Source organism: Barbatula barbatula (assembly GCF_947034865.1).
Source record: "Barbatula barbatula genome assembly, chromosome: 22".
Lineage (NCBI taxonomy): Eukaryota > Metazoa > Chordata > Actinopteri > Cypriniformes > Nemacheilidae > Barbatula > Barbatula barbatula.
In genome coordinates, this window is record NC_136785.1 from 5,794,507 (window position 1) to 6,082,864 (window position 288,358).

Below are 288,358 nucleotides of genomic sequence, written 5' to 3' on the forward strand. Positions count from 1 at the left end.
CTAAATTGCATCGGATTCTCGTTCACAGTCATATCTGTAGAGAAGCTGGTTGATCATTTACTCAACCTTAAACCATCCAAGATGTATGTGACTTGGGTCGAACAATAAAGATTTTTACCTGGAGTTATTTTCATGTTCCACAGGTTCATGTCTTTATAAATTCAAAATACAGATAGAGTCAACATAAAAGTTATCCCTGCAGCTTCTTTTCGATGTATTAATATCGTCTTATTTAAGCGAATCGATCTGCGCAAGAAGTTTAACGTTATTTACAACATTAAAACTGGTAATGCACAGTTTGCGAAACTGTTACGCATATGTTCCCTACTCACTTATAAGCTTGATGTGGAGACTTTGGAGAGAGATGGACAATTTTACCACATGATACAGCCATTTGGACGACATTTGGCGAACGGCGTGATACAGGAACTCAAAATTTCTCTATATCTCGGACGAGCCTTCGTATTGTATTTGCAGGCAAAACCGCCGTTTGGTGTCTATCTGTTTTCTATGTGCGATTTGAAATATTGATGAAAATATTGATACTATAACAAACACGAAGACTGAAATCCATAAAAGTGAACAAGCAAAAGCAATGGAATGACTGTACTTCATAATCAGCTGCTGGTGCTAGACGGCACTGATCCTTAATACGTAACCATTGGTCGTAATAAGGTGCTTTGCGTGCGTGTGTGTGTTGACACATTGCTCACATATAAAAAATTGTCTACTTATACTTAAAGTAAATCTAAAAATAGGAGAATTAGGGAATGGAAAACATAATCAGCTCATTATAAAGGCAATAGATGAAAATGGAAAGTCACCATTATACATACAATGTGTGTGCCTAACTATAGGCTTATATAGAAAACTTGTGCACTACAGGGAGTTCTTACAAGGTGTTTTAACAAACAGTTTTATTTGCCGGTGGGATTTGATAAAGGGTAAGCCAAAAAAGATTATTTGTTTTTGTTCTTTATTGTTTTCCCCCTTTGTTTATGCGCACCTGATGTACTGTAGGTGTAGTGCAGGAGTGTGAAATAAAGGCAGGAAAAACAATATTGTTGTAAATAATTACATTTCCTCTCTCGCTCCGTTGCGAAAGCTGTGAAATATGATGAAGAGCTCAAATAAAAGTTTACAGTCTTAGTGGAACTACTGTAGTAGTTCACCTTGCCATGAACATCAAAATAGAGCTCTTTCTCTAAAACTTCCCCCTTCCACCCCAATTCAGCCCCAGACCTGACAGCACTCCAGATATGTCCTTTAAGGCCACTTTAAGCAAAAACACAATGACCTGTGGCATTTCGAGAAGATCAAACGCAGCCCGCTTCAGAGCACCCCGCACCAAAAAGCGACCTTACAACAATCCCTTCTGCATCTCAGCGCTGGTCTGCCTGACCATCATTGCACTTCATCCAAGCCTTTCTGTAGTGTGAGGTTAGAGGTGAGAGTCAGGTGTATGATGAAGACCGGCGGTGAGAGAGAGAAGCCGAAAAAGATGCATTGTATTTTGAGAACATGCAGAATTGGAATACAGATGGCAAAAACACAATATATCGCATAGTAAGAAATTGAAATATGTGCAGCGGAAACGTTTGCGAGTTAATATGTTATGAGAGACGCATAAAAGCATCGCAACTGATTCTTTGAGCACACGCCACTCATTCATGACAGAGCGAGCACGCTGTGTAGATGGCGAGAATACTTGTTAATTGGCCCGTGAATCAGATTGGTTTATCCTTGGAGCGAGATAGGGGATCCATAATTTATCTGAGACAAAAAAATGAAAGAAATGTAATTATTTTACTGTTCAGTAGAGCATGTAGAGACGAGGTCTGATGATTATTGAATTTTCACAATCTTCTATCACACAGTGCCGCCCAGGCTGGATCCGCAGTCGGAGCCGTGGGGAGCTGGTGAGGGTTCTGTAGCCCCCCTGTCATGTTCATCCGCTCGGTAACGCGGAGAGAAGCATCGCGCTGCGGTTTTATTGGCGTCGGGCGTGTTTGTCTTCATTCAGGAACAGCTGAGGCGGATGCAAGACCGGTTGTGTGAAAAGAGCAGCTGGGGAGAACTATGATGTGTGCTTGAATCCCTACTGGGACGTAGTGAAAGCACAGACGACACGTTCGTGCCACACACACAAGCGGATGTAAGAGTGCAATCTAGAGACAGATGCGGGGGGAGAAACGGTTCCATTCAAATTAGTGATTGTTTAAGGATAGTTATTTCTGGTGCGGGGTGCAAAAACAGGGGTGAAGGTGGTCTGACACGCCCAGTTAATACTTGTAGCCCACCGCTGTAAAAAGGCTGCACAGCATTAAGATGTCGACCGCTTTTCGCTTCTTTGCCGAAGGATTTTACATATTTATGCAACTTTTAAATTATTTTATCATTTCACATTTCTCAGCTTTGTGACTTTCCTTCTTCTGCAGGACACATCTTTTTTTAAAGAAGGTTGGTAACCAAACAAAATTTGGACCCTATTGACTTCCATTTTATGGAACCACCGCGACATTTAAAAAAATATCTTATTTTGTGTTTCACAGAAGAAACAGGTTTTGAATGACAAGAGGGTGAATAAATAATGACAGGATTTATATTTTGGGGTGAACAATCCCTTTAAACCCCGTCATAGACACGAATGCCCGCCTTCCTTTCCCATTCTGGAAAAGCAGGGTTAAAAAAGGAATCGTTTTTGTCCAATATTTGAAAAAGCGTTTTTTGCTTCCATATACTTGCCATCCACCCAATTGGGAACCCACAAAAAATATCTGCATCTTGTGACAGGGGCCCAAAGCCTGCCACCCCACTGTACAATAGCACACCATGTATACTATTCCAGTAGAGTGGACTTCAGACCAAATCAAAAGGGACAAATAAATATAAATTTGCCTATTCATGAATAGGTCTGCATAGTAATGTACAAGACAGAGGACAAGCGACAGAAAACGAAGCATTAAAAAGAAATCTGCAGCTCTCACCTTCATCTCTGCCTAATCTTTGAGTCAATTGCAGCTCTAATAACAAGTTGCAGGGGATTACACTCTTTCACTCTTAAAAAACTCCATCTCACCCCTCGCTCAAGCCATGATTACGTTTCCAAGGCAACAGCTCCACCATGTCTGTCTCCAGGAGTTTGTCTACACTGTGGTCAAAGGGAAAGAACATTCTCTTCCTTTGAAAAAGCAAGTCACCCTAAACAATGAACCCAGTGGTACCAGAGGTGGTTGAGCAGCACAGCAAAGAAAGAGAGAAAGAGAGAGGGATAATCCGGAAGGCAGGTAGGGAAAAGGACACCTTGCACTACTATAATTGAATCACTACTCATCAGTGACGCTGTTGTGGTTTTCTTGGCCGGGATTGTTCCCAGGGTCACGCTGAAAGATACTCCTGCATACACACAATCACTTGCCCTAAATTTCTCCTTAAACACACAAACATGTATTCTTTCAATACCATACATAGATTTAGGTGTCCAAAATAGTATGCCATTTGAACAGTTAGCTGGGTGTATATATAGAAGTTCAACTCTGAGTTGTAATGGCATAAATGCAACCACTTCAGGGGACTCTAGTTCATCATTCTTTATGGTGTTCCCTAAACACACTAGTGGATATCCAAAAATATTTTGCAAAAATGTTTTCAGCTTGTATTTTAAAGAGCAATAAAAATGCATAAGAAAATGATTGTATGAAAGGGCTAAACAATATTTTTTTATTTTGGGTTACAGTATACTGTAGAAGAACCATTACTTGGCTTAACTTAAATGCAACAAAGTTACACAACCCATTCAACTAATTGTTTATTTAACAAAAATAATATACAATACAATTCAACAAATTATTTATTTAATACAATCATTATACAATAAAATATGATTATATATTAAATATAAATAGTTATGTTATTAGTGACTCGCCAGACCGATCAACAAACACAGATCGGAAGTTAATTTTGGGCCACATGCCTGCGTATGATGAAACACTCCTTTCCTCGTAAAGGTCAAAGGACTTGCACCAACTGAATATAACATTTTTGACAAGCCAAATACGCAGCTTGTTTATAGTAACCCATGACATTTGTAAAATACGTTCAATGAAAAATACGTTCAATGAACCCGAAAAATGTCCAGCTTATTTTAGATTTACATTAAAATAGTTTATAATAAAATTATAATTAATTATAATAATAAAATTAAACATTACCCTTTATGCACATTGTCACCACTGTGATAGACAAGCTTGTGTCTGGCACCTTTACACTGCTGAACGCTTTATTGTTCAGCTAAAACACTTCGATGAATACACAGATTACACTGACGGAATTTATTACATCTTTCTTACAATTTATGAATTTTAAATGCTAGTTTCCAAATAATTAATGCCTGAGATAAAATGCTAAAATAAACTTTGCCAGGTGCACTGGAACAAATCTGGTTTATATCAATTTAGCCAATAAAACAGAATGCCAAGAATATATTAGATATACACATACATACACAAATTATATATATATCATGAATTCATAATTCGCCCTGCTCCAGCTAAACTGGAACACATTTGCCCGCCAGTAGCAGAAACAGCCCGAGTCTGGTTCAAGTTTACCCACACTAGTGATCCAAACAGAGACTAATAGGGACTGTTACCCCCTCAAACAGTGACCCAAACTCCAACATACACAATATGCAAAATATAACTCTCTTGAATACACGTTGAGTCAGCATATTTTACTCTTTCAGCATCAAGACTTGCAGTTTTCTCTTGTTTTACTGTAAAACGAGAGATCGATATTTCCAATGCAGCAGCGAGAGGAAGAAATTGAATAAGAAGGATGTAAGGTTTGCAAAGTCTGGCGTCTGTAAAAGTGACCTGGAAATAACAGAGTCTTGGAGATACAATAACCCAGCCGTCTCTTTTTGATGACACAACAGAAGCTTCACCACAGACGTATGCAAGATATTGTGCGGCTCCAGACACCGGTCTCCACAAACGGGCAGACTGATATTCTCCTGCATACAGAGCAGTCTGGCTATAGATTTATCCAGTCCGTTTCCAAGAAGAAAAGGTTTAAAGGGAACCAAGGGATATAGACATAAAGAGGCACAGTGAGAGTGCAAGTTGTCATCGGTCAGAGGACACCAAAAGCACATGCAATTTAAAAAAAGAACTAGTAACACAAGAATGTATACATGAAGGAGCCGTGCCAGGTCCTCACTGTTTTGTTGGATGTGAGCATCACCCAACTGTAAATCACACACAGGCACTTAAAGCCATTATGCTGCATAATTGCTTTGCGCTCTCTCTAATCTTCGGTCGCTAATCAATGGCGTCATTCTTCCACATGGCCCATGCTGTTCTCATGGCAACACTACAGCGGCTTCTTTACCCACACACGACACTGACATAAAACCAGCACAAATTATTTAAACCGACTGTCAATACAGCACATGGCCATCGACTACAGAGTTACACAAACACACACAAAAACGCACATACGTGTTACCAAACATCTCTGATACTCCACTCCTTCAACTTGCTAACAGAGGATTTTTAACAAATTTTCTTTATGAAGCTGCTTTGGAACAACTTGAGTTACAAAAAGCAAACATTTAAATAGAATGCTATGTTGCATGGACACATTTTACTAGACTGTGATGACACGCTTACAGATCATCACCATCGTTAAAAAAAACTTTATTTATATATTCATTAAAACAAATTACGTTTATAACATTATACTTTGTATTATAATACCTTTGCAACAAATTATTATAAAATAGTTCACGCTAATGCAAGGTTGTTTTTCATACAACGTCTATGGAAGGGACGTTTTGTTTAAAGTAGTGACCACTATCTTATTGCTATTTTAGCATATTAGAATGCAAAAAATATATTTGTGGTATAGTTTCCTATTCACCGGTATAGAAGTTTGCCCAAATATGATGACTTCCGCTGTTAAGGAGTCCGGAAACGACATTCAAAAAGATTTCCATTATCCATTGGTTAAGTTTTACTTTTATTTGTCAAATGCACAAAATCCCAGGGACAGTTTGTACATTGAAAGCCTAGAATTGAGTCTGGGCAGTACAAAAACTACTGTAAAAGTACGGTTAAAACAGCAAATAAGTTAAAAACAGCACTTTAGTATTTACAATATACCTATTGTACAAGTATATTGTTTGTGTGCAAAGTATTCAAGTACAAAAGTTGTGAACGAATAGTGCAAAATGTTGATGTTGTGGGAGGGAAGGAGACAGAGAAGTAAAACGATGAGCTCAAACTCAAATTCTAAACCAGAAGTAGGAGCCAAATTCAAAATCACAACCAAATTAATTAAACTTTGAACTAGATATAAAATGTCTTAAAATCTGAACCAAAACACAAATGCCCTGACTGAGCTTTGAAAGAATAACATTCAGAATTATTTTGGCCAGATGCACATGCAGCACACCTGCACCACTGTGATAGACAAGCTTGTGTCTTGCACCTTTCCACTGCTGAATGCTGTATTGTTCAGCTAAAACGCTTAGATGAATACACAGATTACACTGAAGGAACTTATTATGTCTTTCTTACAATTTATGAATTTTAATGCTAGTTGCCAAATAATGAATGCCTGAGATAAAATGCTAAAAATAAACTTTGCCAGGTGCACAAATCTGGTATATTTCATTTAAGCCAATAAAACAGAATGCCACTAATCCAGAAAGCCTCCCGCTGTTACACTAATTGAGTTCAATGTGCAGTAAAAGTCTCTCTCTCTCTCTCTGTATGGAACTGCACAGTTGCCCTGTATGGAACTGCACAGTTTTTCAGTCTTGCTATATCATGTTCACATGTGTTAGCTGTGAGGCCATCTATAAGCTACCTCACAGTCGACTAAATCAAAAGTTCTCCATTTGGGGTACAAACAGTTTGCAATAAACTCTGCTAACTCCCTTAATTCCCCAAAGTCAACCTTAAACCATATAAATCGAGAAAACCCAATGTTGTTTTATTGATAACCGAGAAATATGCTTGGTTGTCTTGATAACGTGGTACAAACACGATTCAAGGTTAAATTTATTATGAAACCGATCTGACGCGTATATGAATTGAAAATTTGAATTGAAATTGTCTGGACTGTAAAGGGGGTGATTCATATCATAATGGAACCATGCAGGTTCACAAAAGCAGTTCCTATATTATCATGCCCTCGAAGTCCTACAAGCCCTACTAACATAAAAAAAGTATTTTTACCAATAAATCATTCATAACAAGACCAGGGACATCATTAAAAAAGTACATATAGGAAGTCCATGTTAATTTCACATCGAGCTTTAAACATCCATACACATTCTGCACAACCTTTACTAATAGATCACCCAGAGGTCCAGGTTGCCACGCAACCCTGCGTTCTTCAGTCCAAGTTCTACCAATCTTTGCTAATCAAGACCTGAGGAGATACAGAGTGAGAGAGAGAGAGAGAGAGAGAGAGAGAGAGAGAGAGAGAGAGAGAGAGAGAGAAAGAGCAGGTGTGAATTAGCGCCCAACCTGACGCCTGCCCACAACTCCTAATTAAATGCTTGATGGTCATTATGTATTCAGGTGATGAGAACCTTCACACTTGAATCCAGCTTTCATATTCCCTAATATCCTCTGCTTTGCCCGTATGCATATTAATCGCCAGATTTAAATCATGAAACCTGATTTGTCACTAATGAACTGTACAATGTATCTGTCATTATTTATGATATTTCCTTCCTCCCCCATCCCCTTAGCCTCCTGCGTTCCTTTTGGCAGGTAGTGCGCTGACACAGGAGTGTGTAATTAACTCAGGGAGGCTGTAGAAAGCAGCGTGATCTGTCACCAGCCGGGCCCCGTCAGCGTAACACAGCTTTACACCACCTGACTGCCTCTCATTAGAACATGTGTGTGAGAGAGTGTTAATGATTTGGCAACCTAATACATGCACACTCTTAAAGGAACAGTTCGCCAAGGAATGAAAGTCGTGTCGTCATTTATATTCCTCAAGTCATTTTTTTAAACCCAAATGGATGTATCTTTTAACGTGGAACAAAATCAGAGAATAGAAGGAACGCTGAAGACTTTATTTGCCACTCGTTTCCATGCCATTACAATAAATGGGGACTGAAATGTTGTAGTCATTCGATAGCTTTTTGTTGTATTTTACTGGTAACCTTCTCCTCGGGTAAATTATAGTTTTGTGAATGAATCATTTAGACTTATTTTGTGATCTGGATCTACCAATTCATACAATGACTTAAAAATTATGTTATCATTTATTTATACTCATGTCGTTCAAAAACTGCATATGACAAAAAAACTATATATTTTGAGAATATTTGTGTCCAAACAGTGGAAGTCAATGGGGCTCAATGTTGTTTGGTTCCCAACGTTCCTCAAAATATCTTTCATACAGGTTTAGATTGACATGAGTTTGAGTACATTTCATTTCCAAAAATTTAAGAATTTTCATTTTTGGGTGAGCTGTGCCTTTAAAGCTGAGTCTGTTTTTCATAAAGCTATATTTTGTATGTTTTAAAATGACACACATGCTCCCATGATACTTTCATGCTTTTATGTCCTTTTTGAAGCTTCAAAGCTTCAGTCGCCACTCTTTGTAATTGCATGGACAAGAGCAACCGACACAGAAATCTGCTTTTGTTTTCCACTGCGGATCGAAAGTTTGAAACAACATGAAGGCGAGTAAATTATGCATTTTTATTTTTGGATGAACATTTCCTTTATATTACCAGCAGCAACTCATTATCATCCACAGTCTGAGGTACGAGTGGTCTGATGTCACCCATTAGCTAACACGAGAGACATCAGAGCACATAATTCATGCATTACGTGTGACCGGCTTAAGGCTACTTAAGCCGGACTATTACGCAAAAGAAAAGATATTTGGGTTTCTCATTTCATCCCCTGGATTGGAGTATATTGCCTCCCGATATTCTAGCACAGCGGAGAAGCACAGGAAATGAAGGAGAGAGAGAAAGACTACTGCTGAGACCACATTTAGTGATGCTGAAAGTCTAATTATATTGGGCAGCTGCTCTTAATAGGGTTTACACAGTAGCAGGCAGAGAACAGGTAGAAAGCTTGGACTATTCAAGACTCCAGAGGTTGCTGCAGGGGAGCCGGACGCAGGGTGGGACGTAGATCATTGGGTAGAACAACAGTTTCTCTCATACTTACAAACAGATGTATGGGTGGGGTGAGAGGGGGGAGAAGAGGTTTGATATCCTGATGGGGTATCATTGTGCCCTTGATTTAGTACTCTAATGGTTCTGCAATAAGTAACATCATCTTATCCATCATTTATATATCCTTTTTTCAAACAGACACATACAATCACATGGTGACTCTTTCACAAGAGCTAAATTATATGTCAGTAACAGTACATCAAAAAACTATACTATAATATATACTGTCGTGGAATTTTCTTATTCCTTAAACTAGATGAGACAGCCCAGACAAACGCAACGTACAGAGAGGCATGAGGTTTCTTTGCAAATAATTTAATTATCGTTCAATCTGCATCATAAGCAATGAGATGGTGCAGACAGAAGGCCCTCTTCTCTTCTGCCCACACAGTTTATATAGGATTCAAACGTGACCAACCCAGCCCAAATGCTTTTTGACTGTATGATTTCATAAAGAACCTTTAATTCCTTTCTGTTGTACAAAAGGTTGGACAAAGTGGACAAAGGTCCTTTTAACCTGATCCAGAACTCTACAAGACCTCAAAGCTAACATGTTCAGACAACAACAGCTGTTACAATTCCACACTTGTAAGAGTCTCTCATTGCTGGCAGATCACATTACAGCTCAAAGGAAAAACGCGAGCTATGTGTGGGGAGAGCGTCCCCATCCAGCGTGTGCTCGGATTAATACGTGTAAAAATTTAAACACACACACTCAATAAACATAAGTACCAGACTAAGCCTGAATCAGCCCAATCCACTAGAAATCATGCATGTCACGGAGGGAGAAAGTACCTCTGCAGGAGTGGTATGTAAAGACTGGCAAAAAATGAAGAGTTGGCAATATTTTAACCATTGCCACTCCAGTGGTCTTTTCAAATACTTCCTTAAAGGTGTGCAAATGTATTACAGCATGAATCAAGGAAAATTGGGGGGATCTGGGAACAAATTAGGTTGGTTTGAAGTGGAAATGCTGGCGTGGCTTTGAACATCATATAGCTATGTTTTAAGATAAATTCCCCATATTCCTCTCGGGCTATCAGGATATTCAGGTATTCCTTTTAAGTTAGACACTAAAGGCAGATTTGACCTCTGACAGAAAGATGGAAATATTATCTCTCTATTCCACATTTCTGTAAAGATAGACCATCCATCAACGTTCCATCTAGAGCTCATGTAGTTCAGGTAAAGTATTGTGATAACAAAGGTGAATTTTGGATTTGATTCCATGGGAACACACAAACAGATAAAATAATACCTTTACTGCATTGTAAGTTGCTTTGGATAAAATGCAGAAAAATAAAAAAATCTACTCCTATCATCTAGAATGATACCCTTGGCAGTTGTTTTCATTCAAAACAACATTCAAACTATATATTTTATCAATGAATGCATTTATTTTGTATCAAACCCATAACTATAGGCACTATAAATGGAGCTTCGGAAATACTTTTTAATTCGTGTTTTTGTAACATATCTGCTTCCTTTATTCTCCTTGTCTTCCCTGACCACATGCAATATGCTAATCCATACATGCAATTCTCAACTCTACACACTGAACAATTTGGGTTTATTTCAGCCCATCGTTAAGGAAGAAATGGACAAACCCAACTGTTGGGTTAAATTAACCCAGAGCATTTTTATATATGACCCAACAATTGGTTAAAAGAACCCAGCTTTCGGGTTGAAACAACCCAGCGTAGGGTAATTTATAACCCAACAGTTCGGTTTGTCCTTTTTAGACCCAATGCTGGGTGGAAACAACCCAATTTGTGACATGCATTGTGGTAGCAATATTTGCATATCCAGTCAATCCTGTCCTCTCTTCTCCTTTCCTCCTGTGTATGAGTGTGCGTGGTGTGTGTCAGTGCTGTATACAAATACTGATTGTGTCCTCAGGTTTTTAAGGTCAGCTATGTGATGCTCCCGTTCTGAAAACCAAACCCCTGTGTGTGTGTGTGTGTGTGTGTGTTTGTTTGTTTTACAGCAGGTATTTAAGTCAAGCATCTGCCCCTGAGTTCAACCATACCAAACACCATGTGATGGACATGCTGTACCCAGGACTTGAGCAAATCTCATTTCAATTAAGAGCCACGCAAACCTAAAAGTCCCTTTAGCCTTCAAAATTCTCATTACACTGAAGTGTTTTAAATGCATGTCAGTCATATTAGCATTATTAGTAATACTAGCAGTAATAGTAGTATTAGCATGAATCACTTGAAAGTTGCAGAAAAAAACATATTCTAATAGTAACAAATACCATCAAAACCATTACAAAACTTTTTAGTAGTGAGTTTTTGGCTTTGTTTCAGTAGGATGTGTTGCTTTCAACAAGTAATCTAGCAGTTCCTAAAGGTGTTGTATTGGTTCATTGCCAATAGAACCCAATAGAACCCAACGCATTACCAACTGAGACCATTAGTTTCCCTTATTACCAAAACAATTCTCATTATGATCATTATAGCTATTCGGATTTATGTGATCGTTTCTGCGTTTTTATCAAGAAGAGAAACATCTGTGAAATGAAAGAAACATGTGTGAAAGGAAAGAACTGTCTGGCACTGTACATGACTTCAACAAAATAAGTTCGTATCACCATGAAAATGACATGCTGATTACTCTCCTGAGCTGTAATGTTAACTTCAAATTGGAAGACTAATGCAGTCATGGCATTAGCAAGCAGATATTCACTCTCCAGTAACAAGCCAAGAGATAAATCCTACACAAACACACTCAAAAAACAAACAAGTCTTTTCCAGCCCATCATCCCTTCTCTGCATTTCAAAACACACATCATCTCAATCCATTCCAATGCAGTTTCTCTTCATTAGCTTTTTCCACAGCGGTGGATTAGGCACCGTGGTGACCGTGAAGCGCTGCTTGAGGCTCTGTCTGCTAAATGGGATCTTTTTATTTACGGATACTATCTGAACAGAGCCCTGTGGAGGACACAACCTCTTCCACCACCATGTTTCCAGCTGCTTGGTCACGACGCTCTCTCCACCGAGATCAAGCACCTCCCCTGCATCTGGACTAACAAGGGTTTTAGATTTTTTTGGTGGTCTGACGCAAGCGAGAGGAGACATGCTAACTGACATTGAGGCAAACATTACATGACACCGTAGATACATCAGCTGACAGTGTTGTAACCGAAAGATGGGCTGGGGTGAATTGTAATATATTTATAAGATATAGAAAGATTTACTTCATTTTTTACTTTAGCAATTTTTGCCTGTTGTATTTGGTTCTTTTTTTAGATTTAAGGATAAAATAAATGTAATTTACCAGCCTTGCTACTTAAAGGAATGGTTTACCCGAAAATATAAATGCTTTCACAAATTGACTTTCCCTCGTGCCTCACTCAGATGTACATGACGTCCTTTCTTCAGATGAACACAACATTTTTTAATATACATTACTTTCTATCCACACTGTAAAAAAATATTTTACAGAATTCTTCTGTTATGTTCTAAATTATCCTCGTAAAATTTCAATAAATAAAATTTTTTAAATAGTGAAAAAACTAAATCATCTTATCTTCTTATTTCTGTTGCCCCGTTGCCAGAAAATGTGCATTTTTTCAACCCATGTGCATGACTTAAAACTAGGCTGAAAATGGATGAAAAATGTCCATGTCCAAACACAGTCAAAAAAATATTATATATCCATGTTTTTTCACACTTTCAATGATTTATTTTTCATTAGAATAAGTACTTCTCATACTGACCAAATATCCATTCAATTTTAAAATTTTGACCCTTCAAATACCAGTTTGTTTACATGTTGACGCTTTTGTTTGTCATAAATGAATAATTCGAAATATTTTCCATGTACTAAATGTGAATCAGATTTTTTTATTACTGTCTTAGATATGTTAATATTTAATAACAACATGATTTTTATTGCATTATTATTTTTGAGCAGTAAATAAAATAAAATAAAAAACACAATTCAATATGGATAAAAATGTCCACTTTAAAGCATGTGCCCTTGCCAACAAAAATATGACTCATTTTCACCTACCATGTGCAGTTCATGTCCAGCATCTTTTAGTGCTGGGACTGCTCCATATATCAGTTTCAAACGATCTACAAATCCAGTGTTATATCCAGTTTAAATAACATCCATCACTGAAATGCAGTGAACAAACAAACACACCTCAACTTCTCTCACTATCGCAAGAGTTACAAGCTGGAGCTGGAGGCCCACAGTGCAGCCAATCTTGATAGTAAGCGGGTCTTTCACTCGTCAATTGTAGCGTGGGCAGCCATTTATTTCGCCTTGCCGTGGGCGTGCTTTTCCGGGAGAGTTGCCCAATAAGGGTCTAAGAAAAGTTTCAGAACATTCTGAAACTTTCTGAAACACAGAAATACAAGTTAACCATGTCAAGCTTGAGAAGACAGCACCTTTAACATTGTAAAGTCAGAATGCATGAAACACCGTTGCACATACCCCAAGTTAAATCCAAGTTTTACACCCGACCTTGAATTATTCAACTGACTAAAATGTATAAATAATTTAAATGTTTAAGATCAAGAGTTAGATTTTATTACAGGATAAGGAACTCATATACAATATATCTATAAGATATGCATGAGAACATAGAATAGTTGTCATTTACATAAATCGACACATTGAATCTTACATTTTGTCTTTCAATCAAGTACAATTGTCATGTTTTCAACATGACACTTGTACCAAGCACAGACTACGTTCTGCTGTATTTGCCACAAAGCCTTTTAAGTGTTGATCTAAATTGTGAGAAAACACGAATATTCTAGCGACTTCGCTAATAAAGAAAACAAATGCGCCCCCACACGCCACCAAGGACAAGCAAGCTCTGGAACTCGCCTTTCAAGCACGTTTTGTTCAAAAGTTAATCACGGCGAAAGCAACTCCGGGGGTTTCGTTTAACAGATCGTTCCTTCATCTCCGCTTGAGTCGGAATCATTAAACACATCCAGTGGACAGTGAGAACACACATGGCTTGTTTGTCAATTTCAGAGGGAACAGAGACGAATCGGAGCTTAATCAAGAGAGGCTCGCAGTGAGCCTTTGAAGTCGCTAAACCAGCGAGGCACTCGGCAAATACTCTATTGTATAAGCAGGGCGAAACAGACTTAAGCGGAGCATCTTCTCAATGATGAGAATTCTCATGAGAAAGTGATGGTAATACTCTAGGAGAATTCGCTTGAGGATCGAGAGAGAGTAGGGGGTGAATAAGGATGGGAAGAAAAATTCTCTTGAAGCCTAAAGAGAAGATAGGAAAACTGAAACACAAAATAGTTGTGCGAGAGATCAAAATTAGAATTTTATTTTTATAATACATTTTTGCGGACTTGGCTACATGCTATGGAGAAACAACTGTGATGGGCACAAAAAATTAAACCCTTTTTCTCATCCAATCAGATTTGAGGACTTGCTGTTGTGTAATATACATTAAAACAGATCAGTAAAACAATGTTTTTTAATGAAAGGAGAAAGTCTATAAAAGGTGAATATTCTTTTTTTCATTAAATACAGCAGATTGATAGAAAATTATTGATTCCAGTTAGCTATTTGATTCTTTGTTCACTGTGGAATCTTTTGACCCGTCTTAACTTCTCTGTGATCTTCTCCGCTTTCGTTCTGCATTAACACACTTGTCAGACAGCCCAAAGGTGCTGTCACCTCCTCAGCCAGACAAGAGAGAACCACTTACAGTCAACAAATGAAAAGAGATGTAGCAGGCAAAGAGAAATCTATATGTGGCTTTAGGCTATGCTTTTAAACATTTATGTATTCTGCCTCTTTCTGTCTTCCTCTCCTTCTCTCTGTATTCTTCACAGACGCTTATTAAAATTATGATGGAGGAAGAATGCCAAGTCACATTGGATGAAGGGTTGTTTGGGACTCTTGGTGCCAGGGGACGGCCGTGTGTGAAGGTTAAAAATGCAGAGAGTTTTTAGACAAGGTCAGGTTTGTATGGGGAGCGCTTTGGGGCAACGGTGTATAAGAGAGAGAGAGAGAAAGAGAGAGAGAGAGAGAAGTGGAGTGATGTGATGTTTATGTGTTTCACAGGAATGAAACAGGATGAGGGATTTCATGGCTGTATGAGAGGATAGATTTGGTTATTTTCTAGGGCTTTGTTGAGCAGCTCATTTCTGGAAACAGGGTTATTTGTGAAGCGTGTTGGCGGTCATTTACATCATAATACAAGTTCACAATGAATCTGTAATGGGGAGAGTAAAGAGCAAAGGATTATGGGAAAGATCCAGTCAGCTAGGTGGGACGCAACAGGGTGGGAATAACAGGCAGCCACCGAGAGAAGGTTTCAAAGATGCAGATACATTTTTCCTCTTGTGACTTGTCATCCCCTCGCTTTATTTAAAACTGGATATAGCTCAACAAAAATACTAATGGTTAAGAAGATGTATATTGTGAAGGTCAGTAAATTTGCATTTGAGAGCTGTCTGATCTAATAAAATGGCACACCGGAATGTCCCATATAAGCCAGACTGGACTAAGTATTCAGAAGTAACTTTAACCCTTTGGCTTTAAGCGTTATGGTACTGACGGAAGGACCCAGATGCAGACATCAGGTTTAACAAACAAAACTTTATTAAACCAAAAAACGGTCACTAACAGGACTAAAACAAACCACTTTACACTAGGGGGCAAAACAAAAGAAGTCCAAACGACAAAAAAAAACAAAGTCCACTTAAAAACAGCATGACAGGAAGTGGGGAACAAGACGAAGGCATAAATCCACATGAACTGTAACAACACAGCATGGGACAGAGGGTACTAGGGCCTATAGGAAGGGAACACTAACGAGGGATAATAACTAAGGGCAGGTGAGGGGAATGAAACACTAATGGGAATCTAACAGGAAGAATACACAGGGAAGGTGAGGGAAACATTTTAGGGATGAATGAGGAAACAAGGGAGTGTTGGAAAGCTCTCGTTAACTTTCTTAAATCTACAGGGTTATACCACAATATATAGGATTGTTTTTTGTTTGTTTCTCTCACTGAAGTACTAAAGACTTCATATTACACACTCCGGTACAGAAGGTGGCGGCATGCACCTGAATAAGTTGGTTGCGATCCGCCATAAAACTTGAAGAAGAATAGGGTGAGGGGAATGAAACACTAACGGGACGATAGCATGGAAACAAGGGGGTGGGGCCAAGGCAAGCAACAGGAGGACATGTGGCGCAAAGTCAAAATAAAGGCCACGTGTCTCCACACATAACACAACAAGCACAAAAGACATGGTACTGTCACAACTCTGTCCACAGAACTAGAAAACTCATTACAACACGGACATAATCATGACATTAAGCACTGCGAAACGCCCCAACACTGTTTTTAAAACTAGACTAAACTAAATGTTCAGAAATAACTGAACAAAACCCTGAAGCACGTTTTGTACGTAACATCACTGTGCATCCATCCATTCTGCCCCCACCTATCCAGGGCTAATATACTAGTATGCAGTTTAGATACTAGACAAGTGCCTTAAACGGGGTTGAATCCATCACAAGAATGTCATCTCCAGGGGGTCATGCTGACGTATCACATTTGTTTCATTTTCTTCCTTAAGCAGAATTCTGTTATTTAAGCAGCCAGCTGTGCAACGCTGTGTCTTTCACTGCAGTAAAATGCAGTTCTCATGCAACTATGAAACGCTAGAGGCTCTGATGCTATTAATTAGCTTCCGTTTATTGATATATGGTTTCCTCTTGGGGGAAAACAATGCATTCATCTCTCCACCCTCCTATCTCTTTCAATTTCTCTCTTTGTCTCACATTCTCATGTAACATGCGTGGTGTATAAAAATTAGAAACAGGTCTGTGAAAATGCTTTTCTTCCCAAAGCAAGTGAAATGAGCATTCCTTCTAAACCACCATGCATTTGTGCTGTTTTTTAAATGAATCTAGGACATTAAGTGCGTTTATTTCTTTCAAAAATCAGCTTATGAAAGAAACCTGTTTTCACATGTTTACATGCATATTAATAAACCTGCTACGCAGAAAACGACCTCAGCCGAGCAGGTTTTGCTTAGGCCGTTTATGAGCTTGTCCCGATAGAAAACCACGTTACGCGTTTACATGACCTTACTTGTTATCAGCTTATTAAGCATAATCGGAATAGGACTGTGCATGTAAATGTACTCATTTTGATGATGGGTCTTATAGTACCTACAGTACACATGAGTGTTAAAGTTAAGCTGATATCAAAATGATTGTTTACAGCTATTAGAGCTATTGACAGCTATTAAAAACAGCAGGTAAGCTTTTCACATTCCAATGTACGTTGGATAAAATTAAGTGTGATTAATCCTGCTATAAAGGAATTTGTTCCCATTGTTTATCCAACAAATTACCAAAGTAAAACAGGTTTGGAATATTATTCAACTGGTATTATGGTTGTAAATACAAAATCATTCTGGATGCAACTATAGATCTAAACACAATATTAAGCCTTCATCTGAATCTATCAGGTCAGCATAATCCATATCAATATCAAATAGCATTATCGAACTAAATCTAAGCTCACATGCAGATGTGAGATTTGTGTACAGGACAGAATGTGTATGCATAAACGACTGAAAGCTAAGAAAAAAGCAAAAGGACAAACAAAAGGAGCATGTGTCAATCCACACCGATTACTGTTAGGCAACACTTAGAAACAAAACATTACTTTGGCCAGGCGTCATTTAAAAATCAATGCGGAGAGTGCATCAGACTCTCATGAGAAGTCTTTTATTACATCGCTCTCCCCCTCTCACAGGAGACACTGCTCTCCATCACAATCCCTACAAACATTCATCTTCTGTCCCATCGGCATCATGATGTCATTACATCCTGCAGAGGTCAAGCAAAGGCCGGTCCGAATGACTGCACTCATTGACCGGGCCGCTCTTCACGAAAACATCACAGAGATGTTGACCTCTGACACATCCTCCTCCGAACATAAGCCAATCTGCCTCTATCTGTTTACACACACTCCCACTTGGAAAAAGAGTATTTTACTGTTGTGTGGACAAGTGCCAGTTCTTTTATCATTCTTTGTAATGAACTATTGTGTGAGGAGTGGTTTATAATTCATTTACTTCATCATATCCAGAGTTGCGAAAAACGTATTGTTCATACAAGCACACTCCAGGCCACACGGCATTCAAAAACATGAAGGTTTGCTAAGAAAAATGTCAGGAATGTTTTTATAGGTGACAAGTGAGAGAGATGCAGATAGAAAGAGAGCGAGAGATGAGATGAGATGAAGAGGATGGAGTGGGAGGGGAAGTCCATGCAAATTGTCTGTAATGCGCTTGCTTATCACTGGTCCATGTCCAATTTTCCGACTCAAAGCTGATTTCCTGTTTGTTTTACAGCTTTATACTGTTAAAATATTCATAGCCCATCCACAAAAAATAAAAAGCGAATTCATAAGCATGGTGCATTTGTGTCATTTAAACAGCAGTGTTACCGTTGCTATGTTCAGATGAACTATTCCTTTAAAGAGAAAATTCTGTCATCATTTGCCCTCTTATCATTTCAAACTTATATGAGTTACTTTCTTCAGCAGAACACAAAAGAAAATATTTTAAAGAACGTTGGTAACTGAACAACAGCATTGACTTGGATTGGTTTTGTGTCCATACAATAGAAGTGAATGGGTACCACCATTGTTCAGTTACCAATACTCTTCAAAATATTGTCTGTTCTGCAGAAGAAAGAAAGTCATACAGGAATGAAATTAAAAGCGGTTGAGTAAATGATGACAGCATTTTTGGGTGAACTATACCTTTAAGGCATGATCCAAAAGATCTCTATGATGGCGAAAACGCCACAATGACAATACAGGCATTAAAGCACCCACTGCATGGCATCTAAGGCTCCTTATATCCATTCAGACCTCATCTTTAGCAATGCATCCACCATGATAGAATGGTTTGTTTGAAACAGCAAACAAACAAGCACAATCTCCCGTCTCTGCCAACAAGAAAAATAAATAGAATTTGGCAGTTTAATCCATGACCAGTATTCTCTGTATTGAAAGAGAGGATAAATATTAGTTTGGCAAGGGGAAATTGGCTGTGTGACACTTTTAATAACATAGCTCTGGTTTTAAAGCCTGGTGAATTTGTTCCATAAATAACGTGCGCAAATACACACAGAAAAAAAACACACAGACCGCCAGGTTTTTACACATTCAAGGAAACACCAACACTTTCACACACACACACACACACACACAAAGAAGTTAATTTATGTAAGTATATGTGCACAGTTTATTATTTTTTACATATCCACAAAGATTTTGTTATAGTATTTTCGCTTTTTTAATACACTTTCGTAGAAATGAAATGTTTCTTTGGACATGAAACACGCTTTGAGGTACTTTGTGATGCTATGTACTCTCTTGGAGTGCTTTTTGGTCTGTTTGTGCAGAGAACATCTCTTTTCTAGGTTTTTGACATTGTTCTGTAATTTCGTTTCATTTTATTTTGGTTCTCACAAACAACTTCCACAACAAAACAACTTTCCACATCAAAACAATACATATGAACCAAAAGAGGCATACGCAGAAGCCTTTGCTTATTTAGGCTACCCTGATATCACAGCCTCTCACAACTCATCTTTCAAACAGAAGGTATTTACTTTTACATCCTTCAGTCTGAAGACCATTTGTGTGAACACATCTGCGTCGAGACCTGACAAACTCATCTCCACAAAGACATATCAATTCATTACTGTTCTCAACCTCACAGACTCCTCTGTGCTTTGATGGGCCTGATAATTACGTCAAAGCTTCTATACTTTTCTCTCTGATTCTCTCGAACCACTTCAGCAGTGACTGATGAGACTAATAGTCATTCTAAGAACCTACAAAGTCTTGCAAAGTCTACTCCATGTCTGCCTCCTTCAGCACAGAGCTAGTCGGGCCTCCCACTGCTTCCCCGCTGCCGGCCAGATGTCCTGTGTGCGGATCTAGGAGGAAGAGACCGAGGAGGGGGGGTCGCAGCCTCCAGTCCAGCCAGCGTCCATTCCGGTTCCGCATCACCCAGCCGCCAGTTCGGCACCCTGTCCGGTCCTGGGGGCTCTCCAGCCAGCAGCCAAGCCCGCAGCGGTCAAGACCCCAAGGACTCCGCGCTCCCGAGCGCCTCCCCGGACAATGATTCCCCACCTAACCTGAACCCCTTTGAACTTCCCCCTATGAATTCTGTCGTTCCCCACCACCCCTCCCTTGTTTATTAGGTTTATTGTCCCAACCCACTTATTGTGATTTCCTGTTTGCCCTTGTTATTATTTACTATGTGTTGTTTGATGTTTTCATTAAGGGGGGTCTGTCATGGTTCTGCCTCCTTTCCTTTTTCTCCTTTCTTGATTTTCTAGTTAAGTGGCAGGATCATGACAGAGCCACGTGTTTTGTGTGGAGATAAACATATTGTTGTCTGTCGCGACATAAAATGTGTTCTCTCGGTCTAGTCTTTGGCCCCGCCCCTCTCGTTTCCTCATTATAGATTGTTAATGATTTTATGCCCCGCACCGGTTCCCATCTTTATTTGGTTCCCTATTTAATGCCCTTGCGTTTGCTGTCCTGTGCTCGTTCTTTTGACCTGTTTTACTAGTTGTTCATGACCGTGTTTTTGGATTACCTTGTCGTGGTTCATGCTGTGTTATTTGTTCTCTTGTTCCTGTCATTTTAGTGTTCGTGTTCCACATCTCTGCCTGCGCTTGGGTTCCTTCACCCCATCCCTGACAACACATGCCTTGGCTTATGTATAAATCATGTTGCAAGTGACCCCAGGTAATCTGAGTTGGAGACCTCTTGGTATACATTATACTCTATAGACCTGTCAACGTAATGGAAATCTGTCCAAAACTAGTAAATTCACCCACATCAAGACTGCTTTCAACGGCAAATTCCATCTCATAAGCAAGAGATTTATACAAAACAATCTCTTTCTCTCGCTCTTTTTTATTCTTTCTACAGTGGCATTTTCATCAGACTGCAAAGTAATTGCGCAGATTCAGTGAAGTCATCCTTCAGTAAAGCCATTTATGAAGTTGTTTACGCATTTCTGAGAAAAATAAAAAGCTTCCAGTTGTTCCTGAGAGGTGCACTTTTCTTTTTAAAAGCTGATGCCTCTGTCTCAACGCTATGAGAAAGGAATTTGTCCTTCACTTACAACAAGAGCTGCAGTGATTCTGCAGAAATAAACAACACATTCCAGCCAAAATCCATAAATACCGCTTTTTAAACTCTTACCCTGTTGTAATTTATGTGCTTTTACACATCCGTACACCTCCCGCACGATCAGGCTGTGTGTGTGCGGATTTTTGTTGTGAACGCGTTTCTTTCTCTGTGGCTAATGGTACAATGTGAAATGGGAGCCATTACGTGAAGCCGTGGACTATGGCAACACCTATTCAACGGCTCCCCGATGAGACGGCCTCGTCTATCACTGCTCAGCCAGGGCCACTCGTACAAGGTCAGCTTCTGCTAATGACGCGTGACTGCTGCCTGCCAGGGAGGTCTGAAATAGAGAGAAACAGAAAGAAAGACAGAAACAGAAAAGGACAGACAGATAGGAGGATACCGACAGACAGAAAGAGTGGGATGGAAAGAAAGAAAGTAATGTACTCCATCGGGTGTACATTAATGTCACGCACACAGTCTTGTAATACAATTGCAAAGCATTTGTAAATACTGTAAATGAGAAAATACTGTACATATGCATACTGAAAACCTCAGTACTCTCTTTTATGATATTGCGTTCCTTCTGACTTTATTCCTAATCAGAGTCTTTACTCCCTAAACACTCCCTCCCGCCTCGTCCTCACGTATGTCCCGCTCTCTACACCTCCGAAAGAGTGGAAAAGAGCCACACTTCCGTCGCATGATTATTTTCCCGAGGAGCGGAACAGTGCCGCGTGATCGACAGACGTGACACCTCGCCCCTCTCAGAATTGATTGGCAATTATAATAAACTGCCTTAATTACGCGGCTTAGCCCTCCGGAGGATATTTGTAGGGAGGTTTGGGTCGACAAAGCGACAGCTTTTCACTCGTTATTCAGGAGAAAGCTGCGTCACCTTGGGTCCCTTACTGCTGGAAGCACAGCTGGCGAGGGGCGACAGGGGAGATGTTTGAAGAAAAATTTGAGTCAGCCATACGTATGAGCAGGCTAATTGTGTGATTATAGGGTCTCTAAAAGGTTTCTACCAACCGCCTTACAGGAGATTCTATACAATATATGGTAATCAATAAACATACCTCTAGCATAAAAAATGGTCTTTACTCCAGCTTGTGTCGGAACATAAGCATGCTTTTTACACGTAGTCATTTAGTGTAATTAGCTAAACGCAGCATGCATAGGTTGCTGTTGGGGATGATTGCACCCATACTGTCGAAATGAATAAGGTTCTCAAAGAAAACCCAGGAGGGTGATATAGCAGGTGTGTGTCGTTACGTAAATAATGTCAATCTAATAAGAATGAAATAAGTAATTTGTTCTTAAAGGACTACATGTGATTTTCCTGTAGCTCAGTGGTAAGAGCATTGCGTTAACAACGCAAGGTTGTGGGTTCGATCCAAGGGGATTGCAGATACCTATGTAACATGTATAGAATAATGCTATGTAAGTCGCTTTGTATAAAAGCGTCTGCTAAATGTAAATGTATAATGTAAATGTAATGGATAGTACTGTATAGTCACGTGACAGTAGTTTAATTTATTCAATTTTTAATGCATTGTACTGTAAATGAATATAGTGTACTGTAAATCACTTCATTACTTCTCACATTCATAGCTGTAAAGTAGGAATATTGTAGAAGCATGGGTCCGTAGAATCCAAGCGTTTGTGAATTCAGGACCACGGACAGCACGCTGTACCAGCATCAACTACACCAATGTATGTTTGACATATGGACATTTTGTCATAGATAAATGAATACAGACCAGATTATAGGTCTTCTATAGGTGAAGGTTATACATGTTTTGGTAAAATGCCAAGTAGGATTTTGAGACACGTTTATCCATTTGGCTTGGAGAGTTTATCCATTTATGGTGGCTTGGAGAATTTTGCAAAAACCTGGATGAGATAGTCTTTACTAACAGGATTAGTACTGTCTTATCTGAATTTTAGTTTCCTTCAGTTAAAACACGGTTTGATAAAGAAATGCATAAACACATTTCTGATGCTGAACCATAATGCCATGTTAAAATAATGTATGATTATAGAAAGGAACAGTTCCCCCAAAAATGAAAATGATGTCCTCATTTACTCTCTCTCAATTTGTTCCAAATCTGTATAAATGTATTTCTTCTGATGAAAACAGAGAAAGATATTTAGAAGAATTCTTTGAACCAAACAGTTATTGCCCGCCATTGACTACCATAGGAGGGAAAATTTCTTTATGAATATCTTTGTTTTTTCGAACACAAAATAATATATTTTGAATATAGAATATAGGAAAGCAAAAAGTCCTGTGGTTCTTTTGACTACCATTGTAATTTATCCTATTAGGGTAGTCAATGGTTGCAAAAACTGTTTGGTTACAAGCATTCTTCCTAATATATTTCTGTGTTCATCAGAATTTAGAAATGTAAACAGATTTGGAACAAATCGAGGGTGAGTAAATTATAGAAGAAATTGTAGTTTTGGGTGAACTGTCTCTTAAAATGTATTTGATGTTTACAGTACCTAATACAATTTTGCATTGTTATGCATGACTCTACTATTGTAAAGAATATAGATACCATAACAATGCATTATTTTTACATATATTTACTTGCTCATGAATGCCGTTTTTCTGTGAATTATATACTGTAACATTCAAAGTGCCACATATAGAGAAATAAGACTTTACATTCAAGTAACTGCAGACAAACACAACCAGAGATAGCGACATACAGGCCCGCACATGCAGATGTCACAGATCACCGGCAACCAAGCACCGACGGAATAATTGTGTGCATGTAAACACATGCAAAGTGGGGGAAAGGATAAACGGCTCGTGGTTTGATAAAGGTGGGGAGATAACCTTTCGCTTCCCTGCTTCACATGGATGAACACGGAAAATACGAAAATCTCAATTAAAGCCAACAGAAAGGACGACAAACAGAAAAGCAAGAGAAGAACAGAGAGATAAAAGAAAAGAGCGATAAACAAAAAACAGAGGCATCCTACAGGCAGTTTAAAAAGTATGCAAATTGAAATTCAGGTTCAAATTATTTTGTGAAGTCAAGAAAATTCTTTCGCAAGCAACTCATCTGCAATGCAAAAAAAGGGCACGAAGTGGAGACTCATCTGAATACATCACGCTCGCCCTCACAAGTGCGATGTCAACATTACAGACCAAGGCCATATTAGAAATCATTTAAATATTTCATATGAAGTCGGAAACAACATAACTATATGCCGTCGCTGTCAATGCATGCAGACAGGGGGTAATGGATTTGCATAAAATGAAATTACAATTGTTTCCGTGCCATTTTACAAAACAAAATTTCAACATGATAAGAAGCGAAGTGCGTAACTTTTTCTATTTTCCAACCAGTGCTAGAATGTATATTCCACAGCCTTTAACAATTACATTTATCCATTTGCCAGACCTTGCAACATATTTTTCAGCAGTATATGTGTTCCCTGGTGATCGGACCCACAACCTTTTAATATACATATAATAATAATCTACCAATTGACCTACAGAAACTCTTTAAAGGTAAAGATTATATTCCATTAGTGCTGGTTGTGGGAAAAATGAACAGACTTTACATAAAGGTATATGGACAACCACAAAGTCTGTGTTGCCCTGAAACTTTTAAAAATGTCTGTGACATCTCTGGTTTAGTATTAGTCAGCAGTAACAAAAACCTTCATAATACCCACAATGCCTTTTGCCAGGAAATCACGAAGCAGCAACTGAGGAGCACAGTACGGATGGCGTCATTTCTCAAAGAGATGGGGTGCATCTCATTACTGCCCTAGAACGTTCATACCCATTCACTCACCCATCTGCTGCTCTTCCCTTGTCCTGGAGGGGACAACAGGAGGAAGAAATGGAGAACATGATAATATAGGGGATATGCCAATAAACAGGGAAAGTTGAGTTCAGCATCATGAACAGCAGCATCGAGTGGGGGCCAAAATGTCCGCAAGGCAAGAAAAACACGATTTATGCATTTGGCAGAAGCTTAGATCCAAAGCGACTAAAAATGCATACTGTAGCTTGGACACACAGTATACATTCATGCATTCCCTGGGAATCTAACCCATGGTGTCTGATGTCACTAGCACAATGTTTTACTCATCTTTTACTCACCCTGATGTCATTCAAAACTTCAAATCATGAACCAAACATGAACATTTCTTCATTTTGAGAAATGTCTCAGTGGATTTGTGTCCATACAATAGAAGTCAATGGAGGCCAGTGTTGTTTGGTTGCCAACATTCTTCAAAATATTGTCTTTTGTGTTCTGCAGAAGAAAGTCATTCACATTTCTGAATTATATGATGGTGAGTAAATGATAAACACGTATTCATTTTTAGGTGAACTATCCCTTTAATGGACAACAGAGAGAGACTCCTTGGTCCTCTATGATTAAGACTAAATAAACTGATATATTTGTAGCAGTTTTGTGACTGAAAGTAAAATAGCAACGGGTAGCACACACATTATTTTCCAGGTTAAAAAGCGATGGGGTGATAATGCAGCAACTTCTGTTTAAGGTGTGAAAGGAAAAAGCACTTTGTTTTAACTGTCAATAAAAGTGTTCCCCAGAGCCAGAGTTGTTGTTATGTCACTTTAGAGTATATAAATCTTTTTCAGAGTTGTTGCTTGTTTAATTAGCATTTTAGGAGGCGGCCGACAAGCTTAATCCCATATATTTCTTCAATTGCCAAGAGTACAGCACATTACAACACATTGAATTTGCATTTCCTGACAGCCGCATTGTATCACACAAACCTCAATCAAGACTTGGGCTTTCACAAACAAATGAACTCATTCACAAACTCACATTTCACATTTTCCTACTCTCTTCCGACACCTGCTCATTTTTTACAGAGCGATCGAGTATCAATCTCTCTCTGCTCGATCTGTTGTCCTGACCGCGAACGCTCTAGCACAAAGCAATCATTTGTCATTTCGTGTTCCTTTTCTTTTTTTTGCTTCCCGGTTCCTTCGTTCTTTCTTTTCCACGCTGCTCGGGGGCAACCTTATGCACCCAATACTACACTTCTAGGAACTAATACAAAAACTATTTTTGTCCAGCGTGACAAGGAGAAGTTGAAAGGTGGAAAGGTGTTTGGAGCCAAGGAAATATAACCCAGAGCTGCGAGGGGTGAGATTGGAAAGTGTGACCCTGGAGGGATACAACAGGGTGACTCTGGAATCTCGCCCATATAGGCATATATGAGCATAAAACAAAGATTGACAGGAGTGTTAGACAAAAAGAACCGCAAACCATTGAGGAATATGAACTTGGTCACACTGCACGAGACACGACGACACACACTCCATAGAGTCAGCAGATATCAAGACACGTAAACCGAATATTTCAGATTATAAACTGCAAGTTGAAGGCTGTTCTGTTACTCCAACAAATACAGTAAAATATCTAGGCGTTATATTAGACAGCAGCCTGTCATTTCGAAAAACAGCCTTTTTCCACCTGAGAAATGTTCCCAAATTACTAAATATTCTATGTGCTTATTCATGCATTTGTGACCTCAAGACTTGAATACTGTAATGCGCTATTTAGTGGTTGTCCTGCATCATCAATAAACAAACTACAGTTAGTTCAAAATGCAGCTGCCAGAGTTCCCAATTTTATCAACCCTTAACTGGCTACACATTAAGCATCGTATTGTCTTTAAAGTTCCTTTAATCACTTATAAAGCCTTAAAGGGTTTAGCCCCTACCTACCTAACAGAGCTTCTATCACACTTCAACCCATCACGCTCTCTAAGATCTCAAAACTCAGGACTTTTGATAACACCTAGAATAACTAAATCCACCAAAGGGGGACGAGCTTTCTCATATGTTGCACCTGAACCTGGAATAGCCTTCCCAATATTATTCGAGGATCAGACACACTCGCCCAATTTAAATCTAGATTAAAAACGCATCTTTTCAGCCAAGCATTCACTTGTTAAGCATGCTCAATATGCAAAATAAACCACCGGGACACTGCATTTATTAGATATTGTTTACTAGAATAATTTAACTTGTTGTATAAACACCATGTACTATGCTGTGTTTTACCTTTTTTGTGTTTTTCATATCATCTTATTTTCTCCTGTAAAGTTGCTTTAGAACAATGCACATTGTGAATAAATGTAATTGAATTGCATTAAATAGAGAGGTCTGAGTTGTTTTCATTATGATGCACATTCAAATTATTGTTTAAATGCAGCAAAAAATTACATTTTATGTAAATATTGCATTTCAATATTACTTATCCTGAATATGTCCATCTAACATTAGATGCTTTTTTTCAGTTTATATGCTGATTTATGCAAAACATCTAAGTTTTAGGATAGGAATTATAACTTGGCTGCACCACTAATGTTGCCCCTTTCCGTAGATAGATTTGTTAAATTATACTAATGTGATCATCTGAAATCACCAAATAAGGCTTTTCTCTTTTCAAGTTGACTGTGCTAAACGTAGGCTTTGATTCTCATTCACATGAATGTGTTTAATATGTGCTTTAAAGAAAAGTAGCACATAAAACAGTTTGCAATGTCACAATTCATTGCAAAATAAACACTTTTTAATCACTTTAAGGGCACATTTTACTAATATTCATGCTGTTCAAGCATAATTGCCAGTATATGGAACATCCTGCAAAGGCTATCTGACAGAGCAAGAGTTACCAAGTAGGGTTTCGCAAAAGGTCAACTGCAGCTCTATATGACTCTGTTAATAGGAAAAAATGTTATGAAATCTTGTACTTTGTAAAGAAAAAAATATTTATCCTCATGGAAAACACAATCAATGTTTACTTTGTTTCATGAACTTGTTTTTGAACAACATATTGGGTAAAATTAACCATAGATGCTATCAGAAAATGCATTAACAGTTTAATCTTTCATAACACTTGTTTCAAATTACTTTGTTGTAAAGTTTGTTTCTCGCTGTCTTTCACACTTCGGATGTTGCCTTGTGGTCTTGGTGGAGCTCTTGATAATTAGTTAATCTGCCTAGTTGTTTTTGGTTGTCCAGGCATGGCACAAGCCACCATATACGCATTTGCGCGGGTGGCAGCGATGGCAGATTATATAAATATTGTGCATTGAAAAAGTAGCTTTTTCCGTCCATGCTGGGATCACAACGGCGCAAGATTAATTAAACACGCCTGCCATCCCATCAGGTTAATTAGGGTTAAGGCATAATTAGGACACAATTAAAAAACTGGCACACAGCAAGATCCTCCTTAATCTGGCAATATCTACGTGCGCGTGTGCGTGCGCACGAGTGCGTGCGCACATTTGCATGTGTTTGAGCAAGTTTGTATGGGGTTAGGCACTGTGATGTGCAAAGATCTGATTGAATGCAAATGACCTAACCTTTCCATTAGTTGAGAACTGTCGATGGTACCACTTTTGAGAGACTGCCACCATTCCAGGAAACAAACTTGGGTGAGGCCAGCACTTCCCTTGAGTTATCAAGGCAGGAACTTCATACAAACTATACAAAATAAAATCTTAAATGCAAATGAATTACTAAAAACCCCAAAAAGGATTTCCACCTACTCTTGTCAGCATGCCAAAATGACCACGGAATGATCCCTCTTGGCCAAAATATCCATGCTTCAGTTACTTTTTTAGCCTTTGTGAGAGACTAAAGTTAGGTTGGTCTAACTTCTGCCTCAGCAGAGTAATTTTTCAACAGATTTTTCCAAGAAACCTCTAAAAAGCTTGTGGAGGCAAGACAGAGAAAATCTTACTCCGGGCCATTAGAGTTCTCTAAAGATTATGAGACTTACACAGGTAGTGCTGACCTGACACAGGCCTCCCTCCAAACAAATTGCCCCCAATTTTGTGCCACCAAATACGACCCTCGGATGTTCCAGTGACAAATTGGAATTGATTTGTGCCTTGGCTGGGACTCCAGGGTTCACGACCCGCGGCTGCTAAAAAGCATTCTTGTCATTAACATTCTGGACGCACCTTGCACTCAAGCACCACAGCGACGAGAATTTCAAGGCATGAATAAAATCAATCACTATTTTTCTTTCTTCAACACCCTCCAGATAACACACACAGACATGCACACACTTTTTATTTTGTCTCTCCATTTCAATACACTACGCAGGCATTTTAATGGAAAAACATTATTCCATATGTGAAATTGACAGAGAAATGTAAAATGCACACGCTGATAAACAGATGGCCAGCTCCGAGCTAACATCTAAGGAATAGGGTGCTGCATTTTCATAGATGTTTATTTCGAACGTCTTCAGAACAGCCTCTATGTTGGCTTATTTAACTCTTATATGAACTTACTCCGTAATTGAATGTTGTTATATGTTGTAAACTGAGGAAAGACAAAACTTTCTTCAATGTGATCTGTGTGGGTACTTTAAGGAACAGTTCACCCAAAAATGAAAATTCTGTGCTTATTTACTCACCCAAGTTGTTACAAAGTTGGTTTACATGTATTTGATTTGAATAGATAAAAACAAAGACATTTGGAAGAATGCTTATAACCAAACAGTTCTTGGGCACCATTGACTATAGTAGGAAAAGTTGCTTTATACATTTCTTTGTTCTGTGGGACACAATGGAAGATATTTTAAAGAATGTAGGAAAGCAAACAGTTCTGCGGTACTATTGACTACCATTGTAATTTTCCCTGCTATGGTGATCAATGGTGGCCAAGAAGTGTTTGGTTATAAGCATTATTCCAACTCTTGCATTTAGTCATTTAGCAGACGCTTGTATCCAAAGCAACTTACAAATAAGGCTAACAATAGATGCAACACAAAGACAACAATTCATAAGTGAAATTCTCTTTGTTCATCAGACAAATGTTTTTTGGGGGTGTGAATTGTACATTTAATTCTAGTTGTCGTTTACAGTGTGTAATAAAATTTTGCAATGCAATGCATGATGGTCTTTTAAAGAATATAGATACTATAACTCCATATATTATATATTACATAGGTTATTATAATTTTATTATTTAGATAAATTAATTCAAGAAAATTAACAGTTCAGTATGGAAAAGACTGTCAGGGTTGTACACAGGGATGGACCCAGACACAGACAGCAGGTAAAGGGTTAACACAGACTAAATGTGTCAGACAAAAACCCACAAGGGGCTAAAACAACAGAACAGAGGTGAAAACATAACAGGGAACGAGCAACACAAGCTAACTACAAGGACTAGACTACAGATAGCACTTGACAAACAAAGACACGACAGACCAGACCAGACCAGATTAGACTAGACATCACAAAACCACACGAATGACAATGAATCAGCACAAGACAGAAGGGCATTATAAAGGGGAGGCAGGGTACATTAACACAAGGCAGGTGCAGGGATTCAGGGAATGAACACTAATGGGGAGCTGACGGAGAAACAAGGGGGCGGGGCTAAAGGACGGGACTCAGGAGAGAGAGCATGGCATGACCAAACCAAAACAAGGCCATGCCCTTTCTCCACATAAAACACATAGGTCTGTGAAGGAAGACATGAAAGACATGACATGATGAGGCAGAATCATGACAGAGTGAGCTAGCTTACTTTAAGGCTTCAACATACAGTCAATTTGACATATTTTGTATCCATTTCACGTTAAAGTTGTTGCACCATTATTTGTAATTCCATTACACTGGATGTTTTAGAGTGGAACAAACCAACTAACACCAAAACATCCCAAAGTTCATCAAAGCACAGCAAAAAATTACAAAGGATTGTTCTGTTCTGTTACCATATAATGATGTCACTACTGTGAGGATGATATTATAAAAAAACTAGCCTTTGAAAAATCTATATTTCCAAATAAAAATGTAGTTTTAAACATTTGGATTAACGAAATGGGAGGAAATGTAACACATGTAATTTTTATGAACAAATTGACAGTTTTACTTTTAAAAGCTCTACAACCCTCTGGGATGTGACTAAAATGGCAACATTTCAAACCCTGGGATTATTAAAAATCAACCCCATGTTCATTTAAATGTGATAGAGTGATAACAGAAAACTAATTTCAAAAAGTTCTCTCAAACTGTGAGTGGAATATTTTACTAAGACGTATGACGGGAACATGAAAATGTATCGCATAACAGAAATGGCTGCGAGTGCTTCATTAGAACAGGTCTAAATATGAAATGAGCTGTCCTGACAGGGATTTTCTGCAGAATGAATCACACCATCAGGTTAGGCTTCAGTGGACATCAATACCGGTCGGAGACTGAAAGCGACCGTGTGTTCTGTGATATTTACAGTGAGCGAGATCATATCTTTGACACGAGGCATTGATAGCAGAAATAGAACGAAGGAGATGCAGTGATCTCTGGGTAATCAGTGATTTTACGGCCTATTAACTCCGTCCTGCTGAGACCGTGACTGGACATCTGTGAAATGACATGAGCGTTTCTGGACTCCACTTTTGGACTGACACTGCTATGCGAGCATCTGTGTAATTTTAGATAAGTCTACTTTGAATATATGAATACGGTTTATTTGAACATTAGGATGGAATCATAAATGAGTGTAGGAAATGTTAAATATAAAGACTTTCAAAAGCAAGATGACACACTTAAGGGCTTATAAACGTCAACCAACCAATTTGACTCCTACTTGTATGTACTGTATGTAATTCTCTAAAACTGTAAGTTTACATTTCAGTAATGCTGCATTACAACATTCACACGGACTGTTGATGTAACGTCTCACATTTTGTACAATAAGATTTTCACTATTTCAGAATGCATTATGAACGCATATGTGTTATGACCTATACAGCTGCACTAAATATTATTATTTAAATAAGGTTGTAAGAGATATGCCAGCAATTCTTTGGTTAGTTTCATTTCGACATCAAGACAGCTGGAACATGACTAAATGTTTTGAAGAAAAAACACATCTCTGAAAATAGAGCAGCCATAACCCTACAAGAGAAGACAAGAATGGCACAATAGTCATTGTGATGGGGCATTCAAGGAGACACCTGGTTGTTATGGTGACAGGCTCAGAAAGTTTCAGCACCCCTCAACTTCTCCGATGTTCTATGTGGGAGCATATGTCTGCTAACACATTTGTGAAAGTGTCAGCTGCCATGGGTAGAATAAATGTTATCTTTCCCACCATCAATCTTCTTTCTTTTTTTTCGTTTTGCGCAATGATGTTGGGTCTAACTCTTTATTTAATGTAGCAAATCTAAAGGGTCATAACAATGACATATAACAAAAGTTTTACAGTGGCACAGATGTTGGACGTGGTGCTGAGAGTCTAGTCTAGCACTCTCATTTATAATTGTCATTTTAGTTTTCTATTCTGTGTTTTTTTATCTTCTAGGATTTATGTCATTTCTTCACAAATGTTGATATCTGAGAGCTTAAAATCAAACACTATTATTAAAGTTTAGATTATTGTTTAGAAAAGTTGTAATGTTTTTATAAACCTTTTGATGTAAAGGCATGTGGAAAATATTTAAAATATTTAAAAAGAACAAATAGACCAGTTGCATTTATATAATTCTATTAAAAAACTCAAATATGACCTTAAACTTTTGTATGGTAGTCTAAATAACATTTGTATAAATAATATTAATAATCATTTACATTTAGTCATTTAGCAGACGCTTTTATCCATATCGACATACAGATGAGGTAAACTACGGAAGCAATTGGAACAGCACAAGGACAACAAAATTCAAAAAGTGCAGTCATAAACCTAGTCTCATTATATGGCTACAGAATCTGCTGATCTTGTAGCAGCGGGCAGATCATTCCACATAAGTGGAACGATCCAGGGAAGGTACGCGAGAGTGATTTTTTACCTATTATCAAATAGATTAAATCACTCCATTTCAGCCCTAACAAAACCATAAAATATGCACCCTGACCTTATGCAGAAACACATTTACGTCTATACGATATACGATACTTCGTAATCAAACCCGGGAAATGAATCCCTCTCTATCCACATTGTGGACAGCTCAATGGTGTTCTCAAATCTCCTGGATTCAACCACCCATCCACCGAGAATTACAATAATGGTGCGTTGAGAACATTTACCTTACCCTGTACCCTGTTCCTGAGGGACATTCCTGAACGAACAAGACCAGAGACAAAAATGAGGAGCCAAATGTGGGCCGCTGCTGGCTCTGATAACTCTGCTCTAATGCACCGTGCTAAGCGTAACTTCGCATTATGTTCTGTGATTCTGCATGCATGTCGGGCGGCCCGCAGGGCTCCCTAGCGTGTGTAACTGTGGGAGGGGGTGGGACGGGCGCAGGGCTGCGGGAAGCCTGATAAGGGGCCTCGATAAACGTAATGAGGTTGTGGGTGTGTGAATTTTTTCTTACTCTAAACAGGGAAAGGCGACTCTGAGCGTAGCCCAACAGCACCTTGGTTATTTGCTACAGCAGTTGAGGACAAGAATAACAATCAGGAGGTTTGTCTTGAAGTCATATAGCATACAGAGGGTGTGTGTGTGCTTGTGTGTCATTTTAAAATGTCGGATGGAAAGTCATGAGGTCTAGATTACTTTGCCTTATCTTTGGTTCAAGCCAAACCTTTATGAGCATTATGGATTGTTGGAGATATGTGTTGGTGTGCGTGTGTGTTTATGCGTTAATGCAGCAATAAGTCATACAGTCACCACAGCCAAAAACAGTAACAGGGGGCATGAAATCAGACATTTCCCCATAAGACCAATGTAGGAAACATGGAAGCACACACATGAACAACAACCGTGCACCCAAACACACTTTATATGCAATTTAGCAGACACTCTTATCCACAGCTGTTAAAATGCTTTAAGTTTTATCTGTGAAAGAATCCTAACAAGTTTGAACAGTTGTTATACTAAACCAGTGATTCTCAAAAAGATGTAACAAGTACCCGTGGAGGTATTTAAGATAGTTCCTGGGATACTGAGAAAAATTTAGCTTTAAAGGACTTCTGTCAAACATAAATAATCTTGTAACAGCTTAAAGGTCCTGCTGTGTAATTTTTGTGGAGGGTTTATTGGCAGAATTGCGATATAATATACATGACTATGTCTTCAGAAGTGTATAAAGACCTTGCATGATGAAGAGTTGTGTTTTTATTTCCTTAGAATGAGCTATTTCTATATGCATAACATTTTTGGAATTTGCTATGTTATTTCGAGAGTAGCCCTAAACGGAGAAACTGCTATATATACACAAGGAAGGAAGCGAAGAAGGTGATGACATCTTATTCCTGTTTCAGGTACGTAGGCCATTGAAATGGAGGGGTGGAGTGAGCCGTTGTTTGCAATTCACAACCTTACCACTAGATGCCCCTAAATTTCAAACACAGCACATTTAACACACTTAGTTACTTAAAGAAATAAATAAATATTTTAGTGCGTATGAGTACAAAATATATATAATCTGTAACTTGTAGTACATTCTTTTTTACTTTTGAATTCTTCATGACAACTATTCAAACTTGGAGTTTATAGGCTTGCTGTGGTCCACAGATGGCATGAATGAAGTTATCAACCAGGAATATATGCACTACTATTACTCAAACTACATGTTAATGCAAATAGTCAACACTCTCAAACACATTTACTTACTCTGCTCTTCATCCAGCTACATCTCCAGATGTTCCAGAGACAACGGCCACAATCAAAAGTCACAACTATTTATTCAGATCTGACGGGATCTAACAGAACAAGAAAAGGGACAGCTAACTTCACAAGTTTAATGAAGGCATGGTTCACATCAGACAATGCAAACAGAGACTGAGTGGTTTTGTGCCAATACACTGAATAAGGGGGCCAGTGTTGTTTGGTTGAGTAAAAACAACTCAACTCGACTTATTTTTGCGTTTGTAAAATTATTAATGGTTTAATAAATGTTTATGGATTCAAATATATTTTATGAGCACCTAACCCCAGTCCCACCCCTTACCCAAATCCTAACCACTTGTCAACCATTAAACACAACATTCCATTATTCCATAAAATGAACAAAACTGTATAAACGTATTACAAACAAGTCGCGTTGCTAACCTTCTGAACTGAAGCCATAAAATAACTTTATACAAGGAACTCTAGGAACGGATATCAACACATCTTATCATTTTAACAAACCGGATCATTAGAATGAAGCAATCGGTAACGGGAGCAAATAGCATTTCACACTCAACGCTGATGCAATGACGCTGTCTGTCACGAGACAGACGAAAGCCAATGATATTTAACTTCTAAAGCTAATGTAACTTGTGCCAGATTTTAAAATCTGGAAATACAGCAGAAACCGGAAAACAGCAAATGGGTATCGCTTTTGCGTCTGTTCCTCGTGTAAATCGATCATTTGACCTCGGTACACTTGGAATATTACTTCTTTATTTACATTTTAACATTTTGGATCTGTATCATGTGTTTTTTGTTATTTAAAAAACAAATGTGTCATTTTACCTGCCAAAATGCCTGAACTGTGTTTGTGTGTGTGTGTGTGTGTGCGTGCGTGCGTGCGTGCGTGAGTGCAAGCATGCGTGCAAGCATGCGTGCATGTGTGTGTGTGTAATCTAAATACAGTTATCCCAACCACGAATCAAACCACAACACATGCTATTTTTGCTAAATAATAACTACCCCAAAAAGTGCATTTTATAACGGCTAAGGGGTATTGTATATCGGCTAAGAACTCGGCTCAGCCAGAGTACTTCTTGGGTCTTATTGCTTTATTTTATAATATAGTACTAAAGTGGTGCGTTCAGCTGGGAAAGGCGCTAATTTAGTAAACGCTCATGTTTGTCGTATTAGATGAAGGGATAAACGAGATGCGTATCGTATGGGTAGGAGGGTAAGTTGAAAAAATATATAATTTTTCTGCAGAAGAAAGAAAGTCATAAAGGTTTGAAATTAAGTAAATGTTGAAAGAATTTTAAGGCTATAGGGTTTGCTTACCACATGCTTTGCTGAAAGCAAATTCAACCATGTTGTACAAACATGCAGCTCATACATCTCTTAGCTAAAACTCTCTGACTGAAAGGTTTAAGGAGAGATGCAGACTTGTGGATTAGGTTGCCCAGGAAACCTTCTGGAGGGCAAACTCACTCTAACGACCTTAAATCCAAAGAAAGCTTAATTTACCACAGAGTGAGTGCAGTATCCTTGTTGTAGGAAGTAAAGCGAACACTAAATGCTGCACTCGCAATAGAACAATGTAGTGCGACTTTTTGAAGAAGCCCTAGAAAGTAAAGAAGCAAGTTCAATGTCCTACAAAAATATAGACTGCATAACAATTATAAAAAGTCATGTTCGCTTTTAAATAAGACATTTTTCTATATTGTGCCAATTAAATTGCACATTTCAATAGCATTTGTTTTTATTATGGTTGAATTTGCTTGAATTATACATAAATGGTGTGTACAGCTTTAAGGACCAACAACTTCCTTTCTATTAGAAATAAAATCCAATGCGTTCATTTATTACACAGCAAAAAAGGTCTGTATTACAGCCTTTAACATTTCGATTTTTCATTGAGAAGTGTTTAGCATGTAATGGTAGTAAACTGCGGTACATTTACCTTCTGTTTAAAGTGTCTGATACCTCATTGTAATTCCTGATATGAGTACAGCAGCACGATTATGCTTGTATCGAGGATAAGATGTGAAGATTAAGCAGAAACAATGGACGGCTATTCACGACTGTTCCTGTGAGCATTATGTAAATGTTTATAGAGGGCAAGTTAAGTCTCAGACAGGCAGCATTGCTCTTGTGCAAGAAATAACAAATCCTTATATAAAAAATACATGATGACTCACTAACAGTTTTCCAAAACTGAACTGGATGTTATACAGTGATGAAAGAGTTCGTTCCTGAACAGAAAAACACCATGAATTGATTTGTTTTCACAGGAGATGTGTTGGTAAACAATTCACAGCATTGTGATGTCACACTCAATGCACCTGTGTGAAAACACAATGGCTTAATTCAATGTCTACCAACAATGTTATCATTTAGTACTAACATCTTTATATTTAAAGAGACATTACACCCAAATCAAGTTATTTGAAGTAAGTCATGACCTGCTCCTCTTTCTCTGTTTCAGAAATGTGTATTTATTCTATTTATACCTCTTAAAGTCCTCTTAAAAATGGAGGTCTGGGGTGCGGTTCATGTTGTTGCTAATATGAACGCAATCGTACCAAATCGCAGAAGTGAAAATGCTATTAATGATGAATTTTTTAATAAAAATGTGTCCTTGTGGATGTGTTTCACTAACTTTTCTGATGAGTATGACTGACGCGCTCCAAGCAGAGAGCTGTATATCTTATTTATGTTCGCCCACAGCTTTCTTAAGAGCGTTTTCTGTACATTCATAAGACAGACAGAAGTGCCTTTATGTACCGAAGCTTTGGAAAAAAAACTAACGGTTCAAAAACAATGTATAAAAGTGAAGCCAGCAATGTATGCGAACAACTCATGATTCGGTCCCAAATAAAATAATATGAACACAGTCCAGCTCGGGCAGGGGGAGCAATCGAACTAGGTTTTGGACCAGGCAATCGAACTACATGAGAAACCACACTTAAAAACTAAGAAAGCCATTATGGGTTTAAATAACACAAGGATATGTGCCAATGTAAATTGTATTTTTGGCTGAACTATACCTTTATTGTCATTTGAAACAACAACAAAACAAAAACAACATTGTCATTTTCATCTCTTAGAAAGAAGCTCGATAAAATCAAAGCAGAATAAAATAAAAAAATAAGTACCCAGGAGCTTTTCAGTACTCACCAAATAAGAATGACGGGTTTTGTTCATCTACTGTAGACTTTAAAACTAAATATAGTACAAGAGCAGGAATGAATTAGAAAGGATCAGGTCGTCAAGAAAATGTTGCAAGTCAGATATAAACTTGCATGTTTTAACACTGCTATTCAATGGTTCAGACCACATACGCTATCTGCAAGGACATCGCTCTAACAGCCACAGTTCTATGGCAAAGAAAGTTTGTCCAAGTGTGTGTGTTAAATCAGACCCCTGTGGACACAACAACCATTGCGAGAGCGTTAATCCGTCACGAAATACCTGGAGCACAAAGAAAGGATGAGCGAGAGAGAATGTGAGAACGAGAAGAGAGTGCATGAGGCAGAACTAGAGAGAGGAACAGATCGAGCCGTAAGAAAATATAATTACGTGAGGAATGCTGTAGCCTTTGTCGAGAAAAACACAAAGAGTGATCAGATGCACAAGCAGAAGAAGAAACGAAATTAATCAATAAATAATAAAATAATGCTAAACCACAGTCTTGAAACTAAAACCATAACCTGCTCCATCATTACATCGGTTTTCTCTCTTCTGTTTTCCTTTACCTTCTTTCTAACTCACTCTTACTCAATACATACACATTTGATGCTGTTTCATGGAGGAACTTTTATAGACCTAATGGTTGCTATAAGAAAATATTTACTATAACCACTAATAAATCTAACAATCATATGTTAACACAAAAATTCAATTAAATCAGAAGAAACATTTTCTATGTTTTTAAATAGTGAATGACACGTTAGATATCCTTCAAATTAACTAGTTTTTTACTATTTTTGCATAAACATTTAAGTTCCAGTGTGTAATTCTTTGGAAGATCTAGTGAGAGAAATGCGATATAATATACAGTACATAACAATGTCTTCAGATGTGTATAAAGACCTTACATAATGAACCGTTATGTTTTTATTACCAGAATGAGCTATTCTATCTACATACACCGCAGGTTCCCTTGAATGGAATTCACCATGTTGTTTCTAGAGTAGCCCTAAACGGACAAACTGCTCAACAGGGTGTGTTTTGCAAATACGTTTTCTTTTTCGGCAAAGATTTAGCTTTGCATGTATGAGAGAGAGAGTTGGATAATGACCCTTCGATACATGCTGAACTTTGGACCCTTATCAGCAAAATAAACCACCCTGGTCTTCAGATTATCCAATAACAACACAGCCCAATCGATCTCCAATGACATTTTGTTCTGTGAAAACTAGACCTGTGTAAGCGTATATGGTGTGTGTGGGTGAGACTGTAGATGTAAATAAATCATACATTTAGAGGACAGGTGTGAGCACACCCTAAGTGATCCTTGTGTGTTCTGAACCATAAGGGGTGCATACCCCTAGTACACTGTCAACCCAACTGCTGCAACCACATACGCACAAACACAGCAAATCCGGATGCAGATGCAAAAATCACGTAGAAAAGATAATGCACACACTGAAAACACTGTTTTAAAAGAGCGTATTTCATGCAAGCTGCTATAAATTTACACTAGTAGTTATGAAGTTCAGGGATTTTTTAATTAATTAATAATTAAAGATATAGTTCACACAAAAAATAATTTCATCATTTATTCGTCCATCCTTATTTATGTTGTTCATACTTGTGTACATGATGTTGGTCATAATTGTGTACATTACTTTTGTATCGGTGAAACACAGAATAAGATATTTTGAGAAATGTCTCAGTGGTTTTGCGTCCTTCGTTTGGAAGTCAATGGGGACCGATGTTTTTTGATTGCCAACATTCTTCAAATTATCTTAATTTGTGTTTTGGAGAATAAAAAAAGTTTGGAATGACCTGAGGATGAATAAAGGATAAAATCATTTACATTTTTTTATGTGAAATACCCTGCAGAGAATGGCCCCGCAGTGTTATAATGTCAAACAAATATGGGCATTTTGAAGCATTAAATCTTCCTGTAAACGTAAATGGCTGCAAACAGCAGGTCCCTGCTAATATTTTAGAAAAAGTTTTAGCTTCAAGCTAAATCCTATGCCACCTTTTGACAAAACTGTAGTATGCTACTTTAAAGTAAAAATGTCCGTAAATAGCACGCTATGTTAAATTACAGAAAGGATCAAAATGGAAAACAACTTTGCATTTTAAAGGTCTGGGAATGTATGAAATTTCAGTTTGTGTTTGATCAGCTGACATGTATTGATGGTTTGATTAGTGGTTTGATAAACGGGGGTGGTAATAGGAGCCTTGGCTTTTCGGCGAAACGTGTTTGAAAGGTCATAAATGAGGTCCAGCAAGGTAAGTGGCATTTCCCGGCCTGCCCAGGTGGGCAAAGCCTGACACAGAGGAGGGAGCTGGTGGTGGAAGAGGCAGAGAAGTTAAAATGAGGATGTTAGAGCTGTTATTGAGGGGGAAAATGTCAGAATGTTTCATCATCCGCCCCAAAATCCGGCAGTACACACTAGGACAGAAGCGTGTAGGAGCCACTAGCTGTCAAATAAGCACTCATAAAAAATTGGTTGGGCATGCAGGGTTGTGCTGATCGGCCAAAGAACAACATTGAGAAAAAGGAATTATCAGTCAGAAAGGGAAGGTTAAAAAATATTCCACTAATACAAGTGAAGGTACAAAAGGAAGAGCCCTGCTGTGAGTTTCATGCTGGGTATCAGCCTACAGCACACAATTCTGGATTAAAATAGACCTGAGCTAATAATATAAATTACTGTATGGATTTGTTGCACTTGGGACTTCTGAAATCTGAAATTAATGTTCTCTGGGTTTCCTGAAGTGTAGTAAGAATTGTATTGTAAAACGGACTAAAATGGAATTTTAGGACAGGATTTTTTTTCGTTGATGCAAGGCAATATTTTGTATATTATATCAAACAGCTATATTTTGTTCAATATCCTAGCCGGTCTATCCACATGAAAGTCAATGGTGACCTCAACTCTGATGAGATCAGATAGTTTAGAGAGCTGAGTGAAAAATCTTATTTAAAAATGGCTTACATTTTGGTACATTTCTCCATTGCCATTGCATGATACTTTTATGGTGCTTTTCTTGTCATTTTGAAGCTTGAAAAGCCCAGTCCCTATTCACTTTCACTGTAGAGCGACCATGATAATTCACCTTTTGTGTTTCACCTAGAAAAGAAAATGCATGAATACACAGTATGTAGCAGCTACACTGGCAGCTTTCCATTCACAATGCAAATACAACTTTCCCTCCCTCAATGCACCTATTACTTTAAACCAAAGCACTCGACTGGCATAGCTCAGGCTAACAACAATGGCACAAAAAGGCAAAAATCTCCCATTATTAAAGCTCCCGCTCAGTCGAGAGGGTCAAGCGCTTGCGAAGCCATCCAGAGCTGATTGTTTATGATTTGACTCATTCTCTGCACCATTCAGACTATTGTGCACTCTGACACATAGATAGAATTAGACAAAGAACATTCATGAGAGCGAAAAAAATAATCATTTTGTGACAAATTGCAATCGTATTCACATTAGCGTCAGGCAGAATAGAAATGGCACAAAAAAGAAAAACACAACCAGCTCTTGCTTCTGGGTTTCCTTTTTCCACCCTAATTATCTTTAATTTTCGGCAATTCATTCTTGCGTTTCTTTTGCTTCTAAACCCTTCATATCTCCTGCTCTCCATCGGGTCAGGACCGCTTCATTGAAAAATGGTTCCTCATCTCTGGTTGGAATTTGTGCCACGTGTGAGGGAGAAAGGGCTGGGTGTGGAGCGGTGGACGTTTTATGGTATTCATCTCTGCATGGTATTGTAAAGTAGAAAACAAGTCAAGTGCTCGATGATTGCACACTTTGTATCACCATAACGCGTGTCTAAAGTACATAACAGGCTCAAGAATAGACTTGTGCGAAATAGCTAATGCATGTATGTTGCATATTCAAGTATGTTTTAGATCTGAAGGATGCCAATAGAAAGTTACAGATTAGCCCAATTTAACTATTTTCTAACAAAAAAATTACATAGAATGTGACTCTAGGCTGATGTACCTCTGTAGTCTGTACCACCACAAATGTAATTGTGATGAGGAAGGCGGGAGGAGAGCCGTGAGGTGGGACCGGTGCTTGCACAGCTGATTCCAACTATCACTCATGCCACTGGCCCAGCCTCACAGCTCTCGTCCCGCCTTCCTCGCCACAGTAATAATAATAATAATTCAATACATGTATATAGCACCTGGCTGATGCGACGGTAGCCATATTGCGCCAGAACGCCCACCCCACACCAGTTTATGGGTGGAGAAGAGACAGAGTTACCAAGCCAATTGGTACATATGGGGATGATTAGGAGGCCGTGATGTATAGAGACGAATGGTGAATTTGGCCAGGATGCCGGGGTTACACCCATACTCTTATTCGAAGGACATCCTGGGATATTTGATGACCAAAGAGAGTCAGGACCTCGGTTATGTCTCATCCGAAGTTATTTTTGTATCACAAATTTTGCATTCAGATGCAAATCCCATAAATAATGTATGGCAACTCAAACAGTATCCGCTAAGATTGACAATCAACATTAAATTTTAGGGACCTCTTCTCACTGACATTTGCTGATAATTTAGCTGAAAATTACAAAGTTTCATAATCTGTTTTGGGCATTATTTGTGAAAAGTGGCACATGCTTTGGCTTTACTACAAGAGTTTTCATTCTTCCTTGGTACTTGTGCTTGTGTGTTTGATGGCATATGGGACCAGCAAGCCTGGCTATCCCCAGCGGTCATCAACAATATGATTCACCAAACAAGCCAATACACATCATCATATGAGGTATCCATGCGGTGTGCATCTACGAGATGTTGAGAGGCTTAGCAGAAAGCGCTTTTGATTTTCTTCTCATTTCAAGTGTAGATAAAACACCTGGTAATGTTTGTGCCAAACTTTAAATTGAAACACTTTACACCTGATGCTTTACACGGATGTGTGTGTGTGGGAGCACGCTAGACTGAAAGGTCAAGCCATGTCTGAACGGATGCCAGCTGTCCCTCTCCAACTTTGATTTACTCATAACCTACAAAATTCTAAATCAAACCATGGAAACAGAAACACACATGCTGATAAATACAAATGACGTCAATAAAAGCCATAAAAGCTTTGTGCAATCTGACTCTGGTTTTCAGATCTATTCTTTCATATTTTATTTTGTAAGCACTGAAATCCGATATTTTGGTGTAATGGTGCAGTATTTGGTGTAGGGATAGTTCACCCAAAAATGAAAACTCTGTAATTTTCTCACCCTTAAGGTGTTGCAAATCAGTGTAAATTTATTTTTTCTGATTAACACAGAAAAATATATTAAGAAGAAACTTGTAACCTAACAGTGCTTGGCACCATTGACTACCATAGGAAAAATAACAATTGCCCCAGAATTGTTTGCTTTCACACAATCTTCAGAATATCTTCTTTTGTCTTCAACCGAACAAAGAAATGTATGAAGTTATTTTTTCTACTGTTCAAGTCAATGGTGGCCAAGAACTGTTTGTTTACAAGCATTTTTCCAAATATATTTTTCTGTGTTCATCAGAACAAAGAAATGTATACAGATTTGACACAACTTGAGGGTGAGTAAATGATGACAGAATTTTCATTTTTGGGTAAACTATTCCTTTAACTAAAGTTGCAAGATATTAACATTATTAATATAATCTCTAATCTGCATATCGCAATATGCATATCACAATGGTTTGCCATAACTGGATGATTGTAATACTTCAAAAATCAAATTTTCAGGTTGATGCAGAGAAACAGAGAGAGTTATGCATCTTGATTTTGAGTTTTTAAATATATTTGAATACAATTTAAATACATTTTATCACCTTAAAGCATATCACACATTGCATTTTCAGCAAGTCAAGACTAATAACATTCTTCAATATCATGCATATCAACAACTGACAAATAAAAGCTGTTATTGTAGAAAGTGAGAACAAAAACGGTTCATTCTCATCTAGCTGAATTAAATGTGTTAAAGATTCAATTTATACTCTTTAAAAAGTTATTTTGGCTTCTCAAGTACATTAATCATGTTTAGATACCCTTACTAAAAAACAAGACATACATTATTTTTGCAATGCACAGAGACTGACAAAACACATATGGTTGAGTTGGCAATGTTTCTAGCTCTCCCATCATCACCACCACCACCTGTCAAATACGCTGCCTTTCTGATGGTAGGCTCTAAAGGTTTAGCTTGAATTTGGTGGATTATTTTGAGACATGTTTATGGACGGGTTTTGAAGTTAACCTGCTGCTTGGTTTCCTGAGTGTGTATCATTGGGAGGACATATGATGAAAGACAGGTGTCTTACCTACTCATCGCACAATTATGCATTTGCCAGACGCTTTTATCCAAAGCGACTCACATTGTTTTATACTATAAACCTTTTTAATGTGCAATCCCTGGGATCAAACCCATGACCTTGGTGTTGCTAGCGCCATGCTTCTAACCACTGAGCTACAGGAATGCGCACACACACATACACATACACATAAACACGCACACAATCCTTCAAAGCGTCACGCTGCAGACAGGAGAGGCGAACTGATGGCTGATGACAGATGATTGCACGCGCTCTGTGTAACAGTGATGTATAAGTGTGTTGTGATTGACCTCTTCCTCTGCTTTTGGAGGATGTTCTGAATACTTATATCTGAATGAGAATACAGGGGAGTATTTTCCTCCTTGATGTGGTGCACTGATTTATAACCTATACAATAGTTTCTTTGCACAACTTTTATTTGAAGGGATGATATAGAATGGCGATGTGTGGATGAGAGAAATAGGACCAAAGGAAGCAGTGCAAACAAAAAATGTGTACAATGAACTACTGTACAAGTACAAGTACTGAACAACACACCATCATGCATCTTTGTAGCTGTTAAAAAACTCAAGGTTGAACAATGAAATATGTCAAATATGTATAAAATAAGTTCAGCATTTTTATGACGAAAACAGATAAGACATCAAATGCTTACAATACACACATACTGATGCATTTAAAAAATCAACTGGTCGTATAGACTGTCCAAATAATGAGATGAGAATGAGCTGACGTCATGCCCTGTGTTGCATGTTGCAGTGGCACCGCCATCTTGGGAGGATCATACGCCACTGCTATAATTGTTTTGGTATGTACCATTACTCGTTTTGTTTGATATATGGAGAAATTGAAACTGAAAGAACCAAATACCGCATTGAACGCACTAGCAGCGGTCCTCCCAAGCGAAACATTCAACAGGTAGCGTTACATTCTCTATTGGCGTGCAATCCAGAACAATCCAAGTCGTTTCACAGCTTTTGTAGAAAAATATTCAGTAGGCTACATTGATGGTGCAAATAGGTTTAAAATTATAGTATGCAGTAATGCAACACTATACTTTTACTTTGATGATTTTTCTCAGTGCCTTGGCAAAGAAGGATCATGACAACAAAGTAAAAGTTGCCTACATACAGTGCATCAAATTTAAATTTAATGAGTTATACGCTTAAATACAAAAGCATGCTCCATTAGTGTGCCCTCTGTTTGTTAAAAAAAGATAAAAGGTACGAAATTGTCATGTGGGTGACGTATCTCGACCAAAATTTCCAAAATTTTTTGGGTGACGTATCTCGACTTATGCCACTGTCAGACTTGACTTTGAGCATGTGAAATTCGTTCGGTAGTTGGTACAAGAATGGGCAGTAGCCCTTTTACTACAAAAAAACATAGCTAATCCGTATTTACTGCAGCAAAACAATAGTGTAAAACTGTTTTGTTTAGGCCAGATGTAATTTTTATTTTTTAAATGCGTTACATAGATTCAATATTAATTAACATTTAATTGTGGCTCCACACAAATTGTCCACCTCAAATGTCCTGCAACAGTTGCACACCAATTTGAAAAGTCGGGGATATTTAAAGGGTGTGAATTTGCAGTTTGATGCTGAGAGCAATGAAGACAATAATAATAATAATACATACCTGATTCCATTAAAACCGTATTTATTATTGTGTCGTTGCATTCATTCCAATCAGCTGGAAAACAATGAAGCAGATGCTGTTTGTGTTGGAGACACAAACCCAATGATTAAGCTCCCAGAACATACACCCAAAGCATTTCTCATCGTAATCGTCTGACTCATTAAACCATTTTCATTACATTTAAATGCTTTTGAACGGGATGGTCGACGTGCAGAAAAAATATTCCAGTCGTAATGGCCTTGTGCACCATGTTTATGGAGTAGCTAAAAAAGACCCAGTGAAAAGACAAATTATGTATAATTGGACACAGACTAAGTGATGTTTCATAAATGTGATCACATTTCTCACAAAACACTGACAGTTTGTAATCACAACTCAGTTTAATTGATAATGCCATCATTGTGATTTGCTTAGTTCGAATGTATTCGCAGAATGATTCTAAAGCAGAAAATTCAGAAGATTACAGTACAGATCAAAAGGTGGCTTTTACCTGATTTGTTCTGTCTGGTTTTGAAGATATTTACTTCTGTTGCTTTGATGTTCTGTGTGTCTGTGTGTTGTGCATCTATATTAGAGAGAACTGCTCATCCACAGCGATTTTAAATTCACAAGGTCTCAATAAAAAGCTGATTATAATTCATGAAACTCGACAGGCAATGATGCAATTAATTAAACATATGTGAGATTCTGCATAACTTCATGACATAAGCATATTTGTGACATTGACCATAACCCCTTCATACAAAGATCAAATTTTCTTGAATCCATTGAAGCACACACAACTATCCTAGAGCCATTTTCAAATCAAGCTGGGATAATATGAATTTACTGTTATGTATACCTTTATGCCTTTATGTCACCACACTTGAATTTTTAAAGACAAAATGTCATTTTAAAAATGGCAAATAGAAACATTTTCACAAGTGGTCTGACTTTTATTTCTATCTTTATTTCAGCCCAATGTCATTTACTAATGTGCTCCAAATCAGTGGATTTCATCATCAGTTATATAATTAATCTGATAAAGACGTAATTCCAAATTAAGGATTCCAAATATTTAAAAATGTGTCTATCTAAACTAATGATTTCTGTGTGCTGCATTCTTGCTTGGCATGTCAATTCACCACCTGCTCTTTATTGGAAAAGGACAATCACCACTGAAATGTCGAAAACTGACTTTTTATGGCAGCATTATACAAGCATCAGTGGAAAGATATAGCAAGTGATTGAGATGAGAACAAATCATGTGCTTTGAGAGAAAAAATAATTTTGACTCCAGAGAAAAGTGCAAACATGCTTTCATGAGACAAGCAGACATTTATTAAAAAGGATTTATGGATAGAAAAAGCAATGGACATTTGACCTTTACATGACCCACACGTCTCAGTCTGGACGAGCAATTCGTTTAGCGAACCTAAAAGAGATTTGGCTTGTTGTGAAGACAAGAGAGAATAAATAACAGAAAGATTGAAAGAAGAAAAATAAAAAATTGCATTGCAGCATCACTTTATCAACAAAGCATTTGAAATATAAAAATAAGGTCATAATATAGCAAGTTTTTTTTTATTTACACTCTAACCACTGCATTTCATTTACATAACATTTAGGCATTTAGCACACGCTTTTATCCAAAGTGACTTATAAGAGGCGCGGACGCAATGAAGTGCTAAAACGATCCTGTTACACGAGGCAAGACAATTTCTTTTGGGAGAGAAAAGGGTATTAGTTTGCTTATTTTATTTTTATAAGCAGCAGTTAGCATGTTCAAGTCAGGTTTTAGTTGTTTCTTGAAGGATGTGAGGGATGTAGCTGATCGGATCGAATTGTGAAGATTATTCCACAAGACTGGGAGAGCAAAGAAGAATGAACGGGAGATTGATTTTGTGCTCCTCTGGGAAGGTACGACCAGGCACCGCTCATTTGCTGATCACAGGGTTCTGTGTGTGAATAAGGGAGAGAAAGTATGCAGGTGAGGAGGGAGTGATGGTTTTTAAAGCCAGCATTAGAGACTTAAATTTAATGCAGGCTGCTGCTGGTAACCAGCGGAAGGAGGGTTGTGACATTGGCTCTTTTAGGCTCTTTGAAGACAAGCCGTGCAGCAGCGTTATGGACCATTTGGAGTGGTTTGATGGCCCGTACTGGAAGACTGGCAAGAAGAGTGTTGCAATAGTCCAGTCTAGAAAGTACAAGGGCTTGGACAAGCAGTTGTGCTGCGTGCTCTGTTAGGTAAAGCCTGATCTTCCTTATATTGCAAATCGGCATGACCATGATGTCTTGGTAATGTGTTCCGTGAAGGACAGCTGATGGTCACAGACAACACCAAGGTTTCTTGCGGATGTGGAGGGTGTATTGTATCTTCCAGACAGGCTTCAGAGGTATCCTCTGAATGAAAAGAGAAGAAAAAATGGGTGTCGTCAGCATAGCAGTGATATGAAAAGCCATGTGACTCAATGATAGGGCCTAGGGAGGTCTTGTATATAGAGAATAGAAGAGGTCCTAGCAACGATCCCTGAGGGACCCCAGTGATCAAATGATGAGCTTTGGACAGCTCGCCCTTCCAGGACACCCTGAAGGTTCTGTCTGAAAGGTGGGCTTTGAACCAACAGAGCGGAGTGCCCGTGATCTCTATCTATCTCTGGTAAAGCTATACAAGAAGCCTATATGCACCAGCATCCAAATCATTCTGTATTTCCAGAAATGCTGGAAAGCTAAAAATACCTACAGTAAGCGTAAACATCTCATTGTGAAGAATGCATTTTTATGCGCACACAGTGTGATAATGAGTTCAGTCACTCACTGCGATCGCTCCTAATTAAAGCAATCAAGACTCAACGGTGAATTATGAGAATGTGTTGGAGATTCAGAGAGATAAACGCATCATCAACTCAGCAGAGATCAATTTCCATCATTATAAATGATACACACTCCAAACTCATTCTAAACCATCAATAATATGGCAACTTGACACTCTTCATGTCCCTGACACATGTCCTGGCATGCCGATCTAATACAGATGACTCTGCGGAAAAGTTTCTTGCATGTGTTTCTCCTCCAGTCTGATTCATGGCTCCTTCTCCCTCCACGTCTCAGCAAATTCCAGCATCTTCTTTTTTATGGGAACCTCATGGTAATGAAAATATAATGATGCCTGTCATCTGAGAGTACTGTATTTCACTTATCACAGGGCCTTGGCACGTGGCGTCTCAGTAATGGCTCTAAATAGCAGAGATTGACAGAGCTTGACGCGTTTGGTTGATAGTCCCATCTCAGCCCGGGCGAGCGATACAGGATTCATTTGACGGACCAGTTACTTGCAGTGCCTCGTGCTTGATAATGTCCAGCATGCATCATTCAATGTACTCTGATGCACATTATTAAAATGCTGTACACTAGCATGAAATTAACTCAAAGATGCATTGAAGATGTTAATAATCCCAGATTTTAATGCATTTTGAACAAGGACAAAATGTCACGTTTCAACCATAAACTCACTTTTTAAAATGAATGCAATAATATAAGATGCTTTAAAAATAGAATTTAAATTATATAATATAATAATATTATATTTTTGCTGTCCTTTCAAACCTTCAGATGTGCAAATTCACTGTTTTTCAGGAAATGGAAAATACACTGTACTTTTTAAATGATTAAATATCACAAGATTATTTGTATTGGTTAAATATTTGCAAAGCCCAGTAACAAACTTAAAGGGTGACTTACAATAATCAATTTTTGTGGTGAGCAGGGCGGGAAGAGAGCCATGAAGGAAAGGCGCGAGGCCTGTCACGTGAGTGATAAGGAGCGACAGCTGTGCGTGCATTGGTCTCGCATCTCTCACGGAGGAGCTCAGGAAGCACTAGAGAGGAGCGACAACAGGGAAGTGCGAGAGAAGACCAGGGACCCGTTTCAGAAAGCAGGGTAAGTGCAAACTCAGTGTAAGTTAACCCCAGAAAACGGGATACTCTGGGTTTTCAGTTTCAGAACGCGAGGTATATCAAACCCGCGACCGCGGGGTAAGTCAAGACCGTTTCAGAAATCAAGGTATCTTATACTTAGAGTGAGTAACCATAGTAACCTACTCTGTGAACCAAACCTGTTCGGGAGCAGGTTTTATTCCACTAACCCGAGGTTTGTTACAATCTCCGCCCCTTTTAGAAGCGCGAGCGGTGTTGAAATTGCCTTCGCCATTTGTTTTCACGCACAAATTCGTAACACAGACATTAAAACGGCATGTCCGTTTATTCAGAGAGAGTTAAATTTACGTCGGGAGAGAATATATGGTGAAGCCCCGTTTGGATGTTATATCATATCTGGAGGATTCTTTATTTGAGCGATACAGTTTTTCTTTACAGTCCATTAAATATATCCACAATGTGCTTCATCCTTACATCACAAAACTCACTCGTGGTGGCCGCGCTCTTACATCTGAGCAGATTAACTGTATGGCTTTACGTTTCTTTGCTAATGGAAGCTTTCTATATAACACCGATGCAGAACACGTTAGCAAGGCAACTGTATGCAGAGCAGTAAGAAAAGTGTGAATCGCTCAAGCACTTTTTATACATTTGTGTTAAGTTTCCTGTGAGATCCATCAAAGAGGAGTTTCATGGGATTGCAGGTGAATGGTGAACGTCTTTCTGAATTAGGCTGATCAAATAAATGTGGTCTTGCTGCCACCTCTGGAAGTAAGATAATAATTCAAATACCCTTTAGGATTTCCCATTGTGATTGGGTGCACATTTAAAAAGTCCCGCTCGCCCCGTTCTGCGCGAGCTTCGAACCGACATCGGTCCGAATGAGAGACAGGCACTCTAACGAGGAGCCTAAAGACCGCAGTCCCTATTGCATCTGTCGCTAGAGCGTCTCTGTTGGTCGGGGAGTGAGGCTTACACACTGCACAGCTCTTCACTAGCTGGCCTCCGTTACACATAGCTGGAGCAGGGGCGAGCGTGGCCAGTTTTCTGTCTTCTACAGCCACAGTGCTCGGTTCTCATGTCCTCATAACTTTCAAGGCCAGTTTATTAAATATATCAAACATTTCCCAGTCAGGCATCCTACAAGCAAGAGCATTTAAACTCACCGGACTGAAGGATGTTTTTATATTTCATTTTCAGCTGCTGCCATGTTCTTTTTATTGCAGAAGGATTGCACCTACATGACAAAAATCGTAGGTATATATGTTTATATATACATATATATATATATATATACGTATATAGTTCCTCCAATTCGACTGGCGAGAAATAAACGGAGCGCTTTTTGTCATGTGGCGTTGCCATGGTGAATCGTGTTATCTTCGCTCAATTGATGATAGCTTTTTAAAGCCGCTGTGAACGCCCGTAACCTAGAGTAAACTTACTCAGAGTGGATTTAACTCATTGAAACCAGCTGTTCTGAAACAGAAAACTCAGAGTAGCGATTATCTGAGTAAATCAACTCAGAGTTCATATTTTAACTCAGTGTTGCTTGAACCTCCTTTTTGAAACGGGTCCCAGGCCTGGACTTTATGTTGTGTTTGTGTGGCCGGCAGTCGACTGTGAGGGAGCTGCCGGCATTTTACTTTCGTTTTATTGCTTGTTTATGTAATTAAAAGTTGTTGTACGTTCGCCGGTTCCCGCCTCCTTCCTTCCTTTTATTGAACCTTGTTACAATTATATTTATTTTCATCAGGGATGTTTCTCTGATGTGCATGGAGCTACGCCACAAAGGATTTCATAGCATCGATTTGTGTCTTGATGACATGGCTGTTTGTCCCTATACTATTGATTTATACCATACTTTAAAATACATATGTACTTTACTACCACAAGATCAGTACTTTTGTATTTAGTATACTGTGAGTTCTGATGACAGCTCTGTAAGACAGTCCAATGCAGAGCAAGAGAAAGGTGAATATTTAATCGAAAGAGGATAAACATCAGTCTTAACCCAGTCCCTCAGCATCCTTACATGTTTGGAATGAAATGGCTTGACTGTTTGATTTGGTGCTGCTGGTAATTACTCTCATGATAGGTGGCAGCTGAAATTTTAATTGCATTCAGACTTTACAACCACAACACTCAGTGGCCTGATGAAAAGCAGACATCTGCTTCCTTGATCAACAGACCCAATGGATGTCAGGAATGTACTTCTGATGTAAAGTCTACGTGCAGCTAAGTCTCATACCATTTTGACTTATCTGAACTTATATACTGCCTTTATATAATACATTTAATCATTTTCGCCCTAAAAACGCTTTAGCGTCAGAGTTTCAAGTCCATTCTGAGTGCAGATCTGTCTCATTGGCATGCATGAGCAACATTGTGAGAATTCATTCTAATTTACAGTCTTTTGTTTTCTGTGAACATTAAAACTGTTCCTGTGGTCCAATACTCCATCAGGAAGTGAGGAATTTCCAGCTGAGATGAAAGGAGATGCAGAGAGCCCGATCAGGTTTCTGTATGGTTTTCTAAGTATAGGTGTTTGAAAGACCTAATTAATGTCTAGCACAGAGACATCTCACTTGCTTGTCTCACACACACACATTCTCACAAAATTCTCTCACATAGTTTGAGTGTTTACTTTTGTCAGCTTGAATACAGGCCTCGTTCTCTCCCGCAGGGTTGCTGACCCGGGGCAGTTGAAGGGTCAGTGAATATTCAGGGTTTAGCTTAGACCTCTTTAAATTCAAACAAGGTTTTCAATCGATAAAACATTCACACATGATGTACTTTATAATAAATGTTAAAATATGACACCTGCATTTATTTTGATCAAATACTGTACATGTTACCAGGGGCTAAAACTCCAAAGGGTGACTTAACAGGCGCTGAGTTCTATTAAAAATAAACCTATATGCTATTGTAGATTTGCCTATTTTTATGATTTGAATCACTGCATTGTGACAAAAAAGTGTTTTTGCAAGAACCACAAAAGTCATTGATTGCCTCTATAGGTTTGCCAAGAAATTCTATGAGCACAGTTGCTTATTGTGTGTATGCTGCATTTTTTTATGTAAACACCCAGCTGTCACTATATGTTTACATTACACTGTATATCAAGGCCTCTCACGTATTGCTTAAGCATCTGTTTTTTTACAAGTGACGATTTATATAAAACTGGAATTCACATTCTGATTAGTTTTTTATTCTTTCTCTGAAAAAAGGGGAAACATTCTCAACATAAACCGTCTCTGGCATGTATACTGTGAGAAAGTTAGCACTGTGAATTGATATGAAAACAGCTTTAGACATGTTTTACTTTGCACATTTTGCAGAATAAATTTGTGATGTTACAGACCCTGTAGAAATTTTAAATAAGGCAAAATCACTTTTTAATGCTTGTATCATTTTGATGAAACATTCTTGTCAACATTCTTTAGACTATTTGATGTATTGATAATAGGTAAAACTTACATTTGTGAATGTTTATTTTATTTGGGGGCTAGTCCACTTTAAAATAAAAAAGCCTAGTCACCATTCACTTTTATAACATGGAAAAAGCAATGCATGTAACAGCGACAAGTTCATTTTATACTAGTTTATTCTCTTTGTTTATATGAGAAAATGTTTTGTGATCAATTTAACATTTTAGTTTTTTAACGCCACCCCTACAGGGTCTTTGAAAAATAGTTCTTCCCATGAGCCATGCAGTTACTTACATTGTTTTCATTTGTTTTATTCACCTAAACACAAAAGATAATAATTCAGTTTATGATCATTTTACCCATCTATTTGACCCTTGCTTACGATTTGCCGCTGTTACTTTAGGAGAGCCATAAACACTGTCTTAAGTGAAATGAATAAGCTTGCAATGACAGCCTGTTTGCAAATAATAAATTACCATTGACAGTTTAACAAAACAATCCATGCTCAAATGTGTCACAAAATCATAAAGGTCAGACTGGAATGATCCTAGTGAAGAATATCATTGGTATGCCGAGGAAAGAGGGTCCTACACTAAACATGCATATAATATATAAATGCGTGTGGTATTAAACGTTAAAATGGCGACCTAATGAAAGGATATTACAATTGTCAACACGTAATCTTTCCTTCATGTAGTGCTGGTAGCTGGTTGCTTTGTACACTCATAATCCCTGGAGCTACTGTCTGATCATCTTCGTACTGAATGATTTGATAAAATATGACCTAAACTACCGTATGTTGCCAGATGGACACAAAGCTACACTGCTATTTTGAGGACCCAGTCTAATCCAAACTTGACAATATGCAGTGCGATAGCAAAACAAAAATCTGTTCTGCCTACTTTCGCATCTCAAACAATCAAAATAGAATCACTAACTTTAATTTAGAATCAGATCACAAGCAAAGTTAGGCAAACACATTTTCCTTCGAGTACGTTCTGCATAACGGTTCAAAGCTGCAGAATTCAGGTTAAATCCCTCCAGCTTTGACTAAAATCACCGTCACGAAGCTCGGCGAGGAGGAAAAAGAAAAGGGAAGGGATTTCTGCTGTAAATGTGGCAGCTCTGTGTCATTTTGAATATGATGGTAGATATAGCTCAGTTGAATAATCCCTCAGAACTGAGCTTTATTAAAAGTCTTTGTGAGAAGTCAAGACCGAACTCATACTTTCATGTGAGTGCCGAGGTTCAGGTACAGCACATACTTGTGAAAGCCCTTCCATTCTGACCCGAGTTGCTCTCTCTCTCTTTCATTCTCTCTGTTCAAGCTTACCCTCCAGCTATCGCTTTGTCTGGACCACTCGCTTAGATTTTCTTTCTCTTCGTCTTTGACTGCACATTCTGTAACACCTAAACTTGTTCACACTATAAATTAAGGAGGAATTTGTTGTACACCTTCCAGAGAAGCCTTTAATATTGCACCTCACTTCACACTTTAAAGTCTAAAAAAGTTTTAGTGCAAACTAAAGCTAGCTGATTTTCTGAGGCATATAATTCTGAGGCAATATAATAACACATGATCTTTCCTACAAACATATACGTTTATAATATACACACATGTACTATAAAAGATGCATCCAAAAAACAACGTATCAGCACTATATCGTTGCAATCCTTCAACCTACTGTTGTCAAATTAAAAGGCACTTTTAAATGTTTATTAGATTGATATTTGCAAGTGTCCAGTGACAAACATTTAAGGGGGACTAATAATAATGATTTAAGGCAAAAATATTACAAAAAAGAAGGACAGCAGCGATAACTTTGGATAAAGTATAGGCCAAATGCATTAAATGTAAATAAATGTAGCCGTGAGGCTTCAGACATTAACAGATGACATTTGGTTCCGGTTTATTTTTCAGTTCATAAACTTTAATTTAATGAACTCAGTTATTGTTAAAATAATAAACTACTTGAACTACTAAAATCTCCTTTGAACATTTAAAAATGTTAAAAGCCTCCGCAATGTACAACATGATGAATTAAAGCTCATCAAAACTGGCCTTTCAACAAACAATGACTAATAAATGTATTCAGACACACAAATACAAAACACCATCAGGGTAAAGACACCAACAAAATCCAATTAAGATTAACAAACAATATTAATTCTAACCTAAAAGCCTCTATTAAGAACTGGGAAAAATAAGATAATCCTGTCTGATGTGTTTGTAAGCATTACAACTATTTTAATAGTATTTCACTGTACTGCATTGGCTAAATGAGTAGATTTTTGCCATTAACAATATGGTAAATCATACTTTTTACCTAAAAAATGTGTGATTACTAGAATAGTTCCAATACATCCACCTTTATTTACAACGTTAATGTCATGTCTGTATGACTTTCTTCTGTTGTTTTAACCAAACAACTTTGGCCCCCATTGACTTCCACAGTTGGACATAAAACCATTTCTCAACATTTTGAGACATTTCCATACTAGTCATTTGGGTTAGTCTTGTCATTTAAACTCTGTTTATTAAAGAAGGCCTGACCCAAAGTTTCTGAGTTTATATCCAAACAATTAACTAGTAATGGTCGTATAGGAACATCAAATATGGAGTGTCAAAGCCAGCATTTATCCTTAATAATTATACCCATTTATCAGAAGCTAACACCAGACCTATCAGCTCCGGCTCACCCTCCCTCACCACCTATAAGACAGGAATTAACTGAGTGTACATCAAAGCCACATTTGGCATTCACTGTCATATTGCATTTAAAAGAACGAAGAAGGGAATTTGACATTTACTGCCTCCCCTTTGCGAAGCCGAGCCCTCATGCTGAATAGATTTATGTCCGAAACGCCGGCGGTATCCATGAGGAGAAAAGTGCAATTTCACAACGGCATTCACTTTCAAATAACCTCCATTCACACCTTGCCCTTCATCACAACGGCAGATAGAAATGACCGGAAACACACTTCAACCCCAGCCCATCTTTAATTACATCAGATCGGTGAATGTCCCTTTATACCCCCGCACAATTTTCTCAGACTGCAGTCACAGACTGATGCATGCGATCATGTGACAAAGAATAGGTCATTCATTTTTTCTTTCAAACAGTTCTTTGTTTTGCTTGAAGAGTATAGATATGCACAAAAGAGAGAATACATAATCGCTGAGAAAAATAGCCAGAATAAATTCCATTAAAAAGAAAAAAAGTTCCTTGAACGATGCCTTGATGCACAAAAAGTCATTTTGGATAAAGCATCTGACAATTGATGTCTTCACTAAAATAGGTCCTATCAGATATCATGGCCCGTGATATCATGGTTACATCTTTGTCCCTTTCCTCCATGGTCTTCTACATCTTCTAAATGTAATTTCACATTTAAAGAGACAGTTCACCCCAAAAATGACAACTTGTTGTTCTACAGCTGTATGACTTTATTTGGAAGACAAAATGCAGTTTTATGGATGGAGAGCATGAGTCACCTTTCATTTTCAATAAAAATGTGTATCTTGAAATGAAACTAATTGAAGTAAATGGGGACTGAGGTTGCCAGTCTCTTCCATCCCTCCAAACATATTTTCTATTGAAGTAAGTAAATCAAATGGGTTTGGCACTGTATAGAGGTGAGCAAAGGATAACCGAATTGTCATTTTTGGGGGAGTACTGTCCTTATAGGACTCAAACAGAACACTCAAACAGTTTACCGTACCATTCCCCACATCTGCTATGAAATAATTTATTACATTCTCAGTGTTTATCTCAACCGCCAGACAGCGTTATTTCCCAATAATAAGATTTATCATACATTTCTAAAAACAAATAAGCCACTGAGGAAATATATGTATAATATAAACTTCCTAATCACCTATCTCTGCTACTTTGTCATGTAAAACCCTGCTGTCTCACCCTGTGCATCCTGCCAAACTGGGATAGAAAATTACTGGGCACCCTGTGGAGCGAAGCGGTCCACCCAAGGCCAGGGCGGTCCCGGTGAGGTTAGCAATGCCCTCTTCATCACTGTCATCGCAGCCCCGGAGTGGAAAGGATATATTGCCCCAAACACACAGTCCGAACCACCAGAGAGTGACCATGATAAAACACGTTGTGTGTGGATATTGGAATAAGCCAATGATAAGACTTTTTAGGAAGAAATAGAGATGTGGAGGAGTGTTATCATGCAAAGAAAAGCAGGGCTGCAATCAATTGAGTTATCAAATAAACTATCATCCTATCATATAGCTATTGAAAGCAATAAAAGCTCAAGTTGATAGGTCACTTTTTACTGTTGACATTCTCTTTTACCCTTTAGTGCATCCAGATAACTTGGACATTATATATCTCTAGGAATGTGCTAACAGTATTTACTTTATCTAAAATAAGTCAGTGTCAAATCTTATGAGGCCACAGAGCATGCAATAGGGCAGAAAGCAAACGAACGATTAAAACTAAAGCTACATTTTTACCTAAAACTAGTCACTGCTTGTTCAAATGAAGTGCCAAAATTCATGCAGTAATTTTAATTTAGGCTTAGTGATTTAATAACTTAATTGCATCAGTTATAAATGATGTCATGCTGAAGTGTCACACATCATACCACGCATATTAGTTTTAAAATATAACACTCAAGAATTCCCACAAATAATTGAAGATGAACAGACCCACAGTATTTTGAATAAAATAACAGTATAAAACCTGTGCACCGTGTGCACCAATTAAATGAAAGTGTACGAATTTTCTTTATTTTTCCCATTTGAAAAAATAGAAAGATTCTAATGAACACCACAGCAAAAGTGCAAAAAGCCAACAAACAAAAGTAAAGAGATAGCAGTAGTTACTTTTCCAAGTAACATTGCAACAGAAATTGTAAGCCACTCACACAAATGAAATTTTTTAAAGAGATAAAAAACTGTATTTTTTAAAGAGATAGTTCACCCAAAAATAAAAACTCTGATATCATTTATTCACCCTCATTCACCTTTGTTCTGTGGAACACAAAATATATTTTGGTAAATGCCTCAGTGGTTTTTTGATCCATACAGTGGAAATCAATGGGCGGCAATGTTGTTTGGTTACCAATGTTCTTCAAAATATATTATTTTCAATAATGTAATGTTCTTGATAGTGAGGATGGCTTTGGGGTAAAATTAGTAAATGTATAAAGCCTATTACATGTAATCTGTCATGTCATGAAGAGGCCTCATGTGGCCTCATGCATTAGCAAACTTTTCACAGCGTAAAGGTCCAGTGTTAATTTTTTTTTGACGATCTATTGACAGAAATTCAGTTTAATATACATAACTATGTCTTCAGAGGTGTATAAAGAGCTTACATTATGAAGCGTTGTGTTTTTATTACCAGAATGAGCTATTATTATCTACATACACGGCGGGACTCCTTGCATGGAATTCACCATGTTGTTTCTACAGTAGCCATAAACGGACGAACTGCTTTACATAGTTGAAAGTGAAAACGTGACAACAAGTTTGTCCTGTGTCAGTTGCGTCGTGCTTTAAAAGGGAGGGTGGAGTGAACTGTTGGTTGCAATTCGCCATCGCCACTAAAACCTCCACATTGCTCTTTTAACACAAAAACATTGATCTGTCTCTCTAGACAAAATTGCAAAACTAAAAACATTTCCTGCCAAACACTACATTAGCTTAAAAATAAACCATTTAAATTATATAAATAAAAAAGATCACTATCAAGGGACAACAGTGCCACATTTATGTTGTGAAATAACAGGAAAAAGTACACCTTAACTTCATTTAACAGCTGTTTTGACTCAAAGTATTAAATATACTGTATATTTGTTCTCTCTAGAAACCCAGCTGTCTGAGTTTACAAGAAATGTGTGAATGGCCAGTTGAAATGTGCTGAACTCACAGCTGGTAGTCACACAGTTAAGATGCTGGAGTGCACTGCTATTCCAGCCCAATTAAATTGTGATGATGAAGCCAGCAGACCGGGTTTAAGCCTGACATGTAGTGTTCATGTAGACTGATTATGTTGCTATAGATTGACTATGGGCCTCACAGCAGAGGTGATTAAGATAGAGGAGAGAGATTTATAGCCAGCCGCTCCTAAAAGAAGGTAATTGAAATCATTCCCATCACTGAAGCTCTCTTCTCTCCTCTCCTCCGGTCAATGATGAGTAAAGAGTCGTCAGCTCTTGTGCTGTTTACCGCACCAAGATCCGCTTCACCTTGCTTTCACATTGCCGCCCGGCACTTGTGCGCGCACAAGCTCTTTATTTCTGAGGGCGATGGAGGCCTTTTATCGCCATCCGGCGCCTCTGTAATTAAGACATTAGAGGTTGCTGCACCGCTCAGCGCATTAGCGAGAAAACAGACGAGCGAGAGAAGCTGCAAAGATCCTGATGGTTTATCTCAAGGGCTAATTAAAAATGGACAGAATCTTTCAGTTTTTCTCCTCTGCGTCACGGCGACCCTGCGGCTTTGGCGGGGTCTGCTGATTCTGAGCTCTCAAACAACTTTTTTCAAATGACCTGGAGGGGGAGAGAAGCAGAAAACAGCAGATTCCAACACTACAAGCCAAACTTGGAAGAACTTCAAACGGCCGTTTAGGTTTTGAATGGCATGGGTGACTTCCCCTGGTAGCACCATCACCCACCAACGGTTTCTTTCGCTTTCTGCGTTTAGACTCTAGTTTCAGAACGTTTGCCCTGTGTGTAATCGAGCTGTGGAACTATATAATGGTGTATTTGCATTACAAAGCCGATGAAAAGGGTTTGCGCAGTATGAGAGAGCAGACAGTCGTATGGGGCTTCGGAACAGTGCAGCGGTGCATTCGTTATCAAAGATCTGATCACTGCCTTTCTCTAAAGCAAACTGCGAGTCAAGTATTCAAGAAGAAAGTGGAACCGTTACAAACAGAAACACAGAAACACAAGCAAAACTCCCACACTCACAACCTCAACCTCACAGATTAATAGGACACTTCAGAAACGAGGCGTATAGAGGCTGAAAGTGAAGACGATGAGGTTAGCAGCAAAGCAAAAAAATATTATTTTTGTGTATATGTGTGTGTGCTATTAAGAGGATTAGGGCCATTCAAAGTGCAAAGTATTAAATGCGGCCATACGTATAAGGATGAAAGCAATACCGGCTTTGTAGTTTATACTATTTGGTTCCACTTTACCATTTTGACATTACACTGGAGCTTATTTCAAGCCGATGCCTAAAATGGCTGACACAATATAAACAAAACTGAAAGTATAAACATTTAGACACAATGAATTAGCCTATAAATACAGCGAGACCCCTGCGTTCAAAATACCTTCCTGTAACTTCACAGTAAACCTAGTGTGCGACACAAAGAACATCTCATTCAATCAAACACACTAAAGCACAGCTGTGTGGTTCTGGCTCAGAGCCTGGACTGAAAAACAACATACTTTTACACCAAACTCTGACTGTATTTGCAGCTGCTGTCATTAATCTGTTACAGCTGCTATTCGTTGTTTATTATTGGATTGCATTGCATTGTGGTGTCATCAGCAACGGCAAAGTTTTTATGACCGCCTGGCAGATTAATTAATGCGTGAATTAGATATTGGCAAACAATCTATAAATCAATGAGATTAGAAGTCATTAGCTAGACGACATTTTGCATCATTTGAAGAATGACGGAAATGCTTGCTTACAATGCTGTGAGTGTTCAATATTGGACTACCTGTAAATATTTGGCACAAAAACACCCAAAATTCATAAGGAGGACTGATTTGAGAAAGAAAAAAATGTGAACACAATAAAATCTTTACTACACTAGAGGTATAATTTTCATATGATTTTGCCCTATTGCAATTTATGTCTATCCAACTGCCATTACAGAGTGATGCACAAAAAGAGTGAATCAGCCGAAAACACAAAGAAGCTGAGAGACCTTCAACCCACTAAGTGAATTAAAAATTCAACCTTGATGACTCCATACACACGGTATTGAAATCAAGGTTGTACAAACTGAATAACAATGATTTTCCAAAGAAGCAAAAAGTAGGACAACTGTGCTTTTAGAATACCAGAGATGTCCTTTTGTGTCAGACTGTACAGAATATTTTCATTCCTGGAATGTACCCAAATGTTATTCAATTATAAAAAGTTTTTATGAATGCCCCTTTGTTTTACAGTAGCACATTTAGACGGCTTCACTGGACACACGCGCCTGGCCAAGTTAACTTCCAGTCTGTGTTTTGTTATAATATAACAATTAATTTAATATTTTATTAATATTATAATTTTATTGTATATGAATTTTATTAAATTAAATGAAAACGACTCAGTTTTTGGTTCTTTGCGAAGGTCTTCTGGAAGTTATGTTTGAGCCACATAACATTTGTTTATGTTTTTGCCACTGAAACTGTCTTTAAAACAAAACTTAAATCATGCATTCCTGATGACTTTCAACATTAGCACTTTTGCACTTTTAATGAGCTGTAGTCATCTTTTTTCTCAATCGATGTTTCAATTGATTTTCCAAACTACATCTAAGCACCATGGGCGCCGTATAGGGGGGAAAAGCTAGGACAATTCCAAGGGCCCCTCACTGACAGGGGCCCCAACAAATAGGTAAAAACTAATTAATTTTTAATTATATTATACACTATATAAATAATCATCATTTAGTATATTTAAAATAATAATAAAATGAATGATGTCTTTTATTTTACTTATTTTGGCAATAAAAGTTAAATATCCCCAATGGACCAAAAAGTAAACATCCATATTGACCGAGCACCCCCTGTGTCTGCATGAAATGGTGCGGTCCTGCCTTAGAGCACTCATCAGTGACGGTGTTTAGTTGCAGAAAGTCGCGTCAGAAACAGAGACCGCTATGTTGCGCAGTAAAAAATCTGGTTTTCAAAAAAGAAAAAGAAACAAAATTGAGATTGCAAAGACAAAAGAAAGGGTGTCAATCTGTAACCCAGTTTTTCACCAAGAAAGGTGGGTAGCATTCAGTCTGAGTGGTAACCTGTTGTCCATAGTTAAATAAGCTAGCTAGCTGCAGGCTAGTGTCAGCCTACACTTCATCAACATTTAATCAGTCCAGGTAAACGTTTAGCAAGATATTCATATTAAATAACTGTCCATGGCCATTTTAGCAGATTTAACAACAGATGAGTCAGCAGCACTCCAGTCTCCCCATAACTGCACCCAGTGAAGAAGGTGAGCAACACTGTGTTAATGACTTTACCATAACAAAAAAGAAAGTGGAATATTTATTAATGACAGAAATCAAACACAAATTATTTTCTCCCATAATGACCATTATGACATAAAATAAGAAAAAAAAGAACCTCGTGTCTGTATTAGATGCATTTAGAAACAACGAGTAGCTCACCTCAACCTGCATGTAAATTACAGACAATATTAAAATAATCTAGTTTGGTGTGTTCATTTAGACAGAATTTTGGCTTTTAAATGACATCTATAGATACAGACCTTATTATTCCCATCATGAAGGGCAATTTATTTGAGAAGCTTGCACACACACACACAGACAAATCTATCATATCTAATGTATGTAATCAAGTGATGATAATATAGAGCTATAGGTAATTTGGGCCAATGTTCTGTAGTGTTAGTGTCATTTATTGGTATATATTTCCATTGTTCTTATTTGTACCATGTTAACTTACCTTTTAATTTGATGTCACACTGGTACTAGTTTTGTTATGACCATATTCCAAACCTTAAAAACCTATTGATTTAGTGATCACTTGATTTTTTTTGTAGCTCTATAATAACCATGATGTGAACCATGAAATAAACCAACTTTATTTTGTTGTTGGCATATATGTGCAGTTAAGTTAAAAACATTATCTGTTTTCATTGTTTTGAGATGATGATGTTAATTTATTTTGATTAAAAAGTTAATATATATTTAGGTTTTTTCTTTTTTTAAATCTCTCAATATTTTTACAATAAAAATACATTAAGAATGGACATTTTTATGGTGGCTTTTAATCTTGCATCAAATAGTGAACTGCATACTGTATGTAGACTTGCATTTACAGATCACCAGCAGTAAATATTTTGCTACTACTAGTATTGAACTACAAGAAGCAAGACAGTTGCAAGCCTTTGATTAGAGTTATTTACAGCTGCACCGAGGGGGACCAATTCGATTTTTTAGTCATGGGACCCAAAATTCCTGGCGGCGCCCCTGCTAAGCACGCACACAAACTTAAACCAGTTTTCCTGCCTGAGGGACTGTCAAAATTTTGCCCTTGTCTAATTAACCAATGGTGTCACAAGTTTTTTATTTATTTTGGCATAATCATGTTTAATTATAAATCCTGTGAGCTATCATTTCATTTCAGTTAATAAGCTTGATTGCCTCCGCTGTTTCGTATTATTGAACTGTTGACGGCATGCAAGTTTCATCAGACCGAATATTTGGTGCAACGTTTGCAGAACATAATCTCCACTGTATTAAACGCACAGACCTTGACATCGTAATAGCGTGAATGGCAGAAGCTTATTTGCATACTCATTACACAAAATCCAAGGAGTGGGAGTGCAAGATTAATTGTCTAAATGAAATTCTTGGGGCTGTATTGAGGGCGTGTTGGTCTCCTTTGATAATCCGTTTTGTGCTGACACATTTCATTAAAGACCCTATGAAATCACTAGACGAACATTGTTTTCCTTCATGTGTGGAATTATTTTCAATAGAAACAGGACGTTTGGGCGGGATATCCCTTGTCGCTTTTTCAATCCGCTTGTTAAGACGTAATGTAGGCAACCACTTGTTTCAAATAAGCCTACTATTTAAACAGCTATTTAGGAGCACTGTGTATTCATATCCTATGTTAAGGTAAACTTTCATAAACTCACGATACACAACATTCTCCAGGCTCACAGAATCTCGTATGTGTTTATCTAATCACATGGATAAATTCATGAATGAACAACTAAAACTTTTATTCTCTAAAGGAGTACCCCAAGGATCTGTTCTGGGACCAATTTTATTTTCTTTGTCCATTAAAAATATTTGTGATAATGTCCAAAATGATGAGAACCATCTTTATGTGGACCACAAAATTATTTATTGTCGTGCATTATCGGCTTCTCAAGCTTTTCAAAACCCACAGTCAGCATTTGATATTGTACAACTTCGTCCAAGATGGTTTTAAATATTGATAAAACTAAGTTAATAATTTTTCTCTAAAGCCATGCAAACAAATCTCCCTGATATTTTGTCCTACCAGGGAATCAAAATAGAGCGTGTTGAGAGTTATAAGCAAATTAACTTTTGAGCTACATATTGATAAATTACTTTCTAAATTTAGGATTAAACATTTTTATTTAGAAACAGGTCTTTATTTTCTTTAAGCAATAGGACATATTTGGTATCTGCTACCTTCTTATCATAGTTGGATTATGGAGATTTGCTGTATATGCCCCTGCTCTTTATCTTAAAAGACTTGATTCTGTATTTCACACTGCCTTATGCATTATTACTGGTTGTAGTAATCAAACACATCACTGTTTTTATATGACAAGTTAACATCTTTGTATTTTCATTGGTACTGCTTTATTTATAAATCAATCAGTGGTTTAACTCCATTTTACCTCTTGAAGCGTCGCTTCAAGTAGTAAGGCTACTAGTCTGACTACATTATTCAGTAGCGTGGTGGTAGCGTCGCTGTTTTCTGAATCAAATAGCTTTTCAGTAGCGAAGCTCTTTTGTTGATCAAGTAGTGCGGTAGCGTCCACACACAAGTTAATGTTATATATTTCCAAACATTTCTGAAGAACAAGCTCAAATCAGAAACACAACTGCAATGGATCACCGATCCTGGATCATTAAGTGACGCCACCACCACGGACTGGCCGGTGACTTCTTCTTCGTGTTTTACTGCTTTTTGGTGCATTACCTGCAACCTTCTGCTCCGGACAGTGACATCATTTATATACATTCATAAATTAAATTACTTAATTTTCGTTGTGTAGTAAAACAAAATTACTCTTTTGTAAATTTCAGAGAAAATGTCCATTTAAAATTAAACAATGCAAGTAGTTAAAAATATACATTAATAATCAATATTAAAAACATAATTAACATAAAACAGATCCTATGTGGGGAGCACAAAGCCGCAGCGTCTGTGCTCACTGACATCTTTTGTAGTTGGTAAACTATACAAAAAATATACAATATTTATCACAAATCATTTAAGTAGTTACGTAAAAACTGTTTTCCTATCCTCTCAATAAACAATGGTTAATATGCTAAAGCAGTATCTTTAAGAAGAATAATGTATTATTTGTTTTGCAAGCAGATAATCTTTTGTAAATGACTTGCAGTCAGGGGCTTCCAGTGGGTTAAATTAAATTATTTCACTCACCAGCACAGACTTGTGTTAATGTGAACCGGTTTTACCTTTTTTCTTAATTGATTTGAGCTGAGTTGAGTTCTAGATTTAAATTATAAAGTGTGTCCTTCAAATGTACCTAAATTGTGTCTAAATTGAGCATACCCATGCACACACAGGTGCGTACTCATATGATCACACAATAACGTTTTTTGTCTCTTTGTTTTTGTGGCCAAATTGGTTTGGAACTGTTATAATAAACAATTATTATTGTTTATTGAATAAACAATTGAACTGAACAATAATTCTTCTGTTTGAATGAAAGTTTTATTGATTACTGAGATAGCATTGATTTGGAATGAAGTTGGTCAATATAAAAAATCTATTTTAAAAAATAGCTTTGATGTAGTAAACTACTTTTGTCATGTTGCTGTAGCTAAGCTTGCTACATTTCCCAGGGGGGTAGCTTCAGTGTAGTGAAGCTTTATTTAATGTAGAGTAACTGATAGCTTAGCTCACTACATTTTTCAAGTAGCTTGCACAACACTGAGTCTATGTTCAAACGAGTTGTTACATCTTAAAATACCTCGAGTTCGCACTGAGTTAGAGAAAAAATGATCTATACACAATGCTTCTTCTGCTTGTAAATAATTATAATTTACAAAACATCTAAAAGCTGACTGTACTTCCGTCATTAAATGAGTTCAAGTCACTTTTAACAAATTATATATTTTCTCCCTAAATAATTTGTTGTTGTGAATTATGATTGTGTAATTCTTTTTTGCTGCAAATTGTACATTTGTTATATGTAGCTTGTCTTGTTAAAGAGATTTTAATCTCAATAAGTTTTTTAATAGGTTGAATAATGAATGGATGAATGAATGAGACATCAATATTTTAATAATTCATAAAAATGTATCTCTGTCTGGCCATCTGGGATTTGTTTTGGAGATAAAAGTTGGGATTGCGGTTTTCAGTAGTTTTACAGAACACCGTGAGTGTATATTAGCAGTGGCAGTTTCCGTGTTCCTGTGTAGTTATGTCACAGCCATAAACTTTGATTTGCTACCTGGTCAAAATTGTACTAGAAGATATTTTTTACACAGCATTTGATCTAAAGCTTGCACACTGGACAAGAAGCACAATACTGCATTGTGCTATATTTTTGAAAACCAAACACATTGTCTTCTATGAGAATGCCGCAGAGCCCCACAGTTTAACTTTAAATTACATTATATTGGTGCAAAGTCTTCTTTAATGTACATACTGACTTCACGAAAGGCACATTGATCTGTGTGATGAAGATAAATCTCTCTTATGCTATCATTATTAATATAAAATAAGATATTAGTAACAGTTTGTTTTCTACATTTTTGTACACCATAGGACACCGACAGATTTTAAACATTCAAGATTTGTCACATACTGTAATCAGTTATGTACGAAAGAACATCTGGTCAGTTCTATGGACTTTGCGAGATATATCAAATATAAGATAACGTTAAAGTTGTATCGATAAAACATATAACTAAATAATATATAACTATATATGACTAACTTTATAAATTAAATTGAAAGTGAAAATTATTACAGAAAAAAAGCTTTCACGTGTGGCTAAATTCTGCCAAATAAACAAAACTGCTACATAAATATGGGCTGCCAAGAAACAATATGTATAAATATTTATGTTGAAAATATTAGTTGTTAATGTTTCCAGTCAAACTAATAAACATAATTACTATTGCTACTATGTAATTTCGATATTTACCTTATCAAAAGGCAAAAGAAAACATGTTAAACAATGTTAAAGTCGGCATGAAACGGAGGTAGCAATTGTTTTTTTTTTCGTATCGTGACATTTACCCGAGTGAAACAAAAATTTGAAAAAATTTAGGACGGGACTTGATTTCATCCATCGAGAACTGATTGGATCGTTGAAGGTTCAAAGATTTGATTGCACATTTGCAATCAGTCAGTCATCGGTGCCATTCCTCGTGACCAGTAGGTCATATCAAGGGGCGGAGGAGGTTAATGTTTTTGATTACAGATTACAAAAAAATTGTGATATGCACGGATAAATAATTTATAATAAATACTGCAACACTGTATAAAACAGATAGAATGATCGTTTTCAATTTCATGCCGAAATGATCTGCAGTAGGCTACTATGTACTGGCCCCATCTGATCCCAAATATGCTAATATGTCCAAAATCCAATTTACTTGTTGTTTCTCCTGTTGGTTAGTAACTGTGTCAAACATAAGTGGACTGGATTTCAAACATGACCGAATTTTGCCCAAAGGCCAGCACTCGTATACACTTGGTTTGGATGGTTAATTCTACCTGGCAATTCCATATTTTCTGTGACTGTTTGTCAAAATGCATTAAAGCTTTTGAAAACGCATTATGTGTTGATGCTAATGACAGGAAATGTTTCCTGCTGAGAACAAAATCAGCATGGAGTTTGTCTGACCTGTGGTTCACTAAATAGGCGTCACCACAGAGGTGGTGAACAGCTGGGTAGCTTCTTGCATGAGAAGAGCTGCCTTTCTGACAGCCACACATTCCTCTGTGACCCCAGTGCCAGTCTATGCAAATCCAAACGGATGGCTACCACAGAGCAGAGTTAATGAGAGAGAGAGAGACAGAGAGGAGAAGAGCAAATTAAAACAATCTCTTCCGAGGGTAACAGTACATACAGTAGCACCATATGTTCCGGTAGCTAGCAAACAATTCACAACAGTTTAAATCGATATGACCTACCACCCAACCGCAAACCGCTGTCGTCTCAGCACTTGCATAACAGCCAAATGTTCATCATTTAAAAAATCGCACCTCAACAAAATTGGATACAGCACATTTTAAAACGGAACGCTATCCGACAGGGGCATTGTTTGCCATCGTGTCTGTTGAGTTCAAAGTAACAAAAACGCTTTAGCATTACAATCTCTTTTGATGATCAAGATAATGCAAAATCATTTAGCTTCACTGATCTACTCGAAACATCCTATTGCCGAGGTCTCGAAATGTTGACAGAGGCACGAAGCTTAATGCATTTTTAGGTTTCCTCAATAGGCCTCGTACAAATAATAACAAATACAAATAAATTCTAATTGTTTGTCTGCCTGATTTGCGACCCTCTTGATGCCACAACGGTAGACAGCAAAAAGTCAGAAATTGTTATTGAATTGGAGATAAGGTGAATGGAAAAAACAATTTAACATCAATTTTCGTTGAATGATAAACATGCAAATAACACGGCATAATGGAAAAGGCAGCATCGCAGGGTATGATGGGCTGATGATGGGAAGTCTCTCAGACAGATAATTGCATTGGCCGCTTTCTTCGTCCTTGACGATTTTGTTGCCACGCGTTCGCGTGTAAACACGCCATCCCATTTGGGAACTTTAAGGCAGAGTTTGAACAGTGGTTTTGAAGACAGGCGGTGGAAGGTATTTCGCACTGTTGCCTATGAGGAACATTTTTAGACGTGTAAACTGAAGTTCATCTGTTATGCAGAAACACCAATTAGTCATTACACCTTTTCTTTCCTGCTGCTGTTTGGTGAGGCTTTCAGGCTGATGTTTTATCAGAGGAAAAAGACGTCTTGCTATACTGTTAGCCACACCTTTATTTAACACTAATATATTAATAAACAAGTCCTTCATTAACCAATTAGCCAGCACGTCTATATCAGATTTGCTGGTGGTAGATTGAACTTGAGAAAATGTTTAGCTATTTTTCTCAACAGGGCCGTACCACAGAATCTCAGGCCCTGTGCAAAGCCAATGTGTGGGGCCCCTCCACGCTGTATATCAAGCAAATGGTCATATTTATTTATAATACAGCACTGAATCTCATTTCTGTATGAATTGTGATATACATCAATATCCCCTTAAACATGAATTAACAGTGTGGAGTGTAGTCCAAAATATAATTTAACTATTGAACAGTAAAACATCTAGTACTAGTACTGCATAATTGGTAGTAATTATGCCACTTCATGTAATAATGTGTACATTGTTTTCAAAGATTGTATTAAAGTATCCGTGAACCAGAAGACTCGATCGTTTTAACTTCCGTGTTTTCGAGTGAAATGGAATTTTGGATGAGAATTTTTTTTTAATAGCCTTTAACATACGTCAAGATGAATAGTCATTACAGGACTTAAGTGCATTTCAGGTTTAAACTAAATATTATGAGGGCACACAATTTTTAAAAAGAGAATGACCCACACTGATAATCTACTTACAATAAACAGTGCAATGTTTCATGAAAAAATATGTAGTGTATTTTTTATTTCACTGGGACTTTAAAGTTAGCAGCCTGCCCTGTATAGGCTGTATTCAATTCCAAAAAATGTTTGGTTTGACTGCTGAATTTAACTAAGTTTCCTGCCTAGTTTAAGAACAGCAAATTTGGTGTTAATTTAGACCACAGAGATCGATTTCAATCACTTAAGCAGGCATCCAAAAATACTGCCAGAACCCAAAACAACACATTTCAGACACAAAAACTAAAAACAAACTACCCAAATACTACTTTTATCGACTAAAGTGCTAGCTGTATAAAGTGTTTTGTACTTCATCTACCTGTCGATGAGACTCTACGTCATCTGCTGTGAGGGGAGTCAGTAAACAAAGACTGTTTTTTACTGTTCAATAGTTAAATAATGTTTTGGACTACACTGCACAGTGTCTCTATTAATGAAACACAATTCAAATTAAACACAGTTAAACTATCAATTCATATTTAAGGGGATACTGAGGTGATCTTTTGAGTTTAAAGTATATCACAATTCATACAGAAATGAGATTTAGTGCAACTTGCTTGATATATAGTGTGGAGGGAACCCCACACATTGGCTTTGCACAGGGCCCTAGATTCTGTGTACGCCCCTACCCCTGCTCATAGCAGCCGGTCTTCGCAATAAAAATCTTGATGACATTTTATTAAAACCTTCCTTATGAATAAAAGTGACAATCAAAATGACAGGTAGTCACACAATAAACTTGAATTTCTTTAAAAAAATAAGAAACAAAATGATCAAAATATATTGCAAAAATAAAGACACATCAAATATATTCATATATTTATTCACCCTTATGTCTTTGAAAGCTGTCTTTTTTCTGTGGAAGAAAAAAAGATATTTAGAAAATGTCTTGATGGTTTTGTGTCCATACAAAGTCAATGAGGCCCGATGTTGATTGGTTACCAACATTCTTCAAAATATCTTCTTTTGCGTTCTGAGGTAAAAACAACGTTTTTTTAAATTACATTAGAGATAAGATGATCTTTATTTACAATTACATTTATTACATTTAGGGGTGAAATATCCTTTTAAATACTAAGATAAAGCTTTAATATTTTAAATCAAGAAAGGGAAATTATCTCTAAATTACAACTGAAAACACCATATAATCCCATTGTTGTTTTAATGAAGGACACTCAACTAAAGTGCAGGTGTTTTGTTAGTCATTTGTTTTTTGTAATGTGTTTTGCCTGAGGGTGAAAACACATTTGGCAACCGATGGATCACAGACCGTGTCTACAACATCTCCCACGGGACCTGCTGTGTATAATTCAGAAGGTTTAGATCTTGTTATATGTCTTGGGAATTACAGTGACAGTCTGTCACAAAAGATTTACACAGAGGATGGTAGGTCAGAACTTCTCCGACAACTCTGTGAGCTTCTGTAACAGACAGTGACACCGGTGGTAGGAGTGTTCTCAAAAGTACATTGCAGTGTATGTCTCTGAAGACTTAGTACAGAGATGCTGAAAACAGGAAAATCATGACTGGCCTTCCAAGTGTAGCTAGTGAAAGCTGTTTTGGATTAAAAATGAATCAAATTTGTTCAAAAATAAAATACTGCACAAATAAAAATTGAGCAGTTTTTCATTATCTTTACTGTTCCACTGGCCCAGTCAGTCTCAAGAGTTTAGTTATTAATTGATTTAAAAAACATAAATAACATGATCTGGTACAATTAAATTAATTCTTGCTAGCTAAGGCCATTATTATGTTTTCACTAATCTTCAACCGAGTAACATTTTGAATGTAACAGGGGAGACACAAACACATACTGTATGCATCATCTCGACCTGCGCTTTACACCTGATCAAAAGCCAACAGCAGATGGCAGACCTTTTTGTGTGTCAGATCTCAGCACTCATGCTTGTGCGTGATCAAACTAGAGCCGAGTTGGTCTCAGAGCCAGGAGACTGTGGGAGAGGGGTTAGACCTTTCTCTGTTGTCTGCTTCAGAGATCTCAATGACACATCCTCAAGTAAGAAATTACCTTTTCATTGTGCAGAAACCGTCCGTGGCCTTTGATCAGCACATCAACTTAAAACCCTTTTTCTCCAGTGTGTGAGAGCACACAGTATGCATACATGTTTACTACAATGTCAGTCAACCCCACTCACTTATACAATATGGCGCATTTCCATCCGTAGGAAAAGGCTGTTATTGACTGAACTGTCCTTGACTATGCTGGTCTCAAACCAGGAATCAACCTACTGTAGGTGCACAGACACAAAACGACACTAAATCGCTCCCACTATAATCAACAAAATGTCAACATTACTATTTGTGTCATGCTGTACCTCCCTTTCTGTGCATCCACTCTTCTTCCCAGTCTGAAATATGATTAAATACAGATATAAAAATATATTTTAACGGCATAGTTCACCCAAAAAGAACTCCTGTATGTACTCTTTCTTCTGTAGGACACAAAAGAAGATATTTGGAGAAATGTCTCAGGGGTTTTGTGGAAGTCAATGGGGTCCAATGTTGTTCGGTGACCAACATTCTCCAAAATATATTTTGTGTTCGGCAAAAGAAAAAAAGTCACACAAGGCATGACATGCATGAGTAAATGATGAAAGAATTATCATTTTTGGGTGGCCTGTCAATTATTTCTTTATTTATTTATTCATTTAGAGACTGTCAAAGTTAACACGATGGAATACGTGCTGAATTAAATAAAGTCAAAATTAGGAATAAAACTCAAGGATGCTACAGTTGCCTTGTGGAACGGTACACAATAAAGGCCACCTAAGAACTCAACAGTTTCAGGCTTTTCTGTAACCCATTTCCTATGGTGATTTCTTTTGGAAATATACCGAGGCCTGTGGAGTTCTTTTGTTTAATATGTAAGTCACTCGTAGATCCACACAGATCTTACTAAACTTAGCTTCAACAATTGAGCAAACAGTGCATTAATCTATAAAAAAAGACCAGTACCAACCTACTAAACAGATTCGGGGCTTTCGGAAAGATACCATTGTGTTGACATTCATTCCCTCTTTCTCTGCTCGCTGTGAGAGAGCTTTACGGTGACAGTAGGTCAGGGTTGCGTTATGTGCTCCAACAATAAGAGAGGTGGGTGCGTCACAAAATAATGCACTCTGGGGGTGGTGGGATGCAATTACCCAGTGTGCATCTCTCATCTAAATGGGTATCTACCTTTATAATTATGGGCTTAGATTAGGCTTCAGTGCATCTTCAATTCCTGCTCTCTAACCTCGCTGCAGAACGGTGTTGACATACCATAACACATGCAACACAATACAGCGATTCCGAAAAATTATTTTGAGAAAAGCTCTGCTAATTCTTGTCCCCACAAAACATAAGCTCAAACTGCTTTCCAACCTTCTGGTACCTGCGCATACAGGTCACTAATAAAATAATGCATTTTTGTCCAGAAATTAGCATTTTGCCCTGATGTTTCCCAGAACTAGTGGCACTTCATTCTATTTTCCCCCTTGGGCCAATCATTTGAAATCATGTCATGATTAAACATAATTATTTTAATGGCCAAATGATTCAGCTTGTTCATAGCAGCAGATTACTAATGCATTTGGACAGTAAAACACAAAACATTAAGGGGCAAGCATAAAAACAGGAAGAAGGAGAGAGATAGAGAAAGCAAAAAAGAAAGGCGCCGTGTCCTCAACACCTTGCTGTAAAAAATGAAAGCAGAAAAAAAGCCTCTGCCATCATCCCTCAGGCTGAAAATGATGCACTCCCTTCCAAGAAACGGCTCGATCAGAGGTGAACGTGGCCTAAATTCTGCAACCAGTCTCAATTTCAACACACTCCTACTGCAGCGGGCAAAAAACCATGAGGGTAAAAGCCACAGCAGGATGATTTGGAGCTTTGTCGTGGCAGCCCAGGGCACGACCACAACCAGCTGGGTCTGAATCATCTTCAACAGGGACTCAGATGTGTTCGGTCTGCATTCCATCTAAATGGTTATCATTTGGGATACAAGTATAAATGCGAGAGACTGCTTGAGATGAAAGTAACCACTCACCTATTTGTATAAGAAAGCAAATGTCAAAATCAATGTATAAAATGTTGATATTATTGGTGACAAAGATAAGATAAACATGTTAAAAGCCATATTTAATCTCCAGCTTAAAAGCCCCTACTGATGTTGGCATCCATCCACCTTGACACCCCTCCATGCTCATTATCAGATTGCCTGTCAGCTCCAGAACAACTTTAATGATTTATGATTGCTCCTCGTATATGTATCACAGAAACACTTCCCGACCATCTTATACAGTATGGAAAGTTGCCATTAATGCGTCTGAACCCGGAGCTGAGAAAACACCAGATGAGATCATTAGCGTGTCTCCAGCAGCGCTCATCAGCTGTTATCAAGAAGCCTTCTATGAGGAAAAACACATTCATATTCAGTGGCATAGACGTTCCCCATCAGGCTAGCTTAAAGAAGTAGCTCACACACAATGACTATTTACACACCTTCATGGCTAATGACTCATCCTGCACTACACAGATTCTTGTCCAATCACAGCTACTTGCTTTATTTACATTCTCCATAATTTTCTTATTGCAGTCTGTAAAAATAATGAATGGTTTTTAATAGAGATGCACCGATGTACAGTTTCTGCCAGTAATCAGCTATCAGCGGACAGCTGATGATCAGGGTCGATACATCCTGTCAATCAAAAAAACTTTATGATGTTGTGCTCTGTATATAGAAAACCTCACCAATTTGATGATTAATATTAATAGTCATTATTTGAATTAATAACATTCTAAGTTAGGAAATATTATTTATTGATGGAGGAATTTACTATCGGTAGATCTCTAGTTTTTAATGACATGAGGGTGAATATTTAAAAAAAATATATTTTTGCATGTATTTAAAAAATACATGGCCCTGAGGAAGGGTTAATAAATGACTGGATTGCTTATGACGTCATTACACTGAAGCTACCGCACCGCCATTTTGGTATGCCCAAACATTCTATTGAATCAATAGGGAGTAATCCCATATTGTATTAACTATGAATCAGTACCTTAGTTACCAGTCCCCTTTTTTCTAACTGATGTCTCCCAGTACATTCTTGCAACGCAAATGTCTTAGGCATGTAAATGTTTATTTATTTAAGGTCAGGAATTTTCCCATCTCTCTCCCATATTTTGACTGTAAATCAATGACGTCCTATGTCAGTTGAGCATACCAACATGGCAGCGCGAAAACTTCCGGTGTCTTCACCTCCTTGCCGTCGGTTTAGCGGTCTATGTATCCAGCCATTTATATACAGTAGATCAACGGTTAATACCCAAAATCGTTTTGCTGTACTGGTCGCACTTTGGTGGAAGTAGAAAAGCTGTACAGTTTTAGACTGAGGCTAATATAGAACTGTTAATACATCTTTTCCTCAAGATACCATGTAGTCTCTTGTTGAACTTGCCTTCCTGTAGCTCACTGGTAAGAGCATGGCACTAGCATTGCCAATTTCGTGGGTTTGATCACAGGGGATTGCATATTAGAAACAAATGTGTAGTATAATGCAATGTAAGTCGCTTAGGATAAAAGCGTCTGCCAAATGCGTAAATGTAAACTTCCAGGACCCGTATTTGATTAAGGGAACATGATGGTAACCTACAGTGATCTGGCTTTATGGGAATTATAGCCCACAGTAAGACCTAAGCCTACCGCTAGGTAACATTCAACACATTTTTTATAGCTACAGAAATGATGTACGCTCAAAATCCGGCAGTCCAATTACTGTCACAGGGGCTGTTCTTAGGATGGATGTCCCAATTGCCATCTCTCTCTCTCTCGCTCTCTCACCATGTTAGAAAGAGTTGTATTGTGACTGACATACAGCTGTGCAAGACTTTAAGGGCACAACCAAAGAGCACAGCACCCAAGAGCCTAATATCATAGCCTAAAGACCAATGGTTAACTAGTTGACCCATTAACACCACCCATTATCCCCACCCTTGACATCTTGCCATACAACAGAGCGCATAACATGTGATTAGGCCACTTCTCAACTGACTGCATTAGCCTTGGCCCGGTGGGACAGGTTGGACAAAAACCGTGTTGAAGGCAAACTGCTTTCTATTATTAGCCATCAATTATAACAAGGACATAAGACAATCCACACGTTGATCTCAGTACCACCCCGTATCCACAGGCTGAGCGGAGAGGCTGTGTGTCAGAGCTTCATTTTAGCCAGTGCCCCATGAGAGCAGCCACTGTCACCTCTTCAAATTTTGTGCCAGTTGCTTGGCAGCCATCTCATTCAGAGACGCAGGCCGGTGAGACGTGACCTCAGTCTTTAACTGTGGTTAACTGTTATCTCATGATGGAAACACCGGTGACCCTACTGGCTCAAAGGAAGACCACCAAGGCAATTGAACTCTGATCTATATTGTAAAAACCAATTTGCTTTGGATTTTTTGCAAGCAAACATATCTGCCTATGCTATAATAACAAATTAACACTGGGAGACATACCACAGGTTGAAAAGTATGTGTTTTATTTTCTATTTATCTAAATAAACATAATTTGGCCACTCAAAAATGTTACTCTCCAAAGTTTTCTTAATATTTTTCGGTAGTAAATTAACTATAACTATATATTTTTTATTTACCAATATCACAACACTTACAGAAAAACATCTATTTTGCTAAAAACTTCAAACCAGTCTAATGGGGTTTGTTGGTTATAGCTCTCAGAAAGATACATGTAGACCTAATGATAATGGGAGTGTCATTAATTAAGTGAGGATAAAACACCTGTTGTGTGTGTGTGTTCATATGAAAGAATGGGGATGAGTGCTGGAGCACATATTTTGTTGACCGTACAAACCTGAGCAAAATAAACCAACATACAAGCCTCAAGACGTGTCACAGAAGTTATTCCTGCACTCAGCTCCTTAGCGGTTTCTGGATTGTTTTCTTTTGTGCCGCTACAATGCACTTGGAAAAAAGAAGTATAGTATGCTTCTTTCAAAATAAAAATACTTTCAGTCTATGCCTATTCACTTGCAGAATAAAAACTTCTAAACTGGTAGTTTGCTGAGGGTATAGTTCATTTACATTTTACATTTAGTCAATTGGCAGACGCTTTTATCCAAAGCGACTTACAGATGAGGAAACATTCGAAGCAATTATAAATACATGAGTGCATCAAACTAGTCAGCTTAGCACAGTATACAAAGCTAAGAATAGTGAGGTTAGTATTTTTATTTCTTTTATTTTTTTAAGAAGGAAAGGGAAAAGAATTAGGATAAATCAGTCAGAGACGTGTTGATGGAAGAGATGCGTTTTTAGGCGTTTTTTAAAGATGGCAACAGAGTCTGCTGATCTTGTAGCAGCAGGTAGATCATTCCACCAATGTGGAACAGATCCAGAGAATTCAAAGTATACTTTCATTTATTTAAAAACGTGCTCCAAGTACACTCTAAAAATATTGTGTGGCCTCAACAAAAGAAATACACGCAACCGTTTGTGATAACTTCTAACATAATTAAGTTCATCCATTAAGTAAGACCGATTACTTTATTTTTAGGCAACACCATTTTACAAACATTTTATTTTAGTCAGTGGTTGCAAAAACATAATTTCATTTTTAATCTCATTTTACACAAAGCCAGAGATGATTTTGCCTCTTGCATCTCCAATTAGATGCATTTTGAGTAAAACATAATTTATGCTTATTTTCTTTAACCCTAAGCAAATGCTCTATCCTTCAGGAAAACGGTAACCTCTTAAAAATATTAACATAACCAAACCCTTTTTTTTAATGCCAAGTGAATAGCCTAACTTTGAGCATGCTATAGTTATACACCAGTTGTGTGCTCAAACTTTTACTACCTTTTATAAACTACAATGTAAAAATATGGATAAAGTACCGGTACATTTTCATTTATTTTACAGACATTTAATGCAAAAATGCAATTTAATGCAGTGCAAAATGTAAAATATAGGTAAAACAACTGTAAAAATGAGTACGGAAAATTCCTTCATATTAATACAGTATATTGTGCCCTATTTTTACGAATTTATTTAACAGTTTAAGTGGGCTAATTTAGTACCAGGTAGAATTAAAATATTACACTTTTAAGTATATTACATTGATTACACTGATAGGTGTACACTTACTGTATTAAGTATACTTAGAATATATTTGAACTTTACGCAATTCTACTGTACTTTATAAAATGTATATTTACCCAGGTAAAGTGCACTATAGGTATACACTTTCTTTAAGTACACTTCCGTAATGTTCAAAAGTGCTCTATTGTCACACACACTATTGTTTTTGTGTCTCAAAATAGCACAGTACACAAATTGTACATGTCAAAGGCATAAATATTACATGTTTATGTTACTTAAAACTAAAGCATCCTTGACTTTTAATGGTCTCCCTAAGCACAAGAATGATACAGAGAAGAAACCAAGCCAGATATTATCCTAAGACAATAAGATAAGCAATGGAGGAAGTTTAGAAGAGAGATAGAGATAAAGAGAAGCGAGGACAGAGATCAGATGTTGGATCTTCCAGTGGTAGCATGCTGAGACAAAGGGACGGAGAGAAATTGTGGATCTATACAACCCAGATCAAATGATGCAGATTTGAGACAGAGGGAACTGAAGTGCAGATAAAATGACAACACAGGCTTTTTCTATCGACCTTGGCAATGGAAGCCAGGCCTGAGTGAGCCAGAGGAACTAACGTGTCACATAGTATGTGATAAGACAGTTTGAGCGTAACCTGAACCTACTCTCACGGCATTCTGTAGGTCAAAAGTATGACAAACTATTAGTGACAGACTAATATTGACTAAAACCAGCAGCAGGAAGTTTAGAACTGTTTTACACAATCATTTGCTCTAGTCATCCTTACCTTATAATCAAAGGTGGACGGTACTTGAGTATTTTTCTTCTAAATAACACTTTCTGTACCGTATCAGTACTTAGTACTCAGTACTCGTGTTTCCGACACACCCCACGGTGCAACACGATCTCACCATCCAACTTGGCAATACCACAATCACTCAGCCAGGAACCTCGGAGTCATATTTGATGAACAGCTGTCCTTCAATGATCACATTGCAAAGACAATCATGACGGAATGTCTTATTTAACATTCGAAAGGTTAGACCCTATCTCACTGAGCATGCGCCACAACTCCTTGTCCAGGCCCTGGTAATCTCAAGGTTGGACCACTGCAATGCTCTTCTTGCTTGTCTTTCTGCAAAGGTTATCAAACCACTCCAGCTGGTTCAAAACGCAGCAGCACGCCTCGTCTTCCAAGAGCCCAAAAGGGCTCATGTGACACCCCTTTTCATCTCTCTCCACTGGCTACCGGTTGAAGCCCGGATCAGATTCAAGTCCCTGATGCTTGCCTACAGGACTATCACTGGATCTGCACCGGCATACTTTCACACCCTCCTACAATCCATCAAGAACCCTGCGTTCAGCAAACGAGCGGCGCCTTGTAATGCCTTCTCATAAGGGCACTAAATCCCTTTCTCGCTCATTTTCTTTTACAACTCCTTCCTGGTAGAACATTCTTCCTAACTCGGTCTGGTTAACCACATCTCTCACAACCTTCAAAAAACTACTTAAATCCATCTCTTCTGTGAATACTTGACAGACAAATGAAAACTAAAATTTATGTACACTAACCCTCTCTCTTTCTCTCAACAGGAAGTGGTCTGGCTTTTGTTGAAACTAGTAACTTTGTATTAGCACTCTATTGTATTATTGCTCATCGCTTATTGCTCCTTGAAGTCGCTTTGGATAAAAGTGTTTACTAAATGACTAAATGTAAATGTATCAAAACGTTTTAACTTAGAAAAATATTTAATTATAAAGCAAATATTATACTACATTTCATAAACATCAAAATACATTTTGACCAGTATTTTCATCTTAAATATTTAAGTAACAAGTACATTACTCAAGTGTTTAAAAGAATTAAGTGATAAAGTACTCACTTTTTTAATGCACTTAGGTTAAACAACACTTAAAAAATTGCGTATCTATGAAATGTAATGGAGTAAAGAGTATGATATATGGTTTATAATGCTTTATAAAACTATAATATGCTTTACAGTGAATTAAAATGTAAAAACACGCTGATAAAGTTTTTACATGGTTTTTATCTTTAACACTTAAGAACATAAAAAATGTGTATGTTTTACTTTTTATTAAAGTTAAAACCTGTAAAAATGTACTTATTAAGTGCTGCGAAGAAATAATATACTATACGCTTTACAATGCTTTCTAAAGCTACATGCTTTATGTAAAAAACACTAGATAAAGTATAAATACTTGATAAATGTTCTCGAGTATAGTAAAAATATAAGTTCCCTCCACCTTGCTCGTGATCTAATTCATACTCATGAGCCTCCTGAACAAGGTTTATAATGTGTCCCACCCACTTTTCTAACTGTTCTGTTAAATTATCAGCCGTCCAACATCCCAACCACACAAACTGTTGGGAATTCCTCACTGTAGAGGAAATCTGAGAGTAAACTGCAACTGAAGCAGCAACAATTCCACAAATCCCACTGTTGTCATTTCTATTAAAATGACAGTTTTATCTCAAAGAACCAATCTGCTCAACACTTAAAAAGCAGATTTTTGAGCAGATCGAAAAATTGAAGCTGGCTGGCATTGCTTGCAAGCCTCATGCAGTGCTTAATTAAGAGATTGTAAGACAGACATTTAATAGAAAAAGATCTCATTTGTAATGCAATTTAAGGCAAAATACATCCTAGACAGCAGGCTACATATATTATTATAATATACAATACTATCCATAAAAATTGAACAGAAGCCAACACAGTCATATTTGCCATTTTCGTAAACACAATGTCTATAAAACAACAGACTCCACTTGAATACCAAAGAGTAGGCTGGACGATAAAGGTCAGTCAACCGTACAAGCCGTTTCTGTGAATGAATACGCACTCATTTAACCGTTACCGTTTCAGCAAAGTTTCTGACCTTTTTAAAACAGCCCATCTGCAGCTTTTCCCCGCTCTCGCTCGGAAATACGCAGAAATCTCGGAATGAATTCAACATTTGCTTTCATTACCATATCCTTTGTTCCTCGCAAAAAGTCTTTCTGTGGAAAAAAGGCATTGACGGGGCAATTAAATAACACTTTTATACAGCACACCTTCAAGAAATCCTTTGCTTTAAATGGCATTTGCTGTTTGAAAGACGGAGCTGATTGTCGAAAACCATTTTTCTAAAACAAAAGAACAGAAAAGCACAGTCATATGTGACTACATTTCGTGAGACTGTTCCACGAGCAGCACGAAAGAGCTAATGTGTGTTATTTAGCATAACGTGACGCAGAACAATTGTGGCGAAACTGGATCATTAATGACAACAGCACATGAGGATGAAATAATCACCAGTATATTTAAAACCACATGCCTTCAACACCATGCACTACCAGTTTACACAGCGTTCTGCTGTGATTAAAAGTTCTCGCCAGGGCTAATTCTTCTCTCCTGATGTGAGTGTGATATTGGCCAGCTGTGATCTAACTGCTTTAAAGCCTGATGTTTTTACAAGCTGCTCTACAAATCTTCCCATTACAGCTCCTGATACATAAACTATGAGGAGAAACAAACAATGAAGCATCGCTATTATTTATTTATGCTGCTAAGCAGATGTTTTTTCTGTTTTTGTGGAAAAAAAGTGTAGGGTAAAACACATACAACGTGTATAGAAACATAAGACAGCTATGATTTTGGTATGTTGCTGGGTGGACGCTGGGAGCTGCCATCTAGATCATCTTCAACAATTTACACATTTTACCAATGAGCCTTAAGTAAACACAGTCACTGTGAAAAAAGACCAAACAAGAGTTTTTCTAAAGATGGCTAATATTACTCACATCTGTTGTTATTTGTTTTCTTATTCCCACAGGTCCTTCTCATAGCGGCTATTCAAACAAACATTAGTTGCTTAGAGAGTCTGACTGCAATTCATACAGGCAGCGCTCCTCAATCATAAAATGGCACTTTAGGAAGTGCTTTCACCAGTACATTGCCCCAAATTGTTATATATATATAGCCACAGAAATAATTAAGATACCATGTCAAAATATTTGTTGTAGTTTTTCTAAATTTACTATGTGTGTTCAGGTGAAAAAAAGTTTTTGTTAATTCTGGGAACTACTAACAATTTTTCTCCCAAAATTCTAATAAAAGTATTGTTTTTATTTGCATTTATTTGCAGAAAATGAAAACTGGAGAAACATGTCAACATAACAGAAAATATGCTGAATTTTCAGACCAGAGAAAAAAAGTTCATATTCACTTTTAAAACCAGTAATAATTGAACTTTACAGAACAGTTTACATGTTTCATGTCATGCAGTCACGCGTTCACATTGCTCATGATGAATATTTGCAATGTTCTCTTAACATTTGGACGCTTAATATTGTTGTATAACACAATGCACAATTTACACCTTTCTAATTATAAGTTGTCCAAAAACCTCATTGTGTCACAATATGATTGGGCATTAATATGTAATTAGTGTAAAAAATGTAACTGAATACATTTAAAATCACGATATCTGGAAAAATCATTTTGATGAGCAATTAAACTGCTTGGAGCAAGTAAAATTCAAAAGTGGGATAGGTTTCCATGGGAACACTCTTTTTAAACTCTTCACGGTTCCATGTTGTCTTCCTGCGCTTGTCTTCACCTCTCCCAAGGCTTTTATGAAAGAAGAGACAAAGAGAATCACTAAGTAGGCATAAAAATGTATATGCCCAACTTTTCATCGCACTTTTAAATAGCAGTCTGAATTAAAGTCTTTCCATCACAAACCCAAACCATGTCATGCCAGCTAAAACCTTCCCAGCCATGTCACGCTCTTTAGTACCAGATTTTTTATATAAATGAGCTACCCACACAATAAAACAAATACAAATAGATCTGAATACAGTCTTCAGAGTGCCGCTGGCAATTCTTCTTTAAATTGCAATGAATTGCGGTTGGCCTGTGAGTTTGTTTTGGGTGAAGGGGTTTGTGCTCAGAGCTCAGGGAACCTTAGCCTGGTAAAAACAAGAGATAGATTACATTTGCAAGAGTTAAAATAGTAAGGGAGAGAAAGAGGAGAAAGAAAGAGCGGTGACCAAAGATGCAGAACATCCACTTTGAAAGCAAAGGTTCCTACGTTCCTGCTTTACCACAAAAAACACAGATCAACAATTTTGACAGATTTTGGGCTTTCGTATCGCAAAATAATCATGTACTTGGATGTGTGTTTGCCTGCGATAAGAGGCACTGATACTTTCAAAATGTTGCATTTTTTATAGGTGCTGCAATGCATCAGACCTAACTTGCACAAAAACACTGCAGAAGAAAACTGAGGAAGCATAAAGACGCAGGAGAGAACAATTTTCAATGACATGTTGTGTTCAAAGTGACGTTTGTATGAACGTGAAATATATTTATGGAACCGTTGTCATTCACACTTCAAGGCCTCATAACAGCACACGTAAACATTTAAGGGTGTGCATGCTCATATGCGAACACTCCGGTTTATTTGATCATAGCATTACTCTAGTTTAGGTGGGAGGTCACCCTGCTGTTTCCGAGAAAAGGCGACTAGAACCTTTCTATATTTTGGAAACATCTGTGTGAAAAAAGCTTTGTAGATTTCCAACTGAGCGTCTACTGGTGGCAAACCAGCAAGATGCCTCACACAAGCCATCAATGGGTTTTGATGCTCATTACAATAATTTCCATTTAGCAAACCTCCTTCGAGGCATCCTGAGGGGCCGAATCGATTTACTCACTGGCACTGCAAAAACTGATCCAGAGTGCAAATAAAAACTATTTTCTTCAAGACATTCACCAATTCGTTACAAAAGGTAAGAAATCAAATGTATGTGAAAAATCGAAATGACGAAATGAAGAATTTGCAAAGAAGTTTGTGCTTCTGTGTGTTCAAGGGAATAAAATTATCATCTTTGAGGAATACTGAATGTCTCCTTAAAGGTCCCATGTGTAATTGTTTTGAGGCTCTATTGACAGAATCGCAATATAATATATGTACATAGCTATGTCTTTACAGATGTTTAAAGACCTTAAATAAAGCGTTTTGTTATTAATTCGCTTAGAAGCTCTACTTATACCGTGGGTCCCCTTGCAATTCTCCATGTTGTTTCCATAGTAGCCCTAAACGGTCAGACTGCTCTACAGAGGGTGTTCAGTAAATATGTTATTTCCTTCAGCAAAGAAGCATCCAGCCACCGTAGTGCTTTGAAAGGGATGGGGTGAGCCGTAGGTGGCAATACACAACCTCTCCACTAGATGCTGCTACATTTCATAAACAGGACTTTTAATTCCACTCTGAAAGGGAACACTATTCAGATGTAGAGGCCAACACACCATCCCTTTTGTCCATTTAAAACAATGAAAGTACTGCAGGTTTTATTAGGATGAACAGAAAGAGAACTTCATATAATTAAACGTTGCGATGGCTAATGCAGCAGTATTAGCCAACCAAACAGTCTGTACTTGTTAAAAAAACAATTTATATTGTTATTAACCATATAGGCCACAGCACAAAACATGCAAACAAATAGTGCTGTGTAAAGATCTAAGTGTTTGTCAGCATAGAACAAAATGATTGCCAAAGTGCTTAGTAATTATAGGTATTTGGCATATTCATCAGCAATTACTCAGAAATAAGTGCTTTAAATACACATATAGATATTATATATAAGAATAGCTGGAAGAATTTGATTCATAACTTTAACAACATATTGTAATTCACAATCTAACGTTGACTTATAGTATTCTTTTACAGTCAGAATTAGTTAATTAAACTCCAAGTACAAAAGGTGAACTCATTATTTCTTATAAAATCAACATTAACGTATTAAAGCACAAACAAGCTTGTAAAACACACCCTAGAGTTAATGTAACATTAAATGAAGCACTTAAGGTCTTTGCACATACTGTCTGAAATTTCATTTGTACGGTTGTCTCTGAATTGTCATAACGCCTCTCAAAATGCTTGCTTCGGATGCAAAAATCGAACCCAATCCGAATGTTTCATGATGGATGAAAATATTGGAGGCAATGTGTAAATATGATTGACACAGCGTGAGTTCGTGTGGAAATTTCAGACTCGATGTGCAATCGCCTTAAGTCGAAGCAAAGTATGGAAGTAAAATTTTCTTTACGCGAAGGTTGTAACCCGGACTGGGATTAGTTTATACCAGGACTAGGCCTAGTTAAATCAGGACATTTAAGTAGTTTTAACAATCATGCCTTACAAAATAACATTACGTGTGTGCATTTTGAGAGAGCACAAAGGCACTGATGTATTTTAAGATGTGTCAATGCAAGCTGTTTTCAGTTTGGACATCTCTTAGACTTATTTTACTCTTGGACTAGTCTAGTCCCTGTCAGGGAAACCACCCCTAGATGTTTTTCTTTCGAACTAAAACCTTTTACTATGTTCTCTCTGCTTCAAAACAGAACCCCTTCTGAAACAATCCAAACAAATGCTCACAGAAATTCTCTATAGCCTCAATTGCTTTTTCATAGTCCAAAATGCGTTTAACGTGCACATTTGACCCAAAAGTCAAAGTCAACATTAAGACATTTAAGAAAAAACATTTTTAGTTTGATGATTTATATTTGAGGTCAAACCCATTACAGTTCACACCAGAGGTCAGTCTTGGCTTGCACGCACTCCACAGATGATCGATGACTATCGAATTTGAAAATTAGTCTCAAAACAAGATGCCACCATATCAATATGTACTGATGAAACAGACAAAACATGTTCAATACATGAAATTCAGCTTTCAGCTACTCAACATGTAATGGATATAAAATACAGATGCAATTTTCAACATGTCTGCACATTGTATTAGGAAATTGTAAATGAGTTCATGCTTCCCTAAACATCTGCTTTTCTTACAAACATACTGCAGAAGATGAAAAATCAGGGTTAGTTCATATGAAGGAATACATAGAAAGACATAAATGCACCGGCAGTTTCCTAGACATTTCAAAATTGAACTGAATTCAATGTATAGCTGCACTTGGTTGTTGGGAGCAGATGATGATGCACTTGGCCTTTGTCATTACACAGATTATTAGTCTGTGTGTACAGTCACACAAATTGTAAAAGTACTCCAATCTAGTTTTCAGCTTTGCATGTATGGTGGGAAACAAATGTACATTTACATTTATGCATTTGGTAGACGCTTTTATCCAAAGCGACTTACATTGCATTATCCTATACATTTGTTTCTAAGTATGTGCAATCCCCTGTGATTGAACCCACGGCCTTGGCATTTTTAGCGCCACGCTCTTACCACTGAGCTACAGAAAAGCTGTACCCATTAAGGATAGAAAACATAAAGTCACATACAAAACGTAGGGCCACCCAATGGCGTAAACATTTAATATATCTTGAATGAAAACACAAGATTTTGAGTGTGGGAACATCACTCATGGAAAACCAATATGTAAAAAATAAGAATGACAACAATTTACATTTCAATAAATCAAAATACCCTTATGAAAATGATTTATTACAGAAACCATAACAATAGTGAAACCATAGCGACTGCACATTTACTACAATAACCAAAGCGTTGACACATTTGTAGTAAAACTATAGTAAAAATGTTAATCATTCCTTAAAAAAAACAAGTACACTTAACATAATAAAACCATAGCTTTCATAAGGCACCTACATTTGGGGGATCAGGCAGAGGTGCCTATGATGGAAATTGGTTAATAAACATACTAAGTTGTTACGAATGTAAACATGTGAAGAGGTTAAGGGTTCCTCACATGTTTACTTTAAGGGTTAGGTTTAGAGGTGTATATAGAATTAATGGATAGAAAACAATGGAACCCTATGGAAAGTAACCCTATATACCAACATAATTCCATGTGTGCGTGTATCAGTTACGGCTGAGATCCTTTGATTCCATCAGTTAAACTCCAGCATAGCTTACTGCTCGAGACCTCCTGATTTTGCTTTCCAGCACAGACAGTAGCAGGATATATCAAACATCTGATGCAGCAATGACAGCGCAAAGCCTGCTCATTCATGCCTGGCTGACTTCATCTGTGACTCGGGTAAGAGTAGCCATGGACTCGAGGCTACTTGCTGCCCGAGGACAAACCCTTGGCCAGATGGTCATCGTGTGTGTGTGTGTGTGTGTGTGTGTGTGTGTGTCTGCCTTGCTGTGCCCCTTCCGGTGAGACGCGCCTCAACGGTGTGCTGCTGCCGCCTATCGGTAGAAACATGTATTGTTTGTACACTTCAAGAACACGGTTATATTCAGTACAGAAGCTCTGTGACTGTCTGAAACCTTTTCACACAGTATTTCAAGATGAGTCATGTTATTGAGCCCTTTTCTAACAATGTCCGTAAGGCAACCGTTTTTGTGTTAAAAAATACATTTCAAAGTTGAAGTTTTTGGTTTTTGTTAAAATCCTCAGAAGTGAGCAAAAGAGTTGGGTGCATTCACAATAATGATTGATTGCAATATGCAATCTGTTACGACTTTAAAAGATAAAACCTCCATAACCTTCCACGCAGGAAGAGGCACTTATTTATTTTGATAAAACACTGTTTTTAATCAACATTGCTATTCATTTGAGACGTACGTTACAACTTATTTATAGCTTAACATTTTAAAGTCCCCGTGAACCGGAAGTTGCGGAATTCTTTTTTCCCTATTCTGACGCATTTCCGAGTGAAAAGGAATTTCAAATGAGAAAATGAGTGTGCGTGGCTTGCACTTTTTTACAGCGAATTGATTGGATGTAAAAAAAAAATTTTTTTTAATTTTTAAATGAAACTAGCAGCAGACTAACAGTTGAAGGGGAGGAGTTAATGGTTGCTCCGCCCAAGCCGTCTAATATATGTCATTTATATGGATCGTCGTTTCAGGGCGGAAGTGCATTTTCAGATTTTAATTGAAGATTATGAGCATTATGATTAAGAGCATTATGGGTACAATGGCTGCACGTATTAAACCTCTGTGGAAATACTTATTAGATGTAGTTGAATGAACTATGCACATGATTTGACATTCTATTGATTTGTGCTTATTGGTAAAAGAGATACTTATAATGACATATAAAACACATTTCTCAAACAACAACAATCATTGTGATTATAATTTTAGGGCATTAAATAGGGAGACTAACAAATGAGATAACGATGGGCAGGTGTGGGTAATGAGACACAGGAGGAAAGTTATACTAGGAACGAGAGGGGCGGGGCCAAATGACGAGACTGGAGAGAACGCATATTATGTCCTGATTGACAATAATATGTTTCTCTCCACATAAAACACGTGGGTCTGTCATGATTCTGCCCCTAGACCAGAAAAGCAAGACAAGAGAAGGCAGAATCATGACAAGTACATGTCACATGTGCTGCAATACCACGTATAATAGCTCATAGCTTTCCTGTAGCTCAGTGGTAAGAGCATTGCGTTACAACGCAAGATTGTGGGTTTGATCCCAGGGGATTGCAGATACCTATGTAAAGATGTATAGGATAATGCAATGTAAGTTGCTTTGGATAAAGGCGTCTGCTAAATGTAAATGTAAATACTGTGAGAATCTCTTGCTCACCTGTCATTTAAATGTTACTTTAAATGTCACTTAATATTGTCTGTAATCCTACAAAGTTAAAAAGGTCTATCTTGGTTTCATTGACAGTCTGAATGTTCTTTCAGAGCCCGTTGAAGTATCTGAGATCGTGCACTGAATTAATTCCAGAGCATGTCCTGGGAGGAGACATGTCCTGCAAATCTCACTCCGACGTTCATAATGGCAACTTCTGTTTTGTTCCAGACTGTGTTTCAGCATTTACATTAGGCTAAGTATAAGATATAGTATGCTTTATTTTGATATTTTTCACATACTTTTTCGATCCATACTTGCATGGATCTGAGTTAAAAAGAGGTCACAACAGCCAAGGAGAGAGCGAACTACAGTACAATGTTGACTAAGGACTACATCACTAACAACTTATGGTATTTTTCAGTGGAACATTGACCTGTTCTGTTTTGTAGGTGATGTTCACTGATATTTGAAGCGCATCTTTTTACCTGATCTTGCTTAGGACTTTATTTATTTGTTTGTGTAAGCAAAGCTATGGCTATAACAAATACTGTAGTCAGCCTTTGCTCAAACAAACAGGGCAATATTTCCTACATCCTAAATCACCTATTTCCATACTGTCTTCAGGAGTTAGCCTAGCATATAATAACTATAGATAGGGGACTGATATTGTGTGTATTAGGCGTGCTGTATCCATTGTGGACAAAATTGTAAATTATAATGTGTTTTGTCCATATTTTGACCAAATATCTGTACAAACTGATCAAGAAGGCCTTTCGGTTGTTTCACCCAGGTCTCATTCAGGGCTGAGACAGTCGATGACTTAAACCTGGTGTTTTACATATTTCCAGCAACAGTTCTGCACATCCTCACCATGAACCTTTTGCAGAGTCCCATCAAACCCGACAAAAACTTCTAAAAACCCTCCTTTGCCCTGAATGTTTCCCTCTGTGTGTCAGCCATATATACAGTCCTGTGTTTTTGTGCGTTTCGTGCAGTGCATTGTTTCTCTCCTTGAAGATCATTAAAGAACATACATTTTTTAGCATTTATCTATCCTGAGACATATTGGTAGTTCACACCAAGAAAGCTGTATAAGAAATGCAGAGGATTTGTAATACAAGTAGAACACAGATAAGACTTGAGCATTGGCTTTGTTACTGCTTCATATGTTTTCTGTATATATATCGGAAAATGTTTTCCAAGGACATTGGTAAACATTCAGAAAGTCTAACTATAAAACATCCTGACTAAAAGCATCTGCAGTGTGTTTTTAAGGCTTGCCAAACCAGCTGCATAAATGCTCTCTTGAAACCTAAAATGTTTGTTCAAAAATGTAAGACAACCACTGTTCTGGTCTCAATTCTAATCCACACAGTCAGCGAAAAAAAGGGACTAGCAAAAACAATAAAAAGTGGGAAAAGTTTTTGAAGTGGAAGAAACTTCCCTATCACGGTCGTCACAGACACATTCATAACAAAGCTGGTAAAGAGAGCTTGAAATGAAGACAGAGCAGGAAGGATGGTGTGTTAGACATGAGATTGGAGGAGGTAGACATGGAAGGAGGGAAAAGTTGTGGAAATTCCGATTTTTCAGTGACTGAGGGTGGGACCTTCAGAGGTACATATATGACCTCGCACTCTATGCTCAGGCACACTTACCAAGTGCTGGCACTTAACCCATCATCACCATCATAAAACTATCCTGAGGCATTATGGGAAGACAGAAGGTGTTCCTGGAAAAAGTGGCTCAGATCTTTCAGGTTCGGAACAAGCTGATACGACAGGCACTGGCAGAATGTCTAGGCACCCTCATTCTAGTGGTGAGACATCTGTTTTGTTTTTGTCATGAGTTAGTTATGAAAACACTGGTTTCAGATTAAATTGATGATGAATGATGTATTATTATGCTGCTTATATTATTCTCAACTGTAGGTGCATAATAGATTGAGGTATTCATCTGAAGGGAAGAATCAAAGTCAACATTTGCCATTCAGAGTAGTGATCATAAAACAACTTTTAAGTTTTTATCTAGGTTTAATAGGCATTTTGAAGGTGTATAGAAGTAAAATAAATAGAAATCTTAAAATATAATTCATTTAATTTCATTTCAAACTTTTCTTAGCTGAGAAAATGAATTTGTAAAAACAAAGCATTCAACATGAAAGACTAATAAATAAATAATGAGAGATAATTATTGATGCAAAAATGGGATTATAGTTTATCTTTGATGAGAACTATGCAGGACATCAAACATAATCTAGATCCTTTTATATACCGAAATGGTTGAAATTTCATTTCATTTCAGCTACACCTGAGGGGAAATGTATTTCTCTACCAAATATCAACTGATCTCCATTTGCATATGACTGCTATTAGAGCAAACTGTATTTTGCTGAGAAGCATTTTATGTTCTTGTTCATCCTGCTTTAAATAGTAATGTTTTCTGGTTATTTTTAATAACCTGAAAAAGCTGTTAAAGAGAATTGTGATAAATGAATGTTTAAAATGTAGCTTATGAAGCACAAAAGTATCAAAATAATAATGTTCTGGGTCAACCTGGTTAGTAACAACACATTCGGGGTCATGCAGTACAAAAGTATTTCTGAGATCTGAACAATACGAGCATCATTATTAGTAATTTTCTCTCATTTTTATTGTGCAGTTAGCAGGTCAGCCAACCCAGTGTTCATAACCAGCAGTAGCTGGCCATAACAGAGTCCATAATCCGAAATTCAAGACAGTCCATATCCGGAATGAATTTGACAAGGTTAAACCACATCTTGTTTCATCTGTTTTCAATGGACACTAATACTTCCAAACGGCAATATCTGGAGAAAAGTAGAGCTCCCGTATGTCCGTCTGTTGTTTTCTGATGGTACTGTGGGGTCTGTAAAACCCCCATTCAGAAGTTGTTCATGCAGCTCAATAACGGTTGGCAAACACAGACAGGCTAGAGGGCATCACACAATGGGAAAGTGAAAATACACATATGGTTGTACACGTGCATTATCTATCGAATCCACATTGTGAATCCAATTGTGCCTATAACGTTTCACATTCTTTACATGTAGTCTATAGTCAAAACAGGAATGAGGGTCTCTAAAGGAATGTTGTTTCTTCTGTTATCTTTTTTTTATAAAAAAAAGTTAGTTAAAGACTTTCATGGACTGAATTTGAATATTTATAGGAAAACTTTTTATTTATATTAATGTCATTCGAAATATATACTGTATATATATAACAAAAAGTTGTGTTTGTGTCTCGATTGTTTTGTGTCCATATAATGGAAGTCAGTGGGTGCAATGTTGTTTGGTTACCAACATTCTTTAAAATATCATCTTTTGTGTTCTGCAGAAGAAAGAAAGTCATTTGTGGCTGAACCAATGATGGCGTGCAAAGACTGGAACATTTATTTGGATATCCTGATTTCTCTTTTTACAGATGTTTGGTTGTGGTGCTGTTGCCCAGTTGGTTCTTAGCGGAGGCTCTCACGGAATGTTCCTGACGGTAAATTTCGCTTTCGGATTTGCTGCCACACTGGGGATCCTCATTTGTGGGCAAGTCTCTGGTAAGATTGGACGTAAAAATGCCAATTATTTTTCTTTCCTGTGAGAACACAGGAAATTCTTGCAGTGAGTCATACCAAAACAAGCAAAACCACAAAACAATAAGCAGATATTTAAAAATACAGTATTTTACCTGAACGTTGAACAGGTGGATTGCAACTGCTACAGTTCTACTGCATTCTTTTACATTTTAAGGCCACTTTCTGTTTAGATGTTGAATAATGAAGAAAGGGTTGAACAACACCAAGATGAAGGTTTCCGATTCTGTAGATAATGACATAGCCACAAGAAGAAAAAAAAACAAATGACAGTTTGGAAATGAAAATTGACAGGAATTGAAAAGCCGGGTTCCTAGACATAGATTAAACCAAATCCTTGTCTGAAATTGTTATGAAAAAGTTTCGGTTGGAAGTTGTTTAAGTTTTGTCTGACAGACACCTCTATCCAGACTTTTACCCTTTAAACTTGTATTCCTCAGGAGGTCACATAAACCCTACCGTGACCTTTTCCCTTTGCTTGTTGGGAAGGGAACCCTGGAGGAAGTTCCCCGTGTATTTCCTGGCCCAGACTCTGGGGGCTTTTCTAGGCTCAGGAATAATATTCAGCATGTATTTTGGTGAGTTTAAGGGCTGTGGAAGTTTATTGTGATCGTGAATACTGGGATTTCTTTCATATCCTGTTAAAGCCAACACAAACTAGAATTTCTCAGTTTACGAGGGTTGTGGTTAAGAACTCTTGAGAGTCTTTGATGACTTAATGCTTTGCAGATGCACTGTGGGATTATGGGCAGGGGTCTCTGGTTGTTGTCGGGGATAACGCAACAGCTGGGATTTTTGCTACATTCCCCTCCAAACACCTCACTTTGCTCAACGGCTTTTTTGATCAGGTAGGACGCAGAAACCAACATTGTTCACAGTTGTTGTATTGTATGATGTTTTGTGCCTTTTACTCCATTTTTGTTTGTTTTGAGGCCATAAGAAGGCCATAGTAAATATGTCAACATATAAAATTGTCATCATGTGAATAAAAACCAGCTACTTCTCATTTCAACTCTCCTACAGATGATAGGCACTGCAGCTCTGATCGTGTGTATCCTTGCAATAATCGACCCCTACAATAACCCCGTCCCAAGAGGATTGGAGGCCTTCACTGTGGGGTTTGTGGTTCTGGTGATCGGTCTGTCCATGGGTTTTAACTCAGGTTATGCTGTAAACCCAGCCAGAGATTTGGGACCTCGACTCTTTACTGCACTTGCTGGATGGGGCTCAGAAGTCTTCACGTGAGTGTTCACTAAAGTCACATTTTGTATCATTTCATAATATCAGTATCTTACAATATTAGCCAGTTTGTAAAATAATTACAAATTAACATGAGATTGTGTTGGTTCATCCTGTGTAAGTAATGTTAAGTTAATGTCTTGCTTTATGTGTTAAATGTTTCACCGTTTCTTTTTAACACTGTTATTGTGTCCAATACAGAGCAAACTCTTTCTGGTCTCTTGTACCCATCTTTGCCCCGTTCATTGGTGCTGTGATTGGTGTAATGGTTTATCAGCTGATGGTGGGATACCATGTGGAAGGAGAAGAAAGAGATAAAACTAATGCCGTGGCAAGAGAAGAGACAGAAAGAATCAAACTCTCTGCTGTTTCTGAGAAAGAAAATGCATAAGCCTGAGCACATACTGTATTTTGGAGTTCCGTTCATGTTATTCGTGTTTACCAACTTTTGCTAGTGGTTGAACTTCTGTGACTTTAATATCATGATTTAACAAATGATGCTATTATTATCATGCACATCAGTTGATATCGCCCAAATTATTGAAGAACAAATTACCTTTAAATTGTTGTTTTTATACATAACATTTTTTTTTTAGTATATTCAAATATTTGTCCAATCATAACCTTATTAATTTAACCTGTAAATCCCTATTCATTCAATGCTTGTATCTTATATTATGAATAAGGGATTTGTGAAAATGTGTACCCTCTGTCCTTATGAATACTATAATGATATCAAATATTAATGTCCTGATTAATATCACATTAATGGAAAACTTTAGTATCACTCCATCTTTTTAAAAGTGCAATGATACTTTTTTCATTCTATATCCTTTATCATGTTCTTTTTTTTAGGTTGTATTTGGTCTTGGTTTTGGCACTATGTACATCATTCTTTGACCTGCTTTAAAATTAAAAATTCATAAAGCTTTCAGCATTAGGATTTATGTTTGATGGCCATTTCATGTTTCTTAGTACGTGTAAGCATCATTTAGTCCAACAACGCATAGAAAATCAAGGTTCTAAGTCCGCAGTGAAAATTGAATGGGTTGGATGAAATGAATTGTGGACTTAGGGTGGGTGTAAATCGAATGCCTCATTCACAGGAACCATCTGATAATTCAATAAAAGATAATGAAGTGTTGTATCTGACATGTCAACTTGATGTAGTGGATACTGCAATCTAATTTCTAACACAAAATTTAGTCTCATCACGTAAAGGTATATCATGCACAAGTATGCAAATTTTCAAGTTTTGTATGCACTGATCGCAATTGATTCTCATGTAAATCTTTCACATGGAAAGGAAAGATTGCAGTAAATGTTTAGCTCAGTGAAGGGGAAAATAAGAGGAATGAAATGGGAATGAAAATAAGAGGCGTGTTTATTGGGATGAGATGGACGGAGATAACCCAGACCATGAATCTTAAATCAATGAGCGCTCATACAGTCGGTTCATTGGTTTATGGAAAATGAATGCAGATGTTAAGAGGAGTATTTGTGAAATAGAGTTTGGGAATATGCAACGAAAATTGATGCAAACTAGTCTAGGCTTTTAAAACCATTAAACCAATTTTCTACTTGTGTAGAATTTGATAAAAAATGAGAAAACTGTGAATGTGAAATTTTTTAGGTTTATTCACAACTCATGATTTTTAAAGGAAAATAGTTTGCAAATAACACATTTCACTATAGTTCTTAAAGGGTTTTCGGGAAATAAATCCACAGTGTGGTTGTACCATAAACATGATTTTGTTTACAGACTAATATTTATTAGTCCCTGGTGATATTATGTGTGCACAATAGGCTGTATATCAAAACACATGAAAATTCTGTTATGACTGTATGTGAGTTTTATTATTTTTGAATTTGAATTAGGTTTCCATGACAACTGTTGTTCCCGTTGATTGCATCACTCTTCCGTGTCAAGTATGACAGAATCAGGAAGAGGAACAGCAAAACAGATACAGAATTGCTTGTTATGCTCTCAGGCCTAAAATGGGAAATTATTTACAGTACAGCTGAAATATCTAAGGTTATTTTAAAATATAACCGTACAGAGATAAACATACATTTGATTACTGCTGTCAGAGTAGTAATAGTCTGTGTGTGTACACATTAAAGCATGAAGTAATGAATCTGAATTTTCATTGTATTGTACTGTGGAGAAAATCTGAGAACATTCTGATCTGTATTCTCCTGGGTTTGCCAAACAGCCATTTATCATATACTTCTGTCTGTATGAAAAAAATGTAACCACAAACTGTAGTTAAAAAATATGTTTGCCATTTAATCTATGCTGTAAATCTTTTGCAACCACCATTTGTCAGAATCATTTAATTTATTTCATCTACGGTTGTGCAAAATAAAAAATAAATCTCTCAGAGATTTGAGGTAAATGTCGATGGTGACATAAATTGTCAATGAGAAACTGCTTGTCTGGTCCCCACCCACTGCTCAAACTACAGAGAGGCGCTTGACATTTGGAATTCCTGAACGACGTGGCCTTTCAGCTTCGTGGATTCCCAAACAGCTCTAATGTCAATCAAACACCCAGCATCCCAGACCCCCAACAATCGTATTCTGAAAGAATCTATGACAACTAAGGAATCACGACTATAGACATTCAGTCAAGCAGACATTAAAAGTCACTTATCAACCTTCATGCTGCCCTGTACTGCCAGTGGGTCATGAACTAAAAACAGGTCACAGGTCTAAAATCATCGGTTTGTGGTTGTCAGGAAAACATTTTTATGTATGAACCAGTAAAGCACTGTGTAAAGCAAAAAACTTCATGGCTGTTTGGATATGAAACATGTCACACTTTTTATTCATTAAAACGTCTTTAAGAATTTAAACGGTGGTAAAAATAATAGTTGAACATATTCCACATCAGTGCTTGTGCTTCAACTGAACTGTCAAACTTCTGGAACGCCTCCCACTGAATCACCCTTCTGTGTGTGTGTGAACCAAATAACTGAACTTTAGAGGAATACATTTAAAAGGCAACATTGTTTTAAATTCATGATAACATTTATGAAACTGCTTAAGGTTTTGGTGTAAAAAGGCATCAGGAGGCAGACAGTTGATCTCTAAGAGACAACTGAGTAAATATTCATGAATATGTATGATGAGGCAAACAGAGGGTCACATGTCAATCATCATGCCAACGAGACGGTGAGCTCCAGCTAAAATCACAGAACTCTTAAACAGTTTTAAGAAGCACAAAGGTATAAGGCTAGACACACCATAAGTGTTGTGCCATGTCTGAACGTTCATTTTAAGGAATTTGCATGTCTTGCAGACAAATTCAGAGAACGTTTTTGGATCTGGAAACTGAGAGCTAAAATGAAAAGCATGAGATTGTCTAGTTTACTATGTCTAGTAAATGCATGACATGCCTCATATCTTTGTCGAGACATTCATGGCGTAAAGAAACGAACAAGAAGCTGAAATAAACACATCTTCATGTTCATGTTCCTATTTCCCTGAATCAACAGTGACTCGTTGTGGTCGAAAGTGTGAATTGCTAGTGTAAATTTGTAAAAAAAAATATTAAACCATAAAGTAAATAAAAAAATGCTTGCATATAATATTACAATATACACTTATAATGAAAAAAATGGATGATGTCAGCTTGTTCTTAAGGTTATGTGAATAAATTGGCAGCATCATTCCATTGGTATGGAGCTAGATGGTTGAAGCTTGTGTAGTTCTGTCGAGACAAGTAGGCAACAAAGTATAAAGAGTGTATAACCAACTAAAGGTTAGTTAAGGTTTGTCAACACTCCTATCTCTCCAGCAAGACAATGGCATTTCAAGTCAGAATTCTTACCTTAAACAGCAGAAATGTGGGTGTCATATCAAACTTCCATTTTACCGCCCACCATACCCGTCATAAAGCTGTCTGCTATTCTGAGCAGCATGCACCACAGGCACGCATCCCTCAGCCCACGAGTCGATAGCACAAGGCTGAGGTTCTTGGTCTTCTTTCCAAAAATGTTCTCGTTCTGGATCATCCACCTCATCTCTCATAAGGAAAAGACATTCAAGCGTTCGTACCAGGTGGTTGCGCGCCCACCACACTGAGAAAGGTATCAACTGGATAAGGGCAGAAAGATGTGAGCTAAATGAAGGCAGTGTATGGCATGTGCTTCATGTTTTAAATAAATGGTAAATCGTTATAATTGATCTAAATAATTCATTCAGCGAACTTTCACGACACAAGCTGCTCACCTGCCTCTGCCGATCCAGCTGACAGCATCTGCCCATCACAGCTTCCATCAGTTCTTCTATGACATCCACCACCAGCTCCTCACCCTCTTCCTCTGCGACAAGGTTGGTCCAGTTTGGCTCGGTGATGCGTCCCGGGACAGTGTCTACAGTCTCAACAGGTTGGACTGACGGCAGAGGCGGAGCAGCACTAACGGGACCAGAATCGGAGCGGCTTTTTTCTGCCCGTGATTTCACTGCTGTACGACGCATTGTCTTTACTGCTTCGTGGACCTCATTTTCATGGAGTAAAATTAAGATATTCACACAGGAAAAGAAGAAAAGTGATACGTTATAAATCAAAAGTATAGCAGAATTTGAAGCTGACTTGAATAAACTTCCGGTACAAGCCCGTAGGCAGGGGGGGTTCGGGTGGTTCGAACGAACCCCCCCCCCCCTCACTGCCAAAGGTCCAGAATTTAAGTAGGTTTTTTTTCATGTGATTATTGTCATCATTGTTTTAATCAATGCTTGTGACAAATTTCTGGGTTGCTGTTTCAAATTAATATGATTATTGTTGCAGGACGCGTGTGTGTGCAGACAGAGAGAGTTTTTCGCAATACACTTTTCAAAGCAACAGTGAAGAAGCATCGCCTCTGAATGATGGGGGAGGGGTTATATATATATATTTTTTTTTATTAAAAGGATTTATCCACTCAATAGTCTACAATATAATAGCCATATAAACGTAGCGTAGCCTACTTATAATAATAAAACATAAAACATAGCAAAGAGGCATTGACAGAGAGAAATGACGATGAGAAGAATTATTATTAATATTTCAGTAAAGTTCATTAAATCTATTCTGTTGTCAGTGTGGTCTTTAAACTTATGAACTGTGTATGTGTAACGGAGGCCAGCTAGTGAAGAGCTGTGCAGTGTGTAAACCTCACTCCCTGACCAACAGAGATGTTCGAAGCCTTCGATGAGCGGGGCGAGTGGTACCGGTCGGTTACATATGGATTGACAAAAGTGTTACATGAGGAAGCAAGTTGACAACAATGCAATAAATATTTTAGGTGCATCAAAAAGCGCTGGTTAATATACCAGCAGACAAGCACAAATTAGTGCATAAAAGGTCACCAAAATGTAGTCATTGAACAAAAGAAGGAAAAAAATCTGCAAAAAGGTCCCCTTTCAATAGGCTGGCTACGGACCTGCGGTAAATATGTCGAATTTATTGATCGCTCAGATTAATTAATGATGCTTCTGTCATGATTTATCACGGAATTGTTTGCCATAATTTCTATATTAATCATTTCCAACATTAAGCATTAGGCCTAGCATCTAACAAAAGGTCCAATAAATGCACACGCTCACCAGTATTTGCGTTCAGCGCGGTCCCATAGACACTACCTAGGCTACTTCTGTTGTTTGCTTCGGGCCCTAGTTGCCAAGCAACCTGATCACGCGTCTGAGTAAGAGGTCGAACAGACTTTTAAGACAACAGTGAAAACAGGAAGTCTAAAACTTAAAAACACAAAGCTTAAAACCCCACACTGACAGGACATAAAGGGAGTGAAAATCAAAATGGCACCGACTTGGTGTAACATTAATTTTGATTTAATCGCTCAATTAAAACTAAAATCAAAACTTTACCAAAACTAACTTTAGAACGGTCCTTTAAATTGTGCATTGTGCAGGTGGTATGCAAAACATCAATCTAAACATCATCGTATTGAAGACGCTATTAGGTAACAGATGTAATAAGTAGATTAGACATCCAAAATGTGAAATGATGCTCTGAAAGTCTAAAATCAGGATGAAGAAGCTTGTAGCCTACTCAAAATGATTGAATTGTCAAAAGAACCCCTCCTTTTTGTTTTAGGTTGGGGTCGAGGGCGCAATTGTCCTGTTCAATAGATTTTCAAGAGGATTTTTGTAAGATGTGTAGTGTTTAACGAATGCTATGCCTCCTGATTGCGTTAGAGGGCGATGTGGTGTTGCTGCTTTGCTGAATTGAAGGAAGAGTTGTGGCCTTACTAGTCAACATCACCTTCCTGAGGTCCGTCTCAAACTCACAGCTGGACAAAATGGTAAATCTACATTTTATTAGACGGAAGGGTTTAGCGGGAGTCTCACCCTCTCTCGGTGTATTCATATGAATACGTCTGGACGTGTAGATGTGCAATGTGCTTTTCGTAAAGCTGCGGTTTTTTTAGGCTAAGGAGTCACATGACAGCGGAAGGCTAGCGCAGCTGAGAAATGTATGTTGACTGCTATCGAGAATGTAGACAGTTAAATATAAAATCTATTCTATAAATAAATAAAATCTATTATGTTGTAAACGCATTCAGTGTCATATAGGATATACATATGCGTTGTACTTTAACGATACTCTCCGTGGTTTCTTAGTTCTGTGTGATGAATCTAATAACATCCCGCTAGCATACAGTGGCTAACATGAAATCGCCTCTAGTTTCCTAAACAGTAATATCAGGTATTGAAAAGTATTGTTATAATCGTTAACCCCGAAATTATATTATGTCAATTTGCAAAATATACAGAGCTATTTGATATTTAATCTCATAGGAATCTGTGCACTGTTTGCACTTGTTACATTTTTATAATTTGTGACGGTCAATGTATTAAGTTTGGACGCTACGTTTATGTAGTTTATGTAGTTTATGATGAAATACACAGTGTTACTGTAAATTTCCTTCCGGGCGGGCATATTTGGTCACGCATGTTTATCTATGTACATGTGAAACTAGTACCAAAATGAATATATGTTGGTTCTATAGTGCTTGGTTTGATCATATTTGACACATACCGTGTAAATATATAAGGTTTAAAGTCTAATATGCAATGCATATTTTTTGAATAACGTTGTTCCAGCTGAAACAAACCAAGACTTCATTTCAGATCTCCTAAGTTCAGTTAGCAGAGGAACAGTCTGAAAATGAATGAACTGTCAAATTATTTACTATATTTACACCATATACATTTCTAGGTCGTTGTGGGTAGAGTTTAAAATAAATGTTTTTGGTTTGTCAGTGGTGTTTAAAGGCAGACCTTGTACTTATAGGAATCCTCTGCAGCATAAGGCTACTACTACCACCTCACGCTTTACACTAACTGTGCCATCCATTTATCAACCACAATCACCTAACATTTAAACTAACTTATGTTTTCCATTTGATATTTTTTGTCCACTTTTCAGTTTTCCTACTGTCCCACATCATCTTTCTGTTTTTGTTGTTTTTCTTTGCTGTGATCACTCTTCCACACCTCCTCCCTCACCCTCTTCCTCACCCGCTGTTCCCCAGGCTGGTCACAGAGTAAGTGCATCCCCCAGACCTCACATGGTTATGGCTTTCTGAATGTTATGGTAAGGCCGTGTTCAGACTTGACTTCCTTTTTTAAGCTTCCATTATAATCATATGAGGTAAACCGTGTTTTCAAACACTTTTTCCAATAGGCAGCTCATGGATGGAGTACACCACAAGACGTTTAAAATCTGAACATCAATCATACACTTGCAGACTTTTTGAAGGTTTCAGATAGAAACACACTAACGGATCAAATCTGCAGATTGGCACAGACTTTCTGCAACAAGTCCAGACTGAAAATCTGAGCAAAAGTCTTAAAGTTTTCAATTTTTCGGAAGAAAAATAAACGCCCTACGCTAAGCTCTATTTTCACAGCTAACCAATGACAGAGACCTCTCGTTTCCATAACAACATGTAAGGAATGAGATTAGTTGAGAAGGGGCGAGCTCGAACATATAAAATGGCGGCCGAAACTATGTAGCATAGTTTTTTTATAAATGTAAATTTAATTTTAACTTCTAGAGAGAAAGTAGTATTGCAGATTTAAATGTGTGTTTAGTTATTGCAAAGATGCTCTCTGTTTATAATTCATATAGACTTATGTTAATCTGTCTTCCGTTACGCTGGGCTGCCGTCGTGCATAGACGCTGCCACCGAACTTCGAAGTCATGGCGTTCGGCTGCTATGTGTGACCAAACGTTGCCAGCGTTTGTTTTTTTTTACTAAAAAAGCGCCTTTGTCAATTTTTTCTTGTCAAAAAAGAAGTCAAGTCTGAACACGGCCTAACGCTCCTTTCTTAGGACCCACTGGATCTAGTATGATTCCTTATACTCATGTTACCCTCTGTTCTGCTGCTGTTAAGACTGCTCTCCATTCATTATATTTTTCTTTGCAAAATAATCTTCAAAGTAAATTTTCATCTTGACCATGGTATGGAATTTTATTAGCCTTAGAATCGAAAAATCAGCGACGGCACTGTCATGCTAAAAATCATTTTGTTTCTAAGGAATAGAGCAACATATTTAGTGGATTATGCATATTTTATAAAGAATGTTATGCATATTTAAGACATTGTCAACTATAGCATCAGCGTGAGTGATACAAATATAAGTGGTGTCATGGGACTGAAATACTGGGTTTAGTAAAGTACCTAAGAAAACTGTATGCTACATACTGATTTACAAAAATAGCATGTGTAATAGTATGAAATGAGGGATTGTAAACTTGTTAGCAGTTTGTCTAATTCAAAACAGCTAATGATCATAGAAGAAGCCCTCTGTCTCTGCTAAAATGTAGGCTTTAACCTAATTGCTGTCTGATGAAAACTGACATTTTATCATAAGTTAACATTTTAGTTACATTTGTGTCCCTCGTGGATTTAAGGCAACAACAGTGCCTCCCACCCCCCAAAAAATGTAATTGTTAGATGCTTTTTTCAAACAGCAATGCATTGCTTGTGTCACTTATTTTCCTTACTGTTATCCTTCAGCAGTTAAACATACAAACATACGTTTGTGCGCTAACACATTATGTTTTGGCAATAGCTGGTCCTTGTGTTAGGTGACCTGCACATTCCCCACCGATGCAACACTTTACCTGCCAAGTTCAAGAAGTTACTGGTGCCTGGCAAGATTCAGCACATCCTGTGCACTGGAAACCTCTGTACAAAGGAGACCTATGACTACCTGAAGACACTTGCTGGAGACGTTCACATAGTCAGAGGAGACTTTGATGAGGTACAATTTTGATATTCACTGCATCTTTTCCTGTGTGTGAGAAACAGTCGGTGTTTATGTTTGGTTTTAACCAACCACATTGCTGCTTTATCTTATTTTAAAATGACAGAACTTGAATTATCCAGAGCAGAAGGTGGTGACAGTCGGGCAGTTTAAGATCGGTCTGATCCACGGGCATCAGGTGATACCTTGGGGTGACATGGCCAGTCTTGCACTGCTTCAGAGACAGCTGGATGTGGATATTCTCATCTCTGGCCACACACACAAATTTGAAGCCTTTGAGAATGAGAACAAATTTTATATTAACCCCGGATCAGCCACAGGGGCCTATAGTGCACTGGAAAGGTATAATATTTTCTGTTTACCGCTTTCATGTTTACGCAGAGGGTAATATGCAAGATTATGTTGTACTTTTAATATGCTAAAAATGTGTAATTTCTACTTTCTTTACAGTAACATCACACCATCGTTTGTATTGATGGACATTCAGGCATCTACTGTGGTAACATACGTCTACCAGCTCATTGGTGATGACGTCAAAGTCGAGAGAATCGAATACAAAAAGTCTTAAAGACGTCTGATGGTGTCTGCGGCCTTCTTTCAAGATGCCAATCCTGTCATTCCTAAAACACCTGAACCCGTCGTGCAAATGCTGTATCATAACGTTGAGCTATTTTAATGTAATATATAATACTGTTTATATGTCATCAGAATATCATAGATTTGTTTTGGTTCGTGGTTTCAGCAGAATGCAATAATGTAATGTTAGCGAGACATAGTCTATTCATATGTTATGTGCCCTATTAATTTTTTTCAAGGCATAAGATGTGTTTTTCAAGGTCTATGTGAAATCATATTTCGTACAATAAAGCCTCACATCACATGAGTAGCTATGGTTTATATTTTTTATTTTTTTCTTAGGATTATTTAGGAAATAATACTATAACAGAGACTTTTTGGGACAGACAGTTCACCCAGAAATAAAAATGTTGTCATCGTTTACTCACCCTCAAATTGTTCCAAATCTTTGTCAATTATTTTTTTCTTATAAAGATATTTGGAAGAGTGCTTGTAACCAAACAGGTCTTCACCATAGTAGGAAAAATTGCAGTGGTAGTCAAAAGTACCCCAGAACTGTTTGCTTTTCATGAAAATATATTATTTTGTGTTCAACAGAACAAAGAAATGTATAAAGCAAGTTGTCCTACTCTAGTAGTCAATGTTGGCCAATAACTGTTTGGTTACAAGCATTCTTCCAAATATCTTTATCAGTGTTCATCATAACAAATACATTCATACAGATTTGGAACAACTTGAGGGTGAGTAAATGATGACAGATATTTGGGTGAACCGTTCCTATAAATGATTTAAAATGGGATGTTTTCGGCAGCAAAGTCCTCATCCTCATTAGATTTATTGAAAGACAGTCCACTCATGCGTCTAGAGAGATAAGAATCCATCTCAGGCATCTCCCACTCGAGGTCCACATCCCATTGATGTGATCCTGAAAATTTCAGCACATGTCATATAATGTTGAATACTGTATGTGCTATAGTACATTTGTATAATACGATGCAAACATACTTCGCAAAGATGTGGGTTTTGCTACAGCAGTCTTTCTTCTTGCCTGTGATTTGTTTGATTTTGGAAATCTTGAAGACACTCTAATAGTTAAATAATACTGTGTTAAGAAAACATATATTTTATGTACATATTATAGAAGATTTATGCCTATTGTTTGGGAGCGTTTTCTTACCTTTGATGGCTGATGATTTTAGGCAAGGTTGTTTTCTTGGCCTTCTCGGCAATCACAAGTTTCCTTCCATGTTCTTTTGTCCCTAAATGTTTTGTGGTTTGGGAGTTTGCGATGTGTTCCGCTTCTGCTATTACACTCTCTGTTTTGTATGTTGTCGTCACCACCGGTTTTACATTTGGATTTAGGTCTGTCATACAAATACAGCTTCATGTTAATAAATAATAGAGTTTAATAAGAATAATAATAGAGGCATTCCCGCGTAAAATGCATTGAGGAATATTCACCTGTTCTGATGCAGCGGTGTAAAACATTCATGTAATGTTGACACATCAACTGCCGCATATGATCTTTACTGTATGCTTCTGCTTTACTGTATAGAAAGCGCTTCTGTCCAGGTGTCAGGGCTGGATACTGAAACCAAAGGACATTAAAAAACATTAATAATACATTTGACATTAAATCATTAAGCATATATGTTCCTGAAATACCTGCAAAAATGGAGCATCAGTCAATGCCTTGGGGATATATATAGTTTTTATGTCCAGATTCTGGTTTCCCACTTTCACTGGTCTCTGCCTTTTATGTCCAAATCTCGAAGTTGTTTTGTCTATATAACGAGGTAACGAAATACTTAAATATTCAGTTACACTTTACAAAATCAAGTGTAAATAATAAGTCTCTACCACATATTAGTTTACTAAACACATGACTAATTATATGTCGAGTGAAAACTGCATAATGGATCGGCATAATGTTACTTTGTAGTGACAACCATGAGGTAAATAATTTATAGCAAAATTAGTTCATGTGTATTAGAGTTGTTGGTCTGAGGTTTTTATTGGAATGCCTGTTTGGTTTTGGATTTAACTCAGTTGGGTCAGAGACTCTGGTTACTCTGGTAATACAGGTGTAACGTTTCTGTAATTTACACAGATAAAGCTTACTACTGTAGCCGTATGGAAAAAAACCTGTCAGGTTGCTGGGGAGATAACATGCTGGCGTCTTGAGTTCAGATAAATGGCACAATTTACAAAAAGAGTGTGACTTATAAATATGGATGTAATATTTAAAGGTAGTAATAGGCTTAAGGAACATAATATTTCAAGAGAGGGAACAATGAATTACTTAAAAGGTGTAAATTATGCAAAAATGTCACAACTTTAAAGCACATGGGATTCTAATGGGTATAGAAAATGTAACTCAAGCGTAATAAAATTACAGAAAGTAGATGAATGAATTTGTTACAACACAAAAATTTGAATTTTATTAGGCGTATAATGTAATTAAAGAAACTGTACAAATCTTTAAATCTCGACACAAATGTTTCTGTAACACTTTATAATAACGTTATATATTTGTTAACATTAGTAAGTGCATTTACTAACTTTCAGCATGAATTAATCTAAAATACATATAATGTTAACAGATACAACTTTTAATAAATATCGATTTAATGTATAAATTAATCGTATCATTTTATTGACAGTGTACATTTTGCCAAATAATAATTTTACTAAGTATTCTAAATATATATAAATATGTACAAAAAATACAGAATAAATAAGTATTAACTTACCAGCTTCCGCATGGTTTAGCCTAGATCTGTAAAACCGCATTATAGATCAGATATGGATTACTACATTTTCATTGCGATTTAAAAATATATATTTATAACGTTTCTCATGCGATTCTCGATATCTTTTTAATCTTACCGTGACGGCAAGCATGAAGTATTGCGGTACAGATCACTTTTATCGCCGTTCTCAATAAATTGTTTCTTCATGTTGAAGCGTTTGCCGAAGTGACAGTCGACCTGTCCTGTAACGTTAATCGCATTGCGTGACTTTTAATCTTTTTGACCTCAGCGGGCTTCCGTAGCCGACCGTAAAAGAAGCATGGCTGCTGTAGGCTGTAGATACTGCTTTAAGAACATAATACATGTAACGTTTTCGTTGTAATATAAAACGATTTTACATCTTGTGTTGTTTGAACCCCAAAAGTGACAATGCCTCGATATGCACAGTTGGTGATGGGTCCTGCCGGAAGTGGAAAGGTAAAATTAGTACTGTACGAAGTTAGACTAATATGTTAGTAAGACCCTGCTCTGATCAATCGTAAACCTAAATAAAAATGACATTTCAGTTGATATTAATTTACCCTTCTTTGGTATTGGTAGTTATCTGTCATTTCTTGTTTTCACAGAGTACGTACTGTGCCACCATGATAGATCATTGCCAGGCCATCAACAGATCTGTACAGGTGGTGAATCTGGATCCAGCTGCAGAGCATTTTAACTACCCTGTCATGGCAGGTGAGGATACATGTATACAGTGGATGTATTGTACAGTACATTCATAAAATACACTCAATGATCTACTAGTAGATAAATGTATTGTTCTTTAATGTTACAAGCATTGATGCTTGGTGTTTAAAGAAAGTGTGGCACAGAACCCCCTAGTCTCCTGTAATTTTCGGTGATTCATTTTTAAACGCAGATATTCGAGAACTTATTCAGGTCGATGACGTTATGGAGGATGATTCCCTGAGATTCGGCCCTAACGGAGGACTGGTATTTTGCATGGAGTACTTCGCCAACAACTTTGACTGGCTGGAAGAGAGTCTTGGTCATGTGGAGGATGACTACATACTATTTGACTGCCCTGGTAAGAAGCTATACAGCCTTATAATGATTCAGCTGTCCTACTGTTGAATGTAATGAGGGAGAACTGACACGTTTTTTATGTTAATTGTGATCTTTTGATTGTAGGTCAGATTGAGCTGTATACTCATCTGCCTGTTATGAGACAGATTGTGGAACAGCTACAGCAATGGGAATTTCGTGTGTGTGGTGTCTTCTTGGTTGACTCACAGTTCATGGTGGAGACATTCAAGGTAAATTGACCACATGCTGTGTCTGTTTCACATGCGTAAATCATAAATAATTGAAGTGCTCAATTGGTTATTTGTTTCAATTCATAATCTAGTTTATTTCTGGAGTTATGGCTGCCTTGAGTGCTATGGTGACGCTAGAAATACCACAAGTCAACATTATGACCAAGATGGATCTGCTCAGTCCAAAGGCAAAGAAGGAAATAGAGAAGTATGTTTCTGAGTCTAGCACAAGACAACCTATACCTCTTAGATGTTATATTGTATGCTTTATTCACAGATATCTGGACCCAGATATGTACTCCATGATGGAGGACAACTCCGTAGGTTTACGAAGCAAGAAATTTAGGAAATTAACCAAGGCCATATGTGGTTTGGTAAGTTTACAAGTTCCAAAGCCTACGAACAGTAAATAATACAGTAAATAATCTAACAAAAGAGTTAAAATGCTGTTTTTCATTTTCAGATTGATGACTACAGTATGGTCCGTTTTCTGCCCTTTGATCGGACTGATGAGGAGGGAATCAACATCGTCTTACAGCACATAGACTTCTCTATACAATATGGCGAAGATCTAGAGTTTAAAGAGCCCAAGGTATGTAAAGAAGCTTACTGCCTAACCGTAAACTGGTGTTTATTTGTTGAAAAGCAAAAGTGATCAGTGATATCCGGTTGCAAATAAACATGTCCCAGATGAAGGTCCAATTACAACACTTGTAACATTTTACATTCTTTTATTTTATTTGTCTCCAGGAAGTCGATGAGGAACCCAGTAACACAAACTTTGATGAGTTCTTTCAAGGCACATCAGATTCTTAAGCAAGTGGACATTGTATATTCTGAAGCCAAACCGTGTGAGCATGTGTTTCGCTGGTCTGATTCAGGAACTGATGATCATTCAAAGATTTATGTATCTCAAAAATGTTTTGTCCCTTCTGTAATGTGATTATATGAAGAATGCAACCCTAACCTGTCCTGTCTCCGTCATGTTTTATAAACAATATTCTTTTTTTAGAATTGTATATTTATTTTTGCAGTAAAATATTAATGTAACAAATCTGTGTGGTTTTGTTTCTAATTTTTATTTATTTGATCAGTGATCATGTTATGGTTATATGCAACTAGGAGCAAGTTACCGAGACAGCATTTTACTTGGAAAAATATTTAAAATCGAATGATATTACAAACATCGATAGAAATGTCAAAGATATGTGCCTTTAGCGACCCCTATTGGTTATATCCGTATGTAGCGCTGGAATCTTCAACGTAGAAACTTCCTGCTTCGGTGAAGGGTGGGTCAGCGGAAGCGACGGCTAGTAGTGGTGACATACGTTTTGCCTGCCAAATTTGGGACATACTTTACAAAGATGCCGGTAGGAAAACTTAAGAATCAACTGTCTAAATGATGAACGTGTTTATATGGTTTTAATGCAGTTCGTTGTGTCACATTTCAGAACGGAAACGAACCAGGAAAGCGATTTCCCGTTATTAGCAATGTAGCTAACCTATACATAATCTTACTCGTTTTCCGACACGTAACATGTTTTATTCTCAAATATTTACGTTATTATGTTTAAATTCATCATGCATTAGTGCTAAAAATATACGGGTGTGTATCAAAAATATGTTACAGCAACGATGTATCTCTTCATGATGCAAACAACTGCATTCACTGTCACACATCTGCATTCAGTACAGTAATGCGATTAAAAGCAAATGTCATGTATAACACACATCATACTACATTGTTCTCTCTCTTTTTTCTTTGCATCAAATTTTCCGATCTTTTCAGGCCTACCACTCAAGCCTGATGGATGCAGACACCAAATTGGTGGGAAATATGGCTTTACTGCCCCTCAAAACGCAGTTTAAGGGTCCTGCTCCTAAAGAAAGTAAGAGACATGCGTTTTATTTTTGCTTTAATTAGTTTTTGGTTTGATTGTAATCTGCATGTACTGTAAGATTTAGGATGTGAGTGAATTCTTCCTTAAATGGTCAACAAAGTACATTTTGAATCAACAGCTCTTTCTTCCTGTTTCCACGTTTAGCTAAAGACACAGATATTGTTGAAGAGGCCATCTACTACTTCAAAGCCAATGTTTTCTTCAAGAACTATGAAATTAAGGTAAGGGATGGCAGGCTGTGCAGGGAGCGTGAAGGAGGCAAACGAAATGTACTTGCGTGCCCTAACACGCATTCCATTTGAATCTATTGCTGCCTGGTTATCTAGTTAAATTGAAGTTGTTTTCAGCACTGGAGACATTTACGCATATACAATGCTGTTTAGCCGGGTTAATTTGAATATAAAATGTGGACTTTTATTGCTTTTTGATTGAAATATACATTTCAGAATGAGGCTGACCGTACTTTGATCTACACAACTCTTTACATCTCTGAATGCCTCAAGAAGCTGCAAAAGGTAAATGTTGCAGAATATAAGTGTGTTCCTTGAGTCATAGTTTTCAGGCACAGGTGTTTTGCTTAGATTAATCCTTTAAAAGTGATCTTTTAAAATAATGCCCTTATAAATGTATATTTATAGTGTAGTTCAAAAGGACAGGGAGAGAAAGAGATGTACACGCTGGGAATCACCAACTTTCCCATCCCAGGAGAGCCTGGCTTCCCTCTGAATGCAATGTATCTTAAACCCTCCAACAAACAGGAGGAAGGTACGTAACAATCATTTCAAAACGTTATAAGTTCAGGTTGATTCACACAAGGGCTGTGCGATATTGAGGGAAAATGCGATAGCATGCTAAATAATGCAATATTTCCATACAATATTTCTTTTTTCTGAAATAAACTTTAATTGTTTTAAAATATATGAAAGAAATGATATAACCAACATATATTGCACATTATTTTAGGGAAAAGAAAGCATCAATACAACTTCTGAATGTGAACAGCCATGTTTTACAGTTGCATTAAACAAATCTGACATTTTATAAACAAACAAAAATAAAACTAATTTCGCTTCGCAACGCGGATTGTTGATGACTTTTTTCCTGGGCAGAAACAATGAGGGCTTACCTGCAACAGATCAGACAGGAGACGGGACTAAGATTGTGTGACCGTGTGTTTGACCCTCAGACAGACAAACCAAGCAAGGTAAAGCAGCATGAAATATTGTCATATTTCTCTTCAACATCAAAAGAAATGAGAAATCTTATAATTTTGTTGTATTTCTTTTTCAGTGGTGGGTGTGCTTTGTAAAGAAACAGTTCATGAACAAAAGTCTTTCTGCACCTGGCCAGTAATAATCAACTCAGGATCTCTCTTGGTACTTGTGTGTGAATGGAGTCTTTAATGTCTGTTTTTTTCTTTTTCAAAATGCGTATATTCCGATTCTGTAAAGATACATTTTTTACTGGTGATATCAAGTATGTTTGATTTCTGGCCTGTCATGTTAAACAGGAGCTGATCAAATAAAATCCATTAAAGAGAGAAAGTGTCTCTGGTCAGTGAATGAAAACTACTAAAACACTTAGAGAGTAAGGACCATAGTAATGTTTTTATTTATCTGAACCTGTTGAGCATGTGATTGCTGCACAAAGAAATGTGACATTCCTCTACATACAATGCTCAAAAATCCATTTGCTGCCACGGACCATACAAAAAAAGGGAGTTCAAATCAAAATGTGACTAATGTGAGATTGAAAGGGTAGAACTTCAACTTATTGCTCAGTATTGTTTCTTTTAAACAGTAAATGTACAATTGCATTAGTACAACACCAAACAAATATATTAGAAAGTCATGTCACTAAGAATTGTATGCACCGCTGAAAGTTATTGAGGTAACTGCTTTGTTGCATGACTTAAGACAGATGAGACAAAGGGAGGACAAACATTAGATTCTTAAGACAACTGCTACATTTTAATGAGCAATTACATGATGTGGCTTTTGAGAACAGAAGAGTGAAAAGAAACATGAAGCTAAGTGTGATGGGAACAAACAAATCGACTCCTATAGCTATGGTACAATACATCATATTTACATACACAAAAAATACAGCCTTTGAGCTCTATACAAAAAATATTCTCTGTCTCTCAAGCAAAATCGAACTTTTTGGTTTGTCCAAAAGCGGATTCAAGCTCAAAAACGTGATAGACATTGAGACTTGACATCACTTAATACAATTTTCCTTTCTGAGGACAACAACTTAAGGCAGCAGAGATAGAGATGACCCCTGTGGTATTGTTTTGAAGGGAGAGGGGCTGTCTTGACATGTCAGTGAGGAGGGAAATCAGTATAGGCTCTGACCATCAACCTCTACTGGTACCATAGATGCACACAAAACACTCCAGAATTGCATAAAAGACTTTGTTCAAAATTGATGGCTCAGTGGCAGATAAAAAAGCGAGTCAAAACACAAATGTCATGCAATACATTTCATCATAATTAATATAATAAATAATTCTGAAACACTAGAGGATGAGGGGGTTGATAATGACAAAACGTGCTATGCCTTGCACATTCAGAGGAAAAATATAATCTGTGGTGGCGTTGCTTTAAACTTCCTTAACGGTGAGAAATCTGTCAAAAAGTGAAAACTGTCCGTCCGAAAGTTTACAACGGACTCATCTGGGGGGAGATGATTGATAGAATTTGACTTGCATTGCCACACAAAATGTTTTTCAGACACACCGGTTAAACCTAATAGGTTGATATGAGCTTTTAATGAGTTTTAAAATCAACACAGAAATCGGGAAATTGTTTGACTTTATGATATGCAGACGGGAACTGGTACCACAGCATATGAATAAACTAACAAACGTAACAGCGCTGGGGCCTTTAGTCGAATGCCATCTCTTGGCTTTTTCTCACGCAGCGAGCGACCTTCCTCTTGAACTCACCGTTGGGATCTTCTCTCCACTCTTTCTGCAAGGCAAACACAGAATAGCCCTTAAATTCAAGCAAATTAATATTGCGAATCAGCAGCGCAAAACCGTGGACTTACAGCAGCATCCACATTTGCCGGCGAGTCACTGTTGGGGTCGGCTAACATGGAGATGACACTAATCATAATGGTCTCTACGGTGTGGATGGGCAGCCACCTTTCCTCTGGTTTTTCGTAGCCAAATTTGTCCTCTCCGGGCTCATGAAGGATGGAAATACACACGTCGCCATTCTTTGCAACTACAGAGATCAAGAATAACATCAGTACAAGCACGCAGCATATAACCGTGTCCCCTTAATAAAATGACACATGCACTCACCATTAGGATGCCAAATCTCTGTAATAAACTTCATCTTGGGAGGCCGGAGTGGGTAATCATGAGGGAAATTGAGATGTGCCTTAAAAAATCCACCCTCACTGCAAAGGAAGGAGTGTTAGTTTGGCAGTGTTAGTACCTACTTGTTGGATCTGTTTAGCTGTGTTGTTAACAAGATTGGTGCTTACAATAGTGTGTCTTGGGGGCCGATCACAACAACTTCCCACTGATAAATATCTTCATCATCAATCAGACCAGCAGAAAACCCTTCAACTGGGTTTTTATTGAGCTCTGTAGGGTCACAAAGAAAAAGCACAGGAATAAACATGACGTCATGTACTGATGTCCTTTAAATTTGTTAAATGAGACGCCAACACCAAAGCATGTGTCGGTATCTGCCAGATCAATGAATTGTCCATTTCTAACAAACACGTGTCGACTGTTTCTTTAACCATCTATAAATGCAATTAATTTATTACTCGTATTATAAAATAAAATAAATCGAAACTGAATTATTGGCATATATGTTTAAACAGTGAACACATGATTTCTTCAACTGAAGGCCAAAGCTGGTTGTAATGAACATATACATCACAAACTTATTCAGCTAGTATGCTTGCTAGCAAAGCATACTGACCTAACTACTTTACTACTGGAAATACGAAGCCCATAAGTTTATATATAAATATAACACTGACACGATCAGAAGCATTACACATCATGTCGTTTTTTTAAAGAGCCGACAGTGTGAATAAACACTGTCGGCGTACTATACTGATATTGCTTCATGCTAACTGTTAGCCACCTACCTGCTAGCTGTTTTCGCAGAAGCAGCGCTGATTGTTCAGTCATTTTATTTTTTTAACTATTTTAAACGAAATATACTAAGTTCCCACTAACGTTATACTTAAAAAAAGTAGTCACGGATCTCAAGGTTGAAGACGAAGTAGTTCGAAGCGGATCTGTAACGTTATGCTTTCTCAACTGTGTGCTTGAGATCCACTTCACATGCGCTGAGAACAGAACGGATACATGTGATATTGACACTGACCAAAGGCTGCGTTTCAAACCTCAACTCAGCTGTCTACCTAGACTGCCGTTTACGGCATCCCAGTCGTGTTCTGAGTCAGTTGAGCAGACGATACCATGTTTTAATCGATTGTGCCTTTTCTGTACTAGAGTCCGTGTTGTAATAAACCAACATCTGTCTTACGACGCAAAGATTACCTATCTAGATAGGTATCTCAGTCGGGTTCGAGACACAACCAGGCACCCACCACATGGATGACATATTTTCTGTGTCTCATAAGGAACAAACAAACGTCAAAAATAATTAAAGGTTCAAGAAATAATTACTAATGGATTTAATGGTTATCATAGAAAATGGTTTTATTGAAAACCATAATAGTCTCTGTGGTCTCTGCTGGTAATGTGTTGAGTTCTTCTGTTGTTGTTGGGATGCCAGTGAATTGAAACTAACAGAACACCATAAAATCCACATTGAAATACACCCTAAACAATCAAATGTGTACTCTTTCTACTTCTAAACAGTTCATGTTATTTCTAATAAAACTATTGATTCGTATTGAGGGTGTATGGAGAAAAATGACTAAATCAACTTTATTTAATATCATTATGAATGCATAAGGTTTACTTAATAATTTCTAGTTGTTTCCTAGTGAGTCTACATAAAGGACAATTGACAAAACACTAGCACGCAATGAGATAGAAAAAACACAAGGTGGCAGACACTGCTCGCATTCATTTTTTCCCTCAAGTTTGTAGTTTCAGGTATGGACAAACTAAAAAGTTTTTTTAGAGTTTATTGTTGTTTAACTTCAAATGGGGTATATTAAGTTATAGTATATGTTTATTATTTTGCTCAAATAGTTGAACTTATAAAAACATAGCTTAAATGCCTGAACGTGTGAATCTGACTGTATTAATAAGGGCCGGCTCGTCTTTTCATCTGCTTGACAAGCCAAAGTTGTACATTTGCTTTTTTACAGAACCATAAAAGGCAAACATTTGGCTCACAGCCTGAGGGCTGATGCCAAACATAGACTGGATACGGAAAGAGTTGTTAGCAACTACATTCCACATTCTGTGAAACTCAAACAAGGGGATGGTTTTCTGAATAAACAGCCATGCTCAGGTGACAAAGGGAGCGTTTTGTGTACAGATCCTAGCTGACTGTTTCCTCTGATGGCACACACAGTATGTTTTGGAATGGTGTCCCTCCCAGATCTGTCTGGATACTGGAGATTTGTTATATGCCTTATCTTGTGTTAATATGTTTACCATGAAACTGTCACCCCACTGCTTCACGCAGAGTACACGATGGTACATTTAAACAAACCATGCTTATGTGTAATCTTATGGAAAGATCTGACTCTTCTCATGAACTGCAGTAACTGGTAAACAATTCAGCTCTTTGCTTATAAATCAGAACTGGCCATCTCTATAAAACAACAATTATAGGCGCAACGTTTATATTACATATCGCATAATGTCAATTTTCAAATGCTAAGACAAGGCAACATTCTTGTTTTATGTATTTTAATAAAAGTTATTTAAGTAGCTTTTCAGACAATATATTTACAGAAAATATAAAGTCTGTCTATATCTTCCAATGAGATGCTGAACGAGCTACTTTTTCTCTCTGCATAGAAGATATAGATAGATAGAAGAAATTAGGACCTAGCGTGCTACTGCTCTTTTATGACACGTCGCTTATTGCTCCCTGAACTCTTTGTAAGTCGCTTTGGATAAAAGCATCTGCTAAATGACTAAATGTAAATATAGATATTTTGAGAAAAGTCTCAATGGTCATGTGTTCTTACATTGGAATGAAATGGTGGAATGATGGTTTCCAACATTCTTTGTAATATCTTATTTGTGTTCTGTAGGAAAAAATGTCATACAGGGTTAAAATGAAACAAGGTTTTTTTCATTATTGTGTGAACGATCCCATGTTTTAAATATCAGTGTTTATTTGCATTACAGCTTGTATGAGTCCAACTTAGAACCGGGAAGAATCACATTTGACTCTAATTTGACTTATAAACATGCATCATAGAAGCCATCATGTCACATCACCCTGACAACGCTCTTTCTGCAAAACAAATTTAGCTCTTTCATATCTTTTTATCTATGCCTGTGGTACAATATCGTTGCAGACTCAGGGTCCAGGTTAGTCTTATTTGTAAGTCCATGCCTCTTTTTCATCAGTGAAACAGTGAAGTGAGTAGCTTTATCTTTTTGTACAAATACAATCTTTTTATCTTAATGATGCCTGGAAAACAGACTGTATGTCAAGAAGAAAAGGGATCGAATCCAGCCTGCTGGGAACAATACAGCTTCCAAGAAATCTACCAAGAAAAATAAATGCATGATTTTCAGTCAGAGTATTAATAATTACATTATTTATTAGAAATTAGTTACCAGGGTACTTATTCTGCCAAATGTTTAAACATTTGAAGCAGAACACTTGAAGTAGTTAAACCATTCATTTAGTAATCTTTAGTTTAGGGACAGTTCACCCAAAAATGTTTAATCTGCTATCATTTACTCACCGTCAAATTGTTCCAAATCTGTATAAATTACATTTACTCACCATCAAGTTGTTCCAAATCTGTATAAACTACTTTGTTCTGTTGAACATAAAGAAATATATTTGGAAGGATGGTCAGGGAAATCATTGACTACAATAGTGGGACAAATTAAAATGGTTGTCAAAGGTGTCCCAGAACAGTTTGCTTTCCTAAATTCTTCAAAATGTCTAATTTTGTGATTAAAATAAAACGTATACAATAGTTCGACATTGGTAGTGAATGATGTACCAGAACATTCTTCCAAATATTTGTATTTGTGTTCAACAGAATAAACAACTGTATACAGGTTTGGAACAACTTGAGGGCAAGTAAATGAAGTCCGAATTTTCATTTTTGGGTGTGCCTTTATTTGTAGAGTTCTCTAAATAACCGCCAACATTATTCCCATTAATAGGATTAATTGCCAATGGGAGATGGTAATCCTATGCTCTCTTACTTATAATACAATATATTGTTGAAAAGGGTTTCAAATATTAGCCGATATTTTTATTAATTTTAAGGTACACCCTTTGATACCACTTGTCAACTTTAATTCTAGAAAATAACAAACCATTATTTTGGCCTATTGAAACATTTTAAGGACATGTGACAAACTGCTCTGACACTCCTACACTTGGAACAAAGTGATGTACTTAGTTAGTTTTAATGGGAATAACAAGAGCCGCTGAAATACTGAGCTACGACACTCGATCTCGCCGCCATGTGGTCACGTGGTTCAAGGAGCGCTCAATAGTTCCAAAAAGAAACCGCGCTGTCATCCTATTTGAATGGATTTTAGTGGGACAGACAACAGCAACTATATTTGCATACATTTAGCTAAATAAATTAGCAGATTGTGTATACTGATTACTTCGTTGACTACATTTATTGCAGCATTTTGTCTGGGGAGTAATATGAATACAAGATCGATGAATATAAAATGTGTCATCTGTATAAGTGTGTATGCATGTATATACTGTCTATATGTAATGTGTTTCTGCACTTTCTCTCTCAAGATTTTACAAGGCACTTGTGCTGTGTTGATGCGACAATAAAAGTGATCTGATTTTGATTTAATGGATCCGCTAACTAAACCATGCAGTTATTTCAGCAACTGTACCGCAAATGCGTTTGGGAGACATTGATCGAATGGGCTTCAGTGTTTGGAACTATTGGTCGCTCGATGACGCGAGTTACTTCCGCGTTCCATTCTTACTATGGGGGTCTAACAACAGAAAAATATATCACATTTATTTTCTATTTGGACTTGGAGTCCTCTTGGGGAAGGATCACTCTAATAACATTTAACGTTACAGCTTCGTTGAACCGTCCGTACATTTTGTGCATAACGCACTTTTTTTAGCTTTTATTTTTTATTGACAGTAATATAGTATCAAAACATAGACATAAACAAACACTAGGGGGAGTTTACTAAAAGATAGGTGCGAAAGTTTTCAGGGCCTTTTGTTTAAAAGAAAATCGAATTGAATCAACATAAAGTTCAATTTGTTTTTTAAAGGGAAATAAAACAGGGGTTTCTTCCAGAAAATGTACATCTGTATAGATGAACATTTGCTATCAAAAGGATCAAATCAATCACATAAATACAATTGCTTGTATGGTAAATTAGTTTATGATTCTCCAAAAAAAGTTTCCAAAATACAACTAAATCTCTATCAACATTCTTAATAATAAAATCCCAAACATTTTGTCAACAAGGATTTACAAGTGGGCAGTAGCTCCGGTTTGAGATTTACTTTTTTTTAATTATCAACAAAAATAATTATTTACAAACATTCGTGTATATAATGAAATACAACATATATATAACGAAAAACATTAGGGGGCTGCTGTTAATTTACATTAAGATATTAAAGCATTAACAAATTTTCAATGTTTTAATTGATTTATGCATAACAGGCACTCGTTTCTTTTCTTGCTCGCTTGTTCCTCTGGAATGACGTCGACCAAAGCTTCTCGAAAAGGAAGGTCAGCTGATCAACACTGAAGTGACGAAGAAAATTCAGCGAAAGAAACGGAACTTCCGGAGTCCGGGCAGCCAATGAGCGTATTCCACATGCGGCCAGCGAGAGCGGTGCACGCGGATCAGGAGAGCGGCGGAGTGGAGACACGCGATTGGTGCTGATGGTGCAAGAGCTGCGAACACCGGCAGTATACCGGGAACCAACAGAAGATTGTTAGGACTAGAGACTGTTTGTGACTAGAATAAGAGCGTAATAAGGACCAAAAAAAAAACTTAGAAAGCGAGTTAATAATGTGGGTTGGATATGTTTTGTTGAATTAGTCAGTTTTTCCTTTTAATCGCGATCAACGATTACCGTTATATTTAAAGTAATTTACATACATTTTGATCAAGTTTTTCGAGGGACTTAGGAAAAAAGGCTCGAAGAAGCCCGATTGGGGAGGTTGAGAGTCCGATCGTCACCACGGTGTTCGTCCGTCCACGATGGAGAACGCGCACACGAAAACGGTTGAGGAAGTTTACAGTCATTTCACCGTAAACGAGAGCACCGGACTCGGTCTGGAGCAAGTGAAGCGACAGAAGGAGAAATGGGGAACGAACGGTAAGCTAACTGTCGGCTAATGCTAACCAAGCAGACATGGGCTTGGCAGTGCACGTTTCTAGAAGGCAAAGAGCGATTTCACAATGCTGATCGAGTGGCGGAGCATTGTTAGGCCCGTAAAAGACCGAACGCGCACGAGCACATGCGGCGGAATCGTTTCATCAGCCGGCTTGTGTCCGAAACGAACTCGCGTGACGTCAATGGTTCTATAACGCCAGTCATTGAACACATGAAGACGTTCGTGTGCTGTTAAAGCGGACAACCGGCTTCCAGTTGCTTCTGCATATAAGTGTTTTATTTTTCTGCGAGGGTCTTGGTGACCAGTTGTTTTGGTTATTTTCACTCTTGTGAAATAGAACTATGGTTGAATTATTGTAAAAGGGCAGTAACCGTTTTTTGTCTGTTTAAGTGGTGAGAGTCGTGCATATTTGGTTTTATTACGGTTACAGTAGTTAAAACCATGGTTAATATTTGCAAGGTCAAAGAGTTTTCAGATAATAAGGTCAAAACGTATTCAGATAATTTACAGTACTGGAACTTTTAGTATCTAATGTCCTTTCTCTTTTTCTCTCCATGTTGCGAATCTTCGGGTGTCTCACAGAATTACCTGCGGAAGAAGGTAAACCTTTTGGTTTTCTTTTAACAAGCCTCTTTTTGTGCACATCACACTCTGGTCACTTATTTTTATGTATACATTTATCTTTGTTTTTAGGAAAGTCTTTGTGGGAGTTGGTGGTGGAGCAATTTGAAGATCTTCTAGTGAGGATTCTTCTCCTGGCTGCTTGCATTTCTTTTGTAAGTATCAGTTCTCATTCACATACAGTGTCCAATGGGTGTCCATCCGTATGCTGTTGTTCCTTTTTATTCTCATAAAGCATGTCAATCGCCAACTGGTTTTCTAAACATTAAAAACGGTTTTATCTGATTTTCAAAGTCATGTCATGTCCATTAACCACCAAGCAGTTATAGTATTTTCCATTATGGCCTTTTTCAATCTGCAGTAAGGTGCACAGAACGGACGCTGACGAAAGCGAAAGATGGGGTAGGGGTATGTTTGTTTTTGTGATTTGAACATCAACAACGGCGTAATCTAAGATTAACTAAGAGAAATTGGCAGTATGGAATAGCCTTCAATTTTCTGAAAGATATCTGACCATTCCATAAAAGCTCTTTTGTTAATTTTGATCATTTTGAACAAAATGCTGATGATGTGATGTACAGTGGTTAATGCTGTCTGATGTCTTCAGCACATATCTGTTCTGGGACCCGTTTCAAAAAGGAGGTTCAAGCAACACTGAGTTAAAATATGAACTCTGAGTTGATTTACTCAGATAATCGCTACTCTGAGTTTTCTGTTTCAGAACAGCTGGTTTCAATCAGTTCAATCCACTCTGAGTAAGTTTACTCTAGGTTACGGGCGTTCACCTCGGCTTTAAAAAGCCATCATCAATTGAGCGAAGATAACACGATTCACCATGGCAACGCCACGTGATAAAAAGCGCTCCGTTTATTTCTCGCCAGTCGAATTGGAGGAACTATATACGTATATATATATATGTATATATAAACATATATACCTACGATTTTTGTCATGTAGGTGCAATTCTTCTGCAATAAAAAGAACATGGCAGCAGCTGAAAATGAAATATATAAACATCATTCAGTCCGGTGAGTTTAAATGCTCTTGCTAGTAGGATGCCTGACTGGGAAATGTTTGATATATTTAATAAACAGGCCTTGAAAGTTTTGAATATATGAGAACCGAGCACTGTGGCTATAGAAGACAAAAAACTGGCCACGCTTGCACCTGCTCCAGCTATGTGTAACGGAGGCCAGCTAGTGAAGAGCTGTGCAGTGTGTAAGCCTCACTCCCTGACCAACAGAGAAGCTCTAGCGACAGACGCAATAGGGACTGTGGCCTTTAGGCTCGTCGTTAGAGCGCTCGTCTCTCATTCGGGCCGATGTCGGTTCGAAGCTCCTGCAGAACGGGTCGAGCGGGACTTTTTAAATGTGCACCCAATCACAATGGGAAATCCTAAAGGGTATTTGAATTATTATCTTACTTCCAGAGGTGGCAGCAAGACCACATTTATTTGATCAGCCTAATTCAGAAAGACGTTCACCATTCACATGTAATCCTATGAAACTCCTCTTTGATGGATCTCACAGGAAACTTAACACAAATGTATAAAAAGTGCTTGAGAGCGATTCACACTTTTCTTACTGCTCTGCATACAGTTGCCTTGCTAAAGTGTTGTGCATCCCCGGTGTTATAAAGAAAGCTTCCGTTAGCAAAGAAACGTAAAGCCATACAGAGAATCTGCTCAGATGTAAGAGCGTGGCCACCACGAGTGAGTTTTGTGATGTAAGGATGAAGCACATTGTGGATATATTTAATGGACTGTAAAGACAAATTGTATCGCTCAAATAAAGAATCCTCCGGATATGATATAACATCCAAACGGGGCTTCACCATATATTCTCTCCCGACGTAAATTTAACTCTCTCTGAATAAACGGACATGCCATTTTAATGTCTGTGTTACGAATTTGTGCGTGATTAAGGAAAACGAATGAAAAAAACAAACGGCGAAGGCAATTTCAACACCGCTCGCGCTTCTAAAAGGGGCGGAGATTGTAACAAACCTCGGGTTAGTGGAATAAAACCTGCTCCTGACCAGGTTAGGTTCACAGAGTAGGTTACTATGGTTACTCACTCTAAGTATAAGATACCTTGATTTCTGAAACGGCCTTGAGTTACCCCGCGGTCGCGGGTTTGATATACCTTGTGTTCTGAAACTGAAAACCCAGAGTATCCCGTTTTCTGGGGTTAACTTACTGAGTTTGCACTTACCCTGCTTTCTGAAACGGGTCCCTGGATCATGTTTCGCTGCTGGAATCAAAGGTGTGAGATGGGGAGGGATTAGACAGATCTCAACTGGAAAACAGTGTAAAGTACCTGGACCTGGAGGTTAAATTACTGTTAAACTGACTTGGTTGTCAACTTCCTGTATTTATACGCATGGGTTTACTGAAATCACTATTTGTTGTATCAACATTGAGGAATATTACTACAGAGTGCTTGTTTACATGACAAACATATGACAGGAAATGTAGTGGCCTACTCCACAAGTTGTGTATTTCGCATCATCACCAGCTGGTTAGTCAGCATTGTGACGTTGCACAAACAGTCTGTTATTTGGCCTTTTCCAAAATATGTTTTCAATTTAGTAACTTGTAGGGGTTCCATGATGTAGAATGGCGCTTATGTATATTGGAATAAATTATTTGTTGATCACCTTCACTATCCCTTCATAGAGACGTTAAATCGCTCTTCCACTTAACTGTTCCCATGGGGTGAAGGTGCTATTTAGTCAGCACAGTGCATCCCATCCGGACCGGCAGCCAAAGCAAGTCTAATTTACAATCACATCTCTTTTCACAAGATCCATCAGTTGAATGATTTTGAGTGGCGTCTTGCATAATGGATTAAAGCTCAAGAAATTGTGCTTGCGCACTTTAGCACTCTTATTGGTCAATTTCATTGCATTTACATTTTTTAAATGAAGCTTTGAAAATAAATAGATAAATGAAATAACATTAATATGTAAAAAGGTCAAAATGCTGGTAGTTATATTTTTATAAAGTTGCAAAGTATGTTTATTTTTTATTTTTAAATATTTTCTTATTGTAGAAAAGTTCAGTACATCTGTTAATAAATTTCAGAAGTGTTCTTTTGTTAAAGTGGACAGATGACTATTTCAATCCTCCTTTTAGACGCATGTTATCAGTCTAATTGACAGAACACCTTTTTTTATTGAGAGAAATAATCGCAAAATCAACACAGGTTATGGTTTAAACCATTGAGATGTCCCAGAATAACCTTAAAAAAAGAATGTTATTGAACCAAAAATACTGCACCGAGACATTTGCTTGCATTAAAGTATGCAGGTAGATGTTCAGGTACACAAACTCTTTTAATGCAGTGTTTCCGTCTTTTGTTGCGATTAATTCGTTGTCAATAAGACGTCTTGTGTGGCCCCGGTACACACAAGCCCAAAATTGAGATGGATGAAAGCTGGTCTATTTTAATTAGATGATATTACATAAATCACTCGGCGCAGCAGCGTTCCATCCACTCTTTCTGGACAGTGTCAGCATGCCTGTAAACTCGCATAGCCGGCTCATTGAATGCTATTTCTTGGCATGCATTAAATAAAGTCATGCTTGTGCAGCTGCTGACAACAGACAGTCTGTTTTGACACCCGGAGCTCAGCCACAGCTCCTGCCAAGCCTCACATTTCAGAAGTACATTCTCAGGGTGCAGAAAAATATGACGCACTAAATTGTACAAGTGGTGTCTTCCCTGGAAGATTATTTGGGGTCAATCATTTACGATATCTCCTTATATGGCAACTTCCTGAACCGCAGGAATACATTGAAAACATGATTGAAAGTTGTTTTAAAGAGAAAGTCAACTGTTTGTAACCAACTATGTATTTCTGTTGTGTTTTGTAGGTACTGGCTTGGTTTGAAGAGGGAGAGGAAACCATCACAGCATTCGTGGAGCCTTTTGTAATATTGCTAATTCTCATAGCCAACGCTATTGTAGGTGTTTGGCAGGTAGGTTTTGGAACTTTGTTTTATTTCTATGTGTGCTGTATACAAATGCAACTGCTTTCTAAAAGTTAGCAAAATGACCTTGATGTTGACGAAAAAATGTGTGGAGATAGTCTCGCTGACTGGTAAATGTGTTTGCTGTATCGCTCGGCACCCAATGTACAATGTACTTGAGCAAATAGCCATATGTTGACCATATTACTTGTTTTACATCTGTGCCGGTGCAGTTAAACCTGAAGAACACGATTATTTAAGTTTATGATTAAACAATTCAAATGCAGGATGATAAGTGACAGGAGTGAGATGTTTTTTCAGAACAGAGCAGCATGTCTTATTGTCTCAATGCTGTTTTTATGTATAAAAAAATACAAATGACTATTGCACCTGAATATATTATTCAGGATAGTGTTATCAAGAAAAAGTTATAAAATATGCTAGTTTACAATCTTTACATATAAACATGTTGTATCCAACATCACACATCATCACATATGTTTCCTATTTATCTTAAATGTACAAGGGTTACTTAATAGAAAGACACGGCTTAAGACATGACTATGTTAAGAATTATATAGAACCACATTGTATTGGTTCTCCTAGATGTGTCTTGACCTTCGGACTACTGAAGTTTAGGTGTCCTTGTTGAGCTTTCCTTTTAGATGCTTGGATATTGTGAGAATATAAGTTTTCTTTAAGTGTAGTTAGCCTTATGAAAATGAAAGTGGCTGTTTTTTTTCCGTGTCCTTTTCTAAAGATAGTCCTGCTCTCCCAGTGGAATTAAGTTAAGAGCCAAGACCCTATTTTCTCCAGCACCTCGCAGCGGCCTTGTAGCCCATGTCCCAGATTTTTCACTATCATTTTATTTTGGTCACCATTCATTACCCGGTCTGTCTGGCTTAAAGTTCTCCTTAAAGTGATAGTTCACCCGAAATGAAAATTCTGTCATTTACTTGGCATCATCTCACTGGTAATCAAACAACATTGGACTGAACTATCCCCTTAAAGGAGACTGCAATAGCTGTTTTTGATGCTGTGGATGTCAGAATGAAAATTAAAGCTGTCAACCCGTAGACATTTCAGGGCAGCTTCTTCTTCACTTGTGGTATATAGGTGCCCGCAAAGAATTCCAGTTGAAATTCTGGTTTACATCGCTCTCGGTTGGTGCTATCTGTGAAGCAAGGCTATTTATCTTTTGGTCGACTAGACCAGTTTCCATTTAAAAGGAGATTTAATAGCAGTTGGTCCAGGGCAAATCTTCATCAGAGAGCGCTGGCTCATTTACCTGCTCTGGTGCTGTGAATGAAGATTTACAGAGACATTTAATGTCCACACCAAACTGTTTTTCTCAGTATCCAGGACATTGCAGAACAGCAATGTAACGGAGTGTTGCCTTTTGCCTGTATTCTATTATATTATTTGTATTGTCCAAGATAAGTGATTGTTTTGTACGGTGACGGATATAATTTAGTCTGTAAATTTTGGTTTGCTTGCTTACCTAATAGTTAATGTTGTTGGTATTTGTAATCTGAAGCTACATTTTGACTGACCACAGTCCACATGGGAAGAGTTCCACACAACATTTTTTGCAATGATTGAGTTTCTAAAATGAAATGCCTATTTCGCCACAGTTGAGACTGTGATGGTTTTGAGCTGAGCCATTGAGAGAGCAAGTCGGGTCAACTCCATTGAATCCAATGAAACCGTTTTTTCATAGCAATAGCGGTTCATGGAGGCTCTCAATAATTCCCGGAAGTTACTAGTAATGCATGGAGCTGCGGCTAAAAAGCTCAAGATGTAAGTTAAGGCATAAGGAATGAAATAAAGCATTTAATGAAAAAACGTAACTTCCTGTAACTATCTGAAGGCTCCATTAATCACGTGACACGCAAAAATTCTCTCTCGTGCTCAATGGCTCTGGTTTTGAGGAAGCACACGTTGGTTTGTAAATAATGTCTTGAGTGAAAAGTGTTCTTATGCAGTTAAGACTGTACTTTTTCAGTTCTGCTCGGAAGAACTGAAATGAGAATCGGAAGACACGAGAAGCTATATTATCACTTTTTTATAACACCGTTGTAACCGTCTTTGGAGCGTGAATTGTGTTTGTGATCTATAGAGTGCCTAACTAGAACATTGTAGGTCTCTTTTTGTAACTTTTTTTTGTTGAGAAGCACAGTTCATTAATTTGGCAGGCTGTATTTATAGCATGAGTATTTATAGTTTATTTCCTTAAATGTCTAAATAACGTCAACCCACTCCCTATTTGATTTTTCTGGGGTTTCACCCTCGGGTGAGCCAGTGTTGTTCATTTGACAAGGAGACTTGGCGGTCCCATCATGCAAAACAAACCACAGGAAGTCTGCTGCCAAATGCATTGCCAAGCAAGCTGCTGCTGTTAGTTAGCAGGTCCCTAAAGATTAATCTTGTGGAAAGCAAAAGGTCATGATAAACACAGTTTAACTTTAGAATAAGAACTCAGAGGTCATGTCAAAAGGAGTTTCTCCTTCAGTCATATCCGATGGTACATGGTTAGCACGAATTACGGTGCAGTGGGTATGGAAGGTGTGAACGCAGAAGGCGTTTTATGAATTATTCACATCTGCCACCCATTGGATTAGTTTAATGGGAAGACTATTGTCCATTTTTTTAAAGAACCTTTTCAGGTCTATAAAAGTCTTGAAAATGTATCTTTGTGAGCACTTGTGTATGGATGAGTGAGTTATATTTAAAATTATATTTGAAATTGTTTGCGGTCATTCTCATTTGCTTTGTTTTGTCCTCGCAGGAGAGAAATGCAGAAAATGCCATCGAGGCCCTCAAGGAGTACGAGCCAGAGATGGGCAAGGTGTATCGCCAAGACAGGAAAACGGTGCAGAGGATCAAAGCCAGGGATATCGTACCCGGGGACATTGTGGAAGTTGCCGGTAAGATGTACTTCTGGTGTAGAATTCTGTATATTTAAGGAAATGCGATACAGCATTGTCCCAATAGCAGCTTGAACTAATTGGCAGCAGGTGCAAAGCGGTCAGTCTCATCACCCAGATGCTACCATGCGAGCAGGTCGGTTTCCCAGTGGTTTAGGCTTACTGTCACACTCTCTCTGAACCTGTCTGTGGTTGCCTCGGGTGAGATTTTGTTTCATTGGTACCGCAGTAAACAAAGTAGAGCTCTGCTGGTACTTTACAAGAATACACGCTAGTTAATAAAAGTCTGTGCAATTCATCTTACAATTTTTACTTAATGGTGCAAGTAGGGATGTTCATTTTAACCGTTAACTGAATATAAAAATATTAACAGATTCATACTTTCAGTTAAATGCTATGTCTAAATTTCTTTTAATGAAATGCTGATAAATTTTTTAAAAATACGTTGTTAAATAGCTAGTAAATCATAGGCCTACATTGTTTTAAGTTTGCTGTAAGGTGAAATGACACGTGCAACCAGGCCTCCGAAAGGTTATTTAGACAGATTGAAATCTGATCAAGAAAACAACTCGTCGAAACTGGACAAGTGTAATGCATCTGGATGTTGAGACCACATTTATACTCCGTTTTCTCCTACAAACGGAGTGCGTCACTCGCAAGTTAGTATTGATCAAGCTCACGTTCATTTTCTTAAATGTAGGCACGTGACAATCGCGCTTACAGCACGCTAAGGCTGCGCAATTAATCAAAATCGCGTTAGAAAATCGCAAAAGGCTACGATGTGAAATAAGCAGTGCCAGCGACTCTTCCCAATCGCTTCTGCTTTCATTACTGGAGAAATTAAATGATACATTCTACATACATACAAACAAATATTACAAATGATACATATATATATATATTTCCACACATTAACAAATACTGTCATATTCTTTGGTATTCACTATAGTGAAGTGTATAGTATCTAGGGATTTTACTAATGTTTTAATTGTAGTCACTTTTATTTTATTGTATTGTTGTGAAGACCGTTGAGTTTCATTGTTTCACAAGCTTTTCTGATATCTAACATTCAAGTGTTCGTGAAGTGAACTCTGAATCTGTGGAGATTAATCTCATGCGTTCAGTCTTCCTAATGAGACAAAGAAAAAACTGCAAGATCGTGACTACGAGTGCTACATTCCTAATAATTCAGCCTTTGCCAATTACGTTTCATGCATGGATTCTAAGATTTTGTCTGTTTTCCCTTACCTTTTCATTTGGTTTACATTTACAATACACTAGCATGTAGACAACAGCCATTGACTTCGGTTCATTGTCCTTTGCACGTGAACTCATCTCCACAAAGATTAACAGGGTCGCCCCTTGCTCTATATTTTGCCACGTTTCTCTTCACTCACTGCAACATATCACTGTGACACTTCCTTATTGCTTTACACGGTCAGTTACACATTGCGGGGTGGTTAAGTCAGCGGTCCAGGTCTACCTGAACACTATGTCAAAGTCCCATTTAGCCTGTTGAACTGCAGCGTTTCAACAAGTTTTGAAGTGTTACCTCAGCCATGAATAAACCAAAACAATACGTCCTAAGTACCCCTTCCACAGGTTCCCAGTGCTGTGCGGTCTTGTTTATGCCTTTGTGTGCAGTTTGCGTGTGTACTGTGTATTTCTTCTAAACCCGACTAGGCGTGTACTTTATAACCTTAGTGTGAGTTATGGGAGGAGTTAGACAGCTGCTTAGTCATGGTGAGGTGGAAATTTGAAGAAACTTCTAGAGTCGATGTGCTTGCCGCTTTGACTAACACCCTGCAGTAATGCAACCAGGTGTATCTGTTCCATAAGTAAAGGGTATGGATGTTTAAAATGAAATGCCCCACATGCAGTGTCTCCAAACAGAGGAAGTAGCATCCGATGACACATTGAGTGGTTTAGATTATGGGATGTGAAGGAAGAAAAAGGAGGGTGGGGAAGAAAAACAAACACTTTTGTCCCCACAGGGCTTGAATCAATTTTCTCCCCTTTGTTAGGAGGCTTAGTGACTCGCTCCCAGTTCGGATTGGCCGCCGTCGTCCTGCGTCACTCAGTGTTGTTCTGCCGGCTGCAGTCTGAGATAGTGAGAAAAAGAACCGCATACCCTTTATCCTTGAGAAGTAGAGGGAGGTCATAGAAGGTTTGAATTCTATTTATGAGAGGGAGAGCTAAAGCTGGGTGAATTCAAGTTAACTCTATGTGTCCCAGATGGATGTTAGAGGAGAAGAGAGTGAAGCAGAAAGACTGTGTTGATGAGAGGGAAGAAAAACAGAGGAGGAGGGGACTGCGGGGAGAAAGGAGTCTCGTGAGGGGAATGTCAAGCGTCAACCCGAGCAGCAGTACAGTGACACCAGAGCCCACAGCTTCTGAGCTCTCATGGTTGTCAACATTCACATGTGTCCTCTAGCTTGTGCTTAGAGGTCGAAGACCTGCTCTTGCAGATGTGGCAGGTCTTTCCTCCCCGATGATGTCTGCATGATGTATTTTTCATCAAAACTCATAGGAGTTTAGAATTTGACGCACCACATTACGCAAATAAGCAGCGTTGTTGCAACTGAACAAATCTTTTAAATGGATAGTTCGTTCAAAAATGATATTCTGTCATCTTCTTGCATATTTTTTATTCTGTGTTGAAACCATAGGATGAGTAAAAAATGAAATTGTCATTTTCAGGTCAACTAGCCACACCATTTGCATAGCAATGTCCTGGCAACCATTTACAACATGGTAGCATCATAGCAGCAAGTATTAATGGATACATTACATGAACTAAAACAAAATGGTCAAGCTAATACCTTCTCTGTATCTTGTCATACTCACTGTTACTTAAAGGAGAACCACATTTTTACTAGAAGTATTTTTTCATAGAAGCCTGTTAATAAAACTACCCGGCGTAAAATGTTGCATCTTTTAGCTTCCAACTCTGCATTTTATGTTTAGATTAGGGTAATTGACTTTGTATATTAAGCCACATTAGGCGTTTCTATAACCCCACTGTCCTTCATACATGCAAACATCTTCTATGTGGTTGGGCTCTGGGAGCGTCTCTGTTCAACTGCAGGGCAGCAGCAGCAATTGACTGTTAATCAGTGCATGTCTCTTCTTTCACATTGTCTTGAAAGCTTTTTACAATGTGGAGTTCTGACGTTAATGTCAAACTAAGTGGAAGTGAAAGTTTGTCTGCTTTCTTTGAAGAACATTTTCGTCATCAGGACGTATGTGATGCGTACAACAGCGCACGCGTGAGAAAAGTGCACTAGTCCACGAGGGGTCAATGCACACACAGAAAGTGTGCCGTTGTTAAAATAGAACGATACAAAACAAACACGCTGAAACCAATAAAAGTGAGCTAAGAAGCATATTGTTCTCCATATGGTTTGATTGTTGTTCTTGTTGTCTTGCTGTTTGCTCTGATTGTTTGCAATGGCGAGTTACCTCCTCTATCACTAATTTGCAGTGGGTCTGTGAATGACGCGACTCAGCGCTGGTCTGGTAGAGCACACATACTAATTTGTACTGCGCATGTGTCGGAATTGGACGTCCGCACTTAATCTGTGATGAGTATACCCAAGAAGCTGTGCGGATGCGTTTGTGTGTGAGACGGACACGGGAAATCAAGTATACCTGGGACTTGAGTAAATGATAACAGCATTTTCCTTTATCGTACGAACTGTTCTTTTAAATGTGAGCCATTGTAGAGCTGATGTTGGCAGGTTCAAGTCCAGGCTAGTCATTTTAATGCACCATTGAATTAAAAGACCCATTAATAAATTGACTTTAATTGGTGGTTTTGTTAGTACTGAAAGGCCTTTAAAAATATCCATGTTTTTACAAATTTACATATTTTAAATACAGGCCACCACCAAACCGTTCACACTGAGGTGGAATTGGTGCCTGGTTAATAAAAAAAAATTATAGATACTGTAACCCCTGTCTCGAGCAAAACCTGACATTAAGGGACCTCAGTGTAGAAAAATGTTAGCCAGGGAGACTAGTGTGCGAGAGGATGCTGGGGACAGGGACAAGCAGAGACAAGTCACTGATCACCCAGGGGAATACAGTAAGACTCCGTGCTGATACAACCCATTAGGGGTGTGACTTTAAAAAGTGGAAATGGAAAGTTTTAGAAACATGAGCCAACTGCCTTTGCCACATGCAAACCGCTGCAGTGAATGTCACTCACGTAGATGAGAAAGCAAGCAGTGTACACTGACTTTTGCATGTGGTGACTTTCTGTGAACATCCGGTCCACAAATAAATGCTTTTCAATTTACTAACAAATATAGAGTTTCTTTTATGCCCTGACTCACAGTAGTTACCATTTAAACAACTAAAACAAGTATGCCCTCAGACAAGTCAGGTATACAGATTATTTGAGCTTGTGGTGGTGAGGTCACTGAATTTTACTTGAGAAATATACACAGTCTAATCCATCACCCTGTTTCAGCAAAGGGAGCGAATGTAAGGCACAGACGGATGTGAAGTTAAGAGCTGGGCAGTTTCAATGAGATAAATAATCGGTCAACCAGATGGCTGCGCTCTCTTCTCTTGTGTTTAACGGGGGAGGTGTTCTGCTCTTTGTCCTTCCTTGCAGTCCTCGACAGCAGATCTGTCCCATAGGCAACAGTGGGAACAGACTCGGAGAACAAGTTGTCTTGTCTGCAGGACATGTAGCACATCCGGCCCCCCGTGTTTACGCGTTTAGGTCACCACGGCGCTCGGGGCCTTTCGCTGTTGGTTCCCTCAAGTGACGCTCTCAGGGGAGGTGCGGCGTAATGAGATGGCTAGAGGCGAGAGTGCAAATCGGCCAAGGACGATCAAGGACAGAGCAATACATAATCAGTCTAAGAATACTAATGATTCCTGTGAAAAGATCGAACAAAAGATCCCTTTTTGTGATCGTTCACCCAAAAATGAATTTACTCACCATCTTGTCATTTTAAATGGTTTTTATTTTTGGGTGTGTCATCAGGCTTGAGAGTTGTGCTTATGTAACTTTGCTCTTTTTAAACAATCAAAAGTCATCAAGGAAACAATAAAGAATCTTGATAGGCTTCGGAAGACATTTTGAGCGTTCCTATAATTAAAATGGCTTGTTATCCTAATAATGCTGGTTTAATGACAAAGAGTAATTATGTTAAAATGTGTACATGAAATGGTTCTAAAATGATTTCTTGATCTTTTCTTAAAGGTGCTTCTGTCCTTGTCTAACCAAAAGTAGGTTACCCTGTTACATGACCGTCTTCTAACTTAAGCTTTATATTGAGCTCATGTTCTACATTTAAGTTTGGTTTGGGGGGCATTATAAATGTGTATTTCAGGGATGTTGAAACCATATTTTTGGGATGTTGGCTATCCAGAGCATCTCCAACAAACGGGGTTTATATTAGGTGTTAGAATGACTGTAGCTCATATCAAAATAGCTTCTCCATTTTAGGTCATATATCGGTTGTGGGACTACCACCCATCATGCTGCCCCCCCCCATTAAAAAGGGCCTGTCAATGCACCCACATGCTGGTCGAGACTTGGTCCAGAAAAGGCAATGCATCCAGAGTTGTATCTTCAGGTTATTTGAAGTATTTTCCTAGAACATCCTGTGAGAAGAATCTTGATAAAGTTTGGACGTCATCGCAAATGACTAATAAATGCCAAGGGTCTAAGCCGTTGAATGTATCCATCTCCTTGTTCATTAAAAGATTTGTTTGGGAAAGATTAAAGTTATTTACAATAGCTTTTTTTGTAGCAATTACTAACCCCCTCTCTGTTTGTGGAAAGAATGAAGCACCAGCTATTTTTATCCATGTCCAAGCCGAACTTGCACATTTTATAGCTTATGATGCTGTTCATTAACCCCTGCAGTGTTCAGGGCAGAAAGCATATGATGTTTAAGATGTAAAAATACTGGATGTCTGATGGTAGGTGATTGGTGACTGACTGTGCACAAAATCCTCAGTTTGGTACGTATAACGGTTTTGTGGTCACGGTTTTCGGTTTGATTCGATATACATAATTAATGCTTTTTCTCTTTTAACACTCCAGAAATACCATACATCAGCACAAAAATAGCCTTATAATCCACCATTTACAGTATTTAAAAAATAAGTTATTCTTAAGGAACTAGAAGTTGATCTTTTCTTACTCCACAGATATAAATATTAGACTGTAGAAACACTCTTTGTTTATTTTCATATTTCATTGTAATCGTGGCAGATGTAATCCATTTAGTTTAAGTGGTAGCGGAAAAGGAGGGGGGATGTTTGAGGACAATATTGAACAAGACAAGTGAATTGAACGGTAGCGATTTATTTTTTATGAACCCTTCCATCTCTACCTGATGGTAGTTCCATGTGTGATCCAGTAGATTCTGAGATGTCTTAAATAACTACAGCTTTTTTTCTGGTTCGTGCGGCTTTAAGAGCAAATGTGACACGATAGATCTTTGAAAGTGCTGAAATTTAAACTAAAAAACATTTGGTGAGTCGATTTTGTTCAGTTGCCAATGCACCTGCTGTGGAGCTGTTACCGTTTAAGCTTGACTGGTGGCTAATGGTTTCATGTCGGCACTGTTCTATTAGAACATGAATTTGAAAGCGTAATGACACCTTCGCTGTCACAAGGAGGTATCTGTAGGAAACGAAGGATATAGGCTGACAAGTACCGCCGTCAAAGCATTGTGGAACTCAGTATCCTTTAGTTGTCAAAATGAAATGTTCTCGCCGCGTTTTTATTGGTGCTCGATAAATGAGCAAATCCAATGTGTTATGCATATGAAGGGATTGCTCTTTATAGAACATACAATTTTATAAAAATTTGTTATATGCCCATTTATGAGGAATACATACCGTTATGGATGTGACAATTTATTTATCCGACTGTGGAAAACATGCTGTAAAAGGTTTAAGAAATACTTCACATAGCTATTTAAAGCCATCAAATATTGACATATGAGCTATCAGTATGATGAAAACCTTTGGTAAAAACTTGTCATCTTAAGGTTAACACTTACATGGAATTGCTAAATGTGCTTATAAATTCAGACATACATGGCAACATTGTTCTGGTTGGCCTCATTCATGTTTCATATTATCGCTTGCCGAGTGCTGAATTATCTCCACCTAACAGCATGGTTTCTTTCCTTTCAGTGGGTGACAAAGTTCCTGCTGACATTCGCTTGACTTCAATCAAGTCGACGACCCTGAGGGTGGACCAGTCTATTCTAACCGGTGAGAGCAATACCGTTGTTACCCAGAGGATATCTTTCTTTAAAGGTGCAGTCACACCAGGCATTGAAATTCCTGCACAGTTCCATTTGCGTAGCCTGCATTTTGTTTTAACACTCAGATTTATTTTAAAATTCAGATTCATACAAAATATATTTTTTTGTCGTAGGGCTGTAGATTTGGCAGCACCAGCGCAGTGACGCTTTTAAATACACTGCAGCAGTGGGTCACCTTATAAAACCAGTTTAGTGGTTGATTTGTGGTGAAAAAACAGAAAAGGTTTGGAGAAGGCTCTGTGCAGCTTAATTTAAATAGAGGTCGGCTGTATTCAGTCTCTGCAGTCCTGTTAGGGGAAGAGACACAAAGGAAGCGCTCTTGTAGGGGTCAGGTCTTGCTTCACTGCCTTAATTGGTAACGGACCGCACAACTTTTTGGTCTTTTCAGTGCTGTCATCTGCTATTTTTTGTCGAGAAATGTTCCATTCCGAACAAAACTAAAGCACAACTGCCCATCAAGCACTTAAGCTTGGTGACCTGCCTTATGAACAGCAAACCTGATCATCATTTATTTCATTATAATGGGTGGCCAGGTGCAACCGTACTGTCTGGTTTGTGAGGATTTTTATTGTCAGCATCTCATTACGTGCCCTTTTTGCAGGAGAATCAGTGTCAGTGATCAAGCATACAGACCCAGTCCCTGACCCTCGTGCTGTGAACCAGGACAAAAAGAACATGCTCTTCTCTGTAAGTCAGTCTTGACCTCACATGGCCACTGTTGACATCATATTAAAGGGATACTCTATCCAAAAATGAATATTTTATCATGAATTACTCGCCTTACAGTTCTAAACCTGTATACCTTTCTTTGTTCTGTTGAACACGAAGAACGATATTTGGAAGAATGTTAGCAACTGAGAGTTCTGGGGCACCGTTGACTACCATAGGAATAATAATTGTATTTTTTTGTGTTCTGTTGAACATAAAATATAGTTTCTGTGCCATCTTTGACTACCATCTAAATTGTCTCTACAATGGTAGTCAATTATGCCCTAGAACTGTCAGCTGCTAACATTCTTCCAAATATCTTCCTTTCCATTTAACCAAACAAAAAAGTTTATACATGTTTGGAACAACGAGAGGGTGAGTAATTCATGACTAGTTCCCCGCTTGCTTGTTATCAGGTAAATGACCTAATGAGTAAAATAATAACATGATAATCTTATTTGTTGCCTTAAATCTTACCCACAATTTTGTATTTGCAGGGTACCAACATCGCTGCTGGCAAGGCTGTCGGCGTAGTGATTGCCACTGGCGTGAACACTGAGATCGGCAAAATCCGCGACGAGATGGTATCCACAGAGCAGGAACGCACGCCGCTGCAGCAGAAACTGGACGAGTTCGGCCAGCAGCTCTCCAAGGTCATCTCGCTCATCTGCATCGCCGTGTGGATCATCAACATCGGACACTTCAACGACCCCGTTCATGGCGGCTCGTGGATACGCGGGGCCGTGTACTATTTCAAGATCGCCGTCGCACTCGCTGTGGCCGCCATCCCAGAAGGCCTGCCTGCCGTCATTACCACGTGCCTGGCTCTGGGTACCCGTCGAATGGCCAAGAAGAATGCCATCGTGCGATCTCTGCCCTCTGTGGAGACCCTGGGCTGCACTTCTGTCATCTGCTCTGATAAGACCGGAACATTAACCACCAATCAGATGTCTGTCTGCAGGGTAAGAATTTTGGGAATGGTATTTAGGAAATGGATTCCTCCAAAAGGGAAAGTTGTTTTTCAGAATGTATTTGTTTTGCATGGAAAAAAGTCATAGATGAGATGATGAGTGAGTGAATCGCGACTGTAATTTCATTTTAGAGGAGCTAATCCTTTAATTCTACTAAACTGCTTCATCAAAGGGGAAATAATAACTTTCAACCCTTGGTTTTTACAAATTACGTGTAGCCCATAATTTCCATCTTGCCAACAGTGAGTCTGTTATTGTTTAGAAATCTGTGGGCTGGGCCGCAGCCAAGCACCGCGAGCGATATTGCTGCAATAAATATTGTCAGAAAATGCTCATTAAAAAAACAAGAGACCAATTCAGTAGCGTATTTTTTATGTGACTTATATTGGTTTTATACTAAGTTGTGGGAAAACTATTTAACTGTGGCTTTGATATCAGCACAATTATTCAGTTATTACACAGATGCATATTGACCAGTGTCAGACTGCCCCAGGTTGTTGTGAGATGCTTTATATCATGTTTTTATTTGATCCATTTCAAAGCAAAACATGCTTTCTCTCATCATCTTCCAGTGACTCTCGCTCTGATCAGTATGCGGTTGTCAGTTACTTGCAGTAGCGTTGCATAACCGACCTTGTGTGAGATCCAGCTCTGATCTATAGCAGTGCTCTTACTGTAGGCTGTACATTTTGTACAATCCAAATGTGAGATTGTGAACTTGAAGATTAATTAATTTATTCATTCATTCAATAATATAAGACTTGATTTATTCTGAGGATGAAGGAAAACCTAAATTTCTTTTGTTCAGTTTGCTCCGACTGCGAAAAATACAACTATCCTATATGGCAGCGTATCTAAACTTAGCCATGTTTCATAAAGGAATGCATTTCAATTAGTGGAGCTTAACAAGGTGAGCATTTATATTACTGCTCAAACTCTAGATCAGATTAGATGCATTTTGTTTGTAAAACAAGTTTATAGTTACATCCTGGGCACAGTGTCGTCCTTGCGTTGTGACAGTGAGATTTGCATGGGAAAGCACTAGTGCAATTACGAAATGTAATATTCTGGTTTCCTTTTTCCGTTACACTTATTTTCCACTCTCTGAAAACATGTTTGATGTTCGACTGAAATCTAGGAGTGCTGTAGGCGAAGGAGTGGCAGGGCTTTAGCTATTAACGTATTCTGCGCAGTGCCAGGTTCCTTAAAGTATATACCTGTCTCTCTGTCTCTGTATTTCTGCTGTGGTACACCGCGCCAGAGCGCTTCAACATGTTCTACTGTACCATCCCACTCATTCTCATTGATTTCATTCTGTTCTGTTCCTGCCACATGCGGGGGATGTCATAATGTTTAGTGGTTAAAAAATTCCCAAATGGCAGTTTGGGCTTTTTGGTGGATTCTTAAAGCCTGTCTGACCTCAAGTTCACCCATAAGTGCATGTTGTGTGGGGAGTTGTTTACTACATATGTTCTGCTATGCAGGTCAGGTGCAGTTGTGATGTTTTTATGAACAGTTGGTTTGTTATATTCTGCATTGGAGTGTTCTGCCACCTGCTGGTGGAAACCTGTGTATTAATATAATTTTGGTCATGTGTTTTGTTTTTTCAGATTTGTATTGTAGATCAAGCCGCTGGAAACAGCTGCTCTTTGAAAGAGTTCACCATTACTGGATCTACATATGCCCCTGATGGACAAGTGTAAGGTTTTTTTTGTATTGAAAAACTTAGGTTTTATGATTTTTAAGACATTTTCTTAGGGTTTAGCTCTCTTGTTTTTTTTTAGGAATTTTTATATGAGTGTAGTTTTATTTTTCAGTGTTATTCGTGACTTGTCATTTTTGATACAGAAGGTTCTTTTAAACCTTCATAACACAAAATTGATAATTCTGTCATCATTTACTCTTCCCCAAGTTGCTAAAAACCTGTATACAATTCTTTGTTCTGATTAATACGAAGAATTTTGTTAAAATGTTAGCAACGGACATTTCTGGTTATTTTTTTGTTCTGTCGGACACAATGAGATATTTTGAAGAATTCAGGAAAGCATATAGTTCTAGGGCACCTTTGACTACTGTTTTTCCTATTATGGTAGTCAATGATGTTTCAGAAATGTCAGCTGCTCACATTTTTTCCAAATATCTTTGGGTGTTCAACAGAACGAATACATTTATACAGGTTTGGAACAACTTGAGGTTTATTTTGGGTGGAGTATCCCTTTAAGTGTGGTCCGTTCTTTAACCAAAGAACCAGTACCATTGAAAATTGTTAATTTTAAATTACATTTTAAAGGAGTTTAAAATTGTATGATTCTATTGAAATCGTAACTAATGATGTACTGAAATTTGAGTTGTGACTTTTGTTAATTATTTTTATTAATTGGTTCCAGGTTTCATGAGGGTAAACCAGTGAAATGCTCACAGTATGATGCTCTGGTTGAAATTGCTTCCATCTGTGCTTTGTGCAATGACTCCTCTCTGGATTACAATGAGGTGTGTGATGTCAGATACAACTAGCTACATACAACACTTACAACTGTTGATTTAAAAAAGAATGGATTTCATTAATACACCTACTGGTTATGTAATTAATAGCATTAAAAACCAGATAGATAGCCCTAGTTTAAAGTTGTGCAGCATATTCCTGACACAGTTTCAAGGTTTTAAGCAATGACTCTTGTGTATTTCAGGTGAAAGGTGTGTACGAGAAAGTGGGAGAAGCCACAGAGACCGCCCTCACATGTCTGGTGGAGAAAATGAACGTGTTTGACACAGATCTGAAGGGTCTTTCCAAGATTGAGCGAGCGAACGGATGCAATTCGGTAGGTCGCATTTACGTCTGCTGGTAAAAAAATATTGTTAATTTAACACCTCTGTGTTAAAGTGATGTAATGGCTCTCATTTTTAAGGAATGTTTTGGTCTCGCTCTCTCAGGTCATCAAGCAGCTGATGAAGAAAGAATTCACTCTGGAGTTTTCCAGAGACAGGAAGTCCATGTCTGTATACTGCACTCCTAACAAAGCTCGTTCCTCAATGGGCAAGATGTTTATTAAGGTGACAGTATACCCTGTTAAATCATGCTCGACAAAAGTAAATGTTTTGTGATTGAACACCTCGTTTTGTGGTTTATTAAACTTTTGCTATTTTTGGGTTCAGGGTGCTCCGGAGGGAGTGATTGACAGATGCACGCACATTCGAGTGGGTGGGGACAAAGTTCCCTTGACAGCAGGTATTAAAGAGAAGATCCTGTCTGTGATCCGTGAGTATGGCACAGGACGTGACACACTACGTTGTCTGGCTCTGGCAACACGAGACAATCCCCCGAGTAAAGAAACCTTTGTGTTGGAGGACTCGAATCGATTCATTGAGTATGAGGTGCGAGCTTGATTCAAAGTGCACATCAGCGTTGATGTAAAATAATGTAGGTAAAATACATTTTTACAAGCTCTGTTTTTTGTTTTTAGACGGATCTGACTTTCGTGGGATGTGTGGGCATGCTGGACCCCCCAAGAGCCGAGGTGGCCGCTTCCATCAAACTGTGTCGCCGGGCGGGCATCAGAGTGATCATGATCACCGGTGACAACAAGGGCACGGCCGTCGCCATCTGCAGACGCATAGGCATCTTTGGTGAGGAAGACGACGTATCACGCATGGCATACACCGGCCGAGAGTTCGACGACCTGTCTCCCGCTGCCCAGCGTGAGGCGGTGCTCACCGCCCGTTGCTTCGCCCGAGTCGAACCCTCCCACAAATCCAAGATAGTGGAGTTCCTACAGTCGTATGATGAGATCACTGCCATGGTAAGCTTTTTGTCCACTGAAGTCACAATAGATCAGTTCCCCTTGTTTTAAATACACGAATACATTTTACACAATCTTAAAGTTGCTGTCTTGTTTGTCTAACAGACTGGAGATGGTGTGAATGATGCACCTGCTCTGAAGAAGGCTGAAATCGGCATCGCTATGGGATCGGGCACAGCGGTTGCCAAGACTGCCTCTGAGATGGTGCTTGCAGATGATAACTTTTCTACCATTGTGGCCGCTGTGGAGGAAGGTCGAGCCATTTACAACAACATGAAACAGTTCATCCGCTATCTCATCTCTTCAAATGTCGGCGAGGTGGTCTGGTAAGGATTCTTAAATTGTCTTTTTTCTCATTGGCACGTACATGTTGAACATTTTTAATTTGGAACATTTTTAATATAGCGATGTGGTTGGAGGGGATTGGTGACATCATCTGAAAGTCATTTTAGCCAATAATAGAATTAAGAATAAATATTTAGACTATAAACATTATAAAGCCACACAAGGAATTTTTCTAAATGAGACAAACAATGCATGTTGAAAAAGTAAATGCCATCAATTCTGAGTTCATGTTGACTTTAAAAATGAATCAATATAAAGTGAAATCATGATTCATCCCGTCTGCCAGCACAGAGCTAGTCGATTTCTTTTTAATTTTGTATTTGGCACAATTTAGTGCCCGTTCTAGAAGCGATACTGTTAAAATGACAGTACATTGAAGTTTATGTCTTACCAACAGCCAACGTATATCAGTGCCAAAGTCTTTTTGACACACTTCCAGTTGTAATCTAATCGTGTATCTGCCTTTGTGTGTGTGCTCTTTCTCTGGCAGTATTTTCTTAACAGCAGCTCTGGGGTTCCCCGAGGCTCTGATCCCAGTTCAGCTTCTGTGGGTTAATCTGGTGACTGATGGTCTGCCTGCTACCGCACTGGGCTTCAACCCAACCGACCTGGACATCATGAGCAAAACCCCCCGCAATGCCAGAGAGCCCCTCATCTCCGGGTGGCTGTTCTTCAGATACCTTGCGATTGGCTGTGAGTTCACCTTTAGCTGTGCTTGTTTTGTAATAACACCCTGCAGTGTTTGTCTGCAAGAAATGTTTCTAATTGATGCTAACACTTTCAGCCTGATCTGAGTTATGTTTGTTCGTAATGGATTGGCCAGACTTCTGAATTTAGGAATTGGCTTCATTTCAGTCAGGAATTTGAATGGGATTGACCGCACCTGACAAAATATGAAATGCAGATGACAAATTCTCAAAATAAATCACTTCTTATAAAATAAATCATCAGTAATGTTGTTTGACTTGGTTTTTAAATATGATATGAATTTTTATTATTAATTGTGTGTGTGTGTGTGTGTGTGTGCATACATACATACACACAATTCATATATTATATACATTTCTCTTTTTAATTCTTTGTTAATTTTAATTCAAAAGTGTTAGTTTTCTTTTTTAGTAGATTTTTTGCCACCTCAATTCTCATTCAAACCAAATTCATGAATGAAGCTGTAATGTATGAAGACACTCAATTTATCCTCAGTTAAGCCCCTGAAGGTGGGATTTGACATTTATTCTGCACTTGCCTACAGGTTATGTTGGGGCTGGTACTGTAGGTGCTGCTTCATGGTGGTTCATCGCTGCTGAAGACGGGCCCAGGGTCACATTCTACCAGCTGGTTAGTGACACCCCTTCCTTTACATATTTTCTAATTTTAAACACACATCCAATCTAATATCTTAATCCCCTGCTGTTGTTTTTCTCCAGAGCCACTTCCTCCAGTGTGCGCCAGACAACCCTGAGTTCGAGGGCCTGAAGTGTGAAGTCTTTGAGTCTCCCTATCCAATGACAATGGCTCTGTCTGTACTGGTCACCATTGAGATGTGCAACGCCCTCAACAGGTCAGTCTCAGAAGTGCATTAAAATAAAGCCACATTTTGTCTTTAAAGAACAGTTCACCCAAAAATAAATTCTGTCATCATTTACACCCTTGAGTTTCAAATCTGTATAAATGTCTTTGTTCTGATGAACACAGAGAAGGATATTTGGAAGAATACTTGTAACCAGACAGTTCTTGGCCACCACTGACTACCATTGTAGGGAAATGCTTTATACATTTCTTTGTTCTGTTGAACACAAAAGAAGAAATTCTGAAATATGGAGAAAAGCAAGAACTTTTGACTACCATTGGAATGGTTTCTACTATGGTAGTCAATGGTGGCCAAGAACTGTTTGGTCTAAATATATTTCTCTATATCTTTGGGAGTTTTGTTTCACTGTGGGTGTTGTGATAGACATGAGCTGAGCACAGAGACATTTCTCTTAGTTTTCCATCCTCTCTTTCCACACTGACAGCGAATCTGTTGTCATTGTGCTGATGCTGACATAATCACTATAGCAACTGCATATTGACTACACTGTCCAAATAAACAAATCAGATCACTTGCTAAATGACAGTGGAGACAATCTGTCCTCTTTGATAACCAAATCAGATTGTTTTGCAGTGTGAACTAACTCAATGTTTGCTCCTTACTGTTTTCATAGCGTTTCCGAGAACCAGTCCCTGCTTCGTATGCCCCCCTGGGAAAACGTGTGGCTGCTGGGAGCAATATGTCTGTCCATGTCCCTCCACTTCCTCATCCTTTACGTAGAGCCCCTGCCGGTAAGTCATGTAGTCATATGCATTGGATCGATTACAGTACATTGGTTTGTTTTCATCATTTTAATCCATTTTAGAATTTTTAACATGATTGAATATATAAATGTAAATGTACTTCCGTTATAGTGACCCTTACACTTTGGTTTTCTCAACAGGTGATCTTTCAGATCACCCCGCTGAACTTGACCCAGTGGCTTATGGTGCTGAAGATCTCCCTGCCAGTCATCTTGCTGGATGAGGTGCTCAAGTTCGCTGCCAGAAATTACCTGGAGCCCCTCAAAGACCTGGACAAGCCCACGAGCAAGACCTGCTCACTCAGCACCTGCACAGAGGGCATCTCCTGGCCCTTCGTGGCTCTCTCACTCCCTCTGGTGCTGTGGCTCTACAGCACCGACACTAACTTGGCCGAGATGTTCTGGTCTTGACTGAAATGAGCCCAAAGCGCACACTATGTGTGTACACGTGCGTCCGTATGCGAGGTTGTGCGTTTAAAGTGTGCCTCTGCAGCAGTGAATGTGTACAAGATGAAATTAACACAAGCGTAACAGTAACATAGAAATAGCCATTTTTAACAGTTTTTGGTGAGGAATAACCAGATCACCCAGATCTGAAGTCTTCAAGTATTAGTGACCGTTAATGTTCCTAGATCATTTGGGGCATTCCCACAGGTTTCTTTTTTTGTCACGTTTTGTTTTAAACTAATCATTTTGTCCCAATTATGATATCTCATTTCAAACCAGTATGAATAATGGTCAATCCGCTTTGTGCCCCGCCGTATCATGCGTTCATTGTGTACGAACACTATATTTTATGCAATTCTTTGTGTTTTTGTTTCTGCTTCCATTCTTTGTAACATGAAGTTGGGTAGAGTAGAAAGAGGGCGAGAGAAAGAGAGAATAGGACAGAAGAACTGTTTACTAATGTTTACCTTATGTCTTCGGCGTCAATGTCATTCAGAGCCAACGGACAAGCATGGTGTTGCAAAGCAGCATGGGAAAGAGAGTGTGGGACTTAAAAGCTGCATGTTGTGTGCTTGCATGTCTTATGTGTGGGTTTACATTCATGATTTGTTTCCTATACGTCATTTAATTTGATTTTCACTATTAGCCTACCCCACACTTCGATTAGTTTAGCCAGTTTTTCTGCACTAGGCAGAGTACAGCTACCTCAGGACTGTCAGACTAGACTCTCTATGGTTGCTTTCTCCCACTTATCTTTACACGCGGCTTGTACACATTAGACATTGACTGCATGAGGTGAGCCTCTATTTGGCTTGTCATAGCAAACAAAGCTCATTCCATTGGCCCTAACTAATGTTTTAAGTTTTTTTCATTGTATTTTATAATTGAATGACTTGCATTAACTTAATTTGGGATTTTTCTTTTTGAGATGGGTTGGGTTTGGATTAATGATGTAAATGTTACCGTTCTGGGTGGGGGGGTTGAATTAAGGACCAAGTCGGAGGAGTAGAAAATTTAACAAGCAAAGGTGTAGGTGTTGCATTCAAAAAGTGAATTTTACGATGCAAAACCAAAATGTTTCACACAACCTTTTTTTCTACTTTTAAGAAAATACACTCATATGAACTATTGAATTAAAATGTCTAAAAATGTATTTTTTTGCAAGCTCTTATTTCTGTTCTGTTCTGTTTGTGAGATGCAACACATCACATTTTAATGGCAAATATACTTGAAAAATAAAGTTTAATGTACAGAGTTTAGCGGAGCAGAAGCTTGACAGCTGGGAGCAGCTTCCTTGTGAAGCTGCCTCATTCTGCCTCCACCAGAGCCATTGAGAGAGAGAGAGAGAGAGAGAGTCACAGTAACGGAAGTTATAAAATTTCCACGTATCGTGATTCATGATGCCTTCAGATAGTTCCAGGAAGTTTTCTCTTTCAATGCTTTAATTCTCTCATTTTTTATTAATTTAATGACTTGCATCTTTAAATGGGCAAAAAATTTGTCAAATCGGTCTGTTGAGCCGCAGCTCCATGCGTTACTAGTAACTTCCCGGAACTATTGAGAGCCTCCGTGAACCGCCATTGCTGTGAAAAAACTGTTCCAATGGAGTTGACGTAACTCTCCCTCAATGGTTCTGGCCCCACCAGCCAGTCTGGTGTAGAGGCCTGTATATTTGAACACAGCACATATACCAAACAGTACAACGTTTTTTATTAAACCGAGCTTTTCATTAAGATGTACATGGCATTATATTAATCGCTTGCTTGCTGTAATGGATGCATGTCTCTGACTTTGCCCTCACTGTGGTTTTATGTAACAGCCATGCACTTTTACTTTAAATGCCTTCGTGGGCCTCTATTTAAGAATCCCTAACTTGATCGTAACACATTCCCCCACTTGGCCCTTTCCACCAATAAATATCCTGATGCCTTGCTCTTCTGATATTTGCTTTATTGGACCAACCCTGCTATAAGAGGCTACATTTATCTCAAGTGATAATATTGGCTAGAGAATACATTCCACTTGGTATATTTCACTGCAATGTTTTATTTTTAATTTGTGTTATAAACATTTGGTTGTCAGATAATGTTTTAGTCCTCCTATAGTGACTTGAAAATATCAGTTGTTTCCTTAACCCCACATCAGATCAATACTGTTACTGAAAGGCAGTGAAGTTAGTTTTCCTCATTAGTTTTTATCACATTGGTCCGTACACTGTGGTCTGATTTGCTCAGGAACTAAATTCGGATGTTGCTGTTTCAAAAGATGCTAATCAAAACTCATGCTATTAATAATATAAAACATTTTTTCATAATTAAACCATACTGACAATTCATTTAATTTGTGTCATTAAATGCTCAATATTTATTGTATAGTGCACTTTAGAGCTTTAATTTTCTCATAAATTATTTTATACATATTAAGTTATGTCGGTCTTTAGCAGTTCAGATCGGTTTCCCTGCCCTCTGCTTGTGTTGGGAAACCTCACTGTGTTGTGCATGATTGCTTTGAGTTTTAGAACCTGCATGTCGAGTGTGTAGAGAACATAGCCACCATTGCACTGACAGTTCACATTTAGGGACTTTCAAGAAAAATGTTGGGATAAGAGTAGACTCTTGATAAAGCCTTTGGAATAAATAATAGACACGTGGGAATAAGTGTGTATGATTGAACTGTACCATCAGTCGTCTACCCTGCAAGAGGATATGTCTAACATTGCCTAATGCTGATGCGAGCAGAGTTTGCTGCATTGTTTCTGTGTAAATTGTCATTGTTTTATATACATGTACTAGTATAATGCATGCCTTCAGTTGTAATCAGACAAATCATTTGATCTATATTTCTATAACAACTTGCTGTGTACATTGCTGCTAAATGGTATATGAATACACATCATTTTACAAATAAAACTCGCCAGTTTAATTTTACCAAAGACCACGATCATTCTGTGTCTGTTATGAACGTGTTTGTCAACCCATTTTCTGATTAATTTAAGTGGTCTGTGTAGTATAAATCTTTAGCGGTTTTAGTCTACGATGCCCCGTCCCATCGGCTATTGGGCAGCAAGCTACAAGTGCAAAATGACGTTTTTAAAATAAAGTGCACATTGATGAATGTTTTTGCTGTAAATGTCAGTAAATAAACGTCTTTAATGCTGTAACATCTCCGACTGAACACTTGAAGGCGACACAGACGAAGCGTGACGCGAGGACACGGTCCAAAAACAATGACATCATCGAATTTCGCATGTAAACACAGCTGCATCCTTTATGTAACCAATGAACAAAATGTGTTTATTTCAGAATAGCGTCAGTGGAGGATGTCATAAAGTAATGCAAGTGTTGACGTCATCTGTTGTAAAACGAAACACTAAATATGTCATTGTTACTAATTCGACTATTTGAAAACGTGTACATATGTGTGTGTATGTGAAGGATGACATTATTAAATTTAAAACGAAAAGCATGTAAAAAACATTATGCAATGCATAGTGTATGTATGTATGTGTGTGTGTGTGTGTGTGTGTGTGTGTGTGTGTGTGTGTGTGTGTGTGTGTTCCTGACACTTTCAAACCCTTCACGCATTAAACACAGAGTGACATTTTACCAAATGTAATACAAGTTTGCGGTCGAAACATCACCGCATAATGCAGCTCTATTGTAATCTTCCAGACCACCTCAGTGGAGCAGTGTGTAACTTTAAATGGAACCCGTGCTGTGAAAGCTGTCACTCATGTTCCGTAGCCCCGCCCCTTCCTGCAGCAGCAGCAGCGCTCAGTGCTTCTCAAACAAACAGAGGCATTACGTACAGCACACTCGCGCAATCTGCACGCACGCAAATGATCACAGACAAAATGGGATAATCGTGCGAATCGTCAGAGATTTTCATCGCTAACGAAAGCAGCAGGAGCGAGCAACCGACCGAGTGTTTTTCTGTCATTTGCGTTTATTTTTTAATATCCATTCTCCTCAGACGCAGGCACAAAGGGCTTTGGGGATAATGGTGATAAAACGATATCACGCTACGAGCGCAGGACACCATCGTCACAAACACGACGGAACCCTGTGCAAAGCTGCCAGCTTGATTTGAAAAGCTTTTTATTTTTCCTCGTCACGGAGTGTTTTATTCATCCTGTGCGCTTCGGAGAACAGATGCTGTCATTGTGCTGGGGTCCGAGATTTGTGCTCGTGATATTTCGCGAGCGGTCTCGTCGGAATGTTACGCGAGATGAGAACGTGCGTGTCTGTATTGTTTCCGCGCGAAATGCTCAATAACGGTCATTCTGACAGCGACGACAATTTTGCAAAAGAAAGATTGAGACTTTCAACGACAATTCCTGGCAAATCATGAGCAACGGGTTTTGTAATCATTTGTATTAAACGTTATTTAAATCCCCCCCTATTATGAACGGGAATTGACGGGTTTTTGTACTTCGATCAGATTTGGCTAGCTTCGCGTAATTTCCCACTTAGTTAATTGACGGCGTTCTTCTGACCAATTTCATATTTTCTCACACTAGTTAAAGTGAATACATTGAATGCCAACAATGGTGGAGCCTGTAGGATTCATTGAAGCGTGGAAAGCACAGTTTCCAGAATCGGAGCCCCCCAAGATGGAGCTGAGGTCTATTGGGGGCATCGAACAAGAACTGGAAAAGTGCAAAGCCTCTATAAGACGACTGGAAATGGAGGTAAATAAAGAGCGATTCAGAATGATCTACCTTCAGACGCTGTTAGCAAAAGAGAGAAAGAGCTACGACAGACAGAGATGGGGCTTTAGAAAGCCACCTTACATGAATGAAGGGGACCAACAAGCTGTGGGGCCCGATTCTCAGCATCTCCATCCACAGGAGCACGCACAGGCAGAGCGCAGGTTTCAGCCTGTGGGGGAGATCAGAGCAAAACCACGACCTCCCCCTGCCAGGAAGTCAGCCTCCCACGGTGATGGACTGGAGCTGCAATCGGCATATGAGGCGCACCAGGCAGGGCCGGGCAGTGAGGCGGATGGGCTCTCGCCATCCACACAGAGGGGCGGGGTATCCCCTCGTAGGCCCCATCCACCTCCTGACAAGGAGCTGCCTTCAGATCCATCCTCCAAAGATAAGGGTATGGGGCTCGGGGTGGCGGCCTTGCGTTCGAACTTTGAGAGGATCAAACGGGCTAACTCGCACTCTGCCAGTGATGGCAAGGGAAACCAAGAGAAACCTTTTTACACCAATGTGGAGTTTCATCATGACAGGGGCTTAGTGAAAGTCAATGACCGTGAGGTTTCAGACAAGATCAGCTCTCTTGGCAACCAAGCCATGCAGATGGAACGGAAAAGATCTCTACACTCACTGCCGGGCAACCTTGCGACGGTGGCGGGCGATCTACGCACAAGACCTGTCTACAGGGGCCGCTCTACAGAAAGCACCTGCGGGTATGATGCGGAGTATGAGGATGGAGAACCCAGCCCTCGGTATTGTAGAGACAGTGCCGCAAGACCCAACGGGGGTAAGCCACCACCGCCGCCATGGCAACCATCTGAATTCCAGCCATATACCAGTGTTTACGTCGGAGGGATGATGTCAGAAAGTGGTGATGGTAGGGTCACTATGCGAGACCACGGAGGAAGCGATGACCACCTCACCTGGCCGAGAAGGTCCTACTCACCTGGAAGTTTTGAGGATGTTGGGGGTGGGGGAGGGGGGTACACGCCAGACTGCAGCTCTAATGAAAACCTAACGTCCAGTGAGGAAGATTTCTCTTCAGGGCAATCCAGTCATGTGTCGCCCAGCCCTACAACAGCCTACCGTCGGCCCCTCAGAGAGAAGAGTCGCTCACCCTCTCAAAACTCCCAGAATTCACAGCACTCATTTGACAGCAGCAGCCCCCCCACACCACAGACTCAGAAGAGACACAGACAGCAACATGTTGTGGTGTCAGAGGCCACAATTGTAGGTGTAAGGAAAACAGGACAAATCTGGCCCCATGATGGAGACTCTGTTGCTTCCAGCAGGGCATCACATGACAACAGTTACCATGGAGATCTAGGTGAGTAATAGCTATGAACTCTTGTGAACTTCTACTACATATTCATCTTGTTTGAAAGCTGTTGTGCCATTTTGTCTAAATTTAACAAAGAGGATTCTGGCAAGCAATGAAGATACATTTCAAGATTTTGTTTTTAGCACAGGAAAGATTCATGCTTTGTGCATTTGGTATAGTATACAGTACTTAGTGTAGTACAGCAAATAGTGGATGATGTTATTACCAAGCTGGTACACTGGTAGCAAATTGGTGGAATTACTAGCATATTGAATAAATGCAACTCAGAGCTTTAGCCTCACACACATTTTCCTGAAACAATTTTCTTTGAGACAGATATCCTTAAAAAACACTCACTTTTGTGGATTATGTCAGACAGATGAATATTTTTCCATTTTTACAGCCATAGAAATATTAAGGGATCTGTGTCTGTTGGATTTCCAACAAAAACAAACCTAAAGCGACACATCAGCAATGTCAAATATTGAGAGAATGCAAAAAACCTGACCTACTCCATTAAATATTGGATTTTGAACTGATCCTAGAATTTGTATGCTTTGGTATTGCATTGTTTAAAAATGAATGTGAACTTATTTTCTTAGCAGTTCTTGAATCTTTTTGTTACTTTGACCAGCTGCTTCAGTTTCAATGTTTTGAAAATAATGCATTTTTTACCCAGAATTGAGGAGAAATGTCACTAATTTCACAGAATGAAACTAATATGACAATAACGTACCTGGAGATTGTTTTTTCAGTCAGACTCCATTGCAGCACCTTGTTCTGGCTAGAACATTGTGGACCAATGAGACTGTAGATGTTGAAGAGATAACTGGATGAGCTAATTAATTGTCATAAGGTCAGAATGTGTGGTCAGTGCCTAGTTTGTCTCTTTCAGTGTCACATGCTGTTAATCTCCCAAGCTGACCAAAGAATCAGTTTAGGAGGATATGTGATCATTTGCATACACGTTTTTGTAAAGATTTATAGTCCGTGGTGTGTGAATGTGACTCACGCTGCTCCTCCACCAACTTTGTAGGCCCAGCACACTCTACATTTGGATTTGTGTAGTATCTTAAATAGTTAAATAGTTTTTCAAAAATGACATCGACTATAAGGATGGCTACAGGGAGGCTGTGGCATGCTGGCGTGTCCATTCAATGCCAGTAAGGTTCTCTTTGTGCAGGAGTGAGATAACACAGAGGGCGGGTGAAGATAGATAGACACAAGCTGAACGTGGCATCCGTGCATCGTGTTCCTTTGTCCTCATCCCGACTTGAAAATGAATGTGAATAACTTTGAACTTTGTCTTATTAGTTAGCACAAGACAGTGGTGATAGAAAAGCAGGAAAATATATATTCCTGCTGTAATATAAAGTCATGCTGCCTTCAAGTCCTCCTGGGATGTTTTAACATACAAGTTGTTTTGGCACATTGTGATTTGTTTTGTAATATACGAATGCATCTAAATTATTCTTCAATTGGCATGTTGATTTAGGTAATTATTTGCATTACAACATTTTGGTTTGAGATGATGTCATCAGCTTTCAAGAACTGTAGTTTGCTTTAAAACGAATCGAGTCGGAAGAAAATCAATAACATGACCATTCAGCTACTGAATAAATACCCTGTAGGTCTCAAAGGTTACCGTCAATGTATCAGTATTGGTGTATCAGAACATTTGTATTGTTCTTGCATAGAAAATTTAAAGGAGTTCTCAGGGTCTCTATGCTTAGCTTAGTATTCAAGCAAGCGGATATTAAAGAGTTCTTTAGTTTTAGATCTGTTCTAATTCAAGACTGACATGCTATTTTATAGATCACAATTGACCTAATGCTTTAAATTGCTTTGAAACATGATTTTATAAAGATGCTAAAAATGGAAAACAATCCAGTAGCACAAAACCACTGTGTTCTAAGAGAAGAACAGAGGGAGGCAGGAGGATGTGGAATAGCGTGAGATGCTGTCTTTCACCTCAGTGGTAACGTGGTGATGTGGGGGCTGCAGACACACAGATAGGAAGAACTCTCCCTCCCATTGCATAATGGCGTGTTGATTGTCCCACTCATGCATGTGTATGCTTAAGTTCTTAAGTTAAGCACGTGTGACAGTGCGAGGTCAGAAAACCACTCGAGTAGCAATTGCTAAAGTATACTTCCATTTCTCATAGTCTGCAGCATCATTCCTAATTACCAGCCTAAGCTTGTCATCCTTTGTTTTTTGACAGAAAAACAATGCAGAAGTAGAGATAGCAGTATTTCACAAACTCCTGTTTCTTTGGACTTTGGGAACAGCCCCGCTGAAAAATACATGTCTTTCTTGTAAACAATAATGCCATTGTAAATGCAATTGAACTTGTTTCGTGATGCTTCTCTGGTAATTGAAGTGGCCATCCAGGAAGACAATTCTTTCCATGCTTTACAGATCAGTAATAGCATCCTTCAGGGTGAAGAACGAGTGAGTCACGAGGGGAAAAGGGGGCAGGGAGCGACAGAAAACAGAAAGTTCTCACAAAGAAATCCAAGAAAACATCAGTCATTCATTAAACGTCCAGGCTTAGAGCAGCTGCTTTGGTGTGTTTTTAACAGGATTGCAGAAGTCCTCATGTAAACTGAAGCGGTGCTTTTCATCCATGACATTTACGGTAAAGCTTGTATTTCAGGTAGCTGGAAACGGACTGCCGGTAACATGCCTGGAAACATTTGCAGCACACAGGGGAAAAAATGTCACATTTTCTTCTGTTGTAAGAAAAATATTTATTGTGAGTAGATGAGCTGAAGTATGTTGTTTATAGAAAATGGTAAACTGCATAAAGACAAAGAAACATTCAGGCTTTCGTAAAATTTTATGGAAAAATGTAGGCCTACCATCTTTAGCTATGGTAGGTCATGTCTCAATTGTTTGGTGTAAAATAGAAAGAAAAAAAAACGTTCCAGTGTTTAGTCGATTGATTCATTCAATAGTACAATCGGTCCATGAAGAATAGTTTTGTTTAATAGTCATTTCTATATGAACATTAAAGCTCAGTGTATGAAATTACTGACATTTAGTAAGGTTTTAAACCAACAGCAAATTATGCGATACATGCGCAACTTCAGCACTTTTGATGCCCCTATTTTTGAGCATTTTATTGATTGGAAAAACAAGTCATTATAGTTATTATCATAATAATATATAGTAATAGTAATAAATTATGATGAGAATTTACATTAGTCGATCTGAAAAAAAATGCGATCCGTTACCCAAAATCTGTAAATTGATCCGAACCGTTAGTTGTGTGATCCGTAGCACCACTAACCCTGACTAAAGCCCATAGGTTAACTTTAACGACAACAGGATGTGACATCACAGTTCTTGCAGAAAATGCAAGAGTGTGACATCGCTCCAGTTTGTTTAGCATTTTGACTAATATTTATACTACTGATAGCTGTTCTTTTTGTCATGAGGCCCCATAAAAAAGTCGTGTCACATGAGAATGAATGAATGCAAGTGGTGAGTAGTGTGGACAGAAATGTAGGTGTTCTGCAGTGCTCAATGTTTTCATTGTCCAGTAGCGCAGCGTTATAGGTGGGGCTCTTATTTTTAGACGGATCTGAATCTACAGAAGTGTGCTTTCTGGTGCCAACCAAGAATGGAACGCACACTGAGAATGTGGAAGCGATGGCGAATGGCCTTTAAAAAAAGCCTGTTCTTTTTCATTTCAGGCAGAGAGACGACCAAGAATATTTGGCTAATTCACATGCTGTGCTGTTTGTAATATTTGCCTGTTTTTTTTCCTGGTGCCGCATCCACAGTACCACAGAGACATCTACATGTATAGATGTGCTTTTAGGATTGTGTGATGTCTTTTGCGTAGCTCTTCTGGCATGTAAGTGTCTGTAAGGTTTGTTATGTAATGCACTTTGTGCGTTGTAGCTTGAAAGTGCTATATAAATAATAGTTTATTTTACAAAATACAAGTCTTTCACTATGAAGGCGGTTGAGGCTGAAATACAATGCTAGTATAAAAATGGTGCAGAGTTCAAATTACGCACATTAGAACAGAATCATAATGAAGGCAGAAAAACATCCCAGTGGTTTTTAGAAAATCGTTCCGTCTATTCCAGTCTGAAAAGAGAGTTTTTGTTGTCTGACTTTACTTTCCACCAATTTTCCTGCCAAAGTACAGAAGCTGCTACAGAAGACTAACTTTTCACACTCTTTTGGCTTTCTACTCTCATACTTTTTTGCTCTATGTCCCAGGTTTCACAGTGTACATTAAGAAAGATACATTAAAAGGCATTTGGACAATTATGACTTTTTTACATTGAGGTTTTCTGGGTAGATATTTAAGTTCAGTTTGGAACTAATATGCTTAACTAATATGCTTCACGTAGTTTATTTGACCTAATTATGGGATCAAATCTAGCGTGCCATTACTGCCCACTCTAGCTTTGGATGTATGGCTGGCGGTATAGCAGTAGATCTTGGCATAACAGGGGTGTGAGATGTATACAGCAGTTGGCCAGGCTGATGCGCTTGGCCGGGTACGGATGGCCAATCCCCTGCTGAGTGTTTCCTGGAGTGGGGTGCTGTTCAGACTGGCATGAGCTCTTTACTGGCCCAGTAGCAGACGGCCGGGATCACATAGTGGACAGTGACCCCACCCTCTGAGGAAGAGCCGCCCGACACCACCCTGGCGTGGTCCTCGCTGACTGCGGTCTCGTCATGATTTCCAGTGCACATGCACGTGAGGTTTGAGCGTGTGTCTGTGAGGCCACATGTGCCAAGTACTGGAACACAGGAGGTTTTGTCGCTTTGCACAGATGCAGTCATTCCAGTGGACAGCAATGCACGCAGGGAAACAAATCTGGAAAAATCTGGCATTGCAGAGGCCCACCCTGAACAGATTCACTGCTTATGTAAACTACAGCTGTTCTGTTTGCTTGGCTTTTTTGACAGGAGGAGTATTGTAGCAACCACGGGCTGTGTGATTTAGACTAGAGAATTGTGGCATTGCAGTGTAAATTCGTGTTGTCTCAAACTTGGAGCATTATTTGAATTCATCTGAATGCTTCAGTTTTCCATTTAATGTGTAAAAAGCTTAACACATATTTTTAGTCAATTAATAAAGAAAATACACCTCTCTTTTAGGTTCAGTACCTTTTGTTTTAGGCTATTCTTCATTTGCATTGTGGCATAGGCATGGTATAAATCAGCTGATAAAACTGAAGACATTCCAGATTGTTCTTTCTTGTGGTTTAATGAAGCATTCTTTTATTTCAGCCAGAACTGCTCCCTCATGCAAGCTGGACAGCTGCTTTGAATCTAAAACGCTCGCAGGCAATTATTACACTTGCACCTTTGCGATGTGCCTCTGGGTTTTCGACCAAACAAGGGGAAAACCGAGAGGAGATCAAAGTCTTAGCCCCTAATGACACTGGGGGTCCTCTCATAACTAAATAATTTTACAGAGCAAAGGGGAAACCAAGCCAAAGGTCTCTCCAGGCAACCTAAGTAAAGCTGGATTTCTGTATTTTTCTGTTTTCAGCTTGCTTCCTGTTTGTTTACCCATCTCATAATTTCAATTATTTCTACTAGACAACAATGAGATTTATAGAAAAGGATTTTATTAGATGTCTTTTAAGTGTCATATTTTTCTCCTGATACAAGTCTAAATTCCGAGAACCTTTGTCATGAATTTCCTCTAAACCTCTAAAATGATCTGACATCAATTTTATAGCTTTTTAGGGAAAATTCTGACATGTTTTATTTACCCTTATGTGGTTAACTTGTAAATTAAACTTCTGTGGAACACCCAAAAAATATTTTGATAACATTCAATGGTTTTTACAATGGAAGTCAATGGAGGCCAATGTTGTATGGTTATCAAATATGTTCTTCAAAATATGTGTTCAGCAGTAGAAATAAAGTTTTACTGGTTAGGAATGACATAACAGTGGGTAAATGATGAAACAAGAAGTATCCTTTTAACTTCTATTGTATGTTTTACTATACTTTGTTTGTAACAAAATGCATCTTCTCTGACCATTGTTCTAATCTTCTTCCCTCACCTGTCTTTCCTTTTCTTCTCTTATAGTAAATTATTAATATCAGATTACAGCCCCTGTCATCACATGTCGCACAGTAACTGCAGTTAAAGTGTCATATGAAACAGAATATCATTCAATGTCTGCCAGAGCTGTGCTGCGATTAGCGTTGACTCTTTGTTTAAGATACATAACACCGGCCAGTTATTGAGGACAGTGTTCTATTAGTCTGTCTGACTGTAATAGGATCTGTCACCCTCGCCAGCCACGCGGCACCCTCCTCCCAGTCCTCCCCATAATGCTCGGGATAGAGATTTTTCTATTTTCTCTGTGCTTCACAATATTCGTTCCATTCCGCAGCTGTCAAGCTGAACCGTCTGTCCAAGAGCAAGAAAAAAAATTAACAACAGTTTAGTCTGTACTGTGGGCAAGAGATGGATTGTGTATCATAACAGATCAAAACACCAGGTCCGTTGTGGCTAGTGTCAAAAACAATAAGCCTGGTTTACATCATAGCATGAGGTGTGGTGCTGCATGGTTGACTGTAGTAAAATATGTCTAACAGTTGCTTGTGATAATGTAGTGTATTTTTGTTAAGCGTGTGCATGTATTGGCGAGTGTATATATATTTTTTAATCTTCTTTTTTTGCTGAATATCTGGAATTATTTTGAATAGATTTCATGCTTAAACCTGTTAAACAGGGCTGATTGTATTCTTGTTGGTTTCCAACAAGTGTTAGATGTTTTGAAAGACGGGTGTTCCAATTCTGTGAAAACCTGTGAGATTTTGTAAACTTTTATTAGTGTGTGATTGAATGGTATAATGGCTTTAGTGAGAAGTGAAAAGAGAGGCTGAACTGGGTTTGGCAGGACACAAGGGAATGTATTTGTATCTGCTATCATTCTCTCTGACTGCAGGGACATAAGAACACCGTACAGTGGATTCAATGTCAGGTTCAATCTCTTACACAGTTTATAGACATGTTTTAGTAGCAGTGTACATACATGCACTTTCTTTTATAATTACTTAAAGAGACAGTACACCCAAGAATAAAAAATTCTGGTATTATTTACTCACCCTCGAGCTGTTCCAAATCTGCATACATTTCTTTGTTCAGATGAACACAAAAGAAGATTTTCTGAAGAATGCAGGAAAACAAACCGTTTTGGGGCACTTTTGACTACCATTTGTAATTTTTCCTACTATGGTAGTCAATGGTGGCCAAGAACTGTTTGGTTACAAGCAAATCTTTCTCTGTTTTCATCAGAACAAGGATATTTATACAGATTTAGAACAGCTTGAGGGTAATTTGTTAACGGAGTGATTTTTTAAAAACTAATTTATATTAGAATGCCATAATTTCTCTTAAAAAACAATACATTCTGGTTTTATGTTAAATGTGTGGCAAAGTTAGTTTATTTTGTGTTGAATCTTTCAGACTGCTGCATCAGAAGTTTATATCTTAGGCCTTGTCGTCCCATAAGGCCTATTCTCTCTTTTTTTATACCTCTGGCTCTTTGTAGTAGGGTATTTTTTTCTATATAAACTGCTTTCGGGTTGCAAGGGACTTTTGGTTACAATAACACACTATCTGATTAATGAGTGAGACTGATGTGTGGCGGCCAAATGCTCTCTTATCTCACAAACTGGATAGATGTGAATCCAACTGATCAGCCTCCACCCTCCTTTGGAGGCAGATCAGTTATGGTGAAGGCAGGTGGGCCGGTTCTGATTTAAGACCCAGAGGAGGGGCGGAGCGCCATGGTGCAGCTGGACGCAGCTCTGAGCCCCGATGTCTCATTTTCCTCTTTAGCCAGAATACAAATCAACCTAAAACACAGCTGAGGAACACAAGCGTTTGACAGAGGAGGACAGAAGTTTTAGGAAAAAGTAGACTTGAGTACAGGATGTCTCAAACTCTGAAGCTGTGGTCTCTCATCCATCTGTGCCTGTCTGTGTGTCTGCTCTTGTTCTCCAGGCGGTAGTAGATCAGGATTTGGCCAGCTCTGGCTCTGTTTAAGGGAATATGCGCTTTGGATTTTAATGCTTTGGCTTCAGTGTGGTATAGATAACTCAAACTGAGTTTTGGCCCAGCAAAAGTTTTTCCTTTCTTTAGTTTTTTCTTTCCCATCTTTTACATGTTTCCTTTCTTTAATTTTCGCTTTATCTTTCCTTTTTTCTTCTTATTCAGTTTTTTTACCTTTTTAATTTTTCCGTTTCTCTTCACTGGACTCGCTGAATCCAGTGACCACAACCAGACGCCGCAGCTGTTACACAGTTAAGTTCCATAGAAAATCTCCATTATGAAAAAAACCTAATGCCAGCGCTGTGGTGCCACATGTTTCCCTCTGAACAAACACGCTCCGGCCCAAATGGCAAAGTTTATCTTCTAGCTCTGTTTTCGCACTACTATCCTTCTTCATAATATATTGTCCCAGGGGATAGACATTTGCTAATGATTATTATTGATGCTGGGATCTTTTCCTGCCCCACCTTTATGCTGTGTGGAGATTTGCAGGTGCCCAAAGAGCTTTTGCATTTAGAAATTCAACCTGTGTGTGAATGACTCGTTTCAATGCTTATAAATGTTTCCTATATTTATGACCTGGTTGTGGCAGGCACACACGAAAGTGTGTATGTGTTGCATCTGCGTCATAGCTATACACAGTGGTTTTGTGTTACTCTGTGTTTTACGAGGCATTACGATATCACAGAGGAGGAAGTCCTTGTATAATTTAAACACATGAGGAAGCAATTTATAACTGCATTTGTTGTGACCAACATGTTACTGGTTATTGGCTACGTTTAAGGCTTATTTTTTCAAAGGCTATTAACAGCAATCACTATAAAATAATTATCTATCCTAATTCATACATTTAAAATGATATGCTGTTCTGAAATGTCTGTATCCTTACTTGAACTTTCATTAGTTTTATTGATTTTGGACTCCGCTTCTGTCTTGAATGCAAAACACCACACCTATGCTGAACTGTGTGTTCTCCACCTGACTGCCACATTGCCATTATGTTACCCGATAGGCAGGATCTCCCCTAGCAAGGCGTGAAATATTCTTGCTGATATAGAAAGGGAGCGAGGAGGGGAGGAGGGGAGCTGATCTCAAGGTGACTTTGTGCATGAACATAGAACAAGAGATGATGTTTAATGTCATCGGCGTATCCAAGAAGCTCACCCACCTCTGCTGAGGAAACCACTGGCTTGCAAAATAAAATTACAAGATCACAAAACAAAAACATTTAGTTTAGCTGAGCAGAAATGACGTGTTTTAATATGGCGCTTAGGACAGCAAAACTTTGTGAGTAAAGTAACATGGTTAGATATGATGAATTGAATATATGAAATTTTAAGTACAAAAATAATCCAAATACATTTGTATAAAGATTTTATTTTGGTGCATTTTTGCCTTTATTTGGACTTATTTATTTTTTTAGAGAGGACAGGAAGTGAAGTGGGCGAGAGAGGGGGTGGGATCGGAAAAGGACCTCGAGCCGGGATTCAAACTCGGGTCACCCGGAGCGCAAAAGCGCTATATGTTGGAGCACTAACCACAGGGCCATCGCCTCCGACTCAAATACGTTTACTTTGAGTTCTTTAATATTTAATGGATAATTGGAATTGTTTGGATTTTTTTCACAATTCAAAAGACTAAAACTGAGATATCTGACTTTGATAGTTCACCCAAAAATGAAATTTCTGTCATCATTTACTCACCCTCTTGTCATTAAAAACCTTTATGACTTTCTTCCTTCCTTCCGCAGAACCGAAAATAAGATATTTTGAAAAAGGTTGACCGAACAGCTGTGAACATGAAAAATGTTGTCAACTGGACCCCATTCAGTTGCATTGGTTTTGAATGGAAAAGCATCACATTCAGTCACAAATCTCCTCTTGTGTTCTGCAGACATCAGAAAGTCATACAGGCTTGGTCAGACATGAGAGTGAGTAAATTACCACTGCATTTGTGGGTAGACTAACCCTTCAATATCTGTGGTAGGTTATTTATTTCGCCTGAAGTTACACTGTTACAAGACATGCTAAAACAAGACCTTTGTGATGCAAAAACGTTCAATATACAAAATCGAAAAACGAAAATATATTAAAAACATGCAAAAGGGTTCTTTGTTTTTCTAGACGCCCCAGTTGAGACACAGCGGCTGTGTTGTGTTGTTTCAGATAGCTTTGGCCTGCCTTTGAACCTTCTCTTGCACATCTGCGTTTCTGTTTCCTCCCTGTTGACACTCATTAGCATTTCCCTTTTGGATAATTTCCTCCTGGTGGCAGTCGCTCACCTTTACTGCGACCTTTGTGTTTGCATAATTTTCGATGTGAGGATAACATTCTTATTGGAATATAGGTACAAAATGTCTGACAAATGTAGTTGAATGTTCTTGTGGTTGAAATTTTTTAGAATTCTTTGTAAAATAGGCCTATATACTTGTTTTTCTTGTCAACAACATCTTAAACTAAATTAACAGGATAACCATATATCACAGACTGTCATTGCACATTGCGTTTTGTCTGTTTTGCTAGTTTTGTTTTGCACCATTCCACGCAGGTTTAAATGCAGTTTTTTTTCAACATTACAAAACCTATATACAGGATTTAATATTACGGCATTATGAATATTTAAAGATAATTATAAGCTTGATGTGAAATTGTGATTTAATAAAAAATTTACTTAACTTTTACGAGCTGAAATATTCGAATATGAAATAAGTGAAAAATGCCAATCCCTCCTTTTGACCATTTGACACGTGGCTTGTAGATTGTGACATCTCTATTGTTCCAAAGCACAATGCCTGACTGGGAGACCCGTTTTTTAATCGACGTTTTTGTTCTGTCCCACCCACACAAATCTTTATGTGGCTTCATGTGTTCTTTGGCTCCAGATTGGAGCAGATTGGAGCAATTACCAGGATGTGGCCCCAATCACACACTCTACCATGTACCATGTGCCAATGCGGCCACCCAGAGCTATTTAAACTTCCTAATTATATGGGAGATTACTGACCCAAGAGAGCTCAAATTATTGGTGCTAATTTTGGGTCATTAGATACCATTTTGAGGCGATTGTGGTAACTGTGTTCATACATTGGGATGATGGCGCACAGTCTGTTTGTGGATGATGCGCTACAGTATGTTATACTGTTGTGAATCTCGGGACAGTGATGTCTCAACATGTGAACTCTTCTGGCTCCAGACTGGGTGTTAAAGACGGTTTATGTGCTTGGATCTGTTGGTGGACCTGGTGCGTTTTTGTGCATTTGGCAGGCGCTTTGGCAAAGTGACTTTCAGCCTTCAGATCTGCTAGCGTTATGTTGAGGACAGACTGATAATAAACGTTGTATTTGACGGCACATATTCATTTTTTTCTAGAAAAGGGGTAAACACTGTATATTCAGGAATGGATTACATTTACTGTGTGGTCTGTTGTTAAGGTCCTGTTGAATTTTCCACAATGCTGACATGAATCATTATGTCACTGTCAAACATTGTGTGCTGAGACCCAATCTACTTATGATTGTGTTTATGATGAATTGCTTTGCTTGGCACATCGTTGGACATTTGTAGATATCGATTAGTTGGAATGTTTATGGTACTAGACTTGTGTGCGCTGATGAATTACGGGGCTCCTAACCGACCAGCCTCCCCCTGAGTCTCATGTTAGCCTGAGTCTGGAGGAGAATATTATCAGTCAGGGAGATCACACGGCCAACTAAAGAAAAGTACAGGGTAGATGCTGTCATCTTTATGTGGGATAGGTTAAACTTTTCATGAGTTCAAGCTTCAAAATGAAGTATGTGTAGTTATTTAAAAAGATTTTAAATGAAAGAGTAGGAAGGAAGAAGTAAAGGTGCCTAATAATTTAATGATAGCTAATAATAATAATGAAAATAATGATTTGGGGTTTACAAAATACTTGAAGTTATCATGCTTAGTTACATCTTTTTGTTCTTAGTGCTGCAGATGTATTTCCAGTTCTGGTGTTTTAATACTGGTATTTCTACTTGAAGATCTACGAAACATTAGCATTTTGAGAATTTATATTTCCAAGTTGGGATTTGAAATTCAACGATAACACATTAACAAAATTCTGAATGCAAAAACGCTTCCTGTCACGCTAGTGGTTGTTGTATACAGTGCAATAAAAGGTGAATAGTCACAAGAAATAGTGACAAGTGAATTGTCCTCAGATTTTGTTACTTTTAGATCACGTTACACATTTCGAATGCTATTTGTTTGTCTACTGGAAAGATATTGATATGACCTATACTGTATATCAGTGGTCTTCAACTACTATTCCTTGAGGGGCCAAATTCTAAAAGTATAAATAGGATGCGGGCGTTTTTTTACCATATCCTCATTTCTTTAGTCATTTTGTATTTCTGTTATTTATTTCATTTTGTTCCTTTTATACCGTTTTTGTTGCTGTTACTTTTAGATCATATATTAAAACATGCAGTCAGATGTGCCTTTTTATGATATTTAATTAAAGGTATATTGTCTTTTTAATTGTATTTTATATTCTTGATGCATTAGTTTACCCAAAGATAGAATTGCTGTTAATTTACTCACCCCCAGTTTATCCAACATGTGTGTGGCATTGTTTTTTCAAGAAGATATTTATGAATATATTTGGGTGAAGTAATAAAACTCAAATCAATGAAAGTAAAAAACGCTAATATTTTCAGCACAAAAGTAATCCCTGCCTCTTGTGACGTTAAACTGGCGTTTTATAAAAAGGATCAGTTGATCAAAAACCTGAACGTTATCATCGCATCTTCAGGTGAATTCCAATCGCACTCATGTGCCCCGCGCACTTAAAAGGGAAAATCATTCGTAGTGCGAGTTCTGGGGGGAGATGAACAGCTTTTTTCGTAAATGTAGCTGTTTAAATCATACATAGGTATTGAATGCTGCAATTAAAACAACACAGTTTTCCTTTATCTGAGTCAACCTTTCATGCGGTGTACCCTGCCTGCAGTAACTCGCAGTTCGGGTTTGGGACGCGACCTATCGCGTGTACAAATCGACTGCCTGTGGCTGTGGATTGTCTATTATTACGTTGGAATTAAATCGCTTTATAAGACGTCAGTATTGTTATGAATATTACGTTTGTATTGAATGTAGCAGCGTTTTGGAGTTCAAAGATGTGGTGTCTCAGGGCGTGCATTTCTTAAAGCACACTGCTCATAAAAGTCTCTCCACTTATTTGAAATGTGAAGGTGGGACAGGTGAAGATGATTGGCGGGCCCCCAGTTGACTAGCCCTAAACACAAAGTTTATTTTTGATCGTAATAGAAATCATAAATTTTTACAAAAATTTGACTTGTTGTGAACAGGCTTTGTTATTTTATGAGATCCCGTCTGCAAATCACAGGCAAGACGAGGGGTTGATGACACCAGTAATGGTTTGTGTGTAGGGGGAAAAGTCTGAGTAATAAAATGTCTTTGCTATGAGCCATGAAAAGGCAGACAGACAGAGTTGACAACTAGGAGGAGTGGGAAGACACAGACACATGCTCTGCAGGGGTCAGACTGCTGGAGCCTTTCCTGTCTCTCTCTCATCTCTCTATCGCTCACTCTCTCTCTCTCTCTCTCTCTCTCTCTCTCTCTCTCTCTCTCTCTCTCTCTCTCTCTCTCTCTCTCTCGGGGATGGGAAAAGTAATAAGCTCCTGGAGTGGCACGGTGCCCTAAGGAATGCAAGAGCTACATACAGCCTTTCAGAACACTCAGAATTGATGATGGTTATTAAAGAATTCAATTATAAACTTATTGGTGATGTGTGTGTGTGTTTTGCTCTCATCATGGACATAAAAGTAGATGTTAGATGTGCTTTATCACTTATTTTTGTATGTAAGTGTGAATGCAACATTACAGGTCTCTTATTGATAAAGCATTTTATTTGGATGTTGACGTGTCATAATGCCCACACAGGATTTAATTCGACCCAATCTTCCCACTCCTGGAGATTTAAAGTAAAAGTTCATCACTTTTAATTGTTTTAATTTGATTTTAATTGTTTGATTTTGTGACGATTTTAAGGCGTTTTTGGTTATCCTCACTCATTTGTTCTTAATGTAGTATAGCTAGAATATTCCATAGAAAGTCAAATTTCAAACAAGGTTTGACATTAGGCTAAATGGTGACAACATTTTATTTTCATGTTGACGATTACTTTTATTTAAACCAAACCCACACACGCATCCATACACCCTCGCTCTGTCATCTCACTCTGGGTTAGCTGACACATGCACATTAGAAGGTGTTGAAACACAGTGGAGGAGATAATGACGAGGACACCAGGTTCAGCAGCAGCGATGTTGAGGGATTGTGTTGTTTCAAGAGGCGTGAAAGAGCGAGTGATTTGGACTGAGAGGAAAGAGAAATAAAATAGGTCAGTGAGAGATTGAGGCCTGAACTGAGAGTTTCTGTCATTTGAATCAATATAACAGATGGTAACTTGTTTGAATAAACTTTATGATCCCTGACAGTCCCTCCCTGCGTCACCTCTTCATGGCTGTAGTTAAGGGGCAGGGCAAAATAAGGTCACAGGTTATCTTGTTTTAATAGGCAGGCCTGTGTCTGGAGTCTGGATGCCCCTTTAGACTGCCGGAGCCTTGAGGGAGGAAGATGGGAGTGTGAAGACATGGAAGAATGAACATGCTTTGAGAAAAGAAGAAAAAGGGAGTGAGAGAACGTGTTGGGTTCTCATTTAGTTCTGTTTTTCTTTGGTTCAGCGATTAAGGATATGCTATACGCACACAGCTTTTTAGCATCTGATTGGAGCTAAACAGAGCATGTCATCACATGGGCTCCTAGAAGTCCTCCTGAGCTGTTGTGTGATGTTGCTCTCTTTCTTTCTTATAGTATTTGACTAAATATGTTTTGAAGCTATGCTGAGTCGCTAGTTTTGGTCCATTGCTTTTTTTCTATACAGGTTCTTCAAGAGAGCCTCACTAAAGATTGATCGATTCGTTTTGGAAGGTTATGATGCTGATTGATAGCACAGTAGCTCGCACTAAGGCCCTGTTGTCTCATTATGGGCTTCTGAGCGGGCCATTAGTCGTCTCTGTTGTGTTTTAAATAGATGGATGCATACGGTATGGCTCAAGGCTCATGTATCAGGGTGGGGTTTTGGTGTCTGATGGAGAGCCTCTTCATTAATCATTGATGGGAGTTGGTCAGGTTTGTCTGTCTGTCTTACACACACGCACACTCTGATCACAAAAGGGTGTGTTACAGTACAACACGAGCATATGCCCACCTTTCAAAGGCCCCCTTATTCAGGCATACTCAACGGCTCATGAAAAAATAATAGGGCAACTGAATTTCCGAACCAGAAAGCATTAGCGATAGTTTGAATGTTACCATAGGACCTCATGCATTAGGATTCTTGGCCATCTTTTATTTTGGCGTGTGTTCATGCACTCTCCAGGTTGGAGTGTGTTTATTTCCCTTAATAGCACCATTTGGCATCTAGTATCAAGCGTCTTGATGTTTTGTGTTGTACATTTATCATACATTCCTTTTCTTGACTAAATCTGCCTAAAATGTGATGTAAATGTAATTTAATTCAAGCTGCCACTACTGATCAGATATGATCTTGCGTTATTTATATCCGTAATGAAGTATTTTTGGTAAATATGTGTTCAGGAAGGGTTTATCATACATGGTTCTTCTCACCTACACTCTTTTTTCTTCTGCAGCAATTTTAAGTTTACAGGAGTGAAAAAGGTTCTTGGGGGAGGACTATAAATAGCCTTCTGTTGATTTATACATGAAGAGGGAAGCACCTCTAAATAAGCTACTTTAAGATCGTTGGTGGATGACCTCCATCTCTTGTACTGGAAGTCACCCGAGAAGGACCCATTTTGTCAAGGAGCCGATGTCGTGTTGCCATAACACCACTTTGACCTTGTCATCTGATTGGTTGGAGCACCTAGATGCTTACACTCTGATGTGTTTGTTTTGTGGTTTGAATACGGTACATTGGTTACTAGCTGCTTTGTGACATCACGTGACATCATCTACTTATTAAGTGGAGATGATTTACAGTTTTGATGACAGGTCAGAATTGAAAAACCTAAACAAGTTTATTTATAAACGGTTTATTTATAAAACAGTAACAAGTTTATTTAGTGTTCTAATAAGCAAAAATATATATATTTTCTACTATTTAGTACGCTGGTCTTTTGACAGCTGTGATTAAGAGGCTATTGAACCTACTATATTAAACAATTTGCTGTCTCTACAAGATGTAACACAAAACCACTTGGGTGTCTGATTCCAGATAAAAGCTCAGATTCAAGGAAGTTTAATGAACTTGTATTTAAAGATAAATAATGATATATTTAGCAGAAATGCCTTAATACGTAGCCAAAGCTTCTTGATTTCAGATATGGACATGTAGCAGGTGCCGACAAAATCTTAGTCACATGTATTGACAGCATGTTATCCGTTGACATTCATGTATGTGCCTGAAAATGACTGGCTGAAGTGACATCATGGATGAGTGCTTCATAGTGTATTTGATATCTTTGTGAATAAGCTCTCTTCTTTCCCCTTTGGGTTGTTCTGCTCTGTCTACTCTTAATGTAATGGTGCTGGAAGGTGGCCAGTGCCTGGGGGATGTTTCGCTAGAAATAGTGCTATTTCACAGTGTTTTACCATTGTCAGTTAGCTCGGTTATATATCTGAAAGTGGCCTGCAAAGGTTTTGATCCTGGTCCAGCTGAAATGGTCTGTGTCTTAATGTGTGTGGGTGTGTGCGTGTGAGGTTTAAGTGCCCCAAGGGGTGTTGTTGAGGTCTCAGGGGAATCGGCCACATTCAATTTGTGCTATTGAATGGCAGCTTTTGTGAATCCACCCAAAATTTATTGATTTTTCTCAGTGTCTCATGTCACAATGATGACCGAATGCAACGTTCTTTTGTTCTTTATGGGATGACACATGCATTTCGCCCCTCCTTCTCTCTCTCTCCCTTTCTTCTTCTTTCATACTTTTTTTTCTTGTTCTGTAGCACAGTTATAATACTAAATGCTATGATTTAAGTACAGTACTGTATACTGTAGGTTACTGCATAGTACTGTAGAGTGTGTTTCTCTTCAGTGCTGCGTCTTGCTGTCATCAGATGCTTTCTCCAGCGGTCATGTAATTGTGTGTACATCTGTGCAAACCTATATGTGTGTTCTACATTTCATCTCTCTGACCTTAATAAATGTTATTAATGATTTTGCTCATGTGTGCACACTCTCAATGCCCTTGATATACTGTAAAGCATGCGTTTGCGGCAGCTACTGTACATCTGGTCGTAGGTGGCGGCTAAGACATGGTGCAGCACTGCAGGTTTTGTACCACCTCCCTTTTTCCTTGCGTATTGCCCCTCCCCCAGCCTGCCTCCACCTCAGCACCAGACCCCCCAGCACGCACAGAGGTCTTTTCCTCGTCGTTTTAGGACACGTGCTCCACAGGGAAATCTCCTTTGTCTGACAGAGGCCTGGCTCTGCTGACGAAGGCGTTCTTCTCATTTTGATGGAAAGACATTAAATCTTAGAGAAAGGTCATTGATGGAACTGTGTTTGACATGAATGCAAACTGGAGATTGGGAGAATTGTAATCAGTCAGGATTGTCATTTATAAAGGATTATTCGATTTTGGTTTGTAAGAAAATTATTTGAAAATTTGTAAGCACTAGAATTGGTGCACCGTCCTTGTCCTTGTGTTGATAGGAAATTCTCTAGATGCTTGTGGACTGAGAGAATGTGATGCTTCAGAGTCCTAAGCTAATATGTTTTTTCCTTTGTTTGATGGAGTTACTTGTTTTAGTTACTGATTCCAACATACACATAGGTCAGGTTTATATAGTGTGAGGAGCTTGATGTCATGACAAAAGAAAGGGTTCCTGTGGATCAAATGAATGTGTAAGTTCTTGAATTTGTATATTTTTTCTGGCATTCAATTTTGAGATAAGGTTTAATATCTGAAGAAATGTAGCCATTTCGGTTTAGACATCTTCTCAACAGTTTTACATGGTCTTTTTTCTGCATATGAATTAGCCACCCCATAAATAATGTTTAATTCCCATGAAATCAGATTTATTGGGTTAAAAAAACTAATCACGGAATTAAATGTGGTCTTGCTCCTTTTATTCAATGAGAGCTTGTGTCTAGGACAAACAGAAAATTGTTTGATCCAATTCTTTATAAGACAATATTCCATGTTATATATTTTTTATGCTTGTACCATAATAGAAATGAAAAAATCTGCATTGACCTTTATAAAACACGACAGAACATTTCTGTTCGAGGCAATAGAGAAGAGCTGTCAAAATAAAAGTAGAGAGGTGGCGAGAGGTTCATTGAGCTTGCTCTCTGTTTTATTGCTATATGCAGTTTTAAGGTGACACTTTTTTTCCGGAAGTCTAAATCGAAGAGTAAGAAACTGGGAAAGCTACGTGAATCGCCTTGTCTCGCAGGCCAGCCGAGAGTTTGCTTTTTAAATTCCCTCTCTTAACCAAAATCGAATATATTAGTTCTTCCCGAAGGAGCAGGGAAGGGAAAGATCTTGTCTGTAGAGCAGCTGGAGGATGTAATGAGAAGTGTGTTACCATGGGAGGTATCTTCAGATCTCGCAGCTCGCTGTCATTTTGATACAGTGAAGAACTGTTCTGATGCAACATAAAGGATGGAGGTTGAATGAACCATTTGTTGCTGTAAAACCCTTACAAGATCATTAAGAGGGAGATATACTGTATATGACAGATACAGACTTCTCATCGGTTTTGTAAATATGAAGAATTTCCGCTTTCACCTACTTGATCTCATTAGTGTTGCTGCTTTTCACACAGTTCATTTTGTAACCAACTGAGTGACCTTGTTTAAGAGTTTAAAAGGATTCAAAGGACCAAAAATAAAGCTTCGGTCATTCTTCATAAAGCTCTCTACTCTAAGATCAAGGGCAGGCTTCATTCATCAGTAAGTGAATCAGATGTAAATGTAATAACCATTTTGATGGAGTCGCATTCATTCAATCAAGCATTTGTCAGATGTCAGGGTTTGAGGCTAATAAGAGTCATATGTTAAGGACTACAGAGGTCACGCTGTATGTTAAAGACTTCAGACATCACAATTGAAAATAGCAGTGGTAAAGAAGTGCCTACAACGCAAGTCTTTGTGTAAACTAATAGATGGAGTGAAGTAGTTGACATATCTTTTGTAGAGAAAAAGGATAACATAAAATCTTTATAAAATTACAAACCCTTTTACAGCAAAACTTTTTACAGACATCTAAAGAGGAAAACCAGGAGCCCTCAGGTTGAAGGGCTGCTCAAATGAAGTTTGTAACTAATGCACAATTGTATTTTTTGAAGTTTAAACCAATGAAACACTGCACCAATTCCATTCCATTTGAGGTCACAGGTGGCAGCCAATCAGAACGAGATGTGCCAGCAGATCACTTTGCATTGGTTTCCTAGGCTACAACTCCACGTTGGGTATCTTACAAATCGCCCCGGGTGGTAAAAGGAGAATAACACCACTGTGGCTGCTGTGTGTGATATTCTGTTTAATAAGAGATATTACACGGTATGACACTGGCAGTTTTACTCCTGCTGGCCGGTAAGGTTATGTATTGTAGGCTTTGTTAAGCTGGGATACGCTTAGAAGGATGGAGGGAGTTTAGAGACTAGTAAAAAGAGAAAGATGTTTTGCATTAAATATTTCGAACTTCCTGTTTCTGCAAAAGGATTGTGTCAGTGATATAGCAACTGGTTTCAGGTGGCACCTATAAATTATCAAAAAGATATTGGTTGAGATTAAGCTGTAGCCCGGGACAGTCACAGTCAGATTGCAAGGGTAGAGTACACAGTTTGAGCAGGGTTACCACGATAGACAGTAACTAAAGAATACATAAAGAAAGAAGAAAGGAAGGAAAAATCAGAAAGCACTGTGCTTTTCCAGTGCTAATGTTCACTGCTGAGTCAGCTTTCTTTCATCTTAGTGACCTGAACCGAGAGCCATATGCCGCTCGAAACCTGAGATACATGAGCTCAGGCCGCGGCACACTCACAGACCACCTTTAACCTTTCCTCCTTATGGTGACCCCACACACCCCAAACAATCTTTTTGAGCTTTTATATTTTAAGACACTTGTTTGGTGACACAAATGGTACATGAAAAAAACCTAAAGGCTTATAATAGATTTTTATTTTCCACAAAGGTTTGACATCTAAGTGTGATCTCACTTTTTCTTTAAATTTTAACCAGACTGTTTTATTCATCTAACACGTCCTCCTCTGTGGTTTATCTCGGTTAGGAACATCTTCTGAATGCTAGATGAGGACAGGACACCTCGTAATGCAAAGATACATTAATCCAGGGAATGGCTGTGGTATAATGGTGCATTGGGTGCATGTGTCCAGAAGCACACTAAAGATTTACATTTATGAGATTTTTTTTTTTTATTTGGGCAGAAGAATACTGTAAATGTAATTGTCTAAATGTAGTGTCTTTAAAATTATAGATACTCTCATTGGATCCTTTGTATACAGTATTAGGCTATAAAATATACCAGCCTTACATTCTTAAGTTGAGTTGACTGCATAATGGCACACTTGTCGCAAAGATTTTGACGGTTGTCAAATTCATAGTAAGCTGCAAAGTGTCAAAGTCATGTTGATGACAGGGCTTGTTAATTAACGAAGTCATTAGAAGTATCTGCTGAGAGAAGTATGTTCCTGTCTAGAGCGATCAAACGGTTGGCAGGAAGTCCCTCGCTGGGCCACCATCCGTCTGCCATGTCTTTCTCAGGGATATAAACCACATGGAGCTGGTAAGTCTGACATCGGTGCAAATTGTGTAAAGCCGAAATCAATGGTGACATAATCACAGCTGATATCATCCAGTTTCCCTGCCGAGCCAGTCAGCTCCTTGAAGTTCATGCTAGATTTCAGTTTTAGCATGTTCCTTCTCTACACTCTTTATTTCTCTCTACCTACTTGCTTAATCTCAGTGTCAACGCAGATTGCTCAACAGTGTCTATTCTGAAGGGTGCTGGGGTATAAGACCCGTGTAGTGCTTACTTTTTTAAGACACATCTGGGAATTTTCCACTGACTTAACTTAATTAGACATGATTCAATCAAAGGGGACAATTTCTGAGAAGTTCAGTTTCTCTTAGTTGTCTCGCCTGTTCTGCGACATTACCTCTCGTCTCTAAGAAACCCAACACACATCTCTCTTTGTTTACATAACAGGGCCGACAAAGTTGCTGAAATGTGGAAATAATATTCCTCCGTTGTAATATACTATACTATACAATGTCAATTCTTTTTAGAAAAATATTTGTCTAGAAATATGATTAAATATTTTCATATTTTTTGTATTATTGTATCATTGTATGCAGCTTTATTTCACACATCAAAGATAAAAATAATCAAATATGTTTTATCCAAAAGTCTAAAGCCATTTGGTGTTAAATTCCTATTTGTCTTTTGTTATTTAACTTACTAAATACATCTTTTTGATAAATTGTGTTACCAAAGCTTGCTATCCTACACATCAAAAATCCATGTTTAAATCTTTCCTATAAACCTGTAGAGAAGGAGGGACTCAGAAACTTGAGATGGCATCATTGACAAATTTTAATCCTGTTCTGCCGTTATGCTTTCGAGAGAGAGAGAGAGAGAGAGAGAGAGAGAGAGAGAGAGAGAGAGAATGAGGGGTTGGCAGCATTGCTTGTAGTGTTGATTGCGGGGTGACTCTGTGTGTTGTGATTCCCTCTTCCTCTTGGTGAGACAAAGGCTGATTTACTCACGCCGGGAGGCTTTTACTCTGTGATCGCAACATACCGGATTTGGCTGCTTTCCTGGATTCAACCCAATCATTTCTTCTGTTTATTTCTTTGCAGATAAATATACCGCTGAGATAAGAATTCACCACTAACCAAATCAAATTGCCTCTTGTTATTCACAGAATATATTTGATGTAATCTGGTTTGGGCTTTATTGGAAGTCTAGACCAAGAATGTGTAGATACTGTTTGAACAACTCAGTGTCTGAAGGAAGTTCTGTTTGATTTTATGGCCTCCTGACATTGATCAGGTCCTAAGAGAGAGAATGACAGATAATGTAAAATAAATGTACCCAATTTGTTTCCATTTGCACTGACTTTGTTAAAAAAGCAGTAATGTACTGCTATGGGGCTTGAAAGAGGCATTTACAAATCCTTTCTGTTTAGTTATAATTTTACCTATTTTGCCTCTCTAACTTAAAGATGTTTTTTAAATGTGTCCCTTCATGAAGAGGAAAACCCTGTATTCCATTGTTATTTTATGCCCTTTAAATGACACCACTCATTAAATTAGCTTCTCTGTGCAATCCCTACTTGATTCAGTCATGGCCCGGGGCAATGCGCCATTTATAATTTGCGTTTAATTTTCACCTCCCCCTTTCCGTCCTTCACATTCATTTCTTTTTGTGCATTGATGATTAACCCGGAAATTGGATATTTAGGGAAACCAACTGTGGTGAAGGAAATTATCCTTGATATGCCATTTTCCATCTACGGAATTTCCTAACTGTTAAGCCAGGTACAAATGTGTTACACACACACTTTGTTGTACAATACATTCTTATTTCTAGACCTAAATGGGACCTGTGACACATGGGAAGAGGATGGGGTGTCTCTAATTTATCTGACAGATGCAAACCTCCAAACATCTCAGTCCCCATCACCTCTCATACCTCGAAGGAAATCTCTAAGAAAAAACTGTGTTGCCCCAATTACTCCCACAAAGTCATCCATCTTTTCCCTTCAGACCCACATGATAGGATTATCTGAAGCCCTATGGCATGTACCGCTGCATTAGGCGCACACCCTGATGAGTTTTTGGCAGGTTTGCTGTCAAAACCCACAACTTCTTCACTTCCCACAAAGCCATTGGCTGCTGAGTGATGCCCTGCTGTAGGTTTCAATCTGCTCTTCATTCCCGGAAATAAGTTAACGCACAGAGAAGGCCAAGCGCAGGGTGCTGAATTAATTCCTTGCAAGTTATGTGGAATTCACGGGATGCTGGGACGGTTAATCATCATAACAGTCGTGTTTGGGAGTGACTGTACAAACTTGTGCGTCTCCGTGTGTTTAGACCTCGGCTGGAGGTTGGAAGCGCTGGCAGGATTTTAAGAATTGTTTATAATGATGATGATGTTTCCAGATGTGGATAAGATGCTTCTCCTTAAGCCAAATAACAGCAGACATCTGCGGAAAGCCGTAGAGAAGGAAAAAAGGATGGAGAGAGAGCGATGGTATAACTGGATCTGTGAGATGATGAACACCGAAGAAATAACAAGACAGCGTGACTCAGAGCTGAGCTGTGGCAACACACACACATAGCTGTGCAATTAGCATGAAACACCATAAAATCCTGTTTTCCTTATCAAGTAAACCTATTAACTAGTTGGCTTTGCTTGTCACATTTCACATACAAGATGATTCACATTAATCCATGACACACTCACTGTCTGGACCTAAAGGGCATGTGTGACCAATTTTTACCAATACCAAATCAAGGGTTTCATCAGCCACGAGGAGACCCCACCCTCTTTCTTTCTTCTGCAGAACACAAATGAAGGTATTTTGAGAAATGTTGGTAACCAGTGGGACCCAACCAGTTGGTAACAGTGGGACCCATTGGCCTGAATTGGTTATGTAACCCCAATGTTATCAACCCTTCACTGGCTACCCATTACTTTGAAGTTCTTTTAATCACCTATAAAGCCTTAAAGGGATCACGCTCTCTAAGATCTCAAAACTCAGGACTTTTGATAACACCTAGAATAACTAAATCCACCAAAGGGGGTCGAGCTTTCTCATATGTAGATATTTTTTTAGACTTTCTTTTAGGCGAACTATGCCTTTAACTGAACAGATAGATTTGGCTTGAGATTGTCCAGTGAGGCTGCCAGCAGCTTTATGACCAAACCAGTCTGAGACGAGGAAACTTTTGGGGTCGCGTTTCATAATTGTTTGTCTATTACTAAACTCAAATAATATAGTGCTGTCCTCTGTGTTTCTAAAACAATAGTTGTTTTATGTTTGTTTTTATGTATTAGCTAAGTTTTATGCCTGCAAACAATCTTAAAATGTTTTTCTTGTTGTTTCGTCTCAGATGTACCATTTACAAACACTCCACCAACGTACGGTTTCGATGCGGACCGAGCGGAAGAGCAATGTCGACACCATGACATCCTGCCCTACATCGATGACTCGCCCTCCTCCTCCCCTCATCTGAGCTCAAAGAGCCGAAGCAGCAGAGACACCCTTTCATCCGGCTCGCTCGAGTCCGCCAAATCTGTAAGTCAAGTCCACAAATCTGGTTATTCATAAATATCTCTAGATATATTGTATAACTTTAGTTGTGCGGATGAATCCTGGCATGATCTAAGACAATCCTGTCAAGAAGCCAATCATGGTGTGAATCATTTTTCACATTTTAGTGCCTCAGTAAAGGCGTCTTCATCGCATAGTAGCCATGCCATCAAATGAAACCACTGATTGTAAAACACACCTTTCCTGCTTCATTGACACAGCCTTTGGCTGTCAGTTTTATTCATGGCTTTATCAATACGATTCCCAGAAGCAAGCAGTTTATTTGTGCATGGCTGGATTTTGAGTGCCCGTTCGACCCCTGTGTTTAGCTCCCGCATGGATTCTAATCAACGCTGAGTAGATACTCACCTGAAGTACACCTTCATCCTGCTTACACACCTACCTTTATGCACTAAAAATGTTTACCCAACAAATAAACAGCTAGTGGAGGATTTGTAATACGGACGGATTCAGAGAAGTATTAGTTTTCTAAACATCTCGCCTTGAGCTGCAGGTAATCTTTGAAGGGTTTTAGGATTTTCCCAGAATTGGGTCTGTAGGTGGATGGTCACACATTAAGGTGTTTTATTGGGTGGGGTAATGTACTGTTTTATGCAGCTTTTCTAAACTTGTTCAGCCTCAAACAAAAGACCAGATTAGATTTGAATGAGTAAGATGTTTTTCAGTGAGCCTTCCCGTGTCTGTGAGTCACACCGATGCTGTCCATGGCCGTTTCTCAAGGTTTTCTCCATAGGAGACGTTTGCAGTCAATGGTCTATTTTATGGCTTCCTTTTTAAAATTGCTAATCACATAGTAAGGCAATGGCAACATACAAGCGTTGTGGTATTAGGTTTTGTATTGTGAAGCACCTTCCTTGTTTTTTTTTTGTCTTTTATAATAGTGTCCAGTGAATTTCTCCTCATGTCATTTTTATTTAGTTTCTAGGTCGATATTGTAATTTTTTATAATAAGGAATCAAAGTACAATATTTAATGAGACATACATCATTTCAAATAACTTTTTTCCTTAGTTTTTTCCATATTTTTATAGACATGGAAAAATAAAGGATAACATGTAAAAGATAAATCTTTTGATGGATAATATTTTTAACACACAACCATAAATAATTGATATTTATAATATTTACAAATTAAATTGTCTTTTTCATGAGTGAGATTTATAGTTTTCAGCAGAGATGAGCTCAGCTCATTCTCATGCACTGGAACGCAGACAAGCTTTGATTAATAAATATGGATGAAAAAAAGATGGTGGTCTTGAGATATGGGGAGCCCCTGAGGACAGACGTCTAGCACCCAAGAGTTTATGAATAAACCCTTGATTTCCACCTTCCCCCTGCTGTACAATGGCAGGCTGTATTCTGATATCAGGTGGGGTTTCACATCTAATATCGGTTTGAGATATTATGTGATCTGCTTAATCAGAAGAAAAGTAAGCAGTGATGTCAAGCGAAAATTGAAATATGTTGGTTAGAGAGACTGTGATGATGCTGCCAACATTTTTTATGAATTAGGCCATGTTTTTATGGCACCACAGTGTTTTATGCTTTAATAATCAACCTTTTAATGTCCCCTAAAGTTATAACTTCACATTAACAAGCCAATCATTACACACTTTAGCTTAAAGGAATAATACAGCATGTATTGCATCTATAACACATTCATGAGGCAGATGGGATAAACGTTTTATTCTAAATTTTGGAATCGAAAGTCTCATGAGGCCTCGCAAACATCTGTGGTTTCCATTACCTGTGCTGTGGCCATGGAAACCAACATTTCAGGTCCATTTACAGTAGCCCTCAGCTCTATAACCTACAAGGACAAAATCATGAAATGCCTCACTTCTGGATGGATTCCTGGCCTGTGGTCTTTCATCAGGGTTTGCTGGGTAGCGTGGACTCCATGAAAGTCTCTATTTAGTTTAAAGGGGATATAAATTCTCCATGAGTCGCATGGAACCAAGACAGTTATTATAAGGCCTTAGAGAGCAGCTCCATTGAACCAGTGCCAAATCGCTATTTTATAGCTCATTCCAGAAATGCCGGTATGTAATTTAACGTCATGTGATTTAGCGGTGTGTTACTTGTTCAGAAGTGCGTGAAGTCTTTCTCTTTTGGCGCAGGCGGAGTTGGACTTGGAGAAGGGGCTGGAGATGAGAAAGAGGGTGTTGTCTGGAATCCTGGCCAGTGAAGAGACCTACCTCAGCCACCTGGAGGCACTGTTACTGGTGAGCATATACAGTATCTACAGAATGTCTTTATATCTCTAGATGTTTCTGTTTTTTGATGGGTTTATCGAAAACTCTTCGTGCTCCTTTTTCAGCCCATGAAGCCCCTGAAAGCAGCGGCCACCACTTCGCAACCTGTCCTGAGTGTTCAGCAGATAGAAACCATCTTCTTTAAAGTGCCTGAGCTTTACGAGATACACAAAGAATTCTACGATGGTCTTTTACCCAGAGTGCAACAGTGGAGCCACCATCAACGCGTAGGAGACCTTTTCCAAAAACAAGTGAGAACAATCTGCGTAACCTCTAAACAAACTTAATAATTTTTATATGTTCCCTACTCTAACCCAAATTGTTTCATCTTTTATATTGTGTCTATCCAATCTTGATCCGCCGTTTCAGTACCATCGGGCTGAATAATAATTATAAACATTTATCATTGAATCAAAAAACCTTAAATGAAACATTTTAGCCCCTAAAGCGGCACCACACAATCCCAGAATGTCTGGACTGCAGGAGTCTGTATCGCTGCCTTTTTTCACCCAGCCACTTGTGTAGATACTACAGCCTGTGCTTTGTGTCTTAAGGACAGGACTATTAATAGTGCCATTCCAAGATTGTGTTCTCTATCTCACCCCTCCCTCTCTTTTCCATTAACTTCTTTCCTCACGTGATTCCAGGCTGTTTGGAGGGCGGATAAATCCCCCTCGTTTTGTCGTCGCATTCCACATTTATTTATCTCTCCATTTACTCCTTCATTGTCCCCTGTTCTCACCGTCCCTGGGCTACAGTAGCTAAGCTGCGTTTCCCCCAGAACGTGCTCTGGTTTCTTCAGGCAGCCAGTCGGACAGTCATTTTGACCGGAGGCTATTTGTCACTGATGCTGTCGCCCTCTCCTGTGTCCATTAACAAGAATCCGGGGCAGGTGGCGAGGCGTCGCCCGAGGAGGCAAACTCTCTAAAAAGACAGTTGCTCGCAGCAGGAGAGAGAGCAAGATGAATGAAAGACAGAGAGAGATGGAGAGAGTGTGTGCGCGTCAGAACGTCGCCAATAGAAATGTCTCCTGCTGTTTGTTGTTTATTCCTTCTTCGTGTAAAAACAAAACAGGGAAGAAAGTTATGGGAACCTGTGTAAGAGGTGAAGCGATGTGGCTCAGCTGCGAGAGAGATGTTAATTCCCGTTCTCAATGTTTTACGCTTGTTGGGAAAGATTCTGACATTTTTTTTCGGTGCAGATTTGTGACCTACTTAAACATGGTTAAGCGCACAGAGCAGAGGAGCGCACTTTCGTCTTCAGCTGGATCTGGCATATGGTCATGTCATCATGAGGAAGTGTGTCTAGGCTGAGAGGATATGAACACCGCGTTGCTGAAGTCTCTGTCAAGCTGTCTCAACCAACTGACGTTTCAATGTGCACAGTGTTTGTTATACGTGTTACCTGGAATTCAAACCCTTGAGCGCTGCTTGAGCTATTCTGTTTCTTTAAAGAACAAATATTACGAGATCATGTAAACTACATTTCATATCATGATGTTCCTGTGTGTGGATGTAACCAGTCTGCCAAGTTGTAAAGCCGAAGGTGAATGAATAACAAAGTTATTGGCTTGGAAAAAAGTGAGTCGACTCTAAATCATAAACAAGTCGTGCCCTAGTCCGATCCGCGAACCTCCACGGATTTACATCACAACATGTAGTCCCCGCCTACGTTTTGCTAGGACTGCTCGCGAAAACTTCTCTCTTCTCCCCCAAACACTGTAGCTTGTGAGTCTTGTTCGCTGTAGACCATCTGACCAATCAGATCAGAGTAGGCTAGCGGAGGGGATTAGACGCATGAGGTAGTCAAGAAGTGAGAAGAATGACGGCCTATAATAACAAAATGATAGTGTTTTTACACCTTGTATGTATGTAAACTTGTTGTTGGACACTACATCAACCAAACTATGACCTTAAAAATCAAGGAATATTTACTCTTTATAAATTGAAAATGAAAAAGAGGTGTTTGAGTTTAGATATGAATACTGATTTCTCCTATTTAAACATTTATTCTAAATGCATCACTCTTTCACAGTTGTGGTTATATGAAGAAAAAAAAATTACACATTAAGCTGCATTTGGTTGTGTTGTGAAAATCCAGTTTTTTTCTTGAAAACTCAACCTATCAGCTCACAGCATTCAGCTGCGGTTAGACTGATCAGCTCGCCATGTGTTGTCATTGCTTTATTACGGTCATCATCTCTCTCCACGCTGTAATGAGGTTGTCGCAGAGTAAATTCCCATGCTTCGCTGCAGATAGATTCTGGCCTGGAGCGGTCTTTTCTGCTCAGTGTGGAGAGGATTGCACACACTGCGAAAGCTACCTCGGTTTTGGGCTTTCTGGTCTGTGCAGGAGAAAAGATTTGTCTCTGGATATTGCATTTGACAGTCTTACCGTGTCGAAAAACAGATGATGCCACTTAGTTAGTTAATGCATATCGCTGATGTCCTTCTGAAACCTGGCATCTCCATATTTCGTGATATTAATTTCCGAGGTTTCGGTAGTACGGTAGCAAAATTACACCATAATAAAAGCAAAAGCAGGTTAAAATCATGGGAGAAAATGGACCTGTTAAACGAAATTACAAATAATTTTGCGTAAACAATCTTGAGTATTATTTTCAAGTGTAGAATATTGTCCTTTTTTAAGCAGATGCACATGTCTGTAAAAATGTGGTTTCATCCCCTCCGGCTTCAATCTTTATTTTGAAAGATTTATTAAGCTTTCACACAAGAGAGAGGTCTCAGCGCTGACAGGATGGCTATTGACTTTGGATGGTCTAAATCAGAATTCCAAATGGCCTTTTTTACAAGCACCGGGCGCACGCATTAATTGCTCGCCGTACAGTTGGCCTCTGCTGCTATGGTAACCGCTGTAGGCTCCATATCTGAGCGAAAGCCCAGCTGCTCCTGCTGCGATGACGCTGTCCTGTCTGTCTGCCCCATCTCACTGTGTCACGCAAATCCATCCATGCATCTCGCTCATTACAAATGACACTTTCACCCAAGGGGCCGTAGCTTGAATATTTTCATGAATGTCAACAGTTGTGAACAGATTTGAAGTCCACTTTATGCGAAAAACAAGACAACAAGATAAGTGGAAATTACTAAATGTGTCTTCTCTTGCTGTAGGCGAGCCAGCTCGGAGTGTACAGGGCCTTTGTGGATAATTACGAACTCGCCGTGGAGACCGCAGAGAAATGCTGTCAGGCGAACACACAGTTCGCGGAAATCTCTGAGGTAAGATTGATCAGGCCTGTTTTTGTAATCCAAGAGCGGATACCTCCACCGGAAATCCCTACCTTGGTTATTACGGAAACAAAGAAGTGCACGCATCTGATTAGGAGGAATATCCAACTATAACATTATTCCGATTTGTTGTATTGGCCTAATAAAACAGAGACCTCAGCCAATTCTATCAGATCAATTCTGTTCTTCATCCAACCCGCCATCAAGAATTGAGTCATTGGCCGTTTTTATATGTGGCCGTACCAGCATCTCTTCTCTTAGCAGGTCACTCAGATATAAAAGTGATGCTCGGCCCTCAGGTTTCATGCCGTACTAAATGTTATGAGGAGACCCACCTAGAATAAAATCTACACGATGATACACCTCTCGTCCCACTCCATTCTCCCACCATCGGTTGTCATGCCAACTACTATTTCCCTTTATAATATATAGATATTCCTCCCATCTAACACGAGCAAAAGTGAACATTAGGATAATTGTTTGTTTGCAGCGGTGTGTAGAAGCAATGATAATGCGTAAAAACACAATGTAGCAGGGGAGGACAGTTTCTGGAGGGTTCTCGAGTTATTGCCTCCGGTGTAAAGCTAACAATAGGAAACCTTTAATCGTACTGCTTATGTAGATTAAATTAAATGTGACAGAGTCATTTATTCATTTAGTCTGTCAGTACAAATATTGAGCGGCCGAAAGGGATTCTTTATATGCAGGCTTTAGACAGTAGGGAGGTGTTACGCAAAATGCAATTGAAAGCGGAATATACACAATAACAAACTAATTCTTTTTAATGTTACGACAAGTTTTACGTGTTTTTAATGCAATGTTTGGAGCATAGTGAACTATTTACAGATCTAATAATCCTCACATTGACATAACATATGGGTAGTGATGTTTAGCTTTGTTCGTGGCTAAAATGTGTACTGTGTTTTATTTGCATAATGCAGCTTTACACATAAACAAATGTCAATGCAGTGTGCTCAATGAACATCTATGGTGAGGAGAACATCTGCAGTTATACAGAAAAAAGAAGCAACCGAGGATACGTGTCAGATTACAGTCAGCAGACTTTTTACACTAAGCCTCTATGATTGTGTGCAAGTCATCAAGCATCTTTTTATTGATCTTGATTTCGTCTCTGATACCACCAGAGTCTCAAGGTCAGGAGCAGCAAGGAGTGCAAGGACCTAACTGCCAAATTCTCCCTGGAAAGTAAGAAACGAGTTCCAGTGTGTTGCTTTCATATACAGTATTATAACAGTACTTGTTTGGTATGTACATATAAAATACACACATAGTATTTATTAGAGTTTAACTCTTGCACATTTCGCTCACAGCATGTTGTCTTTTCTCCTTTTAAATTCAGTTGTTTAAAAGCTCTTGAGTGGGTGGATTAGATAAGGTTTCAAACGTTGCGGTATGAAAGTGGCTCTTGTGAATAATCGCCCACTGTGTGTGTGTTCTCTTATGTCCGGTTTCTGCCAGCTCTGCTCTATAAACCCGTGGACAGAGTGACCCGGAGTACACTTGTTTTACACGTGAGTAACCTGCATTGCCTCCATGTGTCTTTGTGGCTTGCTCAGAAAAGCATCACTTATACTAATGCTTGTATTGATCCTAAGAATTAAACATTAGCACTTAACTTATCTCATATCGTTTGAGCGGAGGATATGAATTATAAGTGCAGCATGTTGTAGATAGGTATGTTATTGCTTCTTAAATATTTCTTAAGTGTTCAGATGTAGGCTTTATAAAATGGGACAATTCTACAGGTTTGCTTTGAAGGAGAGACTGAAATATTTTATAGGAGAAACTGGACTATATTAGTAGATGTGGGCATATGCTCTATTGACTCTTGCCAGTTAGCAACCTTCTAGTATACACTAGCACTATAAAAAAACACCCTAGCAACCACATAGCATCTTCATAGCAACCACCTCTTAGTGCCATGTTTTAACTTTGTAATCTGACTTTCTTTTAAAAGTTTGCTTAGATAAGACATACCTGTGTTTATATGCATATACAGTATACTATATAGGAAAAGCTCAATTTTTAACTTTTATTTTGTTAGTCATCTGTATATATTTTTATTATGGCTTAAATCAAAACAAACCAAATGCAGTTTGATTGATTTTAATTGAAATGCACAATGAAAAACATGATTTTTGAAAAATGTAAAAAACTGATTTATTTCATTTTGGAACCAAACTCTTCATATATATATATATATATAATTTGTTTGTGTGATTCATACAGGATCTACTGAAACACACACCCTCCAGTCATCCTGATTACCCCCTGCTGCAGGATGCCCTCCGCATCTCGCAGAACTTCCTGTCCAGCATAAACGAAGAGAGCACACCTCGCCGCCAGTCCATGACCGTAAAAAAAGGAGAGGTGAGTCCAGAGACCCCCCACGCTCCCATATGTTTATGATGAAGTGTGTTTGTCAAATACATATTTTTAAAGGGCACAGAAATGTCAAATTTCTAGGTCACCCATCATGCGCAAACCCCAAACCTTCCAGCCATTGAGCTCCCATCAGGTTTTGTAGTCAGCCATTTTCAACATTTTCTCTCGCAAATAACCTCCATTGAAGAAATCAAGCATCCTCTATACATTAAAAAACACATCTCAACTATTTGTTTCATGTTAGTGCTCAGACTTATGGATTTAAGAGTGTGATTTATCTCTTCTGCTTTTAAATTCTCTTGATTCATGATGATGTCATGGGTTAAAGACTGTAAGAGCTAAACCCCAGATGACCCTGGCAAAGGAGGACGGACATCATGAGATCACCCTCTCTTAAAGAGATCTTGGTCTCACATGCGGGAATTAAAGATACTTTGGGTTTGAGAGAGCTCAGCGTGACACGCTCCATTCCGCCTTTTTCATTCCAGCAGTCTGGTTTCAGGAGAAAGGCAGATGGATTGTCGTATGATTGATGGCGAGCAAGGGTTGCGCGTAATGTGCCATAATGAGCCACCAAGCTCTCTCGCATCTCATTGATTATTCATTACGCCGCATTTTGGGATCCTCCCACATTGAGCATGCAGCGAGGAGTTTGTTACCGTTCGAAACACCCCTCCCTTCTTCCTCCCTATGGTGACATGTGGACGACCGAGCTGATCAAATATTGATGGTGTGTACATGAAAGAAGTCACGGAGATCAATGTGTTGTGGAGCTTATTGTCTTGTAGACCAGCATAAGAAAACACAAGACTTTGGTTTGTTTTTTGTTGACCAATCAGGCAAGATTGTATTACTTTTACGGTAGATGATTTGATAAGACATATATATGAAATAAAATCTTTATTGGATTCTTTTGAAGCTGTATAATACTGTATGATTACATGATACTGTCTTTAATCAGGCGCATAATATTCATTTCTTTCTAGATGCGAGTCTAGCAGAGAGTGGAATGCTACTCCACGTTTGCTTAAGGAATCTTGATCCCAATGAACAATGCACTCATTATTTAAGAGTAACTTCAGAACTGATATCAGTGGGCAGATCCAAGCATTAGCATTATTGTTTAGGTCATGGTTGTGTTGGTTTAGCCAGGGCTTCTAGTGTTACCCGTACTGGAGTTATGTGGGAGAGAGAGGGGAAAGATTCAGGGTGGCCCCAGAGGCCTTCAGTAGCTGGGCCAGAGCCACTTCATTAAAATGCAAATGAAACCTCAGATTTTCGAAAGTAGCTTTCTGTGTCTGCAATACACACAGACGTTCGTAGCATCACATGGGAAACACACAGAGTCTTAATAAAAGCGTGCATTTGATGTATGTTCACATGTAAGAACCACAAACACACAGAGGTAATCCAAACATGCTTAAGCCTATAGATACACATCAGACATGCATACATACACAGCTAGATGACCTCAGGCGCTTTATCTGATATTTTATCACACACTCATTTGATATGTTTCACTTCAGTACCTTTTGGGTACAATCTGTCGAGAGTTGTAGATGGCACACAGTACTGCTTTTTACCTTATAAACAAAGGAATTACGCTATTAGTGAGTCTGTTGATATTATTGATAAGAATATTCATATCTGAAATTAAAAGTAGACAAAGTCTCGCTATACTAAAACCGTGTTCTTTCTTGCATTGAGTTATTGAATCCGGAGGTGTGGGTGGGTTATATCAGAGAGATTTTTAAATTGTGATAGACTTTAGTTTGTGCAGTGTGAATCCTCAGTATTTTTGGTCTGTATCACCAGAAAACTCTACATTTCTGCTTGAAGTAAATTTTATATTTATTTTGAAGCACCTTAGCATGATCTCAAATCGGATCAACTAAAAGCACTAAAAGAAGCAATGTGGAGATTTTAGCAGCATCAAGTGGTGTATTTCTGGTGCAAAAATGACATACTGGACCTTTAACATTTTAATGGTCTGAAGGATAAAATGTTTGAAGGATAAAATGTACAACCCAGCAGGCTTTGTGCTCATCGCACACACATAGAGCTTAATCTTCAGAAGCCGTGCAACATTTTGTTCTGGTTGGCTGTGTGTGCTGGTTTCATTTTAATGGTTTCGGTCCAATTGTAGTGGGTGATTATGAGATATTGCCATTGTCATGTTTCTTCTGGAGGCGAGCTGCTGGAAAATGTCATCTGATGTGCTGAGACAGCTCGTTTGAGCGTATTCACTTTTATGGGGAGGCAGAAAGCACATCATGTTCACATTCAAGAGACAAGAGACTACCTTTGCTAATAATATGCTGTGCAGTTTAAGTGTTTGCACTGGGGCTTTAATAGGAGACAGGCCTGTTTGTTTTTGGATGTTTGTGTGTGTGTATTTGTACATGTCTACATGAGGTCTTTGCCTTGCGCCTACAGTGAAATTGCTTTGGAAATGTCAGTCATTTAAACTGTGGTGCCATTGGGTGGTATTTTTTATTATTGCTGTCAATCGATTAAAAAAGGTAATCTGATTAATCACACATTTTTTCTGTAATTCTGTAACATTAATGTTTTAAAATATACCTTTTCATTCTAATAATTTCACATATAATCTCCAAATTAATGTAGAAACAACAGATTTCTTAAACAACATCATTTTATGAATGAAAGCCAACATTCTGATATTAGTACTGCAACTGATGTCTCGATTAATTTGATGATTCTTTCTTTATTTTGACATTAATTATAGCCGTTCAACACTGAAGTACAGTATAATTGAGGGCTATTATGTCTAACAGGTAGGAAATATACAGAAATTGAATAAAGTTCTCGAACACTTTACAATCTTTAATGCTAAATTCTAAACTAGATACAGAGTTAAAGCTACAAAACACATTTATTTGCTCTTTTCTCACTTAGAGCGTGATTATATAATGTGATGCTAGACAAAGGATGACCAAGTAAACGGATGCTGTGTTAATTACGTTAAAATATTTAATGCGTTCATCTGGAAAAATGAATCGCATGCGTTAATGTTGACAGCCCTAGTTTTTATATGAAGGGAAATGATGCATATTTATTCACATATATTTATGTTTAATATATTAAGATATATTTCAGGTTAAAGGTAAAATCCTCATTTGATATGCCTTATGAAAGGAGGCAGATGATGGAATGTTCGGGTGAATGAACTTAAATTAAACCCTCTTTGATTTAATACGACTCCAGGAAGACAAGTTGGACTTCGTTTCTTAAATAAATGCACTAGGCACTCATTTATGATAAGTGTAATGCATTTCTAAGTGAAACAGGACGTTGTATAGAGAAGGGTGGGCCCATTTACTAGAAATTGATTGTTCGAAAAAAAATGAGGGATTGGTGACGTCATCTGTAATGGGACAGTTATTTCCAAGGCAGGGTTTCTAAAAGGTTATGAAGACCAACATATTTTTGTCGTGCAGTTATAAACAATTCAGAATAAGTGTTTCTTAAGTGTAAAGAAAAAGTAAACAAGAGTCAATTTTGATGCCATGTTAACTTTTAAGGCACATAGCGTAACATACAAGTCTGTAATTGTTCGCCTCTCCCATCCTTTTCTGCATTTTTCTCTTAATAGTTTTGGATGACCTCAGTTCTTTGAGACTCGTGTGTGCTTCTTGCACGATTCGCCTTTGAAACCTGACCAGTAGAATCTGGTACAGTGGGACCATTTGGGAACATTGTGTTTCTATTTTACGAGTGCTAACTGGGATCTTTTGGCCATGAAGAGGAGCTTTAAAGGGACAGTTCACCCCAAACTATACTGTCATCATTTACTCAACCTTGAGTTGTTCCAAGCACAGAGAAAGAATTTTAATAGAATGCTTGTAACCAAACAGTTCTTGGCCACCATTGACTACCATAGTGGAAATAGTAGTCAAAAGTGCCCCAGAACTGTTTGCTTTCCTACATTCTTCAAATCATCTTCATTTGTGTTTATCAGAACACAGAAATTGAGGTTGAGTAAATGAAGAGGCAATTTACATTTTTGGGTGAACTGTTCCTTTAAGTGTTCACTATTGGATTCATCTACTCTACTGTTTTAAGACAGTAACCATCTACATACACCAGACCCCTGCACATAAATCACTGCCAAAACAGCTGAGCTGGAAGAAAGATGTTTACTGCTGATAGAACTGTTTGCATTGACTAAATGTTATAATTACTCTCTTTCCCCAGCTGGTAGAGAGAGAGAGAGAGATGCTTTATACTCCACTGCTCTTTTAAATGTTGAAAATGGTGCCATGCGAAATAGGAATATCAGTATTTGGCAGTGGGATGAACTAAAATCAGGTCATTACACTTTGTAATGAAAATGCAGTGACACATAACTGGCGTGTTGAGAATTTGGTTAAATCAGTGTGTGGTGACTCTTCTGTGTGCCCAGCTGCAGAGCCACCGTTACACACACACACACGCACACAGTGTGAGTCAACAGCAGTAATGTTGTGTTAATAACGTGTGATCTTTCAGACACTGTGCTGAACGTGGAGATGGCTGCAGCCAGGTTCCACCATCTCGCTGGATGAGATGGTTGTGATATCATCTTTTGTTTCCTCCACTGCAGTGGTGACGTGTTGCCGTGGGAGCGGTGATGCGTGTCCAGTGGCCTGGGGCTTTTGTTAAGCGGGCGTCTTTACACACTAGCCGAACGCAATGGCTTGTTGGGCTATCTTTGTACGATTAGCATATGGCGTGTGGTCAGGAATCACCTGTTTTAAAATGTCCTCGCTATTTTCTAATTTCAGAAACAAAGAGTCTTCAACACAGGATTGCTGCTCTTTTTGAGTTGCTTTCTTGTTTTAGAAATAGGATGATATTTCCCCCTAGTGGAGATCATGGGTAACTGCATTAGAGACAATATGTGTCTGTCTTTCTATCTACACATTTCACATTTAACTACCTTTCTTTATCTTTATGGATTGTTGATAACAAATGTCCAAATGAAGATGTTATCATAATAACTAAATTATGTATTTAATGCTTTATCTTCTATTTTATTGAATCAGCAATTATTTTTTATTTCTAGTTTTCTTGTCAATTTTTATTTCATTTTTAGCTATTTTGTTAGTCATTTTCTCATTTATTTGTTTGTTTTTTATATTGCTATACAAGTTACATTTATTCTTAATTTGTTTTAGTTTCGTTTTTATTTATGTCCAGTAAATAAAACATTTGCCTCAACTTAAACTTGAGAAATGCTACCTCAGAATTAAACTACTTTAGTGTACTTACGTTGTCTCTTTGGTTTGTATGTTCAACAGAACCGTCAGTTGTTGAAGGACGGCTTTATGGTCGAACTGGTGGAAGGAGCAAGAAAACTCCGCCATGTTTTTCTCTTCACTGACCTCCTGCTCTGTGCCAAACTGAAGAAACAGATTGGAGGGTATGAAAAATCCTCACTCATCTCTCATCTTTCTCTTTCATTTCTATCCTTCCAATTTTATATATAGAACAGTTTATCTTACATTTTCCATTTGTTGTTGCGAGACACACTGACTGTTATTTTTGCAACCTGAGAGTCTTTGGACCCAATCTGAGCTGCGTCTACTGCACCAATATCAATAGTCCCTAATCAGATTCCCGAATGTATTTTTGACTTGATATTGAATTATTTTCCTCATTCTTCATGTTTGTAGGAAGAGTCAGCAGTACGACTCTAAGTGGTACATTCCTCTTACGGATTTCACCTTCCAGACAGCGGAGGAGTCGGAGCCTGTACCTATCCCACAAGCCCCTGATGAGGACCTAGATGCCATTAAGATCAAGATCTCATCCCTCAGGAGCGAGATCCAGAGAGAGAGGGTACAAGACATTTACTTACTATATTTGATTTAATTTTATATGAAATTGACATCTGTTTTGCTGTCTAGATGAGCTGCTCACTTGGTTTTGTAGCACGGCTTGCATTTTCACTTTTTTCTTTAACAGAGGGCCAACAAAGGGTCAAAGGTCATGGAGAGACTGAGGAAGAAACTGTCCGAACAGGAATCACAATTGCTGCTAAACTCTCCTAACATGCCCCTCAGAGTGCATCATCGCAGTGGAAAGGTCAGAAATTCACATTATTCCATCCTCATCTATAGATGTACCGGCCCGAACTTACAGTCCATTCCTCTGTTTTATCATGCAGAGCTACATGTTTCTCATCTCATCAGACTACGAGCGTGCCGAGTGGAAGGAGGTGTTCCGAGAACAGCAGAAGAAATGTGAGCGGCAAAACACAGCAACCACTATTTTCCGAAACTGGTACCAGTTCACATGATAGTGGAGGATGTTAAACCATGTTCTTGCTCATTCCCGTAGGTTTTAAGAGCTTTAGCCTGACATCCATGGAGCTTCAGATGCTTACAAACTCTTGTGTCAAACTCCAGACGGTCCACATCCCCCTTACCATCAATAAAGAGGGTGAGGAATTAAAACACACACATTAAATACATAAGAAAATGTTTATTTTTCAAATTTTTTACAATCTTCAGCTGATGTACCTGTAAACAATAAGTCCATTCGCTTGTTTTGAATGTTTTGCTTACAGAGGATGAATCTACTGGACTGTATGGATTCCTGAATGTAATCGTCCATTCTGCCTCTGGACTTAAACAGAGCTTAAGTAAGTGTCTCTTAACCTCCAACTCTCTCTCTCTCTCTCACACTTCCTGTGCTTATCATGGGTCATATACACATTTTCTCAGCCTGTGTCTCCTAACAATAACAACACATTAAAGAATGAGTATCTCGCTGACATGTGTTGAGGATATTCTCTGTGTCTCTTTAGATCTGTATTGCACATTAGAGGTGGACTCCTTTGGCATCTTTGTGAATAAAGCCAAAACAAGAGTGTACAGATACACCACAGAACCCAAGTGGAACGAGGTAAATCCCACATCCCGGTCCTTGTCCGTGCAGCACTGAGATGAGAAGCGCCGGCCGCTGAAACGCTCTCGAGGCATTAATTCTTAATTATGCACCCATAAGTGAAGCCATGTGGAATATTCAGGCCTTCTGGACAAATTCTATTACAATTTAATTAAGAGTTATTACCATCCCCCAAAGTAAAGGGGAACACGTAAAGAAAATGAGTGATGACAGGTATTAAGCCTGGACTGGCTTTGCTTTCTCTGTGCTTTATTTTTTTAAGGATTCTCAGTGTTTGGGTTGAATCTTAATGGTGCATTGTGGGTAATATCGTTTGTTGTGATATATTTGTCTTTTAGGAGTTTGAGATCGAGTTGGAGGGCTCCCAGACATTGCGTCTGCTGTGTTACGAGAAGAGCTACAACAAAGCTAAGATGAACAAGGAGGACGGAGAGGGCACGGATAGAATAATGGGCAAAGGACAGATGGCGGTATGATCTCCAGCAAACACTTCACCTATAACAAATCACACAGCGTTTGCACATTCATAGGGGTTGAAAGGTATTTTGAGTGTTGAGAGCATTCATTTTCCTGTTGTGTTATGTAAGTGTTGTTCACCACTTGGGCCCTTAGTCACTCTGGTGGGGGGACTGGCCTTTATACCCCAGACATTTAATCTGGCTTTTAATTGGTAGGGTGGTATTCACTCACCCCTGGCTTTTTAGTCATCAGATTATCCATTATTCATGTGTGCTGTCTGAAAATGTCACATTCAAACAACTACATCCGATTCGTTGACCTGTCAGTCCCTCCCTTGAGTTTTGTGGGGTCATAGAGAGAGAGCACAGAATTCTCTTGCTTTACAAATGATTCATTGTGGGGTCTGGGTTTGAATACATCTAGGTCTGAAAGCATAGGTTGGTGTATGGGGGCTGGGGGGGTTTGGGTGTCTTGATCTCTCTGCAGTCTTGGAAACAGACCTGTTCTCAACAAGCTCCCTTTGGATCATCCATCTTATTTTGAAATTGCTTTTCTTGTGTTGGCACATGTGGATTTAGCTTAAATTATGTTTAAATGACATCAGCCATGAATTGCTGCCTGCTGCTGCTAGTCAGAGGCAGATGGTATTAGGGAACAGGCTTTATTCCCCCACTTTTTCTATTTTTGATTAGACAGAAATTTAGTGCAAGATAAGTCATCCATATTTTGTACCCACACAATTCTACAAAACTCACAGTTAGTAATATTTAGTAATAATATGCAAATAGATATCACATTTGTGTGTATCTGTGCCAATGGAGCTGGCACTAGTGAGTGAGAAGACACTGGTTGAATTTTCACTTCCTCTATGAGCTGGTGACAGTAAGGTTGTAATAACTGATTATGTAGCAGAGAGGGATTAGGCCTTACATCAGACCATATGGAGATTAGACCAGGCAAAAGGATCAATGCTGAACTTTACCCGCATTAAATAGCATGTTAACGTTAGGAGGAGAAGAAATGACAAAACTGATGCAGTAATGTAACTAAGAAAAGCTTAATTAGTTTTATTCATCTTGAACTTATGATCAGACAATGTAATGTCCATCTAACCAACTCAGATCCCAATGCACATACATGTGTAATAGCTGGTGTACGTTGTAAGTCACTTTGGAAGTGTCTGCGAAAAATAAATGCATAAATGTCATTATTACCATAATGTTTTACCTAATCATGTATGTTTGTGTCTTCAGTTGGATCCTCAGATGCTCCAGGGAAAAGACTGGCAGAGAACAGTTATTCCTATGAATGGAGTGAGTATTTCCACATCTGCTCATCTACTGCAGTCTTAACATATGTTTACTTACTGTTATGACCTAATGTGCATCTTTTCTTAAAAGATCGAGGTGAAAATATCCATGAAATTCACCAGCCGGGAGTTCAGCCTGAAGAGAATGCCATCACGGAAACCCATGGGTGTGTTTGGAATAAACATCACCACAGTGACCAAGTGAGTAGAAACAGATAACGCACAGCTAACAAATCTTTGTAACACTGTTCTAGTCAAGTGTCCTTGAACTGAAGAGCTTCTAATAGCATTCCTATGGCATTCAATCCCAGATTGATGTACATTAAAGTAAAAGCAATGGAGTTGTATCCTGTGTGATGTTTGCTGTGTGTTATGTTCTCAGACGCGAGCGCTCTAAAGTGCCATACATCGTCAGACAGTGTCTGGAGGAGATCGAGAGAAGGGGAATGGAGGAAGTGGGAATCTACCGCGTCTCCGGTGTGGCCACTGACATCCAGGCGCTCAAGACAGCTTTCGACACCAGTGAGTATCACAAACCCTAACATGACATACTGGAGAGTAGATCAAACATTACTGTACAGTAGCTCAACTGAACTGGGCATCTATACGGGACCGTCGTAAATCAGCACTCTCATTCTCTCTCTGTAACAGATCATAAGGACGTGTCGGTAATGATGAGCGAGATGGATGTGAACGCTATCGCTGGAACTCTCAAGCTGTATTTCCGGGAGCTCCCCGAGCCGCTGTTCACGGATGAGCTCTACCCGAACTTTGCAGGAGGCATCGGTTTGTTGCTTGATCTGCTGAGTATATACTGTAGCAGTCTTGGCCTCTTGAAAGTGTGCTGATTGTGTCCGTGTTTCTCTGTAGCTCTCTCAGACAGCGTAGCTAAAGAGAGCTGCATGTTGAACCTCCTGCTATCTCTACCAGAGACAAACCTTGTCACCTTCCTCTTTCTGCTGGATCATCTTAAAAGGTACACCAGCTTCTGAGATGAATGAGATTTTTTGTATGACAGTGAAGAGAATGATTGTTTTGTATTTCAGTAATACAGTTATTAATAAAGAATTTATTTAAGAAGCATTACAATATAAAATAGGGGAAGGGAATGTGCATAACCTTTATGAAAATGTCACAAACAGGCCTTAAATAATTTATAATTAATATATAATTGAAATGTTGGATGATTTGTTTCAAACTGATTATATGTCTTTTTTTGCTTTTTTTTAGGATTGCAGAAAAGGAGAGTGTTAACAAGATGTCGCTTCACAATCTGGCAACTGTATTTGGCCCCACCCTGCTACGACCCTCAGAGAAGGACAGCAAGATCCCCACCAACCCCACACAGCCCATTACGATGGGGGATAGCTGGTCTTTGGAGGTCATGTCACAGGTCAGCACTACCACCATACCCCGAACCACTTAATAGAAGAAACAAGCACCCCCAAGTCCTGTATACATTTCTTCGTTCTGATAAACACAGAGGAAGATTTTGTGGAGAATGCTTGTAACCAAACAGTTCTTGGCCACCATTGACTATCATGGTAGGAAAATGACAGTGGTAGTTAAAAGTGCCCTAGAACGGTTTGCTTTCCCAAATCCTATAAAATATATTATTTTGTGTTCAACAGAACAAAGACATTTATGAAAAAAATTCCTACTATGGTAGTCAATAGTGGGTGAGTAAATGAAGACAGAATTGTCATTTTTAGGCGAAGTGTTCCTTTAACCTAGCAAATCATGTGTCCTGCATTTCTGTGTGCTGAACTAAATATAACTTGTCTTTTTTTTCAGTTGTCTCATTACTGCCATGTGTTTTCTGTATTTGATGCTGTAGGTGCAAGTTTTGCTGTATTTTCTCCAGTTGGAGACCATCCCAACACCTGACAGTAAGAGACAGAGTATCCTGTTTTCCACAGAGGTGTAAGATATATTTCCGTTATCACCCTCGTTGGAGTGAGAGAAAGCAAGCATGGCCATCCACCAGCTATAATGGACACTGGAATGCACAACAGCGACACCTGTGCAAAAGTGTGTTGACTTTCACTCACTTTCAAGCTGTAGTCGCTAGGGGGCGCCACAGCCCTTTTAGTCGCCGAGGAACTCGAAATACTGAGCACATCTTGAATATTAACGAACCCTAAATGTACTAAAAAACAGCTTACCTTCCTCTCAACATCAGTGTCAGTTCAGCACCTTTGCTTTTCATGGTGTGAGTCCACAGATCGTGTTTGATTTTGGATCCCTGAGCATGCTTGTGTGTCCTGCACACAGGCCTTTAACTGTCATTTCAGCTGGTGACAGTGAATCCTCTCAGATCAACTCCACGGTCTTTCCTGGAATTCTTTGTCATGTTTTTATTACATTGTGTGTCGCCATTGGTCACTTATAAAACACATGTTTTCTGTGCTGCTCCAATTCAGTATTCAGCTCCAAACCGTTGCATTTGTGTCAGGATTCATTAGACAATTACACCACATGGTTCTTATTGCAACCATTGAAGATAAATAGGTAAATACTCTAAATGTTTCGTCAATCATTTAAAGCATATCATTTAATAGGATTCTTGTGTAGAAGATGCTGTTCGGTTCAGTTATTGTCAGTGTTGATGTGATTTTTATTTAAGTGAGGTAACATTGGGAAACTATAAAGAAGTCATTGATCAGAGTTCAATCTCACATATATTTGATTTGTTTTGTACATTATTTACCTCTCTATCAAGCAATATTTAAGGGTTCACAAGTGTGTTTATACATTTAAAACCTATTTCATTTATCTTTCTGGAGGTTTAGATTTTGTGAGAGAGATCTACAGTAAGATCATGATCAGAAGGTGTCTATCTATTTTTCTGTTTTTCTGTAATACATATAGAATAATTATTATTATTTATTTGGGGACAGACATCAACATTGGTGTCTTTTTTTTTAAATATGTCTGCATTTATCATTTACTTGATCCGTGTTATTAAGTACTGTAGATTCCATACATATCCTGATCTATTTCCCCATATCATGGATTTTTTGTCCTAATCATGGATTTATCAGAAGTAATTTCGCAAGAATACGTTTAGCACAGTATGTATGAAAGATGTCATTAATAATTTGATGATGCTAAAAATAGCACACTAACACCTGCTGTATATGTAGTGTTAAGAGACGACCAAATGGAGAGATGCGTTTAAACAAATGTCCCTCTCCTTCTCACAGTAACGTTGCTGTCTTAGTCTTATTTAAAGACATGAAGAAACGCCATATATAGCACAAACCGAGCAGGCGATACTAATGTTTCTGTTGCACTTGACTTCTGTCAGATGTTTTGATGAAGGATGGGTTATTTTCTGTAACAATGCAGTAGCCTACTGCAGTTTCCTGTTTGCAACAATAACAGCCCCTGCTTATCTGTTTTGTGTTTTACAACATTTCTGTGAATTATTTTAAGTAAAAATGTATGCTCTTAAGTTGTTCTTATTTTCACTGCAAGAGGTGCTCTACTTACTTTATTTAACATGCAGGCATGTTTATTTCTTAAAAGCGTTTTTTTATATTTGTTTTATATGTTTGATACGTTTTGTTTGATGCAATGGTAAAATGGAACCAAATTCTGGCAACTCCAGGAGGATTTTTTTAACTGTGTGCAGTAAAGTGCGTTTCCATTATCACCATGACAATTGTTTGTTTTGTCAGGCTGAGTTTGTCTTAATCCTCCATTTTCTGTACTAAATGTAAACGTCCTGTGTCTAACACCTATCGCAACTCAATACAACAATCGTACAAAGTGTTAAATCCTCATTTTCAAGCAGGTTTGTAGATTTCACTTACACGTAACCCACTGTGGAACTGACAGAGCAGTTTCCTCTCTGCAGTATAAACTCTTGGCATAAATCACAGAAAGTAAAAAACTGTGATCTATTGCTTTTAGAAGGCAGGTAAGCTTAGGTGATACAAAGCATTCCGACTGTGTTTGTTTAATTTCAAGTGCTTCTTTAGATTGCTGAATGTTACTGGGTTAGGAATATATAAACATGTTCCAGTTATATGGGAGTGATGCAGCGCATGATATTTCACAAGCTGTTTCTTTCATCTGCGCCAAATTACAAATACTGAAAAAACATTGTTTATTGAACTGTTCTACGGAGCGTGAGACACTTTCTTATGTGACTGGTCATCAAGTTATGGTTTATGAAAAATTATTTGTGATTAAGAGTGATGTGCACTTAAGCCTGAAGTGTTGGAGAGACATAATTTGCAAACATACATTTGTTCTGGTTTATTCACAAGTGTGACAGGTATTAAAAGCACTACTAGAGGTCATCTGTATCATCCATATAACTGTTTATGTTGAAATATTGCCTTTAACACATTGAGATATGCTGGACAGCCACTGGGACAGGTTATGGATTCTTTCCCCTTTTCCAAGTTTTTGTCGCTATTTATTCTTGCTAATATTATCTTAGTGTTCTGGTTATAGGACTGTACAAATAGATACCGATTTCTGCAGACTGAAACGTTTGGAAGGCATTTGCGGCCTCTGTTTATACACAAATGTTGAATAAAACCTGTATATGAAAACCTGCTGATATGGTGGATTTTTTTAACGCCGCTGTTGCATGATCTATACTGTGATCCATTATCACCAAATTCTCTCATAGGTCACCCAAATAAAGTACGTGATTTAATAATTGACTTATCCTTAAGTCAATACCAACCTGTATGACTTTCTTTCTATTGCAGAACACAAAAACTATTTATTTTGAAGAACGTTGCCAAACGTCGACCTCACTTGACTTGCATTGTATGGACACAAAACCACAGAGACATATTTTTAAATATCTTATTTTATCATTCACAGAAGAGTATGTTTCGGCATGAGGGTGAATAAATGATGACCCGTTTTTTTTCAGGTGAACTATACCATTAAAACGTATTTAAAACGTTTGGATTAGAGGTGTAGTTTGCATATGTGTCCACGTGGGGGAAGCACTGTTTTATGTTGCTCCGTTTATCTTTAGTAAACTACCTAAAAGATTCTGACCGCTAATCCAATTTCATTGTGTAATATTACACAATATTTAAACTAAGACCAAGCTTGGACACTAACATTTTCAAAAGTGACATTTGTCTTTTTACATGTTAAAAGATGAACCCATCAGGTTCTTATAATTTGATGGTTCTTGTTGTCATATCTGTACATTTTTGTGTAGAGAAAGGCATTTTATTCTCATGTAGACCTATGCCGCAACGTCACTCACGTGATATGATGACAAAGCCTGCAGCAGCAGAGGATTACATTTTGGCGCATTATAGCTGGTCCAGTGCTTTTCCCGCACGTTTCTCAGTCAGATAACAGCCTGTTTCCTCATATTATGAGACTCTGAGCTTTGTAGACGAGCAGTGCTGATGGATTTTGAAGTATAAATGTAGAGTGACACTCTGTCATAGAGCTGTTATGAGAGAAAGTGAGAAATAAAGTGCAGTGACTTCTGTTTCTCTTTGATTGCTCCAGCCACACGACTATCTCTCTTCTCTGGCTGTCGCTCCTCCCGGCTCAGGGTTCCAGAGCTCTGACCGTTACAGCATGGCTGCAGTCTGATAAGACCATCCCTCTGCCATCCTGCCTGCCCTGAGAGCTTTTCTCTACCAACAGATTTCATCAGTTCAGTTCAGTTTCCTTTCTCGTGACTTTACTCACAATTCCCAAATTAAGTCTTCGTTTGACTACAATATGTTGTTTGCTTTTAGGCTGTCCTCTTTTGGCGTGAGCCGGTTTAGACATGTACTGTACGTGGCTTAGTTGTTAGCAAAGCTTGGTTTAACTCCCCCACCCCTCATATCTGATATCTGTCAATCACTCGGTATCACTAGTTCACCATGGCACCATGTGACCCGCCACACGTTTCCTGCGTCAACAAACAAATCAACTCTCTTTGATCTTGTACGAGAACGTTGGTTAAAAACGTATATACCCCAAATAAATGGTTCACTCTTGTTATTTGTTTTTGTATGACACACATCTGATATTCCCAACAGGACAGAGGATTTAATGTATGACACAAAAATAAATGTAATACTTAAGGTTTGGTTTTATTAGAAGCTTTCATTTGGTTCCTACATCTCAGTTTTCAATGGACAGTCCTCCGAGTGGATTTAAATAATGATTGCCTCTTATCTGCTTTTCCACTCTAATCTGTATGTTTCGAGCCGTGCTGTGTCATTCTAGTGACGCTCCTCTTGTCTATCTGTGGGTTCTGTTCATCTCCAAATCCATAAAGCTCTCTGACAGGCACTTTGTTTGAGAAACGCCAGTAGTTCAGTTAGATCTTAAAAGGCGTAAACTGTTCACACTCATCTGCAAACCAGCAGGTCTGTGTGCATGACTGCAAGTGTAAGCACAAAAATGTGACATGTAAATATACTTAATTTCCATATACTGTAGAAAGAAGAAAATAAATATTTCCTTTGCTTCTGTAACAAGCCTGGAGAAACTAAGTCAAACATAAAAGTCAATATTTTTCTTTCTCTTTTGTTTGACGCTCTTTTCCAATCCTTGGAGTCTTTCACACTTGTTACTGGAGCTTTTGCTCAGGAGGTTTTCTCTCTTTTGTTTTGTTTGTTTAAAAATATTTTATATTTAAAATAAGCGGAAATTTGCAATGCACTTTAATTGTAGCCTACAAAAAAACCCACCTTGTTACATTTTGAAATAATATAGAAGAATTGTGTCGATTTACTAAAAGCATATTATGGTTGGTGCCATCTGCTTTTCCCTTTCTTCAAGATTAATAGAAAGTTCAAGTCTTTATTGTCCAAGGTGATCATTTTCATTTTTGATAGTCCTCTGTGTGATAAGCTCACAGCTTCTGCTCTCGTGGGCTGCTGCTTGCCTCAGGCAAGAGCTGTGTTTTGCATATGACTTATTTGCTAACCAAATCTCTCCCCCTTTATCTTTTCCCTCCCTTCTTTCTCTCATTCTCCCATATGGCTCTGTCTGTATAATCTTTAAGGATCTTCTTGACCTCTCAAAAACTTTCATACATAACTTTTAAGTGCGTGAAGTGTTTGTGTCATTTCGTTGTGCTGATTGTGTTGACTCAGTAATTGTGTGTGTATGTGTTAATGTTGTTTATATATGCAGATAAACACTAGGTCAAATTTCTCTTTCGCCCGCAGGCATTAACAGCTTTTGGCACCAGATCCAGTTTTCTATGATGTTGGCCTGTCCAAAATATCAGAAACCATCTCGCATGTGCAAAGTTAGATTTCATTCTGAGGAAACTAGCTGCAAATCCTACAGCGTGAGTTTGAAATATTTTGTTAGATTTGTTAAAGTATTAAAGGGACAGTTCACCGCAAAATAAAAAAATCTTTCATCATTTACTCACCCTCAAGTTGTTCCAAATCTGTATTCATTTCTTTGTTCTGATACACACAGAGAAAGATATTTGGAAGAACGCTTATATCCAAACAGTTCTTGGACTCCATTGACTACCATAGTAGGAACATACAATATTTTTGTTCCGTTGAACACAAAAGAAGATATTTTAAAGAGTGCAGGACAGCAAACAGTTCTGGGGAACTTTCGACTATCATTGTAATTTTTCCTACTATATGGTAGTCAATGGGGTCTAAGAATTGTTTAGTTACAAGTATTCGTCCAAATATCTTTCTCCGTGTTCACCAGAACAAAGAAATGTTTACACATTTGGAACAACTATGAGTGAATCATTCATGGTAGAAATATATTTATCCATTAATATTTCTTAAACAACCTCATTAATAATGCACTGCCGAAAATTGTAGCTGCCTTGCATTTTTCAGGGACAAACATTTTTAACATGACTTCAACTTATCAAACTTAGTTAAGCTAAATCAATTCATGATTTAAAGTTACATAATCTCAACACTGACCGACATTTACAAAACAATTAGTTTAAATGACTCGTAAAGACAATTCGACTGTACTTTGATATAATTTCACAGTGTGTATTTCAAAATGTAACGATAAGGAATACAATCAAATAAAACTAAAAAGGTTATATAAGGGAATATTTGATTGACATGTATATCTTGCGTAAGCTCTTATTTAAGCCCCTGAGGGTAATTTAATTTTCCTATTTTTTATATTAGTGCACGGCTGTGTAAGAACAAAGCATTTTCAGATTTCAGACAGATTTGAAATCGTGTGAAAGCAGTGATCCATAAACACACGCGCATTCTGTAATAAAAGAGGAAGTGGCGCTCTTCATTTACCAGCAATTACCCTTTATTTCCCCTTTTTTTCCAGTTGGTTCTACAGTAAGCCGATCCCGCCCACTCGTGTCAGTTCTGAAATCATGTTTGCTCAGACACCGTCAATCATCGAGATCTGATGCCAATTGGCTCGCTGAGCAAGCTCGTGATTTTCCGTTGGATATTCCGTCTTGTTCCAGGATGTACTTCTATAACTGTCCTGATTCAGTCACCGTTGCCCAGGGAATAAATATACACGTACATTTGCATGGACACCACAGATTTGTTTACCAGCCGTACCCAGAACGCACAGTCCTCTTCCACACTGATGCGCACACTGATTTCCCTTCCTAAAATTCAGCATCCTTTATCTCTGTGCATGGGGGGGGGGATAGATGGGGAACAGGTCAGCGGTGGAAGTGATCTGATTTCTGCTCAACCGTCTTCAGCTTTTCTCTTAATCACTTCCTCTTGTAATAGTTGAATTACAGCGCGTGCCCATGCTGAACACATTTTCGGTATTGTGACAGAGATCAACGCCAGAGGTTGAATGTTGTCAGGGACCACGGGAGAAGTGCGCAATGTGTGTTTTACGACATGTAGACCGATTGGATTTTCCTAACTGTCTCCTTTGTTTGAGATGGGCGTCTGTAAGAATTTGTTTGGCAAAGCAGCTGGAACTCTACCGATGGGAGTGACCCGACGTCAGTAAATCTCTGTGTTTTTCTCTAATGCGATGCAGACGACGTGTTTGCACAACTAAGACCATTAAATCCCACACAGTGACGCGAACACGTTTTCAAACGCCGCAATCTCGTTCGTGGTTTCATAGGCTGGCCCGCCGATGTCCGCGTGAAGTTTACAAACCTGCTAGGCGGGAGATTTGCATGTAGAGTTCCAGGTACCCATTTGAATGAGGCTTTATCTCCTGTCACACCAGAGATTTCACACAGCCTCTGGCGAGGTGCAGAGCCTTCAGCAGGACCAACGGAACTGTGTATCCGGATCCTCGACAGGGCGGAGACACCTGAAGACAAACACGGCAAAGCCTTGTTTGCCGTCTCATTTTTCACTTTGCCCGGAGTGCCGGACTGATTTCTAACACATTTATTCAATTCAATTTATTTATATAGCGCTTTTCACAATGTGCATTGTTCCAAAGCAGCTTTACAGGAGAAAATGCGAAAAACACAGGAAAGGTAAACACAGCACAGTGCATGGTGTTTATAGAACAAATTATATCTAATAAATGCAGTCTCCCGGTGAGCAAGCCAACAAGGCCCTGTGGCGAGGAACCCAAACTCCAATGATAAATAAATGGAGAAATTAAAAACTTGGGAGAAACCAGTCTCAGCCGGGAGGGCCAGGTCCCCTCTGACGTGTCACAGCTGCACTCGGTGACTTTGATTAAAAGTTACTGAGTAAATGTTTATGAAGAATAAACAGATCGTATTAGTTGTTTCATTTCATTTGTAGAAACTGTTTAGGTCTAATTCATGTGACACCTTGCCCCCTTTTCTGTATCTGAGATCTAGAGGTAAAACTTATGAATTATTGCACAAGCTCCTTACAACCGCATTGCAAAGTATTTATTTGGCAACCATAAGAGGAGTTTTTATAAATAGTACAAGAATTAAGTTCTGAACACTAACATACAATCTTTTCACTTCAATTAAAAGCATTATTATAAAATGTATCTCCTTTTACAGGCATTAACAATATACAACACAGACATTTGCTATTGGTAGTGACAAATTAGTTTGATAATCTACACAACACAATCTCAAGGCAATTCGTAACTGTTTTACATTACTAGGTGGCGATATTATTGCTTTTTAATAGGGCTGTCAAATGATTAATCGGATCCATAATAAAGGTTTTTGTTACATAATATGGCTGTGTACTGTGCATAATCATTTTGTATTTATAAACTTATTCACATACATGTACACAAAAAATGATAAACATTTATATAATATGTAATTATTGGTAAATAGAAATGAATATATGTAAATATTTCCTAATGTGTTTATAAATACAAAATTATTATGCACAGTACAAAGACAAATATTATGTAAACACAAACTTTTATTCTGGATGCGATTAATGCCGATTAATTGTTTCACAGCTATACTTTTTAACAGTTGTTTTGACCTAAATAGGCCTACACCAAATATGAATATGACTGTGTAAAATAGTTATGAATTTCCTAGAGATCAAGTTGGTCAGGATATTGCGAATATTAAACTCTTTAAAGTTTTTCTGAATTGTTGACATCATGCTCACCCGTGTAGCCTGCTTCTCACTTTCTCTCAGCAACCCCGTTCTTACACTTTTGACAAAAATAAATCCTGACTTCCTACAAAAAGTGCATTTCAATGCCAAAACTAAATTCATTGAGTGCACCCTCAGTCTTCCATCTTCAAACTTATTGTTTTCATGAATTTCCAAACAATTTGTTATGTATTGTATGGGAGCTCTGTGGCTCTTAACACGAGTCTTTAAAAAAAAGCGTATTATTTCACATTCTTCACTTGTCTTTTTCCAAGACTTTAACAGCCGGTCTTCATTTTCTTCCAGTTGTCCATCACACCATCATTTCAGGCTGTGCTGGCTTTCGTGATGCCGGCGAAGATCCACTTTCCTCTGGAAGCCCTTGGAGCAGATCTCGCAGCCGAATGGCTTGAATCCGGTGTGTTTGCGACTGTGTGTGATTAGGTTGGAGCTCTGACTGAAGGCCTTACCGCACACCTGGCATTTGTGAGGTTTCTCACCTGTAAACAAACACAAATTACTTTAAAACAGTGTTGTCAAGCACAGAAATCTTTAGTGGGAAGTCTTTGCTTTAGTAAACTGCTTAAAGTATGGATTTGCGTGCCACCCAGATTTGTTCTGTTTTCCGACACAGGAGTGGCTGTTTGCTACGGCACGCATGCAAAGGGAACTTTCCAAGAGGCATCAGAGAAGCAGGAAGACCAGGTATGCAAATCAAGACAGCATTTGTTTAATCTTCTCTTCTTGATTTATCTGTAGCTGTGTCACTCTTGGAAACACACCCTAGAAAGCAAGCCAACCTAAGTGTCTAAAGTGTAGATTTATTCATCAAACATTGCCTGTACCGTGTAATGATTTATATAGAATAAACGCTTTGGACGCATTTCCACAAGATTTGTTCAGCATTAAAAATGCATGTTGTAAGTTTTCTTTATTCTAGCTTCTTCTCGTTCATGTCAGTGTTGCTGTTGTCACCTGTGTGAATGTAGGTGTGTTTCTTCATATCAGATTTCTGGTGAAATCTCTTGCCGCAGTACTGGCAGGGGTATGGTCGCGTATCCGAGTGGATCAGCAGGTGAGTGGACAGCGTTGAGGAGCGTTTGAAAGTCTTCCCGCACATCTTGCATTCAAAACTTCTTTCCTTTATACACAAAACGAAAACATTAACATTATTTCACTACTTAATTACATACCTATAATGCCAGGTGAAATACGTGATGTCACAGATTTTCACCCATTATTCAGTGAGCTCTCTGTTCTTACCTGTGAGTGGACATTCATGTGTTGTTCTAAGCTAACAGCATGGCCAAAGCTCTTTCTGCAGATGCTACAGCCGAAGGGACGCGTGCCACTGTGAGAACGTCTGACGTGAACCTCTAGACCATGAGGGGTGGAAAATACCTGGAGAAGAGTTATATTTAGTTTTGTCATATTTCTAAATTCTGCTGCCAATTTTGTCACTGTGTCTGAATACCTTATCACAGGTAATGCAGTGGTATGTGTCTGATGTTGGTGAGTAGTGTGTGCTGCAATCCAGCGGCTTTGGTAGCTCAGAGCTCTGCTTCAGGTGAGCTCCATACAGACTGCTGGCGTGCTGGAGAAGCGACGGAGGGAAGCTCATCTGTCTGAAGTCATATGGGGAGGGAACGTGATCCCAGGCGTAAGAACTCTTGTAGTAGGGAGGGTATTCTGCCAGTTGGGGTTCTGTTGGGGGTAGAGACATGTTAATGATAATTTTGAATTTTATGTTGTTAACTTGCAGAAGCAAGTTGTTATGACATACTCACCGGATATGAAATATGGGCAACTGATTGTGACCTCAGGGTGAGACGGTATCGGGCAGTCGAGTTCTCGCTCACACTTGATGAAGTCATACGGGTCTTTGTGGGATGGCCGGGAGGCGGTATCTGGCTTGGGCTGCTCAGGGGATTTACGCTCTTCTGGTTCTGATGGGACTAATGCTGGGACTAAGAATTCAGAACAAAATCAGAAAATTGAAATGATGCATTGTTGCAGGTTACATCAGATCACAAAAACGAAGATATTTTGAGAAATGTATTTTTTGTGTTCCCAATGGAAGTCAGTGATGTCCAGTGTTCTTTGGTTATTAATGTTTTTCAAAAGATCTTCTTTTGTGTTCTGTAGATGAAAGTTATAGGTTTGGCTAGTAAATGTTTAAAAAAAATTCTGCTTGAAAACAACTAGAAATTTAATTTAGTTCAAAAAAGAAAACCAAAAAGATTTTGTTTCTTGAAATTATAGCTTGTGCTGCCCTTCTTTAAATAGACTTGTAAAAAGTAACCTTTTGTTTCCTACTGTAATGGCATTGGTATATTTTAATATATTTAACTGTGTTTAAATAATGTTTAGGGCCGAAAACGTAAGCTGTTTTTCGCTAAAGAAAAACATATAAAGAATTCAAAAGAAGTTTGATTTCGGTTCAATATGTGTGTGTGCATAAAAATACATGGCAGCAGAAGAAAGATTTTCTTCGCCTCGATTTAATTAGATAATTATATATATTTCCCTAAATGAACCCTAATGGCCTGTAAGAAGATATGAATGTTGGTCTCTTGTTTGTATGGGTCTAGTTTGCATATCCGTGACATCCACCCTAACCGTTCGACAAGTTTACGGACTTTAATGGAGTTGCGGCGAAAGAGCGGCTGTGTCAAAAACTATTGAGCTTCGGTGCTAAATCAAATAGCCTGCAGGCTGAAAACTCATAAACATCAGTCCGACAGGTGTTCTGCACATCCGCCCAACACATATATTACAGAATTTGAGATTTGTATAATGGAAATTATTATAAAAGACTCCGACATTTATATTAGATTTTGTGGCCAATATGTAAAAAGCCTTTGGGAGGCGATTTTGAAATCTTGTTAATTTGGCTATTTGTCACAAACTATTTAACACTGAAAATAAAAATAATCCCAGGCTATAAATGGGACTTACTTGTCTTTGGTGCTGGTTCTGGAAGTTTTTTCGGTTCACTTTGCTCGGTGTCAAAGGGTCGGTGCACATTGTATGATGAACACTTTTTGCTTTTCACCAAAAACGAGCGTGGCATGATTATTCTGTAAAACTATAAACAAAAATTTGTTGACTTTTTTGGTTAACATGCAGTTCCCAAAGATAGCGAACGACAGAACTTAAAATAACAAAAACAACTGCTCTAATTCAGATGTTCCTGTACTACACAGTATACGTGTGCATATCATTTACACAAGATTATTGAAGAAATGTATTTTCATTTCTGATTCATAATTAAAGATCATTCATCATTTTCACAAATGACACTTCAAAACATTATGGCTAGACAGGGACAATTTGCTGTAGCTTGAATTTTTGTTGTTTTCTATGTTTTTGCTGTGTCAAAAACTTTCCACTGCGATAAATTATAGCCAATAATCCGAAAGTAATGCACATAATAATAACATTAACGATAATAATAAATGTGCTCTTTAAAAAATTATTGTAAACTTTCAAACGAATTTCTAACCTGGTTTTCATTAAAAAAAGCTTTACCTGAGATGTCCGTAAGTTTGAGTTTTTGTTTCTATGAGAGGCAAACTTCGTGATGTGTAAAATCCGTTGTTTAGAAAGTTAAGCACTGCATCGCTGTGAGCTTGTTGCGTTGCGTTATGGACTCTCCTCCCTGATTTTGAATCCGATAATTCTGCGGTGGAATCTGACTGTGCTTTCAACCAATGAGAGACAGCGCAGGTGCAACATTTGCCTACAAAAAGTTTAGACTTTGAGATCCAATTTGGCAAAGTTTAGGGTTACTAAAATGTTTAATTTTCAAACAAACTCTAGAATACAGAATTCATTTTTTAAAAGGATGTGAAAATATGTTTGTGATTTAAAAAGGCATAAATAGGACTACCGTTGAGCGTTCACAAAGTTAAGTGATGGGAACAATCTGTTAAATGTTGGAGATGTTTAGCAAAATTCCTAACCTGTCCTAATGTGATTTTTTATCAACTCAACTCAATGACAATAATTATTTCTCACCTGCTGACGTAAAGGGTTTACCCCAAAATGATGTATTTAACCCCATGTAATTCCGAACCTGACTTCTGCAGGACAATATTTTTGAAAAACCATGGTGACCATTGCCCCATTCATTACTGTTGTATGGAGACAAAACCACTCAGACATGTCTCAAACTATCTTCTTTTTTTCTGTCCCGTAGACATGAGGGTGCAATAAATAATGAGAGAAATTGTATTATTTTCCCTTTAACCGCTAATAGGTTTAACACATAAGACCACTGGGATAAAGTAACTCTTAAACGCTTAAAAGTACCCCTAAGAAATACACACCAAACCTGTAATGTTAGTAGCACCTCAGAATGTTTGCTTTGCTTTATTTGCACAGTTGTGTTTTGGTTGCAGCCTTAAGCGTTTAAATAAGACATTTGATTATTAAAAGCACAATTCGTTTAATACTTCTATTATTACAAACACAGAAAAAAATGAATCTGTATGTGTTTTCAAGGTGCTTTATAAACGTAATGATTGAGCGGTGATCACTTTTGCTATGGTTGTCTTTTACCAGAACATTATTGAATCAAATGTATTTACGCCACCGTGTGGATTTGTTATCAAAATGCACGGTTTTAGAAATCGTATTATCTAAAATACATATTTAAAAATCGTTTAAAATGCCTATATTTGAAAAGTTAACTGTCCTTAGCTGATTTAACTTAATGAGACGTATCCATACAGTGCAACACACATTCTATGATGATACTTAGGGGAGATAAGCAGTATTTTCCAGCATTGAGCATATATAGCAGAGTGGCGCAGCGGAAGCGTGCTGGGCCCATAACCCAGAGGTCGATGGATCGAAACCATCCTCTGCTAATTTTGATTTATGTCTTTAAAGGCTATGCTGCAGTGATGAACTACTGAATAAACTTTCCATTTCCATCTGATCTGTTATATTATCTACTACATGTGAGAGTTGTAGTTATAATTTCTTATCGGCATTGCTTAACACATTTTGATTGGAGAGGCCACCTAATGTAGTAGATAAAATTTTAATGTCGTATATTTGCCAAGAACACCAAAAATAGCAAAACTCGAATTTCCGTGTTATTGAGTGTGTGGCTCAAGTTGATTGATTTGAATGCATTCTTGAAGGAAAATGTCCTAGATATATGACTATTACAATATTACACCACTAGAGAGAGGGCTTTACAACAAAACTGGCCTTTTAACAGAATAATCAGTATGTATCAGCTTTCCAGATGAACATGAAGCATGCTATGTCCCCTATTTTTGTTACTTTAACTTCAATGTATTTACAATGTGTAATATTCTTGTTTAATTACTTCACAGCACACGTTCCATCATAGTTATTTTTCACCCCGTTATTTAATTTAACCATGAATAATCTACTTTTGTATGCAAAATATTAACTGGTCCAAGTCAACGTCCGCGCTTACCACCTGAGTCACGCGAAAACCGCATTACAGCGCACTGCATCCCTCCACCCTTCAGAAAAACAACCCAGGACCTAACTGCAGAAATACTCCAAAGCTTTCACGGTTGAATCTCATTCACGTCACAGTTTTAAATATTTATAATGTGTGATTATAAATAGTTCTATGATTCTGTTCCTATTTTTGTCACTGGCTTGTTGAACGAAACAGGCTTGTTTCTGCGAGAGGGATTATTTCTCCTGCACAGCTGCGGATGCTGACCACGTAGGGAGGGGTTGTGAGGTGTTCAAGATGGCGGCGCCCTGTGGAGTGCAGTTGCTCTAACAGGTAAACAGGTTTATTCATCGTTGCATATTAAAGTGATAGGTTTACATTACGTGCGGTGACAATCGAGATGTTAGATGCCTTAACTTTTCGGTGTTTTAAGTGCATTATAGAGTCCGTCAGGAGTGATTTCTGTATTGCTCGAAGCTTGTCGATATTAAGGCTCTCATGCCTGCGACTGTCAGTGAAATAATAGTCCTCATTGATTGATACAGTTCCAAAAATTAATCTTAACGCATTTCCACATGCATTTGCGCGCGTTCACAGAGGAATGTAGAATGCATGGGTTATATTATATTTTGTTGACGCATTATTCAGAGAGGGATCCGTAAATTCTGCCCATTGTTCTCGCGAGCTGTTTACGCCAATGGTGATTTCAATACAGAGAGCAGTACGCAGGCTTTAACCACATTCAAAAACGTTTTCGCAGTATACATTTGGACGTTGCATGACATTCATGTACATATATATTGGTGGGCTTTGCTGCTTTTTATTAGTTATTTATTTATTTAAGGCCAAACATTGTTTTTTTACAGAAACGCTTATATGAAGCATTGAATATTATCTGCCTAACAATTCAGTGTAATTCACAAGTCTTTGGTTGTGTGATCATTTAATGGGTTTTATCTAAAAAAATACATTATTAAGATTATTATCAGAATGCAAGATAGAGGTTTATGAACCAGAACTTTATCTTTGCATCTCTATGACACTTTTATTTAACTTATACACAACCTCTCGAAGGAATTCGGTCTTTTTTATAAAGCCATAAATCTGGGATATAAAGCTTATTTGAATTGCTAACAGCCCTGTTTTCCAGTTAGCAGGCACAGCCACACTTTACGATGAGGTCGTCCGGCACTTCATAATATAAGTGTTTTTCCCCTAATCGTGATGCATTCTCTTAAGTTGTGGGTTATGACCATGAAGTTAGTCAATTCACTTCTTTGTTTCTACCCTGAGCTAACTATGCTTGACATCACCCTTCCCTGGATGCTTCTCATCAAGTTATGCTTAGAGCAGTGTTTTAGAACAGCTGTTTCTTAGGTTGATACTTGGAACCGTTCCTAGCAGCTGTTTGTCTTGCATGCCTGGCTGTCCACTTTAGGTCTTGGTGACTTGCGTCACTCACATTGTTACTTGTCTCAAATTTAAGGAAAGTTATTGGTGTGCCAGTGGTGGTGTTTGTGAAAGATCATGTCTTATGCTACGTTATACAGAAAGGGTTGTATCTCAGCTTTTCCATTTTGGTTGTTTTGTTTTCCTTATTAGCAAAAATAAAAATGGGTTGTGTTGAGGAAATGCATCACTTTTAGCTTGTGCTGTTGCAATCCCTGCAACCCACATGACTGTTTGCTGATGATCATACGTTAGATCATACGTGATTATAATAGTATCATCATTCTGTGAACATTTTCATGCACTCTGCAGTGTTCTTCTTGCAAGATTTACTTAAGGCAGGGACCGCAAGATGTTCTCATAAACATTTCATCAACACAGCCATTTCAGATGCACGAATGTCAGCCCTTAAATGTCTCTTGCAGAGGTGCCTGGAGACTGGATCGACGGGCGGCCCAGGGACCCCTCCAGGCCAGACGGTGCGCTGGATGCCGTGAGAGTGACGTCTGAGAGCCGCACCCTAGTCCCTTCTAGAGACACCCGCCACTGAACTCTCCTGCGCTGTCCGTACCATCATGTCCAGGGAACAGCTGAACGTGGGGGACCTCCTCCCTCTCCTGGAGACCTCTGACCTCCGGCAGCTCGATGAGATCAAGGGCCTTATCAATGAACACCTCAACACAGGTCTGACTGAAACGTGTTGCCTATTGCTAGAAACAACATTAGAAAGATGCAGTCTTGGGAAACTTTCATCCTAGTAACTCAGTCTTATCACATGCTGGCGTTGGTTTGTGTTTTGTAGATCGAGGGTCAGTGCTGCTGAATGGTTTGGTGGATTATTTCCTGGAGACCAACTCCGCCCAGGCAGTGCACATCCTGTCCTCAGTGAGGGAGCCACACGATAAGGTGACTTAACTGTTTTTCTCTTTATTGTTTTAAGCAGTCCTGAACCTGCTATGCTGCATATCACAGTATGACATATATACAGTGATGTCATGTTTCAAAATTTTCACCGTACTGTTAAAATAAGAATGAATATTAAAGGAGCCTTTCAACTAAACAGGATCCGACTAAATGACCCAGAATCCTATGTCAGTGCATCTTTAATTATGTCCATTTCTTTCATTAATATTTAATAAATGTCTTATAAACACTTTGTCAGTAGTTAGTAATCTGGTAAGTGTGGTTGTTTTAAATATAGAATTTGCTGTCTTTTTTATCTTCCAGCTCCTTTTTGATAAAATGAATGAATGCATGGGTAAAGCCCAGTGTCGCCTGCCCACGCTCACTCTACTGGGGCATGTTGTCAGAAAGCAGCCGTCTTGGATTCACAAGATTGCTCGCTATCCGCTGCTGCTATCTCTCCTCAAATGCCTCAAGGTAAGTCCCAAAACATTTGTTATTGATGGTATGTCGTGTATTCATGGTATGTGTCAAGGATTGTGAATAAACATATTTGTTTACTGTGTTTAACAGACAGACACAGATGTTGTGGTTCTGATAACCGGAGTCTTGGTGCTTATCACCCTGTTACCCATGATTCCTCAAGCTGGCAAGCAGCACCTCTATGAGTTCTTTGACGTATTCGGCCGTCTGGCTTCCTGGAACCTGAGAAGCCCAGGTAAGAGATTTGAAAAGGCTGCCTTGAAATGCTTTCTCAGATTTTTTATGCACTTGAAACATCTAAACTCTCAAAGACAACATGTTTTCAGCCACCTTTAAAGCAACAAACTAAATGCTTTTAGTAGTTACTAACCAGTGCTGTGGTTTATCAGGACACATACCAGAGGTGTATCTCATCCACCTGCATGCCAGTGTGTACGCACTCTTCCATCGGCTCTACGGGATGTATCCCTGCAACTTTGTGTCCTACCTGCGGTCTCATTACTGTATGAAGGAGAACATGGACACCTTTGAGGAGGTGCTCAAGGTAAGCTGTCTAATCTGTACTACTATCGAATTCCTGGAAAGAGTAATGGAGTGATTTGTCTAAATAGGAACTATCTGTCAGTTACTTTCTATTACTTTTTTGTCTTCTCTGACCATAAAAGGTAAATTGGAATTTGGCAAAAATGACTAGTGCGGTTATAGATGCTATAATTTTGCTCCAATTTGCAACTTAAAACATGGTATTTGTATATTGTAAATGGATGAATACAATTAAATATTGAGGATATATACAATCTGTGTGTTTCAGCCAATGCTAGAGCATGTTAGAATACACCCAGAGTTAGTAACCGGAACCAAGGACCATGAACTAGATCCCAGCAGGTGAGTCACCATCAACCATCACTCAACCATGTCATTGCAATGCATGCATAAAAAATTACAGCTACGCTGCATTTTCTTATTTTCTCTCTCATGTTACAGGTGGAAGAGGTTTGAGATCCATGACATAGTCATTGAGTGTGCCAAAGTCTCTCTGGATCCGAAGGAGGCATCCTGTGAAGAGGGCTATGCCACCATGCCTGAGCATTTCTGTGCCCATTTACAGCAACGTCCTGCTGATTGCACTGCCAGTCCGTACGCCGACTTCCACAGTAGCTATGGTAACCACCTCATACTTCTCTATATGTTGATTTAGAAGCTGTAGCCTAACATCCAAACTGGTAACCAGAACATTGTAGATTTTCAAACCTATGACTGTTGCATTAATGGCTTGTCATGCACTTATTGTGTTTTTGGAGTATGTCTGTATAATAAACATACAATTAATTGTTTTTGATGGAAATTATATAATAAATTAGTACAACCGTAACGTCTGATTAGATGACTCGTAGTTAAAGCCATTGTAAAATACATCTGAACACCTGTGAACTGAATTCTATAGCAACACAACAAGCAAAGTTGCGTTGTTGCTTGACAAACACGAATGACGTGACTTCTCTTTTGCGCCGTGTCTAAGAAAAGTAGCATGGTCCTCTATTAGTGTAACAATTTGATAGACTGTATAAAATCAAGACCACCAATGTTGGAACACATTTAGTCTATTTTCATTCATTCAGTTTTTTCAGTGAAAGTTAGAAACTTGTTTTGACTCTTACAGGAAGTTCTTCCTCGACTAATTTATCAACCCCTCGTCAGCCTGTGTTCCCTCCTCTGGCCCTGTCCTCTTTCTCAGGGACTCAGCCGCCCTGTCGCAGCCCCACTGGGACCCGTCGGCAGGTAAGACTCCATTAAGAGACCGCCGTTCACATGGTCATCTGTTTCTCAATGTGAGATTATCCACAATGTCAAATTTTGTTTAAGGATGGGTACTTTTAACACTGATGTGACATCTGTCTGTTTGTCCAAACAATGTAAGATTTATGATATTGTTTAGTGTTTTTTTTTTTGGTTATAAGTGGAAACCTCAAGACAGTTCTGTATTAGGTAAACCCACTAAATCAACGTTCTTCATACAAACTAATCCGGTTTGGCACACTTACACAACAGCACCAGTGAAGCAACCAGAGCGTGCTTCCCTTCACCCTCTTGTTGTTTGTCAGCTGTTGTCTGTAAAAACACCCATCCTTGAACCCCTCCCTTCCCTTGCCCACACTACCACCCCCCTTCTCTCCCCATGAATCCCGTAGTTGTTCTCCAGGCAGCCTGAGGAGGAGGAGGAGGAGGAGAAGAAGAAGTAGAGAGGTGTTGAGTCATTCCGGTGGGTGTACAAGGCTCTAAAAAGAGAAAAACATGCCATCTCTTAGCTGACGCAGAAACTGTTGCCCCGGCAACTTGAATGACGGTGCAGCGTTTTTCTTGGCTTGTTACCTCCCACAGTCAGGACCTTTATTCAGCAGAACGCACCCCAGGCTGAAAACAAGCAGTCTGCCGTGTGTTTGTGTTCTAGCGAGGTGCATATTTGTGTGGATTTGGTCACATGTTGATGTTGGGGATGTCTTTGTTAAGATTTCTCATGCTTTGTGTTGCATTTTGTAAATACTGTACATTCCTTTTGGAGGTTACATTTGTGGCAATTCCAAATAAACAATATTTAACATTAATTGGGTGACAGCAATGTGAAATTCAGTAATATTATAAATATAATAAAAAAGATCCCCTTATATAAGCATGCCGTATCAACTGTAACGCTGTGAAATTACAGGCAGATTTTCCCTAATTTGGCTAAATATCAACATTAATTGAAATATAAGGAAACAGTTTTGTTAAAAATAAACAGAGCTGGAAATAGAAAAGTTAATGTTTTGAGTAAATATTGTGGGTAAATCACTTAGACATGGCTCAGAGGTTTTTATATGAACCGTTCTTCCATGAATAATTCTTCCATTTTCTCAAAACAATGCGTGTTTTTTCCCCCTCGCTATCCCTTGATATAGGTCAGACATAGATAATGCTTAATACTGTCATGTGTACCGTCACGCCTTATATTTATTACATAACGATTTTTTAGCATTCCACTTTCCTGTGCTTATTTTCTGTGTATACAAGTTATAACCCGCACGCAATGTTTACGGGAAAAGCAAATAAATATGTATTGAATATTTAATAACTGGGCTATGGAGAAAGTGTATGTGTTTACCCATGTCTCACCAAATAGTTAATTAAAGAGAATTTTGATAATCGCTTGAGTCTGTATAAGCAGTCAAGCGACTGTGTTTGTTTATTTTTAGAACTCCAGCTGTGAATTTAATGCTGCATATGGCACCAAAGATTCCCTCTGGAGTCCCTCCTCCCAGTGTGGCATGGCCACGCCTCCTTTTTCCCGTGGGATGTCACCAAACCTGGAACTCTCCCAGAGTGCCTCTCACCTACCCAGCTGCCTCTACAGCACACCTGGTGACTATACTGTCTTGTAATTTAGGATACATTGTTCACAGTTGAAGTTGCATTTGTGCTCTTGTTTTCTCCAATTCCTTTGACAACATAAATGCAAATGAATTCATGTCATTAAAAATTGTATATTGAGACAACTAATGGTAACTTTTTGCATACTAACTTTCAATAATTTTATCCAACAAAAAGTAGACTCAGTGTCAACATTTTCTCAAACAGTAGCATGAACTTTGTTTTTGTGGCTAACATCTCATTCCTCCCTGCAGCAGGAGGCAAAGGCACTCCGTCCTCCAGCACGCCTGCAGCCTCCACGCCTCCCCCCAGCCTCTCCGATGAGTTTTCCCCCATGATGGCACAACGCAGCACTGCCAGCCCGCCATGCAAGGTTCCCTTAAGCCTTTTGAGTTCACAGTTTGGAGTTTGGAGATCAGTACGATCTTGACTGTATTTTAATTGTTGTGCTCACTTTAGGATGGAAGACCTTTAGACCACACCAAACCCGCCCTGGTCAGACAGGAGCCAATCCGAGAGCCTGAAGTGATCGGTTACAGAGGTTAGTTGGTGTGAACCGGTTTATGTTATGATAGAGAGGTTTACAGATGTCGATGGTGGGAATTGATAAGGGTTGTTATAAAGCCTGAATATTTTGTGTTGTCTGACTCAGATGGTAGAAGTAAGGACATGCCCATGACACTGAACGAACTCTCCGTCTACATGAAGGAACAGGAGCAAATGAGGATCGAGAAAGAAAGGGAGGATGGTAAGATGAAGTGCATCTCTTGAACGCTCAGCAGATTTGCTTTGACAAACGATAAAGTCAAGTTTATTGAGAGTGCAAAACATGACCGAAGCCAGTCACACAGCACATTTGACTACTCAAGATTTCTTGCTTTTGTTATTGTTGGTAGAAAAGAGTGTGTTCTTAAAACGATTTTCTTGTTATTTTTTTATTTATTTCTTCAGCTGCCATCACAGAAGAACTTCAGAAGCTGACTGAAGACAAGCGGGATGTAACTGCTCTTCGTGGTTTTGACTCGCCCTTCTTCAGCACCACAGAGACTCTTACAGGAGCCCAGGAGAAACCTCTGCACTACTCAGTCCTAGGTGGCTCTATCAGAGACCCTCACAACGCCATCTCCACCCCCGATAAATCCGAGACCATAGGCAGGAGCATTGTCAGCAGAGGTATATCCCAGGAGCATCCATGGTCCTTCCAACCAGTATTCACGCCCATCGATCACCCAAGCCACAGTCATCTCCATCGGAGCCCCTCTGCATTGGACGACGAATCTCTAAAATTCAGCTTTTGCTCCCCGAGCCCGTGCAAACCTCCACCGCTGCCGTACGAGGCGCTGTTTGACATGGCCTTGCCCCGGACGGCCTCCCTGTTCATAGGGAGGAAGACTTCCGAGATTGTGCAGCGAGTATCTGTAGAAAGGTGCCAGAGAAATGACTTGGGCAAGTACGGTGAAGAGGAGGGTGCGGAGGGGGTTGTATCAGCTTCACCTCTGGAGGTGCTGGACCGCCTCGTGCAGCAGGGTGCTGATGCACATGATAAAGTGCTGAAGAGGTGAGATTTTTTTTTTCTTGGACATGAATGTTAGTAACCAAAGGTTTTAGGACAAAATCAAAAAATCTAATTTCCAAAGTAAAGACATGAGTTTGCTGAAGTAGGACTGTGTATTGGGAGCTTTTTTCCGAGTCAGACCAGTTGCAGATTTGCTCTTAAACAAATAGCTGCATTGTCCTGTCTCGCATCCACCGCAGCTCAAATTAGTCAGCATGATAACAGCAGGGCCATTGTTGCAGGAATACGATCAGAGCTCCTTCTGTCTTGCTCTCTCTACCATACAGCATGAGCAGGCCTTATGAGAAGATGACACATAATTGAGTTGGGTTACTGGGCTCTGATAGGTGGGCTTTGGCTCTGGTCACAGAAGATTCTGTCCCTGTGCCAGAACAGCAGTGCGTCCAAAATTATTGTGACATAGTCACTGACCTTCTTGATGGCCTGTGTTTTTCCCCTTCCTCTAACATCTTGCTCACAGATTACCCCTGCCAAGCAAGTCAGCTGACTGGACGCACTTCGGAGGTAAAAAACATTGTACAGACACACATTTGCTCCTTGTGAAAAAGGAGGGGCTTTGAAAGAGCTAAGACACACCATGTTTTTTTTCAAGTTTTTTTTTACGAAGTTTACACCTGATGAATATGAAAATGAGTAATGCTTTTGACAACCGTTATGTTCTTTCTTTCGTTGCAGGTTCTGCTCCTCTGGATGAGCTGCACACACTGCGAAGTCAGCTGCTACTGCTGCACAACCAGCTGCTGTACGAGCGCTACAAGAGAGAGCAGCACGCCTTGCGCAACCGCCGTTTGCTCCGCCGCATCATCAACGCCACCGCACTAGAGGAGCAGAACAACGCTATGGTAATGTCTCTCAGAATTCCCTGTCAATCAACACCCAGTTTTGTAATTCACAAGTTCGTCTATGCAGATAATAACAATAGAGCGATGGTAGAAAGGTATGTGCATTTGGCGTGTTGTCAGGGGAGGGGGCCCTGAGCTTGCCGGTTCCTACCGAACCGAGCTCGGAACCAGGCTCGAGGAGAGGTGCCAAGTAGGAGAAAGTTATATAGGTTTTTAATGACATTGAGGGTAAGTAAATAATAATAAAAAACAAATTTGGGTGAACTATCATTTGTCATTTGAACATTGACCCGGCCCCGGATAAGCGGAAGAAAATGGATGGATGGATGGATGGATAATTTGTCACTTTATCTGTCCCATACCTTTTATTTGCCAGATGTTCACCTTTGTTGACCACTAGAGGGCAACAGAGAGCCATATCCCCTATGAGGGTCAGTAAGAGTTGATTGTTTCTGGTATATTTGTCTCCACAGAAGGACCAGCTTAACCTGCAGAGTGTGGATATCATGTCTCTTAGAGAGAGCTTGCAGGTGGAGCAGCAGAGATACAGACAGCTTTGGGATGACAGAGAGATCGCAGTGACGCGCCTCCACAGTCAAATACACCAACTGCAGCAGGCCAGAGACGATTATTACACCAAAAACCAGGAGTTACAGGTGCTTCACACAAACTACTGTCCTATTGAGTGACACATAGATACGCAGTCATAACTTTAACAAACAGAAAATAGCTAAAGTGGTAACAAACTGTAATTCAACCAAAAACCCACCAGCGGAGGTTGATGTCAAATGTTATTATTATTTTGATGATAATATTTTAAGAATTGTATTAAACCATGTTATACAAAGTTTAGAATGGTGTATTTAATTTGAACACACATCTGTGATCAACCAATCAGAGTAAGCTACAAGAATGCCAGAAGAGAATAGGTGAGATTGAGGCGGAGCTTCAGAGGGCAAACAACAAGGTGTGCCACACAGGGCACCTGCTGAACCAACTCACTGCCAAGGTAAAGTTAATTCACCAGCCTATTTATGTTCAGTGTTGTTAAAGTACGACTTAAATGTAGATTACGAAGCATGATGATAATTTCTCCTTTGTTTTAGCTGTCGTCCAGTGAAAGCGTTCAGCAGCAGCTGAGTTTTCTAAACAAGCAGTTGTTGCTGTTGGGGGAAGCTCATAAACTGTGTGTCCAGGAACTGCAGCAGGCTGGACCAGACACCAGCAAGGTACACATCACATCAGGAGAACAAGTAGCCCTGCATCTCCTTTAATCTTGAGGAACTGCTACTCTCTCATCCGCCCTGTCTTCCTCTGTCTCTTGCAGGAGGTACAGATGCTCCAGTCATCCTGGGGAAAGGAAACGGAACGTCTGAAGCAGAATCTGTTATTTCAGACCCAAAAGCTGGATGCTGCTCAGCAGAGAGTAGCCGAGCTAGAGACGCTGCTTTCCAAGAAAGAGCACCTGATTGCAGAGCAAAAGAAGTTTCTAGATGATGTCAAGGTTCAGGCTAGGTATGAGAGCTGGTCTTAAAGATAATGTTGTTTAAGCCAAGAGACAAAATTAAGCTCTTATTGAATTTGCATGTTGGCGTTTAATTGGAAATATAAAAATGCAGAATGTTTTCTTTGATGGTTTTGTTTAGGAGTTTAGTGAGAGTAGACAGTTTGTACAGTATTAAAATCCTTACGTCTATGGAATATCACCATTGAGTGCGAGTGTGTTTGTGTGTGCGCATGCATGTTTTGAATGTATTAGTCTGTGTGTGTGTGGTTGTGAATTTATCTGGTGCACAAACAACATGTTTACATTTGGTTAATTCTTGTAAACCCTCAAACTTAGTTTTTAATGGAATGACATGTTGTTTGATAACTCTCAATTAGTTTAAAATGTTTTAGTAAAAGGGTTTGTATGGATCTTTCTATAAAATGTAATTTTTTTAAAGCTCCACAAAACACTATAAAGCAAATAAAGAAGCTGTTCCCTCAAATCTGCCTTTCACATTGTCTTTTTCTCCATCAGAGGGGAGCTGCACGCTTCTGAGAGCAGATACCAGACCCAGCGGCGGATAGCACTGGCCCTCCAGGCTGAACTTTTACAGCTGTACAGCAGACTGGAAACTGAAGACTCTTCTACCACCACTTCAGCCTCACCAGCAGAGGGTGCAGCTGAGACACGCAGTTCTGAAGAGACCAGGTATGACCAAACACCACTGTTATGCAAAAATAAAAAAAGTTTAAATGCATAATATTAATAAAAAAAGTGCATAGTATTATAAGGTTTGTCTTTATATTGTATTTTGTGGCAAACATGCACCGCCCCACTTATTTTGCACATCAACAAGTTGTTTGTTACTGTACTATTTCATTCTGACTGTTTCTGGCTTCTTAGTGTCATACTGGTGGACAGGCCAATGAAAACAGCCACCAAAGAGGATGGCAAGGCTCCTCAGTCTCCACGGCGCAATGGTAGCATTCTACCGTCAGGGCAATCCAAAGCCAGTCCCTCTGCCGCCAACTCTTTAAACGGCAACCGTGACACTCCTCCACCTGTCCTAGTGGAACCACCCCCCCATCGTCCTCATTCTCCGCTGGGCCCCCCAGGACCCCTGGTCTCTGCCGAGGTCCCGCTCACTGTGGGCTCCTACCCCAACGCCAAGAGCTTTTTGGGCATGCGAGCAAGAGAGCTCTTCCGCAACAAAAGCGAGAGCCAATGTGATGAGGACGAAGCTCCTCCCCCCCGTCTCACTGGCCTGTCACAGGGCCTGAAGACCGAGCTTTGCGTGGAACCGACGGCGAAGAGCACACCTGGCGCTTCGGGGTCCACCTCTGCTCAGAGCATCACCCTCGTCACGTCCGCTAAAGAAACCAACCCTGGTTCTCAGAGAGCAGATAACCGAGACACGTTCGGATCAAGGTGCCCAGAGCGGCCCAGACAGCAGCCGCTAAGAATCATAGACTATTATGATAGTCACCAGGAGCACAGCTGAAGTAAGGTTTGGAGAAAGTTGAAGTTGGATGGAGAGATGTGCACATTTAGATATTAGAGTGTAAGGCAAGACTCTTTAAATTTTCAGTGTTATCTGTCCAATTTCCTCAAGACGACAACAGGATTTGCAATGAGGGATTAAGTAAACCCCTCATCAAAACTGGAATGCATGGACTAAAATGTTACGAATGCAGTTTTAAAGTTGGTCACACATTAATCCCACTTTATTTTACAGTGTAAACATAACTGCTACATTTAGTTTTTGCTTATTCATTAGCTCCCTTTAAAGTCACCATTTCACGTGGAAGCTATGTGTTGACGGAAATATTAGATGCAATATCATTTGATTGAGTTATAGTGATGGTACAGTCCTCACACGATCACAGCTCAACCGCACAGAGTGTGAATGTGTGCTCGGATGTCTAAAAGAGGATCCAGTCGTCTTGTGCCAAGCAGTCAGTGTTCATTTTTTTTAAACCATCATGTTTTAACAGGCATGTCAGGTACATTTTCATGTGCTGATATCATGTTTATTTTTACAATGTTACTGTATGTATGTATGATGTCTGTGTGCGTGTGGATATTGTAGAATATCCCGGAGTCAGGACCAAGACTGATTCTGGGTTCAATTGCACTGTCAGTTGTTCATGATGAAAAATCCCTTTTAGTCTCAGACTAGACTTGATCTCGGTCATAAAGGTATATTCTAAATGTTACAGCCAAAACAAAGAGATGACCCAGTGTGTTTCGAGAGTTTTTTTATATGACTAGAATTTTTTTTTAATTATTTATTTTTGTTGTCCTAACTTCCCTTTATGTTATACATAGCTTTTCAAGTTGATTTTGGAGAATGTATTGCCAGTTACTCACTGCTTTTAAAAAGCCTGTTAACTGATTAACGTGTCGCCATTTAACAGGATCTTTGTGCTACGAAATATCTTAAGAAGTGTAATTTAATCTAGATATTGGCCATTATCAAGCCTTAACCCAATAGTCACATTTATCACATAACAGATGGACAAATGAAATTGCACAACTAATCTTAAAGGGACAGTTCACCCCAAAATTTAAATTCTGTAATTGAATCTCCCTCGAGTTGTTTAGAATCTGTATACATTTATTAGTTCCATAAAACACAGAGAAATATATTCGGAAGAATGCTTGTAACCACACAGTTATTGGCCACCATTGACTTCCATAGTAGGAAAAATTAAAATGGTAGTCAAATGTGCCCCAGAAGTGTTTGCTTACCTACATTCTTCAAAATATCAAAGACATGTATAATGCAATATTCCTTCTATGGTGGAGCATTCTTCTAAATATCTTTCTCTGTGTTCATCCGAACAAAGAAATGCATACAACTTGAGGGTGAGTATATGAAGAGAGAACTAGCATTTTTGGGTGAACTGTTCCTTTAAATTATAAGGTCAGTTCTCATAATAAATACTTAAAAATCGCATAGTTAGACATACAATAAAACTAGATAAGAACTTATTCAGACAGCATTAGTGCAGTTCTTTGTTGTGCTGGCAGAATTATAATCTCTTAACAGCTTTGGTGACACCTGTATTCTACCCTCTAACTTCAATGCACTGCATTCATTTCAATATTATTTCACATTTTGCTTTCTGAGTGCCAAATTTTTAAGACGTTGTTATGTAGAGTTGGGCTGTATCGGCTTTGTCATATTACTCAGCATATCTATTCCTATAACTACATATCAGTTGCTGGGGTAAATGCAAGACTCACTTTTTGGGGGGAAGTGAGGAGAGGTTGAGATTTTGCTCAGTTGGAAGTAGGCATCTTTTTAACCATAGATAATTTCCAAAAAAGTTCACGGAAATTTATAATGAAAAGTTCCCAAATCCTGTTGTCTCCTTGATATCTATGCTGTTCCTTCTGCCTTGCTATCTAGAGCATGTACAACAATCCTCTTTTAATGCCAACAATAGGAACTAACAAGACTTAACAAGACACAATGTACAATCAGTATGAAATGAAAGGTCCTTTGATCCAGATGAAAGTTCTGTGGTTTGTTGGGGCGAGGGAGGCCAGGTCGGTTCGTATAAGGTTCTTAAAGCAGTAGCTTGTGTGAACTGTGAATGACAAAAATAAAATCATCTTCAATGTTTTGCACTACAGATTTAGGGTCGTCTCGATTTTGTTCTCCTTGATTTATGTTGCTGTGAGGTGTGGAATGAAATGAAACATTATTAGAGCCCTAAACGCAATGCTGGCAGGAAAACATCACTTCTTTGTCCGTTGCCTACAATGATTTGTAGCTAATGTAGGTGAGTAATGCCTGTCCAAATGTTTGCATAACTACATTTGTAAAGCTATTAAACACATAACTTAAAAGTATATAAATGATACTGCGTTAGATATTATATTCATCAAGCATTCTCCCAAATATATTTCTCCATGTTCATCAAAACAAAGAAACGCATACAGCTTTGGAACAACTCGATGGGGAGTAAATTGACAGAATTGTTATTTTGGGGTCAACTGTCCCTTTAACTATCTTTAACATTTTACAGTTCATTTCCAATAGACTTGTTTGTATGCATGGATGTGTTTTAACAATTTTCCTCCCATCTGAATTTCAAAATTAGCCTAGAAAGCATTAACGAAGCAGTTTCGAAAAAATGCTGTTTTATTTCAGATTGTGCCTTTAGACGTTCCTGTTGACCATCGGCCGCTAGAGGGCACTGTTGCTCTTGACCTGAAGATGGCACAAATCAACAGGTGTAGGCTAAACTCCATTGACTCTCCTCAGCGCCATGATTCAAATCTAGAGGTTAGTGCATAGCCTACTGTATATTCATTTGAGGTCAAACGACACATAAAATGCCCGTCCTCGCCTTCCCCTGCGAAAACGTTCACTGTAATTCAGTATACGTAACGTTACAAGTTTGATTCACATTGGTATGTAGGCCTAACGTTACCTGTGATATTCTACTATTATCTATCATAGCATCTGGTCTCTTAAGACAGTCGTCCAAGTATTATATTTCCGAAGTTGACCAAATAGCTGATATTTTATGTAGAGATAATGAGCTAAACACTCCCTCTCGCGCGCTTGTTTGAATTCAGCGGCGCCGCGAAACACGACCGCAACCGCCGCAACTGAGAAAGTAAGATTAGTTTATCAAACGTGTGCATATGTAGGACTATTTCACGACCGAGTCCAAAAAAAATCTTATGTTTAATTTAGCAGTACTCTAAGGGGTCAGGAAAACTGATGCAGAATAATTGGACGCAGAGGGAATCCGCACCAATTTGTGATTTCAGAATCTACTTGAGAAATTAGATGTCAGTGCAAATATGAAATTGCTCCTCAATGTTTTCAAAGATTGTATGAAATTTTAAATATAAATCTTAAGCATGCACAGCAAAGGGATTTCTTCCCTCTCTCGTTTACCAACTTGAAATGCAACTCTATGAAATTGTCAGGACGCAGGAGTTAAAGCAGCCCCATGCAGATACGATTGGGGTATAAAGAGTCTTATTTTTATTTAATTATTTTCCGTTTTCTCTTGAAAATGTTGTAGTCTTGCTATCTGAGGTTCATCTTCATTTTTTCATTCATTTTTAAAAATAATTAAAGGTGTTGAGATCCAGTCTTGGGCCTAGTAGTTCAGGCAATATAAACAATAGTTAGCATTAGTTATTATATTTATATGTACCACGTGTTGTTTATTATATAGCAACTATACATTTCTTTAAAGAAATACCTGGTAAGGCATAAATATTTTTATGTAATTTCAACAATTTATTAAACATATTTAACATTTTTATTCTGCTGATGATTTTGGAAAAGCCTGGTTAGATTTAATAGTTTGCTTATTCCACATGGACGCACGCTTAAGAAAAAATGCAAAACAAGATTATTTTTGGTAAGCATATTTCATACTGACACTCCTAAAAGCGACTTAATTTGTCCTCATTAATAGCTTAAAAGTCTATGAATAAATAATCACACTTTTTGAGGAGAGTTTGCGCTTTATGTTTAGCTTTATGCACCAAAATAGAATAAGTAAAAGTGTTTATCCCCTATACCACCCCTGCTATCAGGTTTAGACGGCATACACGCAACGCACCTCCGCACCTGACTGTACATTCTGTGCTGTTTCACAAGAGGGAAAAAACCTTTGAGATGAGAGTAAATTCAATTAGCTGAGGGTGGCTGGTGCTGTTCTCTTTATGAATGTGTTAGCCAAGTATGCGAAACTTAAAAAGGAGAGAAGAAAGGAGAAGAGAGCAAAAGGGGGAAGAAAGAAAGAGAACAAGAGATGTGAGCACCAATCCCAGTGGTTTAATTATTTTAATTATCATCCTCTTTCAGCTTTTCTAAAAAAGAGCCCATTAAAGGGCTGCCCATTTGGGTTAATCTGATTAAAAATGGCAAGATGGAGGAGAGATGAAAGACTGCGCATGTCACAACTAATCAGGGGAGTTAAAAATGGCTATTTGTGATCTGGGACCGGGTGTAAAAAATGTGCAGGGCGTTCTGCTCTGTTAGAAATACCTTCCTCTCTGTTTCAACTCCTGCAAATTTTACAGAATTTTGGCTGGCAAATTTTGTTTGACCATTTTATTGATGTTTAATATAAAAGTTGGTGTAACGTATTTGAAAATAAGATTTTTTGTTATATTTTTGAAGTATAGGGTAGTAAAAGGTCTAGCTGTGTATAATTAACAGAAATATAAATATCACGTTTGTTCTAAAAATCTTTTTTTTATGGCTACTGAGCAATTTATGTTTTAGTTTTAAGCAATTAATGTGTTAAATAAATGCATTTAATTTAAGAAGTTCATACTCCAAACCAATTTTTGTTGACGGACTGCTGTCGGAATGCTGTCTTTAGATAAACCACCAAACATCAATGTTTTTTCCTAGTATTCTATCACCAATCTGGTTTAAAACTGGGTTGGATGTGATTTCTTAATTGAACTATTAGATCCACTGTTAAAGCATCTTTGTTGGAACAGCTGCTGTGATCCGTACATCACTTTCACTTTGACTAACTACGCTGTGACGGACACCCGATGTCTTATCACAGAAAGTTAGAGAGAACCCGAGTGCAGAAGAGCGGCTAAAACCTGCGCAGGTGTTGAACCACAGCATGAAAAGGAGGAGAGAAAGATCCACTTTCTGAATAAATCAAGCAGAAGCAATATCCTGCATGTGTAGATGGAGAGATGGACGGGAGCCCATGTAATATTAAAAGCACCGTGTCTGGCAACGCAAGCGGTGCCACTCCTTTCATAGCTCCTGCTCCCTCCACTACCCGGCCACTGGCTCTTCTCTCAAGGTGACACTTCAAAGCACCACCACAGACGTGGAAGGCCTGCTTGCCAGCATGAAGCCGGCCCATCCCTCCTCCGCCCGCTCCCTCAAACAGGCGCCTGCTTCCCCCACTGGGCCAGGTCAACGGCAAGAATCCGCACCGCTTGCCACTCGGGAACCCTTGTCAAAATCTGCTTCGTATCCTTAATTAATAACACTCCTTTCCTATTGCAAACACGAGGGGGGTGAGAGCGCCCGTCTGGAGTCCACCGGTCCTGCTTGTTACTGCAGCCATGGGCCCAAAATGCACATGAATTTAGAGTTGTTGCATTTGTGTCTAAAATAACAAACAAAAAACGTTAGTTTTTTACTGGATGCTCCTTATCATGCGTCAGCAGCAGGGCTGTGGAAGCATCTAAAACAAGAAAGGAGGGTAAACACTGATCGAAAGGGTAAGAGGAGTTCACAAATGAAGAGTGTGCTATGTTTTGAATTCTAAGTTTGATCTCACAACACGCTCACGCCATACACGCACAACTCCAGACAGACAGACAGTCAGACAGCATCAGCTGGGTCCAACCGTAATCACCTCTCAAATCTGAAGGGAGAGTTTTACAAGCACTGCCATGATCGATATTTGCCAATCCGTCATCTGCTATCAGCCCAAATAAAAAGCACAGGCGTCAGACGAGGCTGGTGAGGCAGGTCGCGGGGAGGTCCTCTCTACCTGTTTGATGTTTGTGCAGCGCTCATCAGTGTGTTGAGGCTTGTTCACCTCTGCTGTTGTAGAATCAGTGGGTCAGCGCTGTTTCAACCCCACGCGCCGCACCACTGATTGCCTAGCAGTTGCTGTGAGATTGGTTTTCTGTGGTTAGGGGATGTGTATGCTGGCAGTAAGCTAGGCTCGGTTTTAATAGGGCCTCAACACCAGACACAAAGGTCGCTGTACTGCTTGCTGCTCACTCGGGATTGTTTATGGAGTTGGTTTACTACAGTTTCTGGCCCATTACCGGTGTTATGTGTAACGCATCTTAAAATTTCGTTTTACACCATTTTGTTTGTTTCACTGTCTTATGTTTATTAAAACTAAGCTGAAGACTTAGAGGGTGAGATCATCCATAGACAGAAAATCTGTCTTCATTTATTCATCCTCATTTCGTTCAAAACCTGTAAATGATGGGTTTCGTGTCATGGTGGTTTTACTACAAATAAAACCAAAAACCATAGTAACTATAGTTAAACTATACAGTAGGAACGGCAAAACAACAATGGTTTTGCCACTATAACTATAGTAACAATTTTCTTTGTGATGGTTATAAATTATTTCGCAAGATGTAAACCCTGTTCCAGAAAAGGTTTCAGTGTTTTGTTTTTTATTTATTTCACATTTAGTCTTAAAGCCCCACTTCAATGCCTGTGAACATGCAGCATTATTTGATGTGTTGACGTAATCTCAACTGAAAAATGCAGAGATCGTGAGACATATCGATTGACCCCGCCCCCTTTCAAAATAACCAATTGCGTTTCATTTACGACACACAGTCACCTGGCAAAGCTGCATTTGACAGCGTAATAGCCACAGGGGTTTTAAAATCTATTGAAACAAATAGGAAGGTTGTTGTTGTCATTTAAAGCTGGCTATTTACGTTAGTGAGATACACTGGTGTTTGTCTTCTCCTTTACGCATCAAGGCTGCGATGTCCAATCTTTTCCATAGAGTCTTAACATGCAGCATTCTGTGTAGACTTGAAATGTTGCAAATGATCAGCTCTGTGCTATCGTGTCTCTGAAGCGGAGGACACTCACATGCAACCGCTTACGAAATTAAGACTTTAATGTTAATGCAGCTCTCATAGTGAAGGGGCGGGACTCTTCACATTCTAAAGTGGGTTTGATTTGATTGGAAAAACTTTGATGAGAGGCTGAAGTGTAGTGTGATGTCATGGAATTTCTAGATTTGACTTAGCGCCAGTGCCAGACTGTCAGTTTTGAACACTTATTATCTTCTAAATCAGAATTCTGTCAGCCAGAAGATCAGCAGACTCTGTTGCCATCTTTAAAAAACGCCTAAAAACGCATCTCTTCCGTCAACACTTCGCTGATTGATTTATCCTAATTCTTTTTATTCTTCTTCTCATTCCAAAATAAAAACTTACTAACCTCACTATTCTTAGCTTTGTATACTGTGCTAGGCTTTAATGGACTAGTTATTGATGCACTTATGTATTCGGTTGCCTATGTTGTTATAATTGCTTCCTATGTTTCCTTATCTGTAAGTCGCTTTGGATAAAAGCGTCTGCTAAATGACTAAATGTAAATGTAAATATTGGTTATATTCTTATTTTAACTAAAACAGGAAGTGCATCTGAAGTTGTTTACGTCTTCAAAATTCAAATGGTGAAGAATATGACAAAAAGTCATAGTTAGTTTAGAGTACTTATAAGTGTCTTCGAATTTATTTTTGTACAGCACAAGCGTTGCTATTTAATTAGTGCTTTTCAAATCAATGAACAGCAATGATAAAAAAGGAATTAGGGCTTGCGGTTGCCTTGCAAACAACATGTTTGTAGACGGTTTCAGCTGCAACAACATAAACAAAACGTTATGTGACCCAAACTTAACTTCCGATAGACCTCCGCAAAGGATCAATACCTGTTGAGGAGTTTTAAATGAATTGAATACTATGAATATAAAATACAATATTAAAATGAATTAATATTATCAATATTAAATAAATATAAATAGTATTGTATAAAAATGTATTATAACCAAACACAGATCAGGAAGTTAACTTCAGCCAGTGTGTGCAGCCGATTAAACTGTCTATAGTCATTATACAAATACAGGGCACATCCAATCAGAATGTAGAGTCGAAACTTAAACATCTTCATGAATAACATGGTCAACTTGGTTTATTTTGAGTTTTCCTAGTTTCAAGGCCAGGAAAAGATTAGCAAAGCTAATTCACAGGGGAAACATTATTGCCCTACTTCCATCAGCTGCCAAAGGGGCCAGTCTCGTGTCCCTGGTGTGCTTTTGCCTAAACTAAATGCCAATGTGTGCCAGAGAAGACTAGCATAGGAGGTCACAGACCCACCTGTCTGTAATTAAAGGGTGCAGTGCGCAGCAAACATTGCTAAGAACAGAAAATGGGGCTCTATTTTTTCCTCAAGACAAATGAGGCTTTTAGTTCAGGGCAACTTTTTTTAGGTAGTCAGTTCTTTTTAGGGCATGCTTTGTTGCAGATTGCATGTACTTTTTAAGTTTTTTTATTTCAATTGCATTTGGTAGATGCTTATATCCAAAGCAGCTTAGTGCTCTGTCTATACATTTATTCCTTGGGATCCAACCCATAAAGTATTTTTAAGCTATGAAATGGGTCACTACCGTATCAGTCTTTATCTAGTCTTGCAAAGTCAAAATTGAACATTAGCCTGTATTTGTTTTTTGTGCAAGATCAGTATTTTTTCTGCACTGGAGACAAAAAGCTATTTTGTTGGGATTGCTGAGGTGTAATGTGGGCCAATTGATTCATGGCCTTCGGTTGATCAGAGGGAAACCATAGATTTATTAGCAGGCTTGACGACAAAGAGAAGAAGAGAGTCTGCATATGTTAATCCGCTGGCTGAACGATGATCAAAGCTGAAACATGCCGGGCTCCACCAAACGCCCAGGGCAAATCATGCTCTCCAACAGCATACTCGGGAGTACAAGAGACGAGTAAACAGATTATAAAAATCAATACAGCATGTTTGGGGTTTGGCTAGATGTACGGTGCAGAGGGAGCTGGCCTTTAAATGCATACTGTACAGTTGCATCAGGAAAGCTGGGTTTGACTGAGGAAGATGAGTTTCAGTGGAGCAATGTTTGTTGACTGTGTTGGTTGTTTTGGCAGGTTTTATTACAGTATTATTTACAGTGTACAGGCGTATCACATTTTCAGGAAAGTTCTATAGATTTTCTCTTTTTTTTAAGTCAGGTGTTGAATCATAAATGGAATGTGACCTCTTTGGCAATCAGTATTATATGTAGATCTGGATGATGAAATAAAATGTATTATCAAACAAAGAATAATAACATTGCTTATTAGTTAAGTAGTTTTTCAGTAACACTTTATAATAAGGTAGTAATTTGTGTACATTAGTACATTTATTCACTAATAAATGATGTTCACCCCAAAATGAAAATCTTTCATCATTTATTCACCATCATGTCATTTCAAACCTGTCTGACTTTTGTCTGCCAAACACAAAAGTAAATATGTTTTAGAAGAAAACTCTTGGTCCCCATTGGTTTTGTTTCCCTACAATAGAAATCAAAGGGGATCAACAGTTTTTGTTTACCAACATTCTTTAAAATATCTTTTGTGTTTTGGAGAAGGAAGAAATTCATACAGGTTTGAAATGACGGTGAATAAATGATGAAATAATTTTTTCAATCACTTCATTTAATCTCACCAAATAAAAAAAGGTTTTTCCTACTGTTATTTGGAGTATATTTCATTTTATCTTTTTCTAAATCCACCTTGCCCATTAATGTGAACAGGGCACGTGCACCTCGGCTTGAACAGGCAAGATAGTGCCGACAGAAACAGATCGGACCACTGCAGGGTGTCTTGAGTTCTTCCTGTAAGCTACATTACTCATGACTGCGCTGTAAAAAATCTTCAGCTCCTTTCCCGTTTCGTTCGTGCCGTGTGAAGCAGCGCTTTGATATCAACTGGTCTGGATTTCAAAGGCAGAAGCGAACGCTGTGTCTCCTCACACTGAATCCGTTATCCGCTCCTCACCTCTTTGCTTTCACTTCATGTTTCAGCCCGGTATGCTCGCGTACACACCTGCATTCTCCATGGCCCTCACTATCCAGAGTTATGGCTCCCAAAGGATCTCCCGTCACTTTGAGTTTCTACCTGCTCGCCGTACTTAAGCTTTGTGTTTGTAGTGTTTGCTAGGTCTCCCTAAAATCTATTTCTGGTAGATAAATGTATCATTAATTACTGTTGATTAAGTGCACATGGCGAATTATTAGAGGTGGTACCCATCTCTCTTCAGTAAAAAAACATAAGTTGTGGCTAAATAATAAAAGTATTTTTTTTCTCTTTCATTAAGATTTCTGCAAATAGTTTCCAACGTACGAAATGACTTGACTTTTCCCTCCACAGCTTGGCGTCTTTTAACTTTTTGCTTTTTAAGACGAGTGACTTGCGGTTATTATTTTTGTTTAATCTGCTAATAGATGTTTATCCCCTCAGGCTAATGTCTGAAAGTAGCTATCTGTTTTAGTTATTTATTATGCGCTTAATCTACATAAACGGCACGGAACTCCACGAGGACGTGCACGTGTGTGCTCTCTGTTCCCTTTTCAGCTGCGGGTTCGGAGCATAGCGGGTCCATATTTTAAGAAGCAGACACCTGTCAGGAACACAAGCGCGTGATTGGCGGCTAACAGGATGTGTTGGTTTTCTGCAGGATGATTGACTGATGCTGAGTGGAGACGATGTTTCAATAGTGGGCTATTAGTATGCCGTGTGTGGTAGAGCTTTGTCTACCCGAACACGACCTAGCTAACGAGACTACAGGCTTTCATTTTTATTTTTTATTTAGGATTTATACTTATATACTTTTATGGAAAGTGACTTAGTGTGCTTTCAATAATTTTTTTGTCATTGCTTGTTCACTGGGATCAAACCCGAGGTGTTTGCGTTACTAACGCAATGCGACATGTACGTTATCGCCCCATTCAGACCATCAGTGACACCCAGCGACATGATTCCATTAATTTCAATGAAGAGCTGGTGACACGAGCGACAGAGACCATGGGTGACAGGAAGTGGGCATGTCTAGTAGCCACACGACATACTTTCTCAGTAACTTTTGGAAGCGACTACCAAAATAAGTGTAAAGCAGTGGAGCTCACATCATCAGTCTCTGCAGGGTTTGTTTCTAAATGTTACTCGAGCCTCCAAAGCTAGGATGCCTTCTAAAGACCTCGTAGCAAGAGGCTAGCGACACAGTTGCTGGCGGTCTGAACGCAGAGTAATTTGTACTCCTCTGTGTTAAAGTGTCAAAATTGGAAAAGTGTTGTACAACATCATTAGAACTTAGTAATAGCAGCCGATTTATACAAATAAATGGGGTTGCTATTGCTATACCGAAGTTATCCCTCATTACTGGCCTTTGTTGAAAGCGTAATAGCATTTGTATCATACCGTCAGTACCCACAATGCTTTCATGTAGCGAAGGCCTGTTACCCCACAGTGACTCTCCCAACTCCGTTTATAATTTTTTTAATACGAGCTTAGAGAGATGTATCTTCTGCCAACCTCAACTTTGCCTTCAAGAGATAAGTTGGAAGCAACCATCACAGCTGAAAATAGCTAAAGATACGCTTATGCTCAGCGTTAGCATTCAAATCTGTTCTAAACATCCCGACTGAATAGTCAACAGTATAATGTGTTATCTGTTGCTTAGCTATTGAGTTTATAATAAGAATATTTTACATGCTACAAAGCCACCGTAGTACCCACCCCCGTTCTTCGATGTTGACTGTTCGGAGCTCTGCTTTTTTACGCTGTCTGTCTCTCTTCCCCTTTTCTCCTTCATGTCAGAACAAATGCTTATTTATACTGCCAGGAAAAAACAGCTGTTTGGAGGCACCAGTCGACTTGGTGACAAAAACAGTCTGAATGTGTAATGAGAACACAGCAGCTTGTCTCTGCGCTCAGCGGGACGCTTCACTCTGGAAAACAAATAAAAGCAACAAAACGAACGGAAACGATGTTGGAAAGTGGCGTGGCAAAGTTTAATGTGCTTTCTAATTACATTTAGCCAGAGTAGCAGAAAGAGCGGGTAGACGCGGGACCGTAGTGTTGGGGTGAAGCGGCGGTCGCACGCCCGTCATCGCATTCGGCGTTGGAGGTCAGAGAAAGGTGTTTGTTTCCAATCGAGGCCCATTGCAGCAGAAGATATCAGAAAACATCATGGGGAATCTGCTTAGTCGAGCGTATGCTGTGACTGATTGTTCTACGCAGGATTTGGTGTATCTGCTGGTAATTGGGAGTGCAACCAGTTCAGTGCTGTAATTAGTGCAGGTATTGCCTGATTGCACCGCACGGATCACATTTGGACCACTTCTGTTTTCACAGAACCTGTCAGATGTGCCCCTCTTTGCAATATCAGCCTTGTTTAATTTTCTCTCCGGATTTACTTTGAACGCTTTGAAAAGAAAAACAACTTCAAACTATTTTTCCCCGTTAATTTTTTGCAGTATTGGTTGGCATGGCAGCCAAGCTGGCATTTAAAACCTGGTGGAGAGTCTTAGAACCTCAGAGGTGATTGATGCAGAGATGCAGGTCGGACAGCAAATCTGTCTGCTGCACAAATGTATATTTCTGCTTTTAACAGATGCTTTCATCCAAAGTCACTTACAATGTATTAACGTTATGCATTTTATCAGTCTATCTACTACCGGTCAAAAGTTTTAGAACACTTATTCACTTATTCATATTTTTTTCAAGCTCATCAGAACTGTGAAATAACATAAAGGGAACGTATATGTATACATTTGTTATATTTGTTGCATTCTTTCGGTCTCGTCTTTTGCTTTGTATTTGCAAAAATGTATTCTTGGCATTTGAGCTTCTTGGGGTTTCACCTTGTGATGCTTTTTAAGCAATATTGAAGGAGTTCACATCTATTCTGCGCTCTTACTGGCTGTTTTTGTCATTACTCAGTCAAAATCATTCATTTCGAATACATTTATATTTGTATTTTTTGTAATGAAAAAACTTTGTTTTAGCATCCATATATTTCTGTCTACAAAACTAATTTTAGACATTTAAGCATAAATCTTCAGATGAAAACCATTTTAAGATTATGAGAAACATTTCATTCAAGTGTTCTAAAACTTTGAGATTTGCGTGTGTTCACTACACACTGGATGGGTTAAATGCAGAGGTCACATTTACAATTAGGTCACTTTCACTTCACATCATAAGGGATTTAACACCTGATTCCAAATTTTGCCTTACAGTGATTAAAAACACTGCCAACGTACACACATTTTTTAAGTGTGATTTATTGGCCAAATAATGAACAATTATTAATTTAATTTAATTAAAAGTTTGAATAATTGAATAATGATATAAATTATTTAACTAAATATAATAAATAAATATTTTTTAAAATATTAAGAAAAATGACCAAAAAGCATAGATATTGTGATAAAATGATTAACTATTTAGGCTGTAATAATTGTCTTGTGAATTTCAACAGTGTACAGTATAAAAATCCATGTAGGTTTGAATGACATGTACATTTATTTGAAATCAGCATTTCTTTCCCTTTTTTTGTTTTTGCTCCTTAAATAATCAGCCTTCAAGGTTTTGAAACCGAGCAACTCTTGCTGCTAGCGATTGAATGCGCTGCCAGGCATTTCCAATGAGGGACAAATGAAATGGTGCTAATGTTAAATGATGTTACTGACAGTTTGGTTTTCCCTTAAGAGGTCTATTTATTGTGTTTAAGTGATCATTATGTGGTATATCTAACATGGTTCTCTATGCCAGAGGGAGTGTTGAAACAAAGGCTTCGAGCATCTACTGTCCCAGCCGGCCAAGCTCAGACCCACCCCAGTGTGCCCCACATCTCCTGCATAGCACGAGCAGCCCTCGGGGAGGGCCCTGGGACGACATGAATTTTAAAATAGAAAAGCACACCGACCATGATTAGGTTATTAGGGCTAGGGTAACTAATTATCAAATTTTATTGTCAAAGGGGCCAACAACAGGGAATGACTTGAATCAGAGGGGCCCCGTGCTGCAAGCGGAACAGGGATGTCACAGCATCGGAACAGTCTCCCTCTCAACCTGTTGCCGTATGCCTCACGGCGGCCCTCCCCCGTCCTGCTGTTCAGGTTCGTGTGACATCTGCTCCGCGTCCCCCCGTGAGACACGCCTTCCCTTCTCCCCGCTCATACAGATGTTGCGGTCCTCTGGCCTGGCGCAGGCCTGTGGAGCACGCCAGGCCTGTTTGAAGTGTGATGAAACGGAATGGAGCGAGCCGCTCAGGGGCCCTGGGAGCTGGTTGAGGTGTGCGGGTGTTGGGGCGAAGAGGGGGGTTTGTCGAAGGGCCAGTGGAACTGGTTCATTACAATATCACTCGGAACCGAGGGCCACGGGCTGAGGCGATCCCCCACCGCTGATGCGAGTCCCTCTGGGAAAGGATTGGAGAGTTGTCTGGAGCCACGAGTGGTATCCGCTATGCCTGTCTCTTCCAATTTTGTGCTCATTATCTGTCTGTCTTGTCTGGTGCGCCATTTTCTTAAGATTTATTTGGGCTTGCCATTGTTCGGGTGTACTGTTCGGGTGTACTGTAAAAAAACATTTTGTTTTATTAAATAGACAATAATTAACCTAAATTCAACGACCAGTGTGTATTATTAATCTGCGTAATTTGTTAGCTTTTCTTCTGTACACTGAACAAATTGTTTTCTGAAGGGCTGTGCAGAATACAATAATAATCTTCACCTTTTGCACCCTTCTTTTCTTCATACTATTCCAGTGGAACTAATATTAATGATACTAATAACAGCCATGTATTTATGTGATGTCATGATTCATTAGAGATTTGTGTCTAAAGTTTGCTGTGAGGTTTAGGTGTGAGAAGGTGAGGCGTACTGCTGCGGGAGAGATGAACTCTTAAAGATCAAAGTGAAAAACAAAAGGAAATTTCAAACGTGCCTCTGGAGCTCGGCAACAAACTTTTCGCTCCTCTGATAATACTTAGATCTATAAATGTTTCCTCATTTATTTATTTAATAACTTATTTATTTTTAAAATTATTCACTGCAATAATAATTTGGCCCTAACAAGCACTTGTGGGAGACTCGTTCCTCTCGCATCTTTATTTCGCCGCACCATAGTGCAGGAAGCTGTGGGATTTAGGGAACTATTAGAGAGGTTTTTTTTCATTTGTAGCTAATGAGTTTTATGCGTGCTATTTTTTGCTCTTTTCATATACATAGTTGGAGTAACCGGTGATGGGATGTGCTATTTGAGATTTCGTGCTATTTCAAGTTTTTTTTTATTTAACCTTTCAAGACTGCTTTGCATAGTTTTGATGTTTATCATTCTTTTGAGTGTTTGCTTTCATTTGTTTAAATATGTTTGTGAATTGATTTGAGTTTTTTTTTATCATTTATGTCTTAATTTTCAGATATTTTGAGAAATGTCTCTGCGTTTTTGTGTTCATACAATGGAAGTCAATGAGGGAAAATGTTGTTTGGTTACCAATGTTCTTCAAAGCATCTTTTGTTCTTTTCTGCAGAGCTATTAATGCCTTACAGGTTTGTAATGACATAAGGGTTTTTTCATTTTTGGAACTATCACTTTTAAGTTTACAGTATCTTAAACAACACACATTGTTCAGTCATAGGGGTCAGATCCCCCAAACCCTGTGATAATAAACTATAAGAAACTACTAAGTCAAATGCAAATTAGTTTTTTCCACTTGTTGAAAAGGGTTACTATACAATTTTCAACATTGACCTCATGTCATTTATATACTCGATCGTCGTCCATGTGTCCTGTGGTGGTGGGTGGTGACTTGATCCCATCAACAACAACATGGCCAGACTGTTGTTTCAGCGTTAACTTTCAAATGTTGAAAAGACGATGCATGTAGACGATTCTGTGAACGTGGGCTGATAATGACCTCCCTGCTGAATCCAGAGCAGCGTTCCCTAGATGTCCCGCTGAGCAGCGCTCAGAGACTTTGATGTTTGCAACGATGCATCTCTCTTTGTAAATATGTACGTTGTTGAGAGGCGAAGGGTTGTTGCTGTCTGCTGTAGGCCTGGTGTTTGTTGAATGTTTCAGTATTGTAGAGTGAACGGAAATCGTAGTTTTTCCACATTTGAGATGTGCCAGAGGCTTCAGTATCCTGTCTGGTCAAGCACTGAAATTTGTCTGCTCGACTTTAATGGACATATTTGTGTTGTGAGAGGGATGTATTTTTAAATCTACATTCACAAGAATTGTGATCAAGACGATGTCTGCTTAATATTTGCATCGAGCCTTAATACTATGCACTCAAAATGTTGTCCTTATCCACATACATTTATATAATATATCCATTGTTTTCAAGGCTCCTTTGTGTGCTTGTTATCGCAATAACTTTTCTCCATAGCCAAGCTGATTTCTGTTTAGATGCGTGATGTTACTGTGTGTAGATTAAGCTTCTGAACCCCCTCCCCTCAACCCCAAGTGTTTGACAGCCCACCTGAGTGCTGTGCATGGCCTGCCCAAGGCAAGACCACAGGCGACGTATCTCTCCTGTGGGCCTCCACCGTACCTCACCCAGGCCATTATAGCACCCCTCTACCACGTCTCTCGGTCCCACCGCCCGCGTTTTGAAGGGATTGGGAAGATTTATTTGGGGGTGTCCTCAGGCATCCAGGTTTTTAGGATGCCACCTTCTGCTACAGCCACGAAAGTAAATGACTTTTTTTGGAGCGCAAATATCAACTATGTAACTTTCCACTCACTGCACTAATGCTCAATGACTGCTGCGCTTTCTCTGGAAAAGATCCTTGTAAACTGCAGGACACGTATACAAGACAGGCTTTACTACAGCCCCCTCCCTTTCCCTTCAATGTCTTGCTGTATTTTCCTTTGTCTTTGTGTCTGAGTCTTGGCTATCAACATTAATGAGACATTCTTCAGCTGGCCGGATTCTCAAAGGAAAGGTGAGGAGGAAACGATGTGGTATTCTGGAAGCTCTCTGACTTTCCGCCTATTTGAGTCTTTTTGATATAAATGAAACCCAGAGAGCAGGACGGATGCTGAATATGAAACGGGCTCCTGGATCGTGCGCACAGTAAAAATATCAGGAGATGGCAAAATTGTGTATGAATCATGTTGTGCAAGCACTTCGCTAATGCGAGGTTCCGGAGTTGCCGGAATTGTGGTAATAGTTCAATTCATAATTAATCGCATCTCATTTGCTTGATTGCCTTAAAGCAGTAAGGGATTAAGTTTGAGATTTTTTTTACTTTGAACTATTTATGATTCTTGATAGAACTATAAATGGCAAAAACCATCTCCTTGAATATTGATTATCGCTAATTAAAAATTCATTTTGAATAGGAAGTCGTCAGTCTCTCTCTCAAGCGCCTCAAAATTTTTGCATGCTTAAAGTTGCCTGGACTTGCAGGATTTAGCAGCGAAGAGCTTAATAAGTAACTCATTAGATCTTATTAGGTTGCCTTTAATGACAGAACATTAAAGCAAAATACTTCGCATTTTAAGAAAAGCGCTGCAGTGAGACTGCATGACAATAGATGCTGACTTCTCCCTGACTGCTGATGCAAATAAATAATATATGTGACAATAACCATAACACTTAAATTTCACAAATGAGCCTGCTGTGATGGTATTGCTTTAAAACTTTTGGCTTTTCCCTATAATTTACTGTAAATGTGTTCTGACGTGAATACAAAATTAATTTAATACAAAATGGGTAACACTTTATACTGTTTCATACTTAATAGGTAGAACAAAAGGCTGCATTAACACTGTAGTCACTGATAACTAATAAGTATGGAATATTAACTAATCAGCATACTGACGTTTAAGGTAAGCAACAGTTAGTTACTCATTTCTTATTTAATAGTTTTAAAAATACTAAATGCTTTGTCTCCTGCAGAACTTTACAATAACTTAGACTCACAAATTCAGCTTTTATGATTTTTTATTACTCAGTCATGATATTGCTGTAGGCTTCAAGGTCCAGTGTATGAAATTTAGCAGCATCTAGTGGTGAGATAGTGAATTGCAAACCACAGCTCACTCCACCCCTGTCTTTTGCACTACAGCGGCTGACACTGAACTAAGATGTCGTCACGTTTTAGTTTCTTTGCCGAAGTAGATAACGTATTTACGAACCGTGTTCTGTAGAGCAGTTTGGTAATAAAAACATAACGCTTCATTTTGTAAGGTCTTTATACACCTCTGAAGACATATATTATATTGCATTTCTGTCAATGGCTTCTCCCAAAAATAATTGCACATTGGACCTTTAAATTAACATTGAATTATTTCATTTGTACTGGTATGTCTGAGCTGTAGTGCTTAGCACATATACCCAACACTTTCCCAATAAATTAAAGTGGCAAAAAACTAAACAAGTGCACTAGTTTAAAAGTCAATATAAAGACGCAGTAGCTGCTGTGTAAAGTGGTAAACTGGAACAAAGACGAACTTCCCTTCCGAGCTTTGCCCTTTAGCAGACAGAGATTAGTCGCCACACTCTTCACGGTTCTTCATAAGTGAACAAGTCAGCAAGCTTTATCGTAGCAGACTGCATATTTATCTAACAATGCCTAAAGTCAAGTTGTTTACATGCAGTTTATATTGTTGATTTACTATATCTGTCATAAAACCGGTGTTAGCTAGACAATTAGAGAAGTTTTTGTGGGATTCACTCATCTTTCTGGAAAATAGCGTGTCCTAAGCAGACCTCACACTGATTGTGTCTTTCCATGCTGAACACAAAATGTATTTGCGCAACTTGACCATACCAGACAGTCCGGAGATAATTAAAGTTGGAGTGAGATTTTGGATCTGGGTTATTATGATGGACGGCAATTATTTGTGTAAACCAAGTGTTTGCATACCTGTTTGCCTGTCGCGGCTGTTTGTGACAAGTTGTTAGTTGGTTTATGACTTTGCCCTGGTTATGGCACTTTCTAATCAAATCTTGTTTTTCATGCCCTAAGAGCAATAAAAATACATATTACTGAGATTGTCACATTTAATGCATAAAAGGGTTATTTTTAGAAAGAAAACTTTGGAAATCAATATTATATGCAAAGCGTACTTCGAATACACCTTTGAATTACTTTGTTTGTACCAGTGTATTATAAATGTTTTTTTCTGCCATTTAAGTTTTCCAATATAACGTAGAGCCAGAGCACAGGCAGCGCCGTCATTTCATATTCTCATCCTATGAGAAAGTACAGTATGTTTGCCAAAGTCATAGTCAATCTGGATGCATGTATTCACTTTTATCAGAGCCTCTTTGTTTGGCTCATTGCTCTCCCGTTCTGTATTAATGAGTGTGTTTTGCTCTGTGCATTTGCTGCTGCTTGGATTTGTTTGTCTCGGTTTGTTAAGGATTTAAAAAGCTCGGAATAGATCTCTTCCACCCCCACCCATGCGAATATGGACAAAAATGGCATCAACTGTCCTATATTTAGAGATGACTTCCATGTTGTTCTCACACCTCAAAGCGTTGGCTAAGGCCTGCTAATTGACTTTAATGCCTGATGTTGGGTTGAGAACCACCGAGCCTTAACTTGGACAGTGTACATGTAATTACCGTCACTAACATGACTAGCAATTGTCACAGCTGGTTTCTGGGCTTTTAATGAGTTCTCTTTCTTCATAATTGTGTCCCGTTTAAAGACTGAGATGCTAGCTGTTTGCATCTTTACTGAGAGTAAACAAGCTGGTTGATGGGTCTTGAAAGAGACCAGAGACTTTGTTTTAGGGACACAGTGAAAATGTACTGCCGAAACACAGGAACCCACAGGGGCTGCTGATTGAATAATAAGAGAGTGTTTGGGTATGAACACACAGCACAAGAAAACCTGCTGCGTGAAAATCTTTCACACTTGCAGTGTGTTATATACTGCCTGTGACAATTCTTGGTGGAAAGTTAACATGCAAATAGACCCCCCTTGGTTTTCATGTCTCTCCACGGAGAGCAGTATGCCCATTGTTTGAATAATCTTATTGTTTATTTTGTTTATTTATAAAACAATTAAAGTAGTTGATTATACGTTTCATAATTTGTCTAATGTAACATAATGTGCTAATGTAGTCTGTTTGATGCTGTGAAACGGGCTCCTCAGTTAAAGGAAGGTACACACTTTTCACCCTTGGGATAGTAGCAAATATCTGCAAATTTGATAAAGAAGCAGAGTTTATATTCATGTGAGAGTTTATTTTGCATTAACATCATTCGGCACTACAAGTTTTGTATTTGTAGTTTTGAGTTTTTTTTGTCCAAAATGTAGTTTTGGGAGTTGATGGGTCTAGTTATAACTAATAAGAAGTATATCGTTATTCTTACAACAAACTATTTTTGTAACACATCTAGATCACAATATTATAGCCCACCAGGTTTAAAAATATGTTTTATCCGTATACCTTGAGAGTTTGTAAGCGAGACTGATGTTAATTAAAGGAAAAGTTCACTTTCAAAATGAAAATTCTATCAACATTTACTCACCCTATTGTCATTTTAAATGTTTGATTTTCTTTCTTCTGCAATACAAAAAAATAAGATAATAAAAAAATTGGTACCAAAAACCGTTGTTCCCCATTGACTTCTATAGTTTGGACACAAAATCAGTGCAAGTTAATGGGGACCGACAGTTTTCTGTAACCAAAATGTTTTTTAAAAATCTTTTGCGTTCTGCAGAAGAATGAAAGTCATACAGGTTTGAAATGACAAGAGGGTATGTATATGATGAGAGATTTCTCAAGTATTTGCGCTGATGAATTCAGTGAATGTTTCCTTAGAATGATTCAAACATGAATCGTGACTCGTTCAATTGGACTACACATTTTGCATTTTTGTTTTTGAATGTGCAGGCAGTAAAGACATATTTTTTACTTTTGTCAGTATTCAATGTAAGTCAAATCCCAAGCACACTGAAAAATGTATTTTCTTTGACTGTGGTTCAGTAGATTTTGATCCAGGAAAATCTGCTATATGGTCTATTGCATTGCAATTTCTGCCAAGACATTATGTAGGTTGTACAGTTTCCAGAGATGACTGACTTCGGGTAAAAATGTATGTTCCGTTGACATCTGGAAAACATAGTTGTTGTGGTAGGCTGTTTTCAGCTAATCTGAATCTTGTATTCATACTCGAAGCTTTCGTTCACCTCTTTCCTGTTTTCATAATACACTCCTGTCCGAGACGGGCCATTCTCTGGCCTTTTTGTCTCACTCGAAAGAAACTATTCTTTCCCAATGTGTTGCGAGGACGAAAGCGAAAGACTGTCAGCCTCTGCCCTCAGTCACGACCGGTTAGTTAAAGCATTTGCCGTAGGCCTCCTGAGAGACAGCGGACCGGTTGACGGTGCCAATCACAGCCGTACCCAGAGCTTCCCTGCGTTCTGTTTGCTGCAAGCTACTTTTTAATAATTTAATAAACATCCTACTGAGAACATGGAGCTTCAGACGTCGTGAGAAGCGTTGCGCGGGTCCTAATGAGAAGAACTTACTTTAAGCCAACACAAAGTAGGAGCAACAGAAACAGAACAAAACTATATCACACAAAACCAAGGTGTAGACATTCGTGCCATGCACTCATAGACATTTTTATCTCACTCATTAGTATTCGGAGATTCTGGCAGATATTTTGAAAGGGCCAACAGAGAACAGCTAGCAGTCAAAATATAATGATGATCTTTTTTTAAAAGCTGGATCTTCCGGGTCTAGACGCATCTGCGTGGACAGTATCATCAATGGGGGTCATTAAACACGGCCTGCTCCTCTCAGCTTATGATGATACACACAGCAGCATGGTAAAAAACACTGTAACCATTACCATAATGCCTGGTTAATAGGGACAAGAGAGTCTAGATGTCAAATACTGGAAAGTGTAAATTCCCCTCTAATAGAAATTTCACTTTGCCTTCATTCCCCCCCTTTCTCTCTCTCTGTCTAATGTTCCCTCCTGTTCCCTTCCCTCTTTATTCTGTATCGCTACATATATTCATGAATTCATGTTTGTGATGAAAACTTATGCATGAAAACAGGGAACGAGAGAAAAAAACAAACATAAAGTGTATTTTGACGGGGATCTGTCTCGTTTCAGTGCCAGAGAGCTGGAGTAGCTTCGGTCCTATGGGACGTGGCAGGACGGTAGACCCTCATTCTGTATTTCTCTTTCTCTTTTTTTGCCTACCCCCCTACTCTACTCTCTCTCCATCCTCTACCTTGGCCCTCCCTCCACCTCTCTCTGTCTCTCTCTCGCTTCCCCCTCCTGTCAAAGCCAGTTACAGGCGGAAGATCTCTCCTTCTTAAATAATTTACAGGTTGATTAATAGAGTCACAAGGGTATAATTAAACAGGGGAGAGACAGTGGCTAGTGTAACCAGTACAGTGCTTAGGGGAATTAGACGGTAGGATTAATAAGGAAACAGAGAATACCGCGAGTGTTCAAAAAATGTGTTGCTAGTGGTTCGGTCTGGAGAGCGGAGCGGGTTTAAGATGGAGGGGGTGGGCTGCGTGTTGTACGAAGCACTTTTTCCAGGAGCAGAGAGCCAACGTTTGTTTGATGTGGAAATTGGACAGTTTGAATCCATCGCCTTTAATTTTTCACAAGTCACAGAGACCACCTTGGTACACCACAGATTTCTAAAGGAAATAAATGAATTTGCCTTTCCTTTTCGTGTCCTCTTGAAATTTTCTCGCTTTTTTATTCTTTGTTATTCTTTTAACTTGCATCCCGAGATCTTTAGGAGTATTTCAGCTTGTTATCATCAGCACATAAACTCGGTGGCGTCGCCTCTAAAACCGGATTGGGCTACTTTCGCATTCTGAGGGGACGCATTTTGTTGTGCGAGATTGCAGTTCGTTGCGAAATCCGCCAGACAGATCTGCGCTTCAAATGTAAACAGCTTCTTATCTCTACGCCTGCACAGACCAAATCAGAAATGAAACAAAACGCATCAACGCAGAATCCAAAAACACAATTCAGAGACGCTTCTGTTCACCCTTCAGCGGAGAGAGACTTATGGGACTTCACTTATGATGGTGCAGATTATTTTGCTGTCTTACCTCTCGTCTTTCTGTTTCTCATTTGAAATATGAAATGTACTCTCTGTCCTGTCCCACGTGTGCATTTTGAATGAATGAGGGAAACGGCAGCTATTCGGTGTGGTCTGAACGGGCCCTCTGAGCAGAGCTTGTTGTATTTGTCTAGCTCTTTTCTATCTCATTTCTTCCATCTGTCTCCTCCAGATGTTTCTTAAATTCTCACAATGCATCTGATCTGTTGACATGATAGAGCTGTTTGCACAAGCCCATTCAGGGTCATTTCCTCTAAGTACAAGCAAGGTCAGATATTAACTTTTTGTGCAACACCTGAGCTATCATCCAGTATTTATTATCTTTATCATATAAAAGGTATATATTGTTATTGAACTAGTTGTGTTTTAATAAATTAGGATTTAATTTTTGTTGTCCCTATGTATATTTATGTTGTTCTTTGAAGGTTAACTTTAGAAAACTGCACTGTTGTGGTAATGTAGAAGGGATGCCGGAGCATCCAGCTGGGCTTGTTGGTTTATTTATCTAGGATGGCATTAAAGCACTGTACACCTGATAAAGGGAATGTCATGAGGCCTCTGACAGCCTCATAGTTTTTGCGATTTGGTTGCTACGCCACCAGAACAAGAAGAGCCGGTGGCAACTTTGAAGTTTTGACAGACGATAGTCTCTGAACATCCCTTAATCTTGGCGTTCCTCAGACAGTACACACAGCAAGTTTACGCTGTTTGCTTTCTGGCTCTTAATGACACAAACCATTCACCCACCGCACATCATAACATTTCTACCTTAATGCAAGCTGGCTGATTGCTTCAGAGGCAAAAGCCCCTTAACTTTCTCAGAAACTAGCCATCTCCAAAGAGCTCGTACATGCGAGCGTGTGGGAGGAAGATGAGGCCTTTCGTGTAGCGATGAGCTCTCGCATCTTTTGGGGTTTTTGATCGTACCTGAGTGTTTTTGTTAGCACGGTGCAGGAAACTGCCTGGTGTGATGTGCTGAAAATCAGATCAATAGCTAGCGACTGTAAGCGGATGGCTCTGTCGGAAGCAATTGTCCTGAAGCAGGCGCTGACGAAAGACACGCTGTGCCTTTAAAACGCCTTAATCATTTAAGATCATGCGGGCTATAAAACAAAAGTAGAATTCAAAGGTAAATAACTTGGGACAACAGGAATTTATTACTGCATGCTTTTTTATTCGATAAATGTTTTATTGGCAACCCTTTACAATAAGGTTGTATTTCTTAACATTAGTTAATGCATTTGCTAATGCGAACTAACAATAAACAATATTTCTACAGCATTTACAAATACATTTTTATCATCAAAAGTTGTGTCTGTTAACATAGTTAATGCGCAATGAACTAACATGAATAATTTAATTACATTAAATACATGCTGAAAAACTATATTGCTGATTGTTGGTTCATGTAAGCTTAAGCATTTACTAATGTTAACAAACAACCGTAATGTAAAGTGTTATTTGTAATTAACATGAATTTGTCATTTTTACATTAGAACAGATAATTTCAATCATGTGTTGAGTTACTACCTCACATTTTTCTATAGTTTAACAGGGAGCGCTTTTGCATTATATTATAAATGATGAAACACTTTGAAAGTGCTTGACTTTTGTTGAAGAGCAAATATAATGAACTCTCCAGTTACACTCATTCACATTACAAAGGGGTCCGGTAGATGTGAACCAAAACCCGTTAGAGCAGATTCCCAAATCCTTCCAGTAAAACTTCCAGACTATCAAGTAAATAATTACTTTCTCTCATCGGGCCCTATTCATAATTCCTTTCTGTCTCCATCTCTGTCTTTCCCATGTTGTGGCGGTTGGCGTGGCCAAGGGATGGATTGTCTGCAGTAGTAAAGTAAAATGGAGTGTAGTGGCACAGTGCAGGTGGGCAAGAGAAGGCACAGAGGTTAATTACTCTATTACTGGGGGGCTCAGGCAGGAGCTGTTTAAACAGGGCCCAGTCAGCAGGGGATTAGGCCTCATTACTCCAGCTAAAGCTATGCCGCGGACCCTTCCCCCGGCCGTACGTTGCCTCTGGTTTAGACGTGCCAGAGAATATTCATATTTACCCCGGGGGAGAGGGCAAGAAATTGAGAGAGAGGATGACACAAGCATGGTGAGTGAATGAAAGGCAGGAGGAAGGAAGGAGAGGTTGAAAGCACGCGATTGTAATGGAAGTGGAAAGACTCAAACGAGCGAGAGAGAGAGCAGCACGATTGTAAATCATGGCTTAACTTCTCCAGATCTGTGGCTTCAACCACCTGAGCTGAGCGATGCAACAATTATCCTTAATACCCACACGGGCAGATTAGCATCTCCACTCCGATTACACTCTGACCCGCTCCCTCTCTTCCTATTCTCTGGACCACAGGTGTCTGATGGCACGGCTGATAATCGTGCTCCTACCTGAAATACGTAGGGTAAACTGAAATGGGTCGAGACTGTGTGCGTGAACTGGACTTGTTGGTCAGTGCATCAGTTAACTGGGTTTTGTAAGTCTTTAGATCAAGCTGGATTGGCCCACATTCGGTTCTTGCATATTAACGTGGACAGTTTGTTTAATATCAAATTGTGAACAAGCTTGCGGCTGACTACACAATTATAGGTTAGCAATATTAACCAACCAATTATTAGTTGTTTCCTGGCCTTACTGAACAGTGTTGGGTGTAACTAGTTCCTAATTAATTAGTTAATGTAAATTACCTTTCCCTTAAAATGTAAAGTATGGGATTACTCTTATTGTTTTGTAATTGAATTACAGTTACTTTGGAATACTGTGTAATTTATACAATACTGGAATTGACATTAAAATTCAATGTCTAACTTTAAAATGCATGCATTAATGTATCTTTTTCACATTTGTAATACTTTAATCAGTTAATAAAACACTTCATTTGAATGAATGAAGAGTCGTTTCATGTCTATCCTTGAATCACTTAACTAATCAAGGTTGATATTGGATCTAGAAAGTAATTAGTAATAAGTAATTAAACACTTTTTGGAGAGAGTAATTTGTACAGTAATCTAAGTACATTATTGAATATGAAATAAGTAACTAGTAATTTATTACTTTTTCAGAGTAACTTGCCCAACACTGTGATTGAAACGGATGCCATTTTATTGTGGTTGGATTCATTTTCAGTGTACAGGTTTTGTTCCTTAAACCATCAGTTAATTGTGAACACCATGTTTCCATCTGCGGTACGTGGACTCAATTTACATATAGCTCACATGCATGTGTATGTCCACACCAACCCATATACAGTTGCATTGGTTGACGTATCCAGATTAACACTTGCACACCTGGTGAGCTCTTCTTTTGTGCCATTTACAAACAACCTACAGCTTGGACGAAAGAATAGTGCGCCAGAGTAAGGCATGTGCTTGACACAAGATGACGTCTTGCTCATGTCAGGATCAAGTATGTTTCAATCCCTCCACTTTCCTAAAAACAATGTCCAGTCTGATGTAAGCAAAATATGATGTAACCTGTATTATCAGAAAAGCCTCTGTTCTTTTCTCATTTAAATCTATTGAATAAGATAAGCTCCAGTCTGTTTGTTAAATGGTCTGGCTAAGCTGATAATATAACTATTTACATTTAATTTAATTTATAAAATAATAACATCAATTCAGATTGATATTATTTTACATTATCATTGTATAATAATGGTATTAAATAAACAATTTGTTGAATTGTGTTGTATGTTGATTTTAATAAATAAACCATTTAAAGAAACCGTGTGGGACATTGACATCTTGCGGTTGAGCTTGATATCGCAGTCTAGATTCAAAATATTGGAGAGGCAAGTTTAGTCAAGTAACAGTTCTTCTTGGTTTAGTTTGCTTGTTATTAGAAATAATGTGCAGGCACTCTATTGTTTGCTGATGTGAAAGTTAAGCAATGTTTGTTTATGTTGTTGAAACAAATTAAATATTGAAAAGAAAGATTTCCATTTGGTCGCACTTTATTTTAAGGTCCAATTCTCGGAATTATTAAACCATTTACTACGACTTTTGCCTCAGTAAACTCCTAATTTGTTGCTTATTAATAGTTAGTAAGGTAATTGTTAGGTTTAGGTATTGGGTAGGATTAGGGAGGTAGAATATTCGCTTTAAAAGTACTTATTAACAGCCTATACAGTATGCTTATAATAGGCATGCTGATGAGCAAATAGTTAAAAGTGAGAATTGGTCCCTATACTAAAGTGTTACCCTTCATTTTTCATCATTTAAATTCTTTGCCAAAAAAAGCATTATTATTTGTCACCCCTTATGTCACTGGGTTGCGCAAATATCTAACCTTGACGACAAGTATATAATAATTTAAAAGCACAGTTTCTTCCATTTCCTGAAAAATAGTGAAGTTGGTTTCAGAAGAACAGCGACAAAATATTTAGAATTAAAAATTTCAGCCTGATACTTTTGTAGGCACAGTCACAGAACATATCTGGAGAGATTGTCAAATATTGCCAATAAAATACAATTAGATGAAAACAACGCTTTATTTCATAGACGCCAGCCCTTCAATATGTGTGATTTAGCTCAAATCCTGGACTGAGACACCATTATATAATTGAGGAAAAAATCAATGGAAGCAGCTAGACGTGGCTGCCGAGAGCCGGGTTGCATCCATATTGAAAGTGTTCGGATTCGATCGGTGTCTGGGATTGGTTTAGCTTCACTACCCTAATCACACACCGCGCTGGTCGATGCTAGAGCCTGAGCTATTGGCACTCACAGCATATGTTAACATTAGTTTTTCTCTCCCTGTTTAAAAGCCGCACCTGAGATCTTGGCCATTTACTGGCAAAGAAACATGGATTATATAAAAGATTGCCTGAGGTGTGAAAGAGATCCTCTACCCTGCTGGTTGAGGATGTTTGGGTGGGCATTGGAGGACAGAAAAGACACACACAGGATATTTATTTTATCGACGTTCTGCTGTAGAAACAGAAAGGTTTAGCACGGCTGTGCTGTTAAAATTCCCACTGAGACTTTTCTCACACACATACAAACACAGCCATATTTTTTCAGAAGGATGAAAAGCAGGCAGTCAATATCTTGTGGTAATTTGCAATGGAAACTTACGTAGCAAGTCAAATAAATCCATAGGTTTAATCTGAATATGTTTGGTGATTTTGGAATTCAAGTACATGGAGGATGGGATGTTGATGTTCTAAAGTATTTATAGATCATTGGGATAGCTTTAAATAATTTAGTCTTAATATTTGGAATTTCAGATGTGCTGCAAAAGACATATTAAAACCACATTACGTGTATTCTAAATCTCAGTTGACACTGTAAAATTGATGAATGCACATATCTTTTCAGTTTCCCTCCTATTTAAATAGAAAATTGGTGTGTGGGTTTAAATTTTGAATATTATGCAAAATCTTTCAGTTAACAGCACTGCCCATGAAAACATGATTTTCTACTTGCTATTGCTAGTCATTGACTTTCTCATTCTGTTCTATTCTTTTCATCGGAATGTAGAGAAAGTTTCCTATCCTTATGTACATTTAGAATTTGTATAGTAACCTTTTGTTTTGGTTGTGGCATTAGTGTATTTTGGGGTTCTTTAACTGGTCCATTTTTGTTGATGTAGGCCATCATCGAGACATGCCCCTGTGGGTGAGATGCAATTGAAACCTAAACCTTCTTCAGACCTCAGTTTCACAGCTGTAAAATTTGGAAACCTTTAATGCTTCTTGTGTAGAAGAGATCATAGCTTCAATATTAATTGGCCTTTTACAATGGCCCAATTATGGTATTAATGGGCCCCAGTGTGAGAGCTAATAGCTGGAGACCTTTTTGAATAGCATTAGCTTAATTGAGCTGCAGATAGAGGCCTTGTGTGACTAGCAGGTCAATCTAATGTTACCAGTTGTCCAGAGGAAGACCTTTAACTGACAGCTATATTAATTAACAGCTATCCAGTTACACAGGCTTTAAAACAGATGAATTAGTAACAAGTTTGTTGAAGCAGCATATTTGTCTCAAGATGAAAAATGTAGCTAAGATATGTGACACTGGGGGGTGAAGTATTGTTAGATCGTGCAAAATTAAATTTTTAAAAGTAGTGTTTTTTTTACCAGACATGGTTTGTTTTCATTTGGCTGGCCATGGATATCACGTGTTTCAATAGCAATACTGTATTCATCCTGCAGACGTCAGAAGTACTATTAACTCAGAATCTAAATCCATGAGTTTCTCCCTTTGGAATAAGTCTGCATTTTACAGTCGAAAAGTCTTCCTACTTGTGGAAAGTCCAGCTGCATAAGAAAGTAGGTTGAATTAAGCAGGTCATGCTGCAAGCTCTTTTGTTATGTAAAGAGCAGCTATTTGATCCTCGCGCAGGAAAAAAAGGAAAAGAAAAGGGAGCCGTTCAGATAAACTTGCCTCATCAGATAATTGAAGATGCCTTCACTCAAGTTTCTCTCTTTTGCATAAATGTCTGATCAGTTTTCAGCGGCTGATAATGGCAGGCATGAACCTCTGCACGCTGTCCCACAGGCTCCTCTGGCGTTCTGGAGGCTTTCTGAAGTTCTCCTGCAGCAGTGGACGTGGCAAGAAAACATTTGCATTACTTTTTCGTTTTTGTCATAGAAACCTATTTCCTTATTTTTGGAAGCACTACCCTCATTATTTTAAGTGTATAGTTAGTATATGTGGCATGTTTGGTCCAGGAAATAGACCATGCACATTTTATATTATGTTTGGAGCTCAGAGAGTCTAGGGCCCATTTGATAGAATAAAAAAAGAAACAAAAGTTGCCGGTTATTAATGAGAACCAGCTATATAAAAAACGTATGTATTAACTTTTTGTCATGAAAACGAAGAGACCACCGAACTATAAATGCACTCTTTCACATGTTGAGGTTTTCTGATTGGTGTACACAAATTTATTTGTACATTTCGTGTTTTTGCTGCTGTAAAATAAAATTGTTTGTTAAATTTATAACAATTTCCATTAAAAGTTTGGGGTCTCTGGGATGTAGTCAGTCTGAACAGAACACAAGGGTCAATATTCATATTGTGTAATCAATTCATTTTCCTTACGGATTTTATGAACTCGTAGCATTTCTCCTACGCTTATTAAATCAGCAGTGTGCGACTGAGTTAACTTTCCTTGAGACATTTCGAACAAATGCACATTTTTGCTACAAAGCAAAATGCTGCTCGGAATTTTGCTGCAATTACCACGCCGGACGATTATTCCGTTGACATTCATGTCGAGCGGTTCTTTCCTCTGCTCATTTCTCAGTAATATTCATCTGTCAAGATGAGCTTCCCTCCGCCCTCTCGCACCTCTTCCTGGTGCCAGTCTTTAACTACTCTCCACGTTGGCCACTGCTCTGCTTGTTACAGGCCCAACACGAGTGCAAACAATCAAAGTCTTTGGGAACACTGAAATATGCATGGCTATCCGTGACAGACAGATAAAGAAGGGCAATTAGCCACGTAATCCTAGAGTGGCGCAAGGACTCGTCAGCCTCAGCTGTCCGCCCTTTCTCTCTCTCTCTCTCGCTCTCAGGATCTCTTTCCTCAAGCTCCTCTCTTGCTCTCTATTAGTTAAATGTACTTTGTGTGTCGGCTCCCCATCAAATCAAGTAACACTTCCTCTAATTGGCTTATAAATTATACAGCTGAGGCAGCATTATAATTTCATCAGTGGTAAACATTGCAGGGCCAGTCGGTAAAGAATCTATCCCTCATTAATTTCTTAATTTGGGTAGATGGAACGAGGAGGAGAGAGAGAGAGAGAGAGGGACAAGTAGAGAAAGAGAGCGCGCGGAGGATCGGATGAACGAAAGACACTTGCATCACCTCAGGGATGAAGAGACGGTGCTTTAAAAAAACGAGGAGGGTGTTTCCGGCGCTTTTGTTAATAAATGTCAGATATACGATCCGAAGGTTTGGTCGGTGCCTGTGAATTCGATGCTGTGGCTTCTTCCCCATGACTTTTCTCACTCCGATCGTTTTTTCACGCCATTTTCTGCCTTTGTGTTCTTTTTTTAAACCGTCTTTATGAATATTTCATGGCAAAGGTCATAAATATTCATTTCAATAGCTTTGCATAGTAGTTATTACCGGTATTTCTTTTTAAAAAACAAAAATACTCATTATAAATTCTTCATACTCTTTCCCTGAAATAATTACATGTGTGGATATACTGAAACTCACATAAACACACACACACATCCCTCGCAGCAAGTGCTTTGTACTATTGCTTTATGAAGTGGAGACAAATGAATTTTCAGTTCAGTAATAACTTGCCGACCTCCTCGAGCTGTTGTGCCTCTTTAAAGACAAGCATATGAAATATGCATCTTATTCCCAAAAAAAGTGATTAACTTTAAGTATATTACCGTGTTTAGGGGCTTTTAAAATCTTCACAACAATGCATTTAATCCTCTACCTGCAGGTTACTGAAAATGCAGGTGATTTTTGTGGAAACTGTTCAAATGACATATGCTTCGAGTTGGAGTCGAATGCATTCACGTGAGTTTGTATCCTCACTGGGGTCCCATCTGTCAGCTCCTCACATGGTGTAGATTTGGACTGGCTGCTTCCACCTCCTGTCAGATTGAACATGGAAACATATGAATGAATGACTGAGAACGGCTTCCATTGTCATGTCACGTTACGTCTCCAGTTCCTGCCATTTTGATTGCTCATTTTGACCATTTTTGTGCCTTTTGTGAAGCAGGGCAGGTTAATAGTGAAATTGTCTGATCTTTGAGAGACATTTTTAAGCCATCTTCAAAACGAGCGGTTCTTCATTCTGTGTCTGTAGTGGAAGACAACATGAAAGGGTTTCCGAAGAGTGGGAGAATCTTCAGAGGGAAAGTGCAGGGTGGAAATGGAGGGAAATGCAAACGCCCAATGGCTTTACTTTCATGGCTTTTATTCAATAAAACAGACCTCTTTTTTTCTAGCCTTTTCAGTTTTTGACATGTAACACCCACACTCGGATCTGAGCAGGTTTGGCTTTACTACTTGATGATTATTATTAAACATTTATATTATATTTATATTATTAAACATATTATATAAACATTTCAAATTTTATCCTTTTTTTGAGCGATTATATGATTTGCTTTAATTATCTGCATGTTTAATTTTATTTGTTTGATATGAGAATGAAAATCTGGCTGGTAATGTGGCCCTGTTTATTTGAGATAAACATATCAGGTCATTGTTTCTTAGCTTTAGGTTTTAGATTTTAAAATGTTCCCTCATCTGTGGTTGTGTTAAATTCGTAGGGAATGACTTTAATTAATGTTGCCGTAGAGCAGAACTCTGGTCATGGCTTTTGCGAGGTGCTGTATTAGTTCCACCTGAGTTGCTCCACACCAAAGAACAAGCAGGACGACCATTGACACCTCACACTCCCCCAAACACACGTCAGCCAGTCACGGGTCACTGACTCCATCCCGGAGGGTCCATGTACCCGTTAAAGGGCCATGTTAACAGCCTGATTTCAGTTTCTGCTAGAAAAATCTGGGGTCCCTAGACGGCCTCTAGACAGACCTAATTACGGATGAATTACTGAAGTCGTAGAGAACACTTCAACAAAGCATACTTGAGAGTAAATGTATTCAGAAGGGAAAATTGATGTACACTATGGGGTGAAACCACATCAGAAAATCCTGTTTGCTTTAGAAGCTATTATTTTCTTCAGCAGTATGACTTATTTTATAGTCACACATACATATTCGTGCACATTTTTATGAGATTACACCATGGAAATTATTTTTTGGTGCGTTACTAATTTAGGCTTAAATTCACAATACAACATTTCTTAGAAAAGTACACATGCACAAAAATTGTGTATTCTATTTTTTTACCTTAATTGATTAAAAACGTAAAAAAATTATATATTTATAAAAAATATTGATTTATTGTACATAAAATGTCCATTAGGAAGTTACATCAAATAAGTTCAGCATAATAAATAAACAATTATATGTTTTATAAAAATAAGCATTATAAAAATGTAATAAAACTATACAGGATACTTTGAATTTCACTCCTTGGGCAAAGATTGGATTACAAATCAAGTAAAACCAAATTCAGCTTCTCAATTTAGGATCCATAAACAAAAGTAAAAAAACTGAATTTTAGCAAGAGAAAAATGTGTCAAGGGAAAGACATCAAGAGCAATGCTTAGCGTGCTGTTTGGGCTCAACAAAGTGAGTGTTTAACAAAAGGTGATGTATATCAAAACACATTAATGAACAATGAGAATATAAGATTAAATAATAATAAAAAAATGTGTCTGTTTAAAGCACAAAGACACGAACACAGAAGTGATGAATATTTAATACAGAGAAAAGAGCGAAACCTCCTTTTGAAGTCTTGAAAGAGCACACACAAAGGAGGAGGGAGCCATAATTATTGTCGAAATGTTTTTTGACAGATTGTTATATTAAAGAAGTAGGAGGTTCTGCCAAAAAGAGCTAACCTCTTCAACAGGAGGAGTCTCCACCTATCAACAAAGCTAACACTCAAACCAAACGGCCAAGATCCATTTGACAATCTAATAGCTAGGCGAAGAATCACAACGGCAGGGAGAAAAAACTCTGAATTTCAATCACGCTCACAATCTAATCTGTGACATTTAGCATGTGTGACTATTAATATGCACTGTATATTGTGTGTACATTTGAAATCCTAATAGATTTTCATTCTGCTTTAAATCGTCCCGTATTACGGCATTTAAAAATCATCTTTTAAATTCATGTTATTAGATGCTTATCACAATATGTCAGAGAATAAATTTGCCGTGACACGCAGCAGACGGCATTAGCAGTTCTGAGCCCTGCCTTTGTGTTTAGTCCCCCTTTGATTAACACACACATTATTACCTCACAATCAACCACCCATTACGCATTGCATTTACATTTGTAATGATATGGCAATGTTTCAGAATAGATCGTAGTAAAAAAAGACTGCGAATAATAAAACACGGCAGCAATTTTTTTAACCCTCCAAACAATATCTGCAGTGACAGCGAATGAGAGACGGCGAGCCGAATTGTATGCAATTATCAGGCCATCTTTATCTCGGGATACCATCCGAAACCTAAGACAGGGCTGCTGTCTAGCCCCGAGGCGAGCTATCATCTTCAGTGACACCAGAGAGAACCCGGGGCACAGACACAGGATGTACCGGGGATGAGAACGGACGTAGCAGAAGGTCCAACAGGCCCAAATCTATCTTTGATCACACACGGCTGCCTTTCACCAGCGATACCCTCGCACGGAAAGGGGTGTCAGGGTACACGGCCTGCGTGCGTCTCCCCTGTGGCCCACAAAAAGGGGGTAACTATATTTAACAATATCCACTCAACCTCGCTACCTTAATTAAAATGGGTATCACATATGGGGCCGGGATCCATTCCTCATTACTGTCGTATCTCATTAGAGTCCGGCCCTTTGGAGGGGCAGGATCAGTTTTAAAACAGTTTGCTCGGAGTCTGACTGTTTTTCATTTCCTTTTACATTCCTCTGCCCTCGTCTTCTGTTCCTTCAGGCCACGGAAAAGTCATTATTTGGAAATGGAGGAGGGGGGTTGTAGGGTGTTTGCGGATACACAAAAATGTTTCCAAAGCCAATTAGGAAATCGATTTATTTAAACCAATTAAAATCAGCCAAGGGAAGAGCGTGCATATTTAATGCGGAAGCAGTATGGAAACATAATATTAACAAATCAAAAATACAGCATATAGAATACAAATTTCTATATTAAATTGTTTTTTTTATTAAAGCTTGGCTTTAAAGTAGGTTTTTCATGTCTTATATTACAAAAAATACATTCAAAGAATATACATTCACATGTTTGTCCTTTAAAAAAATAAAAGGCATATCGTATTCTTTTGAGTGCAGCCTTTTTGTCACCCAGTAGTCAGCGGTGGAACGTTTGTCATCTTAACAGCCGCTGGTTCAATAGAATGGGGAGTCACAAAAGATGCAGGGACCTTTGAGTATTTTTTTAATCCAGTCTGGGTCTATGAATGAGGTTAAGAAAGAACATAAATGTAATTAGTTTTGTACGAGCATTGAGATCTACATGTGCTACACATCAAATTATACCAAATGTGTCTGTATCAATTCACATTGTATTTGTGAATGTGTGCATTTGGGACAATATCATCCACTGCTGTGTGGTCACCGGATGTTTTGTTTCACCTGTGCGTGTAAGGTTCTCTACATTACAAAAACTGTAAATGTGTGGTTTTTTGAGTGGAGATATGATACAGCATTATGGCTCACCCTCGGGCTCTGGAATTGAGGCAATACTGCCCTGCAACAGACAGCGACGGTATGTTAGACCCTGACAGGCCTGATATGACAGCACACACCTTAGGGAGTGAGATGGAAAGAAAAAGGAGAAGGGAAAAAGACAGTTAGACACATGAACGGCAGCAGCAGGGGGAAGGTTTAGATCAGTGCTTGGCAGAGATCAAAATGACAGCAATGAAGCAATCATTTCCCTGATAGACCATTAGGGGCAGTAATCTCCATTCAGTAAGACAGATGGATGAAATGTCACATACAGGGCTTCAAAAGGAGTCTGTACTTTTCGATACCAACTCAACATCTACATTTTACCCAAAACAGAAAAAAGCTTTTATACCACCAGAGCAGATATGTTCAGATTTGTTTTAACTTGGCATTTCTATAATAGAATCACCACATGTGTCTATATTCATATTATATTTGCAGTTTATTTTTATTATACGCTTATATATTATACTTCATTATATTTGGAATTTCAGCATCACCACCGCTGGGGTCATTGTAAAATTATGACAATATTGCCATATTATTAATGACATACGAGTTACAGTTATATTGTATAACATGCAGATATCAAGCTGTTATCTACATCATAAAGAAAACACAAATGGATTAGGTACTTACAAATAAGACCTATAAACAAACAATTATCAAGTATATCTGTGTCTGATGTGAGCCAAGAACAGTGTCACTGTTTGAATTGTAAAGAGTTACTTAACAAGCTGTATAAAATTGAAAAAAATTTGCATGACAAAAGAGGCAAATAGAAGGTATTCCAGACAGTGTCATGTGGAGCTGTTTTTTATCAAATAAAATGGACAGAATGATGTCAGTTACTGTCCGTCCTCCGAGGTTATAAGACACAAGCACCAAATTTGAGTTGTAGATATACAGCACCAAATTTAGACCTGTACCTGAGCCATCTGTGCCCGTTCTTACACTCTGCTTGCTTGTGGCTTGTGAAGGGCAGAACTTCCTTACAGAGGCTACAGTACTCTGGAAATGTCTGCTTGTTCATCTTGTTCATGATATGACCTATAAGCACCTACGAGAGTCAAATATGAAAGAGGAAAATCAGATATTATTTTACAACTACGAACACATATTTCTGAATTGATTTAATCAAAGGGGCAGTTCACCCACAAATGAAAATCCTCTCATCATTTAATCATCCTCGAAGTTTTCCAAATCTTTATAAATGACTTTGTTCTGATTAACACGGAGAAAGATATGAGAGTGCTTGCTTATATTTGGCCACCACTGACTACCGTATAGGAAAATGACAATAGTAGTCAAATATGCCCCAGAACTGTTTGCTTTCCTACATTCTTCAACAGAACAAATACATTTACAATGCAGTTTTTCCTACTATGGCAGTCAACGGTGGCCAAGTACTGTAAGGTTACAAGCATTCTTCTAAATCTTTCTCTGTGTTCATCAGAACAAAGCAATGTATACAGATTTGGTACAATTTGTGAAGAAATTTCCTTTTTTTGGTGAACTGTCCCTTTAAATATATGTAATTGTAGAAGTGAGCAAATAATATTTATGTCAGCAAACTATGAGAAGTAGATTCACCTTGGCAGTCCTGTCTTCATTCACCGTGTCATTTGTGAGAAAATTACACACACCTTTGGTGGGTATACACGTGTTTTGAGTGACACAGGTGTGTAGGTACACCTCGCCCAGCACCTTCTTCATATTCTCGCGGGTCAGATGGGACTCCACCTCTTCGATCCAGCCAATGATCTCCTTCATTCGTTCCTCACTGCAAAAGTGATCAGAATCCCCCTGCCTGGACTCATCGAGAGCTGAAATGTCTGCATCTTCTTCATCCTCCCCACCTGCCTCATCATCAACAAAAACTTTACTATCCTTATAGTTTGGCCTCCACAGGATGTGCGTAGGGGTCTTCTGCATGGATTTGTGAAGTGTCCGGAGAAGAAAAAGCTTAAGCCGCAATAAGTAAGTGGACCCTTTGGATCCTTGGAGCTTCTCATCTAACTCCTTTTGGAGCAACGGAGGGATGCATTTGTCCTTCAGTACCCGCCATCGCAGCAGATCCAACAAGTCGATCTGTCCGAAAAGGTTCTGCATTTGAGATTCGAGGAGTTCAGCAGCCGCTTCATCGGGGGTCTTGAGGGTAATGAACTGCACCTGGTAGGTGCGGGTGACAGGGTGGAGTCCATTGATCATGCCCTCATTGGTGACTAGGCCCAGGTAGGCACCATTCGGACTGACGGATATACCGTGTATACGTCGTCCTGCCACTCCTTCTGGCAGAACAAGCTCCTGCTGTTCGAATACCACTGCAACATCTGTGAAAACGGGCGTGAGCTTCTTAACCACACCATTGAGCGAGCAGGTGAATATTGAGCCGTTTTTACGGCTAACAGTCATTGATATGATGGGGGTGGAATGAAGACCTGTGACGTGAGAGTTGTGAACATTGAGACCAGCTTTAGAGATGAGCAACAGGCACCAGAACACATAGCAACCGCGTGCAACCACCACAAGGCTACAGTTGCATTTCTGGTGCGGGTGGAAGAGAGTGATGCATTTGATGTTGTGGGCAGGTATCTGGTCCTTATCCTGCCATAACACCACAGGTTGTCTGAGGGTGAAATAACCCTTCACTGCTTTAAGATTCACCGGGAGAATCTTTACAGGTCCAACTGAGCTACCCACAATCAACCCGCTCATTTTTCGCCCGCTGTGCTCATATTCCCACCAGGTGAGCACGTTTGGCAATGACACGTCAGACTTTATGGTGTTGCAGGACACCACTGAATCCTTCCCCTGTATGGGCAAACAGAAATGCCACACAACTAGATCTCCATTCTCCATAAGTACAGCAAGAAGAACAGTGCTAATGTCTTTACATTCATTGTTGGTCTGAACTTTTTGCGTATTGCACAGGCCAGACCACTCCATGCGCACAGGCGTCTGCATTTGATACCGTCTATGCAGCTCATCCAAGTCAGTGAAAGGGCGAGGAGACGAGCCATCATTCTGGGCGGCGTAGTTTCTGGACTTCAACATTTCACCATAAAGTTCTGTTAGGTTCAAGAGGGATGTCCACTGCAAATGCTTGTGACTGCTGTGGATTGTGAGACGATTGTCCAGTGTTAAAAAGGCAAGGAGACTGCGGCCATTGCTGTCACAGCCTAATGGTGACCAGCTAGTGTACTTGACTCCATGGAGACGTCCACTTTGAGGGTTCATGACTCTGTCAATCATTGTCATTTGGCCTATTACTGGGTCTTTACTTTTTGCGAACATTTCTTTTACAGCCTGAACCTCTTCTTTGGGACCCACCTGTAAGAAATCATAGAGTTAAGAAAAAAGATTTGACAAGTAGTAAATGTCACCTACAACACCTGTTTCCTTATTCTTATACTTATTTGCAAATATATTTAGATACACTTTGAGTTTTTAAGTTTAGACCCAAGACTTAGTTTAAGACTTGTTTAGACCAAATGTATGTTTCTTAAGATCTAGAAAAAGCCCAAAATTTAAATCTGTAGATATACAAGTTGTCCTTATAATAACCAACATTTACAAAACTATAACTTGTTTTTAAATGCACAAACAGTGAAGGAAAATTATGTTTTACCAACCCTGTGATATATACCTATATGAAAATTAACTCTGGTTTTAATATTGTACACATGTAGAAAATATGTTATTAATTTACACCATTTGGCTTATTTTCGTAAGGTTAAAAAACTTTAATAATTGGATTCAATTATTTTTATATTTCATGTTAAACATCTTAGGTGTCAGAATACAACTTATGCATTTTGTGCTTTTATTACTCTAATTACTCATTTAGGAACGCATGAGACTCCACGCGCGTGCACAGTTTACCTCGAGTTCGTGCGCGGCGTCCGGTACCGGGACATTAGTGCGGTGGAGCACGAGATCTGGACTGAGACTGTGTACATCACACAACATCTCCACGAGAGACACGCTGTTAGTGCTGCAGGCCGCCAGTCTGTGGTCGTCTGACCACGACAGCGGCTCCACGCCGCTCACCGGAGTCAGCAACTTCACCGCCGGGTTCCGCAACATCACCCGTGCAGCCCAAAAATCACTGTCCGGTCCCGTTTCGGATGCAGACGCCTGCCCGGCGTTCTCGGAGGTACTAGCTGTAGTCGATTCCGCCATTTTTCTGTATCAAAATAAAACCGTCTCCAGGAAATTACGGAACCGGAGGAGGAGGGGCTTTATTTGAGGTTGCCAGATTGACAAAAGTCGCTCATTGGAATTCTAATGATAGTAATATATTATTTTAAAAAAGTTTCACAGATGGAAATTAAGTTTTACATTATTTGAAAACATTTATTTTTTATTAAAATTAATAGTTGTTATTATTTTTAAATCATTTTCTGTATTAAATTGAACATTTCCTTGTAAGATACCATCTCAAAAAGTTTTAATCAGACACTAATACATACAATCGTATAATGTTTGGGAATGTTACTGTTATTTTAACATTTTTTATATTAGGCAGAAAGCCAGCCTCAGCTGTGTTCAGTGTTAAAATTATAAATGTCATGCAAAATTGCTTGGCATTTTTCATTTGAAATACTGGCATGATCCATTAACTGAAAACCCATTCATCTGACGTCAAAGGACAGGAGAAAGATCATTAATTGGCCTGAGCATATGAGAACGGTCAGGAGCCCTAACTGTGTGACTATGTTGAACGATATGAGTGATTGATACCCACATGCCTTGATCTGTCCCGTTTTGCCACCCTGACAGGTTTAAATGTCCTATTTCTCGATTTTCTCTCTATCAATGCATAATTCCAGTCAGAAGACACAAAGTAACTTGAGTCGTCAGAGGTATTTAGCAATGCGGAGATTCCTTCTGTAATAAAACAAATCGGTACAAATCTATGAAACAAACATGTAATTGTGGCACAAATATTTTACTCTTTCCTTTTATCTATCTGTCATTTGTTTCAATAATAAGATGAAAGCGGTGCCTCTGTGTATTTCAGTCTTAATGAAGCGTGTATGGTATGAATATTTCAGTGACCTGCTGTGCGTGATTTTCTGGGTTTTGACACAGGGGTTTCGACACAGGTTTGTGGGATTGTTAGATTAAACATTCATCCGCATTTGTCTCTTAGATTCACTTCTTGCATTTATAAAGTCTGGTCCTACAGGGCTGTTTGGCGTTTCAGAACACAATGCACTTCATCTTATTTGTTCCTGGCTGATTGGAAAAGCTCTTGGTCTTTGTAACCGGTAACTGATAGCTCACTCACTGTGCAAAGTTTGTTTTCTCCAAAATGCAATTAGGAGCCATTTAATGTGATTACAATAGCTTCGTATTATGTGGTCTGTTACATTCTATGCACAAACGTACACACATTCACATAAATTATGACGATTGACAATATTAGTGTAACAAATATTTTAGTAATAAATGCTAATTCTGTGATAATTTACTCATTTCAAACCCTTTTTTATTCCAGAATGAATGTTGAATAGTTTTAAAGAATTGTAGTAAATTCCAGTGGACATTCCTTTTTTAAATCTGCTATCTTTCATATTTCTTATTCCAACCTGAACATTATTTTGGTTTCACATATAGACCTCTCCTCAACTGAGCCATTTGCACATATCCAGCCCGAAATCTTATGGGAAACTGACGGATGGTTCATCATACTTGTTTTAATTATTCAGCTGTGCAGACAGCACCCTGGGGAGACGTGCTGCGGCGCATTACAAAAAACACACATTCAGTGATATAATCATAATGATGATAATGAAATGTATTTAGAGCACATCAGTGCCTCCCTCTCTCTCGCTCTCTCGGTCTCTGCCTCTCGTCGCTCTGGTGGAAAGATGTGAGCGCTGTCTGAAGCAGGACATGGGAGTTTGCTGTGCTCTAGCCCCCGGTGACTCCACGCAGAGGCCTGCGGTGCCCTGCGCGACGGCTCACCGGAGATTAGCCGTCAGAGCGGAAGTTTTTGCATACCTCATGTGCCGTCAACTGCAAAGGCTTACCTGACAGGTGTTGCTCTCGCTCAGATCTGCTGTGTCCTCCTGAGCTGAAGCTTCTGTGGGGCGCCTGGGTAGGAGAAAGCTAGTATCCTGCTGTCAGTCATCACAGGCCACACAGCCAGACCAAAGCCAAAGACGAGAGAACCGTGATTTCGATCAGTGTGTCGCAAAACACCCTGTGGGCTGCTTGCAAAGAGTCCTTGTTGAATGTGTCATTGAGTGTGTCAAACTTTGGGAGGAAACAAGGTTTAAATAACTTATTAGTGGCGCATGTAAAATACATGTTTTTTAGCCCTTGCATTTGGGTAGTGTTTCCAAATGTGATATTGGGTTTATGAGCAGAATCCATAAAGTTAAGATTTGTGGTTGCTACATGCAAATTCAGACATCCAAACGGTATACGTTGTTGAAAATTGAATTAGATCCTACAAAAAGCATAATTTAAGTCAGGGAATGATATTGGGCAACCAAAATGTTCAGTGTGCCAAGTTCGGCGGGACCAAACTTACTTCCTTTATTGACATTGCTTTATGAGCAGAGGAATTTTGGTGGTGGAACAGAGCAGTCCATATCTCTAAAAAATATTTCATGGCTGTTGTTTAGAAAATCTGTTTATTACAATCCACATACTTTAACCCTTGAAATGTATAGTTACTACACAAAACTATCCTCCCTCTTCATATCCCCGACAACACTGTTTACTTACTCAGATTTGACCTCTTTATTGTGTTTGTATACACTCTCACTGGAGATTTGTGTACATTTGAAAGGTTTATATACCAGCTTTTTCCCTTACTGTATTAAAGTGTGTTGTCAGGTTAATACAACCTTAGTTCTTCCCAGAAGTGCTGCATATTAAGAGAAAGTGGGACTTAAGGGTGCTAAAAACAGCAGAAAAGACAAATGAATGATCACATGTATGTGCAGTGATAATAGATTAATATTTCATTCAGCTTTATGATTAATTAAAACAGGCCTCGGGTCCTTTGGCATATACAGGCTGAAACACACTGACATTCCCATGTGATCCTCTCAACATCTGAACATCTGAACTCTCTACCTTCTTCTGCCTCCACTCCAGGTGGAGGACCCGTTTAGATATCTCCAGTGGCATACAGTCTTTACTTTGGGGACGGTAAGACTTGCCGGTGTGTAGTCAAGCTGTATTTAGTGCAGTCAACAGTCTATTTATAGCCAACAGGACACGTTGACATATGAACAAATGATTTAATTTATTGACCTCACCTTCGCTCTTTTGTGTTTAAATCCTTGGTTGCTATATGCAGCTAATAATACTTTTATTTAGTGCTTCTCTGTAAAGTCATTTATACTGGTTTATAGTGTATATTGTTTAGCCCCTGTTCTAGCTTGCACGTTGGAACTTTGTGTATCAGCAATTCCTAGGATAAATGACTTTGTCTTACAAGGATTATATTTGGATAAAAGCTTCTGCAATTGAATTCATGTAAATTTTTTGCATATCATCCGTCTTTAACACACTGACCTTTTTGGTTCTGTTTAACATTAAATGTTTTCACACGCAGTATGTAACAAACTGCTGAAATAAACTCAACCCAACTTTTAAATAACATGCAGGAATATTGTCATAGTTCTAAGGTCAAAATGTCTTTGTAAACACTCTGAAAGTTGTGAAATGTGCCGTATTGTTTCTCCTGCAGTCAACCATGGACCGAGTCTGGCCGGCGAGGTGTGGAACTGGTCCCGGCAGCTGGTGGTGGGCAGGGCATGCCCTGTGGCAGTGCTAGGGGAGGACCGGGAGGACCAGGGCCTCGGCCTACTCTCACCCTTGTCTCGCCCGTGCTAATGGAATAAGGCTGGGCCGCCCATATGGCACTTGTGGGAACAGTGGGACTCTGGAGGCTGGCATAGAGAGCCACCACTCTGCTGTTAGATATTAAACAGGACAGGTCCTCACTGGGCTCTGCCCATAGCCGGACAGCGTAATGGATGGGTTCGGTGATTGGACAGCACTTGGAGCGGCCTGTGTGAACCCACCAATGAGCAGAGCCAAATAGTTGCAGCTGTGGAAAATCAGGCCTGGAGAGTGTCCTTGACAAGTTTAGTTTACTTTAGTAACACCTTTTCTATTGACCCTATGTGCTAAAACATCTTTAAAACTGACTTTAAAAATCATGTATTGGATTGGTAGCACCTAAAGCAACTTTGTAGACCATGCTGAGAAAGAAGGACGTTATCAACAAGTGATATAGATAAATCAGTAAGGATTCTTCATCTTGAATCAAGGTGATGATGATGCATAGTCCTTTGTGGTTTGAGAGTGGTAGTACAAGCCCAGCAGGACAACAGAACGTCCTTCAAGGGAAGCTCAAGGAAAGGTTTCCCTGCCAGAATCCACCAATGAGTCAAATGGACAGAATGTGGATCAGTGCAGAGAGTGGACTGCAGTGGGGAGAATCAGTACACTTGGCACAACATCTAGTTTCCTGTATGAATTTCTATACTTGGCCAGGTACAGAATTTCGAGACAGGGCTACAGCAAATGCTCACCCACTCTTCTTTTAATGTATTATACCACACACACAGCTCATAATTGGATCTTATAGCAATTTGTAACATCCCCTGAAAAAAGCAAGCAAGTCGTTTCGAGAAAGTCAGCACAAAGTCTCTTATGACACAATGGTGCCTCATTTTCCTGTATGAATATGCCTGTGCATGCTCATGCCAGACTGCTAAACAGGTCACTCTCCTTCCTCTCCTGCCACCCACCTCTCTAGATCTGGAACAAAAGCCAAGCTCCCCCATCTCTCCCCCTTTTCTCTCCCATCTCTCTGTTTTATTGGTGACAGCTGCCGCGAAACAAACTCGCGGAGTGAGAGAAATGATGTGTCAGTGGAAGGTCCTTTAGCCCGCGCCGCTAATCTGTCACATGCGGTTTGTTGTTTACCGTTCCTTGGGCTCGCTGACCGGCCGGCGACGAGCGTAGCGCCGTAATGGCGACAGATGCTGACCCGCAGAAGTGTGAATCTTGCCGATTTCCCCCCGCTGTCAACCTGTAAATTACAGCTATCGGGAGTAATTAGACCCGATAAAACCCTTCCAAGCTTCGCCCCCCACGTGCCGCCTTGACTCACTCTCTCTATCTAGATCTCACTCTCTCTCTCTTGGCCTGCCAGTGACACGAGATTGGGGGATTTGAGAGGCACAAGGTTGCTGGCATTGACCGATCTCACCGTTAACCTGTCTCTGACACCTTCTCCCCTTATTACTCTGGCACTGCCATCCTCAACAGGCTGCAAGGGACAGACACTAGAAAAATACAGTGGCTTCTCCATTTTTTTATGGTAGTAGCGAAAATAGTTTGTTTTTGTAGGTTTTCATTGGAATATTGGTGCAAGGGATACATTTTTTTAGGACAGTTAAAGATGTGCCATTTCATGCTGGGCCATTTTTGGCATGATGATGTAGTGAATGTCACTTTGGCCATATTCTCTGCCTGAACAAAATATTGGCCCTTAAAGTGTTCTTAAATCTAAAATAAATTTACATCTGACAAAACAAATCTGACATTTTCAATCACTGCTTAAACGCTATGGGTTCATTTGAACTTCGATTGGTTTGTTCCTTCTAATCAATAAGCTTCATATAGCCTACTTTGCTTTGCTGACACTCTTGAGTGCTTTTGAGAAAATTTCCTAATATTCCCAGCCTTCATTCTAATCCTGTATGAGTTTTTTCTGCAGATATTTTTAGAATGTTGTTAGCCTCCAGTGACTTACATTGTATGGGCACAAAACCACAGGGACATTTTTCAAAATGTCTTTTGTGTTCCACAGAAGAAAGTCATTCATGTTTGGAATGGCATGAGGATGAATATATGATGCATATTTTCATTTTTGAGTGAACTTTCCTTTAACTGTTAAAGTGAGTCATAATGTACTTTGATTAAATTGAATGCTATTTGTTAAATGATCTCTCTTTTTGTTCTGCAGAAAAAATAAGTCATACAGGGTTTTAAATGACCTAAGGTTTTGTAGATGATTTTTAAAAAGGGTGTATTTTTGTATCATTAATCATCTGAGTTAGGGCTGTCACGATATGCAATTTTCACTACACAATTATTGCGCCCAAAAACATCTCGATATTTCATGAAACTATTGCTGTCACAATATGCATTTTGTCACTACGCAATTAATAAATGTAAATATAATATTGTCTTGATACTTGATACTTTTACAAAAAGAAATAAATGTTTTTTGTCTGTTATTTATGAATCACAGTTAAAATATAAGTGTATTAAGGCAGAGAAAAGTTTGTAACTATTGTAATTGTTATTTTTCATGGGAATGTTGAATAGTTCACGATGTGTGTAGAATTAATAAGGTTTCGGTACTTGTGGGTTTTAAAATCACGATTTTTGTCAATAGGCCTACTGGTATATTGTGACACCCCTAATTTAAATTGAAGCAGTTGAATTAAGAAGATATCCAGTCATTTTTAAATTCAGCCAAAGGAGAAATGGACGATAATCTGATTCTCTGAGAAAATGCCCAGCTGTGGGTTGGAGCTCAGCCCTCTGCCCTCTCCATGTCCTCCTCATAAGTCCCTAATGCACGTCACTGCCTTCTGCTGCCAGGCCCGGCCATGAAAAACAGAGTTCATGGCCCTTTAAGTAACTCACCTAGTGCTAAAGGTCACACAGTCAGGTCTTGTCATCCCCACCCTCTCCGTCTCCCTACACACTCTTCCTCCTCCTGCTCTGCCATCCCTCAGTGCCCACTTCCTGACCATCAGAGCCAATCGCCAACCGCCCTTGCCTCCTCTGCCACCAATGCGGAGCAGCAATCTGTCACCCAGGCACTGGAGGACGCCACCCTGCTGGCCCCCTTCCGCACACCATCGTAATGGCTTCTGGCATCTCTCGAATAAAAAATGGACAGAAAAGAAGAGAGAGTGATGGGGACGGTGCGAGAAAGAGAAGTGTGAGGGGCAGTTAGTTTAGACACACCCTTAACTTTCTGCCCCCGTATGCCCTGCCCGCACACCTCCTCTCCGTAAAACTCTTGCTCATCCCCTGCACGCCACCCTGCTTTGGCCCCGTCGCTTTGCACGATACTTCAGTGAATAAATGAGTCGTTTTAATCCGACTGACAAGCTGGCATTGCCCAACCCTGCCCTCCATCTGTACTGGCCGCCAGCTCAGCGGCAGGTCCTGGGCAGCTCCATGTGCCAATCCAACACACACACAGCTTATCCTGGCGGCCGCTTCAGAGACAGACGGGATAGAGCTCCATGCGGCTACTGCCCATCCACACCAAAGAGCTATTTATATAAGAAAAGGATTAACTGTCACAATCTTTGATGGACAGCATCATGGATTGAAAAGAGGCTTGTTAATTATTCATTGATTTCTGGTGGTTTGGGCACGTGGAATCCTGCTCGCGTCCTGTGTATTCACATTGTTGGATTAAAGCGGTCAAACTTTAGGGAACAAGTTTAGGTCAGGACAAAACCTGTTAAAGAATTGAATTTGTTGTTTTTGTTGACTTAGTTTGTAAGCGTTTATAATCACAAAAACTTGTCCCAGAGAATCGTATCTTCATTTATTCACTCTCATGTTGTTCAAATACTATATGACTTTTTCTTCGGTGGAACACAAAAGAAGATATTTTGAGAAAGGATATTTTTGTGTTCATACAATGGAAGTCAATGGAGGCCAATGTTGTCTGATTACCAATGCTCTTCAAAATATAGTCTTTCTAGTTCTGCAGGAGTCAATGAACTTTAAATGAACAGTTCATAAATAAATGAAAATTCTGTCTTTATTTAGATAAAGACACATCTCTCCCTCAAGTTGTTACAAATCTGTAAATGTTTTGACTGTTCTGCCAAACAGTTGTTGGCCACCATTGACTACCATAGTAGGAAAAAATATTTATAAATTTCTTTGTTCTGTTGAACACAAAAGAAGATATTTTGAAGAATGTAGGAAAGCAAACAGTTCTGGGGCACCTTTGACTACCGCCAGAATTTTTCCTACTATGGTAGTCAATGGTGGCCAAGAACGATTTGGTTACAAGCATTCTTTAAAATGATAGAATCTTCATTTTGAGTGAACTGTCCCCTTTAAGAGTGATGCATCAATAATGCAATCTGTAAAATATAATTTTCTTTAAGAACAGATCTTTACTAAGTGATTCGAGTTGCTGAAAATTGGTCACCAAAGTTGTGCAGTTCTACTATTTACCGTCATCACATTTCTCTCAAGTAAATTAACAATGCACAGATGCAGTTATTTTAATTTATACCAAGATAAATCTAACGTTCATGAGTCGGACGAGAAAACATATTTAAGTTTTTCTTTAAACCAGAGCCCAGAAGAGATACAGCAAGAGATAAACATGTTTAGGTCATAGTGCAGCAATTACAGACAATAGATTTTTATCCTTATGTTACAGAGAACAGCCCAGGCTTGATCCAAGTGAAAAGAGTGTAACACAGATTCTCATAGAATCAAACATTCTATTGCCTCCACTCAGGGGTTAATTCTGCTCTGTTGTCCTTGGCACACTGTTGGCAAACTGCAGCATGGTATAGATCACTCTCTCTCTCTCTCTCTCTCTCTCTCTCTCGCTCTCTCTCTCTCTCTCTCTCTCTCCCATTAGTGGGGGGTGGACAGAAACACTGGCAAATGGAGGCGCAGAAACCCTCTGCTCCATTTCCTCTCTGCTCTCCACTTGTCTCTCTGTTTGCTGTGCTCCCTCTTTCTCTTGGCCAGGTGGCACCTCTTAAACATGGCCCAGGAACATTTGAGTGGCCGATTAAGCATGGGGATTTTCTCCTTTGTAGCCATAATGAGTCAGGTGAGAAAGGGTGCACTCTGTGTCAGTTATCACCCCCATGGAGTTCAAATTTTTTGCTGATCTAAGACCAGCTTCACCAATCAGTTCTTTGATGAAATGGTTCACCCCCAATTGAAATCTTATGTTATTTGTTATCATTTACGTAAAAAAAACCCATAAAGATTTGGATCTTCAGAAGTTCAATATAGCACCTCATCCCAAAGAACCGCTAAAGAACCTTTGAGGAACCCCTGAAGAACCAAGATATAGTTCTATATAGCACTTCAAGTGGTTACCCTATGAATATGAGGAATGAACCACTTTTAGTGCTACATAGCACAATATTATAGAGAGTATATGTGTTTGGGATACAGTACTGTTGGTGTCCCCAGCAGGCTTATTTAACTATAGCTAAAAGGGATAGTTCACCCAAAATTATTTCATCATTTATTCACCCTCTACAGAACACAAAAGAACAGTTCGAAGAAAGCTTGTGTCCCAAAAACATTGCGACATTGACTTCCATTGCATGGACACAAAACAACAAGACATTTCTCAAAAGAGCTTATTTTGTGTGCTGCAGGAGAAATAAAGACAAGAAGGTTTGTAATGACACCAATGTAAATAAATGATGACAACAGTTTCATTTTTGCGTGAATTATCTCCTTAACCAGCAAGATGTCCATGGTCAACCATGAAAGACATCTTGGTGAACAAACTTAGACCAGCAAACAGGCCTGAACACTGAAATTAATACTGGTCTAAGGTGGTCTTCACAACAGGTATACATATCAGCACGGTTTCAAGCAATACTACTCTAATATGACACTTCCTGCTGAGCAAGTGACGGCTTAGCCTCACAACAGGAGATCATGACTGTTTGAGTAGCCGGTGCTCAAGCACAGCTGGTGACTTTCTTCCTTTTGATGATAGGTGTTCACATCAGAAGAGTGTGTAAACAGAACCGGATGTTCAACTGCCTTTTGTTGAAAAGCTGATTTTGTCTTTATTTGCATGGCCATAATACCACCGTGCTGTAAACTGTTCTCTAAACTGTCTGATGTTTGTATGAATCTCAGAAGGCGCTCATATTTAACGGCTGTGGTGTGATGAAGGCTTTTTTGAAGTACGGCTATAAAAGCTCTTCTTCTTTATAGTAGCATCCAATCAACTCCCAGAGCCCGAAAAGTGCATCAATTGATTATTTAGGTTAGCGCCCGACCATGACAGCTGTGTAGCCGCAGACCCCAAATAGAAATAAATCATTTAATTTTTTTCAATTAAGTAGGTTAATAACTGAAAATGGTCTGTAATGTTTTATTTAACTTTGGGGCAGGGACAGTGGAACGGGACAGCACATGTTGTGGAAGGCTGGAAGGAGGCGCAGCGAGCTTCGTTTGCTCCGGAGCGGGGCTAAGGACTCAGAGAACGATAACCGCCCCTTAGGCCATTTCATATTAAACAAGTGCTTTGTAAGTGTGCCATCATTACTATTCATCACAAATAAATACTTAAGCACAGAGAGCTTAGTACCCCGCTGTTGTACAGTTCTCCATTATTACTGTGGCCCGGCCGTCTGGCTGCCTGCTCGGCTGCGGTATGCCCAGTCTCTTCCTGTGTCCTTCAGCCTTCTGGAGTGAGAGAGAGAAAGCAAGCGAGAGAGGGAGGGTGACATATATGGCTGTCCAGCCTGCCTGCTATTGCCCTTTAAGCAGGTAAGCTGCCAAGTTATGTGTCTCGTGGGCTTTGCTGTCCACAAACTGTGCTCTCATACCCATTCCCTCACTTTCACTCTCTCGCTATCCTTTTTCTACATGTTTTCTCACACATACAGTACACAACTGAAATCTATAGTTCCTTCCTCTTTATTCACCCTTCCTGTCATGTTGAGGCAAAAACAAACTCACGCAGGAAATGCACAGGCACTGTTACAATGACCATCATTCACCGGAATTTTACAGCAATTCACAAACGAGATTTACTTGTAACTTATAGACAGCAATGAGATGTTTTTTGCTATTTCTTTGAAAATTTAATAATAATTGTGTTGTATTTCGCTCCCACACCCATTTATTTTAATTCATGATGGTTTTTGCTGTTATGTTATTAAGGACACACTCACCCAAAAATAAAGACATGGCTCTTTCATTTTATTTCAAACATATATGACAATTGTTTTTATTAAATGAAAATGAATAGTGACCAAAGCTGTCAGTTCCTAACATAACACGTCCTTTCATATTTCATGCAGAAAAGTCACCCTCCTTTGGAACAGCATAAGGGTATGGTAACCAAATGGTGCCATTTTTCACTTATTTTTGTGTCAGATCCTTATAATCCTAAATTATTGTTTGTCTAATTGTGTGCTATGCAAACACACAATTTAAGGTTCTTTAAAGGGATAGTTTACTTAAAAATGAAAACTCACCACTTTTACTCACCATCTTGTCATTTCAAGCCTGACTTAATTTCCTCTGCAGATATTTAAGCAATGTTGGTAACTGAACCCAAAACCAGTGCAATGGGTACTGTCGTTGTTCGGTTACCAAAGATCTTAAAAATATCTTTTGTGTCTTGCACAAGAAAGTCATACATGTTTTAAAAGACAAGAGGGTGAACAAAGGATTACAGAATATTCATATTCAACTTTCATATTTTGGTACCCCAAATCTTGAACACTTGGTTTCTCTGACAAGTGCACAAACAAATACTAGACACAGTGCCGGAGTAGGCCAAACTCCCTCTTTACCGTGAGATTTTTGGAAGGTGATCTAGCTCATTCTCTTTGCATCCGTCCTAGGCAGCAGTACGCTGGGCTGGGTTTGGCTGTGCCGGTTGGCTGGCAGAGCTTGGCACACGGCTGTGCTCTGGATGTGTGCTGATGAATTGCAGGCCCGATGCGGGCCGGCAGCCGGCAAGGAGAACCACAGAGCGGCCGTCAAGCCCCATCAGCTTCTGCCTCCGTGAAGGGGGAAATTGTGGAGACAGCGCTGACAACTTAATTTAACACCAAGCTAGAGTGAGACTGCGCACTGGATAATTGATAACACTACCACACACACACACAAATCGACACAAACACAGCAAAGCTTTCTGTTGGAATGACAGATAGGCCTTACCAATCCTTGAAAAGAACAGTGCTAGACAATAACTACTTGAGAAATCTCTGGGGTAAATTCACGAAGTAGTAAAACACAATTTATATGAAACATACGTCTTACTCGCAAAGCACCTGTCATCCGCTTTTACTTTATGCTGCTGCTGTCAACCAGAATAAGGCGATAATCTCAATTTAATATACAAGAGGCATTTGTGTACATTTTTAATGATCATAACCATTGCAATTAATTTTCTGATGATTTAATAATAAAGGGCAGCAATATACCCAGGCATGTTTCCAACCCTGCGGTGTAGTCGAATGCACTTTTGGCCAATTCAGGTAACTGGATCACAGGGGTGAAGAGAATTGAAAGAATTGAAGCCTGCAAAGTGAGTTTAGTGCTACATTTTTGGTATGTTTGGAACGTTATCTAAATTGCATAATACGTTTTAAATTGGGTGCTGAAACAATGCAGACAGCAATGATATCAATAGGCAGAATTCATTCTTAGTGTACTCTATGATGAACTAACAGAGAGAAACAGTTGCAAAAGATTACCTTTTCTCATTCTGCGGATGTTTTTATACTTAGTGCACTATAGCCGTGGTGCGCTATATATTTTATCTAAAAGATGAAAAACCCGCGCATCAGTTACATTCTTCAGCTGTAGAGCTTTAAAGACGCACCACGTCGAAGTCAATGATATAAAAATTTGAGAAGGCGGTGTTCACACGCCTATGATTTTTTCTAAAACAGCAATTTATTTTCTCTTGTGCTCGACGGATCCGATAAATTTGCAGGTGAAGACAAAGCGCGAGCATTTCCCGTGGGCCTAACACATATATGCCGTTCTGAAATATTACATCAGTTTTTGTAGATAAGCACACCGGAGTGTGAAGGCTTTGAACAGACCTACCCTGGTCCCTCCTCACACTTCAGGCAGCTCGCAGGGCTGAGAACTAAATAAAAACCGGGCCTAGCGAATCCCTTCAGCGAATCAGGCTGCCGTAATCCCCTTTTAATTTCCTTTTGGAGCCTTCGCCAGGGCTCTGTCTAAAGCCGGCTGTCCGTGATGACACAGTGGCCCTGGTGACAGTGCGGGGCTATGGGGGTCTTTAGAGGGATCCGGGCGAGGAATATACAATAACCAAGCGAGGTCTTTTCAGCCTTTATACGGCCTGCTTTCTGTTTGCCCAGCACTCTGAGGGGGATTTTCTGTGTCATACACACATACAAACACACTCTTTCTTCGTCTACCCCTCACACACACTTCCGTCTGTGCAAGGCCTTACACACACACACACTCTTTCTCAGGCAGACCCGAGGTAAAATGTCTCTGTATAAAGCTAAGCTATTTATATCTTAATTTATACAGGTTGGCTGTGATGTATGGGTCAGGCGGCCCGCGCCTCTCAATCCCTCTCAATCCCACAATGCCCAGTGTAATATTTCCTCTTGAACAGCAATTTATTTTTCTCCTGTAGAGGAGTTATTTAAAAGAAAAGGTCTCATCATTAAAATGTATGCCTTTGCAGCACGGCTGAGTTAAAGGGCAGCCGGCGAACGCCGTTCACCAGGCAGGAGGAATTCAGCACACCCAGAGAAAGGAACGAGAAGAGAGAGAGAGACCATCTTTGTAACATATTTGCCCAAAAGGTGGGTTCAGACCAACAAAATGGAGAGGGTTATGTTATACTGAGAAATGAATGGATTTCTCCTGACATTTACCGTTGTAAGGGGTACCGTATATATAGCTCACATATAATATTACGATATGTGAAGTTTGCAGTGAGGACGTGGTCATACACACTTATGAACATTCTCAGATATGCTGTAAATTCTGTGCCCTCGATTTCAGATATCTTGCTGGCTTGCTTTCATAATGAGCGTTCTTTCCATGAAATGTCATTGTCTGAAGCTCTGCGTCAGGTGTAACCCTCTCATCACCTGAAGATGTTCTCCTGCTTGAGTCTGGGGTTTTTCATCCCTCCACCAGCTGAAGTAATTAAAGGGTTATTAGTAAACAGATACTCATGCTCACTTACCACTGCCAACTGTCTCATACCATCTGCTGCCGGTGTGAGCGTGCATGCGCATGTGTGTGTGTGTTTATGCACTTGACTGTAGGAAGAGTTGAAGAAGCAAGCATCTGTGTTCACTGTATAGGTGACACACTGCGGTAGTTTGTGCTATATCTGTCTGTTTTTCATATACATTCATCTATCCGTTCACCCATCTATTCATGTGTTTACATGTATATATTTCTGTGTGTGTGTGTTTATTTATGCCTTGGCACTGTGTTGATTCCAAGGCAACCATTACTTTTTATTGCATTTTCAGGACATTGCCTGTATCCTCCAGCCTTCCTCTTCCCCCCTCCCGTTTCCCCCTCTCCATCCTCTCTTTTTTCTGTAATATTGAAGGGATTAACCCTGCTGGCCCCTTGGTGGTTACTGTTTCATTTGATTCTTATTAAAATCTTAAGAGCCTTCTTTAATATTCCTGTATGATACTACCTCAATAATCTAGCTCCCTACCTCTTACCCTCGTGTGTTTGTGTGCCTGTGTGTACTTATATGTGTGTGTTTCTTTTCCTGCTGCTGTACGCACACACAGCCTTCGTTCACATCGAGCAGCGTATAATAGATGCGACGAATATGTGCGCGTGCTTGATTTTGTTCGCATTCGTGTGCGTGACAACGATCGTTGTAATCATAATTATCCAAATGCATGAACTCTTCCATGTAATGATTGTGTGTGTGTGTGTGTGTTTTTTGCAGGCCTTCAACTCGGATGTAATGTTGTAACACTCCTGTAGTGTGCCCAGCAGCTGTCTACAGATAAACGGCATTGATTTTGTGACGCCTCAGGTTTGGGTAGAGCAGTGAACATGAATGCTGTTGTCACAGCAAAGCTTCCTGGATCACTCTCTCATTTCTGCATCAGTTTTCATGACCCGAGGCAGCTTATAGCAACGCATGTTGTTCAAGCGGAAATCAGAGCAAGTGTGAATGCGTGTTGAGCGTTTCCCGTATCAAACTATTCAGGGCGTCGTTGTCATCTTGGAACCGATTTTGTTCTGTGAAGTGTCATGTTTTACCCTCAATGTTATATAGTTATATATTGTTATATAGTTTTACATATTTAACAGAACAGGGGTTTACAAAAGAATCGCCAACATTTTTATGCTAATTTAAATAATGTTAAATTAATCTTAAAGGGACAGATCTCTCAAACATATTAATTCTGTCATCATTTACTCACCCTCAAGTTGTTCCAAACCTCTATAAATTACTTTAAAAGGAAGATATTCGTAAGAATGTTAGCAATTTTCAGTCCTGGGACATCATTGATTACCATAGTAGGAAAAATGTAAATGGTGCTCAAAGGTGCCCTGGAACTGTTTGCTTTACTAAATTCTTCAATATGTCTCATTTTGTGTTCAACAGAACAACAAGAAATTCTACTATGGTAGTCAATAATAACCAAGAAATGTAAATTGTTAAGTAAATTCTGACAGAATTTTCATTTTTGGGTGAACTATCCCTTTAAAATATTTTTTTACACGCCATATATACAGCACATGCAGATAAGGCTTTTTGACCATTATTAATCATATTTATTTCAATCTTAGAAATGTACCCTTTACCTTAAATATCTTTTGAATTAAGTAGTATTCGAATGATACAGATACTGGCCTTCTGAAACCTTGCATGTCCATATTTCATGACTTTTTGTCATTAATCATTATTTTAAGTCACCCTTTATGCTTGTCACTGGGTTATGCTAATATCTAACCAATACGTATTTGAAATGCTTGTCAACTTTGACATCACAGAATTTATTCATTTTAAAAAGTACAGTGTTTTTTCTATTTCTTGAACAACAGCTTATTTGGACATCTGAGGTTTCGGAAGAACAGCAAAATTATTTATCCTACACCAGTAAATAGTTTTGAATTAAAAAAATCCTATTAGTCCTATTAATATTTCCTATTAAGGCAATTCAAGAATACAGCGATGTACAACCATTCCACCCCATGTATTAGAGCTTTAGTAAAAGACCACAGAATCTCTCCTCTCCATTCACTGATAGAAAGACAAATAGAATCCTGCTCCTCCACTCCCCTTCCACGTTCACTGTCACACACAGAGGTCGAATTGTCAAAATGACTCTTTTTATTACAGTTCATAAACACAGATTCCCCCCGTGGCCTTGGGAAATTTCACATAAACTTTGATCAAACAGACGTCAGCTTTCCTGGTTTTAAGCACCTGTCACAATGTGCAAAAATAGCCCCGCTCAATCACAAGCAAAGAAAACAGTGGAAAAATAGAGCAAATGCCACAGCGTCCCCGTTATATCAAGTCATTATTGTCCAGAATACCCAGGGAATGGATCTCATATGATACAATAAGTTTCTGTTTCATTGATTTTTTCTCTCTCTGAATCTCTTGTATGATTTCTTCTTCCCCGGTAAACTTTGTGGCTTATAGATAATGAGACAGACTTCACTGGTGAGTTTATGAACCCTGAAAGATGCCTGAAAATAGACAGCAGAGAGGGAAAGTCAGGTCTTATTTATGTTTTTCAAATCCTTGTGGTTTTATTGCTCACGGTTAATGCTCTGTCCCTTCCATTCAAACAGTGTGAGGAGTGACAGCATGAAGCCTCTGTTGGACATAGACCCACATGATCCGAGAATTATATTGGAAAATAATCTGAAATTCTGCACTAAGGTTAAAGGACTTTTTTCAGGGAGCTTTACAATGTTTCTTACCAAAGAACCCACCCCCTGAATATTTATAGTTTTGATGTGTATTGTTTATACTCACTTCTAATGGATTTGAAAAGTATGATGTTTGTTATAGAACCACCAGTATTTACATGGATAGTGCACCAAATGACACATTAATTATTACAAACAGTGTGTGTGGGTAACCCTAGAGTCATAGAGATAGTGATGTAGCTGGCATCTGTAGGGATATCAGAGATCACCCTGCTCTCCTTTCTGCCTTTTTGTCTAAACGTTGGACCTATTCTCTCACTCGGAGACCTCACGCGCATCCTCCGTTGTTCCTTAAAATAGCAGTAATTACTGAGGACCCACAGCAGTGCTTTTACTATGTATTGTTTGTTTTCCGCTCCATTTGAATGACAGAATAGAGTGTGTGTGTGTCTTGAACTTATTGTCAGGTTGTCTTTCCAGATCTTGTATCTCACTCCTCTTGGTCCCTGCATCAGTGTTTCAAGATGTCCTTTCAGTGCTCTTCCGTCTTTACTATCTTGATGGTCATCATCCTCGCCATGGTAATGTATCTGCTCCATCACAACAGTATATTGCCCTTAGTACTGGCTTCATTTCATTAATGAGCTTTTTGTATCAGCCATTTTGACTAGTGTTTACAAATGAGTGGATATGTTGCTTATTATTTTACATTATGTTCAATGCAATATCCACTGGCAGTATCATTGCCATACATTCAGTTATACAATGTATGTAAAGAAAAAAACATGTTAGGAGTAGATGTCTAGTGCCTGCATACTAATATATTGAGTGACTTTGGGAAGGTGTATGGTATGTGTCGGTGAACAGGTGTGTCTGTGTGAATTATAAAGGATGCTCAGCACACCATCAGTGTTGTGGGTGGTTTTACACTCAGTCTTGGCATACAGAAGTCAGTGGAGACCTGCCTCTGCGCTGGATCAAAGAGATCTGAGCCTGTGTCACACTCTCTAGCCACGATACTAATGCCATGGTCCTGGCAAGCACAATGCTGCTTTCTCATCTCCTACTGTTTCTTTGTTTTTCTCTCTCTTCCTCTACCTCGCATGATGGACAGGCTGTTTTTTGCACCAAATCTTGTAGAAAACAAGTCAGTTTTTCATCATATTAATTAAATGTATTCATTTTTCAGATTTTTACAGTGGGTTTGAATAAGAAACTGGTCACTTTTTTTATTTACCATGGATCAATTTACCAATTTTTTACCTATTTCACTTAGCAGCCATCTTGGAAATGCCTCTGAGCATGTTTGTGGGTCTCCAAGTACTATTCCTTTCTACCTTAATAGGCAAAGAAAAAGAAAAATCTCCAAAACTGTTAAAATTACACTTCAGTAATATATTACAGACATCCAATCTCACATTAGTAATATTCGGCTGTTCTAATTCATATATTTTGATACGATTTACTTTCACGGCAGAGGCGTTAGGGTTTAGGCCTGGGTTAGGGGTGGGGCTTCAGTTTTTTTCTAGTATTCATATTTTTGTGCGATTCACAATGTATGAATAAGCCTCATATAATAGTTACAAATTCATATTCGATCGGGTTGTTTTTTCTTCTTGAGCTCAGATCAAGCTAAACAGCAGAATTTTTCTGGTCCAGACTTTCTGCACATTTTATCTTTGAAATACAGTAAAAACGTTACAGAAAAATACAGTGCCAAAAAAGTGAGTCTTTTTTTCTTGCAGCTGACATATTGAGCATTACAATTTCCTTTTTTGTTGTGATTTAACGTGGTTTTTAAAAATTCTCCATTCATAGCTGGTGAAAGCTCTGTTTAGTTCTGTTGGGTATAAAATCAATAATGAATGTCATACGGTTGCATTGGCCATTGCGCTTTTTCCAAAAACACCATATCCATCCACCAAGTACAAAGTAAGTCAGTGCCACTTTCATGTATTTGTTTTTCTTCTGGGGTGTGAGGGGTTCTTGTTTTATGTCATGTCTTGTGCCGAGGTCTGTACGGGACTCCAAAGGGATTCTCACCTGTGTGAAGACAAGCTGTGAACCCATCAAGCCGACAGGGAGCTTTGTGAAGACAGGCATGAAGCAGTCTGCACCCACAGCACACGTCATTGCCCGTTAGGAGAAGCTGAACGCACTAAAGAGGTTAAACTGCCGTGCCTGGCAAAGGAAATTTTATTGATAATCATTTGAAGCATTTCCCGCCTGTCTCCAAGCCTTACGTGCCATCACGCTTTACCGCCTTTATTCCGTTTGCCACTCTCAACCGACTTCAAATATGGGAAGCCTCTCCCTCCGCCTGCGTACCGTCAGAACAGAAGCTGTCGTTGCCTGGTTCCTGCTGTCTCAGCCGTGGAAATCTGCATTCTGATCTGGCAGACGATCGTCTACAAATTCCCACATCTCTCTGATATATGTAAATATTTATAATATCAGGTTCTCTGATGATCAAATGTACGTTTGCTAATAGTGAACTAACACTTCCCTCCATTGTCAGACAGAATGTGCCTGCCGTGTTTGACTTGTTGGGAAGGGGGAGCCATTGCCAGTGTTAGCTTGGCTAATCTGTTTTCCTTTCCATCTTCTTTCCCAGCTGGTCGGACACTGCATCATTTCATGGTTAGCCCCTGGTCCCTGCCCTGGCCTGAAGTCATCGCTCGGTTAGGCAGCTGCCAGGCCTGCCCCGAGGGTCCCCGGTGGTGAGTAAAGGAGTCAGGGGTTAGTCGCTGGATGTGGAAAGCATTGCCTCTGCTCTCATGTCCAATTAGGAGCTATTTTTAAACAAATGGGTAACACTTTCTATTTGCAATACTGCCCTACTAAACTACAGTCCAGGGAGAGTTATATGTGCTGGTCTGTACATGCCTTTATTGTTGATAAAAACTAAATGAATGCAATTGGACCTAAACAGCAGATAGAATGTCTGTGTGTGTCTTCCCCCAGGGCTTTCCAACATACTGCCAGTGGCAGCAATGTTAAAGTCCCTTAGCAAGTATTAAGCAACCCCTGACTCAACATCTTCGTCACATCTTTGACTGCTCACATTTTGTTTTCAATTACAAAAACCAAAGCAATATCTTTAGTGAAAATGCTGAAATGTTAAAGCTCTATATTCTTTTACTTTCTAAATATTACAAAATTAAGCTGAAAAATAAACTAAATAACACAGACTGCCATTCAAATCTCAGCGTCTATCATCCCAAGCAGTGTTCGTCTTAGACTCCACGTCCTACACATTAACACAAAAGCACCACAAACACAACAAATAAAAACACATTGCCCATCTCCTCTCTTTGCCCCCTTCCCCCTCAGAAACCCAAAATGCATTCTCCTACCAGGCTTCACACAGAAGGGTGTTAAAAATACATGTATACCCTTCCTCATCCTTTATTCATACCCATTCCTTCCTTTATGTTTATGAGATTCAGGGGCTTGCCAGGTCCACCATTCTGACCCAGGGGTGCGCAAAGGTTCTCCAGAAAGTTCCCCTTTCTCAAAACGAATCCACTTTAAATGAGCCCCAACATAGAGAAATACTTCTTATGTGCATACTGTATGTTGAAATTGTCTGACAGCGCTGTGTGGCAACAGCGGTGTAAAGTCCACAAGGCATTATTAGAAAGCAAATACAAGCAACAATATTTACTATTTAAGTTATTCATGAATAATCATACTTAGTGACAAATGCAAGATTTATAAAACCAAGCACTTGCTTTAATGAGATAACAGATCTTTAATAAACATTTATATTTTTTGTGGGCCACATTACACATGGTCGTTTTTCTCCCAGCCTTCGGGTGGCAGTATAGAGTAAAGGGGTGATGGAGAGAGATGTTGTTAGTGCCCCTCTGCTAGGCCTGGGGTGGACGTTGTTAGTGCTGGTCATGTCTACATCCTCCAGGGTAGCGAACACTCCCAGGGGACAGTTCTCCGCTTGTTCACTCATCTGTGTGATGGAGCCGTGCGAGAAGGGGTTGTGGGCCGGGGGTTACCGACAGATGTATGACAGTCCACCTTTATTGATTAGATAATCTGCCTGTCACCTAAAACCAATGTTCTTTACATTATCCTCCTACAAGCTCTTGTCATGTCCACTGCTGGCCTTGTGTTCTTTTCCACATGGATTGTTCTCTTTTTCCTTCTCCTGGACTTCAGGAAGAGTGTATTCATTATTTGCCAAGATCTAGTGTCAATCCTTTTGCCCCTGACCCAAGTTTAGAATGCTTTGGGTTTTATTGGAGGAATGATTACTGAGTTATCGTGCTACCTCGCTCTGAGGCCTTTATACCTCCACACTTTGTATACCTTCAGGCAAGGATTGGATTTGAAGACCGTACCTTGGGAACCGTCTCTATCTGTCTCCATTGTTTTGCTGCACATCCCAATTCTTAAATGTGTCTGTGTGTTGCTGATTCAGGTCATTTCAGTTGGATTTTATACTTTTTTATTCCAACAGTGTTTTTATTTTCCATAATTTTCCCTTGTTGGCCTCTGGTTTATGCATAGAAACAGAGGACAAAAGTGATGGTAGCGCAGTTGCAATGTCCCATTCACCTTCCCCTGAGGGTCGCAAGGATCATAACCCTGCAGCAGGTGCCGTTGATCTTGTTGCCCGATCTCTGGCCCAGTTTCCAGCTTTCTGTCCACAGCTGCATTAGAGGATAATGATTTCCTGTTGTTATTGTATGGAATGCTGATAGATTTTTGTAGATGAGAGCGATTTCGTATAAAAGCTCCATTTTATGTTTTTTGAATAGACAAAAATGTAAAAGGTCACAAAGATCAAATATATAAATTCTTAATTTGAGTGAAATGTGCAGCTCAGTATAAACATGAGGTATAAACACCAATCTAACATTGTCATTGCTAAATTTGTATGGATTCTTATTAATTAATTTATCATTTTTGTCTTTTGAAAGCTTAAAAAGTTTTTTTATGTGTTCACCCATGTCAAGTTTCGATCTAATAATCACTTTAAAATGTATTTATAAAGATTTTCGTCTTTTTTAAATACTTTGATTTGGCTTAAATGTCAGCATTCGGGTCATAAAATACTAAAAACAATAGTTTCTAGTATATTTTCTAGTTTCCTAGTATATATTTTCTAATCCTAAAATTGTCCTGACAACTGATTTTTTAATTGTTTTTATTATTTTAATGGAATTAAATACAATGTCAAGTTCAGTTCCGTTTTCATGGAAAACATATCAAATAATGTTAGTAGAAATGGTTCGTTGAAATCTCTTCATATTTAATACAAAAGTACCGATGTTTTTTGTAAGACATATTTAATTTACAACAAAATGACAATCGTCAAAAAAAATCATGAGAAAAAAAGACGGTCGGCCACATCACGATGCAAATTGCACTTTGATTGACTCTTAATTTCATCTGAAGGCTGTTTTGTTTGGTTTTTATTCTGAGTCAATGAGCTTAATCAGAGTCACTGATCCTGCGGCTCTAAGCTCTCCGTGTTGTGTTTTTGTTTGTCGGGAGATCAGCGAGACTCTATCCGCACTTCATTAACCCTGAGCCGGGGACAATCCTCGGTAAGAGCCGAGGGATTTACTACTATCCTTTCACATGCAAAAATCTCTGCGTCTCTTAACAAGACGGAGGAGCTTTTCTCGCAATCAGCTGCGCACTTCGCAAGAATAACCCTTTTCATTGAGGGGGGTCATCAGCCGTCTTTGGATCATCTGCAGATCCATGTGATCATTTTTTTAAAATAGTTTGATCTTGGATGAATTGTCTATTATTATTTTCTATAATTTAGCGAATGCTTATCCTAATGTTTTTATTGTTTATTTTCTCATTTACTGATTCATGATTCACGAGCCAAATGATGAGACGCTAGATGACATGTGGTATGCGAAAGTTTGCAGCAGGGGACCCACTGATCATAGCTTACACGTTATCGACGTTCAATTAAAAGCTATTAAGGTCTTTTGTCTGCTCGTTAATATCCCATTCACTCGCCCTGTCAGGGCGCAGTCCCCAAACCCAGATCTTTATGGACCGGCTTCTCGGTTGGGTTAAAGTCAGGCCTGGGCTGATGGGGGTGTAAAGGGGGGTCCTGTCATACCGCTGACCAGATGTCCCCATGCTGATCTGAGCCGTAGTCAGCAATGCCCGGTGACCAGCTGTTGGTGCCGTTTGGCAAAGAGCAGCAAACTAGCACTCTCAAAGAAAGGGTTGGGAAACAATCCATTTCCAAATGGGATCATTTAGGGCACTTAAACAATTACACACTTAGGTGACCATTAATATTTCATCCCCATATTGTTTATTAAAACTAAATGGAAAGGCATGGTAAACTCTACTTGCTTGATACGTGTTGATGCTATTGTAGATATTTTGCAAGTTTCATTCACAGTTAGATACAAGACAACGGAGGGTGTCGACTGTGTCTGCGAGAGAGAGAGAGAGATTATACCCGCAACCAATGTCCAATCTGTCTGTACATGCAACTGTCTCATCAAAATAGTCACGAATTCCACCAATAGGACGAACATTGCTTTACGTTGTATTGAAACTGCCTCATATGATTCGAGACGTAGGCTACGATCAAAATGATATTTAAGGGATGACCTATTAATAAGAGTGGAGTTAAACTTGAAGTTATGAAGGTAGAATTAAGCCCTCTGGAAATCTCCAGGCGTTTCTAAAAGGTTAGACTTGCGAATGTTCTTTTCATTGGGCGCGACATTCTTATTAACTTTTTTGTAGATTCGACTAATTAAATCCACGATGCTAACCAAATAGTGTGTGAGGTTTGTGCAAAGTGTCTGACAGACATGTTTAAAATTTATTCAAACACATTTGCCAGCAATGGAGTTCTCTGAGCTCTAATTTTATGATATTGCGATCACTGGCGTTGTTTATGTTATTTTCGTAAGCAAACTTTTACTTTTTTATTAAATTACACGGTAAATTTGGACAGCAGATACATTTTAACTTGAGGTTATTCCAAATGTAACAAATATTTGTATTTTATTCATTTATGTTTGTATATTTCCAATTTTGTCCTTTAAAGCTTTAAAAATAAGTCACTAAATAGGCTAAATGGAAGTATTTTACTACGGTAATATATTTTATAGGATATTTTTTAGCCCATTTTATATTTATTGTTGACTCACTTGAACATTGATTTTTTAATATGTAGTATTATTTTAAGATATCTTTTTTTAATTGTTTGAAATGATCATTTATCTACACCGATTGCATTCAAAATATGATCAGCTATATCACATTATACGCACAGTACGTTTTTCTTGTTGCACAGTACAGTCTTTTAGTTCTTTTTGCATTATTAGAGCATTTTTTTTAATTCATACATTTTTATGTCTGTGTACAGAGCTGGCACACGCATTACACCGACATACCCTTTACATTGGCTGTTGGTTTAGTTTAATTGATTTGTCTATGAGGACACCAGTGTGTGTTTACCCAGTATTTGTAGAGGCTATCCACATTCTCAGTCAGTGGTAAATTAATGAAAGATCTTTATTAGCACATTTATAAAAGTAATTCTCCTTGCTTAAAGACCACCCACACCCGCACATCCAGCAGTTTTAAGAGTTTTCCGGGCACGAACGAAAATCATTTCGAAATACGAGAATAATTACTTCACAAATCATTTTGTCAATATACAGCTTCACCAGAAAGAATGACAAGATATTTCAACGGATTTATACAAAGCAATGCACAATGCCTGGGCTAACACTTTGCTTGGGGCGGTGTATATACCAATGCTGACAGTGCACGTGGCGTCTGTCATTTCCTTGACAGGAAACTTTTTGATCATAAGTTATCTGCAACAAGCACTTGGCTTTTCCCCTCCATCAACATCAAAGTGATATTGTATTTTGGAGGGTCGACCGCCCCCCCTGTGAGAATAAAGTTCTTCTGGCAGTTGTGCAGGAATGAAGAAACGGAGAAGTCGATTTATAATCCATATCGTCGATGCTTTGACTCTTCCTCGGTAAACCTCTTGTTCTGTTTATGTAGCACTCCATAACATTTAGTTTTTGACTATTTGACAAATGCAGAGTGACACTTCTTTTCTAATCTTTCATCTTATTCTCGGAGTCATTTGATTTCAAATGTGCTGCTCACGTTTAACATTTCCCATGTTAACTTGAGACTATGATACAAAACGAGAAAAAAATGAGTCTTTCAACATAAAACAAAATATTCTTATTTACACCTCTTTTTCCTTTGTACATTTTAGAGGGTCACTTCAAAGCCCACGATTTGACTACCTGGATTTCATCTCAGGATAATTAAATATGAATCTTTCATTTAAATATTCTGTGTCAACAATTCACATTTGTTATATAGTCTAGTTCTAATAATTGTATGTAAATAACAATAATACTTTGGTGAACCGAAGTTCACCTGTAGTTTTATGACTCGTCATTATTGCGTTCTGTAGGCTATATCATTTTTTATCTGTGTTTTGGGTAAACAATTCTACGCATAAATTCAAAACAAAATTAAAATAAATAATTAATTAAATAGGTTGACACTGTAAGTAAGTAAGTAAAAATGTCTCTAACCACTTTTCGCCTGTGATGTTTTGTGGCTTTGTAATACCTCGAATATTTTTTGTCACCAGTGACATTGTTTTTGATGGAGTTCAAAGCTGCCATGTATTAAAATGAGTCCTAAACGTGCCGCTCATCGTGGTGGTGTTGGTCTGGGTAGCACACCGGAGAGGAGTGGCATTGGCGGCGGCGGCTCGTTGGCGCCCTGTAGACCGTGCAGGAGAATCCGGGGAACGAGAGGACGCTGCAGCGCCGGCGGGGGTGCCGAAGGTCCCCTGTATAAGTAAAGCGCTGCTGCAGGGTCCAGATTCGACACCAGGCTTTGAGGGTAGAAATACGGCGAGGGGAACATCCTTTGCAGGGCCGAATAATTTCCAGCCTCCGCCAATAACTCAAGTCCGACCGCCGTTTGCCTCTTCCACTTTGTCCTTTATTCAGAAAGAAAACAAGGCCATATTAGTGCAGTTAAACGTGAAATGTAAACGCCGTTTAAATTCAATTCACACAAATAAAGAAAATTAAACATAAAATTTGACAAATTATGCATTACATTGTACGAGAGTTCAGAGGAATAAAAACTAAACCCACAAACAAAGCTTGTTAAATCAGCACTATTTGATTTATCTCCTGCAATCACATACTACCAAATCATTTTGATTTTTAAAATAGTTTATTTAAAAAAATAAAATTTAAGGATAGTTTTAATATAATACGGCGAATTAATTTTACGAAAACATAGGACAAGCTCGGAAAACTGCAAATCTTTGCCTTTTACATGGCATTGGCTGATAAATGTGAAACTGGCAAACAGACGTACACTACGCCTCGCCATATGTCACACTATGATGGCCATGTGTCTGATGAAAGTTATTATAAAGTTTCTCAAAATAAAACATGCTGCCTCTCATTGATAATAAGGCAGCAATAATAAGCAAATTAGATAAACGAAATATTTTGACTTTTCGTTAATGGCTCGATATTCGTTTCATTATCCAGCTTGGTGCAGTATTTATATAATGTATACAGTGTGAATGTATATTTATAAGTAAAAGTATAATAATACTTTGATCTATTTTATTTGTCGTACAATTTCTCGTGTATCTCGTTTGCGTTTACATTTTTTCGTTATTGCTCCTTAACATTTACATTTGGTCATTAAGCAGACGCTTTTATCCAAAGCTACTTACAAACGAGGTAAACAATGGTAGCAATTGGAAAAACATAAGGAAAACAAAAAGCAGAAGGGCATAATAAGTCCTTTCCTAGTTTCACATCAGTATTTAAGACTATAATTTTAAACGATTTAAACTGCTTGATTCTTTTTTCCTATGTTTGTGGTCCTACTGAAGTAAAGCTGCAACCTTCACTTGAAGGTTTGCATTTACTCATTTAGCAGACGCTTTTATCCAAAGGTTATTGTGTATAGCAGGTGTAGTTACACACGCCCGCTTAAAACTGCATAAGCAAATAAAAATAATATAGACTTGCCATAACCTTTTTTATCATTTTAAATGAGTTGCACTCACGAATGGAATCACGTTGATATTTTACAATGATACAATGCTGCATATAATAAACAATCAATACGTGGATATCAAATCATCTAAATAGAATATTTATTCATTTGTTCTACATTTTGTTTTTATTTTGGTGGAAGTGCACTGTTTGAATTTTGGGATTCTTACCTCCTGTTTTGGTACCAGGTTTTCACCTGCGTGTCGGTCAGATTGAGAGATGCTGCCAGCTCCATTCTGTCCTGCACACTCAGGTACTTTTGACGCTCAAAGCTGCGCTCTAGCTGAGCAAGTTGATGGTCGGTGAATGCAGTCCGCGCTTTCCGTGGCTTCTTCAGGCGGACCTGCGGGCTGTCTCTGCTGCTTGAGATCTCCCTGTCCCCCTCCTCTTTCACTGGAATATCACATTATAGAAAGGCAGTGATTATTATAAGTTATTTGATACTGTTACTGAAATCAGTGAGAGTGTATGTGAGTTCTATGACTCTATGGTGAAGCTGGATATACCATTTGGCAACACATCAGATGTTAGGAGGTCAAAGGATTCCTTCTAAATACTGTAAACCTGTAATTCTGTCATGCATTTTTCAGATTTTTTTATTTTATTTCCAGAACTTTAATCTGAGAGCTGCGATTTTTAATTCAGCCCTCTATCTTTTTCCAAAGTAAACTCCTTTTTTCTCTGAGCCAAGAAAGAGAGAAACACGACGCAAGAGATCTTGCCAGTCGAGTAGTTGAGTCGTCTCTCAAGGAGCACAATAATCCGGCTAATTGAGCCACAAGGGATGGGAACCTTTCAACCGAGACCGTAGAAACTTCACAGAGCCGGGGATGAGAGCGAAATAAAGAGCGGACCAACCCCGCGCGTTACAAATCTGATTAGCACTGGGACAAATTGCATCAAATCCCCGAAATATAAGGGGTGGAAAGGCAGAAATCAAAGCGGCGAACACGCTCCTTACAAGCGCTCCAGAGATGGAATTAGCCTACTTTGATTTAGAGAGCATTAATTTCGATCATGGCGCTCTGGTCCAGCCTATAGACTTGCCAAGATAATAATATTATGTAAAAGTGCCAATATATTTGGAATCATAGCTGAAGGTTGAAGTAAACAGTTATGCAAAGACCCATCATGCCCTACTTACACGAGCCTTGCTTAATTCTAACGATAACGGTTTACCATATTATTGGCATCAGCAACAACAATGTCAGTCTACTAACAACTAACAAAACGTACAACATTATTATTAACAATAATGATAACGTATAATTTATCTTATGGTTACATTACGTGGTTATTTTAGGAGCCTGCATCATGCATCAACCTAATCATATATCACAGGAAACGGCCTGTCAGACCCTTTTTGTCCTCCGATGTAATTTCACCCTTAATGAGCAGGTCTTGTTGTTGATGTGTGTTTGTTTTTGTCAACTTCCCATGCCTTGCATTTAAATAAAAACAGTACAATAGTGCATTTAAAACTAAAATACCCTACATCTGAAAAGTAAAAAGTAATGTATCAAAACATTTACAATACTTAACTTTATCAATGATTCGTTTAATTTAGTGAATTGTTGTTGTTTTGTTGTTGTTTGAGTAAACTATTGAAGGTCATATGCTTTATTTGGTATCACATTATTTAGCTGATAATGTGATGTCCTTTAGTGTCCTGCTGTTATGTGTAATAATAATAATCGTATGCAACAATATGTGTTATTAATTTATCACACGCCACACAAATTAATATAAATTTTTGTATTGTTGTAGTATCATTGTTCTGTTATTATTATAGTTTTATTTTAATGTCTATTCCCAATTCATTTACAGTCGTATATGCAAAGATTCTGGAGAGAAAGGAAACTGCCATGCAACTGTTTTAATAGAACCACTGCATGGAAATGCATCACATTTAGCTTGTTATTGAATTATCAAGCATGAGTATGTTTTTACCTTTGTATTCACTGTCGGACGACGAGTTACTGTGGATCTTTTCAATGAAGTCGTCCGCGATTTTGGATGCCAGTCTTCCCGTCTCTTGTGTAGGTTGGCCATTACTAGAATATGGGGCACAAGCCGCTAAGGGTTTACAGTCAGCCAAAATATCTCTTATTAAGAAGGATGAAGTGACAGTCCGAGGTTGCGATCCAGCTGACATCGGTCCGTGCTGCAAATGGGACCCAAGCCCGAGTGGGTGACCCTGTCTCTGCGCCGCATCCTCACCGCACTCTCGCCTCGGTGACGGAGGAGAAGAACAACCGCTCTCTAAGTCTGACCTGGGGCTGAACTCCAACGGGGAGCGGCATTCCCCTACCAAACTGTCCCCCTTCGCAATGACAGGGCTTCCAGGCCTGTGGGATAACAGGGAGTCGATTCCAAAACTGGACCCGTTCGTGGACGCTTCCATCGCCACACTGCTACTTCTGTGGAGCTCCTTTTCAGATGATCATCTGTGTTTTACCAAGTTCAACGTGAACGGCGCGTGCAGAATTGAGTTAATAGCGACCTATCCAGGAGGAAAATCCAAAGCTGAATCGGAAATGAGACATGTATCCCCTGTCTGAAAAAAAACTTTCTTCTTCCTTAAGAAGTTTTCGAAGTTAAAAAAGAAAAGAATCTCGCTTGTGAAGGTTTTGTACGACACAGTCCCTGCCTCCAGAATTTTTGTTTTTTTAAGCCTGTCTCTTCTTCCCGAAAAAAAATCGATACAGCTTAAATATACTCTCGGTTGGCGAATATAATTATAATTTTTTTAGCTGTGGTGTTTCTCGGGCTACATCGACGGTAGCTTTGAATTATTTATCAAATTATTTCAAAAGAGCTATTCTGAAGGAACACTCGATCGTTAGTATAAAACCACAAGGTTGGAGCGGGAGCGCTTTTCAGCACCACGGACAGAAGCAAAGCAGGATAAACACTCGCGCAAACTCAAGCCTTGCACTAGGCGCCTTTTCAGCAGGCGATTGTTCAAATTTTAATCAGTTCAAAGGTAGTTCGCAGTGGTGAGAAGAGTTGAATCCGGCTGGAAGAGGCAAGCGCATTCTGTGCCAGAGCAGGTGATGCAATGCGAGAGACGAAATCGTTTGACGGCAGAGAGCACAAAAATGCCGTGAGAACACTGAAGCGCAAATGAGGTAATGCGGGTTAAATAGACACATTGGGAAACCGAAAGTCAAAAGCGCGACAGATACAGCCTAAAACGAACTTGTGCAAAACTCACTGGCTAGGTTTTTAAGGGCACCCCTTCCACGTGAGTCCCAAGCGACTCGCTTCCATTGGTTAGGAGGTGTTTTGGGGTGTTGACTGGCTCGCGAAGAGGAAACAGGACCCCCCACCCCCAACGCTACTAAACCCCTCCCCGCAGGTTGCCCACTTTGATTAAAAGAGACACTGAATTCATTAGGAGACTCAGATCCAACTGTTTACAGCAATTTTCACAGTGTTTGCTTTCATTACATCATTGATGAGGCTTATAATGGGGTTATTATGAGGAGTGGGGAGGTCCTCTCTCTCTTCTCCACAGAGCCTGCACGTTGAATCGAGTCTTGACCACTTTCTCAAAAATTTTCAATCGTGCTCTATGGGCTTTAAAGTTCAATTTTTGATGTTGAGCAATTTAGTTTTAATTGCGTTATTTAATCAGACTTTGTGTAATTTTGTGCTGGCCTGAAGGCATTAAATACATATTAAACTGTAAAAAGAAAAATAAACACAATATTTCAGTTTCATTTCCACAAGGAATCTTACATTTGTCCACAGCACATTTCAGTACTCCGCTTTTCAGAAGCTAAAAATCGTAAAGAAAATATCTAAAATATTATTTTTAAATAATTTATTGTATAATCATGTCTATTTAAATAATAATAAAAACAAGTAAGCCTATATATATTAATATATTTTTCCATTCCACTCACCCTTTTTAAATAAATAAGCCTCGCACATATAATAAAATAATAAAATGTTATTTGTTTCCTTGTTCCTTTTTAACATTATTATAGGCCCAATTACAAACAACAGTCAGCCTAATCTAATATTATTATAAAAATAACAACAACGAAATATCACAAATGTAATAAGCATCCACTGTTGATGTTTTTAAGCCAAGATCTCAAATTAATTCAGAACAGGTTTAGCCTCTTTAGACCCTAAACTCGAGACAGTCTGTTTCATTGTCCCCTCGCTTTACTTTAGTTCTCTTTTCACTTTTTAAAGCACAAAACGCGATTATAGAACAACCATGTCGTTAAGTTCATAACAAGTATCTAATGGTAATGTATACGATGTTAACGAGCAATAATGAGGGCGACTGCTCTTTCTGAATGCCCAGCGTGACACAAAACCCTAACATGCATGAAATACTATTGTCCTCCCTTTCACGTCTTTTTTTTCAAACAGTTAGCCCCTCGTGTTTTTTCGACAGGTCCCAATAATCGAGCCCCCCATAAGAACAGCAGATTGGAAGCGCTCTTCGGTCGCAGACAACGGCAGGTTAGTGAATCCGCTCTCCGCTCCCATGGGGGCGTCAACGCGGCTGCAAGCTGTCACAATGAGGCGGGGTGCATGCACACTCACTTTAGTTTAGACTCCCATTTAAAGGTGCCCACTGTGTGCAATGGGGATTCTTTCTTTTGCTGGTTTCTTTCAACTATCTGTGCCAGACAATCAGATAGGCTATCCGTCTACATTTGGGGTTGTATTTATAAACATTTAGGCCTCTGAGCTCAACAGGTGCATTTTTGTTTAAATTAATGTGTGGACACTAAAGAGAACAGTAATTCTTTTTCATTTAACTTTATTGGTCAGCTTTAATAGTCAGCTTTAAAGTTCTTACTGGCACCATAAAATGAAAATACTGTTATTATTGTTAATATTATTGTTATTTACTCACCCTCATGTTAAGTTTCTTATAATTGAAGTTAAGGCGGAAACATTTTGAAGAATGTTAAATGCAGATCCATTTTCATTTACTGAGAAATGTAAAACTGAGAAGTGATTGAGGTTTCCAAGTCATTTACATTCTACCAAATATATGTGTTTATGTTTCACAGAACAAAGCAAACTCATAAGTTTTGGATAAACAAGAGAACACATT

The 288,358-nt window shown here is 38.8% G+C and overlaps 13 protein-coding genes across 18 annotated transcripts; 7 read left to right on the plus strand and 6 right to left on the minus strand.

Annotated features, from left to right (window-relative positions):
* The first annotated feature begins 90,377 nt into the window (after window positions 1-90,377).
* On the plus strand, window positions 90,378-95,957 carry aqp3b (aquaporin 3b). Its single transcript, XM_079486345.1, has 6 exons — window positions 90,378-90,613; window positions 92,235-92,361; window positions 92,838-92,975; window positions 93,127-93,245; window positions 93,421-93,638; window positions 93,838-95,957. Exons 1-6 carry the CDS (start codon window positions 90,506-90,508, stop codon window positions 94,025-94,027), a joined length of 900 nt encoding a protein of 299 aa, XP_079342471.1. The 5' UTR covers window positions 90,378-90,505; the 3' UTR covers window positions 94,028-95,957.
* Window positions 95,958-96,440: 483 nt separating this feature from the next.
* On the minus strand, window positions 96,441-98,136 carry c20h2orf81 (chromosome 20 C2orf81 homolog). Its single transcript, XM_079487291.1, has 3 exons — window positions 97,873-98,136; window positions 97,472-97,737; window positions 96,441-97,351 (listed from the first exon to the last, which is right to left on the minus strand). The coding sequence occupies exons 1-2, from the start codon at window positions 98,119-98,121 to the stop codon at window positions 97,513-97,515; spliced, it is 474 nt and encodes a 157-aa protein (XP_079343417.1). The 5' UTR covers window positions 98,122-98,136; the 3' UTR covers window positions 96,441-97,351; window positions 97,472-97,512.
* A 1,690-nt stretch (window positions 98,137-99,826) lies between these two features.
* vps29 (VPS29 retromer complex component) lies at window positions 99,827-103,802 on the plus strand. Of its 2 annotated transcripts, XM_079486039.1 has the most exons (5): window positions 99,862-99,944; window positions 101,178-101,239; window positions 102,725-102,916; window positions 103,026-103,261; window positions 103,370-103,802. In XM_079486039.1, the coding sequence occupies exons 2-5, from the start codon at window positions 101,237-101,239 to the stop codon at window positions 103,485-103,487; spliced, it is 549 nt and encodes a 182-aa protein (XP_079342165.1). In that variant the 5' UTR covers window positions 99,862-99,944; window positions 101,178-101,236; the 3' UTR covers window positions 103,488-103,802. The 2 variants fall into 2 exon arrangements, with proteins under 2 accessions (XP_079342164.1, XP_079342165.1); XM_079486038.1 differs by lacking the exon at window positions 101,178-101,239 and having other exon boundaries at window positions 99,827-99,944.
* A 346-nt stretch (window positions 103,803-104,148) lies between these two features.
* fam216a (family with sequence similarity 216 member A) lies at window positions 104,149-106,260 on the minus strand (the record flags this gene model as incomplete). The annotated part of the gene is made up of 3 exons (XM_079487035.1): window positions 104,149-104,420; window positions 104,957-105,083; window positions 106,249-106,260. The coding sequence occupies 3 exons, from the start codon at window positions 106,258-106,260 to the stop codon at window positions 104,284-104,286; spliced, it is 276 nt and encodes a 91-aa protein (XP_079343161.1). The 3' UTR covers window positions 104,149-104,283.
* A 207-nt stretch (window positions 106,261-106,467) lies between these two features.
* gpn3 (GPN-loop GTPase 3) lies at window positions 106,468-108,828 on the plus strand. The gene is made up of 8 exons (XM_079486845.1): window positions 106,468-106,725; window positions 106,875-106,983; window positions 107,168-107,335; window positions 107,440-107,564; window positions 107,657-107,772; window positions 107,842-107,938; window positions 108,028-108,156; window positions 108,315-108,828. Exons 1-8 carry the CDS (start codon window positions 106,678-106,680, stop codon window positions 108,378-108,380), a joined length of 858 nt encoding a protein of 285 aa, XP_079342971.1. The 5' UTR covers window positions 106,468-106,677; the 3' UTR covers window positions 108,381-108,828.
* arpc3 (actin related protein 2/3 complex, subunit 3) lies at window positions 108,825-110,998 on the plus strand. The gene is made up of 7 exons (XM_079486846.1): window positions 108,825-108,934; window positions 109,354-109,453; window positions 109,610-109,686; window positions 109,912-109,980; window positions 110,104-110,230; window positions 110,575-110,669; window positions 110,756-110,998. The coding sequence occupies exons 1-7, from the start codon at window positions 108,929-108,931 to the stop codon at window positions 110,816-110,818; spliced, it is 537 nt and encodes a 178-aa protein (XP_079342972.1). The 5' UTR covers window positions 108,825-108,928; the 3' UTR covers window positions 110,819-110,998.
* A 4-nt stretch (window positions 110,999-111,002) lies between these two features.
* ube2g1b (ubiquitin-conjugating enzyme E2G 1b) lies at window positions 111,003-114,089 on the minus strand. Its single transcript, XM_079486847.1, has 5 exons — window positions 113,585-114,089; window positions 112,964-113,066; window positions 112,779-112,876; window positions 112,520-112,698; window positions 111,003-112,440 (listed from the first exon to the last, which is right to left on the minus strand). Exons 1-5 carry the CDS (start codon window positions 113,625-113,627, stop codon window positions 112,354-112,356), a joined length of 510 nt encoding a protein of 169 aa, XP_079342973.1. The 5' UTR covers window positions 113,628-114,089; the 3' UTR covers window positions 111,003-112,353.
* A 4,287-nt stretch (window positions 114,090-118,376) lies between these two features.
* atp2a2b (ATPase sarcoplasmic/endoplasmic reticulum Ca2+ transporting 2b) lies at window positions 118,377-145,324 on the plus strand. 2 transcript variants are annotated; one of them, XM_079486850.1, is made up of 21 exons: window positions 118,439-118,645; window positions 118,746-118,953; window positions 119,555-119,572; window positions 119,666-119,748; window positions 123,471-123,575; window positions 126,355-126,493; window positions 133,664-133,744; window positions 134,399-134,484; window positions 135,003-135,467; window positions 137,087-137,175; window positions 137,864-137,966; window positions 138,164-138,295; window positions 138,408-138,527; window positions 138,630-138,848; window positions 138,938-139,273; window positions 139,379-139,599; window positions 140,109-140,311; window positions 140,871-140,956; window positions 141,046-141,179; window positions 141,823-141,940; window positions 142,093-145,324. In XM_079486850.1, the coding sequence occupies exons 2-21, from the start codon at window positions 118,836-118,838 to the stop codon at window positions 142,360-142,362; spliced, it is 3,126 nt and encodes a 1,041-aa protein (XP_079342976.1). In that variant the 5' UTR covers window positions 118,439-118,645; window positions 118,746-118,835; the 3' UTR covers window positions 142,363-145,324. The 2 variants fall into 2 exon arrangements, with proteins under 2 accessions (XP_079342975.1, XP_079342976.1); XM_079486849.1 differs by having other exon boundaries at window positions 118,377-118,953.
* An 852-nt stretch (window positions 145,325-146,176) lies between these two features.
* Window positions 146,177-194,011, plus strand: bcr (BCR activator of RhoGEF and GTPase). The gene is made up of 23 exons (XM_079486848.1): window positions 146,177-148,430; window positions 172,636-172,820; window positions 174,976-175,080; window positions 175,176-175,361; window positions 178,242-178,349; window positions 179,504-179,564; window positions 179,838-179,890; window positions 180,609-180,749; window positions 186,068-186,189; window positions 186,443-186,608; window positions 186,735-186,854; window positions 186,937-187,012; window positions 187,110-187,211; window positions 187,339-187,413; window positions 187,579-187,676; window positions 188,018-188,149; window positions 189,392-189,451; window positions 189,539-189,648; window positions 189,830-189,969; window positions 190,099-190,233; window positions 190,318-190,423; window positions 190,678-190,840; window positions 191,285-194,011. Exons 1-23 carry the CDS (start codon window positions 146,936-146,938, stop codon window positions 191,372-191,374), a joined length of 4,029 nt encoding a protein of 1,342 aa, XP_079342974.1. The 5' UTR covers window positions 146,177-146,935; the 3' UTR covers window positions 191,375-194,011.
* Window positions 194,012-199,241: 5,230 nt separating this feature from the next.
* gfi1b (growth factor independent 1B transcription repressor) lies at window positions 199,242-203,609 on the minus strand. Its single transcript, XM_079486065.1, has 7 exons — window positions 203,478-203,609; window positions 202,905-203,034; window positions 201,734-201,913; window positions 201,421-201,650; window positions 201,210-201,347; window positions 200,922-201,087; window positions 199,242-200,446 (listed from the first exon to the last, which is right to left on the minus strand). The coding sequence occupies exons 2-7, from the start codon at window positions 203,017-203,019 to the stop codon at window positions 200,268-200,270; spliced, it is 1,008 nt and encodes a 335-aa protein (XP_079342191.1). The 5' UTR covers window positions 203,020-203,034; window positions 203,478-203,609; the 3' UTR covers window positions 199,242-200,267.
* Window positions 203,610-205,659: 2,050 nt separating this feature from the next.
* Window positions 205,660-219,178, plus strand: tsc1b (TSC complex subunit 1b). Of its 2 annotated transcripts, none has more exons than XM_079486822.1 (22): window positions 205,660-205,728; window positions 207,270-207,528; window positions 207,647-207,750; window positions 208,072-208,224; window positions 208,321-208,465; window positions 208,620-208,774; window positions 209,042-209,115; window positions 209,215-209,393; window positions 209,891-210,009; window positions 211,461-211,626; window positions 211,890-212,008; window positions 212,095-212,176; window positions 212,288-212,383; window positions 212,587-213,193; window positions 213,672-213,715; window positions 213,887-214,053; window positions 214,527-214,709; window positions 214,952-215,062; window positions 215,160-215,282; window positions 215,381-215,568; window positions 216,077-216,250; window positions 216,446-219,178. In XM_079486822.1, the coding sequence occupies exons 2-22, from the start codon at window positions 207,420-207,422 to the stop codon at window positions 217,041-217,043; spliced, it is 3,696 nt and encodes a 1,231-aa protein (XP_079342948.1). In that variant the 5' UTR covers window positions 205,660-205,728; window positions 207,270-207,419; the 3' UTR covers window positions 217,044-219,178. The 2 variants fall into 2 exon arrangements, with proteins under 2 accessions (XP_079342948.1, XP_079342949.1); XM_079486823.1 differs by having other exon boundaries at window positions 205,669-205,728; window positions 211,893-212,008.
* Window positions 219,179-250,093: 30,915 nt separating this feature from the next.
* Window positions 250,094-256,770, minus strand: gtf3c4 (general transcription factor IIIC, polypeptide 4). Of its 3 annotated transcripts, none has more exons than XM_079487260.1 (5): window positions 256,382-256,770; window positions 254,090-255,829; window positions 253,426-253,556; window positions 252,485-252,573; window positions 250,094-252,219 (listed from the first exon to the last, which is right to left on the minus strand). In XM_079487260.1, exons 1-5 carry the CDS (start codon window positions 256,679-256,681, stop codon window positions 252,155-252,157), a joined length of 2,325 nt encoding a protein of 774 aa, XP_079343386.1. In that variant the 5' UTR covers window positions 256,682-256,770; the 3' UTR covers window positions 250,094-252,154. The 3 variants fall into 3 exon arrangements, 2 of the variants coding, with proteins under 2 accessions (XP_079343386.1, XP_079343387.1); XR_013788271.1 differs by having other exon boundaries at window positions 251,822-252,219; window positions 254,143-255,829; window positions 256,382-256,716; XM_079487261.1 differs by lacking the exons at window positions 250,094-252,219; window positions 252,485-252,573 and having other exon boundaries at window positions 253,365-253,556; window positions 254,143-255,829; window positions 256,382-256,713.
* Window positions 256,771-281,887: 25,117 nt separating this feature from the next.
* Window positions 281,888-285,673, minus strand: barhl1b (BarH-like homeobox 1b; the record flags this gene model as incomplete). Its single annotated transcript, XM_079487238.1, has 3 exons — window positions 281,888-282,182; window positions 283,440-283,662; window positions 285,220-285,673. The coding sequence occupies 3 exons, from the start codon at window positions 285,671-285,673 to the stop codon at window positions 281,888-281,890; spliced, it is 972 nt and encodes a 323-aa protein (XP_079343364.1).
* Between the last annotated feature and the right edge of the window lie 2,685 nt (window positions 285,674-288,358).

Bases quoted from the DNA above. Each gene is read 5' to 3' on its own strand.
- aqp3b (XM_079486345.1), top strand. From the start codon at position 90,506: ATGGGAAGACAGAAGGTGTTCCTGGAAAAAGTGGCTCAGATCTTTCAG. The intron at 90,614-92,234 runs GTGAGACATCTG...CTCTTTTTACAG, and splicing joins TAGGCACCCTCATTCTAGTG to ATGTTTGGTTGTGGTGCTGT. The intron at 93,639-93,837 runs GTGAGTGTTCAC...TGTCCAATACAG, and splicing joins TGGGGCTCAGAAGTCTTCAC to AGCAAACTCTTTCTGGTCTC.
- c20h2orf81 (XM_079487291.1), bottom strand. From the start codon at position 98,121: ATGCGTCGTACAGCAGTGAAATCACGGGCAGAAAAAAGCCGCTCCGAT. The intron at 97,738-97,872 runs GTGAGCAGCTTG...GCCCTTATCCAG, and splicing joins AGCTGGATCGGCAGAGGCAG to TTGATACCTTTCTCAGTGTG.
- vps29 (XM_079486038.1), top strand. The intron at 102,917-103,025 runs GTACAATTTTGA...TTAAAATGACAG, and splicing joins TCAGAGGAGACTTTGATGAG to AACTTGAATTATCCAGAGCA. The intron at 103,262-103,369 runs GTATAATATTTT...CTTTCTTTACAG, and splicing joins GCCTATAGTGCACTGGAAAG to TAACATCACACCATCGTTTG.
- gpn3 (XM_079486845.1), top strand. From the start codon at position 106,678: ATGCCTCGATATGCACAGTTGGTGATGGGTCCTGCCGGAAGTGGAAAG. The intron at 107,336-107,439 runs GTAAGAAGCTAT...TTTTGATTGTAG, and splicing joins CATACTATTTGACTGCCCTG to GTCAGATTGAGCTGTATACT. The intron at 108,157-108,314 runs GTATGTAAAGAA...ATTTGTCTCCAG, and splicing joins TAGAGTTTAAAGAGCCCAAG to GAAGTCGATGAGGAACCCAG.
- arpc3 (XM_079486846.1), top strand. The intron at 109,687-109,911 runs GTAAGGGATGGC...TATACATTTCAG, and splicing joins TCAAGAACTATGAAATTAAG to AATGAGGCTGACCGTACTTT. The intron at 110,670-110,755 runs GTAAAGCAGCAT...TTTCTTTTTCAG, and splicing joins AGACAGACAAACCAAGCAAG to TGGTGGGTGTGCTTTGTAAA.
- ube2g1b (XM_079486847.1), bottom strand. From the start codon at position 113,627: ATGACTGAACAATCAGCGCTGCTTCTGCGAAAACAGCTAGCAG. The intron at 113,067-113,584 runs GTAGGTGGCTAA...GTGACCCTACAG, and splicing joins TCTGCGAAAACAGCTAGCAG to AGCTCAATAAAAACCCAGTT. The intron at 112,441-112,519 runs GTAAGTCCACGG...TTTGCCTTGCAG, and splicing joins CGGCAAATGTGGATGCTGCT to AAAGAGTGGAGAGAAGATCC.
- atp2a2b (XM_079486849.1), top strand. From the start codon at position 118,836: ATGGAGAACGCGCACACGAAAACGGTTGAGGAAGTTTACAGTCATTTC. The intron at 135,468-137,086 runs GTAAGAATTTTG...TTGTTTTTTCAG, and splicing joins ATCAGATGTCTGTCTGCAGG to ATTTGTATTGTAGATCAAGC. The intron at 141,941-142,092 runs GTAAGTCATGTA...TTTTCTCAACAG, and splicing joins TTTACGTAGAGCCCCTGCCG to GTGATCTTTCAGATCACCCC.
- bcr (XM_079486848.1), top strand. From the start codon at position 146,936: ATGCCAACAATGGTGGAGCCTGTAGGATTCATTGAAGCGTGGAAAGCA. The intron at 175,362-178,241 runs GTGAGAACAATC...CTCTTGCTGTAG, and splicing joins GAGACCTTTTCCAAAAACAA to GCGAGCCAGCTCGGAGTGTA. The intron at 179,891-180,608 runs GTGAGTAACCTG...TGATTCATACAG, and splicing joins GGAGTACACTTGTTTTACAC to GATCTACTGAAACACACACC.
- gfi1b (XM_079486065.1), bottom strand. From the start codon at position 203,019: ATGCCACGCTCGTTTTTGGTGAAAAGCAAAAAGTGTTCATCATACAAT. The intron at 201,914-202,904 runs GTAAGTCCCATT...CTGAATTCTTAG, and splicing joins AGAACCAGCACCAAAGACAA to TCCCAGCATTAGTCCCATCA. The intron at 201,348-201,420 runs GTATTCAGACAC...ACTCTTCTCCAG, and splicing joins ACTGCATTACCTGTGATAAG to GTATTTTCCACCCCTCATGG.
- tsc1b (XM_079486822.1), top strand. From the start codon at position 207,420: ATGTCCAGGGAACAGCTGAACGTGGGGGACCTCCTCCCTCTCCTGGAG. The intron at 207,751-208,071 runs GTGACTTAACTG...TTTATCTTCCAG, and splicing joins TGAGGGAGCCACACGATAAG to CTCCTTTTTGATAAAATGAA. The intron at 212,384-212,586 runs GTAAGATGAAGT...TTATTTCTTCAG, and splicing joins CGAGAAAGAAAGGGAGGATG to CTGCCATCACAGAAGAACTT.
- gtf3c4 (XM_079487260.1), bottom strand. From the start codon at position 256,681: ATGGCGGAATCGACTACAGCTAGTACCTCCGAGAACGCCGGGCAGGCG. The intron at 253,557-254,089 runs GTGAATCTACTT...TGACTCTCGTAG, and splicing joins ATGAAGACAGGACTGCCAAG to GTGCTTATAGGTCATATCAT. The intron at 252,220-252,484 runs GTGAGCCATAAT...CCTCATTCATAG, and splicing joins CTCAATTCCAGAGCCCGAGG to ACCCAGACTGGATTAAAAAA.